This window comes from Dermacentor variabilis, chromosome 6, assembly GCF_050947875.1.
Source record: "Dermacentor variabilis isolate Ectoservices chromosome 6, ASM5094787v1, whole genome shotgun sequence".
NCBI classification, from domain to species: domain Eukaryota; kingdom Metazoa; phylum Arthropoda; class Arachnida; order Ixodida; family Ixodidae; genus Dermacentor; species Dermacentor variabilis.
Genome location: NC_134573.1, coordinates 130,659,560 through 130,947,917, shown reverse-complemented (window position 1 = coordinate 130,947,917; position 288,358 = coordinate 130,659,560). Strand labels below are relative to the sequence as shown.

The 288,358-nt window shown below is 47.5% G+C and overlaps 2 protein-coding genes across 3 annotated transcripts; both read right to left on the bottom strand.

Annotated features, from left to right (window-relative positions):
* Positions 1 to 11,053: 11,053 nt before the first annotated feature.
* LOC142585238 (uncharacterized) lies at positions 11,054 to 39,074 on the bottom strand. Of its 2 annotated transcripts, none has more exons than XM_075695835.1 (8): positions 38,986 to 39,074; positions 38,356 to 38,582; positions 38,184 to 38,267; positions 37,971 to 38,120; positions 37,776 to 37,883; positions 33,746 to 33,982; positions 17,087 to 17,285; positions 11,054 to 13,260 (listed from the first exon to the last, which is right to left on the bottom strand). In XM_075695835.1, exons 2-8 carry the CDS (start codon positions 38,576 to 38,578, stop codon positions 12,951 to 12,953), a joined length of 1,311 nt encoding a protein of 436 aa, XP_075551950.1. In that variant the 5' UTR covers positions 38,579 to 38,582; positions 38,986 to 39,074; the 3' UTR covers positions 11,054 to 12,950. The 2 variants fall into 2 exon arrangements, with proteins under 2 accessions (XP_075551950.1, XP_075551951.1); XM_075695836.1 differs by having other exon boundaries at positions 38,965 to 39,055.
* A 12,854-nt stretch (positions 39,075 to 51,928) lies between these two features.
* On the bottom strand, positions 51,929 to 252,202 carry LOC142585237 (uncharacterized). The gene is made up of 6 exons (XM_075695834.1): positions 251,618 to 252,202; positions 151,968 to 152,002; positions 64,539 to 64,700; positions 62,074 to 62,430; positions 59,366 to 59,596; positions 51,929 to 56,459 (listed from the first exon to the last, which is right to left on the bottom strand). Exons 1-6 carry the CDS (start codon positions 251,691 to 251,693, stop codon positions 56,322 to 56,324), a joined length of 999 nt encoding a protein of 332 aa, XP_075551949.1. The 5' UTR covers positions 251,694 to 252,202; the 3' UTR covers positions 51,929 to 56,321.
* Positions 252,203 to 288,358: the final 36,156 nt, after the last annotated feature.

Sequence of the window (288,358 nt, the reverse complement as noted above, 5' to 3'; positions counted from 1 at the left end):
CTTATACGTATATTTAAATGTTTTGTTGCGAGGTTTTGTGTGTACGTGCAGTGAACTTTGTTTCCAGCGACACTTTTTTGCCCTTTATCAAGCTGGATCTTCGCATTTGTATATTCCATTGTATCTTCGCATTTCTAATGCACGAGGGCGAGTGAAATGAAAGTGAGTCAACCCACCTCGTGCAATAATTGGTCAGTTCATTATCTGTGAGGCATGCACATGGCCCAGAGGCATCTCATTTACAAAAGTGACACGCAGGTGTGAGGATAAATGTTCGCCAATGCTCTTCTCATATACTGGGTTGAACATGGTTACATAATGGATGCTCCAAAGGTTGAACAGCGTGGTGTCGCAAGTTTTATTACAGCTGAAGGTGTTTTCCAGAAAGGAATTAGTCGGTTTATGGCTGCTGTGTACATTGAACATAGCATTTCATTGGCCACTGTGAAGCATTGGAGCAAGCAGTCTTTGACTATGGGACCTCCTTTTGCATACTAAGTACTTGTAATGTGACCCAACTTCTAATAAATTTTTGATTCTGATTCTGAAACTGTTCAAAGAAGGACGTGAAAGTTGCGAAGACAATCCAAGCCTGGGCCAAAGCCACCGTGCCATCACCCCCAACAGAATTGCAAAGGTTGATGAGCTGATTAGACAAGAATGGGAGATAAGTATAGATGAACGGGCAGAGCGTGTGAACATCAGTCATGGTTCAGTTCACATCATAATTCATGAATATCTCGGTCATTGGCTCATTTTTACGGTCTGACGCAGCTAGCAGACTTCGAGTGCTTGCACAGGAGATCACACACTCTCTATGGTGCACACCAAGCAGCCAGACCACCCGGAGCAACCGTCGATACCACCTGCCCTCTTTGATGCATCTCTGTACGCCAACTGGATTCCACCGAAGAGAGGCCCCTCTGCTTTATCACTTATGGCTAGGGGTGGCTTTCACGAAACCTTACTCATTTGGCATTGGAATGGCCGACAATGCTCTCTGCAATGCCTGTCTTTGCGAGGAGACACTGGAACACATTCTGTGCGACTGTCCTGAATATAATGTTCAGCAACAGTTCCTGGCATCCGTTCTAGCGCACCTTGACACTAGACCAATGTCCCTCGAAAGGATTTTCACATGCCGCCGACAGAAGAAATCACAGCTGAAGGCGACGAAGGGACTACTTCGGTTTTTGAAAGAGATGGGATTGGACAAGCGGCTGTGACAGTGATATCACGTCCCATGCAAGAGTGATGGACTCTCAGTGACGATGTGTGTGCTGTGCAATGTACTCTCTCTCTCTCTCTCTTCCCTATCTTTCATCCCCCCCATCCCGCTCCCATGTGTAGGGTAGCAAACCGGTTAAGCTCAACTGGTTAACCTCCCTGCCTTTTTTTCTCCACTTCTTCCTTCCTTCGGTCATCGGCTCTTGTGTGTGCAATGGGTGCCCAAGATTTTGAACCATCGCCAAAAGATGGAGAATTTCAGCACTGCCTTGACTCAACTACTCCGGTATCACAATGAGGGTGACGACTTTTGTCTGTAATTGTGACCGGTGACAAATCATGGTGCCACTACTATGAGCCTGAAGCACGACGGCAAGGCTTACTGTGGAAACATTCGAATTCACTACCTCCAAAGAAAGCAAAAACCGCCATTTCCGTTGGAAAGGTGTTGATTTTTTTTTTTATTGTCAGGGGCCATTACTGATCGAATTTGCTAATCTTGGAGAGACTATCAATCGTTTCCGATATTGTGAAATGCCGGATGAAGAACAAACGACATGGGAAATTGATGAACGGGGTAATCTTACTCCATGACAATGCTTGTCCCCACGTCGCTGATAAGGTTAACACAAAACTGGCAAAGTTCAAGTGGGAATTGCTTCAACAACCGCCATACATCCAAACCTCTCGCCTTGCGACTTCCACATTTTGAGGAAACTGAAAAAACAGCTCAAGGGAATCAGATTCGTGTCCGATGATGACTTGAAAGAGTCAGTTACAGACCTTTTGAAGCAGCAAACCAAGGAGATTTATGAGACAGGAATCATGCAACTCGTTAGTAGGACAAAATGTCTAAATGCTCATGGAGACTACTTTTAAATAAAGTAATCCATTTGTCATATATTCGCATTTGCTCACTTTCATTTCTCTCGTTCTCATATATCTTGGAGAACTGCTTTTTATATGTGCTCTCTGTTGCAACTATAACATCAGTGCAATTACTCACAATACACGACCGGTGACAGCTGCTCCTGCGCAATACATTGCAACAAAGGACAACGTCATTGACATTTTTCCCCGATGATTGCGTATGTAAAAAATGTAAACAACGTTCTTGAATGACAAAGTTTCAATAAAATATTGTTAACTTGTTAATTTCATGGCCTTTACATTTTTTCATATCAGCGACATGCAGTGCTTTGCTGGTTTCAAACTGATATAGTTCTAACGTTCGTGTGATATTTCCTTTACTTATTAGATAGACAAAAACGTTGGAGCATTGACATCAGTTATTTCGGGTACAACTTTTGGGACATATGAGTATATTATTGTATGAAATAAATACATATTTTACTTGTCTTGACAGTGTGTAGCATTTAGGAATTCATTTGCAGCATATTTGACAATGGCAATGTAGTTATTATTCATGTATTTGATACCTTGATAAATTTCGTGAGGAGGAGGCAAAGCTGCAACACGACCCCCCAACCCCCTTGAACAAAATTTATGGCTACGCCACTGGTCTTCAGCGAGCCGCAGTGCGCTTAGCCAGTGGACACGTCGCGGCACCCCACAGCAGCGGTATCTATGCTACATATTAAACCACGGCTACCAATAGCATCCGTGCATAGGAATCCGCTTTACTATGAAATAAAGCATCCAGAAGAGACTGAGGAGCAGGCTTCTGTTGAAGAGAGAGTGTTTGAGAGAAAGTTGACTTCACGCTCTACTTGCGAGCTCCACACACTGCGTACGACAGCAAAACTTGGCTGAGGTGTTCACAGCAGCGTATGCTTTCCCACGGATTATGTTATTTCACCAAGCCCGAGGGGTGGTTTAGGACCCCTTAAGGTCACCTGCATCGTCGCCTTCCTTACCAGCCAGGGCCGCTGGTCATAATCTTTGACAGGGCGCTTGAAGCGGTCACTCGTATATGGCGAATATGGCCAGCCAACCAAGTCCAACCAAACCATCGCAGGAACCTTCGGCAGTAATCCAGAAGTCCAGGGTTCCACTGCTGTTCAAACACGATCGAGACGTCTTTTCGATGTACCTCCTTAGGGCCAGGCGGGACATCGTGTACATCATGGCTGACCTGCCACCAGGAATCCACATCGCGTCAGAGGTGAACATCAGCCATATTAATGCCCTGGTGGTGGGATATTGAGACACCACGAGCGATATTGAGTACACCATGATATTGAGTACACGAGCGGGCTTCTGCAATTCCGCATTGTGTGCCCAAACGAAAATCCGATCGGACCGCCCTGAGTTTGTTTCCTGACCACAGACATTGGCCTTGTGCAGCTACACTCAAACTTATACCCGAACGGCGAGGTGTGCCTCAGCATTCTTGGCACTTTTGATGGTCCGCACTTCATGGAGCTCGGCTCAGCCGTTAGGCAGCCTGCTTGTTTCCATCCAGCCGCTGATCACCTATGACCCTTTCTAGAACGAGCCTTACATCACCAAAGGAATGCACCAGGAAGCCGTGAACAAATACAAAGTCTTCGTGTGTCACGAGGCTGTGAGAGTAGCAGTGTGGAACGCGGCAGAAAGCTGCCTCGAGGACAACTCTTCTCATCTGGCAGTGCTTCGGGAGAAAATGCTGGAGTTGTTCCTGGAGTTCTATGACAGGTAAGAAGCAGTTTTTTGGAGACACCTACATCTGACTGGCACCAAAATGCAAGACCTGATTAGCTTCGCTTCTGGCGTCTACCAGCACAATGCGCTGCTCTTGCGACTCGGGACCTGAAGGCGAAGGTCCAGAAAGGAGGCGAGCCTGTGCTTCTAAATTTCAACCAGTAATGCATGCAGTGAAGAGGATTGTCCCCATTTTCGCGCGGGAAGCCAGGAAGAAACCTGGCCATTCAGTGGCACATTGTGGGCCGAGCATCTCTGAGACAGGAAGAAAGAGAGAAACTGAGGACTCGTCAGTGACGAAACCTTTTTCGACAAATGGAAGGATTTGACGAACATTTGCTGTTTCGTTATATTTGGGATAATGGAGATTTTTTTCTGGAATGTCACCCGTACACCTCACTTGTTGTGCTCGCTCTGAATGATTGTGGCACATACCTACAGTGGGCTCTTTCTGGGCACGGCAGATAGTTTGACAACTCTCTCATTTCTTTTTTCTAACAGTGAATTCGAGGGTTCAGTTTCTGCCTTTTGCACTAATTATGCCATGATTATACTGCTCCGTAACTTGCTCTACGCTAACTTGGTGCGCCTTTTCCATCGTCCTATGTGCACTAGAAGGCCTCAAGTTGTCTAATTTGACAAGACGAAAGTGGCCAGATACCACGATCCCATGAACCAAAAATCGATCTGAAGGCAACCTTGTTCTTCAAAATAGCGGGGAAGGGCGAAGTGCGAGGTGCGCATTATTGCTCACCTATTGTGGAGTTTTTGTAAACCGCTATCAGCTGGTGTGCCTGTACAACCACAAAAGGAACGGAGGTGACAAAAAAGGGGACCACATAAATATAGTCGATAGGACATCCAGCAGACTTAAAGCTTGTGCATAACACACGTTCAGCGCAAAGTAGCCAACAATATTTCCAATATACAGTCTATACAGTACACATTACAAAATGCTGCACCCTTCGCACTCAAATCCCAATCTGCAGTCTAACATGGAGTAGCGTGTCCACTGCCGATGAAGAAGTAACCGATTGCGCTTTCGACAAAAACATTTTCATGTGCTAATAGCAAAAATGTGCGTATCTAGGCACAAACAACTGAAATAGGCATTTATGCCTATTTCTGCCCTAAACCACTTCACCCATAATTCCTGCTCACACATAAAAGAAGGTGGAGCCCTGGCGCGCGGTAACAAATGGACATTTGCCCATAATCCAGTCTCGATGCATCACCTAGAATGCAGGGTTCCTAAGCTTGACCTCCGAGATATGGCGGTGCCCGCAGCTACCCAAGGCGCACTGAAAAATTGTCGGAAGCGGCATGCTGGGACATACGTCATAGCGACAGCCACCAGGTGCACGCACCGTATGCTCGGATGCCGTTTAAAGGCTGCTAACAAGAATGAGCGAGTGAGTAAAAACTTTACTGAAAACAAATAAAGTAAGGCACGATGGTTCGGGGCCCCTATTCCAGGGCCCCACTGGCAGGAGCGGCTCGCTGGGCTTGGTCCAGAAGAGCTAATTGGCTCTTCTGGCCCTCGTCCGCAAGCCACGCCTCCCACTGCCTATTCCCCATTAATAGATGTTTGTGCATTATGTAGCTGTCTATCAAGAGAATTGTACAATGACCAGCCCTGCGGCTTTGCCAAGATTGATTCAGTGGTATCTACCACTATTTAGTCGTAACGAAATGTGGCACTTGGCATTTGATAAAATAAGCGCATGATATTAACGGACTTTCTAGATTTTCTTCAGTTTCTCATATACTCGCTACATCATTCAGAACTGTGTGCTTCTAGGTATGATCTGGTTCGTGGCCAATCCTCCAGAAAAGGCATAAACCACTGCAGCAAAAGCGCTATGGAATACTTTAAATATATTTCTATATGTGTCGTATCTCTATGTGCCATACAACTCTCATAAACATTATTCCCATTCCACTACGGTAGTCCAGTGGCTGTGGTGTTGCGCTGCCGAGCTCGAAGTCCCAGGTTCAACTCTGGCTGTGGTGGCTGAACCTAAGTGGCCTAAATTAGTGCATGGTCCCCCAGAATGGTATGCCTCATAATCAGATTGTGGTCATGGCACACAAAATCACAGAAATAAAATCTGCGTACTTCCTTCAAAAACCATCGTAGAGCCATAGCTTTAGTCTTTGCGGCTTTGTTGCACCGTCTCACTGTGGATCCACCCAACTGGGTGTTAGCATTTTGCCAGAACTTGTGAACACCACAAGGTGCGCATAACTTTTTCTGCTGGGAACAGGATACTTTGCCTCGTCTTCTGTATCAGTCGGCGATTCCATTCATGCCAACTCTGAACAAAATCATATGTAAATTTATGGTATCCGTTATTGTATGTAATTAACCTTGAATAGACTGCTTGGAGTTCAGAAAATGGGTAAACACGCTTTAGTGGAAATGACAGATCAGCACGTCAAGACAATACAGACCTTAGAGATTTGTCAACAATGAGAACAGGTTTATTGCATTTGCTATTCTTTGCCTGCAGGTTAACTTGTGCAATATCTATTTTTCAAATGGATATCGATTATGGAGCAAGTTATTTGCAGAAGGCTTTTGAAGCTGTACATCAGCCATGCAACTGCAGCCATGGCAGTAGGCTTGCAGAAAGCCACTAACAACAATGGCACTTGCTTGCAACAGAACCACTTGTTTCCCACCACACAGTGTTCGTAACACAGTTACGATTACGCATACTCTGTAAGAAATGATGAAATAAAAATTTTTTTGTAGGAAATTGCAATGGTATGGTGTACCTTGTCTACTATGGTCATACAATCCCTGCAGAGACAAAAGACTATGCAATGAATAAAAATTAAAAACCATGTTTGCACCCTGCATCAGCTAAGACCACTTAAAAAGCAAAAACTATTTGGAAGATTCTCTGCATAAATTGCCGCCTTCACTTTATTGAGGCAAGCTCCAAGGAACTAATCCTCTTCCATCGAAACCACGAAAGTACAGTAGTTGCAACAATGTACAAACTTAATTAAAAAGCGTTACTTTCTCCAAATCTCGGAATCCTTTGTTCCTGGAATTTAATGTCTCCAAAAAACCCAGAGGCTATGAGATGTGGCACAGTTGAGGGCTGTAGTTTAGTTTGACCACATGCAATAATTTGAAATGCACCCAATTGTTTAACCCTTTCAGTGCTGGGTTTCTTTTTCTCGGAGATAATACAATGAACAGAACTGTTTATTGTTGGATATTCAGAAGGGAGAAAATGATGCGGATAATGGCAAATGCATTCTTAATATGGCTCTCCCACTTTTACCTTCGTTTTTATCTCCTACCTAGTTTCATTCAAACATGAAAACTTCCACAATAGTGCAACCGTGTCAGGATAAAGTAAAAAAAAAAGAAAAAAAAGGAATCGTGCTATAAATGTATGATGAAACATGCAAGAGTGGTTATTCCACTACAGTGTGAATATTTGTATGGAAAATCCCCATGGCAGCGGTGCATAAAGTACAGGAGCCATCCCTCCTAACGGTAGATGCACGCTCCCCACAGAGCAACCATGCCGTGAAGAGGCACATTCCACAACGTGAAAAAAAAGAAAGACTAAGCAAACCCGGAGAGAAGAAAATATGTTTCTGGAAATATACAACAGATGGCAGAACTACCTTGGAGCTCACTAACTTCGCGTTACTGCACATATCCAACTGTAGAGAGTGAAGGATGTACTGGTACGTCAGTGGTACTGAAAAGGTTAATACATGAGCCTCTTGCAGTCTGTCCCCATAAGAATAAGGCCATCACGACCTAGAATTAAGCCGGCTGCGTTGTACTAAGAAACAGACTGTTATGGCCGGAGAGCCATTACAGCAATCTTCACTAAAAACTCAGTGATTACATACAGCGAGACTTGCATTATTCACAGTGCCACGCACAAAGTCTGCTTTGTATTAACATGGCTTTAACATGCATTAACATTAACCACTGCCACGTGAGGCAATGGTACATAATGCACTTGTGGTTTCACGGCTGAAGCATCAGTTTTTGTAAGCACAAGTCCCAGGCTCAATACTATTGATGCAGGTGAAAATAACCTACAACAGCCTTGCCAACGTGTGCCTTCACACATGAGCTACTGGCTGATTGTTTTTATACTAGCAGTGCATTTTTATGCCGAAAAGTATTCGTGTGGTTGTCCATTATCTGGATTTTTCGCTCAACAGAACGTCATGTGCTGTCTAGCATCGAAACTCCAAGCAGTGAAGGTTTTAAAAGTTCCACCCACACAGTTTTCAATTCAGGTGCCTCTACAATGACACAGCGCATTGGCAAAACAGTGCAGCCACCAAAGCACGACAGACATGCTTTGTAATGCACAGCTGATTACAATATACATCTAGACAACCCCGTGCAGGGCTTTGACACAGAGAACTACTTATCCTGCAATAGCTCAATAGCTGCTTTCTTGTGTAAACACCCAAATCTTAATAAAAAATTTCACCAAGTGAGCAGAAGCACTTTTCATACCTTCTGGCCAGTTGCAGAGATTTTGCAATAAGCCACTGTAAGCTCCCATTTGTAGATAGCGAATAGAATGCTGAATTCAGATAGTAATTGTCTGGCAACAATACTGGCAGCGAGGACATATGGTAGCGTCATCTACCGGAATCAAAGTTGTTGACGTGGTATGAGGGATAACATATGTGCTGTGCATCCCTTGGCTACTGGAGCTCAATTGAAACACTGCACAGGCAGCACTGACATATATTTCTTTCAGTGCTTTCAAAGTGAGGGAAGTTTTCAATGACTGAATTACTGGTGCTAGGCAAACAAACCACAGAATTCTTTCAGACGTTGTACCAACACAAAATACATTAAACAGTCACCTTGTGCACACACCACAACGTGGTCAGCCGAACCAGCTTCTCGAATGAAAGAGGCAATTGTTGGGAGGGTAAGATGTGAAATACATTCATGTCATATGCAGTCTGTACAACCGAAGCCAATGATGATGACTCAATGCAGTGATCGAGTGGACTCGCAGTGAACTGCATGTCTGTGCTTATGTACGGCAGTGCATGATGTTTCTATTTGACTATGTTGGCACTGGCTATATGCATGTTTGCTTCTTTCTTTTTTCTGTCGTCTTTCTTTTTGTTGGTGAAAACAAATTTTTTGAAGATTACATGTGAAATATAATGATATTCAGCCTGTTCATTGTTGGTCAGCCAACCACAGAGCTGCTAAGGCTAACACCAGCGTGGTTAAAAACCTTCGTTCTCAGCTTTACTCCTCTACTTCTGATGCAGCCGACCCAGCCAGCATGGCAGCTGCATTCACGTGACCCTCCTACAATGTAACGCCAATAGCAGCTCCAGCTGTTCCAGTGGTGGAGATCGCCCACAATAGCTTGTTGTATAGCCTGCTTGAAAAATTTATCCTTATGCAAGGAGTTTCCTATGAGAGAGACTGCTTCAAGAAAACTGTGCTGCTAAAAACCATTCAGCCACGTGAAACTCCAAGGATGATGTTTGCAAGACAAAACTGCTTTACAAGATTCCATGAGATGCAAGATGCTACACTTTTTATGCCAATTAGCATACACAATAAAGGCAATGGTACAAGAACATCTTTTTTTGCCCTTGAGACATGTTCTTGGCATTTTCACAGCAGATCGAGAAATTTCACCCTTTAGCAGTGCTAACTTTTGTGCATCCAAGAAAAAGTTTTAGTTGACAAATTGGTGGCAAGTCTCGGCTGTCCAGATTCTCGCATCATTCTCACGCTGGTCAACTGCTAGCTGAAAATCTCTTGACGCTACACTGTTCATCATGTATATTATTCGTCCTCGTTTTAATTATTAGGAAACTCGTATATCCTTTGTCACCACTAAATCTGCTATAGCACATTGCAACTCAAAAACAGATAATGAACCTATTTAGAATTTTTTACTGCTCAAGTATAACCGAGAGTTGCTGATAAGCTATCTGGCGAGACATAATCATAAAAAAATCAGCATGTTACACTCCTGTAACACGTGAAGGCGAAAGCCTGCTACACACGTGGTAATTCATTAAGTTATCTGATCCGAGGAGCCAGACTTCTCGCAAAGCATAACGAGCTGTAGTGTGAACTTATTGCACTGTAGTCGCTTTCCTCAACAACACATGCGAGCACCTAATGCACTACTTAAAGGTTATTTCATTCTTTCTTTCCTTCGGTCTTTTTTTTCTTTCTTTCTTTTGTTCCTTCTTTCATTCTTCTTTTCTTTCGTGTCTTATCCATGTTCGGCCATTGCATCATTTTTTGCTTATGGGAGTTAAGCGATTCTAGATTTTTTTTTTTTCTCGGGTATGAGCCATTACTGATGATGATACTTTTTGTACCGCTAGACTAGATGCTGTATACTTTGGGTATGAGCCATTGCAAGGAGCCACTTAAGGCTCTCGCCTTAATATGTGTGCTAAGGCAAAGACGAAGAATACCCAAGACATGCAGATTTGTTGTTCTTTGTCCTTCTCTAAATTCACCATTTAATTCAACCGTCCAACATAAGAGAGCACACCGATAGGTGGTGAAGAATTTTGTTCTCCTGAGCTTTAAAAGAGGAGAATTATGTTTACCTGCACTACGAGTGGCTCGCACTCAGTCTGCCTAAAGCAGCATACCCACCAACTAGTGGATGTACCAAGCCGCACATTAAAAGAGCAACTGAGAGGCCAGCAATATCTAGATGCATTATGAAAAGTGTCGTAGACGCTAGACAATTTCGGGCTTCGTTTATGAGGGAAACAGCAAAGGTGCCAGCATTGCTAAGGAAGTTGGCCGCTCTCTGTGGCTCAAAGGAATGTCGTTCCGGATAGCACAGCAGCTGGAGTGACATCTCCTGCTGCTGACTTGGTGATCGGCATATGGAGTCAAAGAGGAGGTTTTGATTCTCACGGGTTGCAATAGAAGCACTCAAAACAGGGTGCTTTACTCGCAGCCTTTGTTGACCTGGATTGCAGAGCAAGTGCACTTTTTTTCGTGCAGCATGAAAGAGAAGTAGCTGACCCATAAGCAGGAGCGTATTGCGCTGCATCATAAAGGATGACAAAGCCCTTTCATTGCTGAAGTGCTTACAGTGCTGAAAAATTCCCTCAAGACTTTTTTTCAGAAGTAGCCTGCTCACTTTTGTTCTCCGGGCGAAAACAGCAAGCATTTCTAGTAGTCCATGTTTATTCCACATAAAAATGTGTACACGCAGAAGCCATCACAGTACCAATAAGCGCTGGCATGGTTGTTGCAACAAACTCTTGCCTCAATGCCCAAACGCTACTCGCTGATTGATTGTGAACAAGGAATGGCGCACAGAAATTACGCAAGGCTAAACCTAATAAACCTAATGGTGGTCATCAAGTTATGTACAAAGGCCAAGCATGTGGAATGTGAAAGACTATAAGCAAGATAAGTTATGAGCAGAAACTCAGTTATTGCAAGTTAGCTGGCAAGTAGGATTACTAAGTGTGCTTTGCAGCGAACAGAATTCTGCTCGATGTACAGTTACCTTCGTTTAATGCTGCTACCCAATATTACACATCGGATGTGCATTTGCAAAAGTTGTGGGCACAACACTGATTGACTCATTAGAAAAACCTATTTTCACTTTTTATGTTTCTGCATCGCCATGATTAAAACTCCACTGAAGTTAGCGCAAGAACAAACAACAAAAATGCTACACCAAAGCTATGCCCCAAGCATTCCATACCAGTATTTGTGATGCCAAATTTTGGGATTTTTTTTTTACAAACAGTTTATTATTGCAATCTGCAGTAACGGCTAGCAAAATATGAAAAATAGCAGCACAAACAGGCACTGAAACGTTAGCCATGACATACATGCCAGCACCTCCTAGATGCAAGAACTGAATTTCTAATGTGTACCTTTTTCTCGCAGCAAATAAGACACTTGGCAAACCAGATATTCATACCATATTGGTCTTGATTCTTCTGAATGCCAAAACTAATGACCAGCAACAAGCACAATGTAAAGAAACAATAGTATAGTAAGAGCAAGTTCTTTAGTGGCTTGTATCAAATAGTACAGTAAAAAACTTAGCAAAACACAAAGATCACGAAAGACGGAAACATTGCTCAACGAAGAGCTGCACTGCAATACACGCCAAGCCCGAGTTCATTGTTTTGCATGTGCCGAGTATGGTAAATTCCATGGACTCTATTTAGCCAGCATGGCCACGCAATAAGGCAGCCTTTTGACATTAAGGCGACTACTGAAGTATTAAATATGTGTGCAATGTTTACATCAGACGCAATGGTGCTGCCAAAAGTAGAGCCCAACAGTATCGCAAATGAAATAAATTCAACTATGAAAAGCTCCTAAACAGAGGTCTCCATCTCTCTTCATGCATTGCACAAATACTCGAATACATAAAAGCACCAGGCTGGAAAGCCTTTGATCTTTGAAATGTCGAAAGCCTTGATCTTCAGTTCATATTCCCCTACGCAAATCGGCTTCCTGTTGTTACAACACAACAGTGTGCAGGGTTGGTTGCAACAACATATTATTACATTTAGCACAGCAGCAGTACACTTCCCTTACAAAAGCTTTAGATTTTCTCATCTGTGCATTCAAATAGAAAATTATAAGAGCCAGGACAATCTGCCCTTGTTTTGAGCTCCACACACCTGAGTGTTTCAATGTGCTCAATCTCGCGCTGAACTGCCACAAGAAAGAAAATATTTTTTCTAGGAAGAAAAATCGCAAATTGCAAAAGTGATCTTGCCGTACGATAACATTTAGTGGCCTCTGTGTTCTAGGCCACACGTCTCTAAGCATGCGATCTTGCATCTGTGGTTGCTTTACAAATTCTGCGGTAGAAGCGCCTTAGATTCAAGCTAGTGGTCCACAAATTGATTTGCGCATGGAGTAAGAAAAGAACTTCTGCCAGCGCTTCCACCTACCACGCCATCAGTACAGGTGGGGGGCAAAATTCGCTCCTTTGGTGGCTACCACAACTCTCCAGACTCCTCCTTGCTCAACTTACAAGAAGAAACAGAGAGAGCGAGGAGAAAAACCGTAGCCATCACTTGGCTCCATGTTACTGGTACCCCTGAGGATAGGCTGGTGCTGGCCGGGGATAGGAAGTGGGGAGGGACCCTCCCCTGGCGTAGGGATTGCCGGCACTGGTTGGAGTTGGGCTTGGGTTTGAGTGGTAGGCGCCAGCTTGAGAAGAGGGCACAGAGTGGGGCGGATAACCAGGGTAGGCCTGCGAGACGGGCGGGGCACCACCATATGGAGGCTGCGGTTGCCCGGGCTGTGGTGGTGGTCCCTGGGGAATACCCTGCTGTGGCGGTCCCTGTATCCCGGACGGGGTGGCACCCGGCGGGAACTGCTGACCGTGAGGCATGCTACATAAATAAAAAACAGAAAAGCATGCAGTCCTCTGTCAATTTACATGACGGTCACAATGATTGGCTCATGACATGACTGCAGCACAAATCATTGAAAAGTGCGTCAACAAGTGGTTAGTGGAAAGAGGTATAAACACAAGTGCTGACTACCAACTGAATTTTATTCGTCAAAGAACACACACACAGTAGAATTCCGTTAATTTGGCTCCGGATGACTTGATTTTTCAGTTCATTCGATCCCGACCAAAGGTCCCAGCTGGTGTCCATGCATTCTGATGGGCCCAAGCTTTTGTTACTTCGATCCTAAAATTGGTGCTCGCTGGACAGTTTCAACTTGACCAGTTAGCATACCTAGTTGGCTTGTATCCTATGGTGACCCAACAGCATACCCCTTTAGTGGCAACCTGTCCCTGCGGAGCTTCACACAAAGATACACGGTACGGCACTACAGTGATTTGCACTTTATTAATTCCATGAACTTAGACCAACTCACCCAAGTCACTATTATAATTCACAGTGATAGAGCTGCAGCATCATTTCAGAGGACCATGCTCCCCTTACGTGTTGTGTAGAAAGCCTACAATGGAACCTTGTAATGTCTGTACTATTAACTAGCGTGAACCTCGTGACAACACTGTGGCTTTGCACCAATGTGGGTGCCAGACAAAGCAGATATTTTTCATACATTTCAGAACATCAGCGAGATGTTAACAGAGCAAAGCTTGTGACACATATTCTGCAACCTGGACAGTGCACAGGAAGGCCTTTTTCGAGCATTTGACTTGGATGACACCCATATAGTTGAATGACAACCATTCCTGAATGAAGAACCCACAACAGTTATTTCTTTTTAAGAATACATGGTAGCTGACCTATTTCTTGGTAACCAAATAAATGCTCCCTGTATTTATCCCTGCCAAGTGCGTGCTCCTTACCATCGAAAAAAAGTCCCTGGCTACAAGCAATGACTTTGCATCACTTCTCTACCACTTGGGAAGCTGTCATTGCTTATATCCTCCAGTAGAAGGCGTGCACAAAGCCCCTTCTTATTGTAATAAAACCTCACAGCCATTCCCTACCAAAAAACAAGGCACTTTCCAGGATCTTGAACAACATGTTCCTACAATTATAGAGTGCCACAACTTGCGACTGTCCCGAATTTGTGGCTTGCCATATCGAAAGCGGTAATAAAAAAATTAACTGCGATCTCACGCTCACTACAAACCCACTGTAATCTCTGGGATGTAAGCAGTGCAAAGGCAATTTCAGGAGCATGAACAGACTTTATGTTCACGAAACCTGCAGAAAATAGTTGGCGTTGCATATGTGAGCACATTGTTGATCGTTACTGTAAACAATAGTTGCCAGCCACCCACTACTGCTACTAGATGGTACCAAATGTGGAAAACATTGTTGTGAATGTGTGACAACTGGCACTTGAGACAGAAAACATATTCCCAGGGCATAGGCTGCATTTATTTGGCATGTCGCAAATTCGTGACAACCGGCATTAAAGGGCAACTCCGGCGATTTTTCTATGTCCACTGATATTAATAAAAATTTTGAAAATATGTTCTCTTTTATCTGTGCCAAACAATATGGCTGCAAGTCATTTAGTTTTCCTGAAAAAGAATTTTAAAGATTGGTTGAGTTCCCGACTCATGTGACTTTTTACTGGCCACCCTGTGTGTCACATGAAAGACTACACCACCACTGTCCCTAAATCGTCGCTGAAATTGCTGCTGTCTAGTTCGGAAAATCTGTAAAAGCTCCCTGTGTAGCCAGGAGACATCATCAGCTTTGCTTATTTGGCATTAGTCCCACGTGTACTGTGTGTTTAGCACGTGTTCTGCATGTTTACATTATGGTATTGCAGGGTCTGATCTCATCGACTCACCATGTCGCACGAAGCAGCTGCCCGTTTCGGTTTATGTATCTCGTTTATTGTTTATTTAAAATTATTGATGAATCTCTAAGCAAACTGAACGACCCTGCCAGTGACCGGACCCTCAGTGCCATTTGAAAATGACAATATCCTAATATAGCTAAAAAAACGCTGTAGTTTTAAAAGGGTTAAACAAACTGTTTAACAGGGTTGTGGAAACAGGGTGGTTTGCTTGTTTCCTAACTCACTATTTTCTGTAACTGCATACATATGATATGCATGACATGACATGAACGCCATGATATGAATTACATGTATGACATGACATGCACAACATGACATGAATGAGATGCATATGCAATTTTACACGTGCACGATGACAATTTGGAGTGCAATTTGACATACAGCACGAAACACGCAGGGTTGGCTTTCTGCAGCAAATTGGAGTTGCACATGGTTGCACTCAGCAAATAAAAGCGGAGCGGCATGTGAAAAGAAAATTAAATTATGTGGTTTTTAGGTTCCAAAACCACGATCTGATTATGAGGCACGCCGTAGTGGGGGACTCTGGAATAATTTCGACCACCTGGGGTTCTTTAACGTGCAGCTAAATCAAAGTACACGGGCGTTTTCGCACTTTTGCCCCATATAAAGGTGGCCACCATGGCCGGGATTTGATCCCGCGACCTCGTGCTCAGCAGCCCAACACCACAGCCAGCAGCGTGTGGAATGCCGCTACATTGTTTCAATGCTAATCACATTAACGTCGATAGATGTTATTACTTTCGCTATAAGTGAGCCGAGCTTGTTAACTGATGTCTGCCCAAATATTGCACAAAGGAAATTCACAAAGATTTTAATTTTGGTATCAAGAGCAGACTTCTTGTGCTTGCCTTTGTCTCCAGGGTTGCTTTAATCTGGATTAAATGGGACAGAAAGGCTAAGAAATAGCTTTTGACAGACATGCTTTTTGTCTTCTTGTGATTGGCCCCATTAACTTTCATATTGCATCTTTGCAATTTTTCAGCTTGTTTTGTGTCAGCACTGAAACCATTAAAAAGCTTGCCTTGTTAAAGGCCAACTGTAAAAAAATGTTGCTTTTCATAGAAAGTCTAATTAATGATAGCATAAATATGGAGCAGCTTCTGTGAAAAATTTTCCGTTTTAAATTCAAGGATAGATGCATCACCAAAACTTGCAGAAGTGGCTATGCTTGACACCAAGACTTAAGGAAAAATAATATGCCACCGTTACAACTCACGAGAAGTGACGCAGGACCTAGAATGCGTGGCTCTTTGGCATGACCTCCGAGATTATGCGGCATGTGTAGCTAGCCATGGTGCGCTGAAAAATCTTGGAAGCGACATACTGGGACTCGTAATGTGTGCTCACCACCACGTGCGCACACTATCTGCTTAGGTGCTAAAGGTTGCTAATGAGAAAATTATGCATTTACCAGTCCTGCAGCTTCAGCAAGATTGCTTCGATAGTACAGTGAATTCTCAATATAGGGAAGTTCGGGGGAGTGTGGCAAATTGTTCGTTGCTCTGAAAGGTTATGATTACAGCCCCCAAAAACTAAACATTCCAGCCATCAACCCATTAGTTCATCAGTTGTCACTGTATGAGCTATCCACGAAAACGGTGCTGTTGGCTGTTAGCCTGCAATGTTGCTATTTTACACAGATCCCGCTTCCATGCACTACAGAAGCACCCTATAGTAAGAGTGGCGCGTGCAAGAGACGCTGATGCCGAGAAAACCACCAACAAATAGGAAGCTCTATGTCGCTCAATAGAATTTTTAAAAAGCTTGTTAATCTGAAAAGTTCGTTAACGTGGTGTTTATAGTAACAAGGTTTAACTGTATTTGCTACTCATCTATAAACACATCAGCCAAAGTGAAATTTCATTGTAGCTGGCCTCTAAAGCTTTTTCTCACCTCTGTGCTACCGAAGTCTGGGGGTATACAGGCTGACCATACGGCCCTTGGGGAGGCTGGCCGGGCATCCCAGGAGTGGGGGTGGGACCAGGCCTGGCCGTCGGCAATGGTGCGCCTGTGTAGCCTCCAGGGGGAACCTGCGGCTGCTGTTGTGTGGGAGGCTGTGGATGTGGCTGCTGCTGCTGTGGAGGCGGATGCCCTGCAGAAATCGCATACCCCGATGAAACTTGCATTGTCATCGGCTTTAATGACCTCCAAGGCAGATATACTTATTAGCTATTCTGCGTTAATAGGCGATGTTCAAAACATGGCCGTCATGACATGTTTTGGTTAGCAGTTCCCGTTACTCGGAGGAAGCAGTTGCTGAGGGCTAGGTTAGGACACCGACACCTATAGAACCCATCATGTAACTTCAAGGTCTCAAACCTTATTACTCCATTAAACTTCCTGCTGTGCTCAACTGCATTCCCCTTACCTTCCTAGTTAATCCACTTCCAGTAATCAGTCCTATGCCTTAAATGGCTTGTTACACTCCTATTGGTCTGCATTTTGACTAAAGTATCAGCTACACACATCTGATCCTTATATACGTATTGATGCCTTTGTATCTTGTAATATTACACTTAACAGACGCCCATTTGAGGCACCCAAGCTCTGCAGTATAGGTTCAGAATCTTGATCACCAAGCTGGTGTACCTTAGAGCCATGACTAAAGTCTGGCTATGTCCAAGCACTGTGACCGTGGTTTAAACCTTCATCTCATCAACAAAGTGTTTTTTTAAGGCCTTGCTTTGGTGCACAGCAAAGGTTTCAATTCTCCATCACATTCTATCAGATTCCACTAACATCCACATGATCCCACTGGTTTGTGGCTTCTTTAGCGACTGCCACTGTAGCAAGGAAGCACTCTATGCTTCAGGAGTTATGCGCACCAAAAGATAGCAGGTCCCACACAGTCAAAGACAGCAAAGCCTCCTTTGGCATACTCAATGTTGCAAATGTGTACAAAAAATGTGATCTGATTTGATTCAATTAAAATATTACAGTGACCCTGTGCCTAAAGACATTGAAGAGTCTATCTGATGCAGACATGGGGGCTCTAGAAATGAGCCCCGCATGAGCGCCCAGAATTTGACACGAGGTAAAAGCCACCATAGCAACTAAGAGATGGAGGAATACATACCACATTTACTCGAATATAGGTCAAACACAAATATAGGTTGAACCCTATATAGTGAACTCATCGAAGAATAACAAAGAAATTTGTATATAAGTCAACCCATATCTTTTTTTTTTTTTTTTAAGAAGACAAGGAAGTTTGAACATGACATGTTTATTTACTATAAGATGGGTCACTAAACCTTGCTACTAGATTCGACAAGCTGCATCTTCGTCAGAACTACCAGCGAAGTTGTCCACGTCGGATGCTTCACAGGCATCCTCGCCACCCCAGACATCGTCCTCAGTGTCATCGAGCGCATCGGATATGTAGTGTTCCATAAAGCCAGTCTGAATAAAACACAGACTGGCTTTATGGAAGTTGCAACGATATTAGTCCGTTAACTCTGTACTTTTGCTAGTTTTGTTCATGAGTATAAGTTGATAGCTCATTTTCGGACAGCATTTTTTGAAACAAAATGTTGACCCATATTTGAACAAGTATGGTACTTTACATGAGGATGTGGGTTCCCTAAATGTCATATTTTATCAAAGAACAGCAGAGAAAGCCCAGACTTTTTCTAATGACATTACACCTTTCAGCTAAGGAATCCAGGTGTATTTTCCTTGCACTGCCAGATCCTTGACTGAGTTTTGCACACTGTTTGTTGCATACTTAGATGGTCATGTCATAATTAAACTCCACAAACTTCCTCTGTAATGTGCAAAGAGTGGGAGATAATTTTTGTCTACAGTGATTGACACACATATTATCTTGAAAGAATATTTCAAAGAACAGGTCTGGAATTGTCATACTAACAAAAACAATGCTTGTAGGAAAATTCTGCTTGCTTAACAGACGGTGTTCGAAAAATGGTGTCCGTAGTGTGTTTCTGGTTCTGCAATTGCTTCTGGCACATCTGATGCAGGCATGGTGTTAGTGAAAGCATGGCCTTCGAGATTAGCTTCTGTTACCTAGTGAACTGACACTAGGATGTGAATTTGGACACCACCTATTAGATTTTACAGCGAATGGATTGCAGTGATGGTGTTTACTATCCGAAAGCAACACATGGGATATGAGAGGGGTTCTGAATAAGTTTTCGTCACCAAGGTTGCCTTAAATGGACACCAAAGGATAATTTGAGCCGTATTAGCAAATTACCCTTCTACAACACCAGAACAACCACTGTCAGCGCAAGCGAAAGCTTGGTAAGCCAGAAAACATGCAAAAATGAGATACACGCGGCAACGCCGCATTGCAAGTTGCTGCACCAGGAGTTTCAGCGCAAAATTGAAAACATGGTATTTTGACCTTCATTTTCTATTCTAACAATTACATTACTGCAATATTAGCAGAAATAGAATATTGAAAGAATGCTTTATCAGTCTAAACTGATTTAGTGATCCACTTTGTGTCCCTTCAACAATTACCCAAAGCGCAGTAAATTAACGCTTTTGCATAGCACCACGATTGGAACGCAACCACCGCGACCGAAATTCAACCTGTTGCCTCGCGCTCATCCCGAAAACACTGTAGCCTTTGAAAAATCGTGATGGGTGTCTTTTACAACACTTAAAGGGGCCCTGAAACACATTAAAGAGAGGTGCACAAACTGCAGGGTATTTGAAGGCATCAGCACACGAATCTTTCCAACAAGTTCTTAAACATGGTTTATAGAAAGAAAGTTATTGACAATTAACTGCTGCCCCTGCCATGTCCTTGCTGCCTATCCCTTCTTGTTGTTCATCCTGTGCTAGAAAGAAGCAGATGCAAAGCTGGGTAATGTGATGCTTGCATTGTTCCACCTAGCTCTATCCTACACCAGCACGCCAATTCTGGCCTAAATGCAATGCTATTGCTTGGCGCCATCTGATGGTGCTGCCCCCTTGTAGGTTGTGGTATTCTCCATCTAGTTATACCAGGCCCATTTGCATATCTGCCAACCTGTGAAGTTTAATATACAGAAAGGGAAAGAAGGAACAGCAAACAATTCTTCTTACAGCTTACCTTTTAGTGCGATTAGCATTCTTTGGGAACTTAATGCAGTTTGTAGTATGTCTATGTCTGTCCATCTGTTCCCAGTTAACCTCTTTTGCACCACAGTCAATGGCTAGTTTATGGTCTAATGGCTAGGGCATCAGGATGCTGTGCTAAGGGAACCATGTTTGAAGCCAACTGTAGGACCAACTTGGGTAATTATGTGACAACTGGGCATTTGGCACTCTTCGATATAGCTTTTTGATGCCAACTTGGGTCACTGGATATGTTTCACTAGGTATGTGCCATATTAAATTAACCTCCTTGATGTTGATTTTGGTTACTTGGTCTGTGCTGCTCTTCAATGAACCTCTATGGTGGCCACGTGGGCCTCTTGGTATTTGTCACTGGGCATGTGCTACTCTTATATGGGAAAAAAAATCTGTTAAGATTTCTTCGGTGCTGGGCAAAATCGAACCTGCGTCATGTATATTCAGGCAATCTTGTGCACATATTCAGACAAGATTCAAACAATCTTGCCTGAATACCGTATTTACCCGCGTATAACCCGCCCCTGCGTATAACCCGCACCCCTAACTTTGAACTCGGCGGAAAAAAAAAAAAAAGAACTCGCGTATAACCCGCACGTTTACCTGAAAAAAAAAAAATGAGCGCTAGAAAGATGCAACTCACACTCAGTGATCATTTCGTTTTCAGAACATTTATTCAAACGACCGCCACCACGTCACTGCTTATCCGATTCTTAATCGTCGCCGCTCTCACTACTGCCATCCGAGGCTTCATCGCCACTCTCAAAGACGTAGTCGTCCTCGGAACCATCCAGCCTATTACTGATCGCACATTTTTTAAAGCTTTTGCGCACCAAATCGGCCGGTATCGCTTTCCACGCATCCACGATCCACTGGCACAGCAATGGAATATCAGGCCTTCGCACGCGTCCCGTCGGTGTGAGGGCGTACATGCCGTCGGCCATCCACTGGGCATACAGCCGCTTCACGTGTGCCTTGAACGGCTTGTTCAGGCACACGTCGAATGGCTGTAGCATGGACGTCATGCCGCCAGGTATTATGACGAGGTCGGTGCTGGTCTCGGCAAGGCGAGCCTTCACCGCATCAGTGCAGTGGCCTCTGAAGGAATCTAGTACGAGCATCGACCGGCGTGCCAGCAAGGCACCTGGTCTTCGCTCCCAGATTACTCGAAGCCAGTCACCGACTAGGCCACTGTTCATCCACGAATTTTCTTCCGCACGCACAACGATTCCTGGGGGCAGTGGAATGCTAGGTAGCGTCTTGCGTTTGAAAATCACATACGGGCGCAGTTTCGTGCCGTCAGCCAAAGCGCATAGCATGACTGTGCAGCGCAGCTTGGCATTTCCGCCGGTCAGCACGCCGACTGATTTGGAGCCCTTTTTTTCCATGGTCGTGTCCATCGGCATCTCAAAGTACACAGGTGTTTGATCAGCATTTCCCACCTGAGACAGCAAATAGCTGTGCTCCTTCCGAAGTGCGATCACATATCGTTGAAAGTTCAACAACTTTTCCTCGTAGGCTTCAGGAAGCCGCTGGCACATGGTTGTTCGCCGCCGCATAGAAAATCCATGTCTTCGCATGAAGCGCTGAAGCCATCCACGGCTTGCACGAAACTCACGTGGAATGTTCAATTCCCGGGCCAACTTCAGGGCTTCCATTTGCGCCATCTCAGTCGAAACAGCGTGGCCACGACTTCTCTGCTCCTCAATGAACTTCGCAAGCTGCGTCTCGAGGTGGGGGTACGCGCCAGTCTTCGGACCCCGAAACGCTCGCCTGTTCCGGTTCGTTGCTTCGAGACTCTCTTTTTTTCTTCCTCCAGTCGCGAATGCACGACTCGTCGACGTCATGCTGTCTTGCAGCAGCTCTGTTGCCGATTTCTTCGGCAGCGGCTATAATCTTTAGCTTCTCTTTCGCTGTGAAACACTGCCGTCGAGTCGCACTCATGATGCCAAAACAAAGCAGGCAAACAGTGCAAACTGGGGTAAGTACACTAAACAGCGCCTAACGCGAGGCTCAACAATGCTGGCCTTTCGTTGGCCCTTCATCGGCTTGACAAGCGTCGATGACGATGGGGATGGCGGACTACACGGGGAGGCCGCCGCACATTGCGGTGAAGCCGACCCCCCCCCTCCCAAGGAAAAAATTCGCAGATAACCCGCACCCCCACTTTTTAAACGCGTTTTTTCACATTTTGGTGCGGGTTATACGCGAACAAATACGGTATATATACAGACACATGCCATCGCTGACTTCACTTCGCAAATGACGCGTTTCGGCAGTAGCAATACTGTGTGTCACTGCATTGCTTCAATAATACTCACATTAACACAAACGTTAATCATGAGGTGGCTTCTGTTGTAATTGTATTCCTAAAGCTTGCCATGCATTTTGGGAGTACACACACTTTATTAACTCTTTGCGACCATGTGTTGGGCCCCTCCCACTATGCAAAAATATCTGTCCCAGTCAGACGTCATGAAGTACTCGACACATGCATGCTCATGTTTGCATGTTTATTTGGGCTGCCAGTGCCAGCCTTCAGAAACTTTTTCTAATAAGTGCACTTCAGAACGTCTCCAGATGAGAGCAGCCAAGTGCCATTTCAATGGCACTTGAGAGGAATTTTGAGTGTGATTTGTGGTGTGAAGTGCTGACAGGATGGCAATGTTTTCTGCACGTTTTTATGGAAGAAACTCATGGGAGTTATGCAAATCAAAAGATGATTTTAGAAATCAAGATGGATACATCCCACATTCTGACGGTGAGCAAACATCCCTGGATGACAGCAATTTAGAAAAAAGCAACAATGCGGTCCCTGCAGTGCAAATCGTGACCTCCACTCAGGAAAGCGCATCGAGTGCTACCACACAGTGCTAAAGTACCGTTGACAGCCTCAGGAATGAATGTTTCTGAAATCCCTTAACATACGCATATTGCTTGCATATTGCTTTTACGCATATTGCTTGCCTTACTAATGCCAATGAAACCTATAATAAGTTTAGTGATCTCTTTAAACAGCTATACCACTCCTCCTTTCCCTCTAAAGCACGTAAACAATCTCGAAAAACTCGCAAACCGTGGATCACCCCTGAGTTGCAGAATGAAATTAAGTATAAAAATAAGCTATACAGAAGGTTTATAATGACACGTGCGGCAGAAGATCTGCATTTATTTAAACAGTTTCAAAATAGGTTAACAAAGAAACTGCGATCAGCTCGAACGGAATATTACTCCACATATCTAGACGTGAAGAAGGGCCACCATGATGTGATTTGGACCCGTCTAAACTCACTGCTACATCGTAATCAGTCACAAAACCATGTGCACAATTTAAATATTGGTGGTAAAGAGCTAACGGGAACTGAACTCGCAAACGCCTTCAATGATGCTTTTATAAAAAGAAAAACTAATGGGTCGTTGTCGGAAATATATGAGTACATAAACTTTCATAATGATAATACAATATTTTTAGATCCTTTGACAACGGATGAAATACTGTTATACTCAGCCTAAAAAATAGTAGATGCAGAGATATTGACGACATTCAGATAAAGCCTGTAAAATATGTTGCAGATATCATAGTGCCAACCATCACATATATTTTTAACCTTTGTTTAGCTACATCGATATTTCCAGAACAAATGCAGATTGCAAAAGGAACTGTTTTATTTAAAAAGGGAGATAGAAATGATTTTGGCAATTATAGACCTGTGTCCATACTACATGTCTTCTCCAAAGCACTAGAGAAAATTTTGCAGTCTAGATTTGCTAAATTTATAGATAAATACAATTTGCTAACACCATGTCAATTCGGATTCCGAAAAAACAAATCTACTGAACTGGCGCTTTTAGAACAAAAAGAGTATATTCTGTCACAATTTGAAAACAGATCTTTTGTGATTGGAATGTCCGTCGACTTCTCAAAAGCGTTTGATCTTGTAAACTATGAATTACTTCTAGAGAAACTATGGTACTACGGAATCCGAGGACAGGCTGCAAAACTAATAAGATCTTACTTGTCTAAAAGGCAACAAACGGTTAACATACATAATGCGTATTCAGAAGTAAAACCTGTTTATTCTGGTGTTCCACAAGGCAGTATATCAGGACCACTACTTTTCAAAATTTACTTTAATGACATTGTAAACATTAACCCAAATGCCAGATTCATAATATATGCAGATGATACAAGCATTTTTTTCTCTGGAAATGACATTCATGAACTGATACAATCATGCAACACGACGATGATCTCGCTGGAAAAATGGTCCCAATCTAATCATATGCGTGTTAATGAGGGCAAGACAAAAGCGGTAATCTTCAGGACGAAAAACAAACCAGTTCCTCCTCACAAAAGCATCCTATTTAACTCCAAACAAATAGAAATAGTTGGCCATTTTAAATGTCTTGGTGTAGTATTTTCTTCAACTATGTCATGGACGGCACATGTGGACCAAGTTGTCAAGCAATTAGCTAGAATAACTGGCGCAATTGGCTGCATTAGATACATTCTTCCTAAACCAACTAAACTGCTTCTTTACAACTCATTATTTTATTCTCGCATAAACTATTGTGAGCTGATATGGGGCACTGCAACACCGTCCTGCCTACAGAAAATTTATATTTTGCCAAAAAAGTTTCTTCGCAATGTCTTTAATGCAAATTACGGAACAACCACCAAACGCTTTCTTTTTGAAACTGGTATATTCAAAATCTTTAATTTGTATCAGTATCGGCTCAGCGTTCGTTTTAAAATATAAACAAGAAATAATATAAGTAACATTCGGCATCTAGCAAACTTACAAGAAAATAAAAAGAGTTACACTTTCAGACACCCCAATAACTGGTTGGTGCGAACAGCACGCATCAATACTGGGAAAGAGCGCCTTCAACAGACACTTCCTTCCCTACTCAACACGTACGAATCTGCTAACATCAACTTGTTTACCTGTACCCAATGAGATATATGTGCCATATGCAATTCATGTGCAAAGGAATGTGCCACCGAATAATCATTCATACCTTACCTGCCAACCTGAAGATTTGGAAATTTGTAAAACTATCGTGGTGGGGGAAGGCGAGGGGGATGGTGCAGCAGCACTTTCTTTCTTTTAAGGGATTTACCTTCTGCGACAACCTTACTCACATTTTCACAACTGCCAGTGAAATCCGTGTCCGGGAGAGTAAAGGGAGCAAACTTCACTGGGGCAGAATTTATTTTTGCAACGATTTTGCTGTTGCCAACTTTGCCTGCTTCAGAAACTTCTCCGTGTACGTTTGCTCAAAGCAAGTACCACTCTAGTGCCCCTTGCCCATCAGCAGATTTTCAAGTGTTTTCTCACACACAGATGAATGAAACTCCGAGTTTTGTTCACAGTGCTGAATATTCTCGCACATTCAGCCCTGCTGTGGAGAATGGAGAGAATACCCAGCAGAACCACTGAAATTTTATGGAACCTGAGCGATCTGTCGACACTTCGAACACTTCCTAATTGCGGCCACTGCACGTCGCACCTTGGCTCATTCAATATGTCGGCTGGAACCTGATATGTTTGCAAGTTGGCAAACCCACCTTTAAGTGTGCCAATTGCTTCTTCTTTGATTCGAATGAAACTCCGAGTTTTGTTCACAGTGCTGAATATTCTCGCACATTCAGCCCTGCTGTGGAGAATGGAGAGAATACCCAGCAGAACCACTGAAATTTTATGGAACCTGAGCGATCTGTCGACACTTCGAACACTTCCTAATTGCGGCCACTGCACGTCGCACCTTGGCTCATTCAATATGTCGGCTGGAACCTGATATGTTTGCAAGTTGGCAAACCCACCTTTAAGTGTGCCAATTGCTTCTTCTTTGATTCGCCGCTGTGCTGGGGTAGGATAGCCAGGAATGCCTTAATAAAATGATGTACACTGTTGAATGAAGCAGTTTCCAGAGCTTGTACTTGAGCAACTTCAGCCATCTTGAGATTGATGTCTCCTAGTCGGAATTTGTAGCAAATGTAATCGCATGCTGCCATTAAGTACAGACGTACAGCAGAGAAGAACTGCTCTCTCTCAATGCAGCTCAGTGTCTCAACCACAGAGTAGGTTGTGCTGCCAGTGACTATGTCTTCAACACCTTTTTGGTTCTCTGCAGCTCCACAGTAAACTTCCAGCAATGAATGACATGCCTCAACAACACCTGGGCGCACAAATCTAGTCGGGAGATCCTCAAAAAGGCAGTTCAGGAGGCTCCTCTGTACATGAATCTGAGGAGCCTGTGCATGAAGAAGGCAGCTTGCCTTCTCAAAAAGAGGTATAACGTTTTCGAGAAAAAGACGGCATGCCTGGTTTAGCTCTGATGACAAAAAATAAAACAGGTGCTCCTCACAGGTCATGTGGCTCGCTTCCCCAGAATCCTTGGTATGGTTTCAGTGTTTTGCTTGAGGTCCAGAATGATCTCCTTTCCTCTTAAGTGAGAGTTCATCGCCGTCGGTGCTTTTTTTCCAGAGGCCTGCAGCAGTCTTGTGAAGATGTGTAGCAGACTTTGGGGTCAGTGCAGGGTTCTTGGGGGTTTGTGAGGAAGTCCTTGGAATTTGGTATGACTCCAAAAACAAGCTCTGCTTGTTGCACTGCTTGGTTTCAGATAAAAAAAAGGATGAGTAGTGGTTTCTACTGGCTGAGCAGCCTCTTCAAACACTTTCCCAACGACAGTCAACAAATCGGCGAATGCTGCAACATTTTTCTGACCTCGGCATCATGCATTTTTTGGAACTCTACAAGTCTATCTTTTCGTTTCGAGCTTTTCTCTAGGTAAAAAAATATCTCAACCAAAGCCTCATCAACCTTTACAGGAAGACATGAAGGTCCTTTTTGGGTGGCCAAGTTGATGAGATGGCATGGGCAACTAACCCCTATCAAACCTGGTTGAGCCTCTCTCGATACAGTAGAAACACTGCTTTTCGTGCTGATCATGACACTGGCATTTTCCGAACACATAGCCAACAGGTTTCCTACAGGTAAACACCGAGACTTCATCTTGCCCAGAACCAGATTTGCAATCTTGTGACCCGTCGCTTTCCCTTGGATTGTCCCGAGGCAAAGAAGGCGGCTTCGACTTTAACGAAATATGTCGCAACAATAGGGTAAAACTGCGTGTCCCTATTGTTACTGCCATCCACAGCAATCAAAAATACTTGCTGTTTTAGGGCATCCAGCAAAGAGTCTCCGCGTCGGCGGCCATTTCCTGAACAATTGATGTCGTCTTTGTTCGTCCACAGGTGTAGCATTTCGCTTCTTCGCACTTGGGGAACACCTTCTGAAAAAGTGGTCCGGCATGATAGCTGACACTCAGCGGGATGTTGTGTTCAATTAAAAACGCCGCGAAGAGGCATTCTGCACGAATCACACTAAGGTCGTTGCTGCTGCATACAAAACTTGCTAGACTTGGCTGGCTGTCCGTGGCTCGCATGCATCCCTGATGCTTTTTCGAAGAGATGTGGACCTTGATGTCAGACTTGCCACCATGCGAGATGTTTCCATCACAGGCACATGTGGTGCAGAATTCGAACTTCTCCCCTTTCCTCGACGACAGAAGCATGGAAATTCTGCCGTGCAGGATTTCACAAACACTTGAAAGTATTGTCAGGGCTTCGAGCCTGCCATTGCACTGTGAAGCCGCTACAGGCTGGAGTCGCACTGCGTCCGTCGCGGCAGCTATTCACACAAAAGGCGAGGCCAACACTGCAGTGACTGAAGCTGACTGAAGTCCAAACCTGCGTGCCCGCGTGTACAAAGCAACAGCATGGCAACAGGTTTGCGGAGGCGCTATCAGCACTACTGAGCTTTGGATATGGATTCATGACTCCCCTAGTAGACAACAGAAGCCACTACAACCTTGCAGCTGCTGATGATGATACCATGCATATGTATTGCTCTCTCGTGGCGGCGCAAGGTACCGGGGTGTAGTTTCACTACATTTTCACTTTTTTCGCAAATAAAATGTTTTCCGTAAAATTTCAAGCAAGATTCGTAAAATCGTAAGACTGCTCGAAAATTGTATATCTTATGGAAAATTTGAAGAGTTGGCATGTTTGTACATGGTACCTGGAGTGGGGATTGTGCAACAGTTCAAGATAGGACACGGAACGTTGTCTAGAGCAGCTGAGTTGACCAGCGTTCAAGAAGCAGTCCACTGCATACTGTAACACAGCCTCGAGAAATGGACAGTGTTCTGTGGCTCAAAACCAGTACTGCAACTCATCAGCAATTATATGAATGACAGAACTGCACATAGTCCTCTGGTTTATGATATCACGTTTCTGCTTGCTGAGGCATCTCAATCCGGGCATACCATCGTGCTGCAGTGGATTCCTAGCTGTTATAGAAAAGCTGGAAGTGAACAAGCTGATGCAGAGGCAAAAAAGGCACACACGATGGGAAGATTATAACACTTAACTTTTCACGGTATCACAGCAATGCCTTGCTCCATAACCCCATCAAATCCTCTTGGTTTGCGAATCTGGCTTCTACTTTGGTTACGGAGAGGACAGGAAGCACTCAACCATCAATTACGGCTCAGTTTTGTGTACGGTCACAGATACCTTCACAAGATTGGAAAAGAGCAGGACCATGACTGTAGTGTCTGTCAAACACCTGAGACAATAGCTCACATACTTTGCGTGTGCCCTCAATATGTGGCCAAGCGCGGCCGAGCGAAGAATACTAAAGTCTAGTGTTGACTGCTTGGACTCCCATCCCTTTTGGAAGAAAATATTTTAGGTGCGTGGAGAAGAGTTTACCATGCCCAACGCACCATAAGTCACTCTTGAACTTTCTATGCGAGACTGGGTAAGATGATCGCCTCTACAACCCGTGAGACGTGCAGATAGTGCAAAATGTATTTGTGCTATAACATTTTGTGTGGACAAGCGTTACTCCTGTGTGTATTACTCCTGCGTCTGTTGTGTCTACAAAGCGCATCCGCGTATTGGAGAATGAGTATATAGCAGCTCATTGTACCATAACATAATCACCTGCCACCTACTTTTCTCTGTATCTCCCACTTCCCCTCACCCCAGTGACGAGTAGCAGGCTAGAGACATGCCCTCCAGGCCGACCTCTCCTTCTCTCTTTTCATTAACATTTACTACTCCTCCAAGGGGTGGTTCGGGCCCCTTCAACTTCCTACACTACCCGCAAGCATGCCATGGTGTGACTACAGTCACCGACCGTTTATTCGGACCTCACGGGGACTGCGGAAATGTCCGAATAAACAGGTGTCCGAAAAAGCAGACTAATAATAAAAAAAAGAAATCCTTTATTTTCAAGCACTTTCCACTTTTCTGGGCTCAGCAGTAGGCTTGAAGAAATCGTGAATGCGCTGTTGCACGCTGTTCCATTAATGCGCAATCAGATAAGCCTAAATCTCAGAGAGGGACGTACGGTCACTATAGGCAGCTGAAAGCACAGTCACTGCTTGTAGACGCTCCACATGCGACGGCAGCGTAGCACATAGTGCGTCATTTTCCGACTCGGAGTCATCGTCCGGCGGTGCAGCAGAAACCTGACGAATGATATCGCCATCGTCGAGTTCTGTGCATGTCAGTGCAGCAGTGTCAGTAACTGTGAAACTGTCAAATGAGACGGTGTCCGGAATCGCAATGCAACCACTGCGCAGATCTCGGCAAAACATTTCCGGCGTCGGTAGGGAGCACATTGGAAGGCGACAAATCCTAGGCCTCCCGGCACCCGCTTGCCGGCATTCCCCAGCACAGTCTGCGCGGGCACTGTCGGCGCCATTAGACACTTGACGTGATGTTTCCGTATGCCGTGTTGGATCGACGCAACCTCGACACAGCACACAACGCAAACATCACCACGCCGTCATGCCGACACCAGTCGCACAAATGAAAAACGTGGCCTACTTGCAGCGTCGTGCACGATGGAAGAAACAAATCAGCTGCTGGATAGTCTTGACATGGCTAACTAAGCTGAGATCGGAACTGCAGTGGCCACAAAAAACGATGATCATGTGATCATGAGCGGGGATTTGCAGTAGTGCCACTTCGTTGGGCAGCAAGGAGGCTCCATTCAAAACAAAACTAGCATTCAGCAAGTCGAACCACGCACCGGTCAGAGTCTGTGCATGGTGCTCTCGATCGAGTTGGCTCAAGGAGTGTCAGAAAAATCAGATGAGAGGTTGCAAGGTGGCCAAACTTTCGGCAGTTGTTATACATTATGGTCTATGGGGAGAATGGCAGTGCCGCGAAGCAAACCGAATAATCAAGCATGTCAAAATTTCAGGAGTCTGCAAAATCAGTCGGCAACTGTATTTGAAATGACTGAAAGGAGCGGCCAGGGAATCGTCGACACAAAGAAGCGCATTTTGCATGCAGCAGAAAGAGACAAAGTTACCGAGATCCCCAGAAAAGATCCATTCCTGAAATCTAGGAGGACTTCGCAGTCTACGCCTACATAAAGCGACAATGCCCTCTGCATCTTGCAATGAGCATTTAGCCACTGCAGCAAAATGCAATGGAGAAAAAGTAATGGTTGCAATGATATAAATGAACAGTCATGTATATATAAGATTACTATATGCATGGTGCCGCAATGCTACCCTCCTTGTCCGTCAACACAAGTTAACGTGAAGCCCTTTTACATTACTTGCAGTATGAAATGCATGTGTTACTTTGCTTTCTACTCCACATTACCCTTTCTATGAGCTGCGCTTGGTTTCTCGTTACATAGGTGCCCTTCTGTGAAACCTTGTGAGCAGAATATAGAATGCTATGGACAGCACGGTTCTCTTCACTTGAGGTTGGATTTCTGTGGCAATGGATCGCCTAAGGAAAGCGAGGGTGGATAAGCAGCCAGCCTGGCTTTGATAATGAAATACTAACAATGTTTGGTACGTGTTCCTGATCTATTTTATATGCAGGTAAAACTTTTTTTCCCCTTTTTGTGGCCCTACAATTACAACTTGTACAGTCGGCTTTCATTATTTCAACATCGTGTTAATTCGAGTTCTCACTTAATTCGAACACACTGGAAGGACCTGGTGATAAACCACATATTGCTATCGTAAAAAAACTTTTCTATTTAGAATTCCAAATGGTACTTCGGTTAATTTGATCCCAATCCGGTGCCTCCTTATGTGTGAAGCGGTTGCTAAGAAGCTTGAAAACACAAGAAATTCTGCAGACAGTGATACTGCTTCCTTAGCCAATGACGGAGTTGGCAGAAACCTGTACTGCAGTGATTACTACAACTTGCACTGTGCCCTGGGCTATCTTTTTTGAGAATTTTCTCAGTGCCGACGACAGTGTTGAGATCAGTAGGCCACTGAGCGACGGTGACATATACAGTCAACGACTGAATTTTCGGATGGCCAAATTTTCGGACGTGCCTGATATTTCGGATATCTTCGCGGCACCGGCACGAGCCCCATAGAATCAATGTATAAGGACATCTGAAGTTTCGGACGCTTGAACCCCCCGCCGTCCAATTTTCCGAACTTTTTGACGCGATGGAAGGTCTTTTGGCTCCTCGTGCAGCGCCCTTGCGCAGGAAATAGACTTGCAGCCGAAGCATATCACCGCTTTGAACTACAACTAGCCAAATCTAGCCGTCACACACCGATTTGGTCTGGCCACGCTGGCTCTGTTCATCGCCGCACTTCCGCTTTCGCCTCCGGCGGAGTTTCTGCAGTGGCGCCATTTCATTTGTGCATTTGTTTGCGTAGGTCATTTGCGTAGGCCATATGCGTAGGTTACGTTTTGGCTAGCGTGGTGCGTGGTTGTGTTGTTGTGTCAAGTGTGCTCTGTGACGCTAGGCCTAGGTGCTTCAACGCTCGTCTGCGAGCTCCACTGTTCGCAACTTGAGGATTTCGCTTGCCTTCGATGGCCCCCACTCCGTCTTCGTCGTCCTTGCCGATGGCATCGAAGCACGGAAAGCAGTACCGTCGCTTAACGATGGAGAAGAAAGCTGCCATTATTAAGCAAGTCGTGAGCGGTCCATCGCAGGCTGACATGAGCAAGGAGTTCGGCATGGAGCAAGGTGGCAGGTTGTGGGGGATTCAAAAGACTCCGATGTTGAAAATGAGGAGCCGATGCCTGCGCCACCTACAAGTGCCGAGTTGACGCGAGCACTGTTGACTCTTTCATCGGCGTACAGTGCTGACATGACCCTTGGCTCCTGACCCTTGGCTCCATGAGCCATGACCCTTGGCTCAGATTGAGGTGAATATGATCGCATGCAAACGGAACGCCGTCCAAACAACAATCAACAAGTTCTTGAAGCCACTGCAGCAATAAAACCGGCTGCCCGACGATGTACATTGTACATGTACATAATAAACCGGCAGTCGGCTGCACACAGAGTTTTTGAATGCGTTTTTTTATAGCCACTTCACTGATGCTTTGGCAGCGTTTCGGAAACCTGGTACTTCGCCCTTTACCTCTAGACCCTAGAAAAAAAGAAAAAAGTGCTTTTTTTTGCATGCATTCATTTTTTCGGACTGCCTGAATTTTCGGACGTTTTTACGTTCCCTAGAGGGTCCGAAAATAGGTCGTTGACTGTACAGTTATTGTAACACTGTAGTGAAGTAGTCTGGTGACGACAGACTACTTAAAGCAACAAAATATATGCGAGTTCGTTCAGTTTGCCGCCATTTGTTAATTCAACCTTTCGAATAATTCAGCCAAATCTTACGGTCCCACAAGGGTTGAATTCACAATATCACGGCAAGGTGCAGTGCAAACTTCAAGGAAGCATTGCCACCTGTTTTTCGTTTTCACGCCTTTTCTGGTTGACAAAGCCTCCTCTAACAGTAAGAGTGGAATTTAATACTCCAGAAGGATAATTTACTAACACAGCTCAAATTACTTTTCTTGTTAGCGCCTATTTAACAAAGCAGAAATTTGTTCTGCACAGGTCCTGTGTTCCACGAATGTTTGTGGCCAACTGCACATCTGTTTTTCTTCCACTTAGGCTCTCGCTGCTTAGGCTATTGTTGCGTCTCAGTCAAGCACTACAAACAGGTGTGGCAGGAGACACACATACCGTATTTTGCTATGGAACACTGACAGTGAGAGCTCTGGCTGGCTTGTGTTCACTAGCGTTTACTGTCACATGCAAACGTTGTCATTGCACTGCAAGGTCCTGCAGGCGAGGAGGAAAATTACAATTTAATGGCAATAAATGTGACATTGCCATACAAAAAACAAAGAACTAAAACAACATATGCCTTATTTAGCATGTTTAAAGTAAATGACAGGTAAAATCAGCTTTTCACTGGCATTCTTGAAGGAAATGAGACTAGTGTAGTTGTCACCAGAATTTGTACCGATATGTATAGTACCAATGTAATATGTAACAATATGATAATGAGTATAGTCGTCATGAAGTCGACATGCAATAGAAATGGAAGAGATACCTGGGCACCAATTTCATGAGGAAATCTCCCAGCTATTAGAGGACCACCAACCTTGAGGTGTGTAAGGCTGCTGTGCCCCCGGCGGTCCCATGTATGCAACTCCAGGATGACCGGGATGCTGAGGGTACTGATGCTGCTGCTGCTGCTGAAGATGTGCCTGTTGCTGCTGCTGCTGCTGATGTTGTTGCTGCTGATGTTGCTGCTGCTGCAGATGGAGCTTCTGCTGAGTGGCCGCAGCTGAATCCAGGCTAGAGATGCTGTCTGGAGTGCCCACCCGGCCATTTTCACCTGCAACAGGAGTACAATTGCAGCGCTTTACCAGCTATTTCAAGCTACTACAGCTGAACCTTGTTATCGTGAACAAAAATATACCTTAGCTGTATTCGATATTCATTGTAAGCACGCATGCTGATATTAAAAAAGAAAAGGTAAATTTTATATTTACTTCCTTATATCCAATAATTTGCTATATCCATGTTCCTTATATCAAAGCTTCACTGTATACAGTGCCAAAATCATGGCATGAGAGCTTGGCAGCAAAGTTTACTACAGACGACTTCCGTTACTTCAGCCTTGATGGAACCGTTGAAAATGTCCCAATTATCAGGCAAGTTGAATTAAAGAAGAGGCATTAAAAATGAAAGATGCCCAAACACATCACTACTACATTTGGCAATATTTACCCAATTAACCTGAATCCAATCCACACAGGTTCAAAGTAGATAACTAACGTAGAAATGACATCAGAGCTCCCAATGGTATTAATGTAGAAACAATGTTAATGCTCTTAAAGAAATCCAATGTACACCCAATTTCTTTACAAGAAAAATGTAGCCTCCATCCAATTGTGGCAATCAGAAAAACATGAAACCAGAAATTTTCACCTTCACAGAATGATAACTTATTTTTTTATTTAAAAACCCAACTGCAATGAAATTTTGGACTGCGCAAATAGGCTAGCTTTAGTTTATATACAGAGGAGCCTCCATGCAAAATTTTACGCTTGATGTATGAGTGGAAGCGTCATGAAATATTTCCAAGAATAGCTGTTTCTAACACGGAACTTAAAAAAAAAGCTGTCACTACTGCTCGCCAAAAGTGACGCATGACCTAGAAAGCGCAGCCCCATGGTATGACCTCTGAGATAAGGTAGCGCGAGCGGCGTGCTGAAAAAGCTCACAATGGCAACCACTAAGTGCACACGTCGTCTACTTAGATGCCGTTTAAAGGCTGCCAACAAGGGGTTGTAGAAGTACCTGCTTGGCAGCTTTGCCGAGATTGCTCCAGTGATATACACCACTCTCTTTAAACAAATTTACGAGGGTTGATCCAGAAATAAGGTTCCCATCAATTTTATAAATAGACAACATTGTTTATTCTCATAGAAATTTACATCATTATAAAGATGAAACATTGCTATATTTTTCTACATAATCGCCATCTTTTTCCACACATTTTTGTAGACGGTGCTCAGATTTCTGTGTTCTGCCGCCAACCCGTTGGGGAAGCACTTCACCTCTTCTTTGACTTCATCGTCACTCCGGAAGCGTTTACCACTCAAATGTTCCTTTAACTTGGGAACAAGTGATAAACACTAGGCACGAGGTCTGGACTGTACGGTGGGTGGGGCATGACCAATCCACTCAAAGTTTATCAAAAGTTCCTGGGTTTGATGGGAGACGTGAGGTCGGGCGTTGTCATGAAGCAGTGTTACACCGGCTGCTAGACATCCTCGCCGGCAGTTCTGGATAGCTCGCCTCACTTTCTTAGTGTTGCTCAATAACTGTCCGAGTTGATTGTTGTCCCACGTTCCATGAAATCGATCAGCAGTATCCCCATACGATCTCGAAAAAAAAAAAAAAAACACTGGCCATGACTTTGCCAGCAGGAGTTTGAACTTCTCTGCGACTGGTGACTCTGGGCGACGCCACTGTTTGGATTTTTGTTTCATTTCGGGAGTGAAATGAAACACCCACATTTCGTCTCCCATAGCAATCGAGTCCAACAATCCTTCATTATCTTCTTGACACTTTTGAAGAAACTGGCGAGCGCAGTCAAGGCGTTTCTCCTTGTGGTCTGATGTCAACAATCACGGTACCTATCGAGCACGATTGTGATACCGCAATTTCTCAGTCAAAATTCTTTCCACTGTACCTTAAGAACTCCCAGGAATCTGGGCAACAAGTTAATGGACAGTAATCCTCCTGTTTTGAAGCACTTCACGTTGGACCACCTCGATAACAGCCTCTGAAACTGATGGTCTTGCACTCCGTTCTTCATCGTGAACTTCCTTCCGACCAGCACTGAACTCTCAGCACCACTTTCAGACGTGTTAAGCGAACATACATTTGCCACCATACACCTCTGTCAACTGATGATGAATATCCCTTTGGCATGCAAAAAGCGAATTATAGAACGAATCTCACACTTGGCAGGAACAACAATGGGAACCTCCATATCGGACGGCTGCTGAGCAAGCATGAGCAGCACAGCGAAGCACCACCGGAGAGCATCGAAAGTCGGGGAACAGCCGCGCGCAGCAGTGCTGCCAGATTTCACCTCGCACCTTACCGTGTGGCTGGCGCCCTTTGGGAACCTTATTTCTGGTTCAACCCTCGTAGAAAAAATTAAATTTCGTTGCAGTTGGTCATTTATCCTTGTCACTCTGAGAGAGCCCTTTATCACTGTATATGGACCACAACATGGCAGCGATGGCATCACAGATTTTTTTGTACTCCTGCAAAAAAACATTAATACTTGTTCTATTCTGACCTGGGCATGTCCCAAATGCAGTACAATGTTCTAATGCCTACATAGCATTAGTGGCTATGAGAAAAGTGCAAGAAAATGTGGACTCATCCTTTCTTTTTTCCTTAACTCTGTGCTTTTCCGAATTTAACAATACACAAATGTGGTACTCTGCTGTCACTCTTGTCGGAATGCGGAGAACCTTTCTCATTTTATCTTCTCAATGGGCCCACAGTTCTGCTTTCGATGGAATGATGACGGTGTGATTTGCGAATGCTGCACAGGGGCTAACTGAACCACGTGACAGGGATATCAGATGACTGTCACCTCAGATTTTTTGCAAGGCGCAAAGCAGCCCTGCCTAACAGTGCTTGTCAAATGTGCCTTTCTGTGTCTGTCGTTTAGCTTGCGCTATAACAAAGTAGAAACTGCCTAACACGATTGATGCCACACTCCATTTTGGCGAAGTGTTGAGTTGGTTCTAATAAAAGATTATGTAATTCTTGATTTGTTGTATGCTTGAGGTGCGTATGTCTCAAAGTGATTACAGAAATGGATGCTATTTATAAAGCAAAAAGAGGTGTGAAAAGATTTGTCGATGCACCTTCGAAAGAGCAAATGCTGGCAGTAAATTTTGTCTTTCTTTTCTTTGAAAGATAACCATGTACACTGTAATCAAGGTAAGGAGTCTCAAGTACCTTAGTGGATGGCGACTGAGGAATTCCAAATGTGGCCGTTCAAACGCACCAAGCACAGCATGTCCTCATGGGACACAAGTGACATCACAATGATCCCAGCTTGTGATCGGCAACATAACAGAACTGATGTGCCAGTCATCCCAATGTAGCAACCTAGAGCCACTGTGTAGCAAATAAGGCTGATTAAGCCATCTATAGTGACAAATTTATCATTTTCTTCCACCATTCTACAAAGAACAAGCCCTGAATTAGAGGAGTCCATATCCAATGTTGCTTTTCTTAAACACAGTGTCTCCGAATCTTCTTTACCATCAAAGCAGCTTGTTATCTTGTGTTGAATCCTTAGAACTTTCAAGTAAAAAAGAATGGTTGAATTGAATGACTGCTTGTAAGTGCAGATCATGCAGGAAACATTGCTCTCAGTGGATGAGTATGGCTTCAATCCACTACACCGGTGTGGCTGCCACATCAGTGGTTTGTGATCCTCCATGATCAACATCTTCGAAAAGCAGAGTAGAAGCTGCACTTGGAAGAATAATGGATACACAATGCTAGCAAAGTGAATGTTTCATGAGAATAATCGTCCATTATTTAGTTTGGGTTATTAACTTTAACCTACACAATTTTTTACATACCTTTGGGTTTAATCTGTGCACCTGGCTCATCACCAGCCGCCTGTTTGGAAGCAAGTGGGTCAAACTCCTTTGGTGCGACAGCATTAGCGGCTTTCAGTTGAGCAGTTCCTGATGGGGAAGGCTTATTAAAGCATCAACCCTAACCAAACTGTCAAAAAAACAACAACAAACAGCAATACATGTAGCTTGACTTACCCGCACTGTCTTCTGGCTCTGAACTGTTGGAGACAAAGTGACGGGGCTCGAATCTGTCCAGCAGGCGGTTTACAACATTCCTAATTTCCTGCAGCTCTTTCCTGAGGTGCTTAATTTCGTCTGGCTCCAATGGAACTGGTTGCTGGTTCACTGCAATGGCCAGAGAGATCCTTCAAATGACTTGCCAAGGTACCAATGTCGAAAAAGACTAACCGAATATTGTGAGCTTCAGTATCCGGCTGCACTGAATGGCAAAAGACAAGTCTGAGCTGTCAAAAATGGTAATAAGGTCACCATCTGCAAAAGTCATAACCGAAAGTCCATGTTGGCAGCAGTCGACAAGACACACCCATCAAGGCGGAGCAAATGGTGCACCTGTATTTACCTTCATCCTTGTACTTCACCGTGACCTCGTCGTTACTGGAAAGCTTGCCTCGGAACACTCTCTGCATCATCAGTATTAGCTCGTCGTACGTGATGTCTTCGTTGTGGATTGGAATGCGGCGTATGTCGTCGCCCAGCTGCGCCTTTATAATTAGTTTGCCGCTCAAATCCATCTGAGCAAAATTGCTCGCTTCCTCATTTCCTGACGAGTGATATGTATTCATCGCGCTGCAAATGGGTACAACGAAGAAAACAAGTCACGGGTGTAGCCAGCTGATAGCCGGGACGTGTAAACATTTCAGTGCAATTACATTCCTCGTAGCAAGCACGTACGCCACGGTGAGTGAACACAGCGCAGTGTCATGACAGCAAGACTGTCATGTTGACAAAATGTAAACGATAGTTAGAAAGACGGTCATAGTACCTAGCGCAAAAGGAAACAGCACTACAAGCAAATAGTTTCTTTCAGTTAGTCGCACGGCAGCTGACGCGCTCTTCACTACTGCTGCATTCCGACGAGTGAAACTAAATGAAATGTACTAGGAAGAGGAAACAAACATGTTTCTGGCGCTGAGACTAACATAGACTGTTCGTTACGTGTTTAACTTACACGGAAAAATTGGTACCTTACCCGGGCGATTTGGCATAAACAGCAGCTTCCAACTCTTCCTCTTTGACGACACGTCTTTGTCAGCCCTCACTGTTGCCAGCGGCAAAATGCGATCGCGTCAAACTAGTCATCCTCTGAACTGGGCTTTCCATGACGACTACAATATGATGGTTATAAAGATAAAAAAAATAACGTAATATAAACTTTATTATTTACTTATATCCCTTAAGTATGAACATCTATTTTTGTTGTGTTGTAATTTTCATGCATGTGCGAAATTTTTGCATAATTTTATGCCAAGGTGTTGGAGACTCCATACAGAAAGCAAGTCAAGGTGGGGGAATAACTTTGTGCATTTTATATAATGACCTATCATAATTACACAGTAATTAAATATTCATTTATTGTACATTCAGCAATGCTGCGTTTCTTCATTAAAAAGTCCCAGTTTCGCCCGAGAGGCGCAGCATCGATTGCGATAGCAAACTAGTGGACAGCTGTACGAAGTAAGGACAGTAGTTTTATCGGTCGTATAAACTTGTAAACATACGCATATAAACTAGGTTAACAGAGGGCGCTATAACGTAAAACTATTCCAAACTTTTCTATTTCATTTCTGCAATCAGCCCTATGCGATTGGTTAAAAACTTTTTTGGACCACCCTCACTTCACTTGGCTGTCACGGGGCGTCACGAAAACTCCGATAGCTCCCCATCTGATATGACGTGTGCACACTGATTATGCATGATCTGGCCGAACAAAAGCAAAATAGTTATTTCTGATTCGACGCCTTTTCGCCATTAGCCCTCGGCTATTGGTGAAAGGCTTTCGGGCTGCACCCACTTCACCTGCCTGTCACGCGACGTCACAAAACCGCAAAAACTCACCGCGTCAAAGTGACGTGAACGCGTTAAAGGTGCATTAATATACCGAACAAAACTGAGTTTCTTCTGAATAGCCGCAGGCAGCCCCGTTCCGAAAGCAATAAAAGATGGCTGCCGCCGATCGCTAAGGCACTCGCTACTCGCATCTGCCCAACGCTCTCATCTGCCGGAGAGCACGGGTTTATTTGCGTATAACGAAACTTTTTGCTCGACCGCGTAATGTTTTCGAGCACTTTCGGCACGTTTACGACCTCTTTCTGCCAACTCTTCTTTGCTGAGGATCCATTTTGGCGTGATTCTTTAGTTTCCGTTGCATGCCACCGCGATTTTCGACCAGCCATCGCGAGTTAAATAAGGGAATGCTGACCAATCGCAGACGCCGGCCATACCTTCTTCTTCCGGATGTCGATTTTCAGGGCAGTGGCTTGGCCCAACCAAATCCCTCTCCACTTCAGCGTGCTCCTCGCCTCTTGTCAGCCAATTAGATAAGACAAGCCGCTCAGCGTAGGCAATGTCATTCGTTTTTCCAGCAAACAAAAGTGATCTCCTATGAACGAGGAGAGCGTTTGATTGTTCTATTCAGACAACCCTGAGGGTGACCGCCCGATGCTTGCGTCGGCTGTTACGCAAATTTGACGTCAGGAGATTGGAATGAAAACATTTTGGAATAGTTTTACATTATAAGGCCCATGCATGCTGTCACGCGCGCGCAAGCAAACATGAACACATCTCACTCGATGACTCTGGAAACTTGCTGTCAAAGAGAGAGAGATAAATGAGATATGAAAGGCAGAGAGGTTGACCGGTCAAAATATCTGGAGTGAGGAAGCACGGCAGCAGTAGAACGACCCCCATCCACCCCCTTCTCTCTAACCTCCCCCCTCTGGAGCCTTGCGCGCTACGGGAGATGTCGCGCTCCCTCCCCACTTTCCTCCCTTTCAGAAGTGCGCGAGATTGAGCTGGGACCGCCGGCTCACCCTCGCACGCTTTCACTCGCACATAGAGCACACGGCGCGCGGCGACGATTTTATTGCCCTTGGACTTTATACAGAACGTCACGGCGACGGCGACGGCAGAAATAAGCTTGGAGTGTCCATATAGTTGCTATTACAACAGAATATTGGATCACCCGTTCGAATTACATGCGCAGGTTAAGTATTGGGTGCTATCATTACAACAAGGGAGAAATAATCTTTCGCATTTACTACCGAAACGCCCCACTTCAAACGTCCCGCCAAGCCAAAGCAAGCTAGTGGCTTTGGTGAAGCACGGTAGTGCCTTTGGTAGTGCGTTCACCAAAGTGGTTGCCTGAAGCGATAAATTTCACTCAGGGATGAAATTGGTGTACTTTAAGAAATCACAATGTTCAATTTACTCAAAGTTTAATACTCGTTGTCTATTTCTTTACAACCACTGTACAATTATGGAAAAGATAAGTCGCGCCCACAAACGTGTACGCCGTGTCTGAAGGGGTTATGAAGATTACCGAATGAAAATTACCTTATTTACTGGTTATGCAGTTATCTCGCACATGAACGTCTTGTTGTAATTCGCCGGCAGATCATAAAACGAATGACTCATTTATGAACTGCACGCTAAAAGTGTGCTCCTACGAATCATCCTACCAGCATTTTACAACTGCTTGCAGCGCTCTGTTATTTGCATGATCGAAAAAATAAAGAAAGGCTCCGGAAATGAAAGCCTCATTCGCGAAATAAGAGCTGCACAGCATTATTTCAACGAAAAGCGTGTCTGCGTGCTTGGGGACAATTCGGAACGCATAGGTAAATCAGGTAAAGCTCGGTTAGGAGTGCCAGTCTTATTGTGTATAGCTAAGATACGCCTCGTGTTGACTTACGTTCTCGTGTTCACTTACGCGACAAACGGCTTCATGGCGTAAAAAGCGTTCACTACATGAGAAGCTTGTGATAACTGCACTGTAGCCCTATATGAGAGAGGGCGTCATCAATGCGTGGAGTCAATACTGGACGCGCGAAGACGACGAATGCATGCACTATATCGGTAAAAATTTATTACTGAGGCCTACTTGACCAGCGTCTACAAAACATCAAGCTATCATCTCGGTAAAGTGCTGACTGCTGGCTTTTGGTCACGTGCCAATCACATGCACGGTCACCTTACCCGTGTTCTTGTGCAGGAGGAAAGGCTGTAGCCGTTCCGGCTTTCCCTGCAACATCGCGACTTGAAATCGTCGTAGTTGTACACTTTTGTCAAAATGTTACAACGTTAGTAGCGTAATTCTAGCCGAAAACATGATAACATCGGCTTCAATTCTTCAATAATGCGCACTTAATTGGCGCGTCCCGGCTACCGTGCATGACAACCAATTGTACCGAGCCAAGTTTATAAGAGAAAAGTGTGCTCACGATCGAGGATGATGACAACTGTTGCTATGGGACGAAACTACGCACTAAAGAGTATAGCACATCAAAATGTATTCGCACTTTTTAGCACTACACGTGAACGGCGCGGCGAAGTTCGACATGGCGGGGCTAGATGGAGGCGTCATGGAAACACACGCGTCTCAAGAAGCAGGCGGCCCGCGAGTATCTATAGTGTCGTTCAGCACATCCCTGGTCCCTTCTAAATAGACGGAAAGGTGTCTCATCGAACGCGAGACTGCGCTCAATTAACCCTGACCACGTTATAGAGAGTGTTTCTACGAATACATTAAGTAATATTTAGTAATAGCCGCTTTGAAATAAATGGACGGTTCCTTCGGACGCATGACGCGTCAGCGGTGGCGACCACGGGGTGACGGGTGATGCAGGGTAATTAGTCATTAATTAACAAAGATCTTGCAACTAGCTTTTCAACGTTTAGTTTCAGCGGGCTCGTTGTAACCGGGAAATCGAAGCGAACTCTGCGTACGAGCCATATCAACTTTTGAATGTGGAAAAATTGCGATTACCCGCCTAACTGCGGCACGACGAATTTCGGCTATCAGAGCGCGCGAAAGCGAAAGTGGGAGGCTGCAGCGATCGCAAAGCCTCGCCCATGGCGGCGCCACCCGAGCCAACGTTCTGCTTTTCCCGTTTCTGCTGACGTCACCAAGCAGCAGGCAGCCAGTGCGCTGCGGCCTTGCGCTCCTCGCTGTCGCAGCACCAATATTTTACTAACATGTCCGACACCACGGCGGACTGGCACCTACTTGTTCGATCATATCCGGCGGAAGTCCTTTATTGCATTGCACCCTTTTTCTTTTTTTGAAAGATCATCGTTTTCGTTCGGCCACATTCAGGGGCGTTCCAACTCATCTTCAAGTATATATCACGCTAAACTAAATAGAGGAAAAGTTCAACGCAAAGGCCGCATTCGGTGCAACGTTCGGAACACTAATAAAGATTATCCGAACGGCTTCTTTCTTGACATACACGCTCTCAACACTCATCATTTCGTCGTTCGCATTCTTCCCTATCCACATCTTTCCCGCCCACAACTTATTTCGTTTCTTATCCTTCGCGAAATTACGCAAGCCTATTTTTCGCCGATATTGGGCGATTTCTCGCGCACTTTTTTTCGCCCGGTGATATTTTCGCCCGTCGATCGCTTGTCGTCATGTTGAAGAGCGCTGAAACACTGCTAAAACCGGTTTAGCCGAGGACACATCTCCGCGGCAGGGGCAGCGTATGCCGAAAGTGCGAATACTCCTCTTGCAGCCCACACAACGAGGTAACAGGTGTCGTTAAAGACGTACGCATTAGTAGTTTGACTGGCCGATGGTGTTTGATGTCCAAAAGCAATACTCGGCATATGAAGCGAAGGGCCGCGGATTAATTTTGGCCACCTGTGGTTCTTTGACGTATACGCGAATGCAGTGCTCGGGGCACGAGTGTTTTGATGCGAAAGCATCAAATGGCCCTTTGAACGAAAAAGCCTTAGTTTGTCGTCTGCACAAGCGAAAAACGGCACCTGAATTCCCGTTGGCTGCAACGCCCCGTCACGAGCGCGCCTCGACGAAGAACAGGCAGGGGAAAGGGAACACCTGCTGCCGCGATAGCGCGCCAAGTGTTCGTGAGGGGAGGGGGCACCACCGCGACGCCACGTCACGTCACGTCACCCTGGCTCTCGGAAGCCCGTGTTATCCGTGCACTCCTTGTCCACGCAAACTCTCGCCTGCGTTCTAACTGCACCTCGGTAAGGACGAATCAAAACGCACCAAGCCTGGACTGTGTGCACTCTGCTTTATAAGGTCATGCTACTTGGACCGAAATTTCCACGGCCAAGCCCGGCGTGACGAAAGCGATGACGTCGAAATCACCGCGGCTTACTAGGGAGCGTCCCCCATTGCATTCTACGGCAGTCGGGCAAGGTAGCATGACATTACGGATCGAAGTGCATTGGCCTTGCGGCCATGCGCCTCAACGCGCTTGCTTGCCTGCTAGGAGTCCTTAAGACCGCTCGGCGGCGTTCAATTGGACATTAGTGTTTTCACATTCACAACTCGTAAGGATTGCTAAGGTGTCCTCAGATTTTTTACATTCCGCCTCCATCGATATGCAGCCGTGGCAGCTGGCAATCCAACCCGCGACCTCATGCCCAGCCATAGACATTGGACAAGGCAACCTTTGTAAAGACACGCATTTTTCATATTTTGAAGGTAACCGACGCCCTGTAGACTTAACACAAGGATGGCACCGTGCAGGCACGGATGCTTTTCCTTAGGAACGGAGGTGTATATGCATGGATGCTGTGAAAACTTACAGGGACTTTATACACTCAACCACATCACCATGTTTATGTTAGACATGCTTTAACGTGACACCTGGTGCCACTGTTACTTATGGTGCGCTCCTGCAAACGTTACTCTGAGTAATGTCAGCTGTGGGCCTTACGAAAGAATTTTCAAGATATCAACGCTCGAGATTGTGTTGCTCTTCCATATCTTGCTTTTTTATTTTTCGGACAATAATCCTGGCTGACTCAATCTTACCGAGGTTGAAAAATTCCTTTGATTGAAAGAGCGCGCGCGAAAATCGCATCACGATGAGCTTATCTTATCATTACTTCCTTGAAATGAATTACACATGGCCGCCCGTATACTCGCTGTGGAAAAAGAGCATTATTCGGAAGATCGGTAAAGTAAGATATTAAATAAATTAGATAATTAATTACATGAATAATCGATAAATTCTCTGCGGTGTGTATACTCTCGATAATGTGCATGTCTACGGGAAGAGTCTTTTTTCTTTACTTGGTTGCCACGCGGCATAACGTCATAATGGAGCTAAATATAATCATGCAGGCCCGTTTCATAGAGATACTGCAACTAAAATGTGTTGCCCACAATTAATCTTTTATAGTCTTCAACTCGATCACTGTTCCCTTACCCACCTTTATGAACACTTTCGCGAATTGTATTTGTCCCAGGGAACGTCCAAAGTACGAACCTCCGCGTTGCAGACGCAGGAGCAGAGCAAATCAGGCACTGGACAATGTCTGCGTATGGTTGATACCAAGCACAAGTGATAGCTGATGTAATGGCTGCCCCGGCCCGAAGAGCCCGGAGAGAGACTTCCTCGACTCGAGAAAGATTGTGGGGAAGGGAACAGACACGCGGGGAGATGAGGGTATACGAGTGTCACGCCGGAAGAATGGTTCCGCACTATAGTTTACATACATCTGTGCGTAGATACAAACGAGTTCTTTCGTCCATTGGAGCGCATGCGGTTTTCAATCCACATATAGTTTCAATACTCCCATCGCCACGTCCGTGCCTTAATTCGTTGCTATCTCACCCGAAATGCTGGCTCCTGTGCAGTATCTCCGTCGGAGCGCCTCGTGTACCTTCTATACTTAGCAGCTATCGCTTTTAGAGGAATTGCTATTAATATGCCGCTTTGACGTGATGCTATAGATGCCGCAAGATAATTTGTCGTTTTAAATACAAATAACATAATTCAAGTTCGTTCAGCAGTTATAATTAGAACATTTCTGCGTTTAGAATGCCCTTAAGAAGGGCCGGAGGTAAAGCTCCTCCTAACAATTTTTTTCCCCTGTTTCCTATTGGATCTAGTTATAATGTTATCTTAGCTGTACCTTTCTATGCTTACCGTTGTTAATTTTGTTTCTCTGACGAAGATCAGCGTTCAATTATGGGCTTCCTTTATGGACTCCCTCAACTAAGTGAAAATGTACTTTGTACAATGAATGAATGAATGAATGATATCGACTGATCAAAGGTACAGTCTGATACGCCCCCTCTGACTTCCTAGTTGCCTGTGGGGTATCATTCATTCATTCATTCATTCATTCATTCATTGAAATTGATTTATTCCAGAATAAAAACCCCTTTCGGTTAATCAATGTTGTCCGTATAACACTGGTGTTATTCGAAAGCCGACATTCAAGATAAAGGGGAAGAAGCCCTCTGCGACCTTCTTGGGAGATTCTAACATTGCAGTGACTTGGACAGCCTATACTTTCGAGCCGGATCCCAGCCGAAATCGTAATAGTTACAGCCATGGTTAACCACGCGGTTGACCATTGTTAATCACGTGGTTGCATCACGCTACGCATTTGGCTTATGTTAACAACGTCGTTATCTAACGGCGTGAAATGAATGCGCCGACGTCGGGCGACGCCACGCCGAAAGTACACAGGAAACACACTCCACGTAGTTGTCTTTGCACTCTTACTACTCCTCCGCCCCCCCCCCTCCCCCTAGTAGAGGCACCTGCTTTGTTCTCAAATTTAGGTTGTCACCGAACGGTGCAGTCGATGAAGTCGCGAAACAATAGTATTGCTCTTTTTGGGATGCGAATAGCTATATGAACAGCTGCTCTAGGGCCGGTACAAAGGGCGTCACGTTATAGCTTCCGAAAGTGACTATAAATGAATATTGTAATGACAGCGAGCAGAAATTTAAGGGCTATAATAAAGAGAAGATTTATTTGCCTCTCCTCCCTGGCTTGGCGTGCCTGCTGGATGCTGTGCACTTCAGGCATGCTACATCTTCGAGATCGGAGTTGATTCGAGACATTTGAAATAGCCTGTTCCTGTGTTCGCAATGGTGGTGTGTACAAGAATGCGTTTCTTTTGACGCTATGTAGATAAGCGTGCCCTGTGATGCACGATCGTCTCTCCATGAAAATCAGTCACTGGGACGACTGTCACTGCGAAGCGCCAAATATTGCACGACACAGTGCTTCTTCAGTCACGTGGGGGCGTTTACGACCAGGGGACGTATTCTCGGACGATCACTTTCGGCGACACTATCGCCTTCGCGTGACGCATAGTGCTCGACCATCCAATCAGCTCACCTAATTTTACTCAACGAGCCAATCAGCGTGCGCCTGATGCCCGAGGCGATAGCATCGCCGAAAGTGATCGTCCCAGAATACGTCCTCTGATCCACACTGCCAAAGTTTTCCGAAGGGTGTTTTGCCTAGACGCCTGCAAGTTGCCCACGAAGTTTTTCGCGAGCGCTTTTTGCTCTTATGGTGGAGATTGATTTCTTTGGACTTTGTTAGATGACAACCAGAATTGTCAGCAAAAGAATACTGCATTCTTTCTGAGGAAGCTTACCTTAACCTGCACGCAGTTATGATTCCTGCACTAACAAGCATTCAAATGTGACGAGGAGTAATAATAGATAGAGGCTTTACGATTTAGACTAAATTGTTCCTTTTAAAAGAAAAAGTAAAATTAATTACTGATAGCATTATGGCCTAATATTTCAAAAAAAAAAGATGTAACGAAAACCGGAAAAATTCAAACAGATTCAAATAAGAAGTTATCAGTACTTCTAAGTGCGAAAAAATTAAGGGAACAGTGGGATGTATATCAATATTATACGTATAATCCGCACTCCATAAAGCGACCAAAGCAGCCAAATGCGACGCATTATGCCCATCCCGTCACAAGAAAAATGTTTTTCTTTTTGCTCTTATGGATGAGACTTTTGATAACTCACGAAATCTACGTAATAAATGCCTGTTGCGAAGTGCATTTGCCCCCTCTTGCCTATTTCCCAAGTTTATTGCGTCCACTCTAGACCACATGCTGTTTTCAGAATGACGACTCATTTTATTGTGGTGGAGTTTTAAATTGAACCTTCTTGACTAAAGCAATTATGCGGTTTCGGAAAGGTTTAATATTATTTGACCTCTTAAATCAAAATCTAATTACCGCCGGTCACATGATACGTCACCTTCTTTTAAATGCAACAAGCTATGTCCAAATAAACTGAACGGTTGTGTAATGAGATCATTTCTTCGTATCGTATCTATATTTAATAGGAAAATTCGAGTCGAGCCTGAGCTTAAGGTTAAAGAGAAACAAAGGAGAAATCGTTAAGCTAGTTTAGCACATTATACGCCGTGCAAAACCTCCCGTGGTGGCGTATAGTTGCATTGGGGCTTTGGCATTTCGTTGCTAAGCCTGAGGGCGCGGCATCATATGCCGGCCCCTGCGGCCGCATTTCAATGGGAATGAAATGCAAAAACGCCTTTGTGCTATGCGTTGGGTGCAGGTTAAAGAACCCCAGGTGGTCAGAATTAATCCGGAGTTGCCCACTACAGCGTGCCTCGTATATTTGTATTGTGGTTTTGGCACGTGAAACTTCACAAATTAGTTATAGTTAAGAAAGGACGCAGTCAGGTGCCGACACCACCTTTACGTTTAGCCTGGCGCGTGACGTCACAGATTCTGGCGGCGTCTGTTTGCGAGTAGTTAGCAGTTTATGTAAAATAGGATTACATTTCATTCTATGAAACGAAAGACTCGACCCTTACGAGGTTTGAGGACTTCCTCCACGCAAAGTCGGCGCGAACACGCGAAAGTTTTAAGCATGGAATGTTTTTGGCTCCCGTTGCCAGCGACCTTCAAGTCACCTTCAGCCAAAAGCTAGATCCATTTTCCGGGCAAGTTGCGAGAACGAGATCACCCGGGCAACCAGTCAAAACTTAAAGAGAATGCGATCTCTGGCCCCAACCCTTTGCACAGGGGCGCATTACATACGCTAGTTACTGCCCAAAAAAGTTACAAAAATATTGCTCTCGAGTTCTTCCTAATGTTTGTTCTCAATATCGCTCAAGCTGTAGCTTCTAATAGCTGAAGTTTTATTTTTCATTTCCAATAGGCGACGTTCAAAAGGCAGATACGGGGCGTTATAAACTTCATTTTCATCTTTTGGCGGTGAGACAGGGTTGCCTGCCTGTGCTCTTTTGAACGCCAGCGATCCGTGAGTTCCGCGGCGCGGATATTGTGTCGCCTCGAGAGATGGCGCTACGCTGTGTAGAGCCTCCTTCAGGTGCTTTTCTTCTTCTAGCTGGGCAGCGTCCATATGTACAAATGCACAGTAAGGTGTAGTGCGGTGTGAAGTGGTGGGGTGTGCCGTTGCCAACAAGCACTGCACCTTTTTTAATATTGTGGCTTGTATCATCTCCAACCAACCTGCTTTGCCGGTAGCCATTTCATGCTTACATGTACTCTCGATTACGGCAGAGCCAGCAATTTTCTTTAGAATCTATGGCGTCACTATGACGTGCCGGCGCCGGGATATGGGCAAGAAATTCAAAAGAAAGTTGGCCTACGTATTATTAGTTAGTAATGAAATGGTTATGACTGCTAGATGAATATAAACAAAGTTTTGAACGAATACCTTTCACCACTCCAAACTAGTTTACTGTGGCTCTTTGCCGACCGTTGGACAAGCACACTGCAATCAAGGATGTGAAGAGAAGCCGACGTTTTGGTGCGTTTGCAAAGTTTTCAAACTTACCGTATTACAATATTCTCACAGGAATAGATGCGTGTATACATGCAGTAGGAGGAATGATTTCTTCACAGAACCATTTTTGTTACGTCGTATTTTTATTTGACACAAACAGATCCTCGTACGAGATGTGCATGCTATAAACATTTCGTCATGTGAGGGGAAGGCAGGCTCTGGTCGAACTTGGGTTAGGGTGGAGGAACTAGGAAGTGTCTGCTGCTGCGGAAAAATGCTACACGTGTAATGCCGCTTGATGGTCCTGGTAAGTAATAAAAGAGGGCACGAAACTTGAAGGTTCTCGATGGAGGCAAAGTACAATGCCTTCGCAATCCAGAGATGAGTTGAAGCGAGCTTCGAGCAATCGGACGTTACTTTCAAACTATCCTGTTAACAAAGCACCAGAGTTCATGGTTGTCTCTAGTTCACATTTTAGCATTGTAAACAAAGGTACACATGTTAAAAGTATATATGGTACTCTGGATAATCAGGCAAGATAACCTGACTCTTTCCATTAGAACAAATTGGAAAGTTTAAATTATAAAATTGATACGCTTTACTATAGATTCTTTTCGACGGCCCGGAAGCGCCGTTACGAACAGTACAGTGGTTGGTAGTAGTGCTTGTGTGAGTAGTATACTTTGCGTTGCCGCTCTAAGAAAAATTGCAACATAGAAATTTTATTGGTTTTATCTTATTAGATTACGAAACAATATACCCGATACACTGGTAAAATTCATAGGCGGTGTAGGCCTATTGAATTATGGAACAGACCTGATACATTCATAAAACAGATAGCCGGTATTGGCCTATGAAACAATAGACCTGAGGCACTGATAGCCTGCATTTGTCTATTAGCTTATAAATGTATTGGCGTAGATTGGAAAACTGTGTACCAAAGTGAGTTGTTTTACAAATTTGCACGAATTGTTCATTTTAAAGCGTAATTTTCTAGGCGAACCCATCCCGGACTTTGCTGACTGTGGTTGCTGCTGCTGTCTCGCCAAAGAGCCCGCACATAGAACGGCACTCATATATCGAATCGTCACCTACAGAGAGCCCCATCTGTACTAGGGCCCTTGCAGATGTGCTGGCGGCCAACACCGTTCTCTGCGAAATTGCTCAGTGAAACAACAAACAGTACCAAACTATCCTCAGTGCAACAAATATACAGCTTAGAGCGCATAATTCCTTTATTAAAGCGAAACATTTTGTGCATTCTTTCTCGACGTTTCGCGGGTCTGTTCGGTGGGCTTCAGGCCGGACAATACTACCAATGCAAGTTTGCATCATGCTCACTACTTGTGTAGCATCTATTGGAACCTATAAACCATTTGATTTGTCCAATACAAGTTTGTATCACTTCTTCTATTGCTGCAATTGGGACCCATATAAAGCATGTCATTTGTCTTGTAGAACATTGTATTGCCCTTATAGAAGAAGCTACAGGACCAGCCAAAGTATCTATGGGACTTGTACGTTTTGCTTTTGGACCTATAATTCTAGCATAGCGCCTATAGTAATTTGTATTGAGATTTTCCCAAGGCCACTTTCAAAAGGAATTATCTGATCAAAATGCAGTTGAAAGGAAAGGTGAACGAAGCTGCAGGGGAAGTGAAGCATTTGAATGGATTGGTCTCATTTATTTAAAGCGTACTGGTCTGGCCGGATTGGTCAATTATTTAGATGAACGTTCAAGCACAACAGCACACACGACCCAAGCAAATTGATAAACACGTGTGTGTCCACTTGCTTTGTCCGCGTTTTCTGTTGAGCTTGAACGTCCAATTTATTCAATCCTTTTGATTAAACTGCAAACAAAAATAACATGTAATTTAGGTAGATACTAGAGCTACGCGTGACACTGGCTTCTTGTCACAAGCCCCACTGGCGGCCGCAAAGCAGCTGTCACAGCGGACACCTAGAGCAGAATTCACATTTTCGTTCGTAAATGCTCCCCGCCATTCGGTGGCAGTTTTCGCTAATAATATGCCCAGCATCCAGACTGGCTGGAATTTGCTTTTACGAACAATTCTATACGTAAGAGCTTTCTTTTCCCTTTTTTTTTAGAATAAGGGCTCTGGTTTGGAAGTGGTAGTCTTACTGCCAGCCGCAGCGGAGCGTTCTTAATTCCCTCTTTTTTTTTTCTCTTACGGTCAGATACTGTTCTGCATAATCTGAGCACTGGATTTATGATTGAAATAGTTGTTCCTAGCCGACCAGCGATACTCACCGTAAGTCAGTCTACTTCGACACTGCAAGAACACACTGAGTCCCGCTAAGCACTCGGAAGTCCCTATAGATGCAGCAGCGACCCGTTAGATCAAATGAATAGCCAAGAAAGTTGACATTTGTAAACAACATTTATTGTTCAATATAATGTATATACAATGTGCGCGAAAAAAAAAATCTCATAGACGACCGAAAGTAGACGTTTTACGTGAACGAGGCGAAAGAGCTGTTATGTTTTTTTTTTGTTCTTGTTGCTGTTTTGTTTTTTGTGTGAAGGTTACTCCGCTGTAAAACGGCGAAGGTGGATATAACAGTGCCAGCGTATAGCATTTACTGCGGACAGTAGGCATGTTAGCTGCTGAGATGTGCAAGGTTTTTTTTTTTTTTACTGCCTGATTGAAACATATAGGAAAAAAAACTAAAAGCTTTGATGGATGACAGCTTGCGGTGAAGATTACCTGGAATGATGTGATTGGTTATGCCTGCTTTAAGCCAGACCACGATGTTCCATCGGTAAGAGGAATGAACTGTTGCCAGAAACCATTGACGGACCCTGATAATCTCTAGATTCGTAAACGCAAAAGAAAACGAGAAAGAAATAAGCGGCTTAGAGATGCGTGGTAGCTTCTAAACAAATGTCACTTCCCAGTGTACTGTGCTCCTAATAAAAAAATGGTTGATGTGAAAAGGATAGGCATAAGATTTAGTCGCCCAAAGCAGTAGTCGTGGAAATCTTGTGCTTGCGTTTTGAAATAAAGCATTGGTGGAATGTACGAAGCGAGTGTCCAAATACTGTGATAAATTAATGATTTGGCGAGCATACCCTTTCGTCGTGGTAACCTTTATATAAAAGCAGGCATCCTTCGCATGCTCGTGCTGTAACTTCTAAAATCGAACTCACGGCGCATTTACCTTCATATTCCGGTTGTTTCTTGACGAGTTTAATGATTGCGTCGACTAAAGGAGTTGCACCAAGTAATTTATGGCTTCCAGGCATACGAAAACACGAAAATGCACACTTTTAATAAAGTTTACTGTGACAGCAGTGTATGTCTAAAATACCTTGCGCACGATGTGAGTGTGTGAATGCGGAGATTCGTGGCTATAATAGCATGAGAAACAAACAACCTGTAATAAGGTTCTCTGGACCCAGCAACCAAAGCGGGCATTTGGAGGTGAATAGTTGAACTGCGATAGGCCTGTGACCATGATATAGGCCATCCATGTTGTGCAAAAAGAAAAAGAAGTAAAAGGGAGTAAGGGTGGAACAAAGAACACTTACAGTAAGCGCACGCGGAAGTGCACAAAAAATAACGGTGCCCCAGAGCTCACGGGACAACGTAGAAGACACATGGAAGAAAGACCATTCAATAAATATTAAAGATTGATAAGAAGCAACAGTGTCAGCTCTTAGGTTAGTCGAAAAAGCGTAAGTTGTGAAGCGATAAGAACGTTTGAGCTTGGCGTAGGGAAGTAAGTGATAGCTCGAGGACTTAGGTTTTACCCGTTGTTAATAGAAAGGTGCATCTAGACATGTTAAGTGTTAACATGGGCCCTTGCTATAGGCAATCCTCCAAGTTGCGTTACCACCACTTAAAAAAAGAATAATTTATACGCTTCTTTTCGCTCAACACCAACGCGCAAAAATTCTAACAATAGTGTAAAAATAAATATATCAACGCACTACAGAGAAAGAACAAGAAAAAATAAAACACCGAGATTTCGAAGAGTGCAAAGTGTCAAAGATACGAATAGACGACAGTTGTCGATGCAAACTCAACAAAGACGCTTGTTCAATCATACTCGACAGGATCTCAAGCACAAGAAAAACTGCGTCCCGCAAAACGGAGTACGAGCGAAGATGCCCCGTTCTTCCCGTTCTTCCATGTCAGACGTCTGAGCCACAGCGCTGATTCCCGGGTCTTGAGCGTGTCGTGCGCGGAACAGATAAGAACGTTTGAAGTTTCTTTCTGCTGAAAGTGGTGGAAGAAGGAATTCTCGAGCACATCAGACGCTTAGAACAGGCACACAAGCAGAAGTAAATCCTGAGTTCAACGTTCCTGTGTATGGTTGTCACGCTAACAATCTGTTGTGACGTCAGTCGTGACGACAATACTGGCTCTCCCGCGTTCTGTCGATCTCTGTGTCCACTGCACAGAACTACAATTTTTTTTTTCTGAGGAACCAGTTCTTAAGATGATGCTATATGTCGTATTCGAAACACAAGTACGCACATCGATGCACGATTAACGGCGCGACGTTGACGCTTCTGCTGACGTCGTGACGCGTTCATCAGAGAGAGTGGAGCTTTGGCTCACTGACTTGTCGCAGCTTCCGCGGCACGTTGACACAAAAGAAAGGCACAAAAATTCAAGCCCTCGTTATGTTGTGCGCCTAGCCGTGTAATCACGAATGCTCCTTGCGCAAACACTGCACTTAACTATTCTTTAACGTCCTTGCATACCTTAGGTGACCAATTGCACGAGCGTTAGAGAAGCTACGAAACGCGCGTCACGTCTGTTACACTACATTCACATTTCTGCTTTTGCCGTTTGGTGACGTAGAGATCAGTTCAGAGAGGTTGCGAAGCATGGCACCACGAATCGCTTATCGCGGATAAGCATCGGGGATACGTCGTCACAAATCACTCCAGCACAGTTTTGGGGAGGCTGAAGGGGAACTACTCATTGACACGCAGGCCAAATCTGAGGCCGTCATGCTTATTGCTCAAATTATCTTGTTCGCAACTTTGGCAAACTTATCTTGTCCAAGTTATCTTTGACCAGTAGCATGCAATGTAGGAGGAGACGGACTTCGGGATAACTACCACTGGGGACAATTGGCTGGACAACTCAGTGGTGGGAGAACTGTCACTTCACCTAACCCATGAGCCGCGCAGTATACTCCCAACATTTTTACTTTGGACGCAAGCATAGAGTAGCCGTTTGACTTCCCATGCTGGCGCACTGCAGGATTTGCACAGCCTTTCTCCGTGGCCTCTGACGCAGACAATGTTCAGTCTGAATGAAAGCAGGCCCGTAGGCTCTAAGGAAATCTCTTCAATCGTGGCTAAGATAGCATAACCAGACAGTAGACTAATCATTATCCGAATGTCGCGTACTTTGTGGTGTTGGTGCAGACATGCGCTGAATATATTCTCCGAACGAGGACATTGGCGATACATTGCCGGATAACTGGCTTAACATTACGCACGATCACGAGAGCTACTTGGCAGAAGAAGACGCTCACAACATAACACAACGTGAGAACAGGCCACAATGTGGTTGCAGGTACTCGCTCCAACAATCTGTAAATCGGCTACCGCCTTGAGATCAGGGGTGATGAGGCTTCGCTGATCATCAAGTTGTAGCCGATTCATTCCTTCGATGACAATGCTAGTGACAGTTGTGCTACATAAGCGCCTCGGGAAAACTAGACACGATCGCTTAACTTAGATGTCGCGCTCACTTCTCTTTTTGATCTGGTCATAAAGTTATCAGTAGTAACGATCGCTAATAGTCGCTGCTAGATAGCCTTTTCTACATATGTTACATAGAAACCGCGAAGCCAATAGCCTGGCCACTTCGTTTATGTGTGTTCATGGCTGAAAGAACGCTATAGGCACTAGCAGTGGTAAGAGCAGATAACATTGCCTCCGATTTAAGCGGCAACCTCATGGAACGTTATTTTTTTTTTCAGTGAAGTTTTGGCCTGACATCGCCCGGCTTCGGAGAAGTGATTTCATGGCACGTGATACACACGCCACTTTATAGTCACGCGTCACGTCTGGCGTCTACTTTAACCGATTACAACGTAGGAAACCTTATGGCCGAAATTATAGCGCCGTTAGCACAACGCTCGAAATGGACGCGTCGATACCAGGCCTCGCGACGTCGAAAATACGTTGGGAATACGCTGTATGTGGCTGCCACTTAACGTATGTGCCATTCGTCGGCGCGTGTTGCCGCTGTACCGTTCGAGTACTTTTCCGACCAGAAACTAGGCAGGTTTTCAGCATGAAACTGTTTGACAGATGACTTTTGCAATAGAGCATCGCGATTTGTGTGTTGCGACGAATCTAAACTGACTGAAAACCTCTAGCCCCGGCAAGAGCTTAAGCAAAACGAGACTCTCAATTTAGGACACACTGCAGCACACTTAGCCATAGCGACGGCCAGCTGGTGAGCCACAAACCTAACCACACGAGCCTCCGAACAGCAAGCTGCGTTCTGTGCCTGTCTCGATGCTGCCTTAATTATAGCTAACCGGATAACGGGCGACTAAGTTTTGTTTTGAATTTGAAACGGACACGGCCACGATGGGAGGTAACGTGATGAAGCTTTTAACGCGCTTGCATTGTCAGACATCGGCGTATCGTCGTGCGCAGTGTCCCGAGCAGATTGCGCTGTTACGAACACGAGGCGTGCATAGAGAAACACACGCCGATGTATGCGTCCGGCCCGGGCGAGCGGATCCGTAGACGCTTCGAGGAGAACTGGCTGAGCTCAGAGGGCGAATTCACTGCATTCGACGTTGTACCACCAATCGCAGACACCCCTCCGCTCGTTGAAGATGGTGCCGTTGGGACAGAGGAAGCTGTGTCTCGCTCCCAGGTTAGGAACTCCGGTGCACATGTGCCACACCTGAATAGAAAAAAATAAAATAAGAAACACGAGTGCATTGTTATATATGCATCATCGTCGATGCTTGAACTGCAAGGGGCGTCAGGTTCAGTAAGCAAGCGATCTTAATAGACATACCGAGTGCGATGCAACGGCAAAGCTTCTCTGTCTCTGCGTTTTTAATGCGAACGCATTATACACCCCTCTAGCGAAAATCCGGCGTCGCAGTCTGTGGCGTGACCGAATGATGGTACTAAAAAATTACCGACGATTACGTTACTTCCTAATGCGAAATTTGAGCGCAGCAAATAAGCTGTTTCACCTTTTCGATAGATTGAGGCAAAGAAATCGAGCAACACATGTATGCGCTATCACAGAATTTTTTTTTTATTTTTCACACGTATTCCTTTAACAAAGACTCCACTAACAGTTCTTGACAGTCATGAAGGAAGCTTTGTGGTCGGAGAAATAGACTGATATATGTTCGACTTGGTACACCAATGCTTGATTCTCAAAGACGAGATCTATACAAGTGCCTCGCGAGGTTGTCACAGCCGTGGGACGTGTTACGAGCGAGAGGAACGGGATGTTCTCCCGCATAAGTGTTAGGAAATTGCTGTTTGTCTTTATGTCAAGCCGCCACCGATCTGGCTCTCTGATTGCCACCGCACAGGGCGAACGGCAGCGGCAATTTCGGCTCGGGCGGTGCACATATACAGATCCGCCGCCACCGATCTGGCTCTCTGATTGGCACCGCACAGGGGTTGCATTGGAGGAGGAGCGAAGAAAGGAATGAAGTTCGAGCCGGCGCTTTGACAACCGGAGACTCGCAGGAAGAGGGGGGAGGGGGGCGGCGTGTACACCCAGCGGCAAACGATGGGGGCAGAAGCGCGCGCAGCAAGCGGACAACACGATAAAGGGAGGAGGGAAGAGATAGCAGCGACTGACTGATGCCGCTGACGCCGATAGTGAGTCAACCCCAGCTGCGGAGTTGGTTTCAGGGACAACGAATAACCGGCGCGTCGGCAACTGAAGAGCACCCTATCCGCCACACAAGAACAGGGGGGGGGGACCCTTTCCTCCTCTTTCTGCATGGCGGCGACGGTGTTCTATGCAGTCACGTTATCTTGACTCTCTAGCAGCGTCAGCGGCATCCAGCGGTATCAGTCGGTCGCTGCTAGCGCTGGGGGGATGAAATGGGGGCGGAGCTGGTTACGAGGCCGACGACGACGACGACGCGAAACCCAGGAACGGACGCCAAAGAGCTGCGCTCTAAAAAATGGCCGACGCGTTTTTTTTTACCGCGATAGCGTCAAGCTTGAGCCCGCGTCGCAGAAAATCCGGTGTCGGCGTCGGACGTCGCTCCGGCAAAAATATTTTCGAACCACCCATACACAGGCTCTCCATATCACCCAAGAAATTTACTGAATTGAATTTCTCAGCCTAAAATACGTGGAAAAACGGCAAACTATGCCCTATACTAATCCCACAGGCATGATAGCTCTCGGATTATAATTCGACTATATGAGAAAACATACATCCGTTACGGGAAAACTCAAATAAACCCCTTTTCCAGCGTTTCTACCATTCACAGACCAGCCGCGGCGTCCGCCATTTTTGCGCGCCGGCGCACGGGTGTCCAGGGGGCCACGAAACGGCGCGCCCGGTTCCTTGCAATGCCTCCAGGTGGCGCTCGCCTCCGTCGCATAGCAGTCCACGCAAGAGGCCGTGTTCCTAGCAAAAAGCTCGCCTCCATGCACAGTGTTCGCGGCCAGCTTTTCCCGGCAAATATTAGTTACATACACTCCAGTTGCCGAGAAGCAGTCAGGGATCTTTGAATTCTATAGTGTTCCATTCTTAGAGGCAAAACTTAAGCGTCCTCCAATTTTTTTATTTCTTTTGTGGTGAAGAGGACTCAGTGGCTATGTGGCGTTCTGCTGTGGAGCACGAGGTCATGGGTTCGACTTCCGGCTGTGGGGGCCGCATAATGCAAAACGCTCGTGTGCTCTGTTTTCGGTGCCCATTAAAGGATGTGATGATCAATACCATTGCTCTATGCACATGCATATATGGTGAAGTTATATGCATTGATAGTTCAGTTCAGTGATAGACAGTTCAGTTCAGTGGGCATCGGGCCTAAATAATAGTCATACTGACAGTTCCTCATAAACGACAGGAACACTGACCTCATAAAATTCTCTGGCTAATTTTCAACTTCGCCAGGGTCATACAGTTCGCGGGGAGAAATAGATGGTTCGATTCGCCTGACACTCCGCCTCTGTGAAGCGAATTAAGAATTCTTTGCGTATCCCACCTTTCTCTAATAACTAATTTCATTCGCGGAGAGAACCACGTTTAGGTGCTCGAAAAGCGTTTTTCCAAGACCAGTGTCGGAGGCGCCAAGGAGTTCTGGTTCTGTGCGAGCTCCTCGAGAAGCTACTTTCCAAGCGCTTGCCACTACCGCTGTTCGTCGTATGAAGTTGGATACAGCGGTGCGTTTCAGTGAGAGAACAGAAGCGTTCAAAATTGATCCAATAAAAGTACTGAGGTCACTTTGCAATCTCTTGAACTGCTCCTGTATTCACCATCAAATTTGGTCTAACGGTGCAGTTCAGTGGATGAACAGGCACATTTATACAAACACCAAAATATATGCCTCTCCCGAGAGCACTTAGCAGGCACTGAGAACTGCTCCTGTTAATTCGCTCAGTAAAATGGGCTATCGTGCTTTCCAGTGGGCAAATAGGAGCACGTTCATGCGATAAAATTGTTCCTATACAAGGCATCCCGTCGCACTATCTCGATGCCGGGACATTCGCGAGCCCTCGCCGATGCATTTAACAGTGCTCGCGTTCATCCTGCGGACAGCGTCATTAGGATAGCGTCTAGTGGCAGTGTTGCCGCCCAAGCAGTGCGCATACACCGACCTGGCAGCCGGCCTCAGTGTCGGCGTACATGCCGGGGAACAGCTTGTCATTGCAGTCGAAGTCCGTCGTCGGGATGCGGTGGAAGTTGGGGTAATCGATCCCCGGGATGCCCTTACGAGGTCCCCGGCTGCCCATGATACGCTGCACGCTCTTGCGACCGCCGGAGTCCTGGTGCTTGCGGCCTTTCCGGAAGTGGCCGTCGTCGTCGTAGTCGTTCGTCAGCGGCTTTGCCTGTCAGCGGGGCGTAGAACGCAGCGAACATGAGATATAGAGCGAGTGGCAGAACAGAGTACACAGCGAATATAGACAAACGGGTAATGCGTGTGTGTAAGGCACTCTCACAGATACAACGGGTAGCTTACTTATTTAATAAAATGCTGTATAGGACTTGACACTCGTTCGAAGGGGTCAGTGATGAGAAATATTGAGTTAGGCAAGTAATTAACTTACACATCGGGACCAAGTGGGTTAGTATCACCACAATCATGGCTTGGAAAGCTTTGCCTGAGAGCAAGCACGCTAGCTCAGGCCGACCTTTCTGCCTTCCCTGAAATAAGTTATCTCTCTCTCTCTTGCCCGAAGGGCGAATCACTGAAGGTGACAGGTAGGTTTAGCATTGCGCCGATGCTCCTCAGGCGCTGTTCTAGGAACACGAGTAGGCAAAATGTTGCTCGGCGACACAGAACGCGAAGCAACTCCTGCTGCGCCGCAGAAACAGCGCCCCGACAGGCGTCTCAAAACGCTGGCACGGTGAGGAGCGCCGCCACCGGCGAAGCAGGCGTCGCACCTCAATGGCGTACGTGATCAAACAGAAGGAAAAGCGCAGCGTTTGTGGCTTGAAGTGTACTGTGCGTTCCGCGCAGATTGCTGTACGCACCACTGTGTGGCAAGCACACAGCTGCTCAGCGGGAAAGCTATAGTGCTTGCGCGCATAACGCTCGTGCTAGCATCGGAAGTCAGAACGCCGCGGTGGCTCCGCCACAGAGCCCACTAAACGGAGAGTGAGGGTACGTCCACTTACCTGTCCCTCGAGCCTCCGAAGACCTTATAAACCTACACGCGCGGCCCGAACGCGCACCGTCGATACCATGACAGCATGGTGGCGTTTACCGACGGCTCGAAGGAGAGGCTCGATTGTCACCGTAATTGCTATCACAATACAACACCGCGTAACGGAACACGGGTGGCAACGCCCGCGCGAAATTCTTGCACCAGGCGTGCGTGACGTCATGTATTTAAATAAAGCTTGCTGGATGTTTGTTAGTTGTTTGTCTATATAGAAAGGTATTACGTTAAGCTCGACGGAAAACAGGCATTGAACCTAGCAACGTTTGGTGACATTCCCGACATTAAAAAAAAAAAGGAAAGAAAGAAACACACACACACACACACACACACAAAAAGAAGAGAAACGCTCCAAATATGCAAAAGCACAGCGAAGTGAGCGACGTCACAGTGACTTCCCCATCGCCATGTTTTTTATGCGAGGTTCCAGAAAGGAAAGCATGGCCAACACATTTTCCGTAAATAATGAGTTCGTTTTCTTTCAGAGAAACGCAGAGTTCTTAACGAGTACCACAGCTATCCAAAGTGATTAAGTGCGTACCTTTAGTCTCTTTAAACACATGCGAATGTTAATGAAATGTACAAAAAGAAAATCGAAATAAGCAGTTGGCACCCTAACTCATGGTCCGTCTTTGACAAATGTTCTGCGCTCCCAAACAAGCCTTTTCCTGCGCATATTTTCTAAAACCTCTATGTACGCGAAGGTACCGTGGCAGGCACCCGTTTCGACTTACACATACCCTCCTAAACTTCAACCGTCAACACGTGCACGTGCATGAATCTCAGCCTTGAGAAACTGGAAAATTTAGTATCCAAATTTTTAAGAATAACGTCAGCAAGAGCATTCAAACATTATCTTTCTCTCTTTTATTTCATGCCAATAGAGCACAACCAGTTGGAAGGAATGGTCACGAATCTCTTTTACTCTATTACATTCACTCCATTTAGGCTAACTACTCATTGCTTCACGAACAATTCATTTGATACCGCTAAAATGTCAATGCAAAGGAAGAAATTGTTCTTCCCCTAAAATTAGCACGAAGCCAAAAATGAAGGCTATACAATTTCTATGCAATTTCTGCCTCGCACTTTCCCGCGTCACCTAGCTTGAAGGACCAATATGTTTCGTCTATCCTTCGCGCAAAGGTCGAGTATTCAGAAAAGGCCGAACACTTTTTGAAAGACAGATGATACAGCGTATCCGCTCAGTTATAGACGATTTCTATGTTTACACACACACACATGTTCCAGAAGGCTTCGGCTCCAATATACTAGCCTACAGATAAGTAGAGGTAAATCCGGCACCAGTTTTGCTGTAGAGTAATAAAGATTGACAAATCGATTTTGCTACTAAGTGCAACAAGGAAGCTGCACACATGACCTCGACGCATCGGGCACGTCCCTTATATCTGAACACATCAAGAACATGCACCTATAGCAAACTATAGAACGAAGTTCTTATTTTTTTTCTTGGCTTATTTCGCTGTAAGAAAGGCATGACCGGTAGTTTTTTGGGGTCGTGACCTCACTACTGCCACAACGCGGATAAAACTGTCCATAACGGAGGCGACGACGTCAACCGCCGTGCGGAAATACCTGTGACGTTTCCGCGCATTAACGGGGAAAATGGGGAGAGCACGTACCTTGAACTTCTTGGCTCCGAAGCGTGGCGTGTTCTTGCGGTAGGGGGGCGCCTCGGTCTTGGGCGACGCGTACATCTTGCGTATGTGCAGCGGTGCCTCGGTGGTGGTGATGCGGATGATGGACGGCTTGGGCACGAAGCCGTCCAGCGAGTACGCGGGGGGCCTCGTGGGCTTTGGCTGTCGCAGCTTGAGCAGCGGCCGCGCCGTCGAAGGCTGCGTGACGGAGTTGGGCCGGAATCGGCGCGACGCCGGCCGGCGGGGCACGGGCCACGCCACCGCTGGGCTGAAGTCCGACGACGACAGCTCGAAGATGTCCGCCTGCTTGAGCACCGACTCTAGCACCGCCTGCCGCTTCACCTGCGCGCCAACGCGGTCACGAGGCAGGCGTTAACAATGACAGTCGCCGTCTTCGAGAAACCATCGGCGCCCGAATGTTAAAATCCAAATCCGCGTAACGTTTCATCCTTTGCTCGCCTGTGTTTTCTATTTTGGTTAGAGAGTACAGATCTTTTAAAGGCAGTATGCATTTAAACATGAACTACATTCAAACATCATTGCAGTAATCCTTTCGGAATGTCTGCGTAAAAATATTTTTTTCGGGAACTGACGGCGGGCTTCTGTTCCACAAAATGAATTACGGCTTGTTTTCACAGCAGTGCGATAAAATAAGGTACAATCCATATTTTTATTGACGCCGTTAGCGGTGATGTTGGCACCCAGGCATCGCCGGCGGTTCCTATTCTCAGATACGTGAATCACGCCCACAACGTTGAAGTTTACGATGTTTACTGCTGTCACGGTAACCTTCTCGGTTAGGTTGCACGCGTACGTGAACAAATTATCGCCTGGACGACGAAAGAAATCACGGAAGCAGGCTTCTCCTGTCACGTTATCTTATAGTGGCGAAGCCAGCTTTAAAAGTATCAGCCGTTACGTGCGTGCAGACACAGCCGAAAGCAAGCCGGTATTCTCATTTGCAGGATATCGCTCTTACCGAAATGTCCCGGCCTTTCAGTTCATCTAACCGAAGTTTTCTCAGTTTGTTCCGCATCAATTTACGTGTATTCAAGGAAAGACGCGTGCAAAAGTCAGCGGTATGGGAGCTGTTGGTTACGTTAAGATATACTAGAAAACAAATGATGCCTGACACCGAAAGCACGTGAAAACTGATAGCAACAGATGCAGATGTGGCAGCATTTATTTCGTTCATTCTGTTGCAAGGAAGCGTATCATGAGTGATGTCTTTTTTTTTATCTGCAAGTTTTGCGTTGCGCGGTTCACTTACTAAACAACATATACGGAACCCGTGCAAGAGTTTTGTCAGGGCATATCATAATTAATATTAGCAATTAGCCGTACATATTATGCAATAATCGATGCCGATAAACTAGAAGGAAATAGAACCTATTAAAGGTCTGGATAAATGCGGATAATATGAATACGCAACGTTCTTTAGATATTATTCGGAAGATAAAGCGTAGCGTCAAGGTACAAAGAGAAATATGTTCAAAACCATCCTTCTGAGATATTTGAAGAATTGTGACAAAATAATTAAATACAATTTTGACAGCAATACATGGTGACGTTACGGTGTAGTGAACTCAATGTAACGTAGCCAGCCGGATCAATGCAATGAACTCAAGCCAATTAAATTATGGATTCCCTCGCAAATTTTGAAGCCTCCTTACAATAGGTTTTTACTGCATCACTTTTGTTTCCGACTCCACTCCTTTCTGTAACACCTTCGGGCCTTGAAAGTACGTGAAATAAATAAATAAATAAATAAATAAATAAATAAATAAATAAATAAATAAATAAATAAATAAATGTAATGTTCTGCATTGCTCTGGGGCACTGTCTGCCTTTTCTGTAAGTTTTGTCTTCCTGCAATACAATTTCCTCCTGTGAAGGTATTCTGTTCTTTCCTTAGTTATTCCTAATGTTATTTCTATTTATGTTCCCGGTTTCGCAGTATGAAAACCAACGCCGGCCCTGCGTTCAAACCCGGCAGTAATTTTAGTTGTCTCCCCTTGAAATTAAAAATAAAACAGAATTTTTCGGAAAGAAAACTGCAAACAGCAGTGAGTTGGACTCTAACTTGATGTTTGCAAGCATCGCCGTTTAAACATAGATTAGGTACGCCCTTTCATATTGGTGAAGGCTGTACGTATATTATTGCTATCGTAATGGCGAACTTGCTCGCATGTATTTCTCCAGATTTTTATAAATAACCTGTGATTATATTCGCTCAAACATGCGTGATTTAATGACTCTCCATTCACCTTCCATTGATACTGCCCTGCAGGCCACCCTTATGAGAAACGCATGTACTGCCGATGATAATGATGATGCTTTATATAGAAGTGACTCAGACGTGTAACCTCGCGACTCGAACAATGTGGTTGTCTTGCCACACACTGATTTCGTAGCACCTCCAGCTCAGTCCCACAGGGTACGAGACACACCTGCAAGTTCTCTTGACGGGGCGTGGTTGGCGGCGGGTCAGGCAGTGGGCTCCTCGTCGTGGTCCTCAGCCTGGGCCGCATAATGGGGAACTTGTCACTCCTCCTTCTCGGGTTGAACAGGAACGCCGACTTGGTGGATGTGTCATTGCCAAACTGTGCAGGCTGCAGAAAATTTAGGAGAGAGAGAGAGTGTGTATGTTCAGTCAGAGCTGACGAAGTATAAGCCCTATCGTGCCGCTTTCCACTTAGAACAAAAGCTTCAACGATTAGAGGATTTCTGACGCGACATTTTCGAATTGTCCATTTTTCTACGTTAAACGAAGTGCCGCGCCTTCTAAGTTCTAGAAAATAAATACAGCAGGACGTTACAACGTCCTAAATAATTTACAATAACACTTATTTGCACAAACCAGTCTTGGTTTCGCTACCCAGGAGAACCTAGTAATAGGACCTAGCGAGCCGATGTGGCGTGAAAAATGTGGTGTCCTAATACACGCCCTAGCAATGGCTCTCTATGAGTCACAAAACTAAAGAACTGTTACTCAATGGAAGCCATCTCCGGAGCATGAATTTGAACGTCAGTGATGACGTCGTCCCCTAAATAACTGGAGAAGCGTGCTGCGCGCGCGTTATCGGGCTGCGCTCGCGTGCGACAGCCGCAGCGATTGCAGGAACGGAGCGATCCAATTTATCGCGACGCACTGAGAAATCCAGCTTGTCGGGATGTGGGTGCGCGACGATGACACGATACATTGGCTCACCGCAATCGCCGAGGTTATGAGATTAAGAAGTTTGCAGGGACAACATGGCCACAATTAGTACATGACCGGGGTAGTTGGAGAAGTATGGGAGAGGCCTTTGCCCTGCAGTGGGCTTAACCAGAATGATGATGATGATGATGATGATGATGATGATGATGATGATCGCCGAGGCTGCCCCACGCGATCGCACACTGAGGACACGCGCACAGATCTCTTGTCGAGAATACCTTGTAGGACCGACGTCCCCACACCTAGATTTATTGCTACACGGCGTCAGCAAATGCGTTCTGTCATTACGTCACGACAATGTCAATGACACCAGGACGGCGTTTCGCGACCAATTTTAGTAATGAGTTAAAGTACCTTGTATGTATGGACTTAACTACCTTCAAAGTTATTGCGCGTTCTTTTTTTTTTTTTCACATGCGAAAGCTGGGCGAAAGAGTTTGTACAACTTCGGAAATATTTGCCAGTACTACTTTAAGGTTGATAAAACAAAAGAGTTCAAAGGAACGTGGAAACCTGATGTGATGAGGGGTAGTCAGAAAAGAAATGTTACTTTAAGCGAACGTCTCGACAAGACGAATTGCCTTGGTCAGTTGCGGCCCTGATGGAAACACTTCCCCTTGTCGAAACGTCGAAGGGTTGGCTTAAAGCAACATTCCTCGTTCGACTACCCATCATTACTATAGGGAAAGTAAGCACACAACTCTGCCAGCGCGAAGAAAGTGCACACTCAGACTTTGCATAAACCACTCGCAGTTCACATGCTGGCGGGGATAAAAAGAAAGCTTTCGCAAACAGAAGGCCCAAAAGGCGGTGTTCCACACTTGTCCAAGTTGTCCAAGGAGGTCACGCAGCGCAAGGAACAAGTCATAATGAAGTTTGAATGTTGCTTTGCTAGGAGGTAGCGAAACACGCTTTTGTCATTTACATTGACAACGTTTATTCAGTGTACGAAACTTATGGTTTCAATATGCTTGAAAATTAAATTATGGGGTTTTACGTGCCAAAACCATATTATGATTATGAGGCACGCCGTAGTGGAGGACTCCGAAAATTTTGACCACCTGGGGTTCTTTAACGTGCACCTAAATCTAAGTACACGGGTGTTTTCGCCCCCATCGAAATGCGGCCGCCGTGGCCGGGATTCGATCCCGCGACCTCGTGCTCAGCAGCCCAACACCATAGCCACTGAGCAACCACGGCGGGTTTCAATATGCTTGGCGACCTTAACCGTATAAATTTACCTTAAACCTTACGTCATACGTCTACATTCCTTTAGAATACAGGAGACGGGAGCCTTGCCGGTCCTGCTTTTTTGGGCTAGTGGGCGTGCGCTATGATGAATAAGCATGCATATGATTAAGAAGGCAGCAGCCTAAAAACGGGGATGCAGACGACGCTCGACGTATTATACAATCTATTGAAATGTGCTGATGCCACGGAATGGACGGATACAACTTTCTTGTAGGTACGAAACCAGATAAAATATTCACAGTTTGGTTTAACGAAATTAAGAATTTAATTCTTAATTCTTAAGAAATTAACGAAATTAAGAAATTTAAACGTCTACCATCAGCTGATAAGGTTATGCTAACACTATTCTGGGACATCGAAGGTGTGGCAGCCGTTCATTTCACCCCAAGAAGCGAAACTGTGAACAGTGAGAACTATTGTGATGTGCTGCGCATTAAACTGAAACCTGCAATGAGATCCAAACGTCACGGAAAACTGCGAAAAGGTGTCATCCTGCAGCAAGATAACGCTCGGCCACGTTCTCTCAAACGGACGGCTGAAACAATAAAGGAGTTGGAATTCGAATTGCTGGACACCCGGCATACAGTCCTGACCTGGCTCCAAGCGATTTTAATGTTTGGACTATTGAAGGAAGCGCTCAGGGGAAGAAGATTTGCAACCGATGCAGAGGGTGATTGAGGTGGTGCAAAATTGGTCACAGGAGCAACCAAAATACTTTTTTTTCCGACAGAATCAAAAAGCCTGTGAAAGGTTGGGAAAAGTGTGTTGAATTGCAGGAGGTTACGTAGAAAAGTAATGTACGTTGAGTTTTCCATCATTAGAATATATGCACCTTTTCTGAGACGCCCCTTTACTTGCGGACTTCCCCTCATGTATATATATATATATATATATATATATATGGGTTTTCTTCAAAGTTCAAGCACGCAGGACCCGACGTAAAATACGCAGGAAAGAGACGACGAACTTTTTGGGAGACTTCTTTTTCTTACTTAACGTTTTCGGCTGGTGGACCAGCCCTTCGTCAGAGTACTCTGACGAAGGCTGGTCCACCAGCCGAAAACGTTAAGTAAGAAAAAGAAGTCTCCCCAAAAAGTTCGTCGTCTCTTTCCTGCGTATATATATATATATATATATATATATATATATATATATATATATATATATATATATATATATATATATATATATATATATATATATATATATATATATATATATATATATATATATATATATTTACTGTGCTTATTCCGACGTACGTTGGAATAAGCACAGTATATTTGGCTGACGTTTCGGCTGGTGGACCAGTCTTTGACAAAGGTTGGTCCACCAGCCGAGACGTTAGTCAATAAACTGTGCTTATTCAACGTACGTCGAACTCTTTTTCTTCATTTTACTACCGGGGCTAGCCTGATTTCCTCAGCCATGGCTATATATATATGTGTGTGTGTGTGTGTGTGTGTGCGGAATCAATGACGTTGTTTCCTCGCAAATTATCGCAAGCTGACTGTATAGATGCTATGTCGTTGAGGAGGCAAAGCGGCTATGAAGGCGCTGCTGTGGTATTTAAAAGACACTGCACTTCTGACAGATTGTGACTTCACTGTGTGACGCAGGATTGTACGGTGACACTGCATACCACTATAGGAACGCCTTTGCGGGCTGCGTGACAGTGCCGACAGAAACACTTTGTGTGTACGTGCATGTGTGTGTAGTTTTCTTTTTCTTATTTCCTTTTTTTTAATTCCTTCTCTCTCTCACCTATCGCATCCCCTTGCTCCTCCCTCCGTACAGGGTAGTCAACCGGAGATAATCTCTGGTTAACCTCCCTGTCTTTCCTTCGCCTTGCTCTCTTTCTCTCTCTCTGAGCAGGCAAAGGCCATATATACGAATTAACCATGTCGAGACTTTAGCGAATTAACCTCGCCTCTGGGCTTTCATTCTGCAGTAGCGTGGTTTTGCCTTTTCACCGAGTTGCCAGTCGCGCTCACTAGGTTCACCATACGGCATCAGGAAACCTGCCCTTATATGCTGTGAATCCTATACACTCAGTATTTTCGAGTCGTTTGCTACAATTGCAGGTCATATAAGTTGACCACGATATATATATATACATATATATATATATATATATATATATATATATATATATATATATATATATATATATATATATATATATATATATATATATATATATATAGCCAAGGAAGATAATTGTAAACGTAAGGCAATTTAGCCGCAGCAAACATTAGCGAAGAGAAGCCCACCGGGGAATCATGTGACATAACGTGTCTCGGTCGGCTTCAACGCGATCCAGGCGCAGTAAATGTTGATTGACTGACGCCCGAAGGCAACAGTGTGCGTTCTACAGAAGCTGTAACGCCGTAAGCATTAATCTCGCCAGAAGCTAATAGAAGATTTCCGCTCCGAAACGCCCCGCGCGCTCGAAGCAATAACTCGCGACGCCGACTGAGTGATCTGCTGCGCCGACGCGCGCGGTACAGTTTCCGAACCGAAACCACATTGTTTGCGCCACGAGTGTGCCAAGGAAAGCATTACAGGGAACGCGAATCGTACTGGACGGCTGCTACCGCTATCGCGATATTGCGAATTTCACACGAGGGTGATCATTAACGCCGCCACGCGATAACCGCAAGCCACTCGATTCTCTATAGCACGGGCGTGCTCGCGGAACAGGAGCGAGTGCTGCCATAATTGGTGCGTGCAAGAGCTGAAAGTTTTCATCGGGAGGTCGTTCCATTGCATGCATTTAGCAGTGGGCCACGCGCGAAGGCGCTTAGTTTTGCTCTTGCTGCAGTCTACCGAAGGAGTGCACACGGTGTAGTGTTCCAGCATAGCCTGGGGAAGTTTCAGTGCAGCCCTGATCACGGCCGATAAGCGGCGTCGGCGGAACTTATGAAGCTCGGTCACGCTTTATTTCTTGCGGGCTGCCCATCTAGCAGACTCGGTTAGCTCTAATTGAAGGACAGATATTTGGCTCTTCGACAGGCAGCGCCTCCAGCTATACTTTGCCTCGTTGGTGTTTTTTTTTTTCTCTCTCTTTTGTCCTCTTTTTGAACCTCTTGTGACCTGATTTGATTTTGCTTGGAGAAAAGAAAAATATGTGTATTGTACTTAAATGCGTTTGTATGCGTCGTTAGGACGTACACCATTAGTTCCGCACCAACCCGGTTTGGAGTTAGTTGGCGTGTTGTAAACTGGAACAGTCGTTTAGTGGAAACGAATAGTTTACCTCATCGTATCAAGTGCTATTGCAGTTTGTGAAAGACTGTTAGCAGATATTGCATTGCGTGACACGCGCAACTTGTGCAGTTAGAATGGCAAGCGCACCATAGAAACAACTTTCTCTCAATTAATGTTTAACTTTGTTAGGGACTTCGTGCATGCAGCTTCGTTTTCCAAACAAATGATGATGCCCTGACGCCCTCACATAGTATCGTTCTGATATCAGAATCCAGGTTCCTCGTTCTCAAGCATCTCGTCCCGTTTTACTGACTAAGGAAACGAGAAAAGAAAGGCGGCTTCGATGACAGGAGTCACGTGATGCGTATTTGCGAAGCTCACCGGACGCGAGTGTCATACAACCGCAACTTTATCTACGTGACTATATACCTACCCGCCTCGTCCGCAAAGCTCGCAAAACATCGAAAGCCCGAATTTAGGCTGAAGCTTCTGGGCGCAGTTTATTTATGCATAATATACTTGAGGCAGAATAATATTCTTGCGTACACTTAAAGGCACCGCGGGAAGTGTTAAAGAGATTCACACGTTTTAACCTGCCCCCGTCTAGAACGTATAAAATAAGCGCTACACGGCTGCACTGAAACTAACGGTTCAAACTTCAATCGAAGATCACACACTGAAACGGCATCCGTGAACCATAGCAAGCACACTGTCTCGCGTCAGATCTCGAAAGGAGCGCGTATATTCGGCGAATAAATGTGAGAACAAAACGGCGACGGACCCACATTTTGGCGAAGGATCGATTCAAAAGCGCCGTCTGGGCCAAGTAAGCCAGGATGACGACCTCGTTTACACCTGCAGTCGCCGTTTATATGACTGCAGTTGGGGCCTTCGCACTGCGCACTGTATCAGTCGTGTACCGTCTGCGGAAACTATCCTCCAGCTTCTCTACCTCGTCGCTGCGTCTGAAGCACAGATTATAAAGCGAACGAAAAATGCGCCTCGCCATCTTGATCGCGCGGCGGCGGGAAACGCGTCTGCGTCACCGCGTCACCCAAGACTGGCTTTGCGAGACAATGACACCGGAAGTCTGCGCCCACACGCCAATGCCGCGGGCATTAGTGAATATATAGTATGCGGCTGCCCGCCAAGCGCGCTTCGCAATGGCCCATTGTTCGAAATGGCTGAATTTAACTCTGGCGACAGACCTGCATGTGCGGTGCTTTATACTTGGCGCCATGCATAAGACGGCGGTGCCGAGCTGGCGAATGCGCGAGATGGCGCCCACGCCAAGCGAATACGAGTATCAAGTCGCTCATTTGTAGCCAACGGAACTCGATAGCCAGGTGGTGTGCTTCGCAAGTCGTGCGTTTCTTTCTCCAAGGTATCGCGGAAGCTCTAAGCTCCCGAGGAACGTGTGCGCGGTGAAAGTTAGGAAAACGAGAACAATATTTATTAAATTTTTACGATATTGTGTCCGAAGAGTTGGAGCGAGAGAGGCAATAGGAGGAAAGCCAAGGCGGTCAACAAATAAGCGCTTGCCTGCGGTCGAGAGAGGGGGCAGGGGAAGGGAGGGAATAAGCACCGGCGAAACTTTTCGGTCCCAGTTTTGCGCGCAAGGTTTCACCGTGACATCAACGTGCGCCGGACGTCAGCCTGGGCGGCCGGCTTAATCCATCCTGGTGTGAACAGCGCAAAACGGTACACGGGAACACGAGACGAGAAGACGACACCTCAAGCGCTGTTGCTAACAAGCCCAAGCTGCTATTCCGGCTTAATCCAGTCATCCAGACAATGGACGCTGGGCGCGCTGTTCTTCTCAACTCCGGGCTAGTATATGCGTCATCATCTTGTCTCCGTAATCGCGATTCCCTTTTTTTTATCCTTTCTTCATTCTGGCGTTATATGGGCCAATACTACGATATGATTATGAGGCACGCCATACAGTGGGGGACTGCGTATTAATTTCTACCACTTGAGGTTCTTTAACGTGCACCCAATGTATGGTACACGGACTTTTTTTTTTTTTTTTGCGTTTCGCCTTCATCGAAATGCGGCCGCCGCAGCTGGGATTCGATGCCGCGCGCTCGGGCGTAGCAGTGCCACGGCGGCTGGATAAGACACACTGTGCGTCATTGGTGAACGATGCAGTGTGTATTCATCTATAGCGGGCGTGGCAGCGCAACCTCGAAGCCACTACGCCACCGCGGCGGGTCGCGTGTTTTATAGGTATAGGTGTGCGTCTTGTTAGAACTATGTAACGCAACTTTGCCTTTGGTATACGATCATAATTAACAATATGTGAGAATACAATTCCCTAGCGTGAAAGAAAAGGGTAGAGAGGGCAAAATGAAAAGATAGGAGGACATTAGAAAGTAGGCGATTGAAGCTCAATTCCGGTAATGATATATCTATATATATATATATATATATATATATATATATATATATATATATATATATATATATATATAAGATCCCAAGCTCATTTCTGCCGCCTGTGGTTCTTTAACGTGAACTCAAAAGCTCGGCACACGTGCGTGTTGAGATTACACCATCACCGAAATGCGACTGCCAGTCGGGTATTGAGCCTGTGACCTCGTGCTCGTCAGCAGAACGTCAGATCCAATGAGCTTCCACGATAGGTAAAAGAAAGGGAGAAAGAGAAAATGTACGAACTACAATACGAGTCCGAGTTCGTGCAAAGCCACTGACCAAATGTGGAGCTTGTATACGCGTTGATCTGTGACGTAATAGGAGGCGAAAGAATATGAAGAATGAACAAGGCAGGAAAGGGGACTGTCAGATTACACCGTGGCAAATGCGAAGCAAACTAGAGTATCAACGGTACTGATGCGCTGACCTCTGCACGCGCAGATTGTTTTAAGACACCTTAGAGACCGCTATTACCTATTCGTATAGTCTGTCAATTCCTTTCATAATTTAGTGTTATTCTGCGGACAACAGCCTATTTATGGTGCAACTTCATAGACTATTGGCTCGTGCAAAACAAAAGCCGCAAGACTCAATGCGCTCATCGGAGTCGATGGCAGATATATGACGTCAAGCCACCTCGTGTTAGTTTGAGGGGACCATCCCAGTACCAACCCTTATGGTTCACTGACACTAGGGCGACCCGACACCGATTTTGGTCTGCCGACTGCGGGCGACAGCGTTTTTTCCTTCGTGTCAGCAGCTCCGTCACACTGCATGTGCCGACGCCGACAATCTGTCCGCGGTCGGCTGAGAGCTCGGCGTCGGTGCAATGCGACAGAGGCGCCGACACGAAGGAAAATAACGCTGTCGCCCACAATCGGCAGACCAAAATCGGTGTCGTGTTGGCTAAGTGTGAATGAGCCTTTACTATCCTACTGTCACAGCCGTGCTGTGTGGTAGACAAAGGCGTCTTTATCGGTGATACAGCTGTGAACGAATGTCTTAATTAAGGACTATACGGCCTCGATCCGACATCCGACAGCCGGTCGCGCGAATGATTGCTATAGCGTCCGGCGTGCCAATATACGTCACCAATGAGCCACGTGACCATGGGCCTCCGGCAGCCAAACGGGTGTGCAGTCCTATATAGAAGAGAAGCTGTAATACAGAGCACAAAGACACTGAGTTTGTATACCGAGACACTTGCTACCCCCTTCCTCGATGTTGTGCGCGGCGCTACGAGTGCTGCGCCGCACGAAAGTTCTTTGATTAACGACGTGGCGATGCTTATGACTGCGCTTTCATTTGTTGCGTTTTTCCTGAATCCTCCTTCGCTATCCGCTCAGTCGCACGACAACCGACCGAGGTCGTGCTTGCGTGGTCGAGATATCTATCTCAGAACGCCTGCTGTGCTCGCTGCCACACGGCAAGGTCGCGCTCGTGTGTGTGACTGTCTTCGAAGTAGCAGGCAAGAAAAGCCGTTTATCCAAAACCAACGCAATTCTCTCTTCGCGAACAATAAGCGGCATTTTATGCTGCAATTGAGCGAATGTGTCTCACGCATTAAAGCTTATTTGCGATGTAACGCGATGTCATGTGCTGCCGTATAGTCGGACGGCGTTTGTGTCAGACTCTTTTTCACGCTAACGTAAGTGGACTCATCTTACCCCTCGCAGACTTTTACGTCATCTATATTAGTCTTCGTCATCAAGTGCTTCTTCGACCCTTTAATCACATTCGTCATTATCATCATTGTTACCACTAGCACGACCACTGGAATCATCGTCCGAACGCCTTCATTATAACAACAGTCTTCGTAGTTTTGACAGATAGTTTTGAACGCTACTTTACACTAGCACCTTGCTCCCAATAACTTTTGATAACACGATGATGAAAAAAGTGCTGGCCTCTTGAAGGGAGCTAGCGAATAACAAACAAGTAAGCAATGTACGCGAAATTGATTTGTAGATCAAGATGAGAACAATACGAGGTATCTAGACCGTGTTCACTGGCTTTATCAGCGGTTGTAGTTAATATTCACAACATAGTGTAGCTTAAGATGCCGGAGCGTGCACGATTGGCACGTCACAATGTGGCGTGTCATTTTATACTGCGCCATGCACAATGCTACCTTGCCAATACGCATGCGTCTATACTGTAACCATATTCCCTTACGCGCAAATAAATTCCGCATAGCCTCAATACGCTATACACTATCGACCTAGCCGTAGGCTTGACAGGCTAGAGCTACAGATGGGAATTTAGGTTAAGATAACACGCGGCCGTCATTCCATGCACGCACAATCGCTCTAATCGTCAACTACTTACCTGCACATTCTGCACGGATACACGACCTCTGAACTGCCAAACAGAACAAAATTTATATTTCAAGGAGTAATAATATCGTTTTTTTTTTTTGTCAGCCCGAAGAAAGGCTCCAGCTATGCCATTAATCTTACCCTTCTCTCATTAATATGTTCAAAGAGGCAAACCTTCAATCCGAAGCTTTTTTTTTTTTAATATAAAGATATAAGAGGGGGGCATGAGCGGAATAAATGGAGCTAGCGGGCACCACATTTTCTTTTAGCCGCCTGTAAGCGGCAAGATCTAGGTTAGGCTTAAATGCATCTCCTCGTGGTTACGCAGAGTGTGGGCCTGAAATCGTGATTCTGCGCATGCTCTTTCACGCGGGCCTCGCGCGAACTTTCGAGACAGAGGATCCAGAGACGACGTGGCATCTGTGGAACGTATATGCGGAGCGGTGGCCTCGCTTGTAGACACGTAAGAAAGCCGGCCAGCGGTTAGCCCAGTTTCCCCGCTTCACCGAGTCGGTAAGTGCATGCGTCTAGAGAAAGGGGGGGGGGAGGTGGTGGGATGGGGGGGGCGTCTCTCTGGAAGAAAAATATTGATGCAAAGACGGCGAACCATCTCGAAGCATCGCGCCAGTGCGAGCGCATTCAATTCGGCTATCTAGATTTCGCGTGGCCTCCGCCAGACCTGACACGTTGTTTTATCGCCCCTTTTTGCTTTTCTGGTCTTTCTTAATTTCTTCTTCTTTTAACGACTCCCTATTCTCTTAGCTCTGCCTTTGACGCCATTCTGTGTACGCTTCACCGAGGGCGGCGGAAGCGTCTGTCGTGGTGCCGAAGACCGTTGTTGCTGCGGGTTAACTCCACGCGTGCGCGCGCGCACAGCGGGTGGTGTGAGGCCAATATTTCAAGATCTGCGGACTCGATAATGCCGCGCTGTGCGCCGCGATGTGAGGCAACGGCGGTTGTAGTGAAGACGTCGAATGCGTACACGCCAGTTGACAGGCGCGGCCGCGTATCGGCGCGGGACGTGCTGCGCCCGCAAGTCTGCGGGGGCCACGGGCGAGTCGAAACGGTTTTCAACAGCGCAGTCGAATACGGTGGTGGTATAGTCCTTTCAGACAATAACGAAACCTGCGATACGCAGGTAGCAGCAGCAGCAGCAGCAGCAGCAGCAGCAGCAGCAGCGTCGAGTCCTTATCATTGCTCATAACGAGATGCTCATAGATCGGAAAGATGGGAGGTGTTACGGGCATCCACGCCAAGGAGCTGTATGCTAGCTCGGTAGCTCTACAGTATATCGCGCTCAAGGAAGCGGTGTGCTGATTCAACGTATGGCTTGGTGCTATATCATCAATAGATGAGAAAATTTGAAGCAGGGAACAACAACGATTTGTTGTATACACGCAGTCGTACAAGAGAAAGAGCTGTATTTTATTTTCGAACATCAATTCCGTTGCTCGAACAACAACAAGAACAAAAAAAAAGAACGATGGAGGTGGCGATTAAATTTACTGCATTAGCGGCTACTGCACTTTTCCGAGATGGTTCAGATGGGAGCTAAACCTTAGAATTATCGTGGACACGTGTAATACCCAACGACAAGTGTGCACTCTTTTGACTTTATATGTTTTTTTTTTTGTGCGTAAGCTTTTCGACCTCTTAAATAATAAGTTCTGGCGCAGTGGCTTTGGCGTTGTGCTGCTAAGGCCGAAGACGGGGGATCAAATTCCGGTCGCAGTGGTCAAATTTTCATGGGGGCGAAATACAAGAACGCCCTTGTGCCGTGCATTGCATGGGTGCAGGTTAAAGAACGCCAAGTGGTAAAAAATTAACCCGGAGAGAGAGAGAGAGAGGAAAGGGGAAAGGCAGGGAGGTTAACCAGAGAAAAAGATCCGGTTGGCTACCCTACACTGGGGAGAGAGGGGAGGGGGAGGTAAAGTGGTAACAAAGTAGAGATAAGGAAAGGAAGGAGCCTAGACACACAGTCACCATCGGTCACTGGCACCGAATTAACCCGGAGTCCCCTACTATGGTGTGCCTCATAATAATATCGTGGTTATGGCACGCAACCCGGCAAGAATAAAAAAAGAAAGATTAATCGCTGGCTTAGAACTTTAGTGCCTAAATGAAGCAATGCTCGCAAATATCATCGCTATCTGTACGAAAATGACTTGAAAGTCAGTTCTGGGCCAAGAACCATACCGGAGCCCATCTTATAGTGGTCGCTATGTCACCGGAGATAAGAGGAACGGGTTAAGACGTCGTTCCTCACCGCTCTGAGGGGCTCTCAACGCAGCGATCGTAACGACGCGAGCGCTTGAAAAGTAGGGTTGACCACTTGAATTCAGGCGCCCGCTACATTCAAGGAGAATCCAGCGTTCCCGTTAGTGAATATGTACCTTCACCTAACGGATTTTCGCAAGATTCACTTCAAGCAAGCGACAGTTACACAACTTAACAACGTACTGAATTTATCTTTTTGTTCAGTCTTCCCCATCTGTCTGCAACAATTATTTCGTCTTTATTCTAGAGATAGCGCTTGACAACAATCATAGCGAAGCCTAGACATGCTTCTCCTAATCACCAGATCAACCCAATGTTTCCATCAATTTAGTCCTGAATTACCGTTACACAAAACGGCGGAAACGGATTATGAACCAAAAGCCCGTAGCAACAGATCTGTAACGTATACGTTGCCTTGTATGCGTAGGCATTTAGTTCCGCGGTTCCACCCAACACAAGCGAGTACTTAAACAATTATCTCAGGAATTTAGGTAAACGAGTTAACATACTTCCTTACCATTCGCATACATGAAAAAAAGAAAAGGAAAGGCAACCGGTAGGCTTCGGAAGCCGATCTGAACGTTATAACTCCAAGGCATCAGCATTCAGGCTACGCGAGTGAGCGAGCGAGCTCCACAGTTCTCTAATAATTAGCCCCGGAATCGAGGTAAACAATTTAAAGTCGGCGCTCACGGCACACCAGTGTTTACTCTCTCTCTCTCTTTCTCTCTCTGAGGAGCATGCGCAGTGCAGACGGCTGATCAAAAGAAAGAAAGAAAGAGAGAAAGAAAGAAAGAAAGAAGAGAAAACAGGAGCGAGCTGCCCACGGGCTATGCGGCGTTTATCTCTGCAGTCGCGCTGGCCTCAACGGTCTGGCATTCACCGGTTGACCGCCAGTAATCACGGAAAACGGGAGGAAACAAGAAGAGAGAGAGAGAAAAAAAAAGCCTTGAAAGGCCGCGTGCGCCCGAGCGTGCGCCAACGCGAGACGCAATTAAAAAAGGAGTCGCGCGCGCACCGCAGACACGCCTTCGGCGCGAGCAATGCCAGTCGATCGTTTCTCGCACGCATATGGCGTAGGTCGACGGCAAAGAACAGAACGAAAAAAATCTTAGACAGAGAAAGCCCCCCGAAGCACTGTGCCACGACACGTATTTACAGGCTCTGGGGGCAAGAAGGCGTCGTCCATGGCCTGGAGTGCTATATACCCTGCGCGTACACGCAGCCGCGGCAAAGGCACAAAACCGAAACTAAACACCCAAGCCGCAACCGGTGCCTCGGGTTATATATACTGTATTGCGTCGATTAGCCCGCCTTTAACTAGTCGGTGCACGCGTGTACGTGCACGAGCGACCGAACGATCCGCAAGGTTCGCGTGTGATCAGCTGTTGCATACCGCGGAGCTTTTCTTGCTCGGAGTACGAAGCGCAACGCACTGAAACGACGGCTATTCGGCGAGAGCAATCACGCTCAATCAGTTTCGGTGATCTTCCAGCAAGCGCAGTCTACGCACGCCCGGGGCATGCAAGCGTCGCAGTTTCGTAACGTGTCCAAATAAAAAACGAGAGCGCGCCCGCGGTGACGCAAGATCCAGGGCGAACTGGTCACCTAACTGGTTACCTGCCAGAGAGTGGGAGCGTTAACGAGCTTGAGAACCTCGCCTTGTGGAATGTCGCTTGTTTGCGTAAAACCCTCCTATCTGATCGCCGCGATTGCTTGACCTACCGATTGCAAGTACTTAAAAAAAGAGACAGAGGCACGCGGGAAGGTGTAGACGAAGTGATCAACGACGGTCGAACAAGGGATGACTCCGGCGACAACGACAGTGCTTCGTCAGATGAATAAGCTCGTCAAAATTAATCTGGAGCCGTCCACTACACGACCTGCCCTAGCTATCGTGCTGCTTTGGACAATCAATCAATCAATCAATCAATCAATCAATCAATCAATCAATCAATCAATCAATCAATCAATCAATCAATCAATCAATCAATCAATCAATCAATCAATCAATCAATTCTCTCACAGTCAGCCTTCGCGAGCGCACTGCAATGATCACCGATTGGGCATTGGATGAATTTAATTGGCCCTGTGTGCATGTCAGCGAGTTGTGTTAATTTGTGCAGCAAATTGCTTTATCGAAGACTTAGATTGTTGACACACACGCACAAGCATGACCACACACGCGCGAGCTTTTTATTTGTGCGTTTCGTATTTAAAAGGAAATGAAAAGAAAAAGGGAAGATGTTTTAGTGCAAGCTCAAATATGAGCGATTCCTTGTGACATTGCTTACTAAATCGCATCACTCGCGTTCTTTTAAGATTTGTTCATCAAGCTTCAAACTCGATGTTTGGTTCAGCAACGTTGGAGGGACAATCGAAAGACATAATAAATCTTACGACGGTCTAAGGTGGATGCTGTATACGATTTGATCGGCGACGGTTGTGAAATCCTGTCGCCAAGGCCACCGATCTGCAATCGTCCTGGAGTATCTCGCTCGACGGTTTTGTGCACGCTACCAAGAGTAAAAATGTAGGTCGGTTATCAATCAATGAAGTACCAGTGAGAGGAGGACACTATACTGCCTGTGCGAACGGCTAAAACAAGCAGCGCGTCTCAATCACGAATGCGACAAACTCGCGTAACATCCGCGTGTATTACTTTATTCTAGAATGTGAAGTAAGCTTTAGCTGACACAAGGGGAAGGACAGATGGCTGAGCTACCGAAACGAGCCAACCCTGGATGATAGGTGCAAGGAAACGCACTGCCATCGCGACATGTGCTACAGTGTTAGAGGATTTATCTCATTTTTATTTTCAATGGAGACTTGCCACAAATCATAATGTATTCCGCGTGCATCAAGCATTTGCGCATTTTCTTTAGCTTTTACTTATCCTATTACTGAGGACATGATCCACTGTTCCATTAAAGCGCAGTCAGTTATCAATTCAAAGAAGGCTATAATGTTTCTATATAAAGTAAACAATGCTAAGAAAAAAAGATAAACGTTTTAATTTATGAATCAACCAGACTTATGAACTAACGTATACTGTGAGAAGAACATAATTCCGATTAGCTGCCTTCCCAGATTTTAGTGTTGGCTCTTCGTGATTCATAAAAGAAATACCACAAGGTAATTTCCTCATTACATTCATTTTTGATTAACTGTATTTAGGATGTTGACGCTTGTAGGTGGTGCCGTGGCTGCTATTCTTTCTAAGTTGATAAATGTGCGCAAAAGGATGCAAATGTTCTTATAAAAGATGGGAAAAATTACTGACATCAGTTTTATGCTTACAAAATGCAAATGTTTCTGGGCACAGGCAAATAAGTTCTCTCATGAGTGGCACATTCCAAACGCAACACAAGAGCTACGGAGCTATGTGCGATTCCCGAAGAAAATAAGTAAATTCATATATACAGTTGCGTTTCAGCGAGATTAAAGATTGTTGCGTTTCGCCTGCGACACGTGGTTTTGCCCGCGCGACTGCGGCGGGGCGGCAGACATTTTGGCCCGATCGTCGTCGCCGCAACACTCATCGCCAGGTGTTTCCAGGCGCGACTGCGGCGATGCGACCGCCTAGGGATCATCCTCGCATTCCAGTCATTGTGCCCGAAACAGGCGATGCCAAAGCAGGGATCTCATTCCAGTCATTGTGCCCGAAACAGGCGATGCCAAAGCAGGGATCTCATTCCAGTCATTGTGCCCGAAACAGGCGATGCCAAAGCAGGGACCTTCCTCTCATTACAGTCATTGTGTCCGACCGGCAGCGCCACGACAGGGTGCTACGAGATCGTGCTCGACATGGTGCTACGACATCGCTACGACAGTGTGCGTCACCATTAGCCCATTGTACATTCACGTGCTCGTCTTTTGAGGGGTTCCTTCTTGCCCTCAACTGCGAGAGTATAAAAACAGCTGCCCCCGGACGCCAAAGGAGGGCTCCGATTTCTTCTGTTGAGTGAAGTGCTCTCCCGTCTCTCTACTTCGGTCAAACCTGACCGCCAACTCTTTGCGATGTTAAAATAAACAAGTTGTTTCGTTGTTACCAGTCGACTCATGCTTTGCCGGGACCTTCGGATGCTTCCAGTTGTACCCCAGGCCGCCAGGCCAACGCTACCCTTGGGGCTTGCGACCCAGGTACAACCACGGGCGTCAGCGCCGAGTTCCCAACAGATCGTACCAGCAGTCCGATCCAAACATCTGGTTGGCAGCGGTGAGATCGCCTCCGACTTCAAACAACTGTCTGCCAGCGGTGAGATCGCGACAACGGAGGCCAGCAGCGAAGAGATGCAGTTGACGGTATGCTGAGCAGCTCAACGACGATCCGGGAGCAGTGCAACGAGCCCTGTGTGACGACTGGTTGCCTGCAGCGGAACGACTGCGCGGAATTCCTGCCTGCGAGGTTTGGTGAGTGCGGGACTTTCTTCTTCTGAGCTTTGCCAGGCTTTTGTTAGTGTCAGAAACAGAGCTGGTAATTGTGGTTGTCGTTGCTGCCGGGTTAGTTTGCGGCAAGACAATAGTAAGCAGTAGAGAAAGCAGCATTCAGAGCAGCCATGGATTTGAAGTCGTTGCGCAAACCGAAATTGTTGGAGCTTGCAAGAGAGTTGGGTCTGGATGTCTCAGACAAACTCAGAAAACCAGAACTGCTAAAGGCTATTCTTGAGTTAGAGGCTGAGGATGACGAGCTGTCGGAATGCCTTGAGACTATTGAAGAGAGGGAGATTGCAAAAGAAAAAGAAGAGCGTGAACGTAAAGAACAGAAAGAGCGAGAGCAACAAGAGCGTGACCGCCAACACGCTTTGGAAATGAAGCGTCTTGAGGTAGAAATGGAACGCGCTCGTAATGGAAGTCAGGCACACGGTGCAGGAGAACGCGTATTGTTCAAAATGACTGACCTGATGCGGCCGTTTAAGCTTGGAGAGGACATTGGTTTGTTCCTGGTTAACTTTGAGCGAACGTGCGAGAAGCAGGGGTTCTCTCGGGAAACGTGGCCACAGCGCTTGCTCACTTTGTTACCCGGCGAGGCGGCCGACGTAGTCGCTCGCTTGGATAGAGAGGAGGCAGAGGATTTCGACAAAGTAAAATCGAGTCTGCTAAAAAAGTACCGGCTGTCTGCGGAGGCGTTCCGTCGGAAGTTTCGGGAAAATGAGAAAGGCAAAAGTGAGTCGTTTGCATATAGGCTTATGTCGAACATGCAGGAGTGGCTCAAAGAAGAGAAAGCGTTTGGTGACCACGATAAAGTTCTGCAGTGTTTCGGGCTAGAACAGTTTTATAGTCGGTTACCGGAGAACGTGCGATACTGGGTCTTGGATAGGCCAGACGTTTGTACGGTGGCTAAAGCCGCTGAGCTAGCCGAGGAGTTTATGACGCGTCGAGCTCGCGGAGCTAAGGACGGTCAAAAGGGTGAATTTGGCTCGAAGTTTGAGAGGCCGAAGTTCACACCCATGAGAGCAAAGGGGGACACGCGTAGTGAGGATGCAAGTGAAAGCAGTCCGACCAAACGTAAAGAGACGGCGGCAGCCAAACGCAGAAAGCGGTTCGAGATGAGGCGAGCGCGCGTTTGTTATACGTGCCAGAAGCCGGGTCACTTTTCGGCGCAGTGTCCGGAAACAACACCAAAAGTTGTGTTTTTTTCAATAGGCAGCACTGACGAAAACATGAAGCTTCTCGAGCCTTACATGCGAGACCTCCTCGTGAACGGGAAAGAGTGCCGAGTGCTTCGCGATTCCGCAGCTACGATGGATGTAGTTCACCCGTCTTATGTAGAACCCCATATGTTCACGGGCGAGTGCGCGTGGATCAAGCAAGCCGTGGAAGCTCATAGCGTGTGTCTGCCAGTAGCAAAGGTGCTTATTGAAGGACCTTTCGGAGCGCTTGAGACAGAGGCGGCAGTGTCATCTATGCTGCCACCCCAGTACCCGTACCTATTTTCAAACAGGTCCGATCACCTCCTGCGCGAGAAGGGGCTTTTGTTTGGTGAAGCTAGTGTTCAGGCCTTAACCAGATCGAAGGTTCGGGAGCTCGCTGCAAAGGCGGTAGTTGCGGGGCCGACGTTATCAAACAACGAAAGAGGGTCAGAGGCGCAGCAAGCTGATATTCCGAGCACGCCCGAACTGAATAAACTTGAGTCTGTAACGTTAAAGGCGCCAGATACTGGAGAGGAAAATCCCGATTCGGGAAAGTTAGAAGAGCTATCTACTGATTTGCTCATCGCGCCTACGTCAGACGGACTTGATAGGTTGCTAAAAGTCAGCCGGTCGGCTTTGATAGCCGAGCAAAAAAAGGATGGTAGCCTAGAAAACATACGCTGCAATGTCAAAGAAGGTATCGCCAGGAAAACTGCGCGTTTTGTGGAAAGAGGTGGAGTCCTGTACCGGAAGTATCTAGACCGCCGAGGAGTGGAGTTCGATCAGCTGATCGTGCCTCAATGCTATCGTCAGGATCTGTTGCGCTTGTCACACGGGGGTTCGTGGTCCGGACACCTAGGAGTTAAGAAAACTAAGGACCGTCTCTTGCAAGAGTACTATTGGCCAGGGTGTTTTCGGGACGCAGACCATTTCGTGAGGACATGTGACACTTGTCAGCGGGTGGGCAAACCAGGGGACAAATCGAGGGCGCCGTTGAAATTGGTACCTATCATTACGGAGCCTTTTAGACGGCTCGTTATTGATACTGTGGGACCTCTGCCGGTAACAACCACGGGGTACAGACACATTTTGACTGTGATCTGCCCAGCGACAAAGTTCCCTGAAGCAGTGCCGCTTAAAGAACTCAGCTCAGTTGAGATAGTTAATGCACTCCTGTCCATATTTGCGCGAGTTGGTTTCCCTGCGGAAATCCAATCAGATCAGGGCACAGTGTTTACTAGCGCTTTGACGACAACTTTTCTCGAAAGGTGTGGGGTAAAGCTGTTACACAGCTCAGTGTACCACCCACAGTCGAATTCCGTTGAGAAGCTCCACTCCGTCATGAAGCGCGTGTTGAGAGCCTTGTGTTTTGAACATCAAACTGACTGGGAGCTGTGTCTGCCTGGGGTGATGTTTGCTTTAAGGACCGCGCCGCATGCGGCTACGGGGTTTTCGCCAGCTGAACTGGTGTACGGTCGCTCGCTTCGATCTCCGCTTCGCATGCTTCGAGAATCATGGGAAGATAGGGGCGACGACCCAGTCGTGGTGGAGTACGTACTTAAGCTCCTCGAACGCTTAAGAAGGGCACAGGAGTTGTCAGGTGAAGCAATGACAAAGGCCCAGCAGAGGGCCAAGGTTTATTATGATCGGACAGCCAGGGCCCGTCGTTTTGAGGTGGGCGATGAGGTCATGATATTGCGCACATCGCTAAACAACAAACTAGACGTGCAGTGGGAGGGCCCAGCACGAATTGTTCAGAAACTGTCGGACGTTAACTACGTGGTAAGTCTGCCAGGAAAGCGGAAAGCACAGCAAGTTTACCACTGTAATCTGCTCAAACCTTATAGACAACGGGAAGCAGTGGTGTGCATGATGGTAAACGTTCCTGAAGAGCTTCCAGTCGAGCTTCCGGGACTAGGCTCAGTGACGAACAGGGAAGACACCGGTCAAGTCATTAGTGACCTTATCAGTAAAGCACCGCTGTCGCCCGAGCAGAAAACCGAACTACACCAGCTATTACAAGAGTTTCAAGGTCTGTTCTCTGAGAGGCCTGGTAGGACTTCTGTACTTACTCATGATATAGAACTTACCTCCACAGAGCCAGTACGATCCAAGGCGTATCGGGTGTCACCCCGCCAGAGCGATATTATGGAGGCTGAGGTAAAGAAAATGCTACAGCTCGGTGTTATTGAGGCAGGTGAGAGTGATTATACCTCCCCTTTGATTTTAGTTGAGGTACCGGGCAAGGAACCTCGTCCTTGCGTCGACTACCGCAGGCTTAATTCCATCACTAAGGATCAAATTTATCCGATCCCTAACATCGAGGAGCGCCTTGAGAAAGTTAGTAGCGCTCAGTTTATTTCCACCCTAGATCTTGTCAGGGGTTATTGGCAGGTTCCACTTACAGAAGAGGCTAGTAGGTATGCGGCGTTCATTTCACCAATGGGAACATTCCGTCCTAAAGTGTTGAGTTTTGGTTTGAGGAACGCGCCATACTGTTTTTCAAGCCTCATGGATAAAGTGTTGCGGGGACAGCAAGAATTCGCTTTACCGTATCTAGACGACGTAGCGATATTCTCCGCATCCTGGTCTGAGCATATGACACACTTGCGGGCAGTGCTAACCCGCCTGCGCGAAGCGGGCTTGACAGTCAAGGCTCCTAAGTGCCAGTTAGCACAGGCCGAGGTTGTCTACCTCGGTCACGTGATTGGTCAGGGTCGTCGCCGCCCCTCTGAAATAAAAGTGGCCGCTGTGCGAGACTTTCCGCAACCGCGCACAAAGACCGATATTCGGTCGTTCTTAGGTGTCGCCGGCTACTATCAGAGGTACATCCCTAGGTACTCTGATATCGCGGCTCCCCTGACGGATGCTCTAAGAAAGACAGAGCCTCAAACAGTCGTCTGGGACGAGACAAAGGAAAGAGCTTTTAGCGCCCTAAAGAGTGCCCTAACAAGCCAGCCTGTGCTACGATCGCCAGACTATACAAAAGGGTTCATTGTTCAGTGCGATGCTAGTGAGCGAGGCATGGGCGTTGTACTGTGCCAACGGGAAAATGGAGAAGTAGAACACCCCGTCCTGTATGCTAGTCGTAAGCTGTCCAGTCGTGAGCAGGCGTATAGCGCCACCGAGAAAGAGTGTGCGTGTCTCGTGTGGGCCGTTCAGAAATTGTCATGCTATCTAGCCGGCTCGAGGTTTATCATTGAGACGGATCACTGCCCTCTCCAATGGCTGCAGACCATCTCTCCCAAAAATGGCCGCCTCCTGCGCTGGAGCCTCGCTTTACAACAATATTCCTTTGAGGTGCGTTACAAAAAGGGGAGTCTCCACGGTAACGCCGATGGCTTAAGTCGAAGCCCCTAACGTAGGAATCAGCCTCAAAATTGTTTGTTACTGATGTTTTTCTTCCTGAGGCAGGATTTTTTTTAACATATTGCTTTTGTTTAGTGTTTCAAAGTGATGATATGCTTTCTAGTGCAATTTTCCAATTTGTGGACACGTTCTGAGTGATGCTAGACTACTGTAAGGAACTAGGCAGTGGTATAAAAAGGGGAAAGAGCCTGGCAGGGCTTAGTGAGGGTTGTGCCGTGCTTGCTGTCTGAGCGGTTGAGTTTCAGCGTAGTTCTAACGCTTGCCGGGAACGAGAACAAAAATGTGAACTCTCCCGAAGTCACTTTGCAGTGTCCCGTGCGAACCTGAACGAGAGAACGAGGCCTTCTCTGTGCGCTGCGCTCAAGAAACGTCGAGGGACGCCCGACTTCGGTTATGAGCATCATCGAGCGACATCCCTCCGGACAGCGGATGCAGTCCCCTGTCCATCGGGATCTCCTTCCCCCGGCGGGGCGGTCTGTTGCGTTTCGCCTGCGACACGTGGTTTTGCCGGCGCGACTGCGGCGGGGCGGCAGACATTTTGGCCCGATCGTCGTCGCCGCAACACTCATCGCCAGGTGTTTCCAGGCGCGACTGCGGCGATGCGACCGCCTAGGGATCATCCTCGCATTCCAGTCATTGTGCCCGAAACAGGCGATGCCAAAGCAGGGATCTCATTCCAGTCATTGTGCCCGAAACAGGCGATGCCAAAGCAGGGATCTCATTCCAGTCATTGTGCCCGAAACAGGCGATGCCAAAGCAGGGACCTTCCTCTCATTACAGTCATTGTGTCCGACCGGCAGCGCCACGACAGGGTGCTACGAGATCGTGCTCGACATGGTGCTACGGCATCGCTACGACAGTGTGCGTCACCATTAGCCCATTGTACATTCACGTGTTCGTCTTTTGAGGGGTTCCTTCTTGCCCTCAACTGCGAGAGTATAAAAACAGCTGCCCCCGGACGCCAAAGGAGGGCTCCGATTTCTTCTGTTGAGTGAAGTGCTCTCCCGTCTCTCTACTTCGGTCAAACCTGACCGCCAACTCTTTGCGATGTTAAAATAAACAAGTTGTTTCGTTGTTACCAGTCGACTCATGCTTTGCCGGGACCTTCGGATGCTTCCAGTTGTACCCCAGGCCGCCAGGCCAACGCTACCCTTGGGGCTTGCGACCCAGGTACAACCACGGGCGTCAGCGCCGAGTTCCCAACAGATCGTACCAGCAGTCCGATCCAAACAAGATACAACAATCGGACTAAGTAACCTTAGGTTCTTGTTTCCTCAAGAAACTGTACTATTACGCGCGCAGCAGTTGCTGCAATTTTATTGGTGGTCGCACACTTAAGATTTTATATCGAGTGATGTTGCCTTTATTAGCAGCCTTTATTTTCGCGGTACACCTCTTCAATTCAGTATTATATATATATATATATATATATATATATATATATATATATATATATATATATATATATATATATATATATATATATATATATATATATATATATATATATATATATATATATTTGCGGTGGAATAGAAGACGATCTATTTTTTGATCAGCCTCCTCAATAGAGTATGCAGCGATAGTAGGGAAACTTGGGCGAGTTGGTGCAAGTTCTTCGACCTCGTCTGCTATGAGCGTTGCTGTTTGTCAAATATGAACACGCAGAGCTGTCAATGCTTCCTGCCTTGTCATTACTATAGGCAGCTTCTGTGGATTTATAAAACAGAAGCGTTTTAGGGTTGTATTCTCCCGCCAAATTCGCATGAAAATTGCTAACGTAAACAAAACAGATTATGGCCGGCTCAGAAGTTCGCCGGCCATTTCCTTCTCTTGCGCTGCATTTCAAACAGTTTCAAGAAATTTCGAGAAGTTAGTGCTACTTCTCACTCACTGGAAAGCTCGATATGTCTTTATCGTTCAAAGTGTCTTTGATGAACTTAATATGAACTTAAGAAACTATACTAGGCCGCATGGGAACGTCAGCTGGTTAAAAAACTGCGTTTTCGTCACCGTGTCATGCAGGCCTTTCCCGAAGTTGCATTGAGCACAATATGCAGATTGCTCGCGAGAATGCGCGCACTGTAGCCGCGCGTGCCCCCACTGCTTAAAACAGCATTTCTTTCTTTCTTTCTTTCGTTTCCCACTCATAGTGCAGCGAAATGCAAGGAATACAAAGACGCAAGCTCTTGCACGTGATCTGATTCGGCCTTTCTCTTTCTGCATGCAGATGCATAGAGCACATATCTTTCGCAGGCATCGCACCGACCACAGGCAAAAGGAGCCGTGCGCGGCCCATTCGTCTGCGTGCACGGCGAACGCCCCTTCGGCTCCTGCCACAAACGCCTTCGCGTTTGCGCTCTTGCATGCCGAGCATATCTGCAGGTTAGAGCGGACCGTTTCGTTTGTGTGACCGAGATCGGGATAGCGTAACGTTTTACGCCGGGGATTACTTGCATACAGCATACGCGGCTGTCTGAGCTGGCGAAATTACTTCAAACTGTTGCAACCAAATCATGATCATGATCATGATCATCATCATCGTCATATGGCATGTCCACTGCAGACCGAAGTATCCTAGCTGCGGCATCAAATTTCTGTTTTGCGTCAAAGAAATGTGAACGAAAAGTTCAAATGGGTATAAATACACTAGGGGATCTCCATACACTAATGAATCGAAGCATGCGTTTATATCTAGCATTTGCATCTAGCATGTTGTATACGAGTCGGCGCAGTACAACCAACCTATCTGTATGGTTTTCCTACGTTACGAAAAGGCCTTTGATTCAGTCAAGATACCAGCAGCCATGGAGACATTGCGTGGTCAAGGAGTACAGGAGCATACGTGGATATCTTAACGAAGATCTACATATACATCAAAGCTATCTTAACTCTATCTGTACCGCGCACATTGGGCATTGTTAGCCCGGTAACGATAGTTTTAAACGCCGCTTTCTAGACCTTCTGCACCGCTCACGGACACACTCTGCTGTCAGGCGTGAAGGAGAACTAAAGTTTTGCTTGCTAAGCGGTTCGCTTTTTCCCCCCACGCGGTGATTTTTGAATGTGCTCCGAAGTTTTCGCGATCGTCAAAGTAGGAAGCAAAAATTGCCGCCCGCTATCGATGGTCTGGAACGCCGCTTTCTAGACCTTCCGGGCTGCTCACGGACTACTGCGCCATAGGACATGAAGGAGGATAACTATATTCTTCTTTTCTAAGCAGCTCGCTTTTTTCCCGCCAGGCGTCAATTTCTGACCGCACTCTAAAGTTTCGCGATCGTCAAAGTAGAAAGCAAAAATGGCCGCCTCCGGGCCCGGTGCGTGCGCTTCGAAAGATAGCAGATCTCGCGATTGTGCTGCGGCTGATCTTATCGATAGATCGAGCAGCCGCGAATCTGAGGACGCTACCTTTTCGGAGGACTTTCACGCGGAGAACAACGACGACGCAGGCCTGCCCGGAACATAGGAAGCCACCGGCCGGCACACCAAACTGTAGTGGTTGCACTTAAATGTTTGTAGTGGAATACCTATTCAATGAAAAATTTTGATTTTTTCGAAGATAGTGGCTATTAGATGGCAATACATTTTGTATATATCATAATTTTTCTTGCGTATTTTCTTAGTAGCTATAAGCGTGTCTTTACAAACTTTGTTCAATTTTATCCCACAATCTTCATTCTGGCAATCTAAATATATTTTTTATGGCATGCATCCCGTCAATAAAACCTTTATGCTCGAAAAGCGCACTCATTCTCATTTTTGTTTATATGTTACAAAAATATTCAGCGCAGTAGTTCTTTCAGAAGAAAAGATCTGGTGTAACCTACAAGAAACACCTATTTTCGCCATGGTAGGGAAAGAGTTACTTCCTGATTTTTAGGATTCCTCAAGACCATGATGATGAGAATAAAAGTTACAGAAGAATAAAAATGGGTTGGAGCGCATACGGCAAGCATTGCCAAATCATCACCGGCAGGTTACCACTATTTCTGAACGAAAAGTGTAGAACTCGTGCGTTCCAACAGCAAGAACACATTGGGGTGAGAACTTGGATGTTAATAAGGAAGTGCGAATTAACGTTAAGGAGCGTGCAACGAGCAGTGGAACAAATAAGGTAGAGGTGTCGAAGAGCGCCAACTGAAGTAGCTGATTTGGTTGACATTAAGAGGAAGAAATGGAGCTGGGCAGGCCATTTAATGCGTATGACAGATAACCAGTGGTTTCTTAGAATTACAGAACGGGTGCCAAGGGAAGGGAAGAACAGTCAAGGATGACTGAGAAGTGAAAGGTGTGACAAAATGGGGAAATTTGCAGGCACGGGATGAGGTCAGGTCAGCTGGTCCAAGAATTAGGGTAATTGAAGATCGATGGGAGAAGCCTTCGTCCTGCAGTTAAGGTCATCTTAAGTGTTCTAAAAAAAATAAAGACAAGAAACACCACCTAGCTTTTGCGTGTCCAGCCAGCTAGTTTCGTCAAGTATTTGTAAGAGCTAGACAAGCGCTATAAATGAAAATAGAATGGCTGAGAAAGAATAGATGTGAAAATCGTTCATTAGGCCAAGACACCGCATGTAGCGCTGGGCCATCACTACATGCACCTGAGAACCTGGAGCTCGTAATGCTTTTCATGCGCTGAGCCATGTCACAGAGAAATGTCACAATTGCTTTGACGTATCTATAGCCTTCTTTTGCAGCATTTAAAAAAATGGCATCGCTACCTTATGTGCCTGTTCGTTCCCTGAGACCAAAGAATCCTTACGTTACACCCCGCTGTAAGACGAGATATGGTCGAAGACTCCGTAACTATTATGTCCCAGCAATGTTTAATTTACTTCCTCAAAGCATACAAGATGTGAAAACGAATTGTGGTCTTAGAAAGGCTCTTAGACACATTAATGCGTGATGGGAAGCCTGTCATGTGTGTGTGTGTGTGTGTGTTTTTTTTTTTCTCACTGTTGTCTAATAACGTGTTACTGATGGCTCTGTCGCTGTCTGCCAGGCACTGCCGTTCAAGCCCACTGCGGCTTTGGCAGGCCCGATTCTTCCATTGTATGGTTCTCAAGTCATCAATAAAGTATTATTATTATTATTATTACTATTATACTGGCCTGCGAGCCCAGGGAGAGAGAGCGACAGAGAATCAAAAGGAAGGGCCAGTGGGGAGTGGGGTAATTAGGTTGCATCCGGTTTGCTACCAAACACTGGAGGAGGAAGAAGGGGACAGAAAATGAAACTTGCTTCGTACAATGTGCATAAAATGATAGAGGGAGAGAGGGGGAGAGAGAGAGAAACAGAGAGAAAGGTAGATAGGTTAACCTGAAGCCTGTTAACCAAGGACGTGTCCGGTTGGCTACACTACACCTTGGGAGAGGGTGAGGGGTGTTTGACTTATACCACAGCTCCCTTAAAGACTTCGGAAAACAAATTTACATACGTATCCGCTAAAGCATTGCGTCAGCTAAATGCTATTTCTATCTCTACGCAACAACAATGCACCTAGTTTTCGGTGGCAACATTCGCTATTCTTAACCAACACATCAGTCACAACCCTTGCAGTGTACCAGTGTAAAGTGGGCACGCGCGTTTCGGCTCTCCTCAGCTGACCTGTGACTAATTCTGCATATGCTCCCTCTTGTCCTATTCGTTCAAAAATGAAGAAATATCGAAAAAAATAATTAAATAATGGGCTTTTACGTGCCAAAACCACTTTCTGATTATGAGGCACGCCGTAGTGGGGGACTCCGGAAATTTCGACCACCTGGGGTTCCTTAACGTGCACCTAAATCTAAGCACACGGGTGTTTTCGCATTTCGCCCCATCGAAAATGCGGCCGCCGTGGCCGGGATTCGATCCCGCGACCTCGTGCTCAGCAGCCCAACACCATAGCCACTGAGGAACCACGGCGGGTAAGAAGTATCGAAGACGACACATCGAAGAAAACGCGGGGAGATTGAAATATGCGCGCACTGATCAGGCTTACGTTGTATAGGAATTGAAGAGTGCTGTGCGTGTGTTATTCTGCAGCCAAAGCATTTTCTGACGGCTACCTCGAGGGCATTCAAGTTCCGATGCAACTCACGTGATGGCAATTTGCTCTCTTCGCTTCGTCGCGCCAAAGTAGCGTACGCCGCATTTACCTCTCCGCTACAGCCCAAACGCCTCGTTTTCGCGCGATATGCCCCCAACCGATACGGCATGGAACGATGTTATAGCCTCCGTCCCAACTTCTTCCGTCGTTCGTGACTGAAGTCAACAACCCGCGCCAACACGGCACACCGCCGCATACATTCGCAGCATAGAACGCTCACCCCTTTGCCGCTCGGGGATCGGCTCAATCGGGTTAGGTAGCGCCGTGTATCCGGACCGTGCACCTCGAAACCCGATTCAGACGGAAGGGTGGTCCGCGCGCCCCTCCCCGGCCTAAGGAGCCTCCCAAAACCTGGCGGCCCCACATCCTTGTCAGTAACGCGCGCGCGCGCGAACAATGGTACGCGGTCTCATTTAGCACTCACGCACAGACGCAAGCACCCCTTGCAAACTCGCACGCCATGCTTCCGCACGCATCACACAAGCACGCACACACAACAGGCCGTACACACACTATACCGCGCTGGGCGCACTTATACGCAACGGCGGCAGCCGAACGCGGACGCGAGCTCTTTCATTTCCGGTGTTCGTGCGTGGGTGGAGCTCACCGCTCCTCTAGCTCCTCCGTACCTCTGTCGATGTATCACGTCAGGCGGAGAGGAGGTGGGGGAGGAAGGGGAGGAGGAGGGAGCGAGCGTGAAAATGGCTCCATCATCTCAACCGTCTTCCGTGGTGGCGGTGATGCCTTTCGCCGTGGACGAGGCCGCGCTATAGCCCTAGTCCGCCCGCAGCGAAGATACGGTCGACGCGTGTGGGATGCATTCCCCGAACGGAGCCAGGAACGCTGCACCGCGCGCGTAATGACAGCACTGTCGTGAAAGCCGCTCGCGCCGCTGGCGTTACTGGCTTCGTAATCTCTGGATCGTCACGCAACTGTGATCTACATTTTTTTTTTTTGTTTGAAACAAATTTCGGTTTCGAGGCGCCGGTGAAAATGATATTAGGAAAGGGGGGCAAGCACTTTCCATTCAAAGTCGCATGGTTGCTTCCGGAAGCGGCGATATGAAACGAGATTTCGTGTCACAAGCGCGACTAGGGTGTGTCGCATGTGTCGTGTCAAACGGTTAAGAAACAGTACAAAAAATATCGATGAAATGTCACGCAATATCGATGAGGCTAACAGGTTGTAAACGCTACAAGTTGCGCGAGCTGGAGCTAATATGACGTTATCATTAATCTTGCAGGGCAATATACTTTCAGCACAAATACATCAGTATTACTCCAAGAACTTCCTGCGGCGTGTATAGATATATTTCGCCGTGCAAGCAACTGGTAACTGTTAAATGTAAAAAAATTCGTTAAGAGAGCGAGAGAAAAGGATGCAGAGAAAGGCAGGGAGGTTAACCAGAGGTATTTCCGGTTGGCTATCCTGCACGGGGGGAAGGGCTAAGGGGGATAAAAAGAGATAGAGTGGAAGGGGGGGGGGACAGAAAGAAAGAGGGACGAGCCCGAACAAACCACGTAGACTATACAGAACGGTAGGGGGCGGCGTTCTTAAAGTATATCGTGAAGCCCCGTAGACCGCAGGAACCTAAACATTCGTTAAAAGTAAATAAATAAAAGCGACCAGATTATTACACTTTCCTGTGTTTTATATGAGGCGGAACGGACTTGGCGGGCCCGTGTACGCTATTGTCGCGAAGACAATGTAACGCGGCCTTCTTTGCTGTCTTTCGGGGAATTTTGTGGGGTCCTTGACGCGGGGCAAACCTTTGTACACAAATGACCTCGACGGCGCCGCGGACAGTGCTGCCGCGCGGCCGCCGCGCCTGACGTCACACCTGCACATGTCGCGTCGTCTTCCCACGCTCGGCTGTCAAAAGCTGATTAGGTATGGTCAGAGCGCTTTTGTGCACGGAGTGTTGACGCGACCATTTCTTGACCCCTTGAACTCTGCCGCTTATTGGATGATGTCGGCTTGCCTGATTGGTCGGAGTAACGAAGTAGCCCATTGGTGGAGAAAAGTGTCTCTTGGATGCTGGAGAAACTTATTTAAGGAATAGTTTGGGGTAGTTTGGAGTGAGCAAGTAGACAGCATCAGACGGCGCATCTTCACCAGGGGAGACAGGCAGGCCGACGACGACGGGTATGACATCGTTTTGCTTGTATATATTTTGTACAGTTTAAACTTACGGCAAATGCCAAGGGAATAAATCTAGTTGTTCAAATGCTACTCTCGTCGTCGTACCTGCGGATTTGGACTTTCCCCTGCCAGAGCTCATCCCCATTCATCTTCCGTCTCCCTGGTGAGTTGATGCGTCTGATATCTCACGGCTGCGTCACTTCGCTACACTATTATGCCGACGATTTTAGCTTCGGGATATCACGATGACCTCTCCAGCTTATGCGGAGACGTCAACACACTAAAACTTCGAGCAACTGTATATCGGCCATCACCGGCAGGAAGAATGAACATACATAGGCTCGGGTACGTCTCCAACTTGTGTGTGTCCCTTTTGTTGGCGGATGATTACAGCCTTCGGTCGCCTTCGACTGGACGAATTTCACACACGCCGTAAGGACGCCGTCAAATGCGAGCTTTTGTTGACAGCTATGACAGGTCGGAAAGAGAAGGAGAGGGAGAATACTGCCTAGCCTCACCAAATCTTGATTGATACTTAGACTCATGGAACTGCATGATCATATGCTAGCCAGACCCGCTGCTTATGTCGTCACACTGTACATTTATTGAGCCGCTCGCGCAATAAAGCTACAGTTGCTATTCAGCGCTAGTAGTGTCGGCTCGTACGTAGTCCTTGTATATTTCGCACTGTATAGCATTGCTTGCACATTTTCGCATAGATACAGTGAAATGTCAGTCTTGATTCTCGACCTCAGAGACACAATCCTGCAGATGCGCAAATTACTGTCTTGGTAGCTGTTTCGTATCTTTCTTTATCTTTCCTCTTGTATGTGTTAGTATCTACATGTGCAAAAATGTATTTTCATTTTAATTATTTATTTATTTAAGCGAACTTACATTCCCTCTGTAAGTGCAAGTGAGCAATGTAGCGGAGGCTTATTGCTTTTAATCTTTCTAGTTGGATCCCACTTAACCCTATACCATGCCGGTCGGTTATTTGTTTGGCCCCATACTTGATATGGCGCAACCCAATACGGGGAATCGACCATGAATCGGGCTTCAGTACAAACAAAACTAAAGAGAACGTTGTTTCAGATGCCACATCTAGACATCTTCTTTTCTTATTCTGGCTTTTCTTTTCTTTTTTTTGTCTGTTTCTCGGTCATGGACATCGACAGGACTGTGGGACACTCCATGGCCTCGGAAGACGCTCTCGCTATTGCTTGTTGCACGATCTATAGGTATGCAGGACTTCCTCGTTATGCCTGCGAGAACGCGAGAACAGTGGGCTCGTTAGGGACACTAACGATTACGGCCGCCGGACGTCTTCGTGACGGCTATGCGACGGCTTCCGAGGAGGAGTGTTCGAAAACTGCCGGTAATTGGGAGCACATGCAAAACTGCTCATAACGGAAAGGAAACGCGCCGCGCTTGATCGCAGAGTGCACGACTTCGCCTGCCGGGAAAGTGTCTATACCGAATGACCCGTTGGAGAAGCCGCCTTTCACAAACACTATTGTCGAGTAGCGTCGTGTGAGGAGAGATAAGGAAGGCTCACGCGGCTGCGGGTAATTAGGGCTGTTGCGAGCGTCAGTGTCAGAGGCCTAGATTTAAACTCGTGACCCGGTATTACAGCAGTGATCGCATTCACCGCGTTCGGACTGCGCAGGTATCTTTCTCACGATCTCGGGGGTGTCTCGCGTCGTGTTATTAATATAACTGGAGCAATTACTTCGGAACGGCGGGCGCAGAATGATAATCCGTACGAGTGACTGCGCGAATGTGAGTGCATACTGTGCAACCGGAGCTCACATGCAGATGCAAAAACCTCGTCAGGTAATTCAGCTTAACAGGCGGGATTGCGCCATCTATATTGAACGCACGCGTCGATTATCACGTTTTCGTTCACTAAATCGGGCAAATAGATTCTTTAGGGCTTGGCCTAGAATTGATCTCCCTGGTAAAAAAAAAAAGAATCAACGCGGCACGTTGCGAAGAAAGTAACGGACCAACTAATGCGATTTATATCTTAAATATCTTCGAAAACATCAGTTTCGTGGAGAGCGATCAATTTAAGTATTATGGGGATTTGAATGTCGGCAACAAACACAATATGCCACCGGATACTTTACAACATTAAACTTCCAAATGAATGAAGAATGGTGATTGGCGATGCGAAATGCTTCAGCGGAACAAAGCTTGGATGGGCTACTTCTATCCAAAATGCACAAATGGCAGTCATCGCCCCCGAAGACACGCAAGACTCTCGGGATTTTGACGTGGAGACTGGAGACCACTTACGTCCAGGTGAAAGGGCTGAGTTGCTTTCGCTCATTGACAACTTCCGCCACCTATTCACTGGCGATAACAACCCCATTCAGCAGACGTCTATGGCAGAACACGTTATCGACACAGGCGATTCTCGACCAATTCATCAGCATCCCTACCGTCACTCCCCTTTTGAAAGGAACCTGATTGAGAAGCAAGTAGAGGAAATGCTGCGCGATGGGATAATAAGGGAATCTCGCAGTCCCTGGTCATCACCTGTCGTCCTCGTAAAAAAGCCGAACGGGTCATGGCGTTTTTGTGTCGACTTTCGAAGGGTGAATGAAGTTACGAAGAAAGATGTACATCCACTGCCGCGAATCGATGACATTCTCGACGTGCTACAGGGCTCAAAATACTTCACAACACTTGATCTTACATCGGGCTATTGGCAAGTGAAAATCAAGGAGGAAGATAAGCCGAAGACCGCGTTTGCCTGTGGGCCCGGCTTGTATAAGTTCAATGTTGTTCCCTTTGGTCTGTGTAACGCCCCGGCCACGTTTCAGAGAATGATTAACAAAGTACTCAGTGGTCTGCTTTGGAAGGTATGCTTGGCTTACTTGGACGACATTGTAATTTTCTCTAAGGACATGACCGCTCATTTGCAAGATTTGAAAAGCGTATTCTCGGCCTTGGACGCGGCGAACTTGCGGCTGAAGCCGGAAAAGTGCAGCTTTGCGCGACAGGAGATTAAGTACCTTGGTCACATTCTCACTGGCGAGAACATCCGACCGGACCCAGACAAAGTGGCCGCGATTGAAAAGTTTTCCCCACCAAAAAACAAGAAAGGTGTACAGAGCTTTCTCGGAATCTGCAATTACTATCGGCGATTTATCAAGGATTTTTCTCGTATTTCTCGGCCGCTCACTAACCTCACTAGAAAGGATGTCCCTTTCGTCTGGGATGCAGCTTGCGAAGCGGCTATGCAATCCCTCAAAGAGAAGCTGATCACGGCGCCCATTTTGCGTCAGTTTGAGCCCGGGAAGCCGATAGAGGTGCACACTGATGCCTGTGATTATGGAATTGGTGCTGTACTAGTTCAGAAAATCGGATCCGAAGAGAAAGTAATTGCCTATGCTAGCCGACACCTTAATAAGGCTGAGATGAACTACAGCACAACTGAGAAAGAATGTCTCGCTGTCGTGTACGCGTGCGGACAGTTTCGTCCGTACATTTTTGGGTCTGAGTTCACAGTCGTGACCGACCAAGCTAGCCTGGCCTGGCTAATGAAAGTGAGAAATCCGAATGGTCGCCTTATGAGATGGTCTCTGTTGCTTCAGGAGTTCGACATAACGTTGCGACATCGCCCTGGCCTGAAGAATGGAAATGCGGACACGCTTTCTCGCATTCCTCATGATCCCGCACCAGCAAGCGAAGAAAACCCATTACCGTTGCTCGTGCTCGATCATGTGGACATCGGGAAAAGGCAAAGAGAGGATTCCTGGATGCAAGAAATAATACAGCACCTAGAGCAGCCGAGTGCGCCCGTTGTCAGAAAAACGAAAAGAACGGCACGGAGCTTTCGGCTGGTCGACGGTGTATTGTACAGAAGAGCGAAAGGCTTTCAGGAAGATCGCGCAGCACTCGTTGTCCCCAAGTGTTTGAGATCGGAGGTTCTGAGGCACTGCCATGACGACATCACGGCAGGCCACCTCGGTGTCAAGCGCACATGGGAGAAAATTCGCAGCCGCTATTTCTGGCCAAAGATGTTTTGCCACGTCACCAAGTATGTCCTCTCCTGCCCTGACTGTCAGACGAGAAAGCTACCACCCGGAAAGCCGACCGGTTTTCTCCAGCCGATCCCACCTGCAGGTCGCCCTTTCCAACAAGTGGGCATGGATTTTCTTGGCCCTTTCACTAAAAGCAAAGCAGGAAACCGCTACATCCTCGTGGTTACTGACTACCACACGAAATGGGTCGAGGCTGTCGCGTGTACAGCGGCCACTGCTGCAGAAGCTGCTAAAGCCTTCGTCGAGCAAATTGTCTTACGCCATGGGGCACCAGAAAAAGTGATAACAGATCGGGGGCAGCATTTTGTCGCCAACCTGACTGAAGAAATTTTCCGACTTGTAGGTAGCGAGCATGCCACTACTACAGCGTACCATCCTCAAGTGAACGGCTTGTGCGAGCGCTTCAACCGCACGTTGGCCGATATGCTCAGCATGTACGTTTCTTCGCACCATCGCGACTGGGACGAATTTCTTCCGTACGTGCTTTTTGCATACAATTCTTCTACCCACGAGACCACCGGGTTCACCCCATTCTTTCTTCTTCACGGACATGAGCCCACACTTCCTATAGATGTAGCACTAGGCGCGGAACGCGGTTTCGACTGCACCTTGGACGCCAGGAAAGTGGCCCTCCGGCTGCAGCGTGCTCGCGAGCTAGTGACCGAACGGGAGAGGCGTCAGCAAGTAAAGAACAAACGTAGTTACGACGCTAAACGACGTAGTGCAGTCTACCATGCGGGGGACTTGGTATATTTGTGGACTCCCTTCAGAGCTCGGGGAAAGACAACAAAACTCCTTCACCGGTACCACGGGCCTTTCCGTCTTGTTAGGCGAATCGGCGAGAACAACTGGGAGGTAGTGGATAGAACTGGCAAAAAACGCGACGTTGTTAATGTTGCGCGCTTAAAACCGTGCCACGTCAGACAGTGCTCGGATAATGACGACGCGGACGACGAGTCTGTTGACGGACATCGAGAGGAAGTGTGTGATCCAAGTGGTGCTGTGCGCGAGTGCGATTTGAACGGTGGTGTGCGCGAGTGCGGTTCGCGTAGTGATTGTGTGTACAAGACAGAGACTTGTGAAAGAGTGCGCGTCGTAGAAGACTCGAATGATGGGACTGAACTTTACTCCGACTGGAAGACATTCCACAACGAGGCCGATCCGAGAACTATCACTGCTTACGACACGGACACTGATGTGTATCACAGCGCAAGCGTATAACCTTCATTGTTAATTTTATTGTGTAGCGCGCGCTAATGAACTTTGTTTCTTGTCTTGTGCATTTTGTTTCCATTTTGTCAAAACTTGTTTGTTTTGTTTTACGTGATGCTAAATCTTCCTTACCGATACTTCAGTTCTTTATATGAATCCCTAATGTGCGCGTTTAACTTCTTGAGCCATGTTTTATTTTGTAGTAATGATTTGTAACGAGTGGGACACTCTTTTTCGTAGGGGGGAGGTGTCGCGAAGACAATGTAACGCGGCCTTCTTTGCTGTCTTTCGGGGAATTTTGTGGGGTCCTTGACGCGGGGCAAACCTTTGTACACAAATGACCTCGACGGCGCCGCGGACAGTGCTGCCGCGCGGCCGCCGCGCCTGACGTCACACCTGCACATGTCGCGTCGTCTTCCCACGCTCGGCTGTCAAAAGCTGATTAGGTATGGTCAGAGCGCTTTTGTGCACGGAGTGTTGACGCGACCATTTCTTGACCCCTTGAACTCTGCCGCTTATTGGATGATGTCGGCTTGCCTGATTGGTCGGAGTAACGAAGTAGCCCATTGGTGGAGAAAAGTGTCTCTTGGATGCTGGAGAAACTTATTTAAGGAATAGTTTGGGGTAGTTTGGAGTGAGCAAGTAGACAGCATCAGACGGCGCATCTTCACCAGGGGAGACAGGCAGGCCGACGACGACGGGTATGACATCGTTTTGCTTGTATATATTTTGTACAGTTTAAACTTACGGCAAATGCCAAGGGAATAAATCTAGTTGTTCAAATGCTACTCTCGTCGTCGTACCTGCGGATTTGGACTTTCCCCTGCCAGAGCTCATCCCCATTCATCTTCCGTCTCCCTGGTGAGTTGATGCGTCTGATATCTCACGGCTGCGTCACTTCGCTACACTATTATGCCGACGATTTTAGCTTCGGGATATCACGATGACCTCTCCAGCTTATGCGGAGACGTCAACACACTAAAACTTCGAGCAACTGTATATCGGCCATCACCGGCAGGAAGAATGAACATACATAGGCTCGGGTACGTCTCCAACTTGTGTGTGTCCCTTTTGTTGGCGGATGATTACAGCCTTCGGTCGCCTTCGACTGGACGAATTTCACACACGCCGTAAGGACGCCGTCAAATGCGAGCTTTTGTTGACAGCTATGACAGGTCGGAAAGAGAAGGAGAGGGAGAATACTGCCTAGCCTCACCAAATCTTGATTGATACTTAGACTCATGGAACTGCATGATCATATGCTAGCCAGACCCGCTGCTTATGTCGTCACACTGTACATTTATTGAGCCGCTCGCGCAATAAAGCTACAGTTGCTATTCAGCGCTAGTAGTGTCGGCTCGTACGTAGTCCTTGTATATTTCGCACTGTATAGCATTGCTTGCACATTTTCGCATAGATACAGTGAAATGTCAGTCTTGATTCTCGACCTCAGAGACACAATCCTGCAGATGCGCAAATTACTGTCTTGGTAGCTGTTTCGTATCTTTCTTTATCTTTCCTCTTGTATGTGTTAGTATCTACATGTGCAAAAATGTATTTTCATTTTAATTATTTATTTATTTAAGCGAACTTACATTCCCTCTGTAAGTGCAAGTGAGCAATGTAGCGGAGGCTTATTGCTTTTAATCTTTCTAGTTGGATCCCACTTAACCCTATACCATGCCGGTCGGTTATTTGTTTGGCCCCATACTTGATATGGCGCAACCCAATACGGGGAATCGACCATGAATCGGGCTTCAGTACAAACAAAACTAAAGAGAACGTTGTTTCAGATGCCACATCTAGACATCTTCTTTTCTTATTCTGGCTTTTCTTTTCTTTTTTTTGTCTGTTTCTCGGTCATGGACATCGACAGGACTGTGGGACACTCCATGGCCTCGGAAGACGCTCTCGCTATTGCTTGTTGCACGATCTATAGGTATGCAGGACTTCCTCGTTATGCCTGCGAGAACGCGAGAACAGTGGGCTCGTTAGGGACACTAACGATTACGGCCGCCGGACGTCTTCGTGACGGCTATGCGACGGCTTCCGAGGAGGAGTGTTCGAAAACTGCCGGTAATTGGGAGCACATGCAAAACTGCTCATAACGGAAAGGAAACGCGCCGCGCTTGATCGCAGAGTGCACGACTTCGCCTGCCGGGAAAGTGTCTATACCGAATGACCCGTTGGAGAAGCCGCCTTTCACAAACACTATTGTCGAGTAGCGTCGTGTGAGGAGAGATAAGGAAGGCTCACGCGGCTGCGGGTAATTAGGGCTGTTGCGAGCGTCAGTGTCAGAGGCCTAGATTTAAACTCGTGACCCGGTATTACAGCAGTGATCGCATTCACCGCGTTCGGACTGCGCAGGTATCTTTCTCACGATCTCGGGGGTGTCTCGCGTCGTGTTATTAATATAACTGGAGCAATTACTTCGGAACGGCGGGCGCAGAATGATAATCCGTACGAGTGACTGCGCGAATGTGAGTGCATACTGTGCAACCGGAGCTCACATGCAGATGCAAAAACCTCGTCAGGTAATTCAGCTTAACAGGCGGGATTGCGCCATCTATATTGAACGCACGCGTCGATTATCACGTTTTCGTTCACTAAATCGGGCAAATAGATTCTTTAGGGCTTGGCCTAGAATTGATCTCCCTGGTAAAAAAAAAAAAGAATCAACGCGGCACGTTGCGAAGAAAGTAACGGACCAACTAATGCGATTTATATCTTAAATATCTTCGAAAACATCAGTTTCGTGGAGAGCGATCAATTTAAGTATTATGGGGATTTGAATGTCGGCAACAAACACAATATGCCACCGGATACTTTACAACATTAAACTTCCAAATGAATGAAGAATGGTGATTGGCGATGCGAAATGCTTCAGCCATTTTGCGCGGAGACACTTCATTTCGCGTCTTCTTTTAAGCCGACCGTGATTAAGTTCACGTCGCGCGCATCTGCACATATACGCCCTTCGACAAAGGACGTTATACACGCTGTTCCGAATGAGGGCATATCTACATGGATTTGCTGGTATGACACCTTCTACGCTGTTGTATAGCGCAGGAAGAACGACAGACACACCCAGAAAGGCAAATCAGGCAATACACAGCGCTAACTTCCAACAACCACGCAATGGAAGTCAGAGCTGCGTGTTGCCTAACTTGCCTTTATGTGTGTCTGTCGTTCTGCCTACGTAGAAGGTGTTCCGCACGTTCGACCAGAGTATGGGCGTTTTGTTACGGGTGTCCCCCGTAAACCCTTTCCCTGGTTCGCGTTGACACTGCCGAAGCTATCGCGCGCAGCATCGCCAGCGGCACTCGGCATGTCTCCCCCTGGAGCAACTGGTGCCCCAGTAGCGCGCACCTGCGGTACAACAATAAACGCGCCGCGGAGCGCGCTCGCTCTCTCGGGGTGAGGCAGGCCGCGCGAGCCGCCGGGCCGGGCCCGTGGGAAATGGGCCCGCGCAGGGCGCTCGGCGCTGGCGGCGGTTCCGCCTGCGCTTAGCGACGCGCACACGACGCGCTCAATTAGGGCGGCATCGGCAGCGTAGGAAAAAGGGCGGGAGGGCACACACACACACGCGCGGTGATGGTACGCGACGACGACGATCTTACAGGCTGCCTCCTGCTCCCGAGTCTCTTCCAGGGAAGTGTGCCGTGTTTTATCGAGAATAAGTGCCTCCGGCTCCTCCCAGCCCCTCTTTAAAAATTTTTTTTTTGTCACAGGATGGTAGTTGTTCGCATTGTTGCTTTGAGAGTTTGTTTTTAATCTCGTGGTGTTGTTTTGACTGTCTGTAATAAGCTCGACGCGTGTGCATTAACTATTCTTTCTCTTGGAAAAAGTGTGTGACAAAACACAGAGAACTGTGCACGTAACGGTGCCACCTGTTCAAGGGCCAAACAGTAGTCGGCGCTTACCTGTGAAATAAAAAAAAAATTAAAGAGAAAGAGACTGAAATAAATAACTACGCGGGGATGTTAGCAGATTCCTTGCGTTAGGCCACGCAAGGTGGGTGCTTTATGCTTTCTTTTTATTTTTTGTTCCTTGAGTAAAGAATTTGGGATCTTGAGATATCTGGCTCTGGAGGTATACCCTACCTTCGCATGTTCCTACATCTAAAGAAAATTCCTGGCATTCCAACTTCTCTATTGTATTGTCTTTTAATAGCAGCATGGGCGACAACTTCGTCTAAACGTTCTAACTCACCGGCACGGGGAACTTCATGTTAAGTGACAAAGCATGGGTAAACAACTATTTATGAATGACTGGGATGATCGTGAGTATGGATTTGGCTTGCGTAATAGAAGTTCACCTTGGTTAGGAACTATTTTAGATCGGCTAGATTATTTCCCGTATTTGCATAATAATATGCCATTCCTTGCACAAGCCATCGCGAGCAAAAAAGCACGGAAGCGGCGGCATTTTTTTTATCTTGTTTTTAATCAGGTACATACCGGCATGCAGCTTGTAATTTAAATATGCATTGAACTGTCCAAAAGGCCCAGAACATCAGCATGAATCGTATACCAGGCTACACAGTATAGGATTACGCTTGCATGTTTAGACCGCAAAATGCTAATAATAGAAAATATCTTCCTTTTATCGCGGCCCCCATGGTCTCCGAACCCTTTCTCGCGATTGCAACTTTCTAGTGATTCCTTCGTTTGCTTCGATTCCAATCCCCCGGAGGCCACCTCACAAGGAACAAGAAATATAGAAAGGAATGGTTAGATACGAGTCAACACGGCATGTGCTTCATCATTTTGCCATTCCTCCTGCCTGCTTTCTTGATCTCTCTATCTCTTTCTTCCTCCTGTTTCTCTCTGGCTCTGTCGTCGAATCTGAAGACTATCAAAGAGGGCCGGGTCAGGAGGGGGGCGCATCGATGTTTCGGCGACAGCATCTGAAGCGAAGTAGCAGGCGACGCAGCCCGTACCCCCCTCCCCCCACTGCATTCCCCGCACCCCTCCCCCTCCGCCCCCACATCTTCCATTTCGCCCGAGGCCTGTTGTGTGCGGCAAACGGGCAAGTTCTTTCGCTCTCTTCCGCTGCTACACCGTGGCATCCTTGTTGTGTATTGTATTTATCGGAGCGCTGTGTCGCTCTCTCTCAGGGATCGGCGCGGACGCCTCGTTATGGGAGTGGTTCGTGAACCCGTTCGCACCGCGTTGCAGCAATACGATCGCGTTCTTGTACATGCGAGGCGAAGGCGACGTGCGTTGAGCGCGCTTCGTAAATTGGCCACTCTCGCTGACAAGTATAGCGTGCGCCTTAGAAATCGAGCACTTTGATCGAGAAGCTGTGGGAAACTATGCGACGAATCGGAGAGTCTCATTAAGGAGTTAGCGCGTGTAATTCGCCAATCGGGCTTTATTTTCAGTGCGAAGTTGTGCGCGCCTGAAGAGTCTCACGTTTTCAGAAGTTAGCGCAAACCTTGCTTTAGCCACGCTTACTGGGACACTAGTATTAGTTATTATCTTCCAGGTAAGGTAAAAAAAAACGCGCAGGGCCGGCTTCGTTAAACAATAAGTATGTCAAGAAAAAATAAAGAAGAACGAGGTATACTTTGTAAACGAACCCCAAAATTATCGATGAGACTCAGGAATCCAAAGGAAAATAATTTCTTTTTGCCCGGATATTTGGAGGCCTACAGATTAGGGAACCTCCTATGCGTGGACGCTGGGCACCGACGGCACTGATGACAACAATGATAACGACGGTGAATATAACGCCGGTGGCGCTTCATGGAACGCCTAACCCGCATTTTCCGACTTTCACCGATAAGTGGCACACGGGACTGTTAGCTCTCTAAAAGCCTACACCAATGAATCCCTGAGCCAGGTTCAGCGAGTTGAATGATTAACGCGCTCTGATTATCATGAATTTGTAACGAACGCAGCGAAGCACATCCGCCGTTTCGTGCATGCAAGCGGGTAAACCGTGTTTCTCGAATGATTTGAGCGACATGTGTGAACGAGCATCGAAAACCAAACCTGCCTCGTTTTCCTCGCAGTGCGCGAGCACTCAATAATGCATTCGCACTCGAAACTAATTAGCTTCCTCGCGTTATGGAGGGTTGTTCTGGTTCTTTGCGTAACGCGTACGCTCGCTCACGCTTCGATGCATCACCGGCGTCATGTCTTCTCGCGACGGTAGCGTCGAAATTGCGACACCTCCGATTACCTCGACGCGCGAACGGCCAGCAAAGGGTCTACGTCTGCGCAGCCTTATACATGCATGCGCCCACCGTCAAGCAAGCAAATCTGCATAACCCCGTTTAATCACACGGTGTATAGGCGGCGCACAAAAGTGCTTTACATTCTGTCCGCAGGTGTAACCGCGTCCGGTTCTCTGCCTTCCTTTTTCATTTTTTTTTTTGCTTTATGGCCGATGCAACTGTGTTTGTGTTTTTATCCGTTTAATGTATATAGGAGTGCGAAGGAACACCTTAAGGCCGGAAAGAAGGAGGAAAGCCCGAGGGCTTGGCGTGAATGAAACTGCAAATACAATTGGCACCGGCCGGCACGTGGGTATGCAGGCCGGAAATGTAAATTGCGGAATACCGGTTCAGCACAGGAACGCGCCAGAGAGAGGGAAATAGAGTACCGGTCGTTCGAAGAAGAAAACTAGTCAGTAAATGGCGATGGGAGGGTCTCACTATGTAGTAGCATGTGCTACCGCAACAATTAGTTTTACTTAGTCCACCGTTGTTGTTAAAAGGTGATTTAGTTTTCTTCTTTTTTTTCTATTTTGCAGATCTGCCGTGAACGCGAAGGAAAGAAAGATAGCAAGTGTTGTTAATCTTCGTCGTAGGAGCCTGTGCGTTCTGTGGGACGTCCGAGATACGGAAGCTTCCTGCCAGTGGCCGGAGACAGGGTTACTAAGTGATTCGTGGACGAATTGCTACAGCTCGACAGTGACCGCTGTAATGCTGCGCAGAATTAATACTGCCAAGTTTCGGAGCGAAGTCGATGCCCCCAACTCACGCCGAGCAAGCGTGAGTTGGGGGAACTTGCACGTTTTGATTAAGCGTTAGTTTTCGTCACGCATGACAAACACGTTGCCTATATAGATGTGAATTTCGCGTCGCCTAACGCTCGGAAAGCGTCTTTTCAAGACATGTTTTACACGCTAACATCTTGCGTGTACTTTGGTCGATCAATTCCATTGCGCTTTCCAAGCGTGAGTACCATTGCGATGCCACGCTTGCAAAGTGTGACATTATTTGCAATCTTTTCGTCTTGTATGCGTCAAGCGCCGCTGTCTGACTCTTTACCTTTACTTTGACCACTACTGGGAAGAAGCCACTTATATATACAGCATTGCTTTGCGATGTCACTGCTTCTGGCTGTAAATAAAAGATGCGTTTAGAACAGAGCCTGTTACATGGCCGATCCTGACAATTGGCTCCGCTCTATAAACATCTGCTGGCTCTGAGAAATGACAGCGCAGAGTAACGCTGAATTTCCCCTTGACTTCTTCCTCACCACACTCGAAGTAAAGGTAGAGAGTCAACCAATTTGACACATACAAGACGAAAAGCTCGCAAATAACGTCACACTTTGCAAGTGTGACCTCATACCTTATCATGTAGAGCTACTCCTTTAAAAGTTAATTCTTGAAGGATACAACGGCTGAGCCTTTGTGATTCTCCTAAAGCTGTATACAACTTCGCCCTTACCCCCTTTTCACCCTCTTCACCCGCGATGCTAGTAAAACAAAATTCGAAAGGATGATGTTTTTTTTTTTTTAATTATAGGGTTTACCTTTCCAAAGCGTTTAACACTGGGCCTGAGAGACGCTGCAGTTGAGGACTTCGGATTAAGTTTAACCACCTGGGTTTCTTCAACGTGCAAATCTTCAACGTGCAAATCTGAACACAGGGAGCATACTTGCATTTCCGTCCCACCGAAACGAACGTGGCCTATGCGGCGGGCAATCGAAGTCGCGACCTCGCGCTTAGCAGCAGAATGCCATTGTCACTGTGCCACCGCGACGGGCCAAACAATTCGTAACGAGCGACCATAATAAAGCACATTTTTTTATCTTCGCCTTCCGCATCCTATACACATCACGTTCTCGTGACTCCCAAAGTGCTGCGCTTCAACCCCCTGCTTTAACGTTAGAGACTTTCGTCATGTCTTCGCGGCTTGATAGGCGAAACGGCGAACGAATCCAAACAGCCGTCGCTCGTGCGCGTCGCACGCCTTCCTCCTCTCCCCGAACGCGAGGGCAACTGCAAACGCAACGTAACGCAGCGCGACGGCGAAGGACGGTCTTTTGCGCCACCAGTATACTTGCAATAGAGCACACATCTTCAAAGCTCGTGGTGCGCGCCGCGGGGAATACGCTTTTCTCGTCAGCGAAATGCGCACGTTCCGCGGCTCCCGGTGATGCCGACAGTTTCTCGGCACGCTCCTTTATAACCGAGAGAGACTCGTCGAAGCGCAATCCGAGAGGACCGCGCACAACCGGTGGTCGTCTTCCGAAGTGAGCGAAGAGACACGAAATACTTTAGCCGATGCGGGCACGTGCACGGCAGTTGGGCAAGCGTGACCTTTCACTGGCGTCTGTCATCGTAAACTGACTTCCCGGTATTATGTTGTTCCTTTTCTCTCTTCCTTGAGCCCGCATCGTTTATAACCTGTCGTGCAATTGCTGGCTGCAAGTTTTGCAATGCACTACAGTGCTGCGTCGAGTTTCTTCGTCCGCTCGGCCCCAAGGGACAGTGCAAGCACGTTGTCTTCTTTCCGGGGCAAAAGTGACAGCGTGCTGTTGCAACCTTACGCACAGTTATCGATGTGGACCTCCTCCTTCCTTACTTTTGCAACACAATTGTAGCACATTGAGGCCTAATGGAGTCGCAAGTACGTCCTCTTCCTGTACAGAGTCTCCACACTTTTGCGTCTGCTCTCGAATAATTTATTTGCCTTATAGACTTGGGACCCCCAAAGTTAGAGTGTTGAAGCAGCTGTTACTGTACGTTATTATAAATGTTACTGTATTTGAGTAACGCCATTCGTGGTTAAATAAGACATAACAATAAAGAGAATAACAAAATGCGTGAGCAGCGAAGGAGCATTCGCCCTTGTAACGGACGCTACTCTCCTGCTGCGATTTTACTATCTCAGAGGTTGTCGTGAGTAATGTCCGGAAATAACTCGTCTTCGTGCTTTCTTTCTTTGTTTCTTTACCGCCCAGGAAGTGGTACTGCACAAACCTTTACAACAGTTAACTGGACAAACTGGCACCCTGGCTCACCACAAATGATAGCGCGAACGAAGACGCAGGAACGACGCAGTAACTGTCCTTGATCAGGCTTTCACTTTCTGTCTTTCTTTCTTTCTTTCTTTCTTTCTTTCTTTCTTTCTTTCTTTCTTTCTTTCTTTCTTTCTTTCTCTTTCTTTCTTTCGCTGACCAAAAACCTGCAGTGTATCGCCCGAAACTGCAACACCATTATTCTAGCTCTTCTAATATACACTAGAAACGTCCTCATGTGCTTAAAGCTGCCGGAAACAGCTTGACTGGACCCAGGAGGCGTTGTATGTGACGGCGCGATAATAGCTTCAGTACTTTGTAACGTACATAATTAACACTAAACAAACTAAAGCAATTCAAAACGTTATAAGGAATAACGACACCCGAAACCATGAGCCGCTAACAACGCGGACACGATCGACCTGCATCACAGCGACGCCGGAAAATTCGAGACGCGCTGAGCGCAGATGATAGGGCAGCGCCTTGGAAGGAACGACCATCAAGGCTCGTCATCCAAACATGCTCGTTCCACAACTGTCATCAGACAGGCGCATGTAGAGCAACTGAGATATCCCGCTCACATCTTTGTCACGTACGTGGCATCTCCTCATTGGACATCCGTACGTGTAAGCACACAATGCGAAAAAAAAGAAGGAAAAGGAAGAAGGCCCACAGGGACAAGTCCCAGGGAAAAGCAAATTCCAACAGTATCCGAGCAAACGGGGCTGCGCTGAAAAAGGAATCAGCCCGTCTTGTCCGCGCGGGCGCAAAACGGCCTTCGAACATGGCCAGGTTGTTGGACGCTCAAAAGAACGGGCGGAGGTCGTCGGTGCGTGACCGAACGCAATGCCCGCCCGCACTGGCGCTGCAAACGGCTCGCCGCTGCTTTTGGAGACACGCAGGCGCTCGAGCACCGTGCGCGGTATAGCGCTGAGGCTGTTGCAGCGCCGCGCCTGATCGCTTGCCTTCCCACTCGGTCCTCGTACACGCATATACTGGCCGCGTCGCGCAAGGCGGCCCCGGAAGAACCAACGCTGAAGAAGGAAAACTAATAAAAAAAAATACGTTACCGCCGTAGCGCGCGTGCTACTCGCTCTATAGTCCTACGCAAGCAGCGCGTATGTAGCATGCGTCCGAGGCTCGCGAGCGATCGAAGCCGAGTTGGCCGTGGACTGCAATGCCTTAACCGTCCAAGTGTACGTGCTGGGGCGCGCCAGCAGTGCCCGACGAGGCGCGCACTGCGTGGCGAACGTAGGATAACGAACGCACGCACGGATATGCGCGTAACTTTCCACGAGCAAGATTTGGACGGAGGAAAGAAGGAGGAGAAACGCGATTGAACAGCTTCCGCCAAGCGTCTCTCCTCCCCTCTTTTTATTTTTCTGACTTTCTGTAAGGCCTGAATTCCCGTTTCTCTATACTATATTACAATTTTGTTGTCGGGGGCCTTCCTTTTTTTTTCTTTATTTCCTTCTCTCACTGTCTGCTCTGAACGCAGCCTTCTTCTCTTCGGCTTGCCAGACCGACCGCTGGCAAGCTATACAGACACAGCGACCGTCGGCCGGACAGTGAGAATACCGGTTTCTCACCGTATACGGTCCCGCACGCGAACTGCGCGCCCGGGCGCGAAGGTGACACGAAAGCGTGCTGCCGCTGCTGCAACGTATACAGGCACGTTGCATATAGGGCCTACACACGCCACGTAGGTGGCTCTCGGACTCATCGGAATCCGCGATATTGCATTTCAGCTCGGTCACCCTTAATTGCATACCTCCTTCAGGCCTGCGTCTCGAGAGCTTCTCGCATGTGGGTCGCAGAGGTCGCAAAGAGATCGCAAGGAGGTCGCGAACGGCTCGCTCTTTCTGCGAGGACTTTGCGGCAATTTTCCGATGGTCACCGCGCCGGAGCAAAGGATCCTGCCCCCCCCCCCCCACCCTCCCCACGACTCTCCACTGCGTCCACTCGCAGCAGCAGAGCCCCTTCCAGGGGCTTGGCTTCACGAAGGACGCATTAAAAGTAGTTAACAACTTGGGTAACGCGGATGTGCGGAACTGATTACCAGGTCTTGCTGCTACGTGATGCGCTATACGGAGATGTGTTTCTAGATCCGCGCGAGAGTGTTTAGGCGAATTGAACCTTCAACTCCCACGAATTGTGACCACTCCTTCGTTTAACTTTGACTGTCATCTTACGAAATAATTGAGTGAAACGTACGCAGTGAGGTCGGTTCTGTGCCTATTGATAGGAACAGTGTTTTCTTGTGGTCTCACGGAAAAAAAAAATGAGTTAACTGCCTGCGATGACAGTAATTCTCTGCGCAAGGATTGGAGCAGTGTGTTCTTGTGCCCATCTGAACACCACGTATGGTATGCCTACTGCTTCGAAACGAGTGTACGCCGCCTATGCATACAAATACGGGGCTTCTGTAGCGGCCACGATGGCTTAATTATCGTTAGGTAAATTTTCGAATATATAGAGTGCCATTGAATGCCGAAAAAAAAAAAACATCCCGCGCGTTGAGTAGTTTTGGAACTCAATAACGCACGTGGATTTTACTGTCCTGTTGAGGAAAAAAAAGTACGAACAAGAACTTAAGATAAGTTTATCTGATTAACTTAAAAAATAAAATATACTGCATCAAAATGGCAAGTTGGACCAGTTGGTTGGGATTCATAGTAAAGTTCGTAACAGCGTTATTCTTTTGTCCTTGTCTTGTGTTGCGCTGTAACGAACCTTACTATAAAAAATAAAATCCTGCGTTTTTACGTGTCAAAACCACGATCTGGTTACAGATTAGTCCGTAGTGGGGGACTACGGATTAATGGGATCTTTAACGTACTCCCTATGCCCGGGACACGGGCGTTTTTGCAAATCGCCCCATCGAAATGCGGCCATCGGGGTTGGGATTTGACCCCGCGACCCCGTGCTTGCAACACCACAGCCATTAAGCCACAACGGTGGGTATAAGTTATCTGATACGCGGCACAGAATGAGGTAGCATGCATGCGTTGATGCTCGATGCTGGGCCGTCGTTTCGATCTGGCAACAGGAGAACACCATCGGCTAAATTTACGCAGCATTCGGACATAAATTTATCTGTGTCCAGAGCTTATTAGAGTCGATAGTGCTCACTTCAGTCGTTAACAAACCAAATAAAAATGCATGCTACAACCACGTAGCCAAAGACGTCGAGCAAAAATGACATGCGCTGTTGAAGCAATGCTGCGGTATCATATTATTTCAAGAGGGCAACGTTTGACAGCTTAAATGCGCACATTCGAAAATCTTGGGCAATTCTGCAATATTGTTATGGCAGAACCTTTGACGATGATATGCTAGAGCTTTTCACAAACGCATTCCCTTCGTATTCAAGAGGTAATCTTAGCAGACGTGCCAAGTTCAGGGTAAAAATAGTGAGAGAGATAGGAAATAAAGAGAGGAAATTAAAGAGAAAAAAGAAAGAAAAAGAAAGGGAGGGAGGTTAGCCAGGTTTCACCCGCAGTTTGCTACCCTTGCACTGTGGGAGAGGTGCGTGCAGAAGAGCAGCCAAGTGAAAGGGAGAAAAAAAAACGGAAGAACAAGGGATGCGCGCGCACTCACAACAGTGTTTACCGCGCAATCAGAGGTGGTCGGAGAACTCCGTTGACTTCAAAAAGTGTAACAGTGCTCTTTAGGAGCACAGCGCAGATGGTAGTCGAGGCTATGGTCCCAGTATTTTTGCTTCCGTGAACCGTCTGTCATCCTCTCGGCTGAAAGCGGCACGCAGTCTCTCTGTTTCATTGTCAAAAGAGGGACCGTATAATGGAATATGTGGGATCGTGTAATCGCAATCACTGCACGAGACACTGCTGTCCATCATGCCCATATAGGAAAAGAGTCTGCGGTCGTAAAGGCGACACCCAAGCACAAGCGACACCCTAAAGCTTCGTAGCATCGAGATATACCAGGCGGTATAGTCAAAGCTACAATAAAATGTCAATAACCGTGGTAAAAGTTCGTATGTGGGCACGTTCCGGTGAATTCCAATGTTCCAAAGTACTGCGACGCGCAAGCAGGCGAAGTTGTCACGCTGCATCAGTTCTTCAAAATGACTCATGCACAAGCTGGACTTGTTCGCGGACGGAACGCGCTGCCCTGTCGACCCTTTCGTTGCCGGTGATGCCACAATGACCGGGCAGCCACATAAATCTGCTGATACGTCCGTTTTCAACTAAATGCCGAGAGTTGCTTGGAAGTCAAACAGGACTGAGTCCTGCTGGCCATACCCTGAGTGACCAAACAAGTATATAAGAATGAAAAAAAAAAAAAAAGCCTAATGAAGTGCTCGTTGCCTCAAACTATACAGGGGCTACAGGTGAAGCTGCAAGTATGATTGGCACATATGCGCGGATTTCGGCAGCTCTGCAGCATTTCTGCTTGCTAACGAACAGATTTCCCAACTTTATCTACTCTTAACTTGTTGCATGTATGCAAAAACATTTCAGCGGTCCTTGAATGCCGCAACATGCTGATTCCAGCGCGCGCTACCTCCAAAAATGGGGAAAAAAGTACAGTGCCAAGCCTTAGCACTCTGTGAATACCCGATGTACTTTTCACTGTGCGTCACTGTTATTTCGCTTTGCCTCTTATAGGAACGAAACTTTGTGATAGATACGGAGGGTGATAAGTGCGCTCCAAATACATCTCTTGGCAACACCGCACGTAACGCTCTGTACTCGTATCTCGCGCAGCAGAAGAGAGACTGGCACTTCGGCCCCTCTCACGTATATAAACGCAGCGCTGTATTCCAGGCAAAACAATGTGTCCCTGGATCCCAACTTAGCGTTCTTTCAAGGTGAGATATATAGCTACACACGGTCCGTGGTCGTCGCGGCGATATTGGTCTATTAGGCTATCTTCAATGCGCCTACACAACGAACGCGCCCGTCATTATCCCAAAAAGAGCCTTGACGAACACCTTGGAGCCCGTCGCGAACAAGGCGCGCATACTAAGAGAAAGCTTCTGTGTGCTTTGTCCGTATTGGGGGCAAGCGAAGAAGGAAGCGGCTTCGACGTCATCCCAGGCGGTATATGGAGAAATGGAAGAGAGAGATCACAACTTTTTTCCTCGAAGTCATCCGCTGTTCCCGTGGCTGCGTCGCGCGCCATTGTTGGATCGGGGTTGCGTCACAGTGAGCGTGCTCGAAGTAAGTGAATGACGTGGCTAACGGGTTATGCAAGTGCGCACGATAAGTTTGGAAGCAATGCAAATGTACCCGGCGAAGCCGCTACCGTCTGGGTTGCGTAGCAGTTACGAAGAAATTCAGTTGGTCGTAGTGCAGGTCCTAGTGCTCTCCTTTCTTTTTTTTTTGCTTAGACGACAACGAGATAAGGGCAAAGAAGGGGCCAACACATTTAGCCGTGTGAGGCAATTACTTGGGTTCAAACGTGGACGAAAAGAAAGCTGTGGGTGTGGAAGTCGGGAGAGGAAGCAATTCAGCTGACACAAAGAGCGGAAATGTATGCAAATCGGCAGCGACATTTAAAAGTTGCGAAAGAGGACGAGAGATAACCAGTACCAGGGAATTTAAATAAATAAAATAAACATACTGAAAACATGGCACGTGGTGGGTCAGATTTTCGTTTTGCTGGTCGCATTATCTTTTATAAAACGCTCGCGATGAATTATTTGCGTGCAGTTAAACGGGCCGACAATGTGTCAACACAAAGCTTCGTTCAACTGTTACTTTCTTATTCCGAAAACACTTTGCAGACGGATTCCCAAGAATGTAAGCAGATCGGGCACTCGAGGGTCGAAAACACTGAACGCTCTAGCATTTTAGCATTGATGACAGACACGGATACTCTACCGCGATTAGCGTCACTTGCACTCATGTCTAATTTTATGCCATCGTTTGGCAGCACTAATTTCTTTTATATCCAACGCTGCCTACGGTTGTGTGGTCAAATGACTCACTCGAGAAGAGGCTACGCGCGTGCGTCGCGTCCCATTTGACTGGATGATTTGTTTCCTCGCTTTGTGCTCTGACGATGTTGCGACGATGCCTGCAGTTCGTCATGGAGAGAAAGATATACCGATTTGCAGCCTACGCTATAGGGATCTTTTCTCCCGCGAGTTTCCTAGCCGTATAGTGCTCCCAAAGGTGCCTGCATGATCAGGATATGAGTTTTACACCTGTTGATTGCCTTCCCTCGATACACTGAATCGATGAACGTTTGGTAAAACACACGGGCTAAATAGCGTAAGGGGTGCTCAGGCGGCAACAACTGCAGGCCAACCAATCACGCCACAGGCTAACCCCGAATATTGCGACACTCCCTGCACCGCCACCGCTACACCATCTGTTATTGCCACAGTGCAATGATCTCGTCGCCACAGCGAACGCCCGCTGGAGCCGACAGAATCGGGCGCCGCGCCGTTGACAGCGAAAGGCGAACGGCGTATATACATGTGAGGCACGTTATTCAGTCGCCTCCTTCTTGTTCTTCCTCCCATCTTCTCCGCGGCTTTTCGACAGCGTTCCGAACGTCGGCGGCAAAGGTCGTCGACTTAGTGATTCCGTATGGGCCCCCAAGAAGCCGAGTGAGCTCGGCGACCTTCTGAGCAGGAAAAGAAAAGAAAGACGATAAAGAGAGAGAAAGAAGAGAGACTTCTCTCGCTACTACCTCGCACGTGCCAGGGCAACGGTGCTTGCTTTCTTTCCCGCGGCCGATGCTAGCTTCCAGCGGCGACATACCGAGGGAGAGAGAAAAGAAGAGAAACAAATCGACCTGCCTCATCTTTTCCCGCGTGTCCCCGTTAGAAACGAAGCTCTGTCGTGAAGATTCGCGCTGGATACTGGTGACAGACGGAGTGATCACTTTCTTCTGACGGTTTGAGAATATAGCCTTCGACGCTGCAGTCGACGTGAGCCTTTAAAGGGGGATCTATGTAGTACGTAGTACCAATACGTAGTACCAGTTGTGGCGTCCGAGATTCATCCACAGATGCCGCCACTCTAAGAGTACGCGTGGGGCGCAAACTTCCGCACAAAATGCCAAGCTCTATAGACGCGTGATTATTGCTCAAAGATAGCTTCATCGATTCTGTACACCCTGTCGAGGCTGCCACCAGTTGGTATGGGGACGGGGTTTCGGCGACCTTAAAAAGCGTCTGCTTGGAGCATGAACCAGGTTGACCATGGGAGAAGGGGGTCCACCGGCATGGAAGAAGAGATGATGTAGAAACAAATAACAGAAGTTTAATACACCGTTACGAGTGAGCGGTGCACTCCAAGACAAAAAATACAGAAACGTTCGGCGTGCCTGCTCCCGCACGCAAGGGCAGAGAAGATCTGTTCGTCGCCGTCTCGCTGGCCTTCTTATACCCTACACCATCCGGGCAACCTCATTCTCCCTTCCTTCCTCGTTGAGGGCCTTATCGGCACACTGGTCAGCCCACACAGAGGAATTCGGAAACAAACCACTCCCTCAAGTAGAGGTGGAGAACGAAGGACAGAGGTGGGCACGATTTTGCGCTGGTGCGTAACCCGTCGCGCATACACGACCGACAAATCTTTTTATGTTGACGACCGTGACGATTAGGCACTTCGTGTCTCAAGCGCTTGGCATCCGTTCCATTCGTCGCCGCCGCACACAGTGAACCGTAACACTATCGTTATCTTCGTACAAAAAGAGAGGCTTTTTTTTTTTTAAAGCATTGCAGCTTATTTGTTTTATCGCTGCGGCATCGCTTGCATGAAACTACAGAGCGGCGATTTTAATAAGGTTGTTTAGTCATGATCGTCTCCGCCCCTTTTATTGTATGCCTGTAAACAAGCTCAACAAACGAACGCCAAATAAACAAGCAAACGAACAAAATAACAGATAGATAGATAGATAGATAGATAGATAGATAGATAGATAGATAGATAGATAGATAGATAGATAGATAGATAGATAGATAAGATAGATAGATAGATAGATAGATAGATAGATAGATAGATAGATAGATAGATAGATAGATAGATAGATAGATAGATAGATAGATAGATGTCTAGCGATCATTCAGGTTTCACTTTTTAGCGATGCACATCCCTAGAAAGCCGCAGGTAAAAAGCAATGAAAGGAGAAAGACAGAGGAAGAATGCCTGACAGCGCGAAACGAAACGGAAACCAGCACGCACGGAGATAACGGGGATAACTTCGACACCCTCTCTCCGAGAAGCTGCGGGGGCAGGGAGATGCCAACGAGAACGGCGTTTTCGGCATGCGTGCCCGGTAGTGCCGCTGCGATCCGGTTCTGCAGCCGCGTACTCCAAGTGGCCCCTTCCATGGTGGGGGGTAAAGAGGCGCGCCGTTAATCGGCCTTCGTGGCCGGTGAGACCTCGACATCTCCCGTACGGGGCGACGCCAGGCATCACAACAAGCGAGGAGAAACGGCCGAAAGGAATGGGATGCTGTCGCCCATCTCCATACCATTTAATATACGCCCCGAAGCCACAGCGAGGCTGTGAGAAAAGCCTCAGTGGGGGAAGCTCCAGCGAAATTCCGACCTATAGAGTTCTTTAAAAATTACTCTTTAAAGGCACTTCTGTTAAAAACACATTACTTTATAAACGTTATAGCGGCAGTAATCTACTTTTGTTGATTGGTACAGTCGGCCCTTCGGCGGTCTAGTTTCTTACCGTCCCGTAATGTAATCAACAATAAGTCTATATTAAGTCTAGAAAAATGAAATCCTGTAGGCTGGTTATGACCGGTGTACACACTTTGTATATTATGGAACGTTGTCTGGAAACTGCCTGTTAGAGAATCTTATAACCCATTTGTACACAGAGAGGCTAAACACCTATCGCTCTGCACTGTATGTTGAATGCTGTCTAGATGGTAAAACCACATACAAGCTGAACTTTAGGAGGAACCCAGCTTGAAAGCAGCCAAAGAAACACTGAACTAAATGTGAGTACATGTCAGTTGCGACCGTGTGTTTCTTTTTTTCTTTACTCTCGTAACTTGCCGATGCTTGCGTTGTTTTCGCGCTCTTTCAGCCTATGAGAAGTATTGTAGAAGACTTCCTCCATTTATACACTCAGTGCAGGACTTGTACTGCCGTCTATACGTGCGATCATTTCTTTAGCGTTTCCTGCATTTCGGCGTTCTTGTTTACGTTAGTTTATAGTCTTGTTTGAATAGCCTCTTAGGTATTTTGTTCCCTCTCGTTCTGTTTTCGCGTCGTTTTCTATTAGCTAATATTTTGGTATAGCCTGCCCTTTCCTGGCCAAACTTATACAGCCAACAAACAATAAGAAAAAATAATTCGAATAAGACAATTGTTCAATCCTCTGCAACAGGGTAACGCGAATCGTTATCTTCCAACGTCACACGAGCGGATGATATGCCCTTCCTGGATGTCGGAATGCAAGCGTTGACGCAGAAAAGCTTAAACTCTCCAGACTGTAGCCATGCAATCGGTGGCATCTTCGTTTTTAAGAGCGGTCAGCAAGGCGCCCACAGATGAAGGCATTAAACGCGTCGGCATTCACGGCAGATTTGAAGAGCAGAGACGCCAACATTTCATGCCATATGGCAAGCTGTACGGCCCGAAATAAATGACATAAAAAAAAAGACAGTACGCGCGCGCACCACCGGGATCTACGCGGAAATTGCGTCGGACCTCACAAGCTGTACGGGCTAACGACGGGCGTTCTGAAGGCCAAACAAAACTCGCGTTATTCAGCGTGGTTTCTCGGACGTTCACATTTCAACCCGTCAGTGAGCACCGGAATAACTTCGCACTCGCAACGAATGCGCGCGATCTCAGACAACCGCCCTGCCCGGGACGAGAGCTCATGACCCCGTCAACTTTCATAACGGCGACTTCGTCTTTCGAAAGCGTCTGACCCTTCCTGTCACCCAAAGAGCCGTTTGCAATTTACGACGTCTTCAGCTTGCCACCGCTCTTCTCTACTACCCAAAGGTAGAGTGCGGATGAAGTTCTCAAAGGTAACGTCTGATTCTGTTCTTTTGGGTGTGGAATCTAGGTGGCTTGACAGGTGACCTTATAAGGCAGCAAGTAAATGAAGGGTAAGTTGAAGCGGCGGTAAACTGCAAGGAAAACATAATTATGTGGTAACTGCGCTGTTGCATGGCGCTGTACAGGGAACAGAGACATTACACTATAGGCACGGACGTGAGGTGAGCAGTTTATTATCACTATATGTGCTGTGTTTTATAGCATCTAGACGGGGAAAATACCATCCCGCCCCCTCCCCCCTTCACTTTTCCAGCCCGAGAAAAAACAAAGAAACAAAACACAAGCGCCAGTTTTTTTTAACGTTCTGGTTTCTTGCACATTGTAACCAAAGAAATGCGGAACCTAACCAACCAGCCTCTACAGTAGTGTTAAAAGCAAATAAAAATGCTTGTTGCTTAAACTGGTCATGTGTAATTTGCGTAAGGACATTTAAGAAATAACATATACAAGTCCAGCTAATTTGGGAAAATGAATCAATAAACTAACACAACCACGAAACTAATGGTGTATGAAATGTATTGTATGGAAAAAGGGTGGTTATCAAGGAACCTGCAGCCTTAGTTTGATCTTGGAAGGGGAAATAGCTCCTGAACTTAGTTGGGTGAGTACAGCGAGTCGGAGAGAAATATTTATATACCGGGTGTTTTTTACAGCGAAGCTGTATGTGGCTGGCCGATTCTTCCACCTGTCGCCTGCACGCCAAAAACTCCTCCGGCGCAACCCCATGCGCATGCGCGAAAAGAAAGAAGACAAAGAGCGGCGCGCGATTGGCTGCGCCAGTAGCGACGTCGTTGCTCTACGTCGCAGCCGAGCACGCGCGCAGCAGTTTCTTTCGCGCACCGAAATGGGTAGGCCACGCTCCACACGTACTCCTGAGGAGCAGGCAGCTTTCGATCAGCAACGCCGCGAGCGGAACGGGGAACAAGCTCGTCTACGCCGTGCCGATGCTGCAGCCCGGACACGAGAAAAAGCTCGTGCAGCCAAGCGCAAGGAGCAACTACGTGCGGAGGATCCGGCCGCCCTAAGCCGTCGTTTAATGAACCGTCGAGATCAACCAAGTGATAAACACCAGGGCCGCACTTTCAGCTTTGCTCGTTAACCATCTGCACGGAGCGCTTGGGCGGTGAATTTTTTCTCTTTCCTTCATTTTTTTTTAGCTGCACCAAGTTTTTAAAAATTGCCTGTGCCAAACAGCGCAGTTCTAACACTCGAACTAAATTACTCGATGAGGCTGCCACTACTTGTGCGAGAAATCGAAATGCTTAATTGAACAATCAGCATAATTACACTCATTATCTCTTTAATTACCTACTTTACTGCACATATTTCAATTTACGAATTGCAGCCGGCTAGTTCGCAAGGCGTATCCGCTTGGAACGAATTGTCTGAACTACGCCAGTTTCGAGATACCAATTTTTAAAGTGCCCGAAGAAATGCATTGGCGTTCCATCTAATTTTGTGCTTCAAGGCATAAAATAGCGCTTTCCCAAAAAGGTAAGCGAAACAACAGTGCATTATCACCGCAAGTTTGACGGCGCATACCTCGACAGCGGTGCTACTCTCATAATTCGTTCCAAGTCGATATACGTTGCATAATACCTCGCTACAAATAGTAGATAAATATATGTTCCACACAAAAAATAATTTAACAAAGATAATTATCGTAATTACGTTAATTGTTCGATTAAGCATATTGATTTCTTGTGAAAGTAATGGCCGTCTCATCGAGTAATTTAGATCACGGATTAGAATCATCCTATTTGCCACAGGCAATATTAAAAAAAAATTGAAGCTAAAAGAAAAGCCGCATATGTACGCTATCTAAGCAGCAAAAATCGAGTTCCAAGCGGTAAAGGTAAACCTTACTCTAGCGATAATTAGGGTTCGAGTGCCTGCTAAAATACACCTAACAGGTGAGCGTATAGTTCCGCCTGCCCCAAATTGGCTTCTATCCTTCTTTTTTTTTTCTTTTGCACTGAAATACCAGAGGTCCCAAATAATGAAAGATAGAAAAAAGAATGGGAAGAAAAATGAGCTCTCAATTACATCTCTACGCAACGGCTGCTGCCGAGGTCGCCATTTCCAGCCGAAACACGGAGCGCTCGCTCTCAACCGTCTTCGCCACGGAAAGTTAGAAAGGCTGCACAACAACGAGAGTGGCATCAAGGCCTTCACAAGCGAAAGCAACATCAGGCACGCAGACGAGCTCCCTTTCATATTCTTTTTTTTTTCTTTATTCCCTCAAGCAGGCTGAATGAGTTGCAGCGCCATGAATGTACGACGATTTCTTGAGCATCCAATTACTCGACGCCCCTCTCGGAAAACGGCACTGTTCTTTTTTTTTTTTTGCCACGCACACACATACACGTGAGCCGGTCATTCGAGTCCAACTGTAGGTGGCGCGCGATCAATTCAATATGGCGATCACGCTCGGCCGCTTCTGGGACCGAGGCTAATTCAAAAGAGGCTGCTCAACGAAGAAACGGCACCTACGCTCCATCCGTCCGATTCAGCCCGAGGCTTACCCGTTAAAGCGCCCGTGTACCTGACCGCAATCCGAATAAGGGATAAACGAGCCTCATACGGCCAAGTGTTCCTGGCGGAAAACCATTAACCGCTCAACTATATGGAGACGAGCCTCGCTGGAAGCCCTGCTTCGTTTTGGCATCCTAATTGTCTTTCCGGCGACCACAGGAGAAAAATAAAGAACAAAACCCCTAAAAAGGTAGGAATAACAAGTATAAAAGCGATTTATTGCACCAATGAGTGGAGAAAGCTACGTTGCCGCAAGGTCGTCCGAGGAGGGAGTGCCAAGCCGAATAAAGGAGGCACGAGCACATTAAAGGCGCGGACGGCGACGTGACATTGTCCGACTCATTTATACCTGTGTCTGTGCAGTAGGAGCGGAACGACGGCGACGACGCACGTTGTTTGTTCTAGAACAGGAGGAGGAGAGAAGGAAAGAATGAGGCAGAGGGGCGTAGGTCGACCGCGCCTTATTGTGGAAGGATGCCAATGTCGATTGTGTCCAGTTGTAGCTGCGCAACCGAGATAACGGCCGTGTTTAGCAAATGGACGTCTGGCAGCGTGCGCCGGCATTGGTGATTGCGCAACGGAAACGCGTGGACTGCATCTTATGCGACGACGCAATGCTATGTAGCCGCACGCTGTGCGGGGCTTAGGTGAATTGTGCGTTCCGATTACCGATGTGTTCGCTGATGAAAGTTCCCTCGACACCTCCGCGCAGCTGCACGCTCCCCTGACGAGAGTTCATTTAAATGATATTCACCGCATAGGTGGTTCCTCTTGCATTACGAAGGCGATACTATATGTGTTACAGATGTATTCTTACTGTATATGCTGCAACACTAGAACACGGCTGCTTCTATGAGCCATATTTAGCGTGCATTATAGCCTCCAATGCGCCTGCGTGCGTGTGTGCGTGCGTGAGCGGGTGAGTGAGCGAGTGAGTGAGTGAGTGAGTGAGTGAGTGAGTGAGTGAGTGAGTGAGTGAGTGAGTGAGTGAGTGAGTGAGTGAGTGAGTGAGTGAGTGAGTGAGTGTTTAATTGATTGATGTATTGATGAAACCCTTTTGGCGAAGTGAAATTTTTCTGAAGCTGTGGCTCTCAACAGCGTACTAGAGCTCTCAACTGTGCAGAGTTGCCAGCAGGGAAAATCAATTAGGGATATATGCCCTCTCTCATGGGCTTACCTTAGTGTGTGCATGACCTGTACTAGCACGTTTTAAGCTGCTCAGTAGAAAAAAAAAAAGAAACACGCCTTTGTTAACGGTACTGCTCGAAAACTACCTTCAGTGTATATTGTGCATTGTACATGTTAACACAATGGGGCGACAGCTAGACGCGCTGCGTTTCCCGTGCTAGCGAAAGACAGCCGCAGTACTCTTACGACAAAAAAAAAAAAAAAAAAGAAAACAATCGTCGCAAGAAACACACACAAAGCCCCGCTTGTGAACACGCGCATTGTATTCCCGTAATTGCATTCCTAGCGCGCACCTATACAGCGGGTGCAGTGCAAAAGGCAAAATCCCGAACGTGAGCCGCCATCTGAGGCAGCAACAGGCAAAAAAAAAATTAACAATGAGAAGAGAGAAGCAACAGCACCGAGCATGACCGACATTGACGCCCCGAACGGCCGGTCTCGATTAAACCTCACAGTCACGGCCTACGCTCCTGGAACTTTTACTCTCGGCATCCTTCAACGCCTCGTGTACGCACGCGCCGTTACGCGCCTGCATACGCGATAGACCAGGAAAGAAACAAGCGTCTGTCCGCGCTCGTCTCGGCGCCGACAGACAATGGCCGACCTTCCGACCGGCCGCGAGAACTTGATCTTGAGCAGCCTCTCGACAACGCAGCAGCGCCAGCAGCAGCAAGAAACAGCAGCAGCAGCAACGCCAAGGCCGGCATGCACGGCCCACGCGCCGTGCGAGCCGCATTGTTCGGGGCAATGTGCGTATACGTGCGTACGTATATGTACTGGTGCTGCTGCGAAAGCCTTTAAATGCTGTCCGCAGAACACGCGCGCGTGTGTTCTCACACAGTGCCCACCCGTTCTGTCACGAGCACTTTGAGAAGGGCGACGAAAGAAAAGAGCAACGCAGGACGGTGTGACCGCGCCCGTATTGAGAAATGCGCGTTGTTTCTTGTGCCGGAGGGGCGGCTGCGTAGGTGTGGCGAGTTTGGGTAAATCGACGCCGGTCCTCCCTGCTTGCGCCGGGAACAGTGCAACCCACCGACCAACCACAGGCCGGACGGTGTCGTGCGGGCCGCGGGCGGAGGTTCCCGCGCCAAACCGCTGGCTCCGTGCCATCAGCTTTTTTTTTTTTTTCACAGTGTGCAGTGGCTCGGAACCGATAATAGGCAGTAATATACCTCAATTTTCGCGTTACTGTCAAGCTCTTTGTACGTGCTTCCGTTTTCCTGCGACGAGAAAAAACGTGGAGTTGTGCGTTGTAGCACACTGGTCGTAGCGCATTGGTTATTTTATCAATAAGTACTGTCTGAAGCAATATCGACAGAACAATGAATGCACATAAAACAATGTAGCTGACCGCAGAAGTAGTTACGCGATCAGCTCGCAATTTTTCAGTGATACATATTTTAGAACGCACCACGGAAACGACCATTGTCCATGTGTTCACGTTCTAACAAAAAATTTTGACGTAACCCTAGTTAAATGTGAGCGCCTTTCGTTCTTATATGAGGTCCAATTTAGTGCCGTGTTTCTAGCACTTAAGATTGGAGACCTGAATTAAGGCGCTGGTAGAGCATACGTCACTGGACAAGGGCCAAGGATAAGGGCCCGTATTCACAAAAGGCTGTTATGCTAGAATTGTTCAGAACATAACATTCAAGCCAATCCTGATGTTGTGTATTTATTTATTTATTTATTTATGTATTTATTTATTTATTTATTTATTTATTTATTTATCCCTCTATATTGGTTTTTACATGATGGGTGGGCAAAAAGTACGATGTGCTACGTCACTGTCCTCGTAGAACTGAAAGATAGCACCGACTTCAATTTGGTAGAAATTGGGGAGACGTTATTTCCGACACACACGAGAAATTTTAAGTGTGTGGGTTAATTACGTATTCTGCGGCAAATTAGTGATAGCACTTCACGAAGGCGCTATTATACACGCGTAATACGCACGCTTTCCCGGTGTCCTGGGAGAACGGAATGTGACAACGAGTTCGAATAAGCAGGAAATGAGACCCGTGTCGTGAATACCGTGTGGGGAAACCTCTAAAGTGTGCGGTTTAATTACGGTCATTAAAAGTACTATTACAACTGTTGGAGCAACAACAACAAAACTAGAGACCGACTTCGCTGGAACCTGGGCTGCGATTCCCCAAGGTTTCACAATCCTTGTCGTGCTTGCTGCTCCACACCCACGTCGCAACAAAGGCGAAATTAACACCACTAATTGTCCAGCGCCATAGAGAGAGAACTGAGAAACGACTAATAATGGAATACGTGAGCTTCCCGTGCTCCCGGCGAACAGTATACATGTATGAGCGAGTGCCACATCGAGGGCGCACACTGCGACCACGTGTGCGACTCGCACACAACGCACACAATACGCGCGAGCTCTTCAGAAGCTAGCGACTGCAGGGTAAGAACTCCCGTACATGTGCCGCGCGCGTAAGACTTCCAGCACGGCATATACTGGACCTCGTTTCCTCGACCCCGTTCTGACGCTTGAGAAAAAAAAAAATTGCGGCACAACAACGTTGTACACGCGCACTGGCTGTCCCTAGGGCGATCGCCAGCGGCTCTAGAAAGCAAGAAAAGTGCGCGTGCGAGCGAGCACGAGAAGTCGTACTATACAGCCGCGCCAGCACGAAGCAACTGTTCTCAACTCCTGAAAGTGCCGTAAAAGCCCGCGTATAGTACGAGCACGTTGCAGAGCGATATGCTAGCGGGAAATGTGCAGAAGTTACTCGGAACGGTCGTTTCTAGGCCCGCGATCACAAAAACAATCGTTCGCAAGAGAAGATGACATTCAAATTGTGGTGTTCGACTTAAGATCAATAGCGTAGGCGGGCGGCCGATGGTAAAACGTACTTACGAACTGAAAGCTTTTGTCGACTTCGTTCCCTGAAAACATTGCGGGTACGTCGTGGAAATATTGCTCGGGCCTGCACTGTTGAGGACAAGGACTCTTGTCCTGTAATCAATATAGCTTGGCGTGGGGTTGCTCAGTGATAATCGACATCGATGCAGCCAGGACCGGACCACAATACGGGGCTCAATATAGGGTTCACGTAAAGCGGGAAAAAAAGGAGAGAAAGAGAGAGAGAGAGAAACCTTACACTCATGTCAGAACAAAACAAAAGCATTTAAACCGAGAAAAGCTTGACTATACCCTATAAGCTCTGGTACCCGTCTCAAGCACGAGAATCAAATCTGGCAAGCCCCAACACCCGGAACGAAAAAAAAAACCTCCTATTACACTCGGAGTTTTATGGTACATTTAAATGCTTATGTAAGAGGAGGAGAAGGTACACTGCATGACCTCCGCACTGGGATAAGGAAGCCGGTGCTGCAATGCGTGCCGCAGGTCGTATATAAATGGACCCCCTTAATAGACGTGGCCCGGTAACAGCTGGCGAGGAGGAGGAGGAGGTTGCGGCGCGCGGAATTTACGGAAAGCACGGAATCGTAAGCGACACGCTCGGCAACAATTTTCGGATGGAGCGTCGGAACGCCCCACCGCCAGCCGCGTAGAACAATGGGTCGTTCGAGGGCATGTTCGCGCTGGTTTCCGAAACGGTGTTCCCGCCGGACCCCGGGAGGCAGTGCGGCCCAGTAAGGGCACTATCAGAAACGCGGAGTGTATATATCTTACTGCACGTGGTGGGACGAAACGAAAAGAATGCGCTGTGGGAATGTTCAGTTCGCAGCAAATGCATTGGTGGTGGGGTCGCACCTGTGCGTGCATTCCGCAATACTGGCTTTTGGAATGGAAAGTATACATGAGAAAAAAGTTACGCAGATTCAGCGCTTATGTTGGAGTATGTGTGAGGCAAAGATTCAGCTAAGCGGTTACCTACATTACTTGCCCTGACTTTCCCTCTTCGTTTCCGTCTCAGTACAACTAAATGTAATGCGTATAATTATGTTTATTTTCATACTATGCGATGTACAATCTAATGCGATTTTTATTCGTTAACAAACCGCACGATTGCGAGACTTGTGTGAGGTTTCGCGTACGCGGTTTAATTTGTTCGTGCATCTTTCCTTCTCTGTGGTCTTACGTACGTTTTCTTTCTTTATTAGTCCACGTGCCCCCTTCCCTACGCGTAGGCTAGCCAACCAGAACCAGCTCTGGTTAACATCAGGTTAACCTCCCTGCTTTTCTATACATCTGCTGCTCTCTTTGTCCAACACATTGATGAAACTAGATGATCGTCCTCTGAGTGAGCAGACAGTACTGGAGCATCGTCCCCACCGACCATCGGCTCAGAAGGCAGTGAAGGCACTTTTGTGCTTTCTCAGAACGTTTGGTTTGCACGAGCGGCTTTGACTCAATGACTGTCTGTGCACATCTCTATATCCTCTCTCTCTCTCTTCCCCTCCTTTCTTCCCCCAGAGTAGGGTAACTAACCAGACTCTTGACTGGTTAACACCCCTGCCTTTCTGATCTCTGCTCCTCTCTGTTGTGCGCCAAACAGACTTTAGATGAGGTGGCGTGTGCGCATATATTTTGGAAGCCACGCCAGGCGATGCTACGTATCAGACGGAGACGACGTTGTATGGACTGCAAAGCAGTTGTTCTCCAGTTCTCCACAAGACAGCGGATTCCGTTGCGAGAACCGGTCGCTATCGCAGTTGATTTTAATGCTTGAAGAGTCGCTGGAATCTGCCGACTATTATTTTTAATGTATCTTGCGCTCCACACAAAGAGAAAACAGTTTAATCAGGTCCGGCTGGAGATATAATAGACAACGAAACTGCGATATTTTAAAAGAGAAGTAAGAAGTTATCACCAGGATGTGATTCATTTCTGCCGCTGACCTATTTGATCGTGTTGCCGCCACAATTCGTTGCGATTTCCCTGAAGCGTGGTAATTACCGTGAAACTCGGACCCGAGCTTACAGCTTGCGCACCTACTAAGAAAGTCGATGAATGGGATCACAGTCACTGATCAAGCCTGATGCATTCTGTGTCGATGCGGTGATAGATCATTCTTCGATCGACATGGATTTAAAAAAAAATATAATCAGTGCTATTCGGACTATGAACAATCTGAGTGAACAGACAATACTAGAAAACCGTCCCTACCGATCATCGACTCAGAAGGCAGTGAAGGCACTTTTGTTCATTCTGAGAACGTCTGGCTTGTGCGAGAGCATTTGACTCTGTAATGCTGTCCGTGCACGTATCTCCTCTCTCTCCCCCCCCCCCCTTTTGTTTTTTCTATTCGCCTCCTCGCTTCCCCCAGCGTAGGGCAGCCAACCGCACTCTTGACCAGTTAACATCCCTGCCTTCTTTTAATCGTTTTCTCTCTCTCTTTACGCATACGGAACGCTGAAAAAAAAAAACAGTACACTTGAACCTGACTGCATGGTCGTCTCATTGTTCGCGCTCCCACACTCTGGCATTAGACGCAATCCTACTGGCGCTTCCAGAAAGTACTTTTATGTTTCTCGTGTGCCCAGTGTGGTGCTAGTGACATCAGTGGTCCCTCAGCCTGCATGCATCGACGTAATCCCATCAGACACAGCGCGTGACCCTGTGTAAGTCGCCTCCTGTGTAGAGGTCGCTGGTGTCTTTTGTTTCACCTCTACCGCCACGCTTGAAGTGCACCCACGTTGACAAACGAAGGGGGGGGGGGGGGTGCAAGAAGAAAGAAACACAACTCAGCCGCAAAGTCCCGGCGTATATATACAAAAAACAAAGGTCCAGCCAATACAGGTATGTGTGTGTAGCTCGACCTCCACTGATCGATTACTTCTGCTTCGCGTTTATCCGCTTACGCAGTCGAGCCCCTGACGCGCACACGCGGCCTTCGTCTCGCTTGACTTCACAAGCGTCAAGCGCATGGCCAAGAGGGCGTGAAGTACGGACCGCACAGGTCTGACGGTGGTGTTGACGGTACCAGGCCCACCGTGCAGGACAAGATTATCCGCTAAGCAAACGCGAGCCCGGGAAAATAAATCAACAAAGACTGCGTACACAGACCGAAGGAAAGGTTCAGATGCCGACCCTGCAGGCGTGTACGCAAGGAACTGGTGTCATCTCTGCGTTGGGTCAAAGCGTCGAAAGGAAACGCAGACAGCTTCGAGGCAGCCGGCAACGAAATGTGTCGTGTGTACAATGTCGAGTGTACATACATTGTGGAGGTTGAATCAACTATACGAGAACGAGTGTCGGCCAAGTAGCGAGCTTGAAGGTTTCTGAGAGCGTGTGTGCCCGTACGCGTATTGTGCGTGTGAACGTACGCGCGTTCTACGAGCCTTTGTAGCTGTCGTTAGTTTATCTACGGCTTTTCACAGCAGGTTGCCGTTAGACAAAGAACAAACGCAGTCAACGGGACTTGAAAGGTGTCTGCAAGAGGTAATTTTGTTTGGCGCGCCTTGTGCAAGGGCACAGAACCACGAAGACGACAAGGATGAAAGAGTGGACTTGGAACACTAAGATTCACGTGAACGCCGTATAACTCGATCCTATTGCGCGCCACAAATAGTTTGCTATTTGCGACTCTCTCTATATATAGTGACGCACGGCTATTATAGGGCAGCCCTGGAGTATAGTGAACATGGGTGTAGTTGGTAACACCGTTGGTCGAAAGTTATGCAGAGGACTCGCAAAAGAGCACACTGACATTCACTTTAATGCGACAACGTTAGAAACGTCGAAAGCATCCAAGAATGTAAAACCTAGAAAGGTAATTACCAAAAAAAAAGAAAAAAGAAATACTTGTATACCCAGCGATATCAAACCATCCCTATTAAGTAGAAGTGAGTCCACAATGAATATACTCGGCCACTGCACTCGCACAGCATAAGGGGGGGGGGGGGGAGGAGGGAGCGTAGCATGAATATGACTTTGTACAGAATTTCTTTTTGCGGGCTCTAAACTGTCCTGCTTTGTTCTTTCGCTAAATCGCGGACGATCTATAGCCTCGCAAACGCCGCCCGGCTCTGTTTTCCAATGTGCGCGCCCTTCGCGCAGCGCTTTGGCAGCATTATTCAGTGCGTTAGACAACGCGGCGGCCGAGGAAAACGACACGTAAACTATGCAATGACCACCGCCTTTGCAAAATGCATGGAGTACAAAGAACAAACAGTGCGCTGGCGTATAACGCAACCTGCTCCGAGCAACGCTTAAACACCGCCGGAGCCATCAGATGCAAAGAAGAGAGAGACAGAGAGAGAGAGAGAGAGAGAGAGAGAGAGAGAGGTGGGGCTTCGACAACAGCAACCCTCTCACGTTCTCTCTTTCTCAGGCGTGGTGTCTCAAGGGGGAGCAACATATCAAGCGCGCTGGGACGCCGGAGCCAAGCTTGTTCAAATTCACCGCCTCCTTTGTTTCAACACAGCCCGCCCGCTGAGGGGCTCCCACAGGGATCGCGCTCACGGCGAGTGCGCGAGCGCTTTGCAAAAGCATGTGCGCGCGTGCGCGTGCCCTATGCTGCGAAGGCACGCGGGCTCAAAACGCGCAGACGCCAGGCGCCCTGCATTGCGGTACGGTTACACGTAGTACACACCGCAAGCCAGCTTTCACACACGCGTCAAAGCTAGCAGAGCAAAGTGGCTCACAGGAACAGCCCACAGGGCCGCGCCTTTCCGTCCCCGCACATGTACGTATACACGGTACGCCTGCGCAGACGTCGGCTATTGGAGCGTTGCTGAACAACTCGTCGCGTGATCGGGATGATTGGCCTTGAAGGAGAGTTCGCGCCGCGCGGGCGCTCGACGGACCAGCGGGAGCGAAAAACGCTTCGCCTTTCGATTGTTCCCGTCAGAAACGATGGCCTGCATTTCGACCGTTGCTTTCCTTATTTTTAAATTTTATTTTCTATACCTTAGTTTCCTCGGCAACAAGTCCTTCAATGGATTGTAAGAACCCATCAGGCCACTGGAGACCATTTCGCTTAACAGCAGCAATTGGGCCGATACTACGTACATACCATTCGCATCATCGCTTTAACCTCTATACGCGGCCTGAATCTTCACAATCCCCCTCCCTGTTCCCCTCACGCCTTCCTCCCACCTACCACCCCACGCATTGAACTTTCTCAAAAGACCTCGTCGATTCTCCATCTCCAGTAATGCGTATTTTCTTCTCACAAAAGACGGTTGTAGGCGCTCAAAAGGCAGTCAGCAGGCCTCTATAGTTAGGCACGCAGGGCTCTGGGTGGAAGTAAGACGCAATGCACGGCTCTGATTTGAAAGCCGCATTTCGCCACACGCCACCCACCGCTAGCTTTGCGGACAACTACCAGCCGCAAAACGAGGTGGGAGCAGAAAGGGTCGTTGCGATGATAAACGCACCGCCCGCAAAGCAGCGGAAAGCGCTAGAACTTCCCGCTGTCCGTATGCAAATCGCAGTGCGCGCTCTACAATGACCGCGCCGCCTTCGACACGCAAAGCAGAACAGGGGCTACTTTAGCTTTTATGCAACAGAGGGACAGAAAATGACGGTCAAATGAGTTTCCGGCTGCAAGGATATAAACAGTAGAGTGAGAGCGTGGAGGCCAAGTCGGTGACAAGGTGATACCGCGGCCAGTTTGATGAATGCCTTATACCACTGAGCGGCATGCGAAACCAGGTGTATGCCAGACTACGCCCGTGAGAGCTGTAAGAGTAACAAGCGTTTATTTTTTTTTCTTTCTTCGAAGTGGTACGCGTCCGTCGAAATGGATTGCATGGCGTCAAAGTGAACGACGGAGTGAGTACCCAAGGAATTAGGTAAAAAAAAAAAAAGGAAGGGGGGTGCGGTCAGTGAATGTGAATAAAACGAAAATGGTAACAGTGATTGAAAGCGTGAATCTATACAACTCTCTCGTAGCAAACAAACGTTTTTTGTGCGCGGTGACTATGAATAAGTAAGAATAAAACGAACTGTTAAGAAACGTATCAACGCGAGAAGCCGGTGGACAAAAAGAGAAGGAAGGTGACAATGAAAGTATTCGGAAAATAATGCTGGGCGCGGTCCGATTGTCAGCTGCCGTTCAGGGAAAGGGAAAGAAAGAAATATAGATCGGCGATGGAATGCGTTTTGTGAGGCGCCGGGGTGCTCTCGATAGTGCGACCTTCGACGAACGAGCGACTGCCGTTCAGCGCAAATAAAACGCGCTAATACTCGTGATCCCCGAGGGTGATGACCGCGTTCTCCTTTCTTTTCTGTAGATCTGGGTATTTATTTCTGTAGAAAGAGACAGTCAGGCCACCAGCCAAAAGGCAGAAAGGCGGATCAACGTGTCTTTGTAACTGAAAGTGCCAGTCACCTACACAATAATGGCATACAAGAGCAGTATGGTAATTTAGGCAAAGTTAACTTTAACTGGAACGCCTTTTGTGTGTGTGTGTCTCCATGTGTGCGCGTTCCTTTCTTTTATTATTCTTTTATTTTTTTTCGTTTTCCTCTCTGTCATCTTTCTAACCCCTATCCCCCATCCCCAGTGTAGGGTAGCAAACCGGAGACTCATATCTGGTTAACCTCCCTGCCTTTCCTCTTCATTCTCTCTCTCTCTCTCTCTAGGCAAAGTTAGCCAACAGAAGTGTTTTTCTTTAATTTTCTTTTTTATTTTGACGACAGTCACACCTACTGCTGCATTATGACAGTAAGAAAATTAACAGAAAGATCAAAAGACTTTGCACAAGCAAGCAAGCGAGAAAAAAAAAAATGTGCAGTCAGCTATTGTAAGACGCGTAAACGAATCGCGAAATATGCTTCGTATCGGCAAGCTGCGCCCAGGTATATAATGTTGCAGCCATTTCTTTCAAATGTGCACACGACATTGTTCATGCCGTCGAGAAGAGCTCAGGTTTATAGCTTTTATTTCTCTTTACACAAGCACACGCACACGTATACACACACCGCGCTGCAGTACACATACCTCAATGACGTGGCTTACCTCCTTTCGACTCCTCGACGCAGAGCCGACCGCGCTAAGCCTCTCTTATCTCGGTTATAGTGCTTCCCTGCCGCGAGACAGGAATGCGAACACGAAGTTTACTAATTGGAACGTTCCTCCTTTATCTGAGCCCAGTAGGAGGAACCTACAGAAAAACCTTTCTTCTCTCGATTCGACTTATCCGTCTGTCCATCTCCGAAAAAAAAAAATCGAGAAACACGTCTACACTGTCGAAGCGATGTCCGTGGCAGCGTAAACGCTCTCCGAGGAGCGGCGAAGTCGCGTTTGTACGGCGCGAGCGCCTCAAAGCAATAAACCGCGAGCGCCGAGAGTGTCGGTCGACCTTGGAAGGCCGCGACCGATTTCCTATATGGGCCCGCTACATAGCGGCAGAAAATTTATGGCCCCAAACCATGATCCGCGAAGCGTGCGGGAACAGTTATCTCTGTGGTCACAATCGCAGCGGAATGGAGCTCGCGCTTCGTGCGCCGATAGACCTGAGACGGGAACGTATAGCTTTACATCAGAGCAAGGCGACAGGAGATTCAGCGTTAGACAGTCGTCCGTGTTTAACAGCTGTCGTTAAAGAAACGAGCTCCGCAGCACGCGACGGGGAAAGTGCCGGAGCTCATACTGCGTTGTTGACAGTGGCTCCTATATAGTTTGATGACTATATGGTGACGCTCGTCTGCTGATGCGTCGCCACCTACTCAAGCAGCATTCAGAACAGCGCGTCGCAAACTGAAACTTCCCGCCCCATGTTTGTGGTCGAGGCTTGCCTCGTTGCGCTAGAGCGCAACTATACTCAAGCCGAGGGTTGGCTGCGTGAACGTGCGCGAACGTTTACACAGACACGGACGTGTGGCCAGTCCATCGCGTACGTCTTGCGGCTGCTGCGAGACACTTCAGCACCTGATTTTGGAGTGTCCCGCTTTCAGTGCGCCGCGCATGTCGCTAGTGAAAGACTATCATCTCCTTGGCCTGCGGTGTACGACACTCGACGAATCTTTGTACCCCAGTGGTTGTGCGTCTCGACGTGATCAGGTTCATCGCGCTCTACTGTCTTTTCTGGAATTAACTAACTGAGGTTCACGTTTGTAGCGTCGATACTATTTCTACTATTTGCCATTCTGTAGTTGCGGGACCTTCAGTGACCGGCCCTACTGTGTGTGATCTGTACTGTGTGTTCTACTTTATTCTTTTAGATTTGTCCCGTTGCTCTTTCTTCCCTCTTTCCTCCCCTCCTTCTTATCTTCCATTTCTGTGTTGCTGTCACCTCTCTTCTGAAGAGAAGGCAGGCGTTGTGCCCCTTCCGGTGGCAGTTACCAGCGTGCTCCTCGCTTTCCCCTTCCTGTTAAATGCATATATGCTTTCAAAACAAATAATAATAATAATAATAATAATAATAATAATAATAATAATAATAATAATAATAATAATAATAATAATAATAATAATAATAATAATAATAATATAGTTTGTTACAAGCATGGCGTGCAGTCGAAGTCATGTCGCAAGTTTTGCTTGGTGGTGCAAAAAAAGTGTCCTCTTTACGAGCGTGTTGACTAAGAGCAACGAGAATAATGCAATGTTGCAGAAACATTTCCCTTTCATCAAATTTGCCATGCAGACTTACTGCATAGGAAATGCTGTAACGAAACTCAAAAGGCACAAGCAACTTGGTCGGAGTAGCCGCACGACAGCGTGTCTCAAGGTATGGTACCTCGAGGTAACTCTGCCGATTTGGCTGGCGACAGCCCGTTCGAGGCTTCTCATGGCTTGTGGCAATGCTCTAGGGTTTAGGGCACGCAACTGACATCGAACTGAGCATGCGATGCCTGAACGGGTCCGCTTACTCCTGCCACGGAGAGGAAACCGTTTTCGAAGTCTCCAATTCGTGTGAGTCGGAATGGCCAGCACCGGTATTCTCGTTTTTAAATCATGTGCTCCGTACTTGTGAGATTCACGGTATAGACAAGCGTTCATATCACATACATGGTCAGATTAGTGAAGTTGTCACGGCGTAAGCACTGTCGTTGCCGTAAAGGGACTAGAAGTATAAATACTGCGCTCTGTAAACACCATAATCCTATATTTAAGTCCACTAAAGGATGAAAAACTACCCTATAGGAATCTTCACTACCTCTGTACCGCAGCGGCCGAAGTTCTCTACTTGCTACGCCCGCAAGTTTATTAACCTTATCAACTGACCCAATCTTCTGCATTCGACTTTTTCTTCTGTATGTTTTGTATTCTGCAGTAACTCGATCCAATTAAGCACCGGTTATCTCTGCCCACGCAATAAGTGACCTGCCCATGAAGCTCCACATAACTTCCACTTAAGCTAAACTAGTATATCGTACCCCACACGTTTTACTTTTAAACCGTACTGCTGTATTATCATCTAAGGTTACGCCTATAATTTTCCGTCGATACTTAGACGTCGATAAATTACGGTGCATCTGAACTGTGGCTGTCCTGCGTGTGGGCGAGAAGGTACCGCCGCAGTCGTACAAAGATGAACAGGCACACAAGGGACCGTTCAGGGCAAGACAAACAGTATCAAGCCACAGTGTGAACGTCCCGCCAAGCAAACAGAAAAGGAGAAGGAGGGTGACGAACGAAAGGTGAAAAGCAGGAAAGTAAACCATAACGGAAAATTTGGCACACTCGACTGTAGTCGACGTCTACTTGCTGCGAAGCATTCATGATTTGTAGATAACGGCTGTATCAATAGTGCTACTGCTGTGTGGCGAACGGTTATGTAGAAATTATATACTGTAGTGTCGGGTGGATGTCTGATTTTCCCTTTATTCATCACTTCTCTCCACCTTGCAGGTTTCCGCAGAACTACTACGTCAAACTCTTGCCTTTGCTTCGTGTTGTCGACAAATTCGACTTCGCCCTGCCATCTGCTAGCTGCCTGGTTAGCTCAGATGGTAGAGCGGCTGCCCCGGAAAGGCGGTGGTCCCGGGTTCGAGTCCCGGACCAGGACGAATTTTTCTTCAACTATGAGGCTTTCCTTTCGAGGAACCCGTATTGGTTTCCTTTGTAGCAATTGCTACGAACGGGTGGATGTCTGATTTTCCCTTTATTCATTACTTCTCTCCACCTTGCGGGTTTCCGCAGAACTACTACGTCAGTGTTTATATTTATAATAAATAAGACACAATGTTTGTAGAAGCAAGATAGAAGACTGAATGCAAACTGAAACTCAGTGGCACATATATCCAGTGGCTCCAGTACGCGTAACCTAGTGTACTACTCATTGGAACGTGCCCAGTCGCCCCCGGGGTCCAAAATTTTAGTCTGTAGTACCAACGGGATCGGCCTTCCAAAACAGCGAGACCACCCCACCCATTCGAAAAAAAAAAACAAAAAATAAAGCTGCACTCGAAGAATGCTTTGCATTGGTTTTTATGTGGTGCTCTGAGTTTTCTGGTTTTTTGGATAGTTACGGTTACCTTTGACGACGATTGATTAACAAGACATCGGGTGAAGATTCAACGAGCCAGGCGCCTTACAGGTACGACATTTCTTTTTTGAAGACCTGACTATTACCCTGCCGCTACGGTGGTCGGAAGCCGAGAACATCGTCACGAGCCTTATGCTCGTCCAAACGTAACAAGCCATATGAATGACGCTACGGGCCGTAATGAAAAGCCTGGAGCCTTGCAAGCGTCACAGAGCTTCATAAAGCCGGCACGTTTGGTTCTCCCCAACTCAGAATCAACTTCAGCGAATTCAGGAATGATGGCTGATGGTGAGGCCGAGACCAAGAAACCTCGCCTAGAAGACAGCAAGTACGATGATAGAACATCGACTTATGAGCTAAGTGATGAAGAAGAGATGGGTGAAGATGCACCATTTACTGTGGTCACGTATAAGAAAAAGCGAGCCGAAGGCATTCCGGTTGTCTTTCGCCCAACAAGTGAAGGTGCTACTTTTTGGCAAGTAAATCCAAACCGAGTGTCTGCCGAAATAGTTTCTGCTGCCAAAGAAAAAGTACAGTCTTTCAGGACGACCAGAGACGGAAGTTTCAGTGTCAGCGTTGCTTCCTTAGCATCGGCGAAACGCCTTTTGATGCTCTCAAGTGTAGGCGGCCTGGAAGTCAAGCCATTCATCCCACAGTCGTACACGCGAAACGTTGGGAAAGTGAAACATGTGCCTCTGCAGTACACAGACGATCAACTCCTAGACTTCTTGAAAGACGCAGGAGTTATATCAGCACGCAGACAGATAAGGTATTCCCGCCAAGAAGATGGAGCAGTGAAGTCATATCCACTTCACACGGTAATCCTGACTTTCAGAGACGACCGCCCTATTCCTGGAAGAATTTACTTGGGTTTCACCAGTCACCCTGTCGAGGAATACCTAGGACCCGCACTTCGCTGCTATAATTGCCAGAGATTTGGGCACATGGCGAAAACCTGCCGTAGCACACGTCGATGCAAAATCTGCTCAGAAGACCATGACCACAAGGAGTGCAAGTCACTTCTTCAACCTAAATGTGCAAACTGTGCGGGGAACCATGCCGCCTCCTTCTCAGGCTGCCCACAGAAAAAAGCAGCGGCACAAATGCGTCGACATGAACTAATTCATGGAAGACAACCGCGACGCAATGAACCCGCACCAAACCTCGAGATCGTGCATCCAGTGCCAGATCACCCACCTCAGCGGGCACCGGAACCACCACAGCCAAGAGCACCAACAAGATATCCCTCCTCTAGAGAACAACCAACAGTGCAATCAAGAGACCAATCAAGAGGATCAGAGTCAAGCGCCCAGTCTTATGCATCAGTGCTACGGAAAACCACAGGACAACAGGCAGAAAGTAATACACAAGACAGCTCCTGTTCTCGCACACATTTCTCTCAGCGACCTTACGCATCTACTGCAGAAGTAACACCAGCTAATAGCGAACGTACCACAGCATCGGTGACACAACTGATTTTGCCGATGCTTTTCGCAGCTCTTAAGGCAATCCTATCTGCTTTGCCGGAAGCAAACAACCTACCAGAAGTAAAAGCCTTGTTGCCTCTAGAAGCACTGTTGTGTCAACAATCCGGGCCGAAACTGTGGCAGGCACTACATGAATAACCGCTACAAAAATGTCTCCATATTTCAGTGGAATGCCAACAGTCTTCGAAGAAAGTGCGCTGACTTTCGTAAACTGCTTGAACAATACAACTTCCCAATACTTTGCATTCAAGAGGCGGGAATCACTGACGACTTTCGCCTCTCGAATTATGTGATATATAAGACTTCTCGTCAAGGTGCTGTTAGCAGAGTGCTCCTGTGCGTCAGAAAGGACCTACCATCTTATCAAATTCAGTCCAGTGATTCAGACTTCCCAGAATTCATCGCATGTAAAGTATCCTTTGGCAAGCTCTGTATAACAGTGATTAATCTATATCTACAACCTTCAAACCGGGTTTCAGTAGAAGCGTTAGTGGATATCTTCAAAATAGCTCATTCTAATGTATTTATATGTGGCGACTTCAACGCACACAACATCATCTGGGGCAGTGATCATTGTGATGCACGGGGTAATGTTATTGAGTGCGCCATAGATAAATGCAACTTGACTGTTTTAAATGATGGGTCGCCAACATTCCTTCGTGGATATAATTACTCAAGCTGCATAGATGTTACCCTGTGTTCACATGATCTAGTGAATGGTGTGGGATGGACAACAGATATGGAAACGCGCGGAAGTGATCATTTTCCCATCCTTGTTAACCACCCTAGCATGCACTATGATATCAGGCGTTACAGCAGACTAACCAACTGGCAAGCTTTTCGGTACCGCCTAACGGATCAAGTTAACCAACATGCAACAGTGGAAAAATTTACAGAATTTTTGCAGGATAATATGAACATATTCACAAAGAAGGTCCCAATACCAAAAGATTATGCTGCAGTTGACGGAGAATATGAACACCTAAGAGCCATCCGACGCCGATCCGAACGAGCTTACCGACGGAGCGGAAGTTTGAGTACAGAAACGCTCAGAAAATACACAATGTAATGCGCAGACGAATGGAAAGCTTAGGCAAACGGCGCTGGCGCGATTTCTGCGGCACGCTGTCTCCTCACACGTCTGTCCCACGAATTTTTCTTGTAATTCGTTCTTTAAGCGGACCTGTAACACAAAGATTCCCATTTCGTGCTCTCGCTGTAGCCCGGGACACGTGTGAAATAATAGTTGCAGATGAATTTTGTGAGCTTATTTCGAGATCTGCTTTTTCATCCCAATGTGCAGAATTTGATATTTCAGTAGAGTTGGCTAAGCGAAAAATTACTGCTTGCTACTGGGCCCAACATCCTCAATTAGATCACACTTTCACATTAAGCGAGCTCCAATGTGCAATTGCATCATGTCGCCAAAAGTCCGCTGCTGGGCCGGACGGCATTACGTACAATATGCTAAGAAACCTCGGACCGACAGGTACAAATGCGCTCTTAGACATCTATAATAACTTATGGATAGAGGAAACTGTACCTGACTCTTGGAAAGTCGCTCGGATCATACCCATTTTAAAACCTGGTAGGACGCCCTTGTGCCTTGAATCCTTCCGCGCCATTAGTTTGACAAGTTGTTTATGCAAAGTAATGGAGAAAATGATTGACGCGCGACTTCAATGGTGGTGTAATGAGACGAATGTGTTGTCCAACTACTTAGTAGGTTTTAGAAAACATAGATGCACAATGGATGCAATATTAGATATAGTAACCTGTGTGGAGCACGAGCGTGCATGTGGAAACATGACTATAGCAGTATTCCTAGACATCAAGAGGGCATTTGACACTGTTAGTCACGTTCATATTTTGCTAAGCATGTTGGAACTTGGTCTGTCTGGCAGGTCCTTGCGATGGATTTCTGAATTTCTATCAGGTCGCAAAATATTTGTTCAGACGGGTGAAGGAAAGAGTGCTGAACATCTCGTCAAACAGGGAGTGCCACAGGGAAGCGTACTCAGCCCCTTCCTTTTTAACTGCGTCATGGCTGATTTAACACGAAGACTGCCATCACAGTTAAAGTTTTCTCTGTATGCAGATGATGTGTGTATTTGGACATCTGGATCTAATGCTCAACTACTCCAGATGGCATTGCAAGACGGCATAAATATCATCAACCAATTTTTGATGGAAAGAGGAATGGTACTATCACACGCAAAGGCTGCTGTATTGCCCTTCACTCGGAGGCAGTTAAAAAATTTCACTCTCAATCTGGAAGGACACCCTCTAATGATTGTCACACAGCATCGATTTCTTGGCGTAATACTTGATAGGCAGCTATCCTGGGCACCCCACTTAAAAAAACTCGAAAACGAGGTCAATGCCACAGTGACTGTACTTCGCAGACTTGCAGGCACATCATGGGGCGGATCAGTATCGTCCATGCTGACTGTTTACAATGCATTAATACGACAAAAAATTGCATATTCCGCGCCCATCTTACACGGACTTTCCCACACGTCAGAAGAGAGACTTCAAAGACTTTTAGCTAGAGGACTACGCCTATGTCTAGGAGTTCCACGAGCGACTTCGAGTTCTCTTGTAATAGCTGAGGCTCGCCAATCACCATTTCCAGTTATGCGAACTACAGAAACATGCCGGCATTATTTCCGTCTTCAAACCCAGCATAAAAACCACCCATTGGCTCTAGACATAATGAAACGAGATAGAAGTTATGTTCATATAGAAATTCAAAAAAATCTTCACATATTGCCAGGAAATGAATTTTGGAACTCAGACATCGAATATCCTCCATGGCTGCTTACAGTTCCAAAAATCGAATTGTCAGTAGAAGGAATATTCAGCAAAAGAGACATGTTCATTCAAGCTGCTCAACACCTCGCACTATACCAGATATATATGCGGTATTCAGGATACACACACGTCTATACAGACGGCTCCAGTACAGCAACCTCTTCCACTTCATCATTCATTATACCGCACCTCAACAAACAAGAATCATTTAAGTTATCTCGTGCGACTTCGTCCACAACGGCTGAACTGTTCGCAATCCTATGTGCGGTAAAATTTATATTGTCAGTAACAGAAGCGCAAAAATGGGTAATTTTCAGCGATTCACAGGCGGCTCTAACATCACTCTGCAGCACAAAGGGGAAAGCATTCAGCGACAGTATAATTTATGAAACACTTAAAAACCTCACAAAGGCAAGCGAAGCGAAACATGCAATAGCACTCCAGTGGATACCAGGGCATTGCAACATTCCTGGCAACACAGCAGCCGATGAAGCAGCACGACAAGCGCACCTGAAAGATGATACGGCTCCGCTCCCAATATCAAAAAATGAATTACGCTGCATTATAAGGACAACGTCTGTCAACATGTCTAGAAACACTTGGTTTGACCAGACTTCTAAGAGCTCTGACTTATATCATATTGATCCATTTATTGAATTCAAATTTTCATTGTCATTAGATAGAACTATGGAAACGCTTATTCATCGATTACGGCTAGGCACTGCCTACACAAAGCATTTCTTACACAGAATTGGCCGAGCGGAAACCCCCGAATGTGATTGTGGATTTGTAGATGAAGATATATATCACCTGCTTCTAGATTGCCCACATCACGACACACCAAGATGCCGACTTAAATCAGCGCTAAGTAAATTAGACCGCAGACCTTTCAGTTTAAGGAAACTTTTGGGCCCTTGGCCAACAACGGCCTTGCAGAAGAGCGCTTTAAAAGCACTAAAGACTTTTTTTAAAGACAGTGGCATCGTTGGACGTTATTAGTGCTTTCATTGTCCTGTTCATTTGAATGTCACTCTATATATCCATCTGTTTGGGAATTATGTTATGTTGACTGCTTTGTTGTGACTGTATGTGCTAATATTTTAACACGATGTATATACCACCCGCTCACTAGACAACGTGTTATTAGGCGACAGTATCGTTTGTACTTTTGAGACTTTCGACTACATAAGTGTGAAGACATTTGCCATGTATATTGTATGTACCCGCTGACCCGCTGACTAGAAAATGTGCTATTAGGCGACAGTATCGTTTGTACTATTGAGACTTCCAACTACATAGGTGTGGAGACATAGTGTGCTAAGTGTTATTAGGCGACAGTGTTATTAGGCGACAGTATCGTTTGTACTTTTGAGACTTTCGACTACGTAGATGTGGAGCCATAGGTGTGCTTGTGTGAAAAGACTATTTGATATGTAACCGTGCACCCTGAATGATGTATGACGGAACCACCCAAGAGATAAGGAGTAGCCGGCTCCTTAAATTGCGCGCCAACATCTCCTTATATCATATGAATAAAAAAAATGCTTTGCATTGCAATATACGGTTTGCTGCCCTTACTACGGGAGCTGGTGAAGGCGAGCAACACAGATGGGAAAGAAGTAGACCCCAGTCACAGGCACGCGATCACGGACGATCGCAGCACACGTTCAGCGCACGGTAACGGAAGAGGCCAGTCAGTGCTAAGGCCGTTTGCGCAAGTCGTTTCTTGCATTTGCTTTATCTATCCTCTATTCTTTCTCTCTTCAATTTCCCCTTACGACCCTCCCAGAGCGACGTATAGCAAGCAAGAATCTTTTCCGGTTAACCTCCCTGCTTTTCGCACTCCATTTCTCTCTCTCTCTCTTGCAAGTTCGCTGCTCTTAAGAATTGTAACAGTGCCTTCATTGCCCTCTGCTGCGACGGCTGATGAGGCCAAAATTGTTCATTCCGACAACAGTCGAACGCTTAGCTATATAGTTATTTCGAGAACACGACACCCTATGACAAGGCGTTGGCCGCAGACCGAGGCAGCTGATGATAGAACACGGCAAGCAAACGCCAAGAAGGCGCACGAGCCCAATCGCCAGCAAGGAAAGGACGCTCGCCCTGCAGACGGCTTGGCATGCACTAGCCATCCATTAACCACAAGGGCGAGCTATCCCGATCTAGTACTACTGGTGGTTGGAGGCAGTAAGATCTTCACAAATTGTTTCTGTCTTCTGTTGAGTCCGTACATAAATGTGGGTAAGTTGATACACTTTTTAGATGCTGGTCACCCCTGTGGTCGATAGACCCCGCTCTGCATCTCGGTCACTTCTTAATCTTACCGTGATCATCTTTCAACATTTGTATGAAGGAAAATTAATAAAGCAGCTGTATTGAACAAAAGGTACTATCATCCCATCAGTCGCTACTGGGCTCGTTGTGCGGGCATGGAAATTCTAACTGTAAGAGATGTATAGATAGAGAAGGAAGAGAGGAGATGTGGAAAGGGCAGGAGGTTATGCAAGTTGGCAACCTTGTACATCTGGAGAATGGAAAGGGCTATCAGAAAGATAAGAAGACAGCCAGTGCGCACGCAACCGCATGGGCACGTGCAGATAGCCAGTATCTATAAAGAGTGGATTACGAAAAGTTCAAAAGATTTCTATCAACGTGGTAGGCTTAAGTGCCAATGGCTTGTAAGCGCTACATAAATGCAACAGTCGTATCGTTTAATATGTTTTCCAAATAGTGACACGAAGAACGGTGCGAATGTTTGTGAACATGTATTGAAGCAGCGCGATGGGACAAGATCGAAAAACACACACAACAGGACAGCGCCACACCGTAAAATTGTTTACATCCTTAAGAATGAATAAGGGTATAAATGTGTCTGTTACTCACACCATGACACTTTTTTTTTTTAGGTGTAAGGGTGCGAGTACCGACTCACCTGATTTGCTTTTAAGAGTGTAAATTATTTTACAGATGTAGTCTGGTTGCGCTTGCTTTCTTGTCCTCGTTCCATCGCGCTGGTTCAATATACTTTAAAGATGAACCTGCTCGTCCAAATCAAGTTGTTTGTGAACACTTCCGGGGCTCCACGCTCTGTTAAATTTAGGCTGATGATATAACCTCGAAATAAAAACAAGTTAGGACAATATCACATCTTCATGCGAAAGAAAAGAGAGAGAGAGAAAGCCGTTTGAGAACTCCTACCTGGACAAACGCATCCTCGCAATTCAAGCATAACAAATAGAATAAATATTTCAGAAAATAACAAAGACAACGATCAAGCTTTTTCTTCCGCCGCCTGCTTTACCGCCGCGGGCATAAATAAAGGGTGGGCAAAGAAGAAAAAGGAAAAAGAAACCTCGCCACAGAAGGTCACACGAAGAAAGCAGCCAGCGAGAAAATGGAAAGACGAAAGAAACGAAAAAGCGGGGCCTGCTAATGTAATCGTCTTTTCTTGCTATTATTATTTTTTTTCTTGCTGGTCCACACACATGCACGCACTACTGCCGCACGCGCGATGCATATAACCTCTCGCCACCGTCGTGCGTCGCTATCTCGGGCGTCGTCGACGTCGGGGGTGATCGGTTCGGTGATCTGCGCGTTCCACCTTTCTCCTCGAACGGCTGTACCGCTCTGCACAGCGCCCGAAAAGCGGTCCGCCTCAGTTTTGTTAATGAAGTGTCCCAATCGCGCACACGCACACGCACGCACAAACACACTCGGCTCGATCCCATAGCGCCTGCGTGCCGGCTGCGCGAGAGACAATAAACGCGACAACGCTTCCACGGCTATAGCTGCGGGAAGGTTGCATGCAGCCGCCGCTGCTTCAACAGCCTCGACTGCGTCTAGGATATATACCTCCGGGCGAGGGTGCCAGTATACGTGCTTATCGGCACTTATTTTTTTTTCTTTTCACTCCTTTTCTTTTTTTTTTTTTACTCGCTCCACGCTCTATATGCAGTTGTTCGCGTGCGGCTCCTTTCTGTTCCGCGGGAAAGCAGGCAGTGCACGCCGAAGCGGGGCTACACGGTGGCGAAGGGGAGGCTGAAGTGGTATAAGGCCTTTGTGGAACGCGGACGAGGTCGAACGAGCCACACAACCCGCTTCCAGCTGCACGGCGTCGACGATCGGCGGAGACCGAAAGCGACGACGTCGCACGGACTCCGCGGGCGACGCTCCGAGCTGCATGCGTGTACCGCCGCCGATCGGCGACGACACGCCGCTGCCGATCAACGCTCTGTAGAGCGGAGCGAACCGCATAGGAGTCGGCTGTATGTCCGGTCCTCTGTCATTCATTCTCTCTCTGTCTGTCTCCCTCTCTCTCTCTCTCTCTCTCTATTCTCCCCCTATCTGCGGCGCTTATCGGTTTAGCGGCAATTCGGAGATGAGGGGCCGTAATTTTCCCCGCCGAACGACCCGCGATGTAGATTGATACGGCTTATAATGAAACGAAATTAATGTGGTGAGACTTGGGTGTGACGGCGTGCGCGACGTAACGCGCTAACTCCTTGACCGCATAGCACAACGCCGACGACGTCCGCTCGGCGACAGTGCTGTAATAGCGGAGATTTGCAGGATGTCTCCATCCTCCTAGATTGGATCTAATAGGATTGTAGCACGATCGGTATCCTTCAGCTGCGAAGCTTTGTTTCCTAGGTACCTCCATTGGTTTCGGCTGAAAGTTCGTGCTTGCTGTTTTTTTTTTGTTTAGTTAGGTGTCAGCTTTTCGTTCTTAAATGAATCCCACCTTGTGGGCACCTGCAGAACTCACCCGGTTCATTGATGTTCCTGCATTTTGATATGTCGACTAATTACACACTCTACCATCTACTAGCCCCCTGGTAAGCTCACTGAATAGAAATGCCTGCGTCAGAAAGCTGTGGTTCTGGCCTAGATTCCCGGACTATAGATATTACTTTTTTTTTCAACTGCGAAGCATTCTTTTCAACTAAAATATTTGAGTTTACTTTTACGCTTCATGCGAGATTCAGGAGTACGGCGAATTTTCATCGCAACTAATTCGTTAGCGTGCCCATCAATGCGCCCGCAACGTTAATCATTTTCCTAATGGCGACAACCTATTTTGCTTTCCACAGTGTCTTCTCGCTTGCTGTACAATTTTCATCTAAGTGAATTATCAGGACTCAGCTAAGTACCTCGCCATTGTCGTTAAACGATCTCTTCACTCGTCCATCTCCAATTATACGCAGGTAACCCAGATGCGGTGCGTGTCCCCCTTTTCCCTCAGGGCTGAAAACGCGCTGCCTGACTCTCCACATGTGCATGCTGTCGGTCTGGCCGCACACGACACAGACGAGGCCGATCGTCAACACAGACCTCGATAGTGTGAACGGGGTCAAGCGTGGAGAAAGGCCGAGGTAACACAAACGCGTATCGCATCGTCCCTTCAACAGCCCGGACTTGAGGCCACACTAAGAATACGGCCCGCAGGTGGCGGCGTCGTGCTGAGAGGAACGCCAAAAGCGCAACGAACCGCCGCCGAACCCGATGGCTTCTCCTTCGCACGGCCGCTGGCCGTAGCTGAAACGCAAACGTTACGCTTTTCGGCCATCGTACCGCGCGGCGAACGGAAGTGCAGTGCTTGCTCACCGCATCACCGCCCGGAAGAGACTCGCTTGTTTACCGCTGACCGGTTGTGCAGGCCCGAGCGCGGCTGCAAGTTCCGCTCGCTCCTTCCTGCCTCCGAGTCCCACGCTCTCCGGCGTGACGAGCTGCGCCGGTCATTGAAATATTGCGCACCCGATCGGATTTGAGTACATGCCCCGGGGAAATCGCAATGCGACTATGTACTAAGATTCAGGAGTTCATCGAAGTGGTCATCGAAGTCATCGAAGTGGAGTTCATCGAAGTGAACGGAAGCAAATGCCTACCGCTTAGTATGGACTTTTCACGGCTTGCAAGTGGAACACGCCCGTCTCCTATTGCGATCTGGTCTACGTTAAGCACGCGCAGTGCTACGGCGCTGTATGCATGATTGCCGAGTTCACAACAATAGAAACCACAGAATATTGCTTGAATTCATACAAAACACAGGTCTTACAGCACACATATAATACACAGCATACATAATGCCGGAAGGCAAGAAGTCTTGATTGCAATAAAAAAATTTTATAACGTACTTAATGGATCACATTCGCTGGCAGCTAGCATTGTTGCTAAATAGCTTCCTGCGCGATGGACAGGAAATACAACCCATAGCTTGGGTAGCACACGGTTGGCCACAAAATATTGTGGGCCACAAGTGCCGTGAAAGAAACTGATTTGTTTCTTGGTAGAAATACAGGGAATTGATTTAAGAAGTGCGACCTGCAGCTTCGATGTGCAAACTCAAGAGAAGATGCTGCGCACGTGAGCCTCATCCTTCCCTCTTTCTTTTTGTATGTGTGTGGTATCGTGCACCGCTAACTTCTGTCCTTGGCCGTACTTATATTTTAATCGTTGTCGAGCATCAGCAGAGGTTAAGCAGCGGACATTCCGCTAGTTACATAACGACACTCCAAAGCAAACGCTTGCTTCGCAAAAGCAAGCGCTTCACGAATTGCAAATCAAGCGCGCGCTCCGCTTGCGCCAGACTTTTCGAATGCTCCTGTGCCGCGCTGTGTCGTTGCCAGTAGCAAAGCTGTACAATACGCCTCAGCCGGGACCTTGTAAAATTCACTTGGTGACATCAGCGGGAAGAAAGTGCAGGTAGACGCAACGTGCTTAATTCAAACGCAAGGGTTATCGTTGTCGTTGCTGAGTCAGCGACGTCTTGCCGTCTTCTCAAAACGATGATGGCGTCTTGAGCGTGCCGTCACGCCACGTGCTATAGAAAGATTCGCGCTAAGTCGGTGGGATCCTAAAGCGTGGTGTGTTTCCACTCCCTTCCGCCTTCGTCGCACTGTACGCGTACAGACATTCCAACGGGCCTCAGTAGACAAAAATCAGGCATGTCATTACCGCGTCATACTTAACGCAGCCTAAACGAACTACGCGTTTAGTGCGAAATTTTGTGGACAGACAAGCCAGTGTGCTCTGTGTGCAACGTTACTGAGCATTTGCATCACGGACCATGCGACTGCTGCCCCTTACTAGTCAGAGACAAAAATATCTGATAGACGCCCTGCGCTTGCGACGTGACTCGAGCTTAAGAGCTTCGGGACATTCCCGGCCCTCGCAGAAGAGCCATCGGCGCGCTGTTTGTTTCGAAAACGTTGCTGGTGTTCCTGAGGTATGCAGGCCTTAACGAAACTTTGTGAATAGATTTATTGCGAATGTGCCGTTTGTGTGTTTATGTGATTACTGTGCATACCATAGTTATTTCAGGTGGTCAGCCAGGCTGACACATCCAGCTTTCTTTTTTAAATTTAATGTCGATCCGTCTCTCTCCTAAAACTCTTATTAAACTTCGTGAGCGACGCTTACGAATGAAAACAGAAGCTTTCAACTTGAAATTGAACACATATATCTAAATAAATATTGAGAAAAGATCTATAGGTATACAGCAAGCTTACGGAGAAGAGAACAAGTAATCCGTGGTACGGTGGAGAAGAAAAAAAAAAACGAAAAACGAAAAATATAAAGCCGTCAAACCGGAAAGTTTGCGGCCATTCGATATTGACATTCTACCACCTACTTACCACGGCATCATAAATAGTGACATCATGCGGCTGGAGATAGTTAACTGTCTATTAGTTTGAACAGAACACAGTGCATTAAAAAAAACAAGAATACTGCCTGGTATTTTCTCGTCATTTTCTGTACAACGAGGGTTCAGGCAGGCGCAAGTAAACTGAAATTTGTGAACGCACAATGACGTCATAAGTGTCTCATTTAAACACGACGCCACGCTTGCGCTGAGCAGACGGGTGACTGATTACAAGGCTACTTACTCCCATAAGAAACTTAGAACGCCGTAAAGATGTGGGACCAAGAAAGTGGCACACAACATAAGCGCTCATTCTGCCATTTTATTCGTCCCTCGTCTTTACTGCGCCCTGTTTCTTACGAGAATTAAATACCAGCTAACCAACCTTTACATCCTATTGCAAGGCTATTTAGTCACACGTTTCCTCTGGTGTAACCTATAACGGTGTGCAAATAAATTGGCATTTCCGGAAGTTAGACGAAATATCTGATAAAAGAGACAGTTGGTATTGATTCAGTGTAAGAACAGTAGCGTTTTTTTTAGCGCCTGTGAAATGTTCTTCTTTTGTCCCTGAATGCGTTGTGCTGCGTTAGTATATCGAATAGTTCCCGGAAGTGACAGTGTAGAGCTACGATACGATCCCAGTGCAACACCGCCGTAGCAATTTGCAGAAGTGAAGTTAAAATAAATATTAAGCTGAAGCAAAGTGAAATGATTACCGTTAAATAATGTGATAATTGGAACACCCGAGTAAACAGCTCACAAGAAGAACACCAGAGGGAGAAGTGAAACGTCAGCGCTGGCTTCAAACTTGAAAGTTGTTGGAAATCAGCCAGTCGCAAGTTTGAAATCAGCGCTGTGCTTGCGCGTTTCCGTTCTCGTTGACTTGCGCGCGCTGTTTGATGTCTTGGCCATGGATTGGCCTACCAACTCCACAAAGCTGCAACACATCTAAGATAATTCAGCCTTCCGGCTTGACGCGATGAGCTGTCCGCTGCGGCATTGGAGACCAGCAATGTTCAATACTTACAGCTACATCTACGCTAAGAACAACCTAATAGAATCACCAAGGAAAGAAAAGCCGCCGAATAAAAATTGAAACCAGCATAATTGCGGCGGCAGTCTTAACGAGCTGTTTGTGAAATGCTGTGCAATGGCGCACTATTTTTTATTATTATATAATTTTCTTTATAGGTGCAAGATCATGTGGGCTTCTTTTATTACCACGTTGTTAAAGAAACGTAGCAGGCCCATTGAGCTAAGCGTTGTGCAGTTTGGTGGTTAGGGCGGGTTTTAGCACATTGCCAGGCATTTAGTTGCCTATTTGCCACCAACCGCCCTGTAAAATTTTTTTGTACGTCTGAATGAGTGCATGGATAAACATTTTCTTCTTCTAAAACGATAAAAAAGAAAAGAAGAAAACAATGGAAATCATGCACTCTCCTGAGTGATCAATTCTTGGACCATGGCCGTTTCGGGATATTGCAAGGAGTGTATTATGAGCTATGCGGTTTTATTTTTTAGATCTTTGTTTAAACTACACTGTTCATTTTTTCTTCCTTCTTGTTCTTCTTTTTTGTTCGTTGTTGTTCAGTGTACCTAGCCTCAAAGTACTGAGAAAGTACGAGTTTGCACTTTATGGTAGCTGTTCAGCATCACGCTCAAGCGTGACATTACGTCATCCACGGTTTGTTTCGTTCTTTTTCGTGTACATCAGTATTTTTATTTTTTGAGTCATTCTCATCACTCACAGCGCTTGGCTCACAAGTGAGAGAGAGCGAGAGAGAAGGATGCATAGAAAGGCAGGGAGGTTAACCAGAGGCAGTTCCGGTTGGCACCCTGCACGGGGATAAGGTTGAAGGGGGATAAAAAGAGAATTGCAAGTAGCGTGAAGCACATGCCTCCATCCCCCTTTCCCCCAGCTAAATCGGTCGAACTGGTCCTGGTGAAGATAGCGCGGAAAGAAAAAAGTAGCTGACCTGTCCATGTAGGTTATAGTTGGGCGTCGTCAGTAGAAGTGTAGCCTGTCAATTCACGTTTTGTGATGTGAGGTGCGTGACCTCGCTCATGATGACAGGGTATACAGGGGTGAATCTCCGTCAAGCTGCCACCGAGGTGAAGCGCCGTTGAGCGTCGTGACACGACGGAGCCCATGAGGTTGTTCATTGATGGCGGGACCAGCTGACAACCAGCTCTCTCGAGTTGCCTGTAACTGTCACGATGCCGGCAAGTAATCGTAGGTTGCGGCGGACGTTCACTAAACAGAAGCGGGAAAGCCTCCACGGAGATTGAAATAGCGGCAATGTTTTGCACGGCAGAACGCTGCGGTAGCCGGGGGACTGGTAGCGGTGCGGAAATGAAAGCGGTGAGACCGAGAACCGTGAAAATAAGTAGCAGCATTATTTCCTTTCTTTCTTTCTTTCTTTCTTTCTTTTTCTTTCTTTCTTTCTTTCTTTCTTTCTTTCTTTCTTTCTTTCTTTCTTTCTTTCTTTTCTTCCCTTTGTTTCTCTCTTTCTCACTCTTTATTTCTTGACGCTGCTTGTTTTAAAATATATATATATATATATTTAGCTTTTTCTAATGAAATGGTGGAAAAGTCCGGCGTGGACTCCAGAAATTGAAAATATTTCTGTATTTATATTCACATTAATAAACAAATTACTACAACGCATACTACAAACAATTATTACAACGCATCACCTTTTAAGCTTGTTGTTACGACGATGTTGTTAATGCTGTTACGACGTACAACGCGCAAGGAAGTTCAAATGAACGGACAAAACAAAAAGAAATACTGGGGCTTCACGTGACGAAAGCTCGGCTTGATTATGAGGCAAGCCGTAGCGGGGGACTCTGGACTAATTTTGATCATCTTGAGTTTGCTTAACGTGCACCTAAGTCTAAGTAAACTATAGCTTTGTTGTATATTGGATGTGACTGTATTGGATCTTGGATAACATGTTAGCGCAGGCTAAGACAAGGGCAGATGTAGTGCGCATCGTGCTGTCCCTACGTCTCCCCTCTCTCCTTGTTTGCCAGCGCTAAAATGTTATAGACCAGAGTTCTTACATTTCGCTCCCCACTGAAATGCGGCCACCGCCACCGGGATTGAACCCACCTCTCCAGCAGCGCAGTGCCACAGCCACTAAGGTATCGCGAAGTGGTAATTGATTGACGAAGCCATGAATGCTCACAATATACTTGAAATCACACTCTAAAGAAAGTTTACACCCATTGGTGCGTATATTTGCTCCACAACCATATCGTCATCTGTCTTGCCCGCATTTCTTTTCTTTAACGCTGCGAGTCCGATACTTCCCAGTCACGAACGGCATGCGCGTTATCAGCATGACAGATCATTCTCGACAGCAAAGTATCGAGCGCAGTGTTTTCAAGAAAGGAAACGCAAGCAAGACGGATGACGATTATTGCTCTGTGGCAGATATACACTCCAAAGGGTGCAACTATTTTTAGAGTGTATAGATGAAGGAATGACAAAAGCCTTTAGCATCGATTGGTGGCGTTCGACATCTCGAAACAACGTAGACGATATGATCCACGCTGCAACGGAGAGTTCTGCACGATTGATTTGCCCCATCTGTAGCTGTTTAACGTGCTCCCGATACACGGCACATGAGGGCGCACTCTTGCCTTTCGCCTTCATCGAAATGCGGCTGCTGCAGCCGGCGATTGCAGCCGCGACTTAGGGCTCACCGGTAGAACACCAGGTATCTATTAAGTCACTTTGGCGCGTTAGTCGGAGGTAACATTATAAAACGTATAGTTGACATGGTGGCAAGGCTAATAGGCGAGGAGCACTGAACGGAAACGATCGACCTACTCTAACCGGGTGTTTCGAGGACCAAGGCTGGATTATCATATACCACGTGCAGTCTAATGACAAGATCGCATCAAAACGCAGTTCTGTATAGCAACTCCTTCTCTATACGGAAGTAGCGTCCGATGAGGGCGGACACTCCATGAAAACGATATAGCTGCGTCCATCACTCAAGTGCACAAATTATAAGGCTCATCTGTCGGATACTATCTGCTCCAGAAGTTTCCATACGATGTGAGGCGTTACAAGTCTAGCGATAAGCAATGAGATAAGGCGACGACACAATCATTTGTTCTTCAGTTGAAGCCTGTTGTCTTTTTTTTCTTTTTTTTAGTATGATGGCTTAAATTTTACACTAAGGTATCAAATGGGCCTGAAAGCTTGTGCGAACATTTCAGTCACACAAACAAGCACATGTCTGATATACAAGCAATTTGATTCAAGCGTAAAAAAAAAAGACATACGTTGCGGTAATGAGTGGTCAAACAACAAGGTACGATGAAGTAGTGGCTTACCTCTACGGGAATACGGTGCCGACCAGCTTCGGAATCTGCGAAGGCAAAAGAAAATAACGTGTCAGGATATTTGCGTGCGAAGATGTCGAGATAAAGCTCGACACTGTGTTAACTGCACTTGAATTTCTATATATATATATATATATATATATATATATATATATATATATATATATATATATATATATATATATAACGTGTCAGGATATTTGCGTGCGAAGATGTCGAGATAAAGCTCGACACTGTGTTAACTGCACTTGAATTTCTATATATATATATATATATATATATATATATATATATATATATATATATATATATATATATATATATATATATATATATATGTATATATATATATATTAATTCCTGCTCTGTGAATTACACTAACCACGCATCTTCAAAGATTCTCTGTTAGGTGTTGCACGCTGCACCTTGTTGCATCTTCGTTGTATCTTCGTTGTGTTTCATAACATAAATCTGAAGGAGCGGCCAGCACTTTTGATTAATCCGAGCAACTTGTCTCCAAATAGATAGATCGAGGGAGAACGCAAAACATAAGCGTGCGCTGCAAGCACAAAGGTTGCTTCCCATTTCTCCAGAAAAGATACAGTCCCGCATAGGGGACATTAATCCGTTGCTGATCCTTTGTTTTCTTGTTGGAAATCAGATGTATAGCTGATGGTACAGTGGTCGGAGATACCCACTCATATCTTTTTTGTCCATTCGTGTAAGCGTAAGTACGCTTATCATATAAAATTTCTGAAGCATGGTTTGGATAAAGAGTGCGTACACATTCATGCTTTATATATATATAATACTATAGTCAGTCGTCATCCGCGACGTTAAAGCGTCGAAGTTGTGAATTAAGGTGAGGTATATAAAATACACAAAACACATTTTCGAAGTCATAGTGACATGGTCAAAAGTTACTTTCACAGCTGTTCAGCGGAGACCCACAATTCCTTCGCTAGAAATTGAGACTGTTTATGGGAAACCATGGGTGTGGTGCTGCGGGTATACTTCGCCGACGCACTTATTGAAATAAAGGAACACATTGCCTTATACTGCGCGCATAGCTATGGCTACTTGTAATGTCCACGTTTACGCGGTACTTGCTTCAAAGCCGTTCTTTCTTGCGCAAGGTTTTGCAATTTTCATGAACACTCCCAGTTCAAGTATTGCGACCTTTCAGGCGGAAAATACGCCTACAAACAAAAGCAAAACGAAAAAAAAAATACAGCACCGCAAACCTGAGCAATCATGCTGCAGGATAGATTGACTCAAAATTATTCTGTGGCAAAGAATTATGAGCTTCTTTTTTATTTGTTCGTTTCTTTTGAACCATATGACGCGCTGACTTCGATCTCCGGCACATCATCCTGTGACCCCGTCGCTCTAGACGACTACCGGTCAGTTCGCTAGGTCGCGTGTCCTAACAGGGTGACCCCTTTCCAGGGTTCGGCGGGACGCAAAGCCGCGAGCTGTCGGTGACTAAGAACGCAAACACGACGACGAAGGCGTATAGTGGCTCGCCTTATAGCTGCCTCGCACATCACCAGCCCGCGACACTGATGACCCTTCGATGACGTTGATTAGCCACGCCGGTGACGCCGTTGTACTCGCAACTGACGGACGCTCCGGCCGGATATGTGCTTCGGCAGGGAACGTTGACGGCTGGAGTCAAGTTGCGCAACGAGCAAGCGGTGCAACGGTGCGCTTTCTGCCCGCTAACGCCTGCCCGAATGCAAGCTGCTTCTCACGCTTCGTTGGCATGGAACAAAAGAAAACTTTCCCTACAGCGACGCTATAAAAACACACTTTACGGTGGAATATTGTCATCAACAAAGACGCCGTGCACAAAGCTACAAATAATAGGGAGTTTTATAAATATAACGTCCCGAAGCGCGGCATTGCGTACTCGAAAATTAAGAAAAAAAAAAGAAGAATTGGTAAAATCATTGGGCTTTACGTTGGGAAACCACGATCTGATCATGAGGCACATCGTAGTTGGGGACACCGAATTAATTTTTGACCAGTTATACCGCGCGTGCACTTAAGTTTAAGTACACGAGTGTTTTGGAATCACACCCACATCAAAATGCGGCCGCAACCGCAGCCGCCATGGTCGAACCCGCGACCTCGACTTCACCAGTGCAACGCCATAGGCACAAAGCTAACTACCACGGTGGGTTCTAAAGGCCAGTCTCCTTTGCATATGCAATTCGCGTTCTTTCCTACACTTGACCGATAGCGTTCTCTAACTCTATAGGTCTCCATGCCAATATATTCAGGGAAGTAGATGATCGTTGTCTGAGTGAACAGACAGTACTAGAACGCCGTCCCTACCGATCATCGACTCAGACGGCAGTGAAGGCACTTTTATGCTTTCTGAGAACGTCTGGTTTGTACGCGCGGCTTTGACTAGTAGTGTCCGCACATGTCTCTATAACTCTCTCTCTCCGTTCTCTTCCCCATCTCCCTTCCCCCAGCGTGGGGTATCCAACCGGACTCTTGACTGGTTAACATCCCTGCCTTCCTTATATCCCCCCCCCTTTCTCTCTCTAGGTCCTCTGTTTCCAAAACTCGCTATTAACGCTGCCTACATGCTTTATGTTGATATTTCGTTCGCGTGCAGAGATACTGCGTAGGAAGATACAGAGGTACGTTTCTCGAGAGGTCAGGAGCCAAAAACACTTTGCTCGTTAGACAAAAAGAAAAGTCAATTTGTTAGAACGGAGGTGGACAGATAAAAAGCACGTTTCCTCGGCAAGTGCACGGGTTCGTTCGGCCCGTAATCGAGGTGCATAGCAGCGCTACGGCTTACATCAGCCTGCTCCGGCAGACTGCCGGGCTTCGCGGGGTACACAGTCCCATTCGGCGAGCGTGTATATATACGCGGCTTGTGTGCTCGGATATGGCGCAAATGGGTTAACGAGTAAAAAAAGACCCGCCGGCCACTGTGTGGGAAACGAGCCGCGGACCGGCAGGCATATGCGGCGCCGATCGGCCCGGCCCGACCGACCTGCCGGAGAGAATATAATTTCGCAATCCTACGCTGCTCAACTTGATCGGCAGCGCGCGCGCGCGGCGGTTGCAAAAGGGAAGCGTTTGAACTCTCGCCTTCGCTTCGCCAAACCGTCTCTTACCGCGCTGCCGCAGTCAAGCAGACACGCGCGTATACCCACGCGAACTGGCGGTATAAAGAACACTGTGGCGGAACGCGGAGAGCGCGCGTTCGAGCACGATTCCTGTCAGGATGAACGGATCTCGCATTGGAGGTGGTCAACGTCGGAGCCGTCTCTCGCGCTCCCTCCTTCCTCGACCTGAGGCAGGGGCTGACTGCTCTGACGTTTGCCTCGTCTGTCTGGAGGACTCGTGACTGGTTTGGCTTTCCTTTGCGGAGTGCGAGGAGCGATCGGTGTCTGCCTTTCAGTTTGTTCTGGGGTTTTCCTGCTTTGTTTACTGAGCCGCCTTACATGCATGCACAATACCTCACATCTCTCCCAGATCTCTCCGCCAAAAACCACACACTTTATTCCAGACTTCTTTCTTTCTTTCTTTCTTTCTTTCTTTCTTTCTTTCTTTCTTTCTTTCTTTCTTTCTTTCTTCTTCTTTCCGCAGTGACGGTTTAATTCGGCTAGAATACATAAACCCTCGCCGAGGAGCAGGAGAACGAGACAAGAAGCTATAAAGAAACCTGCCTGCATAGGGCCGCGCGCATGCCACACCTGCTACTACATTTTGACGCCAAACGTCGTGATACCTATACACGATTTACACAAAATAAATAATAAAAATAGAGTAAACAAAGGAAGCAACGCCGGGAAGGGGTGCGCCGCACGGTTTCTGGCAGATTGTGAAACGAAGCGAGACGAAGTCAGCTGGTGGGCGAATTTGATCCGCCATATAGATTTCGCCGGTGTTTGGCTGGTCGCTCCGAGAATACGCGGCGTGAGTACACACGCCCACCGTGTAGTGCTGGATCGAGATCCCGCGTTACGCCGGCGTTCGTTGCCTGGCGCAATGAGCGGCCGCGGCAACCACCCTTAACTGCCATAATGGAAAAAGCACGGAGATAGATAGATAGATAGATAGATAGATAGATAGATAGATAGATAGATAGATAGATAGATAGATAGATAGAGAGAGAGAGAGAGAGAGAGAGAGAGAGAGAGAGAGGGGGGGGCAAGAAAGGCAGGGAGGCCGACCAGACGAGCACCCGGTTTGCTACCCTACACTGGGGTGGGGGAAAGGGGAATAGAAAGAGGAAATGAGGGCGAGAGTGTGCACTGAGTGCGTGCGGGAGGATGCACAGGGACACTGAATGACTGACGTACTAAGTGGTCCAGTCCATTAGCTGTGCGCAACCTAAGCATTAACTTGCAAACGGAAGAGTTGCGTAAATACAACTTTCACTTCAGAATTCCTTACTTTGGGTCGCTGTTGTTCGAACGGATTTATTTTCCCGTTTCCTTTGCTCTCTTTTAGTCATCAAGGATTGACGAACGAAAGAGTGGTCCTGAAACGTTAAGTGTTAGCCCATGAGGCCATTCTCCCGAAGGCAAGCCAGAACTGTATAGCAAGTAGCCGATTCCGTTGACGGTATGTAGCGTCCAACGAGTGGCGTTCACTCTCGAAATGCGTGAATCATGCTTTCGCAAGTGCCGAACGAAGCCCCGCTCGATGTTCAGCCAATGCCTTTTTTTTTTGATTGACTACCAAAACGCATAACCCTGTCTTCTTTCGAGATCTCCGGCATGTGCTGAAAATATCGGAGGCTCATTAGAATGTAATACTCGTACATACGCGTTGAAAGAACGCCACTCGCGGCTTATCTGCCCTCGTGATCTCTCAAGCATTGACTTCTGCTAATTTCTCCTTTTTTTTCCAATAAGCGCTTCGCGTAACTACGGAAGCCAGCGTTTTATTATTGTTATCCTTTCTTTTTTCGAAAGATAAGCCGAATTCCCTGCCGCACCGAACATGCAATAATAATGAGGGTCGTACCCGTACGTCCGCAACGACCGACCATGTCATTGTCCTTCCGCACACGATCCACTTTACCACACGTCTGCGCCGGGCCCTCTAATCGAAGTCAACGATCTTCACGCTTCGTCGCCGGCCGCAGGCGCCCGAGTCGCGCACACCGACGGGGCCCGTCGCAATCCAGAGCGGTGTCGCATGATCGATGCCTAATTGGCTTCGTCCGCCGCCGATCCCTTTCGATCGGCCAAGTCGCGTCGCACTAGCGGCGTTCCAGCGCCTACCGCAAAACACGCCACGCTGCTGTCTCATCGTCGTCGTCTCGGCTTAAGCGGTGACGAGAAGCCCAGCTGAGCCGTGTCGAGCCGCACCATGCAGAGCTAGCTGCCACTGAGCGATCCTTATCCGTTTCAACGTACACCGGCCGGTAGCATACAATTCGTCGCCCGCGTGGTCTTACGCAGAACGTCCCCGTTCACGTTCGCGGCCAGCCATATCGAGCCTGCCAGCGACCGCCGTTTCGTAGTCAATTACTCTTCCCACCAACGAGCCCCGCAAGAGCGAAGGGGCTTATCGGTATACTGATTTGTATTGGATTCCGACACCGCTCCCTTTGCGGTCCCTCGTCAACTCGTTTCGGAAGTAGCGAGAGCACAAGGGTGGAGCTCGACGGTGCGGTTTGCGCATTCGTGGCACGCCGGGAGCAACTGGCGATGGCGGAATTCACGAAGGGCAGGCGAATCGCGCGACGCCAACGAGTTGCGAAAGGAACAGTCCTTCTTTCTCGGCCTCCGCGAAATATCGAAGCAGGCATTTCTTATAGCCAAACAATGTCGCCTCCACTAGGGCCGGTAATCACGATGGATTCATTACGTTGACTCGAGTTCGATTCGAAGATTTTCGCGCTTGTTATCTGCATAAGGAACGCGAACAGATCGAGTTGTGAACAGTATGTGCCAAGATGGCGGTGAATAAGAGTCACAGCAGCGATTCCAGAGAGATCGCAAAGTTTCGAGCGGCCCGACAATGTGCATACTAATGTGGCCACACGAGTCTGGCGAAAAACCGAATGATTTTTCGGGCCGTCGCTATAAGCCTCGCCCTTGTCTTACTGCCGACAACACTATGCAACAATAAGCGTCAGATTTCTACCAATCTCAATAGTGTAAGCGCGAAGGCAGGCAGTTCGTATCAAGTAGCGACAATGCCGTAGGCTGGCAGAGGTTACTGTAAACGAAAAAAAGAAGTCATCCTCAAGTTACTGTAAACGGCGGTACTGTAAGGCCCCGCTGCTCAAGGCTAACACTTCGACTATTCAGGAGGAGGCACGGGAGTTTACAGGTGGCCCCCTTGCCAAAATTTCATCGAATTCAATTTCCTGCTCAACTTCTGCGATGTGAAGAGAACAGAAGTGTTCAACATGACATGGCTGAAGGTCCATCTGAGTGCCCAGATGCCCAGGAGGCCTTGATATGCTATATACAGCGTGCACACACACACACACACACACACACACACACACACACACACACACACACACACACACACACACACACACACACACACACACACACACACACACACACACATATATATATATATATATATATATATATATATATATATATATATATATATATATATATATATATATATATATATATATATATATATGTGTATATATAGATATATACGCGTAAATGAAGCATGGAGACATACATGCCTAAGAAAACGTCTTCTTCTTCTAAACTACTGTTTTGTCAGCACTGAATCGCATTTTAATTGATCTACAAATGACGCACAGTCAAGAAATAATGCGTTACGAGCATTTCTGCAGTTTTAAACAAAATTGAATAAGTAAAAAATACCCGTGGCCATGAGTTCTGCGCATTGCTTATCTGACTCATGTTGCCTCATTATTTTTGTGCTAAAGAATGACGACAACTGCTGCGATTCGAAGACAGCCTTATACTGCATAGTTAGTAGAGGTCTCTATCGATCATACTCATAGATCACGTTTACGCGGTCAATAAAGAAGGTCACTGCACGCTTTATATACGGATCAATAGATAATGACATGAGCGGTAACTTTATACACTGCCAGGCACAATTGTGAGTACAAAAAAAGAGTGAAACGTATAATTATTTCTTTCGAAAGGAGCTCCTTGCCTCTTTCCTCAGATTTCAGAAAAAGAAAAAAAGAAGAGAGAGGAAAACACAGTGAGACAACTCTACGACGGGGGCACGAACGCGTATATCATCATCCCCCCCAAAAAAATTTTAACCTGGCGTCATAATACGATCGCGGGCGAAGGCATAGCACCCGCTTCTGTCTATTTCTCCGGGAACTCAAGAGCACAGTGGCAGCACGATGAATTATTAATTAATCGCACCCAACCCTCTTTCCTTCCGCAGTAACGCATGCTGTTCGGAGAGAATCGACTGATGGGTAAAAAAAAAGAAAATACGAGAAAGAAAGGAAGAAAGAAGCAAGAAAGAGACACGTATACACTTCATGATCGAATTACGCCTGCCACGGGTCGACGCGGGAGGTATAGGGCACACACACACACACGCAGCTCCGTGTCTTCGATGGACGCGCTCTTCAATCACTTTCAATACTCGCCCAGTTTTTTTTTTTCGTTTTTTCCCTCACCGCGTACCTAGCGCTCTGCCCGTCTCTCTTTCCCAAATGCACCCCTCTCTCGTGAAGTGTACTTGTTCTTTTCTTACGTCCTCTCACGACGACGACGACGACGACGACGGGCAGCTCGTTTTCAGCACAGTTTGCTCGGTTTTGCTTCTTTTTCACGCCGCCGCCGCCGCCGCGGGCGCTCACGACGTGGCCCCGGCGCAAGCCGAACGCGCGCCGCCTGCGTGGCCCAGCCGGCCCGGCGGTGGTGGTACGCGTCAGAACGCAGCCTACATTTTTGAGGCAGAGGCCGGCTGCCGCCGGAGTTTTTAAGGGGCCGACTCACGGCGTGCCGATCAGATCACGCTGAAAAGACGGCGAGCACATACACACACGCGCGCGGAGAGAAAGAAAAGAAACTGCCAGTGTCGCGGTGAAGAGAAATAGAGCAACCGGCGGCTTGTTCTTTCGTTCTCTGTACACGTGGAGAGTTTGCCAGGTCGTAACCCCGTAATAGCGACGCTAAAGAAACGTATCGCTTTCTCGGGCTCGCGACGCATGCAGCCACCGTACAAGTACTTTTTGTCACCGTGAATGATTTCGAGTGCAGTAGAGGGAACGTGTTGCGGAGTACAAGGGGCTGGTCGTCGGGGTTGGTGACATATGCGGAGGAGATGTTCGATCGACTCCCGATATTCGCAACTGTCTAAAGAAGATACGTCACTTGTTCCCGCCAGGAATGAATGGCTGTTTTGGAATGCCACATTCGGCCTCCTTGTAAACGCTTCAATTAACTATAATGTCTATGTATAGGTGGTGCCTTTACAGCACTGCAGTTCCTGAAGTCGACAGACCTCAGTGAGTGACTGTAGTTTCGAAGTGCACTTCTGGAAGAAGCGACGCCATCAGTTCTTCTTTTTTTTTTAATGGTTTCCTTGCTTTCTTTTCATCGCCTAACCCTCCTTCGCCTACGTAGGCTAGAAAACCAGACGTGCGTCTGGCTGACACTCCTGCCCCTGCTTTACTTTTATTTAGCTCCCTAAGCAAAAGTTAAGAAAGAAAACGCGACAGAAAAGAAAGTGTAAGAATGGTGTACGATTGTCGATTGGACATCAACTCGTTTTCCGCTGTTAGACTGCGCTTCTATTTTTTGCTCGAATTCTGATTTTGTCAATGAGGCAACTTTGTATATTTACGCTGTTGTAGTTCGGCTGTTCCAGATACTGCGGGAAATTCGCTTTTCTTTTTCTTGCAGCCGTTCCTACTTACTTTCTATTAACTATGTGCAGACGGCCCTTATTCGATATATATACATTGAGACCCTCTTCTGCACGTTCGGTTTTTGTAACCACGTCTTGTTGAACTCCATAAAAAGAAAAAGAAAAAAAGTTCCCTCTTGAAACTTAAAAGCGCGTAACAAATTGTACATGCATCATGAGAGGATATATGCCGCCAATAAAAAGTTATTAATTGTTTTCCCGATGTCTCGGAGCCTGCTGGGTTCCTTCTTCAGGGTGCCGATGGACAGTAGCTGCTGGCTGTCGTCACTCCTGAAGAAATAGCCGAATTGGTCTCGAAGCTTCGGGTACAAAAGAAAAGTTTTGGCGGGAGACGATGTGTATCCACTCTTGTATTAATCCAACCAGACGGAGATTGTGCCAAAATATACACACCGGTGATCGCGATTAACTAAAGGAAAAAAACAACGAAGTATTGGAGCAAAAGACATGACAGTCGGTTGAAGAAAAACAGGCATACGTTTGTGTGAAAGTTAAATCAGGATCGCTAGTGTATAGATCATGTTATCAAACTCTCTCACCGCACAGGTTCGGCGAGAAAAGATGACTCATTAGGTGGAAAAAGCGCGGTGACAGCATGGCGTGGTTTCAGTTGCCGCCTGTGCTTGACATAGCTAGTAAAATAAGTTTTGGTGAAATATATAAACGTGTCTAGGAGTCGGGGTACTCATAGAAAAAGAGGGATAACCAATAAGGGGAAAGGAAGAGCGATTAACCACGTTGCCCTGTTGACCATTCCTGATGTTGTTGCAGGCCACGAGCCTCAACAAAACTTTCTATATATCTATATATATATATAGTGTGTGTGTGTGTGTGTGTGTGTGTGTGTGTGTGTGTTTGTTTGTTTGTTTGTTTGTTTGTTTGTGTGCGTGTGTGTGTGTGTGTGTGTGTGTGTGTGTGTGTGTGTGTGTGTGTGTGTGTGTGTGTGTGTGTGTGTGTGTGTGTGTGTGTGTGTGTGTGTGTGTGTGTGTGTGTGTGTGTGTGTGTGTGTGTGTGTGTGTGTGTGTGTGTGTGTGTGTTTGCGCGCGCGCGCGCGCGCGCGACTATGTGCGGCAAAGTGTTTATCACTGTATATCTCATAATTATCACCCAGCACCTGGAGTAGCATGTCAGGCGAGTAGCCGGGCTACGATCTCCATCATATTATTAAGGCTTGTTTCTCTCTCATTCTCTCTCTCTCTCTGTTGACTATACTGCTTTCGGGGAAGAGGAAATGGGGACTGAAATATAAGATAAAAGAAAAGGGGCCGTAGTTTCACGCTGTCCAACGACGCACACACAATGAAGCGTTCATCATTCAGTTCGTCACCAGCGCTCATAAAGGCTAGTGAATTTTGTGAAACGCTGCACCGCTTTTGTGGCTTTGCACATTGCGAACGCTCGAGGCGACGCTCCTAGAATACGTTATTCTGTAAAGGGCGTGTCATCTTACCATCATAAAGTAAGTTCAGCCGCAATGCCGAATTACGCTGTTGCAATAGCAAAGCAGTCACGCTTATCACTCTAGGCCGCTCGGCAAAACATAAAAGGAGCAAAAAAGAAGAAAAAAAAACAGAAAAAAGACGGAATCACTTACAGAACCGGGTCGCCGGGAGGTCGTGGATTTTGACATCGTGTTCTCGATTTTAGTTATTTGCTCGTCACTAATCAAGGTTTCTATTGCATTCTAAAGAACGTAAGGCTCAATACAAACAATTACCGCAAACATTTAATATCGAAAACCCCTTTGTCTTCTTGCAGCACAGGGTAGCGAATTGGACACTTTTCTTGTTAAAATAAATAAGTAAATAAATAAATGAATAAATAAATAAATAAATAAATAAATAAATCATGTTTAAAAGGCTATAGCATGTTTCCGAGACTCCGATTCTACTGGCATAGGTGACTTGGCAAAGAACCGCGCAAAAGCGAAACGGGTCAAGGGACTCCCAAAATGCGGGCTTTATGTTCTTAGAGTGCTACAGGTAGACCCGCGAAACGATTATGCAAAACTGGATCCCACAGTTCGCAGCTGTATTATTCATGCTAGTATCAGTCGCGCGGAACGGTGAGCAGTCCGAATAAGCGCGCGTTTCCCAATAGAACCCGCGCCCGAAAAAATAGCTGATACACACTTTGGCACACGCAATTCCTGAATTTGTTTCTTCGGTTATTTTTACACGCCTGCCCTCAATTCGCGCATTCAGAGCCAACGGGAAGAACTTTTACGTTGCGTTTGGATTGACCATACCGACTACGCAACTTCGAAGTATCATCTTCTTCGAAAAAAAAGAGATAAGCGTTACTTCGAGGACCTGTCAAGCAGTAGCCCGTTGGGCGTGTTTTTGTATTTCTTTTCTTTTTCTGCGTCGCGGTACACAAGCATGGCATTCTGGCTGCCCTCATCCGCGGAGAACGAAAAGCCATGTCCCCGCATAATGTTTACACATGTCAGGAAGCCCTCGACAGGCGCTTTTAGCGAAACACGAAAACGTCCGCATGCGAGCTGCTCCTTCTTCGGAGAAACCACTCAAAATCTATGCAGGCACGCGGCTCGCTTGAGCGTTTACTGGCACGGGGCCCCTTCTTTCGCGTCCGCGTGTCCGGGACGGTGGCTACGTGACCACTTGCCAACGGCAAAGACGTCGCAAGGTGACAGAACCTGGTCTTAGGGCCGACGCGTTGTCCTATAGGATTGACGTTCGACCACTCTGTCGAACTTCGCAGCAAAGTTGGACACGACGAGTGATGGAACGAAGGTGGTAGAGACCGCGAGTGAAGCGTAATGAAGTTTGAAAAAGCGCGCGCGCGCGCGCACGCACGCACACACACACACACACACACACACACACACACACACACACACACACACACACACACACACACACACACACACACACACACACACACACACACACACACACACACACACACACACACACACACACACACACACACGCACGCACGCACGCGCACGCACGCACGCACGCACGCACGCACGCACGCACGCACGCACGCACGCACGCGATTTAGCCGAATAAGAATAGGCGCGAACTTCAACAATGCGCTAATGTGGGCGATCTTTTTTAAAATGTTTGGCTCGTTTGAAAGCGCCCTTTGCTACACACTTTTGACGTATGCATCATTGTACCGTTGTCATGCTGCTCTTGCGGGGTGCTGATTACGCCAACGCCGACAGCCGTCAAGTCCTGTGCAGAGACTGGCTCTCCTATTTCTCCCTGTCTGGTCATGAACGAATCTGGCGAGCTTCGCGCACAGTGACTTGAGGGTCTCCTTGTCGTGTATAGTACTGTTTAAGCGTATATTTACATCGAGGACAAACGACTGCCCATAGAAGCTTTTGTGTGTGTCCACTCGCTTGTCCTCGTTGTCAATGCGCTCAAACAATCCTCAGTGTGTCTTACCGATAAGACTGTATATGCTTGTCATGTATAATTAGGAGTACCGAGTCATCGCGCGAGGCCTTTTAGATATCGCAGTCAGGGAATCTCTGAAAAAAGCTATTTTCACTTTCTTTTTTCTTAGTTTTGTGGGACGGGGTTGCTGGTGGAGTTACGTCGAGCAGTAACAGACTACGTGAATCGCACGTCCTTTGAAAGTGTTTAGCCGCAAGGTAACGCAATGCCACGACTACGAACTACGACTAGAAAACTGAATTTAGGTGGTCTATATGTTAAAAGATCATTTCGCGTCGTCTGCTTCTTGTAGAGCCCACTTTGACCAGAATAATCGGGTGGAACGTAACGTGAACTGTAATTACTCCAAGATGTTTTCAAGCTTGTTACGTTACAAGGTTCGCTGGCAGTGCGTATACATGCGTAGCGGCGCTTCCGCTTGCGTGCTCAGGGCAACAAAGACTTATTTTTACTCTTCTGCGAGACACCATCTGTACGGGATATGTTATTTAGCTTTTCTTTTTTTTAGGCCGCGTGTTGTGGTGTGTTTTGTGTATCTTGTGTTTCTTTGACGAGCACTGTGCGTATAGATGAATTTTTCACCATTCTCATCTGGAGTAGTATGCTATAGCCGTGCCATCCAGGCAGGCCTCTCGAGGACGCATGGAAGAAGTGGTTAGCCGGGCTTGTTGGTGCGACGACGTACTATTGCAAACGCCAGTGTCGCGTGTTCCTTTAATTTTAGTCCCAGAACAGTATGCCACCGTTCAGTGCAATGGCGGTTTTCTTGCTCCTTTTTGTGTGTGCCTTATTTTCTGACCTGATTCGTCACGCAAGTGACTCACATGCTGCCTTGACAATGTCTCATATTCGTGCAGTTTATTTTTATTCGGCCGCTACTTTGTCACGGTAAGCCGCAGCAGCATCGAGGTCACTGTAGGGCCTTTCGAATGTCGTTTTCCCAAACGCCAGACCCGGAGGGCTGCAATCTCCAAAGGCGCAGTCGGGCGCGGCCTGTTCATTGACACACGGCGTGGCGACGGCCGAAAGAGCGGCGTAATTGGTTCAAGGGAGAAATCGGAATCGTTTTTATGCTCCGAAAAAAACTACGCCCGCGCGTTGGTCACGCGTCAGGCTGCGCAGCGTGATCATGTGAGCGAGGGATGCGGCCATGCGAGAAAATATAGGCTCACCCACGGAATAAGAAAAAAAAAACAAGCAAAATGAAGATCAGTGCGCAATCAATACACGACAGGCCTCAAGCTGGGTTATAATATTATAACGCCAGAGGCACCCGACGTCGATTCGTTTGTAGTCCTTGTTTGCTTCGTGTATTGTTCCCTATTCAGGCGCCGTCCTTGAGTGTCGTGAACCGGTACGCACGTGCTAACGCGAGAGCGACTCGACTGGTTGATTTCGCAATCAGCGCTGTATCGAAGCGAGGCAGATAATTGGATAATTCGAGCAAGTCGTGAGGTACAATAATCCGGCGCCTTATCTATGGTTACCAATGCATTGGTGTTATTCTTCGTTTAGCTTTTTTTAAAGGAAGGGGTTGTGTGGCTGATGTGCATTTTAAGCGTTAAGCTATGCCGCATGGCAACCGAAGCGAATTTAAAAAGAAGAAAGAAGCGTTTTAAGGCTCTAATACATTAATATTCCTGGCAATTTTAATTGTAGCAACAAATGCCGTGAATATCAGGCCAAATGCCCGCATAGTGATTCCCCGCCGGCATTCTCTCGGACTGCTTACATGGACTGCTTACATAGGCATCAACCTCAATTTTACTCGCTTTATTAGGGTTCCTGCAATCTACGGGGCTTAACGATAGACTTTAAGAACGCCGCCCTCTGCCGGTCTATAGTGTACGCACTTTGTTAGTGCTCGTCTCGCTTTCTTTCTATCTCCCCCTTCCACTCTCTTTCTCTTTTTATCACCCTCAGCCCTTCCCCCCGTGCAGGGTAGACAACCGGAACTACCTCTGGTTAACCTCCCTGCCTTTCTCTGTATTCTTTTCTCTCTTGCGTGTCCATGAAAAGATCACGGCAACGCTATTGGCTCGCTACCACCTACATGATGATAGATAGGAAACATTGTAGTTAGTAATCTGATCTGCGCTTTACCATCAGGAAGGTTACATGCACGCCACGCTGCACACGAAGGAAGGAAAGTGAAAGGACCCTCCGCGGTAGCCCATGTGGCTATGGCATTGCGCTGCTGAGCACGAGGTCACGGGTTAAATCCCGGCCGCGGCGACCGCATTCCTATGGGGGTGGAATGCCAAAGCGCTCGTGTACCACGCATCGGGTGCGCGCGAACGAACCTCATGTGTGGTCAAGGAAGGAAGGAAGGAAAAAGTGGAGAAGGAAAGGCAGGGAGGTTAACCAGTTTAGCTTAACCGGTTTGCTACCCTACACATGGGAGAGGGATGGGGACGATGAAAGATTGGGAAGGGGAAGAGAGAGAGAGAGAGAGAGAGCATATAGCACAGCACACACACATCGTCCGTTAGAGTCCATCAATCTGACATGGTAGGTGATATCACTGTCACAGCCGCTTGTCCAATCCCGACTCTTTCAAAAACCGAAGTCGTCCCTTCGTCACCTTCACCTGCGATGTCTTCTGTCGGCAGCATGTGAAAACCGTGTCGAGGGACAATGGTCTAGTGTCAAGGTGCGCTAGAACGGATGCCAGGGACTGTCGCTGAACATTATATTCAGGACAGTCGCACAGAATGTGTTCCAGCGTCTCCTCGCAAAGACAGGCATTGCAGAGAGCGTTGTCGGCCATTGCAGTGCGGAATGAGTAAGATTTCGTGAAAGCCACCCCTAGAAATAAGAGATAAAGCAGAGTCGCCTCTCTTCGGCGGAGTCCAGTTGGCATATAGAGATGCATCAAAGAGGGCAGGTGGTATTGACGGTTGCTCTGGTTGGTCTGGCTGTTTGGTGTGCTCAAAGTTAATGAAGTGTCTCCAACCTCCCCGTGCCTCATAATCAGATCGTGGTTTTGACACGTAAAATCATAGATATGAATTAAAACTTAGGGAGTTGGAACGAAGAAGTGAGGGTAGGAAATAAAGAGATAAAGGAAGAAAAATAAGTGCGATCAAAACTAATTAGCGGGGTTAATATTAAGTAGGGTGCACACTGAATCCTTAGTTCCAACTATCTTTTCAACCTGCTTATACATTTGGGGGAGGGGTTTTTTCTTTCAGCCTGCTCGTGAGCTGTTGCCTTTTGTGAAGAAAGTTTTTTTTTTTTCATCAGCGTCACCATCATCATGAACCTATCCTGTCTCCGCTGAAGAACGAAGTCCTCTCCAGGCGATCTCTAACTGCCCCTGTCTTGCTTCTGCCAACCCCATCCCAATCCTGCAAATTTCCGCATCTTATCAGCTCACCTAATCTTTTCCCCGTCCTTGACTTTATTTCTCCTTGCCTTCTGCGCCTGTTTCGTCGTATAGAGATCAACAACATTTCGTCGGGGTTGTTATTGTGACTGCGCGAGAGCACGAGATCTAAACGAATCAAAAGACTGCGCGCGGCGATGTCGAGGCCGCAACACGAGCACATACATGTCTTCTAGAGGCATTAAAATGGTCTGTTGCGCAATCCCATCGGCTTAGGGAAAGGGTGCAGCGCCTTTGAGGACTTCGAAGCCGGTATATAACAGGAGTCAGGACCACAACTATACTTCTCCAGACAAATGGGTCTTCTCGACTTGTACGAGAGCCACGTAGATCGTTCGTACTTGCGAAAAAAAAGAAAAAAAAGCTATACCTGTCTCTAATGTTGGTGAACAACTAAATCATATTGAAGGCAATTGCGAGCCTCTTGTTCTGTTGTTACGTGCCTCTCTCTGGTTCAAAATTGTGCAGTTTTACGTGCCAAAACCATGATCTAATTATAAGGCACGTGGTAGTGGGGCACTCCTAAATAATTTTGACTACCTGGGGTTCTCAGACACGCACCTAAATCAACGTAAACGAGCATTTTTTTGCATTCCGTCCCCATCGAAATGCGGCCGCCGTGGCCGGGATGGAACCTATTACTTCGATCTCAACAACACAACGCCATAGACACACAGGCTATACCGCGGCGGATTACCATCTGGTAGGGACTGCTGTATTGGAACAGAAAAGTGGACAAGTTTCAGGGTGATATGGCAGGCGATACACTCACGATGACACAAGGCAAGAATATACAGTTCTTGCAAAGGGGAGCGAAGAAGTGGTTCGGCAAAAGGAGACTAAATAATATACGGGAAGTCCTGTATACTCTAAGAATATGCAGGACATGTTCTGGTGTGTCGTGTCCACTGAACTCATTTTTTTCACCGGTATATAGCTCACACCTCCATTCGAATCACTAACACCTCATCTTGACCGACATCGCGTTCCCGCAGGTATTTCTGACGCAGATCAATCGCAGTAGGTTATGAGGGATGCCTGTTAACCTTTAACGCCTGCATCTCAGCTTTCACAAGGCCAAGAGAAGCATGCATGCACACAAAAACACACGAAGAAACGCTCACAACCCCACCCACCTCTCTTTATCGTACTTGAAGCGTATTGATGTGTTGCCTGGTTAACTAATGAGGTGCGAAGAACGAAGTGGTTAAGCGCACCGTTTCTTCTAGGCGATTTGATCACGACGAGCCCGAAACAAGCCACCGCTACGCTGTCCTGTGAGCCGAAAGCCATAAGCGAGGACGCGCGTATAGGGCACACGGAGGCAATTAATTTTGTTCGCTTCGATCTCGTGTTTCCCTGTCAGGAATCGGATCACCCCCGAGGGCGGGCATCGGGCGCGCGCGCGCGATGCCCATTCGAGTCACACGAAGAAGTATCAAGAACGCGTGAGCACGGTTTTTTAGTTCAAGGCAGCCCTTTTCTCTTTGTGCGTCGCGCTATGGCTCTCAAGACAGAGCTATATAGTACCTGCGCGTGTATGTGTACGCACCGTAGGGTTGGAGAGAGAGCAACCAGAGGCGGTGACCTGGTTTGATTCGGCTTCCTAATGAATGTTCCGTCAGCCGCGCCGCGGGCCCAATTCGTAACCCTTCGACAGTTGCTAATTTTGATACGGGCTTATTATTGTGTGCCCTTCAAGTGCGGACAGCGGCGAGGGCGCGCCTTGAACGGGATCAGGTGTGTGCGGTATAGCTTATTGGGTGTTCGTTTTTATGTTACTTCTTATTGCTTTTTGCAATTAGCTCCGGTCGAGACGGGCCACAACTGAGAACTGAAGCTGTATAGTAACGGGATCTAATCAGCGCGTGGACTTCATTCAACGTGCACTGAGGTAGTCGTACCTTGAAGCTTACGTATAATAATTTCCCCACAAATTGCGGCCGCAGTGGGCAGAAAGCATTGAGAATCAGATTGATTCATTGGGTTCAACGTCCAGCTAGCAGCACATGGGCACTGCGGGACGCGGTAGTAGAGGAATTACCGGGTTCGATATCCCCGGAGTTCGATAACATGCACCTCAATGAAAGTACCCACGAAGCTTTCGTATATTCCAGCACAATAGGAATGAAGTCGCCGCAGTCGAGAGTTGGACCCGTGGCCTCGTGCTGAAGTGAATATTAGAGAAGTTGTAGCCACTGAGGTACAGTGCATGGTGGGTAAATCCAGCATCTAGTAACCTAGATAAAATATATTACCTCTGTAACGCAGTACGTACTCGTCCTACATGGCGGTCATGACGACGAATGGTTGCCTATTAGCATAGTGCACTTTGAACTGGCCTTTTTCCTTCATACAAACACAGGCCGACCTCACTGACTTTCCTCCAGTAAGTTCTCTCTCCCTCGAAGTGCGTAACGAGATGCTCAGTAACTGGGTTTGATTGCAACGGTTTTCCTGAGATCTCGTTTCTTCTTTCTATTTTTCTTTCTTTGGAGATGGAGGCGAGGAGGGGGGTCATCAAATGTTTTTATTAGCGTTAATTTGCATAGCGTTTAGCATTGTTCAAGATTAAAATTGACCGCAATAAGGAGAAAATAGTATGTTTGCACCTGGTGACTACCGCGCGCGATTTCACTGAATGTCACAAAAAAAAAAAAGAGAGAAAACTTTCTCCCATGTCAAACACTCTCATCCTTAAGGAGTAAGCTCGAAACGTTGCTTCATGAACAAACAACGATTTCTTTTTTCGGCTACTTTTTGTGTCAGGGAAGCATGATGATAGATGCGACTGAGAAGAGAGGAAAACCGCACGAAATGAGCTTTAATAGCTATCATCGCCAAAAATTTCGTGTCAGAAATTTTGGTGGGCACTGTATACACGCGCGGAATTCATAAATCTTTTCGTTCGTAAGTGCTTGTTGTGATTGGACCGGCTGCCTTCGCTAGTAATACCTGTAGACCCAGCACCGGGGTTGGCTGAAATACTCTCTCACGAACAATTCCAGCTAAGAGCGCTTTGTGAATACGCGCCCGGGTGATCGGAATCGGTACATAGTCTTCGGCTATATAGGGTGCCTTTCATTGCAGGTGTTGTTTGTACTTGCTGTGGTTTAGAGCAAATTTTATAGCGGTAGCAATTATATGGACACTCCAAGGGAACTTCTGCCGGCGTCGGCGCTGCCGTGAGTATCCGGATACATTTAAGTATATGCATGTTATATGCGTATCCATGATGTACATGCAGGTTATATTGCTACACTATATTCTGTCAGTAAAGTTGCTCATACCAGGTCTTACATTCTTGACTAAATTATTCCTCGGAATTTTGAGAACGTATGCCCCAAAACAAATGTCATGAAACATAACATTCCCAGCGCACGTCTCTTATGTTAAATCTTCTTATAATGTTAAATATTAAAAGTGCAAAACAATATCAGCCATGAAGCCTGAAACTGATGTACGTGAGTCATTACGGGCAGCGTAGTGACCAGCCTGTTCGTTCTCATTACAGGCTCTACACGGTGCATTCAAGCTTTTAAGGGTGTCGGAAATTTTGGCACACATACCCGCGTATGTCGCGTCCGCATCAGTCGTACACGCCTGTACTTAGAACACCATCCGAAGAGGGAGAGACAGAGAGAGAGAGAGAGAGAGAGAGAGAAATTATCTACGGAGAGGCAGAGAGGTCGGCCTGAGCTATAACTTGCTCTGGCCTGCTACTCTACACTGGGGAAGAGGGACGGGGAGGGAAAGGGCTGATGAATGATGATGGTATAAGGAAGAGATGCGTACATACAAATTCACGTCCGAAGAGAGACCTTGCTATCGTAGTCAGTGCTCTGCACTTCGTGAGAAACTGCCATTTTGTTTTACAGACTGTTTTACAGTCGTATGCCACAAACCTGCACCCATAAGGGTGCAATAGTTTTTGATGTCACTCAATGCACAATACAACGTAGCGGGTTGCAGAATTCGTCTGCTTGCTAATACGCTGCGCGCAAAATTAGTCGGCTCTATACTGATGGTTCTTGAAAACGAAACCCTTAAATCGAAACTCCCGTCTCTGTTGGTACCTGCGAAACACTATACAGCTTGTAGATCTGGCGATCGCTTAAGTACTGCATCAAGAAGTTTGACAAGCGACGCCTGAAAAAAAAAAAAAAGGCAAGGCGTGAGAATCTCCTTGAAAGCTACGCCGAAGGCAGCTTCCGCGTACGGCTAGCAGCTCGGCCGTTGCAAAACCCAATCTTGGGAGCTCATTTCTCCGAAACTCACTGTATCCTGCTCTTGTTATCGTGCTGATATCAGCCTGTCACGCGCGAACGGGTGTTGTTCAATGTCATACACCATCGGCCCCTTTTTATTGGAAATGAGGCGTAATTACGAGCCTTGTCTTGTAATTGCATCTCGAGAAACAGAGAGAGAGAGAGAGCTAAAAGCCAGCACTGGCTTCGCTTTCGACCGCCTTTCGCCTGTCGCATTAAGTTTACCTATGTTCTCGGGTCGTGGGAGTCAAAACGTTCAAGCATCCACCCACTCGGAGAACGGAGGATTACCCTAGTGGACAGCGCTGGTTCGACTATCGGTAACAAAAAATTGGAGCATGGACACATGCAGAAAAGAACACAAATATATTAAGCTGCTACAAGGCATGCCATAGGGTGAGGCAAACAGACAACGACAGCGATAACGAAAAAGAAATAAAGAAATATGCACGACCAATGTAATTCACCACCTGTGTACAACCCCCCCCCCCTCCCCAGGTCAGTCACCGTAAACCTATTTTCCACCCACGTGCTCATACACCGCTTCGAATCTCTTGATTGTAGAGACTTATAATTGAGAATTGAAGGACTGGAATCCTTTTCTCTCTCTCTCTCTCTCTGCCCACGCAAGATCGCGCTGCACAATTATATCGGTGCGACGGTCTGATACGTAATCCTCTCAGGTGAGGTGGTCATATTGCTCTAGAATGACGGTACGGGCTTAGTCCTTTCCTCGTACAGGGTGCACACAGGAAAAGGCCGCATGGAAGCTAACCGTAGACTATAGCCCCCGTGGTGGCTCAGTGCCCAGCGTTATGGTGCTGAGCACGAGGGCCTGGGTTTGCTTCCAAGCAGCGCATTGCGCACGCATGAAGGTAACCAATGGAGACGGCCGTTAATGGGCTATACTCTTCACGCTCCCGTGTATAAATTAGCACACACATGAGTTTCATGTATGATACGCATGTGATATATACGTATATAATAAACATGTGATATCTATATATGATATGCATATCATGCACATATGGTATATGAGCATACATATGATATTTGACCATACTAAAAATAATATTTGAAGGTGAAAATGTACATGAAATTATCACTTTTTGTACAAGTAAGCTGATAGCCATGAATCCCTCATACAACAATGGCAAACGAATGCATATTCTTCAAGCGACACGGTGACTGGATCACATCCGAGTACCCGTTTAGCGAGTAAAGTCGGTAAACCAGCATTTTTTTTTAATTCTCGGCGGCACCAGGAAGCGTGGTCTCGAGATCTATAGTTTCCTGAAATAATGAGCTACCGCTGTGTGCAAGGGGTCACCAAAGCATTGTTAAGTTGAGCAATAGGCTGATAACTGGAGCCTACTACTATAGACTTGCGCACTATGCATATGCACCTGACGCAGTCTAACAGAAACCGCCATCGACTAAAGCCGATGGATCGAGCAGTGCTTATTAATCTGACGAAAGATCGGCGTAGTAATGTCGTCAACACGCATCAAACTGCTGATAAAAGAGATAATAGACTCTTGAATAGATTCAGTGCGTTTTGTAAACAGCAGCTTACAGCCTACTGAAGCGTATACAGCAAGGGACCCCTGCGAGTGGCTATACGGGTACAAAATATTGGGCTACGTTGCTCCTCACACATGAATAAGTTCATCGTAAATGTGTATGGCTGCATTCATCGCCCGACTGCGTTTCGTGTATCTATTGGACTAAACCGTAATTTGTTATCGATCTAGTGTAGCTTGAAAGAGTGAGAATGTGTATTAAAGCCAAACCCTGAAACTCGTTTTATTCCGCTGCAGACGCGAAATCTCGGAACGACCATTTAGATCTGACTTTTTTCGTATACTTCCCTCAGCGTGCGGAACTATGTGTAAATCTTAGCGCGTAGAACGAAAGCGCACAACCGACCCACATACCGCGATGTCTAATGCACAAAACAAACATTCCAAGGCGCTGCTCTTTAGCAAGTAAGCGCACATTACACGCTCGCATATGAAAGCTCGCCGAGAAGCGGAACGGCAACACACCAAACCTCCCCCAACATTTATATACGGTGCAGCTTCAACACGCAGTACTTCATACATTGGCCCGCTCTTAGTTCCGGTAGCCATGGGCGTCGTTGGCTTCCTGACCCTGCTTAAGAATAATGTACCGCCATGAATATGAGAGCCGCCACCGGCCTTTTCACGCCCGCCGCAGCGGCTAAGCACTTGAGAACGTGGGGGTGAGACAATGCCTCTTTCCGGGGCATGTATAGTATAGGGAGCTGGCTGGCTCTCGCTCGCCAACAAAACCGTGGTTGCGAAACAGGCTATGAGTATACGAGAGCAGCTTGGTTTATAAAACCTGGGACAGTTCCAGGACGCGAAGAGGGGGGCGGAGGAGGTAGCGTTCATGTAACGGCGCACTTATTGTTAAAGGGAGCACGTGTATCTAAAGCACGTGCGAATTTTAACCTCTGGCTAATGCACAATCGCCCGGTTTCGCAGATCACTATAGTGAAAGCTGGCGCCGCATGACGCTTATTTTACACTCCTTCACAGCTAGTTGACCTGACTGCAGCCGGAACTTGCAGCTAGGGCACCAGAAAAGTGAGAGCCGCACGCTGGAGTGTCGTTCTCTTTAACAGTGGAGAGCACTGTATCCTCATAGCCCGCAGACACGCGTCGCTAACGGACGTGCGTTTTGATCCGAGTTCAAAATGGCGCCAAGGCGACCGCGTCGTTTGACGCCGCAATGCTGCGTTGTGTCCGGCGTGCGTGCACTCGGTGCGCCGAATCTACAGGGCCTGTGGCGGCGGTAGAACGCAAAGGCCGTCAGCTAGGATTTCGCCACGACCGTCGGATTATTTGCTTTTTTCTACCCGTTCGTTGCGCGCGCTATAACGCGCGTTGGACGTTGGTGGAATACGTAAATGATACAAGAGCGCTGCCGTTGTGCGAGCGTATGCGCAATGCCCTGGTTTCCTTTCGTATTTTTTTTTCTGTTTGTTTGTTTGTTTCTCTAACGTATACGCACCACACGTAACAACACCGTGGCTCACGCAGCTATAATGCTCCAGTATACTGAATAGCTAACTGATCCTTTCTCTTTCTTTTTACTTTCTTTTTCTTTTTTGCATTCCTCAGCTTTAGTTTGAGTGAGCGAAAGGAATGTTTGTATTGGTTAGCGGTCTGCAGCTGTTCTTTCAGGCCGAATCACAACAAAGCAGCCAGTTCTCTGACTGGGCCTTTGAATTCCTTCGGGCGATTTGCGTAATGATGTTCACTTAAAAGAAACCCGCAGAGGGCACGCTCACGAGTGCGTGATCGCCAAATGTTTTTCTTTATTTTTTTTTAACGTAGCATTGTTGTCGGCTGCCGGGTTTGCATGGACCATCAGTTGAAATGTATGCACTGCAAGTGCGTTTTGATCGAGTTTGCTGTAGTACATTGAGCGTGCTGGTGACACAAATCCACATGCGTCAGAACCCAGGCGCCCTTAAAACGCAATGCGCTAGATGCACACAGAGAGAACTTGTATACAGGTCGTTTCAGCCAAGCACACAGAAGTACCGACTTCAAAGCAAGCACGCCTGCAACATTAAAAAAAAGAAAGCAATAATGACACCGTCTCAACACAACAAACACATTCACGGGATTTCCACAGTACAGCCTGAAGGGCATACATTTTACCCTTCTGCGACGCCTTTCACATAATGCACAAAAGAGGTCTTCGAGAGGTCCGCTAATGCACGTGGTCAACACTACCCGTAACAGCACACATTGCCTTATACTTGAATTTACATACAGCCCGTATGAGCTGACGTTTCTTGTTCGATGTCATTTTTTTAGTCGAATGCGTTCTCGTACATAAAGGGAAAACGAGCAAAAAGAAATATGCATCGTGCAAATGAGTCTAAATGTATGTGGCCCACATTACGGCAAATATTTGGGCACTGGAGAATTTGACATTTCCATGAGTAGCCATGGGCGTAATTGTATCCGCTAAGCGCGTTCTCGATGGGATGAGTGAATGTTCGGTCGTAAGAAACCACCGCGCAGATCTGGAATGTCAATCATGCCCCCCCCCCTTCCTAGACTTGTTCTATGACCGCAGTCAGCGACATCTCTACGAAGAATAAAATCTATCTGCGATAATGCCTCAGATTTCCTTCGTCATCAGAGTTCAACACCGGAAGATGAAGCTGCAATTTCGTCAGACAGGAGACAGGTATGTGTTAAGCAGTGACTTCTTCGAGATCATTTTCATCAGCTTATTACGTGTAACCAAATCATTTAGAGATTTTGACATCTGTAGCGTACTGGCACTCGAACGTGAAAGTATCGCACTGTGCCATGCCTTTCACAGCCCAATGCACGCAATCGGGCGTGCACACATAATTTTACGAGCTTTCTTTCCCCTTTTCTTCGTAGATATCTTCTTCATATCGTCTATATAGAGCGTGATTCGCTGTATCCGCATTCTTTATAATCGGGTTGGATTGTAGCCACTCCCATAGTGTAGGGTAGCAAAGCAGTAGCCGCCTCATTGACCAGCATCTTTCCTCCTGTCTCTTTTTCTCATCTGCTCTCTTAACGAAGCGCCGACAATGCAGAACACGTTTGATTCCATTTTTTTTTAACGAGGCGGCAAACTGGATTAGTTCACTCGTGCTTTCTAGATAGCCTCCGCGACTTACAAGAACCCAGGCGCTATCGCAATACGCGGCCACGTCTTCTCAGTGCAGCGTACCACGAGTATTAAAACGACGATATCAATCATTTCAATAATAGAACGAGAGCGCCGTATTCTCGTCGTCGAGGCAGATATGCGTAAGGGTTGCGCGCCGTGACAGCCGTGGCTTTAAGCCAAAGGCTGCTGTCCCAGCCGATGCGTCGGTCACATCTACTGGAGCGTGGAAATGGGTCCTCAAGAAGAAGGTGACCCCGCTCTCTCTATTCGCGAAAAGCCCTCAGCTCCGTGGCCACTGTCCCCCTCGGGAACGGGACGCTTGATCGATGCCGGCTATCCGGACACCGTGTGAATTTTTTTTTTCTCGCGTTAGCGGTCACGGGGTGTAGCCCCCTCCTCCTCCTCCTGCCTCACTCGATTTGCTTGTTTGCAAATTTCTTTTTCTTCTGAGGGTAAGAAACTTGTGGCACGCACACAAACACGGATAACGCGGACACATACACACGTACGCGCCTAACTTTACGAGAATGCCCACGCAATAATAAGAGCGCGGTGAACAGCCGGGCAACAAAAACCCATGCAAAGCAGCCCTGTTCGCAGAGAGGTCGATAGCGGGTAATCTTGTGCAAGCGTCGCCTGCAGCCCCTCGAAGTGGGGGAAGTGTTGTGAATGAGAAGAAGAAAGGAAGGGAGGGCGACGGGTGGAATGTGCGCTGTAGGCAACGGCGAAGGGCCCGAGGACTACAGAGACAGGTAGGCGTGTAGTAATTACTGCGCGTGCCGGCGTAGAACAAAACAGTGCCCGCTGAAAGAAAGTGTTGGGTTGAACGGAGAGTGCGAGACACGTAGCGCGTAGTTAACTGTTGCACGAGCTCTTGCGAAAAACCAACAACATTGAAACACCACGAGGCGAAGGCGGTGGCTTTACAAATCAGCACATGCCCGCAAGTGTGCGGAGTGAAGCGAGATAACGGCGAACGCGACCACTCAGCTTTTACCGCGTGGTGTGAAGGAGAACGACAGATGTGCCAACTCGGTGACCAGCGGAAATGTGGAAGGAGAGAGAAGGAGGCTTTCAGCAGCGGGAGAGCGTACGGCGTACGCTACCCCTAATTGCTGCGATCGCATGAACGCGGCCGTCACTATACATCTCAGCTCGGCCGTATGCCGCTTAGCGGGATTTCAATGGTAGCAGTTTAAGAGCAGTAGCACGGCTCCTTTGTGCGGTGGCGGCGGCGGCGGCGCGGTACAGTGGAGACTCTTTGATTGTTGTCGGCGGGAAGAAGGGGGTGCATATCGAGGGCTCAGAGGAGCTGACGGCCGCTGATTTGCACGGCGCCCGGTTGGTTAGCCCAAGACAAAGAATCGAAGGCGTTGCTCACGCTGAAGCCACGGCGGACGAATCAGTATACAGGCAGAGTAGCGCGTGGTCGCTCGGTAAGATGGAATCATTAGTGCGCTGTTTACTTTTCGTTACGATTTCTTCGTCGCGTCGACTTCGTGGAGTTTTACCTAAACTACTTTTACTTTCTCTTCCGTGTACGAGATTGATCTTTAGGTTAGGCGCGGGGAGGGGAGAACTGTAGGAACTGCGTCATTGCAGCTGGATACAGAGCAAGACACTTTTTTGATTATCTATGTGTGGACCAACGAAAACAAAAGTTGACCGGTCCCCGTTTTCAAGCTGCAATGTCTCAGCAGTGTCTGAGAGTTTTTTTTTTTTTCAATTCCCGCGTGACGTCAGTATTCCTGAACGGTACTATATAGGTACCTCACATGGGAGAACATGCCTCATCTATGGTAGTTAGGCAATAATGATCCCTTACCTAAGTAATAGCCATGTCCACGCATGTCACATATCGGTTCCACTGACTTTTTTGCGCCTACCGACTATACAACTGCACGATGAGCCGGACGCTTCAAGCATGTTCTTACACTCCAGCATAGGGTCGTGAGAAGGGTGAGCTTACTTACAGCGACAAGTGACTTTCGACAGTTAGCTCAGTTCTCTATACGTTCTTGAAAATCAGCTTTCATCTCTTTTAAAACGGAAGAGTACTATAGCATTCCACTGAAGGCCTTTAACGAAAATCGCGGCTCGCGAATTTCCGTCGCAGAGGGACGAAAGGACGACAGTCTCCTGCTGCCTCAACGTTGCTTAGTCAGTGCTCCTAAGCGGTAGCCACGTGGTTTCACTATACTGCACAAGGAATTATAGCGACGCCCAAAGTGCGATCTCGTTTGGAAAGGTCTACAGAGCTCAGAAGATGAAACGCGACACTTCCGCTCCAGTCAACCTCTTCACTCGTGTACCCTACGCTCGTATAGCGCCGTCATTTTCCCTTTCATGACGTCTTGAACGCCATGCCGCGAGTGCTACTATCCCATCTGCACGAACAAGCTACACGAAAGTTGGTTACGTGACACGTGCACGATCGTACAGAGCCAATAAGCGCTGGCAGCTCGCAACAGATTGCAGGCCAGGCTTCGAACTAAGTGCACACTGCTCGTGCATCCGGCTGCGCGAGTGCGGCTGTACTAGCCGTTTCGTGAAGGCGATCACTCAGCCTCCCAGCGCGCTTGTACGACACACAACTCGCCCTCCCGGCCGAACTCGCTCAAAGAGCGCTGCGCGCAGAACGGACCTGAGCCCATACGCATGGTGTATATGAAAGACCGCTCGTGATACACGGACGGCTCGTTTCAAAACACGCGTCACGAGGGTACAATTGATTTTCTTGTTCCTTTTGATCTTGGCCGATGATAATCAGAGAACGCAGTGCGCTACCCGAAGGGTCCCCTTCTAATAACTCGCGGTACGGTAGCCATGCCGTCCGTGTGCGTACGCATGGCTACGTACGTACGTGCGCGTACGCAAGCATGCATACGCGGCGTATGCAACCCCGAACGTGGCGTCCGGCGCAGGATCGCGTGAATGCATTGGGTCGCTGTGGAAACACCCCGCTGCGAAGAATGTTAAGGCGCATACGCTACGAGGGGGCCTCTCAACTATTCGAGCGTTTCGGCCGTGATTGATCTCGGCGCTTTCGTGGACTGACAGTGCCGAGAACGCCGTGCCATGTTTTCTGCGTGCTGGACGCAATTATTGGCTTTTGTTTCGAGGCGGGGTCGAGTGGCACAGTAAACAAGGTTGCTGGGCTGGACAAAAAAAAAAAAAAAGAAACAACCCGTAAGGCTCGGGTAGAATAGTCTTCTTGCACAGAGATAGAGCAAAACCTGGAGGCGAAACATATGAATTAAGCAGGTCACGGGTGACGAATGTCTCCGCCAATGGATGTCATTTCCAAAGTTTGGCAGCTACAGTCAGTGAACGGAAAAAAAAAAATCAATTTTGATAATTTGATAATTAGTACAGAGGACGCCGGATGTATTGTATAGCACGCGTAGTTATGTCATTTCAAAAGATAGTCCTCTGTCTTTACACATTCGCAATGAACGCGTCAGTGTTCTATTCACAATATCTTCTCCGTAGAAGACTATAGATGCGTTGCTGAAGCTGCTGGTGCCCCCGGCCCCCCTAATGCTTCTGAGAACGTTGCATGCTATCGTACAGCTGCTACCATTGGATTTTGTACGCTGTTTACTTAGTTCGTGCTCATCTCTTTTTCTCTTTCTATCCCTTTCCCCCAGCGCAGGGTAGCCAACCAGAGCTACCTTTGCTCTGACTTCCTGCCTCTCTCTCTCTCTCTCTCTCTCTGTGCAGCTTTTTAGGCAGTCGCAACGAATGCATCAACAACGAGGTCAGGAAATGCTCGCGGGCAGGGATTGTGTGTGGATTCCATTCGCAGTTCAAATAACGTACTACGTAACCTGACCTAAAATTTTCTTTCCGCGCCGTAGGTTTTGATAGTATATACCTGGACGGTTGCGACAGCAAATGTAAACAGCGCAGAACGAAAAGAGACGATGAATGTGGACAGGACCGGTGCACATACTTGTTTATGTTCAATTAAGTACAGCGCGTACGTAACCTGCACGGGCCCCTTTTCTGTGCCGAGGCTTAAGAGGCCTAGGCACGACAAGAACAACAAGAACAACAACGATAATAACCACAACAGTGCGAAACGGAAATGCAGCAGCCTTACTTTTCTTCGTCCCTTCACGGATTCTCGCAACACGTTATACGTGACCTCTGTTTCCGCGCTCGCGGAGCGTTACAACACGCGGCGGTCGCGCGCGGCTTCCTTACGCTCCTCCCACGTGACGCAAACAAACGTAGGCGCGCAGACAGATGCAAAAAGGACTGTCGGAGCTGTGGACAGCGGCTATAATGAAAGGCGGTGCGGAACACTCGCGCGCGATGCGTACAAGCGTCACCGAAAAGCCCTGTCAGCCTTTGAAGGTGATGAGTCCATCGGGCCGCGTGCAAAAGACTGTGTGCTTCTTTCGCTCTGAGAGGCGCAGCTAACTGTCGGTGCATGGAGCCAGTCTTGAAAGAAAGAAAGAAAGAAAGAAAGAAAGAAAGAAAGAAAGAAAGAAAGAAAGAAAGAAAGAAAGGAAGGAAGGAAGGTGTGAATGAGAAGTTAAGGCAGCGCGAAGACCGAAACTGCGATGACGTCATCTACCCATTTGAAGAAAACACAGCCGTTCGTAGGCTCTGCGAGGAGTGCGCATTCGTGTAGTGAGGTCGAACGCTCTTTCGCGCAGGGCCAGTGAGCTTTCGAGATGCACGCTCTTTCCATCCTTCTCACTTTTTGTTTTCTTTTCTTCATTCGTCTTGTGGAGGGAGGGCTCACCGGCGAGCGCGGGTGCATTCGTTTGCCAGATTTGACCGAATGCTATACAAACGCTGCTGCGCAACTGCAGTTATGCAGGGAAGTGACAAAGCCGAATTACATTGTTTGTGCTCGTACACGCGTGATTTTACGAAGTGCTCGCCCAAATCCGCTGTTTGTTGCGAAAGAGCGTCGTGGCAAAGGACTGTTCAAGCTTTACGTAACGCCGTGGCGAAATGAGAGAAATGTCGTATTCAGTGGTCGCGCGAGTGTGGTGAACGCGCATGAACGCGTGCTTTTTCGTGGAAGCTTGAAGAGAAACTGGAAGGAGACGCATTTTTGTTAGTAGCCTTTCTCCCGTGTATTGTAGCTAGCCGTCGCGTAACAGCTCGCTATAGCTTTGGATGTGACACCAAATATTGTCGCTGAATATGCAAGTGGCTAGGTTTTTTTTTTTTTACGGGTTTCTTCCGTAATCAGGCTAATGCTGGTTGCTTCATGGGCAACGAGAGATTTACATTCGGAATAGCAGGATTGAGATATTTTCCAACACACACACACACACACACACACACACACACACACACACACACACACACACACACACACACACACACACACACACACACACACACACACACACACACACACACACACACACACACACACACACACACACACGCGCGCGCGCGCGCGCGCGCGCGCGCACACACACACGCACACACACACACACACACACACACACACACACACACACACACACACACACTCACACACACTCACTCACTCACTCACACACACAGCGTACGCACTACACATTCCTATGAAATATAATTCAAATTTGTTGTTTGAAATTTTCTTCGGGCTAAACAACTATTTCACGGCAGAGCTCTACCGCTGTCCATTATGGAGGCATTATTCTTGCCAAAGTATGAACGAGGAAGGAAGGACCAGCGCAATAGCGGAAACGTTCCGATTTGCTATCATCGGAGCGAGAGTTTCGTGGGGCAACAGTCCCCTCCGTAAGCTTTCTATTCTTTTTCCCACAGTCCCCGCTTCCTTTCACGATACCTCAGAGCAGTAGTTGACTTTGGCCGACGTGCCACAGGTGCGATAAACACCACATTCACGGGGAAAGCTTATTCCAGCGCGCGAACAACACGGGGGGATATTCTTTGCCCTCGGCGGATGACGACCAGAGTGAGAAGCACGGCTTCGCCGTATGCTCGAGCCCGCCCACACAGGGCGAAAGGTCTATATGCGCGCGCCCTTTGAAAGCCATAACGTCGAGGGACCCATTTTTAGCAGAGCGGGCTTGCAGAACGGCGTGGCGCTCGGCGTTCACAGTCGCGCGAGCGGACAAACGATTGTCGAGAGTCACCGGCCGGCGCGGCCACCCCTCTCGCGCTTGCGCGTGAACTATATGCAGGAAAAGGAAGCACGCGCAGGGGGCGATGCGCATATCGCCGCCGGCAACGCCGACTGACAGGCAGTTGGACCGAGTCGGGTCCAGCGTCGCTCTTGGAAATGCACCGCGCACGCCTCGCTTCCTTCTTATGGTTCGGAGGGCCGCTTTGGCCAGCCGAGCTCGTTGCGAGCCGGGTGACGTGACGTTTCGACGATGGAGCACGCGTGCGCAAGGTGGCTGAAAAAAAAAAGAAGCGCGTCAGAAGCAACGCAGTTGAAAGTGGAAGTGTGCTGCTGCTGCTGCTGCTGCTGCTGCTGCTTCTTGAACCGGTTCATGACCCCAGAAAGGAGCGGCGTGACAAGTGAGCGTCAACTGAGGTCACGACGCGCCGTCGGCGCGAGAAGAGGCTGGGCTGCATGCTTGTTTGTCGGCGCGCTTGCAGCGAAAAAAAAAAAAAAAAAGCACGTCTGGCCCGCGAGGCTCTCTCACTCCGCTGTTTCGCGCGAGCCGAGAGACGGGAGCCTACCCTCAGAAAGGAAGCGACTGCTGTCAACCTGTTGTGGTATGTGTCCATATAGGCGAAGCACAGGGTTCGCCACGTGCGGTGACTGCGTGTCCTGAACTGATAGGCGAATGAATGTGTATAGAGAAGGCGACGACTCCGTAAGCTACGTGTAAATGAACTCGGTAATGTCGGGTCGAGTCGGCGTGTCGGGCAGAAGACCGGTCGTCTGGTTCGTGTGAACGTTAGCCGGACGTCAGGCCGAGCGAGTATCGAGGCGAGTTTATCCAATCACGCTGCAAGTGTAGGGTTGGCTCGCCCAATCCGGTTGGAAAGATTCGTGTAAACACGATCGAGTCGGGCTGAGGGCAGCTCGACCTCTGACTGGACACGCCCCCGTCACCTTCATGTAAACGACGCCACAGCAAAGTGGAACATGCGAACCCGATGTTGTACTAGCGTCAACTGAACCGAAAGGACTACACTTGATGGCTTGCCCTTTGACAGCGCTCACAGGTCCCTAAACCTTGCGGTTCAAAGTTCATACCCTGCCGGGTAACAAGCCACGAATTGTAATTGCACGCCGCAGCTCGGAGTTTAGAATAACTGAGCTCCGCCAAAACGGATTAGACAGCTTGTAGGTCGATAATCGAGAGGCTCCTCTGACACGTTCGTCAAAACGGCGCGCACGTGGCTGGCGGCGCACCCGAATTCGCCCCCTCGGCGTGCGTCCGTACACAAACATAATCCGCGATTAAGACTACGCCCGCGCTCTCAACTCGAAAAAAAACTCGCCTGTGCGCTCCTAGGGCGCAACTCTTCTTCGTCCGGGCATGCTTGACCCTGCGTCATTCCCAGTTGATGTGCAAACATGTCAGCACGCCGATATCGGGGTCAAGCCAAGCGATGGCCCAGGCGCGTGCACTCTCGATCGACCGACTGAAGGCTGCAACTTAGCGCGCCTGCATGGTTCGTCACTGCCAGTGTCACGTGCCACGTAGTTCCGAGAACGCCGCCACACTTAACCTCGTTCAATGGCTGGAGTCCGTTGTGCAGAGAGCCGAATGAACGATAATGTCTTATTGCTCAGCTCTGCGCTCTATTTGGATCCGACTGCTGGTACGATCTGTTGGGAACTCGGCGCTGACGCCCGTGGTTGTACCTGGGTCGCAAGCCCCAAGGGTAGCGTTGGCCTGGCGGCCTGGGGTACAACTCGAAGCATCCGAAGGTCCCGGCAAAGCATGAGTCGACTGGTAACAACGAAACAACTTGTTTATTTTAACATCGCAAAGAGTTGGCGGTCAGGTTTGACCGAAGTAGAGAGACGGGAGAGCACTTCACTCAACTGAAGAAATCGGAGCCCTCCTCTGGCGTCCGGGGGCAGCTGTTTTTATACTCTCGCAGTTGAGGGCAAGAAGGAACCCCTCAAAAGACGAGCACGTGAATGTACAATGGGCTAATGGTGACGCACACTGTCGTAGCGATGCCGTAGCACCATGTCGTGGCGCTGCGCACGATCTCGTAGCACCTGGTCGTGGCGCTGCGCAGCACACTGTCGTGGCGCTGCCGGTCGGACACAATGACTGTAACGAGAAGATGGTCCCTGCTTTGGCATCGCCTGTTTCGGGCACAATGACTGGAACGAGATCCCTGCTTTGGCATCGCCTGTTTCGGGCCCAATAACTGGAATGAGATCCCTGCTTTGGCATCGCCTGTTTCGGGCACAATGACTGGAACGAAATCCCTAGGCGGTCGCATCGCCGCAGACGCGCCTGGAAACACCTGGCGATGAGTGTTGCGGTGACGACGATCGGGCCAAAATGTCCGCCGCCCCGCCGCCGTCGCGCCGGCAAAACCACGTGTCGCAGGCGAAACGCAACAGACCGCCCCGCCGGGGAAAGGAGATCCCGATGGACAGGGGACTGCATCCGCTGTCCGGAGGGATGTCGCTCGATGATGCTCATAACCGAAGTCGGGCGTCCCTTGACGTTTCTTGAGCGCAGCGCACAGAGAAGGCCTCGTTCTCTCGTTCAGGTTCGCACGGGACACTGCAAAGTGACTTCGGGAGAGTTCACATTTTTGTTCTCGTTCCCGGCAAGCGTTAGAACTACGCTGAAAACTCAACCGCTCAGTCAGCAAGCACGGCACAACCCTCACTAAGCCCTGCCAGGCTCTTTCCCCTTTTTATACCACTGCCTAGTTCCTTACAGTAGTCTAGCATCACTCAGAACGCGTCCACAAATTGAAAAATTGCACTAGAAAGCATATCATCACTTTGAAACACTAAACAAAAGCAATATGTTAAAAAAAATCCTGCCTCAGGAAGAAAAACATCAGTAACAAACAATTTTGAGGCTGATTCCTACGTTAGGGGCTTCGACTTAAGCCATCGGCGTTACCGTTGAGACTCCCCTTTTTGTAACGCACCTCAAAGGAATATTGTTGTAAAGCGAGGCTCCAGCGCAGGAGGCGGCCATTTTTGGGAGAGATGGTCTGCAGCCATTGGAGAGGGCAGTGATCTGTCTCAATGATAAACCTCGAGCCGGCTAGATAGCATGACAATTTCTGAACGGCCCACACGAGACATGCACACTCTTTCTCGGTGGCGCTATACGCCTGCTCACGACTGGTCAGCTTACGACTAGCATACAGGACGGGGTGTTCTACTTCTCCATTTTCCCGTTGGCACAGTACAACGCCCATGCCTCGCTCACTAGCATCGCACTGAACAATGAACCCTTTTGTATAGTCTGGCGATCGTAGCACAGGCTGGCTTGTTAGGGCACTCTTTAGGGCGCTAAAAGCTCTTTCCTTTGTCTCGTCCCAGACGACTGTTTGAGGCTCTGTCTTTCTTAGAGCATCCGTCAGGGGAGCCGCGATATCAGAGTACCTAGGGATGTACCTCTGATAGTAGCCGGCGACACCTAAGAACGACCGAATATCGGTCTTTGTGCGCGGTTGCGGAAAGTCTCGCACAGCGGCCACTTTTATTTCAGAGGGGCGGCGACGACCCTGACCAATCACGTGACCGAGGTAGACAACCTCGGCCTGTGCTAACTGGCACTTAGGAGCCTTTACTGTCAAGCCTGCTTCGCGCAGGCGGGTTAGCACTGCCCGCAAGTGTGTCATATGCTCAGACCAGGATGCGGAGAATATCGCTACGTCGTCTAGATACGGTAAAGCGAATTCTTGCTGGCCCCGCAACACTTTATCCATGAGGCTTGAAAAACAGTATGGCGCGTTCTTCAAACCAAAACTCAACACTTTAGGACGGAATGTTCCCATTGGTGAAATGAACGCCGCATACCTACTAGCCTCTTCTGTAAGTGGAACCTGCCAATAACCCCTGACAAGATCTAGGGTGGAAATAAACTGAGCGCTACTAACTTTCTCAAGGCGCTCCTCGATGTTAGGGATCGGATAAATTTGATCCTTAGTGATGGAATTAAGCCTGCGGTAGTCGACGCAAGGACGAGGTTCCTTGCCCGGTACCTCAACTAAAATCAAAGGGGAGGTATAATCACTCTCACCTGCCTCAATAACACCGAGCTGTAGCATTTTCTTTACCTCAGCCTCCATAATATCGCTCTGGCGGGGTGACACCCGATACGCCTTGGATCGTACTGGCTCTGTGGAGGTAAGTTCTATATCATGAGTAAGTACAGAAGTCCTACCAGGCCTCTCAGAGAACAGACCTTGAAACTCTTGTAATAGCTGGTGTAGTTCGGTTTTCTGCTCAGGCGACAGCGGTGCTTTACTGATAAGGTCACTAATGACTTGACCGGTGTCTTCCCTGTTCGTCACTGAGCCTAGTCCCGGAAGCTCGACCGGAAGCTCTTCAGGAACGTTTACCATCATGCACACCACTGCTTCCCTTTGTCTATAAGGTTTGAGCAGATTACAGTGGTAAACTTGCTGTGCTTTCCGCTTTCCTGGCAGACTTACCACGTAGTTAACGTCCGACAGTTTCTGAACAATTCGCGCTGGGCCCTCCCACTGCACGTCTAGTTTGTTGTTTAGCGATGTGCGCAATATCATGACCTCATCGCCAACCTCAAAACGACGGGCCCTGGCTGTCCGATCATAATAAACCTTGGCCCTCTGCTGGGCCTTTGTCATTGCTTCACCTGACAACTCCTGTGCCCTTCTTAAGCGTTCGAGGAGCTTAAGCACGTACTCCACCACGACTGGGTCGTCGCCCCTACCTTCCCATGATTCTCGAAGCATGCGAAGCGGAGATCGAAGCGAGCGACCGTACACCAGTTCAGCTGGCGAAAACCCCGTAGCCGCATGCGGCGCGGTCCTTAAAGCAAACATCACCCCAGGCAGACACAGCTCCCAGTCAGTTTGATGTTCAAAACACAAGGCTCTCAACACGCGCTTCATGACGGAGTGGAGCTTCTCAACGGAATTCGACTGTGGGTGGTACACTGAGCTGTGTAGCAGCTTTACCCCACACCTTTCGAGAAAAGTTGTCGTCAAAGCGCTAGTAAACACTGTGCCCTGATCTGATTGAATTTCTGCAGGAAAACCAACTCGCGCAAATATGGACAGTAGTGCATTAACTATCTCAACTGAGCTGAGTTCTTTAAGCGGCACTGCTTCAGGGAACTTTGTCGCTGGGCAGATCACAGTCAAAATGTGTCTGTACCCCGTGGCTGTTACCGGCAGAGGTCCCACTGTATCAATAACGAGCCGTCTAAAAGGCTCCGTAATGATAGGTACCAATTTCAACGGCGCCCTCGATTTGTCCCCTGGTTTGCCCACCCGCTGACAAGTGTCACATGTCCTCACGAAATGGTCTGCGTCCCGAAAACACCCTGGCCAATAGTACTCTTGCAAGAGACGGTCCTTAGTTTTCTTAACTCCTAGGTGTCCGGACCACGAACCCCCATGTGACAAGCGCAACAGATCCTGACGATAGCATTGAGGCACGACCAGCTGATCGAACTCCACTCCTCGGCGGTCTAGATACTTCCGGTACAGGACTCCACCTCTTTCCACAAAACGCGCAGTTTTCCTGGCGATACCTTCTTTGACATTGCAGCGCACGTTTTCCAGGCTGCCATCCTTTTTTTGCTCGGCTATCAAAGCCGTCCGGCTGACTTTTAGCAACCTATCAAGTCCGTCTGACGTAGGCGCGATGAGCAAATCAGTAGATAGCTCTTCTAACTTTCCCGCGTCGGGATTTTCCTCTCCAGTATCTGGCGCCTTCAACGCTACAGACTCAATTTTATTCTGTTCGGGCGTGCTCTGAATATCAGCTTGCTGCGCCTCTGACCCTTTTTCGTTGTTTGATAACGTCGGCCCCGCAACTACCGCCTTTGCAGCGAGCTCCCGAACCTTCGATCTGGTTAAGGCCTGAACACTAGCTTCACCAAACAAAAGCCCCTTCTCGCGCAGGAGGTGATCGGACCTGTTTGAAAATAGGTACGGGTACTGGGGTGGCAGCCTAGATGACACTGCCGCCTCCGTCTCAAGCGCTCCGAAAGGTCCTTCAATAAGCACTTTTGCTACCGGCAGACACACGCTATGAGCTTCCACGGCTTGCTTGATCCACGCGCACTCGCCCGTGAACATATGGGGTTCTACGTAAGACGGGTGAACTACATCCATCGTAGCTGCGGAATCGCGAAGCACTCGGCACTCTTTCCCGTTTACGAGGAGGTCTCGCATGTAAGGCTCAAGAAGCTTCATGTTCTCGTCAGTGCTGCCTATTGAAAAAAACACAACTTTTGGTGTTGTTTCCGGACACTGCGCCGAAAAGTGACCCGGCTTCTGGCACGTATAACAAACGCCCGCTCGCCTCATCTCGAACCGCTTTCTGCGTTCGGCTTCGGCTGCCGTCTCTTTACGTTTGGTCGGATTGCTTTCACTCGCATCCTCACTACGCGTGTCCCCCTTAAATCTCATGGGCGTGAACCTTGGCCTCTCAGACTTGGAGCCAAATTCACCCTTTTGACCGTCCTTAGCTCCGCGAGCTCGACGCGTCACAAACTCCTCGGCTAGCTCAGCGGCTCTAGCCACCGTACTCACGTCTGGCCTATCCAAGACCCAGTATCGCACGTTCTCCGGTAACCGACTATAAAACTGTTCTAGCCCGAAACACTGCAGAACTTTATCGTGGTCACCAAACGCTTTCTCTTCTTTGAGCCACTCCTGCATGTTCGACATAAGCCTATACGCAAACTCTGTATATGACTCACTTTTGCCTTTCTCATTTTCCCGAAACTTCCGACGGAACGCTTCCGCAGACAGCCGGTACTTTTTTAGCAGACTCGATTTTACTTTGTCGAAATCCTCTGCTTCCTCTCTATCCAAGCGAGCGACTACGTCGGCCGCCTCGCCGGGTAACAAAGTGAGCAAGCGCTGTGGCCACGTTTCCCGAGAGAACCCCTGCTTCTCGCACGTTCGCTCAAAGTTAACCAGGAACAAACCAATGTCCTCTCCAAGCTTAAACGGCCGCATCAGGTCAGTCATTTTGAACAATACGCGTTCTCCTGCACCGTGTGCCTGACTTCCATTACGAGCGCGTTCCATCTCTATCTCGAGACGCTTCATTTCCAAAGCGTGTTGACGGTCACGCTCTTCTTTTTTCTCTTGTTGCTCTCGCTCTTTCTGTTCTTTACGTTCGCGCTCTTCTCTTTTTGCAGTCTCCCTCTCTTCAATAGTCTCAAGGCATTCCGACAGCTCGTCATCCTCAGCCTCTAACTCAAGAATAGCCTTTATCAGTTCTGGTTTTCTGAGTTTGTCTGAGACATCCAGACCCAACTCTCTTGCAAGCTCCAACAATTTCGGTTTGCGCAACGACTTCAAATCCATGGCTGCTCTGAATGCTGCTTTCTCTACTGCTTACTATTGTCTTGCCGCAAACTAACCCGGCAGCAACGACAACCACAATTACCAGCTCTGTTTCTGACACTAACAAAAGCCTGGCAAAGCTCAGAAGAAGAAAGTCCCGCACTCACCTAACCTCGCAGGCAGGAATTCCGCGCAGTCGTTCCGCTGCAGGCAACCAGTCGTCACACAGGGCTCGTTGCACTGCTCCCGGATCGTCGTTGAGCTGCTCAGCATACTGTCAACTGCATCTCTTTGCTGCTGGCCTCCGTTGTCGTGATCTCGCCGCTGGCAGACAGTTGTTTGAAGTCGTAGGCGATCTCACCGCTGGCAACCAGATATTTGGATCGCACCGCTGGTGCGATTTGTTGGGAACTCGGCGCTGACGCCCGTGGTTGTACCTGGGTCGCAAGCCCCAAGGGTAGCGTTGGCCTGGCGGCCTGGGGTACAACTCGAAGCATCCGAAGGTCCCGGCAAAGCATGAGTCGACTGGTAACAACGAAACAACTTGTTTATTTTAACATCGCAAAGAGTTGGCGGTCAGGTTTGACCGAAGTAGAGAGACGGGAGAGCACTTCACTCAACTGAAGAAATCGGAGCCCTCCTCTGGCGTCCGGGGGCAGCTGTTTTTATACTCTCGCAGTTGAGGGCAAGAAGGAACCCCTCAAAAGACGAGCACGTGAATGTACAATGGGCTAATGGTGACGCACACTGTCGTAGCGATGCCGTAGCACCATGTCGTGGCGCTGCGCACGATCTCGTAGCACCTGGTCGTGGCGCTGCGCAGCACACTGTCGTGGCGCTGCGCAGCACACTGTCGTGGCGCTGCCGGTCGGACACAATGACTGTAACGAGAAGATGGTCCCTGCTTTGGCATCGCCTGTTTCGGGCACAATGACTGGAACGAGATCCCTGCTTTGGCATCGCCTGTTTCGGGCCCAATAACTGGAATGAGATCCCTGCTTTGGCATCGCCTGTTTCGGGCACAATGACTGGAACGAAATCCCTAGGCGGTCGCATCGCCGCAGACGCGCCTGGAAACACCTGGCGATGAGTGTTGCGGTGACGACGATCGGGCCAAAATGTCCGCCGCCCCGCCGCCGTCGCGCCGGCAAAACCACGTGTCGCAGGCGAAACGCAACAGCTCGTATAATATCGTTAAGTTTCAGCTATGAGAACAATAATATTGCATTTATTTTACACTTGCTTAAACGGAACAGTTGTTCAATTAAACTGGAGCCACGCTGAAGTATATATGTGGGAGTACGTCCCACATGCTTAAATATGGTCCCAGTCAAAGGCGTTTGAGGGAAAGTTACAGATAAATTTTTAAGCGCTAACATCGCGATATAGCTGCCACGAACCAGATGATAAGTAAATAGGAGTACGTGGAACAGTGTTTCAGATAAGAGTGGCGATTCAAAAATACTTCTTAATATATTTTTGGTATCTAAATTTTATGAGTGTAAAGTGTACATATACAAAAGAGAGAGACAGTAGGTTTAATAAAGGAAGTAACTAATAATACATAATAAATACCGTTCCTTACATGTTGTGATTTTAGGGCGCCGTTCCATTTCAGTAAGCGGAAAATATTAGCCAAAAAAATTTCCAGTTATAGCTGCAACCTAAGTAGAACTAAATTAAGGACAACAGGGGTGGCTCTTTGCTCCGTTTTCCTAACTGAAATGTTTACGTGCTACTGAGTATGTTACACAAACGTGCACAATATGCGTGACATTTTCTAGGAAGCAAGACAAGTAGACGAAGGTGCCCAGCAGATGCTCTCTCCATTACTTCCTCGCTCTTTTATTCGTCATACCGTTGCGTATTCGAACCAAACTTATCATTAAGGCCACAATCTGACGCTGTATTCGAACACGCGCTTCCGCGCGTGCGCGAATATAAAAACAAAGGAATAGACCAGCCTCAACGTCAGTCAAATACCTGACCGGGTAGACCTGAAAGCCGTATGACGGAAATGTAGAGCCATGGAAGTCAGTGAGGTGAACAACAACATCGTCAAGGAAATCCTATCAGCTGGCGCAATTTTTATCGATTCACCTGAATATAAGAGCCGAGCGAGTCGAAGGACTTCGAGCCGCCACCTTAAGCCACCACAACCAACACTGCAGGAACCGTTCTTTTTATTAAAGTTTATTTTCTTCTTGCATATGCGTTTGCAGTCTCGGCGAATGCTTCAACGAACGATGACTGGCCATCGTTATCAAGCCGTATTGAGAGACAATGCCACCTGCGCTCTAGTTTTTTCGAAACAAGCCAGAAGCTTAACGTCAGTGATTTCGCCTTCGCAGTTTTCCTTCACCATTTTACTCTACATCGAGTGCTCCGTGATTTGTTTTACAGAAGACGCTGAAACGCTGATTGCGCCAGCCGTCTAACTACACCCGGAAGCCAGGGCTAGCGGCACTCAATCAAACGGGGAAGAAAAGAAGACTATGAAGAAGACACTGCAATCAAATCTATACTTCCGCTTATTTCCTCTCTATTTTTTTTTTTTTTTGAGTGAGTGAGTGACCGCAGGTCATCCAAACCACCGGCTTCCTGTCGGCGTGCACGTTACACAGAGTGCGGGAAATTCACCAACTCACTGGCGCTGACACAGCTAACGATGATCGTATACGCGCAGCCTAAGGCTACAAGTCCTTCTTTTGAAAACGCGTCCTCCAAAACGTGCCCATTACTTGCGTGCGCGCTTCCCTCGTGCAAGAGGGCCCGAAAGCTGCGTGGGCGAAGGAAACTTCACCGTTGCCGCAACTCCGCCGCGTCGGCCGCGATGGAGACATTCGTCTCCCAAATCGCCAAAGGTTACACGCGTACGGGGCAACAGCGCTTCGCGGGGGTGAGAGCTTTGAATATGCCTCCGACGATTAAGGCATGCCAACACGCACGAGGCAGGCGGGCGTACCCGTCGGACGCCGCCGCACGTTTACAGCGGCTGTCGACCATCGCCCGCCACTATGCGCGATGTACGCTGTGCCGTACCGCGCAAAGCGACGCGTTCACAATGAGCCCGCAATTATGACTTCGCGCCACGCGAAGAACCGCCGTCGAACGTCAACAGCCGCACCGGGCTGCCTTGCGCGTGCATGCGTGCATGCGCGCGTGCGCGTCTTGCTCGCTTGCCTGTATGCGTGCGGCTATACATGTAAATGGCGTCGTGCTGAGACCGTTGCTCGTCGATGCGGGCCTCGTCTCGTGAGCGCGGGCGGTTATGCGCCTGGCGTCAATGACGACGGCGGCCATGGCGCGGTATTCTGGGAAAGGCTCATTACAGTACGTTCCAGAAGCACCCGCTCTCCGTATGCGTTGCTCAGCCAAGTGACGCGCCTCTTCTGTAAATCTGTTTAGCCTTTTCCCTTTTAGTGCGTTAGCATTATATGAGTTCAGGAACAACACATTGCAATGTGGTGAGCGCGGTTTATATCATGGATTCGGTACCTCAAAGAGGCACGGCATAATGCTAACGCATATCTCTCGCATTTGTCGCTAGATGGCCACTGTATTTTTCCTCTTTGGCTTCTACAGTGCATTTCCCTTTTCCCATGCTTTACCACATGTTCTGGCAAGAAGGGTCAATTAGACTGGAGCGTCCCGGCGCGCAATTTGCGCCTACCTTCCCCCTGTAAGGGGGAGGGTAGGCGAGGGGGTTGGTAGATGTGACTTAAGCAGCCGCAGGTCAATGAATAATGTCCCGTTGTCACTGTTAATTTTAAAAGAGATTTTCCTTGTGAACCTGGCCAGGTATCGTGAAACGTACTGTAAACCAATCTTTCCTGTATCTGCCGCCATGCGCGAAGAAAGGTCACGCAGTAAAGGAGGGAAATAGTGACGCCGAGAGAGATATAGCTTTTTTTTTTTTTAAAGGTTAGTCGAAGCCTGCGCCGAAGGGCGCCGCGGGGCCGCCCGAACTTGCTGTGCTCGGTCAAGCAGAACGCCTGAGCGCGACTTCAGCGCTAGACCTCGCTCTATCGAAGCTCAAAGTCATCGCCGAAAAAGCGTGCTTCTTTGAAGTATCAGCGCTAGCGGTACTACGCTGGCAGAACTGTAGAAAGGTTACATGACATGCGTTATAAAAGCAGAGGAGTCGTCACTCGCGAGTCAACGAAGTCATCTTGCTTTCTGTTCGGGTTTCTTTCTGCTTGCCCAGCGTGTCGGCTGAAGAGTTAAAATCGAGAGTTGTACTTGTCTGCAGGCGTGTTTTCGTTTCAGAGACCAAAGAAGGAAAGAATTTCGGCGCTGGCTTAGTCGGGATCGGGGATTTCAAGCTGACAGTTGCGACAAGATGGTCTCGAACAGCTTGCGTGAACAGTGTGTCGTGCAGTATTCAGGGTCTTTTAACTCGGGCAATCTCCGTTTTGTGTCAGCCTGTGAAGTGAACACACCGTTTTCTCGTTCGACTACAGGCCTTGAGAGATTTAGGGAGGGGCGTCTAACTAGAGACGCGTACAGAGAGAGAGAGAGAGAGAGAGAGAGAGAGAGAGAGAGAGAGAGATACTAAGAGGGTAATACAAAGTGCTGCCTGAGCCAGTGACCTCAGCAATAGCACTTGAAGAACGATGACTTGCGAGACTGCCAGAGCGCGTCGCCATATTTTGGAGGCCATGCAAGAACAGCTTCACACGCATCGATGCTGAGAGCTGCAGCTCTAGCTATAGCAAAAGCACGTAGTATTCTGTCTGGTTTCGTCGCGATCACAAGTTGCTCACACGCGGTTATGCGTTGTAGCTGCTGAACGCGAGAAGCCGACAAAAAGAGTTTTTAAAGGTGTAAGTGAAAAGTCCTCGACCAAAGGCGGCGCCATTTTGTTCTATGCTTCAGTCCTTCGAGCGGGTGCAGGACATTCTTGTCATCTTTCGGGCTATTGTGTTCAGAAACGCTATGCGCCGATCCTTCGTGCGTACAATATGCTTCCCGAAACAAAGGGAAAGGCAGTTCAGGAAGAAACGCCCTCTACGAGGCGTCCATAATCAAGGGCGCGCATTTTGGCCCACGGCCCGAAGGCTTGAGACGTGACGTCTTCATGAACAGCTGTTTACTGAGGGGCGTGACAGGCCGGGTCCTCCGGCATGCACGCAAACCTTGAATGGCGCGGACATCCGACAAGGCACCACTTTACGTGACAAGCGCCGTGATCGTTGGACACTATCGGGGATTCGAGACACGCCTCGCCCGAAGGTAAAGAAGACGTTATTCACGCATCGAGAAACAAACACGGGAGACGCCTTCAATCCCTTTTGTGCGAACGACGGCTCGGGTGCAGACAAAAGGAAGCGCCTGCTTTGACGGGCGGCGGTGAAGAGCCTGCCGAGATGCCTTCATTATCTCCGGCAATCTTGAGCGCCTCCGTGCATCAATCATGAAATCCGGTAACGCATCGCGCGTCTCCTCTTGCGTCTCCTCATTCATTGTTCACTAATAACGGCGCCCGCACTGTGGGTTGTCGCCCGTGTGTGGATGGAAAGGCTGCCTGGTGGTAGCTTCAGTAAAGCCACAAGTGAAATTCCTGAACTCCAGTGTAGTTAAGGGATGTTGTGGGAAGGCAATAACGACGTGTTCACATCAATATTCAGGTATTCCAAGCGTTAATGCCCATTTTTTGTCTCCACAATACGGTCAAAATTTAAGCGGTAAATATGAGAGGTAAATAAATGTACCTAGGTAATGTAGGCTCAGTTAAAACTTAGGATGTGCGTTAAAGAAGTAAATATGCACTCATGTACATAACATAACTCGAAGGAAATAAGGTTTTTCCTCAGAGCGGGGGAGAGATGTTAGCTTTAATAATGCGGCTCTACTTTGAATACTACGAATACACGAACACTATATGTGGCGTAAGTGAAGCTGTGTTTTCTGTTTCTTTTTATTTTTCGGTGCGGTGTGCCTATACCGAAAAAATAGAAAGAAAGCGAAACAAGACGAGACATTCACGACGAACGTTTCTGTGTTTAATTCTAGTTGAAAGCCTACTGCTTCGATCCTCTTTGTTCAACGCTCCCAGTTAATTAAACTTACCTATATACTAGAAATGCCGTAGTTAAAGCTTCCCGCAGATATTAAGTGGGACACTGGTAAAACATTGTAAACTCGAAAAAGAAACTATACTGATGTACTTCCTCGGCACAGCTGGGAAAATACATTGTCTGCAATTTGCTGTTAAATTGAGGTTCAAGGCTTGTTAATATGAACTTCGTAGGCATTAACTCGGCTGGTACCATTGAGAACCCCCCCCCCCCCCCCCCTACCATTTACTCTCGCTTCTTCTAGCACCATTTTCCACACTGCAATAACACACACTAAAGTAAATACCTAAAGCAACACGTCCAGAGCAAGTGGTGACTCAGGTTTGAAACAATGCCGCAGCCTTCGAGGACACCTTGCGTACGCGGCACGGTCGTTAGTCGTCATTAGGAATCTAATTGCGGCATCCTCCCCGAAGACAAGCATGTGCATGTGCGCACACCCGAGAACGTGACGAGTGTGTACTCCAAAGATAACCGCGACGAACGGTGTTGCGGTGGAAGGCCTTGTCCGACAGCCATTGTGCTGTCGTCATCACGCCTCAACCCGCCCGCCCGGCCACCCGCCCCTTCGTCGCTTGTAGCACACACACACACACGCGTATACTGCAAACACAGCCAACCGAACGGTCAGGCAGAGCCAGTTGATGCCGCTCGAACAATGCAACGTTCAAGTCGCGACATGAGCATCCATTCTCCCGGTCGCAGAACGCCTGCGGGGAAGATAAAGGAAAGCAAAACCAATAAAGCGAGCGCTCGCCCCTCGGGCTACGATGATCGCTTCCTTCGACCCCCAAGGTGTGGGAAGCTGTCAAGTTTCCTCCTGTCGACGAAGCTTCAAGCTCGTTCAGTTCCGCGTGTATATGCGCACAGGCAGCGTGGCGTGCATATATTTTAGAAACGTGCTTTTTAGTACATGAGCATGCAAAAGACGGAGGAATCGAGCTGTAAAGAACACACAGCTTGGTGCGCGGAGCCGATTCCAGCAATTGGCTAATGTGATGCATGAGAGCTCATAATTTTCTGTCCCTAAGTACAGACAGAAATCGAGATTAATTTTTGTTTTCTTCTTGTCCCTGCGAAGCGTATGCGTACATATTGCGGCTTTGATAGCCTGCCGAGCAATTCCAAGAGAAATGGAACGTCCTGGATGAGAAAAACTCCACCTACGGAACGCGCATGGTCCAGGGCTTTCTGTCCAATATATACTATTATTATTGTAATTAATTAGAGAAAGCAGACATGTCCTGTATGCTGAATGCGAATGCGGCTCTAATTTTACGTCCAGAGGGAAGGTTATTGCTGTTGTTGTATTTGAAGAATGAATGATGTGAACTTGGGGAAATTTGTACGACTATCCGACAGAAAACCAAACTTAGCCCCGGCCATTAAGAAATAAAAAGGAAACTAACAAGCCAAACATGTGTCGCGACATTGCTTGAACGCTAATCGCATTACCGTCGACAGTTATCGCGAGAAGGAAAAAAGAAAGAAAGAACAAAATCAATCTTTTTTTGCAAAGTGCGGAATATGAGCACGTACTCTACGCGAAAATCATGAGAAAGTACACTCAACATCAGAAAAAAAAAAGATTGTTGCTAGTGCACATTGCTGCAATGGCTGGAAATGCCGCCACATCGCATGTCTACATACAGTTGGGTCACCATGGTTGTCACATCGCCGGTCTAGATGTACAGTTAAGCCGCTGTTCTACTAGACTTTCGTAATCTGGTCTGCCGCAGTCAGCGCAACGTTTGCAGTCACGGAACACATTAACTATCATGACCGAGAAAGTACACAGGAGCACGCTCAGACACGCTTTCAATCTTAACTCATGGTTAATTTCTTGAGTAAGAATCATCGTGTTGAGGGAGAGAGATAGAAAGAGAGCAAAAGCAAAGGTAAGGAGGTTAACCAGAAAAACAATCACGTATGCTACCACGTGGGGCATAAATGAATGAAGAAATGAAGGAAAGAGAGGGAGCTACGACGGCCCGAGGAAACAGTCTTTCAGACATACTTGTCTTCAGAACACCGAACAGGGCTTTCGAAGTATTTTGTAGAAGTCTGTCGGGGCGAGGAGCCCGGAACTGTACGTTGAAAAAGTAGACGGCTGCTCAGAATACGCATAATAAGTACCGAGCTCAGCGATTGAAACCAGATACTCCAAGCCCACGACTGCCGGCGCCTGTTGCACCGACCGTGAGCGCTGGGGACGTCGAGCTGATCCATGGTTGTGTACGACGAAAACGAGAGGCGTTGCGACGCATTATGACTGCATTTGGTTCCACAACGATCACCCAGCGCCCACCAGTATACGTGGCGCAAAAAGCGGCAACAACCATCGCTCCGAGTATCGCGTTTATATCGCTAAGCACGGTACGTAACTTATGAGTGACTTCAAGTGGCTGGAATGCCGTTACTTTCAGTGCACTGAAGGAATGTGCATGTCTTGCCGAAGCTTTCCACACTTAAATGACTAAACTTAGATAAAAAAAGCTCTGGAATTCCTTCTGCTCTCTATACAACGGACAAAAGTCACGGGGCTCCTCAAAAGCTTCACAAACAACGATCATGAACAGGAAAAAAAAAATCGCGTCTAATGGCGAGCCTTACGACATACGCGTAGTGCCAAACAAACCGCGCAGAAAGCAATTCAGCCAACGTGCGAGAAATTACGTTCGAACCACGCTTGACAGCTCGACATCTGAGACCGCACCGTATACGGCTTCTCACCTTGATAACTGAACAAACGGCGCAGTCGCGCCGGTAATCTCTCGCGTTCTCGGGGGAAAAAAGAAAGAGAGAGAGAGAGAGAGAGAGAGAGAGAGAGAGAGAGAGAGAGAGAGAAAACTGGAACAACCTCCGCAGCCACATACACGCGGTTTGATAGAGCGCATACGCGACTAAATGCCCTATCGCTTTCTTGATTGGCATTGCGCAAGAATGCCGCATGTTCCCAAGCTCATTAGACGCCCTCGAATATCTGACCCGATCTCGAGTCATTCGAGTCGCAGAGAAGCGAAATGACCGATACCCGCTGGTTCTCGAGTGCCAGCGCTGCACCCGTAGGCTATAGCTGTAACAAGGATTATTAACGTTTCGCGCGGGCGCTGGACATAATACCGTCCGCGGTATTGACCGCACGCGGCCACCACGGCTTGCGACTGCACAGGGACGGGGCAAGGGCAGCTGTCATTTGGCACTTGGCACAAGAAACCTGAACGCAGATTCTGTACGTTATTAAGGAGAAGAAACGCTCCCTTGGATCGCGTACAGAAAACGAAAGCCAATCGAAAGAAAAATTGTCCGCACTCTCCCATTATACGTCAGCACTGGACCAAAATACTCGTTGATTGTTTCCAAGTGTGGGGTAAGGGGAGGTGAAGAGGAAGCGGTAGTCGGTTGGGGGTGGTGGTGTTTGTTGGTGGCGATGGCGTCGCTTTTTGAGAGAATGCGCTGCGGCTTGGCAGTCAGTTCCGGCAACTACGTATATATCTCGACCTGAGCGTGTCATATATATACGGCTATGTCAAGCTTTATAAAGACCTCGCGGATGAATCCCATGCAATACCGCGCGTAACCTGCCATACAAATCCGTATAAACGACACCTGGAGCTTACGAGTGGCCTGGGAAACCCGGTTTGGCTCGTGCGGTTTCACCTAGGCCGAACCGCAGCGTCGCCCGCAGGTATTACGGCCTTGTAAATGACCGCAGACCTTGACGTTGTGGACAGCGCGCGCCGATAAGCGCTGAGTTTGCGCGTCAGGCATGTTTTGAAGCTAGCTAGCCAGCTAGCTATATAAATATGAAAAGGAAAGAGATACGAATAAGGCGAAGACAAGCGGAAGAAAAAACAAGCTCCTCGGCACTGCTCTGTAAAGGCGTCAGCGCCGGACGGGTCAAGTGGAAAAAGTTAATGTATCTCATTCCGGCGTCTATAGCTTTGGGGCTGTTCGCCGAAGAGGTACGTACGTACGTGCTCGCGTTAAAAGGGAGCGGAGAGATGATATCGGTGTTTCCGCGACACGCCGGCCTAGGTGCTGGCGCAATAATTAAGCGTGGTGCGGTTCCGGTGGGTACAATTTGCATGAGCTATGAGCGGCGTCTGTTTGTTGGGTGGCTCACCACAGCGCGAACAGACCCCCCCCCCCCTCCCCTTGATCGTTCAAGATCTGTCACCAGGTGCTAATACAGACGGTCTGCGCATGCGCGGCCTCGCGTTCTCCGTGTGCACTAATTCTTCCAAGGTAGTCACTTTTCATATTGAAAGCGTTCCTATGTATTTTGTCTCGCAGAGTGTATAGAGAACATGTGTCACAATCGCTTATTACGCATTCTCTTTACAAGTGCAGCTGGCGAAGCGAATAAAAATGTAAGGGGGACATAGCGACTCGATCTTTAAGCAACAAACATTCCAAGCCCGCAGGAAGAGAATACAGTTACGAAAGACATCGGCTAGTTTTTTAGCTGGCGAACTAATTAAGAATTACATTTATATTTACGATGGAGCTCATATCGTTAAGGCACATAAGAGGAAATTAAAGTGGCAGAAAAGACAACTAGGTGCGCAAGTGACAGCGGAGCCAACAACTTCCGCATGCGTTGCAGTGCTTTACCATATATGAATACCTTACAGTATCGTAACCTGTGTTTCGATTGAAATTGCTTTTCTTTTCAGGCAGTGAGAGATTGCTGAATACTGTGGACGTCAGCTTTCTTTCGAAGGACCGGTCTTTAGAGCTTTCCCCGAAACATATTTTTCTCTTTTTGATATTCAGCTCTGCCTTGCATTTGCAAGATTCCCGGTATCGCTCGTAGAAATGTACTTCAGAATGCAATGGGAATGAAAGTGATCGAGTGCATGAGCACAGCCGCTCCACTATAGACCGTAACCATTCCATGCGGAAGCGACGACCACCGGTATGTAGTACCAAGGCTTTGCAGTATGAGGTATACGTACCCTCCATTTGTAGAACGTTTAGTCTTTCCACTGCCAAGTTGACGGGCTTCATACGTCTTAAAAACAGTAACTAAGAAACTGAAGGTATTTGAAGCTGCTGAATTCAAAACGCTAAGTAATCATTTGCCATATAGGCTCCCGGGTTCACGTAGCTGACTTAATTCCTTAGATACGATCAGTGCTCCGTGTTCATTGACCAACAACGAGAATTGAATCCTTTCTAATTTCTTGGTTTCTTATTTCTGAACAACTCATAAAAAAAATCAAAATAAGGGAGGAAAAAAGAAAACAGTAGGACAATCGACGACAGCATGAGTCAATATATATGGCGAAACCAGAGTTCTGTGATTTGCCTCCAATAGTTACGTTACGTTGTGCTGACGTGCCATTTTGAGAGCGAATTTTGTTGCGTTCTCATCAGATGAACTTCAACAGAAGCTGGATGCAGTCCTCTTGAGTTTTTAGCAGTGAAAGCGAAATAAGTGCATCAATCGCTCTAACGCTGAACTATAACGCTACAATATTTTCAAATTTTAAAGCGAACTGGCAACGCTTTCCAATCTTGAGGAAGAACCAAGACGTAACCTCAAATGCTTACCACAGAACAAAGGCGAGAGTATCCTAACTACACGAAAAATTCTGACAATGAAATGCAACACAGGGGGTCGAAATTGTCCTTAGAATCAACAACTATCACTGTAATCGAGCAAACGCGTTATTTCATTGGGAAACGCAGGTAACGTCCAAAAGGCGTCAATTAAACAGGCGGCAGGCGCTGTCATCTATGCCAAGATCGTACTGGCACGTACATTACTAGTATACAAAACGGCACGGCTGCTCAAGAAAACGTCGGTTGTAGGAAATGGTTAGTTTTATGGCATCACAGCAGATAACTTAGAAACCAGTTTTTCTCTAAAACCAAGCGAAAGGAAAAGGAGCGAACAAGAAATTAGGGTAGGCACGTGGTTCTACTTTGTTTTATGAACCTCGAAACAAGAAAACTATACATTGAGGTCCATCTGCAGGTGTCCGCAAGGCTATTCTCAATATACAATTGCGTCCTAGCAACGCTGAAATCGCGTATTTTTTGTTTTTTTGTTTTTCGCCTCTGGGTACTGACTGGAGTGTAACTGGGCTGGGCTACCTGCGTGACTTGTTTTAATATCTGGTTTATAATCGCGGGGAATAGTCGTTCTTCCGGCACAAGGCCGAAAGGAGAACTGGGTGGAGGAAAAGCGTAAAACAATATATGGCGTTTTTATATAACTGCCGGCATGTCTTGCAATTCAGTTCTGCAGGCTTTGCGCTGCGTCTGGGAAGTGTTAATTGTGCATTCCTAGAACAGTTCCAGTTTTCATTCTCTTTATTTCTTGCTGGAAAAAACAAGCTGCTAGATCTAGAGCCTCCTGCAGATAGGCGCGTTTTACAGTTTCTGCAAACTCGTTTGCCGGACACCAAGATATTACTTTTTTTTTTTTTTACCCTTTTTTTCCACCATAACGCCTGCTCCTTCGGTCTGAGCAGAAAAAGTTGTCTTCGTATAACTGACGCTATGCGTTATTTATTCAGTAAGGCCATAATTATGCCGTCGAAGGCAATTATTTGCAGACAGTCCCATCTGGCTTCAGCTTCCTGATCTCTGAGGCTGAGGCTGCTCGTTTCGCTAGATATCCATATCGTATATACGGAAAAATGCAATACGCCAAGCGCCTCGCTAGATCGGCAGAATAATGCACGTAACAATTCGAGTTTAAAATCAAGGAGAGACGAATGTAACAACTGTACACGCCGTTGATAAATATATTCACATAACCCCGTCAAACTCGTATGCAAAGAGCTCGAACTAGATGATTCATCAAAACATAAAGCGCTCTTTCAGATATTCGAAGCGACAATGCAAGAGACATAACCATAATGCATTTCTCCGTTAAGAGAGAGAGAGAGAGAGAGGCAAATGAGAGAAAGGCAGGGAGATTAACCAGAGTTACAGCCTCCGGTTTGCTACCCTGCACTAGGGGAAGGGAAAGAACAAAGAAATCGCGGCTTGCAGTGTGTGCCTTGTGATTTAACCCAAGTTAGTTGCTTATGTAGCTCATTATTTCGCAGGAGAGAGAGCATTCTAGTTGTCCACGGGGCCTCAAGGAATGCCAAAGGATCAACGTCATTTTTTACACACTCGGCTCTCTCGGACATTTTTGACATTGTTTGTTTGTTGGTCCGCATGCGTGCGCGCACGCATGCGGACCGACAAACAAACAACAAGAACGAAAGAGCGCGGCTTAAATCCTACTGGTGGGTTAGTTGGTTAGTCATGATGGAATACGGCGGCGCACTTCGAAACAAGGCCGTAACACAGAATGAACAAACACGAGCGCTGTGCTGCAACAGCTGCAGCCAGTTGCACGAGCCATGTGCTACATTATTAAATGGGGAGCGTATACAATGCGAGCGATGTTTAGTATTAAAGACTCTGGTTGTCCGCGCAAGCAGCACTATAGATAGCCTTCATAAACGCTCAAGTGCTGGGGCGCCAATCAATCAGAACGCCGACAGGGGCGTATACTCTGCGGTCACAACCAACACGCTCTCTTCTCACATGTTCTGAAAGAAAGAATTAGGGAGAGGAGGTAACATGCATTTCGAACTAACCTTACATGTAGTGCCAGCCGTAGTTGAGTGAAAGCGAACAATGAAAACCGTAAAAGGCATCCGCTTCGCGGGAGGTCAGAGAACAAGCAAGGAAAACAAACAAGCACGCGCTCCACTAGTGTCCGGAAAGAACAATCCGTGCTCTCGGGGAGCAATCACGAACTGGACAGTCGCAACCTCCCAACGTCTTGCGCCCGCCCGGCGGTGGTCTCGGGAAGGCCGCGGACGAACGACGACCCGACCTTAACTGCGCTACGCTTCCACCCACGGCCCATTAACAAAACGCGCGGCGATTAAAAGAGCGAGGAAAGCTAGACACGTCGCGTCGAGCCCGGCGCGGGTCCAACGCAAGCCTCGCACGGTGGCCTCCATGCAGCGCCATTGCGCGTAAGGCCCGCCGTGCCGGCCGTGCTCGCCTTTTACAAACGCCGCGGCGTTTCACTTCCGGCCGAACCTCCGCCGCGGTAGCGCACTGCGCTTCGCTCGGTCCAGTGGTCAGTCGGCGAGGTTAAGCCGAGACGCACGACCGAGGCCCGTTGGTCGGGACCCGAGATATCGGGTCAAGCAGAGTGCGCGGCTGATGAGAGGTCACTCGCGCTTTCCGAAACTGCGAGAAAAAAAACGCGGCGACGCCGACGAAACGCAGGGAATCCAAGAAGCGACGCGCAGTATAGGTGACGGTCGGGGTCAAGAAACCGGAAGGAATACGAGAGAGACGACGGAAAAGGGAAAGATTAACCAGAACTGACAATCCGCTTTGCTACCCTACACTGAGTAACGGTCGCGGTAGGAAGATAATAAAATAAGAGAAAGACTACAGTTGAGAGAAAGGGAGAGATAGGGCAGACATACACACACACGACCACACGGTAACGAGGAAGCACAGACACGCGATCGCAGCCGGCCACGATCGCCGCACATGCACTATGGCAGCACATGATCGCGTACAGCACAATGAACACCAATTCAGGCGAAAGCCGTTAGTGCAGTTCTCTTGTCCTTAAAGACTGCAGAAGGAAGACGAAAAGCCCCATAAACGAAGTGCGAGAAAGGGTATATCGTGGCGGACTCGGTCTACGGAGGCCGGCTGAAGGAGACTGAGGGTCGATGTCGTGGCTAGGGAGAGAGACGTCTGGTCTGGTAACAACTTGGAGGAAGGGAAACGTGACTTTCGTTCTCGCTTGACCTTTGCGCGTAACGTGCAGCGCGCACTTTCGTTTTGCACGCTGCGGAGTTCCGTGAGCCGGCCGCTCTGTAGTCTTTGCCATTTCGGTGCGGTTCGCGGCCATAACTATACGGAGACCCCCATATGTTAATCCTCGCTGTGTTTATCTACAGGACCTAACGGCACAGGCAATGGTCACGTACGTTCTTCATAGCTTACATATTGGTTTCACACACGGGTTCCAATATCGATGAAATGAAGGTTTCTAGGAAGGCACAGTCTATGAATGCGGGCGAGTTTTAAATTTATTGTAGTATACGTCGCCAAAGGAGAGAAACAACAAAAGTTTAATGACGTGACATATCCCGTATCAATATCGGTCGTATATGGGCATCAGCGCGGGGAACGCTCAGGACAACACGGCAGTGCGACAAATGCATATTGCTTCAGCTTAAGATGTGTCTCAGATATGTATGGCAAGACAGGTGGCATCTACACATTGTGGAAGAGCCTAGACTAGCCTACACGTCGGGTACGCGATACTGAAGAGAAAGAGACATTGTCTGACAGAGAAGAGGGAAAGCATGCTGACCGTACTGGAACATGGACTGTTTTCATTAAATGTGCGGGATAAATGAAACAAACTTGGTCAGGGACAACTCAGCAGTAACTAAAAGAAAAAAAAAGAAGGCAGAATTTGCATTTAATGTTGAAGCTGGGACTGTTGTTATTCTGATCTGCTTTCCTGACAAGATCTGCACGCAGACGCCGTTACTGGAGCTGTTACACCGCGTATATATGCATTGTAGCGAGACCAGTGGAGGATAACGTGCACGATCTAGACCGTCCGTCGTCACCCAGGGAAAACATGTCTCACTCCGTACAACGTGACCGAGGCATCATCACGCTTTCAGATCCACCCTCGGCTTCTCACACTCGCTCTCAACACGTGTGAACATGCCGCGCAGTATATATAAGCAGCTCTCGCCACCCTGTAGACGCGTCTCAGAAGGAGCAAGGGAAGGTGCATTGTTCTTCTAGGCTGAAAAGAAGCGGTCGCCGAAAGTTCCAAGATTAAGATCAAAAGAAAGTGTGCTTTCTTGTTGTTCCGCTGCGCAGACCCTCCGCGCACCTGTACGTCTTTGTGCTCTTCGCACAAAGCGAGAACGCGCAGTAACCGAACATGAATGCCTCTATTCAAACACCATGTGCGTATACACGCGCCCTTGATGCTGCATGCACGCCTTGTGCTGGTATACAAAAGGCTGCCGCTCACTTTTCCCTGTGCTTTTTAAGCTTTGGCGCTGTAGGCGTTCCTTCTGTCTTTCTTTTCTTTTTTCCGACTAAATTATCTACGCCTACAGTTCAAGCCATGGTATAGCGTCGATAAGTTACGTGGCCCTATGGGAATAAGTTGTGCAAGAAAAATGTAGCAAAAATCGTTGCAATATTTGTTTTTTTTAATCAGAAAGCTTCAAACTTTATCACAAGCAGCCTGCATTTAACCATTCACAGAACTACCCGGCCCCTGCTCGTAACACAAAACGAGTCTCGTGCCACCTGCCGCGTGACTTGGCTAATCTTGTCTAATGCTATAACTTCCGTAACTAACTGCCGTACCGGACGTTTACTTGTTCATGGCCAGAGGAGATTTATGCGTTAAATGTGCGGGCGAGGTGTGTGACTTCATTATTTGGGAGTCATGATCAGCGTACTCCTGAACTGATTGGACGAAACACTGGAGGCAGGTCGTGATAGACGCGTAAAAAGACATTCGACGCAATACCTGCATACGGGAGTAGACCTAAACATGTGATTCGTTATTTGAACATCATGTACTGGGTGTTTTATTTAACGTTGACTATATTTTCATATCGCCTGTGGTGTTTATCATAAATCTACTTGAGATGGAATGCACCAACAGCTATACACTACTTACACTGGAAAGAAGCACGCATATTTGACTAATTAACGAAATTCTATAATCAACTTTCTTAACCGATTACCTTAGCGCATATATTGGAAGAAACGAATTGAAGCCAGTGATTTCACAAGGTACACCCACTTGGAACGAATTCTGTAACTAGCACCAGTTCTGAGATAAACGGAGTTAAACTTGCCGTAAAAAATGCCCTGTTGTCTCACTTACTTCTTTACAAAACGCCTTTGTATGCATCGAAAGTCAAAAGTTACTGAAACAGCAATGCGTTTCGTCGCGAACTTTGGGAACGCGTATCTTGAAACTGGTGTCATCCTTAGAATTCGTTCCAAGTCGATTTCACTTTGAAAGTTACCGGCTAGAATTCGTAAATTGCAATACTTGGCATAAAGTAATTAGTTTAAATGTTAATTAGCAAGAAATGTTAATTATTCAAATAATAACTTTCATTTTTTTGTGGAAATAAGGGCTCCCTCTGAGAATAACCTAGCTCAGTAAGTAGAATGTTCTATATGACAAGGGTGACATTTACGAATTCTGTTGACGATGAAATGAAACACCCTGTATGTTATTTCATGCTTTCTAGTACGCGCTGGACCCTGTTCCTGCACACTTCATACAGGTACCACTGCATCGTGGTTGCGTATATACAGGCAGCCGTGAATGCGGAAGTAAAAGTCATCGCTACCATAACCCGCTGCACTGTAAGCGAATTAAGCGATTACCGCATGCACACAAGCTGGAGTGATTTTTTTGCGTCTCAGAGGCATACGTGAAACGCCTTACAGAATAGATCTGTATCAGGTTTTTTTTTTTTTTTCGTGCCAGTTATCAACAGTCCGCTGTCGCGGTGTTTGCAGCTATAGCTAAAATTTTGCCTAACTGCCATTTGTCACTTTCTCTTCCATTTCGGCAGCTCCCCCTGAAACCCGCTACTTAAGCCCCTTCCTGCATGATCCTGCTAATACTTTGTTAGTTTACTTTCCACACTTTCACGGCCAGAGCGGCCGCATTTCGATCGGGGCGAAATGCGAAAACACCCGTGTACTTAGATTTAGGTGCACGTTAAAGAAACCCAGGTGGTCGAAATTTCCGGAGTCCTCCACTACGGCGTGCCTCATAATCAGAAAGTGGTTTTGGCACGTAAAACCCCATAATTTAATTTTTTCCACACTTTCGTACACTTTTTTAACGAACAGTTTATTACGCATTCTACAAACCCCCCCTGTGAAAAATCTGCAGCCGGATTCGAAAAGTTTGTTGTTCGTAAGAACATGTCGTTATCGGGCGGCCGCCAATTCTTTCCAATGTGTTCTTTCTTCGCCTAGGAAATACTTCATGAACAAGCTTCAAGCATATACGCCAGCAAGTTGCGCTTGCGCTTTTGAAGCGCAAGGCTTCCGAATTAACGTGTACTCTGGTGTTCCGGAATTAAATAGCCCTATACATATATATATATATATATATATATATATATATATATATATGCTTTCTAGTTACCCCCATTCGCGTTTTACCCTGACTCCCCCGACCCAAAATTGGAGCTCAACTGACGCTTGTAACGGTGAGGTTAGTAGACAGGGGCCCGCGGGGCGCTGACCAGCGTTGGAAACTCAGTATCGGGTCCATGCTGCACTCAGGGAGCGCTCGATGCTGAACGGGCACCTCTCGTAGCAATGCGCAGGACATGCGAATACGTAAATGCCCGCAATTACCGAGCTGGCGAAGCTGCCTGGACCGCCGTTTAAGAGAGTGCCGGAGGCACGCGCTCGGTTCTGCCGCTTATTCCCGCATACAGTGAGGTTCCGCTTGATACGCTCGTTCCAAAAGTGATCAACGGGCGAGGCATGGCCGACGTGTCTGAGGATCCGGTATTCTCGCAGTTGCGAGAAGCGGCGCGTCGTGCGTGTAATTACCGGAACTGAAACACAACGATTTCCTAAATATATTAAACGCAAAATACAGCAAAAGCTTTCTTGGTTGCAACATACTCCTCGAGTGCGATCTCTCTTAGGGCGTATATAGGGCGCGTGTAGCTAGCACCACGTGAAATAATGCGACGAGAAAATAAACAGAGCAGGAGTCGGCGATAAGATCCACGCGAGCTGGGCGCTTTACCCTTAGTGACCCAACAGGGGCCCCCTTAAAACCACGCAACCTTTTCATGCCGGCCAAGCGTATAACGTAACCTCTCCGACGCACGAAGCAGCGCGTATACTACTCCAATTTCTTGTATACGATGACATAACAGCAAACCCAATGTTGTTTCTTTCTGTCTTTGTATTTTGTTCTTTTAATTTTTTTTCACGGTTTTTACGAAGCAGGCCACTCAATAAGGACGTGCAAACGAAATGCGTTGTTACAGTCACGCAGAGTCCACACATGCATTAATGCCGGGCTGCCTTCCCCGACTTTGACGGGTGATTGCAGTAACAGCGCAGCGAGTTGTCAAAGCCGGCCGCCGAAGGGGTTAGGGCCCACTTAACCTCCCGATCGCCAATTGCAGTAATGCTGCAGCTATAGCGAATAAGAAGAGAACGGGGACGATGGCGGGGGGAGGTGTAATTGTGGGGAAACCGCTGGCATAAATGCTGGACTTGCGAACCATTCGCCACCACGTGCATATATACTGCCGCTTTTCGACAAGATTTGTTTCCGCTCCTTCGATAAGCGCGATCTAGGGCAGCTTTGTTCCGTCGACTACATTGCATTCCCTCGTTCCTTGCGAGCAGAGCAAAAGCAGAAGCAAGGCGCCAACAAGTAAGTTCTTGTAAGCACTAAGCGAGAACGCATGTTCTCGTGCCGGTACGAAAATATGCATATATAGGCTATCCGCCCGTTGCAAGCGAAAATTTTGTGTCCCCGGTTTTTTTTTTATATGTGTAGTAAAACAGCCGTCTAGTAGTGAGCGAGGTCGGGCGTCGGTTCAATTGCGCATAGGATTAGCATGAAAAGGCAAAAAAACAAAGGCAGGCAGGAGGGTGGTGGGCGCGTGCTAAGCAGTGCCAAAGGGCGCGCGCGGCGACTCGCGTTCGCGTGCGTTGTGGAATTAAGATTTCGGCCAGAGATTGTACAATCCACGGAGTGCCGCTGTACAAGCGCTCGCGTTGGATTAATGACTTCCACCCCGCCGAGCGAACACAACTCGAAGTCGTGTCGCCCCCCAGGCGGCTGCGCGCGTTTTCGCGAACACTGCAGCGCACATTGGAAGCCCTTGGAGTTAAACTGCGCCCGAGTCGCTCGGTTATTCTGCGGCGAAGCTGTTGTTTTCGGCGTTCGTTCGTGCGCCGCGGAGCCTTTATCGCGCGCGATAAAATTCAGGTCGCTCGGAGGCGGCGCAAGTCCGCACTCTCGCCACCGAGATAGGTTGGAGATACGGGCAGTTAATGAACGCGCTGGGCACTGCGCGATATAGGGGTGCACGCATGCTGAACGTTTCTCTCATATTTATCGTCGATACCGCGGCTGAGATAGAGCGCACCGAGCACATTTCGCAAGATCATGCACGCGTACGAACGACCAAGACCGCAATCAATTTCTCCTTCTTCAAGCATCTCTATGCGCTTTCCAAATTTGAACACGCTCTATATGTAGGAGCAGAGAGTAATCGAATTTCAATAGATCCGGGCTATTGAAAAATCCCGCCTTGCCTTTTTAGTGGGAAAAAGACCCGTCAGGAGAGAGGACTGTCACAGCGGAGTTTCTCGTTCTTCGATAGGTACTCGAATGCGGCCTATTTTTTTTCCAGCCATGGTCGTCTCCGCGATCGCCACAGCACACGATGATCGAGAAGCTATCCACACAACATCGTCCACAGGGTTCGCTAAATGGCCTTTCATCTAAGTATTATCACGTTGTAGGCGATGGCAGAGAACCAAATAGTGCCAAAGCTGTAGGTTAAGAATCTAACTCTTTGTTGAGTGTACTTTGGCCCAGAAAATCAAGCAACACTAAAGTGCAATAACAGTGGTTAACCAAGTCGTTGGTCGTCGAAATCGGAACTCCCGGGTCAAGTCCATCTGCTAATAATTAAATATCATTCTTCCCATTGTCAGTCCAGTTTTATTTCCGGAAATCTAAATATCTAGCTCTCCACCTATCCAACGAAAAATGCGGGCCGATCCTGAATACAGTGCAACCTAAATACGTCAGCCGATCCCAAAGGTAGTGTAGTCTAAAATGTGGGCCGCGGTTCACATGGGCTTGTGGGTGATGTGCTGCTCTTCAATTACCCTTTTGAGGCCAACTTGGGCATATGCCACTGGGGATGTGGCCCTGGATACTCTGGGCATGTACCAAAGTTATGTGCTGCTGCAGGTATGTGCCACGCCTCAATGAACCTTTTCGACTTTTTTTTGAGACCAACCTAAGTCACTATGTATGTGCCACTGGTACGCGCGGACTTCATGGCGGCGGCGCCAGCTAGATGGCGCTGCGCGTCCAAAGAGAAGCTCGAGAGAGAATCCCTGTTGCTCTACACGCCTCATACATGACGAGTTTCGGCTATTCGCGTGCTTGGATAGTCGCGGTAGATAATTTCTGCCCGATTTTTACAGCGAAGCTGTGTATGGCTAGCCGATTCGTCCGTCCGTGCGTATGTCGCCTGTATGCCGAAAACTCCTCCGGCGCAACCCCATGTGCACGCGCGAAAAAAAAAAAAGGGGGAGGGAAAGGAGAGGCGTGCGAATCGCTGAGCCAGTAGTGAAGTCGTTGCTCTCCGGCGCAGCAGTTTCTCTCCGGCTCCGAAATGGGTAGGCCACGCGTCATGCGTACTCCTAGGAGCAGGCAGCTTTCTATCAGCAACGCCGCGAGCAGAGCCGGGGACGAACTTGTCTGCGCCGTGCCGATGCTGCAGCCCGGGCACAAGAACAGGCTCGTGCAGCCGAGCGCAAGCAGCAACTGAGTACCGAAAATGCGGCAGCCTACCAAGTCGTCCTTTAACGAACCGCCGGGATTAACCCAGTGATAAAAACCGGGGCCGCCCATTTCAGCTTCGCTTGTTAACCATCTGTACGGAATGATTGGGCGGTGATTTTTTTATACATGCCTTATACTGCACATTCCATAGTAATCGATAGGTGCTCGCGTTCATTCGAGAAGCTATACATATAAAACTCTATTCGCGTCACGTGCTCAACCTGATTAGACAAGACTGTTTCGGTACAGAATCAGCGACAAACGTAACGAAATTTCGGATACAGCACGCGCGTCCTACGCCGAGCTATAAATCGATAGCTGTGATAACATGATGAAAAAAACTCACCGTCGTAAAGCAAAACACTGCACGCGTGATCGTGTGACTGACATCGCAACCCAGGAAATAATATGCGAACTTACCCAGAAACTATCTGGTGCTAATATGGGCTGCAGGATGTTCTGCGCAGCAAGTTACAGGTGTATCTACAACATGATCCCGGTCGTCATCCGTAGAATCCTCTAGCAGAGCGGGAGTCGGCTACAGACGACGCCCCCCTCCCCCACCCCCCAGCCACACTTATATGATCCCCACTGTATCACTTTGGGAAACACGGTTGACCTAATCTGCTTGCAATGTTTACAATATCTGAGGAAATAACCACATTGTTACAATTGTTTATCGATATTATTTGGCTTTAGCGTTCCGTTCTCTCATTCAACACAGCAAAGAACCGATGAGTTTTCAAGACTGCATATTATCAAAGATCAAAAGTGAAAATAGAAGAGACATCGGTTGCGAAAATTCTAGAATATCGATCATCCTGGTAGTAACAGTAATAAAAACCCGGGAGCATATACGGCACCCTGATTGAGTGGCTGACAAAGAAGAAAATAATGAGAAGGATAACGAGGCGGATATGGAAGCCCGTAATGGGCGCTTACTTGATTATTTGTATTGAATCTATCACATTCAATTTTTCAGTTCTCACAAGTTTGCAAGTGAAATTTAATTTCTATAATGATTAAGCCTTATCCACCCGAGGCTTGGCCTACCTTTACAGTGAGTATGAGCCATAATGTATGTGCACAAGAACAATAACTCCTCGTAAAATTATTGTATTGAAGGCACGACGTGTGCTGAACCTTCAAAACAATATCCTGCGATGAGAGATGATATAAACATATTGTTACATGTGCATATGAATATTAATCTACGTATGAGTTAATTTTGTTCTTCCCTAACTACCGTTTCCCTCTCACCTTTGACGCTGGTCAATGGGACCCCACTCAATGTCTGCTTTTTTTTTTTTTTTGGTTACTCAGCCCCCAGCTCCAAAAACGTTGATGAATACCGATCTACCGAATCCTTCGTGCGAACATCCAGAGTACCATTACGCGGCATCCTCACGACAGGCCCGTCTGCTGCATCTATAATTAAGCGGCGTCTCCCACGTCTCATTGAAAAGGACGAAAATGCCTGAACGAGGCCAGGGGTAAACTGAATCAAAGGAAAATGGAGTCACGTGGTATCGCAACCACGCGGTTCGACTTCTCCGTATATTACCCGTGACCGCCCGGCACGAGGCCGTTTCTTTCGTTCCTGAGATGGGCGTAACAATTACGCGGCCTTGCCTGCCTGCCAAGCACTATATACACAGCTTTCGTACACGGAGGGTACCCGACAGTCGGCGCGTTTAAGCCTTCTTCCGGCAAGGACGAGGCGAAGCACTCACCGCAAGTGCTGTGCGAGCTGACGTCCAAAACCATCGCGTCGCCCATCTGCGCGCACTTCCTATACAGAATGGCCCGGTTGGCTCCACTACAGCGAGGCGTGGTTGCAACTTGCGAAATCGAAAGCGAAATGCCAAGACCATAACGCTGGCGTCTGCTCACGGAGGTCCTGCGCCCTCACGACCTCCTCGATATGATATCGCTATATTATTTGAGGCGGCCTCGAAATTGCCAGCTGAGTAAACACACACCTGCATCAAGGTGCCCGCCGCGACGCCCGTGCTGTACCGTGGCAAACCCAAGCAAGGGCGAAGCCAGCAGAGCCTCAGCAGGACGAGCGCTTTGAAGGAACAACAAATAATGGCCGGATGTACAACTCGTCGGAGAGAGAAAGAGAGAGAGAGAGAGAGAGAGAGAGAGAGAGAGAGAGAGAGAGAGAGAGAGAGAGAGAGAGAGCAAGGACAAGAAAGGCAGGGAGGTCAACCAGAAGAGCACCCGGTTTGCTACCCTACACTGGGGGTAGGGGAACTTTCCGAACGGAAAGGGGGGCTGAGAGGGTCCATATTGTGTGAGATATGTTACGCATACGTACACAGACGCCTTTCTTTCAGTGCCCGGCATCACGTGACACTTGCCGACTAGAGATTTCCTGCAGCTCTAACATGCGCTTGCGACACAGAATTTGGACCACCCTGAAGGCAAACTTAAATGCGACCGAAGTTCTAGTCAAACAAAGTTATTCCATTCATTCTTTCATTCATTCGCTGAAGCGTGAATGCATTGCAATGAAGATAGAAAAGGGGGTCGAGGAAAAAAACATCATCATCATATTCTTCATCGTAAATTCATCAGCATCGATCATCGCAGTGGTGATAGGTGACGTCACTACCGTGATCGTAGTGGCTACAGGCAACCGCGACCATCTGCATTGTAATTTGTATCTTACATTTATTAATTTCCATGTAGTGTAACCAACAGTGTTGGAAGGATGTACTACAGTGGCTTTTAAATATGTATATCTACTTCCGCTATTAGCGGGAATGCAACAAACACTGTTGGAATAAAGGCGATTCCTGAAGGCTCACATTTCCAAGGTCCAACACGAGTTGAACCTCGTTAGGCATTGAATTTTCGTTTTATGATAAGTGAAATGGAGCTGAAGGAAGGAAGTGCTTACAACCTCTTGACATGATCCACTATATAACTTATACTTCCTGGTTACCTAAGAGCGCAAGCCAAAATAAATAAAGGTAGCATGCAACAGGAGCAATAAAAAGAGAAAGGCAAGCAGATTTGACATTGCGAATGCGAGATGTCACTTCAGTAGCCCATTGCATGCGAACTTCCTGTTTGAAGTATCGAAAGCATTCCGCCTCCTTACTAACCATTTCTTTATACATATACATATATTTTAGTCTACTGTCAACAAGAACACCACAGTCAACACGTAACATCACGAGCACGCGCTGATCTCAATACAAAAAGGAACCGATTGCGGTTGGCTCTCTCTCCATTCAGCGCAGCCGTTCCTTCAGACGTACGCACTAGATAAAAAAAAAGGGGGGAGGGGACTTTTCGTTTTCCCCGTCTCTAGGCCGCCTTGTACATTATACGGCGACGCTCAAAAGAAAAGGAATAGAAAGGAAGCACGAGCGCCTTAAAGCAAGAACGAAAGAAAAAAAGAAAGAAAGCATTGAGCTCCGTTATATTAAACTGGCTGTATATGCTTCGCGCACTTTTCCCTTCCCCTCTTGGAGAGCACTGAGAGAGCAGAGCTGCCAAGGCAAGTCCGAAGGCCGCGGCGACCAACTTAACGGCGGCGCTTCGGAATCGCAGCTTGCGAGCGTCCGCGCGGTTCGTATACGATAAAACCACCGAGCCCCTATCGCACCTCACCGCAGACATAGTGCGCGCAGTCGGATTCGCCTTGTCTTTTTTCTTTTATCTTCTTTTTCTTTTTTTCCGCGCTTTCTCATCGTCCGCCCTCTCACAGTTAGTGGAGGCGTGTGGCTAAGGCTGCCGACCGATAGTTTTCCTTGTCGCTTTAATTTGTTTGGAAATGACAATGCAAAACTGCAGTGTTTCGATTGTTAGGTAGCATGTCCCCTCTGAGAGACTGTGATTATTTGAGAGAGAAAGTTTAATGGCATCTAGATTTGGCTTCATGTGCGTGAATGCGGGGATGCGTTGGCCCCCTAACCCCCCCCCCCTCTCTCTCTCTCGTTCGCTCGCTCTGAATGCGTCCGTAACTTCTTTTGCGTCCGTTAATTAGTGATTACAGACAGCTCATGCGTACCCGGGATATCCTAACAAATGTGCGCTTTTTCGCTGTCTGTCGCACGCACACACACATACTGAGAGAGGGAGAAAGAAATACCCCTTTGAGAGAAGATCACAAGCGTTTATATACAGGGCCTTTTTAGGCACACGTTGTCTTTTTAATGGACGGCATAATGATGCTTTAATGAAAAGTACATTTGGTAGAGTTGAATAACTCACTGCTTCTTTAAAGCGACGCCTGACACTCGCAGATAAAATGTTTTCATCAGTACGTTATTGCTCTTAAGTTCACACGGATGTGCTACTCAATGTCGCCATAATAAGTGCCACGTGTGACAGTAATTTAGACCCAGGCTCTGAAGCAATCAGACATAAACACGACCTGATGTCATGGGAGTGGACCTCTAAGCAACTAAGAGTTCGTACGCTCTTGCAATATACATAAAATACCAAGAGCCTCAAGGTTGCTCCAAGGAAGTGATTTGCTCAGTAAAAGACAAGCAAAGACAAGAAAAAGAAAAGTAAAGCAAATCTGGCTCTACAGCATGCCGACCCACGATCGCCAGCCTATTAAACGATATGAAGCAGACTCTGCACAAAATGCAGTGTACAATTAAGCAGGCGTCGTTATCGGCATCATTTTTTTTTCTTTTCTTCTTCTTACTTTTCTATCTGCTCAGAAGAGCAATTAAACAAGCAGATTTGTGGCTCTAATCACAGGGTGCCCCGAAAGAAAGCACGAAATGAACGCGGCTTCAGTGAAGTCTTTTTCACTTCCCCCTACAGCAGCCTCGACGCCAAGCGTGAACGGACGCGGACGCTGCGGTTTTTCAAGGCTTCGCGACCGTCTTGGCTGGCTTTCTCTCCGGGCTCGACCAACGCTTTCAGCGACTTCCGTTTACGTGAGACGGAGCACCCCAGAGAAAATATAAAAAGAAATAAAAGACAGAGCCTAGCGGAGAAGTTTGTTGCGCAATCGTGCTTTAAGAAGAAGTGCGAAACTACGCCTCAGTTTAAACATAACTTGAAATATAGCTCAATAACTTATTTACCTAAATAAAAGTAAATAACGTTCTACACCATCATAGTAACGCTCTCTTCTTTCTTTTTTGTGTTTTCTCGTTTATTGAACTGTCGCGTCGCTCAAGTTTTCTATTGATAACGATTAGTAACTCGCAACCATGCGTTGTATCTTTTGAATATTTGCTTACTTTTAATATTTTATATCTACAGGTTTCACGTGTTCTCAGTGTTGTACACTGCTGTTTTGCTTGACCGATTCTTGTTGTCATTCACAGGACGTCCAAATTCAGTTTCTAACGGCGGGTCCCCTTCCGTATGTATTTGTATGTCTCGATTAAATACTAGCACGAAGCGTATATAGGAAATGCAATCCTACGATGGTTATGCCAGTTCGTCCCAACAAACCGTATACGTGCACATGCTATTACGAAGACGAGAGTACGCGAATACGCAGCTGCGTTTACAGACAGGCTAATGCACTTACCCGGTCCAACAAGTGTACTTATACCGAAAATCCTAAACTCTAGTCAGTGAACGGTCAAGCGATTGTGTATACAGTCACGCCATGCGCTCCATCACACCATTCTTCGAAATGGCGGAATATGACACCAACGTTCTCCGGCGCCTGCGGAGATGACTTAGAAAGAATGATTGAGGACCCGAACCAGCAAAGCCTAAGGCTAAGCCTACAAATTATTATGCAGGAAACTTTGGTAACCTTCAGTATGACCTTGCGCGGAAACGAGAGTTCGTGAGCGATAGCTGGACTCTCACAACTGTGTCTTTTTGGCCACTCTATATGAATGCCCGTGTCGTACGTATAGGTCGTGCGTCTTGACAGAAGGTGCTAATCGCGTGCTTGCCACATTTCAGAGACAAAAAAAAGAAAGAAAGAAAAGAAAAACCTGACTATGTCCTTTCGTTCATAAATTTTTTTTATTTTCACCTATGCGATTTCTATCGTGAGGGAAGAGACTTCGTAATTTATTATTTTTACAGCCATTATTTTTTTTATATAATTTATTAGCCAGCGGTAATCTTTCTTTTTGCTTCTGCTGCCGTGATCCATTCTTCTTGGTTGTCTTCAATTAACATTTATGATCTGTCATCTTGTTCTATCTTTCGCTTTTTCTTCAATTCCATTATCTCCTGCGGGTATGTTCCTACCTGTGTATCTATCTATAGAGCGACGCCGTTAAGTTGACGCACACTATGCTCGTCGCAAACGCTGTAGCAGTTATTGAAGCGAAGCTCTATTTTTTTTTTTCGCCCACCCTCCCGCACTTTCCTAACCCTGGCTGCTGGCTGGGTGCGTGCTACTGCTGCTACTGCTGTATGCCGAACAGCTCATACTTAAAAGAAAAAAAATATATGTAGTTGTCCGATGGTGCGATCCAACCTCGGCCCCCGCAGCACAGCCGCCCCAATGCTCCATCCATTATTCCGGTATCCATTCTATCAGACACACACACACACACACACACACACACACACACACACACACACACACACACACACACACACACACACACACACACACACACACACACACACACACACACATATATATATATATATATATATATATATATATATATATATTATCGCCTATAGAAATTCAGTGGCATGTATACAGGTGAGGACACATCTACCGCACCAATGCCAACTAGCTCTCTAAGATAATGGCCACGCGTATTGATTACAACGATGATTTCTATACCATGGCAAACACCCATAACGGGGATTGGACAAGGTGGAAGTGGCACTTTAAAACAACGTTAAGAAGAAATGACGAATTACGAGCCAATATAAGAGTTGTCACATTGCGTCGCACGGGTGCGCGACAGTATACGCGCCTGCGCCGGGTTTCTTTTTGCCAAAGACGCAGGAATTTTTTATAGCATTTCATCAACCGCTTCAAGAAGACTTCGCTTCACATAGACTCCAAAGATGTGCATTGCATGTGCATAATTATTCACTATGTTCGTGTACATTTGGGAGGTTATGTTTGCAGGTTTATGTATACTTATCCTCTGTGGCTCTTTAGATGTCGGAAAGGCACTGAAATAAATACTGTCTGTGCGTGTGTTTCTGCGTGTTTGTGTCTGCGCGTGCGTGCGTGCGTGCGTGCGTGCGTGCGTGCGTGCGTGCGTGCGTGCGTGCGTGCGTGCGTGGTTATGGCATTAGCAAAGGGCACACGGGGACTTCGGTCATGAAAAGGAAATCTCCGCACGAATGAAAATAGGCTGGAGCGCATATATGACAGTAGCATCAAGTCACAAGCAATTTACTGATATCCTTGATTAAAAGAACGTGTAATCAATGCATTCGGCCAGTGTAGACTTGAGAAATTAAAACTTGAAAACGAGCCTACGGAACGAAAAAAATCTGAGGTGTAGCGCCAACGAAAAACAACTTTGCTCGCGGTCCCTTTTGAGATCTGTTTCAAGAAACAATGTAAAATGTAAAACAATGTGAAAAATATGAAATGGCCGCGCGTTCTCTCGGACGCACGTAAAAACGAAACGTTAGAGATTCCGCAAGCGTTTGGCAGAATACGGCCGGTTATATGGCGCGTCTCGATCTATAGCACGAGATCGCACGAGTCACGCGTTTCGCTTGGCTTTCCTCCCAGCTGTTTCCTCCTCTCTGCGGTGCAGCGATAACCGCTCGGCGAGAGAGCAGTTCGCACTGCATGCGGCCTCCAGCGAAACGAGGCGCGGTGCGCGCGAAAGACGAGCAAAAACAAGGTCGTCGACAGCGACGGGCTGCGGGCGCCTCTTCCGGCAGCGCTAAGCGGCTTCCCCGCTTACGCAAGCGAGCACGCAACAGCGGACGGCGCGCTCTCTGCGCCCGATCATACACGGACGCCAGCGTGTGGCCTAATATAAGCACACGTACTCGAAAAGCTACTAATAGCACAAATTGAAACATCAATAAACGGACAGCCAAAGCCTTCTTTATTTCGTTGCATGTAGGTTCCACTAAGTGGACTACATCTAGCAAAAAAAGAAGAAAAAAAAGTTTCACTTACTAAGTGTAACTTACAAGGTACGAACCTTCTCGAGTGTTCGCTGTTCCTTTGGTGGAGCTTCTGTTTCACTGGTACTGTATAGCTCTGTTAATATCGTTCCAGATAAGTTTCACGGGTAAGCGGAACACGTTAATTTGCTTCCACTTATAGGTGCCACTAGGTAAGCGAGGCATTTATGCAAGAACGTCCCACTTAGTTAAGCGTATGTGGAACCGGATTAAGAGTGATAGGCTGCGTTGTTGCCTTTCGAGATCTCCACGCATTTGCTACAGCGACTCAAGTCAAGCTCCGTGATGTGCCGTTTGGGTTCGCGCCACGCCTAAAACTGGCTACGAAACGGTTGCACATATAGCACTCCCTAGTTACAGGGAAGAGAGAGGCGTCCCGGTTAGTTATTTTCTTGTTCGCGTTTCAGTCTATATATAGTGATGGCACTGTCGTCGATAGGCAAAGTACACATTTTTCGCTCGTTTGCGCTATCAAATAATCCCGGGAGGTCTTGCATAATTCGCATGGTTAAAAAAAAAAAAAGAAAGAAACCTTCCAGAAAGCATCGTCCGTTGCGCGAAACAGGAGATAGAAAATAGAACCTCGTCTGTGCGGAGAAACACGCGCGTGTGAGGCGTCATGGGGCGTGAAGTGCTCTTTTGAAGGGCGAAAACAGGCCGCAACCTGCACAGCTTGTCTACGAACTGAACGCGTCGGTCGCAGAACCTCACGTTTCTCGGTATGCACCGATGGTATGTGCATGCGTTTTAATTTTAACTTTGCGATTTCTTTTAAATATCGCGTTTATGTGTCACAATGAATAATGCGTTATTATTTCTTTTATTTATTTTTTTACGTGTCCATCAGCCTTTTTTAAAACTACTTTAGATTACTCGTGGCGCCATGACTGAAAACATTTGCATTAATGGGGCACGAAAGGTAGAATTCCCGTGAGACCCACGCAATCATGAAAGTAGCAAACGCTACAGCATTTTGTAAGGCGCACCACGATTCCATGTTGCTGTTGTTGTTGCTTACTAACGGCGACAGTATAGGAACTCTGGCACCCTACTGTAAAGCCCACGATACCAAAATCGTAGCTAAACAGAAGAGGTAAAAAAGTAAACAATAAACAACGAAACAACGTAGATAGAAAAATATGCTCGAATCCTTTCCTGAGAAGCCCAAATTCTATACTGTAATAGCACGACACAATGTTGCCAAGTTTGCTATGACGTTGCGCCGGCGAGCCCGAAGTCGTGGGTTCGAATTACGGCCGCGGTGATCGCTTTCCGGTTGGCCTTGAAGTGTAAACGCGCTCGTGTACCGAGCGTTTGTTGAACGCGAACCCCATGCGCTCGAAAATTGACAAGAAACGCTCCAGTTTGGCCGGTCCGACAGCACCTGCATTTCTTTTGGACATAGAACTCAATATGTCAATAAATTAGGCTTTACATGAAGAAATTAGCACGTTTCACATTATTAGCCCTTACCGCTGATTCTTTCTCTATCTATAGCAAAGCTATACGCATACATCTGATAGTTTTCCTTACTTCCGCTTCTTTCTATTATCTGATAACTCGGTCGAGAGACAAAAAGAAAAGGCAAAACACGCCGCTGTGTAACATTCGCTGCGATACACACTGTTGCGCAACAAAACGTGCCACCGCGGTCATGCATGAACAGCTACCGTGAAGAACAAGAACGTGAAGCCAGCCATTTTCTTTTTTTCACGTCTACCACAAGACACTATAGAGGAAACGGCGGCGTGACAAAAAAATAAGTTTAAAGCGCGAAGCGCTATATTAAGCTCGTGTCTGTCAGTTCAAACAGAGCACGACGTTTGGCTTCCGGTACACACCACTGAGGAGGGGTTGTGGGACCTGCCCAGTTATTTTCGAATGCATAGAAGTCTCTGCACAGCGTAACAAACACAACGCCCGCGGCAACGGTCGCGAAACGACGGTCACGGTGCTCACGTACTTCTCGCGCATGCATACATACGGGCACCGTGTGTGTAACAGCAGTCGCATAGCCAGCCACACGACTTCCGTTATATACGGGTGAAAGCGCACCGCCTCAGGCTAGCATGATCTAGCTCCGAACGATGCCGCTATACTTCTCCGGTACACGCCCTCTCCTCTAGGGAGCTTTGTGCAGTTTTCTTCGATATTGCTGCCGCGATGCCCACCACGCCCAACTTTAGCACGTGGGCGCCGAAACAAATGACCGCTGCGGTGACGCTGGACATGCAGCCAATATCGACTACACGCGTGAACAACGCCTTTTTCGGCGAGAGAACTTGGATGCCGTATATTGCCGCGCACTGACTGACCTCTTTTCAGAAGCCATCGGTTATGGGCCAAGCACGCTTCCGCTGCGCCCCTCTGCTGCTCACAGAAGCTACTGTACAACCTTCAGGGCGCGGTCCGCGCATCTGCAGTCAGCTTATGCCGCCTTGTTTAAATGAACGCGTAGGAGGCACCGACCTCGTAAGTGATGCCGAACAAACAATAGTGACTGGTTTGCTGTGCGATAAAAACTACAACGTAAAATTGGAGGTTGTCGAAATTTCAGCACCGCGCATCTTGAAGCGCGTAAAACTTATTAAGAAAATAAAGAGAGAGAGAGAGAAAGAAGGAAAGAAAGAATATCATAACATGCTACTGTGCGGTGCATAAACACAATATGAAATGCGCACATGTACCCAATACCATTTCCCGATATTTAGAGTCCGACTTCAAAGCCTGCTATTCTTTCCTCTTCTTTTTTTTGGTGACATCTCTTATTCCCCTTACCTCCTTTCGCCAGCACAGTATAGCCAGTCGGTCTGAGAACTGGCTAAACTTCCTGTCCTTCCGTCTATTCCTGCTGCCTTCTCCTAGAGTCTGACGACCATCACTGCGAGACCATTGTTGGAAGACGTTATTCTATGTCCTTGGTCCTTACCGTGATATGTGAGGCAGTACGGGTGATACGGGCCATGGTGCGATTTCTGCATGACGCAGGACTTGGCTCAAGACCGTGATTCAAGCATGCTGCTGCATTGATCAGCATTCATTGCACCCATTTCCATGTTGTCATCAACCTCCGTGCCTCTTTCGTTCTTTTTTTATTTTTCTTTGAGGTTAGACCACTTAAGCTCATGCCCGACATCTCTGCCTTTCTAGAAATAAGATTCCTCCTTCCTTCTTAGGGTAACATACAAGCAGTTCCCACTTGATGGTCATAGTCAGGCGATGCAAGTACTTTCCTCTTTGTTGCGAACAACACAAAGAGACTGGATGGAAGAGGTGCGAGGCTGGGTTGTATGTGGCAACACGCGGTACTTAGACTGAAGCCTTCGGGGGAAAAAAATTACCCTGACCGGGTGTGTAATACGCCCCCCGGCACTACAAGTGAACCTACCACATGGGGGCTGTTATAACGCCCGCTAGTTCCGCTCTAGGCTACCGCTTATATAGCCCGCGCGTACATCATCACGCCGTTCGTTTCGGTCTCGCAGTGTGGTCAATGTGGCATCCGCCCATGCCGCTACACAGCGAACCTGTAAGCAGCGGATGACAGCCGATATTGACGACCCGAGACCAACGCCTGCGCGCGCCTAAGCTGCTTCGCCTCGTCGGCCGCGGGCGTCGGAAACGAATCGCCGACCGCGAGGTAGCCGCCCAAACGCGTGCAGAGGCTGCTGTCAAAGTTGCTTTCCTTTTCGCTTCGCCGGTCCCCCTGTTCCGACGCGTTCACACCCGGGCCTAATGCGATCAGCACTGTGATGCCTTCCAGGAAGTGCGTCTGTGTTTCCGTGTGCACGAAGCAGTGGAATCGCTGGTCCATCTGTTCGCTGATCCACCTGTTCGTTGGTCCACCTGTTCGCTGGTGCGAAGGGTACGGGTGCCATCTCTGCTTGGTGCCAGTAGCCAACAAACCATTGCACTGCTGGACGTAGCACGAGTGTTATTTAAAATACGAACCTACATTTCAGACTTACCAAATATTTTGAATGTTTATCTAATGAGCAACACACACACACACACACACACACACACACACACACACACACACACACACACACACACACACACACACACACACACACACACACACACACACACACACAGAGAGAGAGAGAGAGAGAGAGAGAGAGAGAGGGGGGGGGGAAGGAAATGCACGGAGGTCAACCACGCAGACGGCGCGTCCGGTTTGCTAGCCTACACAGTGACAAAGGGGTTTAAGGGATGAAAAGAACAAATGGAGAGAGAACAACGACGGGGCCGCTTCATGCAGAGGTGCGCACCGACGCCGCAGTTGGTCCCTGAGATTCCCTGAGATCTGTAGGCTTCGGGGAATTCCAGCAGTTAGCATGTCGCCTTCAGAGCTTGACATACTGGCTTTCGTCATGTGGCTACACTGCATGGGGAACATATGTAAGGCAAGCCAAAAATTATGTAGGTGGAAAGGAAGCAAGAAATGAACTTAGCAGAAGTAAAACTCTTGCTTGGGCTAGTTGGTTCATGCTTGAAGTAGTAAAGGCAAGGCGCAGAAGACCAGGGCTCAGGAAGAAGTACACAAACGACAGGACCGGCGCCGGTCCTGTCGTTTGTGTTCTTCTTCCTGAGTGCTGGTCTTCTGCGCCTTGCCTTTACTACTTCGAACTTAGCAGAGTTTGCCATTTGTCTGTCTCTGAACCCGTTTACTGCAACAGTAGCCGGCGAGAATACCCCCCCCCCCTTTTCTCTCTCTCTCTCTGTCTGTCTGTCTGTGCATGTGTACGCGTATTTTCGGTCCGTGTTTTCCGGAATCTCACTCCATGTTATCATCCTTCACCCACTGCGCAGTCTTTGTGCAGAAGATGTGACAATTAAAGCAGTACAACCGACTTACTAAACGCAGAAGAAATAAAAAAAAACGAAATAGAAAGAAAACGGGAAAACGAAATGACTGACCGAACTCGTTGATCAGAACTCCTCGATCAAAACTGCATCTGATGGAATCGCGTCCTACCACCTTCTCCTCTTTCGCGCAGCGCAACGAAGGAGGCGGGGAACAGAACAAATCAAACAAGCCGGAGTGAAGGACCGGCTTCGAGAGCGACCGCTCAGCCGCCGAGACCGCGCGTGTGCGGCCAGTAATATACAACAGGGGTGTGCGGCTAGCAGGAAGAAGAAGGTGCGTTATAACCGTGCCGACGTGCGGTCATATGCGGCGAGCGCGGCAGAAATGAAGCGCAAAAAGCCCCATAGCGCACGAGGCGCACGCAGCGAGCATACATCGCCAATCTGCCACGCTTGTACCGTACGATTCACGTCGCCGCCAAACCAGCAACAAGAAACGGCCGCGTCGGCTGCTTCGTGCTCTTCTTCTTCATCTTGCTCGAGGAAACGTCGTGCGCCGCGAAACTGCTTTGCGTTGGCGCGTTCTCTCCCGCACATGCCGTGGTTCCTGACCGACGGAGGATCAAAGGAGGCTTGGGGGGGGGGGGGGGGGTAGGAGGATTTGGGCGGCGGTGTGCGTGTGGAAGGAGGTTAGGGGGGGGGTGGACGCAGGACTGATGGAGTCGTCTAGAAACCCCGTACTCCAAGCTTCAAGGGGGGTCGGCCAGCATTGCAAGGCACTGCGCTTGGGTCGACGCAAGAAATAGCGAGAATAACTAGAAATAAACCATCTTCTTGGTCGGCACCTCTCCGAGGGCTATAAGTACCTTTTCGAAAAGAAGAAAGAAAACTCCATTTGCTAGCATGTGCGGATGGTGAGGATTCGCTCCAGGTGATCTCTGCCGTAAGTGTGACAGAGCGCGTGGGCCATTTTATTAGCTGTTCATATGATTTATGCTCTTTGAGAACTCCTTGGAGAATAAAAAAGAGAAAGAGAGAACTACTTATTACGAGCAGAGGAATAACTTTTCAACCTAGTTCGGGCGGTCCCAATCGCTTTGTGTCGGTTGAGAGAGCAAACATGTTGGGCAGATTTAGGTTGGATCGGAGGCTGGTACTCTTTGTCGAGCAAGTTAGTCTGCAAGCGTTGCGTTTATTAGGGCAAGTGATGACTCCCATCTATTGTTGTTGTTTGGTCTCGCTCTAGCACGAGCTTCATTTGGATTAAAAATAAAGTGACCATTAGCCAATATGCGATTCGGGTACACTGTCGTTATTTATCATATTGTCAATACCATAATTACGAGCTATTATTTAATTCTAGATGACTAATTCATAATCTAGAATTGCCGGTGCATTGTCCAATGCACCGGCAATTCATTAATTCATTCACAGTTTCCGTGACACAACCCTAACAACCCAAGTTAAAATTGTAAGCGAGCAGAGAAAGGTGCCATACGTGCCACATTCCTCCTCTGGTTGTACAATCATGTATCTACATTCGATGAAGATCTTCCTCAATATTTTTGTCTGTAATAAGCTGCGGGTCTTCAAGAGTTTTTGCAAGTCGTTATGGTCTGACACCAGTTATGGAAATTTCGGTTTCGACGCGCGCGCGCACACACACACACACACACACACACACACACACACACACACACACACACACACACACACACACACACACACACACACACACACACACACACACACACACACACACACACGTAAACGAACAAGTAAAGACGAGGCCCTATGAATCTTGTGCAATGCCTGGCACGTGTCCTATACTGTCAGTTTGTTCAAAATTACCTCTTGCATGGGCGTAAAAAATTGGGCGCCCAAATTCCGTGTCCTATTACGCAGCCCTACCGCTACGCCGTGGTGCATTAAACGGGCATTCACGTTAGGAAAGAGAAAGAAAGCGTTGCAGAAAAAACAAAAAGGAAGCACCGTCAGAGCGCTCGAACACGCTTCGTGTCATGCTGCCAACGATGTCGGCCCCGCTGGGCGCAAGAACGGGTTAAGAACACAAGCAAATGAAGAAGAAATTACACAAACGAGGGACATCTGCTTCCCCATTGAATAAAAACAGGCAGAAAAGAACGGCCAACACGGCACCATAAGCCACACTGCCCTACAACTCGGTAACAAGAAAAGAAAAAGAAAGAAAGATGGAAAAGAAAAGAAGGGTCCCAGAGTAGTTCACGCAGACTTCCTGCTTGTTTCCCTTCTGCTCCTGATTCTCCGCGGTTTTCGGCACTCAACGAACGGGTCTGCGAGGCTACGGGGTTGCTCATAAGACGGTGAACACGAGGAAATAAGAGGTAATGTCTTGACATTCGACGTTGTGGCGTTCTGCCTCCTTCGAAGGGATTTTGGTTCTGTAATTCACTGCTTTATGTCTCTCTTCTGAGTCCTAATTAGTATGGAAAACAAACAAGGCAACCTAGTGCACTGTGGTGACTTGTTCTTAGCTTTCGAAAACGGCGTGTTGCCTATGATGCTATAAATATCAATTTTGGAAAGAAAGAAGAAGGAAATGTATAAACTGAATGTAAAATAGATCGGCCTATCTAACTGCGTTTTGAGTTCAAGACTTCATTCCATTTAGAGCAATAAGGAAGGCGTTTCGATATATATATATATATATATATATATATAATGGTAGAATGAATGCATGCAGTTCGTGTGGCTTCATCACTGTTTCTACAACATCCGACATTGATAGCGGGCACAAAACATCAAACAATACCGGTAATAATTGGTGTACATCGTATACTATTAAAACAGCGTTTCATTTAGACTGCAGTCACTTCATTGCAATAAGGCCGGCAGATGAGTCGAAAGAACTGATCAAAATAGAGTCAGTCTGTAAAACTCATGATTGTTCGAAAAAACTTGAAAAGGTTCCATTAGCATTCGGCTTTCACGCTTCAAACGTTGCGAAGTGCCTCGGGATTCCGTGCACGAACACCGGACTTATGCAATTTATTCTGTGCGTTAGGTTTGTCTTACTGAGAGCAAGAGGACAGACAATGACCAGCTCAATTCGCGCACCGAACTTCTCGTGCCCCCAATCGCAACTTTCCCTACACACAGCTGCCAAGGGATCCGATCATATGAGCTTCTAGTCGGCTCAGAACTTAGAGCAGTGAACGATCACTGACGTGACAGATCGTTTTCTCTTTTCCCAAAATAACTGAACGTCGGGGGCTATATAAAATCGATGACAAAGCGAGTTGCATGCGAAGAGGAGCAGAACGTATACGTCTTAGAATTTGCTTTCTTTTTTTTTTTTTCAACCCTGAACGGCCTCCCTCACATCACAGCTGGCGACCTTTTCGGTGGCGCGTCCTACAGCGCTGGGCGCCCCAGTAGCTCTTGACCCAGTTTTGTTTTCTGGTCGTGGTGTTTGTAGGTGGTGGCAATGTGTCGTCGGTATAGCCGCGCAGTGCGACTAGCCTCGCCAAGCTGGTCACGTGACACGTGGCCACGTGTCTCGCCATAGATTCCTTAGAAAAAAAAGTCTGAGAACAGCGAGGGGAACTGGAAGGCAAAGTTGTGGTCATCTTACATCCGTACGAGACCGAGAGACAATGAAGTCCAGGAAAGCATAGCGGAAATGAGCTTTCTCAATACCGTTAATTTATATTGTGCCTCAGTTTCAGAACAAAAAAAAAAAGATATTATATTTACCCTGTGGCGCGATAATCGTGAGAATGAAGGCGTAAACGAAACTGGAAGCAAATAGAGAGAGAGAGAGAGAGAGAGAGAGAGAGAGAAGGCAAACAACTTATCGCTTCTATATAGGAGCCACACTCGTAACTTCCTCCCGGCTCGGTATGACTGTTCAGTGTGCGTAACTCAGTAAGCGTGAACTCAGTATGCACCGTCTATAGAACTAGTGCGATGTAACAAAGGAACGTTGATGGAAAGGCCGGACGAGCACTTTCTTTTCCTCTGTTCCTTCGCGCTGCTCCTCTTGTGCGTATCGAAAACACCGCACTCTAACGCCTGCGACTATATCCTCTCTCCTTCCACGTGTAGCCGATGTCTCGTTTTTTCAAGTTAGCAGCATTAGCTCGACTTGTGCTCTCCTGTAGTGAAAGCTGACAGCGCGAAATCGCACAATTTTGAAGTCGTAGCTGTACTTCTTTTCACTGCACCGTACAGGCAAGCCCAGTTCACCGTTAATATAATAATATTTGGGGTTTTACGTGCCAAAACCACTTTCTGATTATGAGGCACGCCGTAGTGGAGGACTCCGGAAATTTTGACCACCTGGGGTTCTTTAACGTGCACCTAAATCTAAGCACACGGGTGTTTTCGCATTTCGCCCCCATCGAAATGCGGCCGCCGTGGCCGGGATTTGATCCCGCGACCTCGTGCTCAGCAGCCCAACACCATAGCCACTGAGCAACCACGGCGGGTCCAGTTCACCGTTCTCAAGCGAGCATTGATTGTGACATTTTTTTTTTGTAACAGAAGTTCTCAGAATTGAACTCCTACAGTAAATTGAACCCTGTATTTTTTTACAGGATGTTGCCATAGCGAAAAAAAAACAACAAAGAGTTAACGTGCAACAAATGGCCAACTACAGATAGAGACAATGGGAGAAAAAAGAAAAGCGCGATGGGAATAAAGGTCTACAAGCTGACCTTGTTTTCACCTCTCGACGTTCCTCCAGTAAAATAAAACGCACATACGAGTGCAGCTATTTTATAGCCGCCGAAAACATTTCTCGTTCTTGTTGGAATTCTAGAGACACAAATTGAAACCGTCACGGATGTGCATTACTCATTTTGAGGGGAAATGCCTTCGATTACGTTGCAAAACAATTAGCCTCGTCAGCTGACGCCATACTAGCTGCTGAAATAAAAGCAAATGAAATAAAAGCAGATGAAAGAGATCGAAAAGCAGATGAAATAAAAGAACCATTTACTTCCGGCACAACCGGAAGAACCTTCGTGCATTAGTGATCGTCTCCAATCCAAAGCGCGGCCACAAAACTATCTCTAATATGCATGCAGAGCCCGCGATTCCTGCACGCTGGGGAACCCGTGGTAGAAGCACGCGTTCGCAAAACACGGCGAAAACGACGACCAGCTAGCCAGGAAACAACCTGGAAGCAGACACAATGGCCCGCTGGCCGGCAGCCAACGGCGCTCAAACATCCCGCCGCGTTATATGCGGAAGATAACTTCCGGTCTGCGGTAGTCGTCCCAAGTTGTGCTAACCACACGCGTCCACTGAAAACCCGCGGCATCGGTGCTGCCGTTTCTCAATGGACACGCAGGTCGCATGAGAAAGCGCGCGAGCCCCTGGAACAGCTGACCCTCCAGTGTCACTCGGGGTGAGCCGTACATTACGAGGGAATCATGATTCGCCTGTCCGTCACGATAAAGCAATCGGACATCGGCGGCCATTCGCGGTGCTCTGACTAGCGTGACGGCTTCGAACGGGGCGCCGTGCGGGGCCATGCTCATCGGTCATCTCACAACCGGTCAAACGGATTGGAAAGAAAGAAAGAAAGAAAGAAAAAAAAGAAAGAAAGAAAGAAAGAAAGAAAGAAAGACAGAAAGAAAGAAAGAAAGAAAGAAAGAAAGAAAGACCAAACAACAATAATGAAGAATACATGACCCCCCTCCTTTTCCCCCCATTTGAGATTCTTTCGTTTTTCTTGGCCAATCGTCATACAGCGGCCCGACGCAAACGGCGTGACGACGTGCCGTGGACGTACTTTCCTCTCCTTAAATAGAAAGCGCAGGCCTGCCGCGTGGCCGTTTGAGCACGTCTCGCTCCACGGCTTCCGTTGCGTAATGCAGGATGAAGCGGCCTCCGTCTATACGCCGTCAGCTTCAATGATTTATCCGACACAGAGGCACCTCATGGACGGCGTTCACAGATACACACGCCGAGTATGTCGAGGAAGTCCAGTTCCGCGCTTGCCCGCCAGCTTGCTTGCCTACAGTGCAGCGCAGCTTGCTGTTATTTCTGCAAGGTGACACGCACGTAGGCTCGTGTTCGAATGTGCGTGGGTGGTGAGCCAGACACATTCGCTCCTTTAGATCGCGAGTATTTTTGCCGCTCAGCGCCCAGATGCACCCGACCAAATGAAGGAAGGCTATAAATAATAGCGAATAGGGTTGCAGCTCATTAAGTCGACTGGTCTCGGCTTGTATAGACGTGATCAGCAACTCCCGTGTGTGCACGCGGCTACAGTGTTCTCTGTTGATTCTTTCTTTTCAATTCGTTACGCGTACCCTCTCCTTATGCAGAATAACAGAGACGCAAAGTGCACGTGGCATTTGGTGGGCTTGGCCGTTCGCTGCCTTTTCTCTCTCTACCACCGTCGTATTGATTCATTAACAAGGGCTAGTGTGCAAAATTTGGATTGAAGAGAACTTTGATGTCCTTGTTCTCACTTTTGAATGTAATGTGAGCTCACTTGACTTTTGGTCACTTGCGAGAGTGAGGGAGAGAAGGGCAGAAAGAAGGTTAACCATAAGAGCGAATCTGATGGGTTATACCAGCGCGCGAGAAAGGTAATGCAGAAATGAAAACTCACAGAAAGAAGAAAAGAGTGAAGTCACATAAGCCTGCGGGAGATTTTTCACAATCACAGCTTGAAATCAGCGTTAACGTTAGCTCTCCTTCTACGATGCCTTCTTATACCTCGTGTGTCGAAGCGCGGTTATGTTTAGGAATGCAGAGCACTCTTGCTATCAGTGCTATATAGACGTAGATTCTGCCATATTATAAGTCCCGGCCCACATTTTAATTTACAACGACGAAGAAGCACAATTCAACTTAAATTATTCAGCGCACGCCTCCGCTGATAAGCCAAAGTGCCTAAGCGTCTGCCAGGGTATGTTTCTACACTATGCAGCTTTGAAACATTTCCTGTGTCGCCAGAGATGCGTTGTCGGCTATCGTCTGTGCGTGAACGGCAACATCTATTTGCCAGCTGGCACAATAGAACGAAAACAACCATCTACCTTAGGGCTCGGTGCTAGCCTTTATGTATGTTAATATATCACAATTGGTTACTTAGCGAGTGATTGATAACTAGCCAAGACAAATCATAGAGAGAGAGAGAGAGAGAGAGAGGTCTGATACGAAATGCAGAGGGGTTGGCCTGATGTACATTGCTCTAGCCAGCTACCCTGCGCTGGGGGAAGGGGAAGAAGGAAAGAAAGAGGGAAGAAAAGTGCATGATGGGTGGCGTTTACGAGAGAAGGAGGATGTAAAACATACCGCAAGCAATTTGGACTATAATCAAAGCTTACGCACCAGGTACGTACTTTTTTAAAAGTCAAGTAATGCCTGACAAAACACAGAAGCAAGCCGGATAGGGGTCTCTGCAATGATCAGCCGTTGTCGGTATATGAAAAATAAAAGTAGAGTCGCTTGTGCATGATTATAATATAACCGTGTTTTCGGACAAATGCGAAAAAGTCCGATAAACACTACCTGGTAAAATTTTTGATAATTTGGATTTATCCGATAAACTCCGATTTTAACAGCCAATATGACCTTGTTCCGTTCTTTATCGAAAGCATTTCGATAGGGGCATGTTCTAAGCGGTCATTGATACATCGGCCTGTTTGGCCGATATAAACTTTACCTCGCGTCGACAGCATTTCGTAGACCGCATGCACCCATCGCACATTTAACAAAGGGCTTGTCGCCCTCGGAAGCAGGAAACAACATCTTGATATACGGTCCCCTGGCGGCACTCGGGCGCCAGGGGACCGAATCGAGCGCGGAAAGCCTGCTGGCGGAAAGCATGGCATGCTCACATGACGCACTTCTGTAGCTCCTGAACAGACATTTTGGGTAAGCGAAATAGAAAGGAAACGAAAGCTTTCCAGCGACTACGTAAAGGAGTTTAGGGATTTCGAACAGTCAACGTCATCTGAAGGAGTCACTGTTTGCAAGTTATTTCGCGTGACAGTTTGCATTGCCAACGGCAAGGCCGCCTTGAGAATTGCGTAGCATCTAGAATCACAACACCGCGTCCAGCTGAAGAAGCCCCATCTAGACACAGGTGAGTCATTTTTTAACTGTTGGTTCTGTGAATTTGCGGCTATGTGAGAGTGTATGTAGCATACCTCGTACAGCCTGATGCAATTTCTCCGTTTATTGTGCACGCTTCCTTCTATGCCAGGTGTCCTAGCAGTCTTTACATGGTCGCAATCCAATTTGTTCACATCATCTTCTTACTCCTATTCCTTAGGCAACTCGTCACAACAAAGCTCGCTGGAGGAACGAATCACACGGGCGTGATCCAACAGACAAGACGCAGATGACATCCCGCACCAGTTTTGCCGCTTTCATGCTGGGATTCCACTGCACCAGACTGGTGGACCTCTCGGAAGCTTCTCTCGAAGCAAGTGTCCGGTGGAACGCACGATGCCAGGTAGTGACGATAAGCTCTTCGATGAAACACCGCCCCATTTCCATCACCATCGACGAGCCGCCGAAACTCCGCGAACATCCGGCACTGGTAGTGCTTGCAGCCTTCCACAAAGACGAGCTTCCTGGACGTAGGACCCTCATGATAAGACTTGCAAGTAGTTCAGCAGTGTAACGCAGTATCAATTGGCATGTTAATACAAACCGCTCTTCAGAAGGTTGGAAAGGCCTTAGCCGATGTAGCTAGCTGTGTTGTGCTCCGATTCAGCTTCCTACATGCAGAAAGTTCACAAGGACTTGCAACTCTACAGCCCCGATTTCAAGGCACTTCACTTCAAAGGTCCGTTCCACCTACTTAAAAACGCTCTGGAGGATGGAATTAAGACGAGCTCATTTAAGGTAACTTACGATTTTGTTGTCCACTTTCCTGCCCTGTGGAAGTCGTCGCGGGAGCTGCGACGTAAGTTTGGTCTTGTTTGCGTGGCCATGGGCATGAAGTCGCTGAAGACTGTATGTCCGTCTTGATGGTTCTCTTTTTATGAATCCCTGGAAGATGTTCTGGACTATTGGCGTGCCATTTTATCTTTCTTGAGAAGCGACGATGTAAAGGGAAAGAAGTGTGAGAAGCTCAAAACTCTGGTTTGGTTCCCTGAAATTGTGCACGACTAGCTGATTAAGCTGAGGTTTCGTAAGACGAATTCGTGTGCTGTGCTCTCAATCATTAAGGAATTTGAGGCAGAGAGTACCCTGGTACACCATGGTTTACCCCATGCTGGGGGATCGTTTACGTGCTGCTGGTCAATGGCGTGACCCACCTGAGGTCCTCACACGAGATTTTGCAAGTCTGTTGGATCTACTGACGAGAATGACCGCTCAACGACTGTCGCAGATCTTCATCGATACTACACTGCTGTCGCTGAAAAAAAGTGGGGAGAGACAGTTGAGAGGAACCATTACGATGCACTCCAGTACACTACGCAGTGAATCGTTTTGGCACAGTATTCAAATTGTGAATCTAAATGTGTGGCATGAGCTAACCCGCGCGTTCAAAACCTATGCGGCGATATTTAAGTTAATGTTCCTTAAAATTTACGACATGAGCCAGCTCGTTCCAGATTTTGCGAACTATCAGAGCTATGAAATCAGTAACATTGTTGAACCCCTGTCGTTTTGGAGACTTCACACTGGCCAGTGCTTTCGCGCTGCGTGCTGAGTCTACTGGCTCTCCCTGTTTCTAGCGCAAACGCTGAAAAGGCATTTTCAAAGCTGAGAACCATCAATGGAAAGGAGCGCGCTTCCATCAGTGACAGCAACATCATAAAGTATGCTTGCGTCTATTACAACCAGCTTTAAGGTTGTAACACGCACAAACGTAGGTGTTTTGTATTCAAGTATTTGTGCTTGTGTGTATATTTGTTTGTGCCTTCAAACGTTCCAGACAAATAAAATACACTTAAGTGTGTTCTGATGTTTTCGTGTTCAGATATAGTTTCATCTAATATTTTGGAGTATTGAGACTAATGCAAAATTAAACTTCGAATTTTGAAGACTCGGGGATTTACGAGAAATAAACTCTGATAAACGCCGAATTTTAAACAAAAATAAACTCCAGAAACACCCTCCGAATTTCAAGAAAAATAAACTCCCAAAACACGGACCCTTATATAAAAGCAAATAATAACAATGACCATAAGCACAGTTTATGGGAAAATCACTGCGGGACGTTAAGCGCTCTTCGAGAGAGCAATAAGCTTGAGCGTTTCATATTGGCCATAGGAATAAAAGCTTCAGAGAAGTCTCGAATTATTGGGTGCGTGACACTTCGTTATAAAAGCTCATTAAGAGTGCAGTGCATCTAATGACCCGAATAAACGCGGAAGTACCAGTTTGTCGCTTTCTACAACGACCAAACTTCCGAAACCTCCGACGACACGTGTAGTAAACTCGGCTTTTGCCCCGCAGTATATTCGCACGATGCTCGGCGCTTCGGATAAGCCAAGAAAAGCTTTCCAATACGGTGCTGTCTTTATCGCAAACAAATCGTTCGTCAAAGTGGTTGCCGACTTCTGGCTGATGCCAACGACTCTTTGAAGACCACAAGCTACTTCCGCTTCCCTTTTATGCGTTGTGCATTCTCAACGACGTACGAACCGAGACCGCTCAGTGAAGTCAAGCCGCTTGGTACCTGCACCGAAGAATACAAAGTTACGAGCCTTCGACGGGACGCTCTGTCTCTGCGCCACTTGCAGCTCCATCCTGCACAGCGCCCAATCGACGCGAGCGTTTAACGAGCGTGACGCTCCACCGCCAATTTTGGCCTTTCCTCCTGCGATAAGGAGTTCCTTAAATCGGCAGTTTTTCTGCCCATTCTCCGCAGAGCAAGCCAGCGGCGGGCGGCGGTGAAGCGTGTGACCGGTGCTGCCCGGGACAGTTTCATCTCCTCGAGCCATCGGGAGACCCATGCGCTTTTCCGCGCACTTCTAGGCCGGCTTGCCGAGGAGTGCTTCCTCGTGAACAGGGATGCGGGTTGTATTGTTCGAGATGCCGGGACTGGTCGTACCACGTGCTCTTCTTGCCATCTACGGGTATATATGGAGAAAGCTAACTATACACGACACCCCATGTCTCCGAATGTAGCAAAACTTAATGTAGCTTTCACAGGAAAGAACTAAAACATGTGATATACGGTATTAGGTCCTTTGATAAAAGTGGGCACGGCGGAGAAACAGTAATACATTAGGGAGAGAGATCCCCTTCGTATGGGCTTAAAAATCACACTTAGTAATAGAAAGCGATGCAAATGATTTCAATTGCATATATGCATGCTTGATAGCGCAGGATTGAGTTATGTCGACCATAACGGCAGAAGTCAAAGTGCAGTAGCCACCTTCAGTACTGAGCCTGTAAAGTGCATTATTCGAAATTCAGTTTGTATGATGATACAATTATGACAGCTACACGCGAAGTAATATACGAGTCCAGCTTGTTGCAGTGCGACACTTGATACAACTCATCCTTCAAGGAGCCGAAAGTTGCAGACATAATGTTTTGAATTTCCATAGCTGGACCACAGGAACACCTCACGACTGCGAGCTGGAAGGCTCGTCTGCGTGACGAAGAGATTTAATTTTCCCGCGGCCGTTTCGAACACGATCGCTCGGAGTGTGTGACAGATCGCTGAATGTCATTTGCGCCTCGGAAACCTAAGCGTTAATTCACGAAGAAGGCGATCACAGTGACGCAAACGGACGCACAGCCACGCGATGGGGATGATTTTGGAAGATTGTCGTTTCTCTTTCTTTTTTCACCTGAGAGTGCCAAGAGAATAAAGCTTGCTGCATACATGCACAATCAGCGAAATCGGTTCCTTATGCCTTCCCCAGTCGCTATCGAGTATAAAACGCGAAATAGCGCGTTTTGATGTCGCACACGCGTGGCGTTATTATGGATATGCGCTTGACCCCCGAGAAACGTTTTTCGACCTGCGCGCCTATACAGCCTCCGGCCATTGTCTCTGCGCATTCATATTCGCTAATACTCGCTGTACGCTACACCGCCATGCGACGCGCTTCTATCTCACGTGCCACATTCCGCCGGTGTGAGGAAACATATCACTCGCGGCGAGTTACTATGCGATCCGCTAATGGCGAGCTTTACCCAGACCCCTTCCGAAGCCCCGGTCGGTTCAAGGTAGCGTTCCAGCAGGCTCGCGCGCGGCGTGAAACGACTTTGATTCGCACGAAGAAGAAGAAGAAGACGACGACGAAGCTGTGCATGCGTCTGTGCGCGCGTGCGGGGAAGGGGGATGGAGGAAGGAAGGGGGGCAGCCATTACGCTCTTCAGCTCGATAGCCGCGAAATGCTGGAAACGCGGAGAACGGGGTTACACGGCCGCGCGTCACCTTTCGCGCACGTTGGCAGGGTGGCCGCACGCACGGACGATACGCACCGTTCGCCTTCCCGCGAAGACGACGCGGGCAGCCCATACAGCTGCGCGGTCCACGGGCGCTCGCCTTGCCCGAGGGCGTATACACAGATTGCTCGCTGGCCGCGGAAATTAAACGCGCCGAGATACGAGAACGCGCGGGTTTGGCCGCTTCGAAAACACTTCCCATTACTGCCATTCGTTTCGCAGTGGATGATGGGCGGCGGAGAGCGTTGTCATTTTGCCACAAGTACTATATCCAGAGAGAGAGAGAGAGAGAGAGAGAGAGAGAGAGAGAGTGTAATACACGCCGAAATGGCACGCGTTTTTACGAAGCCGCGCACATTGATTTTTGCGAGACTACCAAATCGAAGAGCTCTTAGGAGGACCTTTCGAGGTCTGTTTCAGTTTATAATTCGTTATACCCGCAACCTTAGTCAAAAGATTCGAAGTTACTGTGCCCGAAACCCAGAACTTTCCGTTGACCACAAAACTTTCGCTTCTCCATAGTGTCAGAGGTTGGGAGAAGAGCAATATTTCACTACAATATGTTGAGCGTGTCGGATTTGTCACGGTAGCACTGACAACGTGGGTCCCAATACAATACACAGTAGCTTCCCTGAGTGGTTCCGAAAATTTTGACGAAGACTGGAGGTAATACACTGATCGATGTACGTGTTTTTTTTGTTTTGTTTTTTTGCAATTGTCACTTTTTGTAAAATTGTGTCCGAAGAACCTACGAACGCTCGCATAGAAATTTATTTGCTTGTTTCATCTTGATGTGGAGGAATTTTGACAGAAGAGATATGTACTTTCGTACATATCTCGTCGGAATGACAAAATTTTCTGCCACAAAACGATTTTCTTTTCGGTTCTTTAATACTAGTTGTTGCGGCTTAGGGTGGCGTTAGGGCAAGGAGTCCACCAAGCCTATCGACTGCTACGTCAGGTTGTAAAAATGAAGGAAAAAGGGTTTATTGGCTTAGTTGCACGGCCCCAGTTACGAAGCCCACTCCCCGCAGGAGCACATTAAACGACCCGAGTTCACATCAGGACCTTCTGTCCCCTGATCGAAAAGTCTCCGCTTTTAATACCGTCCCTAGGTGAGTCGACTAGGGAATCTGAAGACTGACCAGCAGCAAATCACAATCGTCGATTCCGTTGCGATACCACGACCATGCTCGCAACACTCCGCGGTGACTCCGCCTCCGAAGCCCGATGATATGGATATGCGGGAGGATCGCAACCTGCATATCCAGGGTAGCCGTCGTAGTATGGTAGCATTGGATGCCCCCCACCACCCTCCACCCCGCCCCCATTTCATCCTTAGTTCAGGCTGCCAGGTAATGGTGAGGTTGTGCCTTTTAAAACGGGTCTAGAGTCAATGTCCACGCTGCGTTGACCTCTGGATATATGTGCTGATGGATGGGTGGTCGTTTGCCTCGTGGCAAACGTCTAATTAACTGCGAATTCTAGGTAGCCTTCGTTTTTTGGCAGCATTGGATGCCTCCCCCCCCCCCTTTTTTTTTCATCCTTAGCTCAGGCTGCCAGGTAATGGTGGGGTTGTGGCCTTTTTTGAGACCCTTCAAGAGTCGAGTGCCCACGCTGCGTTGGCGTCTGGATAGGCACTGATGAATAGGCGGGCCTTGTGGCAAACGTCCATGCAATTGACGCCTTTGTGGTTTTGAGACGTAACAAACACAGTGTATGAACGGGTAGGTAAGCTCCGGAAGAGCCGGCTATGCCGATACAGGCACACACTTACCACAGGCAATGCAAAGGCTACAGAAAAATAAGAAAAACAACGTAAGTGTGGACAACACAAAAAATAAGGCTAACCAGAAGCACTTCCCTCCTGATCTATATCGAAAACCCAACCACTGATCACCGACCGTTTCTCGACAACGGCTATCACAATGACCTAATAAAAAGTACGGCAAAAACTCAGATGAATATGAAGGAGCATGAGACTTATGAATTAAGCATTGACGGTGCGGGCGTTCTGCGTTTGTGAAGAGCGCTCTCGATGAGGCCTCAACACAGCGCCAACGCAGGTCCAGGGAAAGTATAACGAACAGCAAGGAGACCCAGACGATGCGACATATATAGGCGGCGCAGGTCGTCGTCGTCCTCGTCCGACCAGGAATGCGCCCGATACCTCGGCCGCAAGTCCGAGCCAAATCCATTTCCTTCTCCCGCCTCCGCACTGGCAGAGCGAAACGTGAACGCGGTTACGTACGTGTTTTCTTTCGCGAACCAGCGCTGCGCATCTTCTTTGATTCGAAGGCCACCGGCGCCCTAAGAGACGCCGGGGGATGACCGCTGGCGACCTCGAAGGTCTCCACACGGCGGCGCGTCCCCGCGGGGCAGAGTTCCCGTCTCGCGTGGCGCAGTTTGGCGTCGCGGTCGTCCGGCGCGCATTGCATCCACGCGCTGAGCTGGCTTTCGAGACACGCGCGAGCGAGCGGTCGTGATGGCGTGCTTACGCGCTTCGCCGTCACGAGACACGCAAAGGCCCATCCGAGCTGCCGGACGCTGTGAACGGGACGTTACAGAGTGGAGCCGATTGCATAAAACACGCGCCGCAAGAAAAGAAGAAGAAGAAGAAAAAGAAGTAGAGAGGTTTCATGAAATGGAGCGGACACGCAAATGAGAAGGAGGAGGGGGAAGGAAAGGTATAGGGATGCCAATCAGACTCGCGTCCGGCTTGCACACTTAACAGGGTAAAGGGGTTAAGGAATGAAAATTAAGAAAGAAAAGAAACGAGGAGAAAGGATGCACTGGCAACGCCAACACATGAGGATCCCGTTACGCCTACAGCCACGCCTACAGACATGTAAACAAATCCTTCCTTTCCCTTACCCCGTTCTGTGGACATGGTAGCGCTTCAAGAGTCGCGTCCTACGAATACTTAACCGTGGGTACTGGCTCCAAAAGAGAAATTTATCAAACAACATGCAATAAGCACACACTCAAACAACTCTGGATTGACTAAATAAACTGGTTGTGCGACGCGGACTAATATTTCACGCGTGCAGGCTTCCTGCTACTATGCGTAGACACTCAGCGGTTAAGCCGTGAGTCGAAAAGCTCTGCTAAGGTTAAGTTAGGGGCCCCTCGTGGACTTGTTACATTTCACAAACTACTCGGCCAACCGCTGCTTTAGTTCGATGCAGCACATTAGTTTAATGTGTGCATGGCTCGTAGTTTGCCGAAACTCACTATACCTATATATCTCCGAATCACTCGCCTAGCTCAGCAGCTGTGACCTAACGATGAAATGATGATCTAGCACCTCTTCATCACAGCGCAGTTGTCCCCCGCATAAGTGACCCAAAGCACGTTGACTAATGCTGCCTTAAGGCCCTATTCACTGCATGCCAAAATACGCTTTAGAAGAGATTACGCGTCTAATGTGGTATACATCCTTATATTCGCAGGGCATTGGATAAGTGGAAAGGAGCGTCACGTAGCAACCTTTCTCTTCAGCATATGGCATTGTCTCGTTTTATAGCCTTTAGGACAGAAGTGTGCAGCTTTTGTCTGCTAGTCGGCCCACATTCACGAGACAATCAGTATCTGGGTTCGCGTCGAAATCTGTAATTGCAGACTGCCGAGCGCAAACAATGCGGCACCGGAACGAAGGCCTCCTACGCACACCATTATGCTAAAGATAGCCTCGGCCGCAGCTCTCCGGGAAGCGCTCAATGTATTGAAGTTTCGGCGTGCGCAAGGCTGTGAAGAGTTCGTTCTCGATCTGAAGACAAGGTGGGCGTGTTGGACGAATGACCCACGGCTCACCCCACGCTCGCGAGGTTAGGAAGGGTTGGCTCGCGGTTCGTGAGCGTTGTATCTCTTGCCGCTTTGTGGATCTTACAGCTGCCTAATGTTTGTCTTGAGCTGTACTTGTACCCCTCCTTAGACGCTCGAGAAACCGCAAAAACAAAACAAAAAAATGAAAGAAGAAATACGATATGAATCGCTCAGTTCCCTGTTTGTCCTGGTATTTTCGTCTACAACTCTGTACGCTTGTGCGTACACTTCGAAGGCTTCACGAAAGCCTTCGCGCTCCCTCATGACAAAAATTTGCCCTTAGCAACTCTTTATGGCGCGCAATTTGGTTGTTTCTTGTGAATGTGTATGCTGCAACGGACGACGCTCAAGGTTACTGCCTTCAAGTCTAAGCAGGTTTAGCTCTATTTTGGGTAAGCTTTCAGAAGCAAACAGGCAGTAACATCGTTATCAGTTTAAGCTCGCCGCCGCGTTACGGGTAATTAACCTCGTGTCCTCGCAGCAGCCGTTTTGCTTATTCAACCGCGACCTGTCTCAGTCCGCCTCGACCATTAACCGACCGTTTACCGTAAGAAGCTTTCACGGGGAGGCATTCCGAAAAAGATGCCGTTAATGCTCCCTGTAGCGGTTACAAAGCTCGCACGATGCCCGCAGACACCGCTTTCGCTGCAAAAGCAAGCAAGCTGGCAATACGGTTTCTATCGAAACACCATCTTCGAAATGTATAAAAGACCCTCGCCCTTTCACTGAAGCCGTCATAACTCAACTCCGCCGTGTATGTACTCTTGCAGTGTAAGAAAAAAAAAAAAAAGATCAGCCAAGCAAAGAAAAAGAACAGCTGGAGGTCAAAAATAAGAAAAGAGAACGAACTTGTTTTTCCACGCTCGCACGCTCGTAACGTCTAAAGTGCGCTCGAGGCGAAGCTCACCGCAAATCGTGCGCGAAGGGCAAGGCGCCGTACGTATACGGTTAACGCGGAGGCAGTCAACCAATATACCCGACAGCAACGTTCAAACGCGCGCCACGGCATACTTATTATCCACACGTATACAAACTGCATGCGTGGACACACAATTGCACGTCCAGGTGCCGAACCAACAGGCATCATCCTATATGCCGGCGCAGTCGCGTGCCCCATAGTAGCGTACAGTGAATCGGAAGCCACGAAGGGGGACGAGAACGTCCTCACAGCGGTCACTTTTGCGCCGACGCTGCACAACCGTGTTACGGGGCCGCGCTCATCCCGCACGCGCGTTCATCGTCTTATCCGTCCGGCCGCTTCCTTTTACTCGTCGGACTGGTTTTTTTTTTTTTTTTTCGCCGCTATTCACCGGGACGCATCGACCGACGACGGTCCCTGCATCACCCGCGGCTCCTCGCGCTTGCCTGCGATGCGGCCGAGGGAATTTGCCCTGGCTTGCGCAAAAGTGACTTTCTTGCGTTGCTTCCATAGGCCGCTAGCCGTGTGCTACCAGTATGCGTGCGTTCACAATGCGAATACTACGCACGCATACCGAATTTACTCGCAAGCAAGCGGCAAGTTTAAGTGTCGAATGAGTACTGAATAAACTACATGGTTCTCCTAGGTTCCAGCATCAATATCTAACAGAACTCCCCGGCATGTTGCTAGACACACACACAATGCATGAGGATCATGGAACAACAGCAGATGACTGTGATGAATGCGAGTGAAAATCCCGCGTAAAGGAGTATCCGTGCTGATGCAGTCTTAGTGAATAGCGACAAACATAGAGAGAGAGAATGAAAGAGGTCGGCCTTAGCTTACGTGATCTGGCCTGCTACTCTGCACAGGGGGATATAGGAAAGGGGACGAAAAAGAGTGATGAAAGATGATGATGAGGAAAGGAAGAAGGCATGCATACACACACTAACACAGTGTTGATTTGGCTGGTTGCACTCTTACTTCCGATTTGCTTTTCTCTTACATTCACCGACCACCTGATCTTCGGTTATCAGCCTGCAATCGAGGCTGGGTTGGATAGAAGTGAATACAGTACACCGCGAACACCGGCGGATGCGTATAATCTCCGGTTGACCGCGTGATTGACTCCGCGGTAACGTGATATGTGGTAAGCGGCACTCGCTGCATCGGCGTATCGGCGCGTTAGATTGGCTTAAGTGGGAGTCGTTGCGCTTGAAATGATATGCGGGCCGCTAACGGCCGTGTTTGCAAAGTAACACGTAGGCGCGCACGTCCGCTAAGGACAGCACGCGGGCGCATTTGGACGTCTCCAGCTGCGCGAATCCTGTTCGCACAGGGGCTATGTAGTCATGAATTCTCTTTAACAAACGGATTGCCGACCGAAGCAGAATTAATGGAGCGATGACTTGTAATTTCGGCATGGAGGTTTGTAAGTAACAGGCTGAGCTCTGAACCCGCCCTTAACGTGCGACCTATTCTGTAAGGGTAGTGTGCTAACGTTACTGACCTGACGACCTTCACGGAATCTCCTACTGGTTAGGCATGCAAATATGAAGAATGCGACTACCAGACGGGGCTTCTCCTACGTACTTCAGTGCTGCACAGCCGAGTATAAAAGAAAGCAGATGTCCTGTCTATCGCAAGAGCAGCACGAATAATGCAGCAAAATGAAAAATGCAGCTCAGTGCAGTCACAGTCCGTATTGACAGCCCTGGAGGCGTCCTGCAGGGTGCAATGACGCATGACGTAAGCGAATGCAAAATACACAACTGGAACCGGCGTCCAATCTGAAATCTCTGACCAGCATGTCATCCTTTTGCCACGTAACTGGCCTGCAAAGCTGTTCACTGCCGAACAATCGCTGACCGAGATACCGCACCCCTATACCTGCCGGATGTGTCACATTCTTCTTTGTCATTGCGCTGTTTGAAAGAAAGAAAGAAAGAAAGAAAGAAAGAAAGAAAGAAAGAAAGAAAGAAAGAAAGAAAGAAAGAAAGAAAGAAAGAAAGAAATCTGTAGCGCGGCACCGAGGGACACCCCGCTACGAAGGCCCTCGCCGAAAGCTCGAGTACGGTGTTGACAACCGTGCAATAGCGATACGTTGTCTTATGGAACCCCGCCGCTTCATAACAGGAAGTATATATATCAGCTGAGCGCAAGCTCCGCACGTAGCACGTATAGAAATACGGGCACCCACACCAATGCAGGTACTAAAAGGAATGAGTATACGACGACCGTAAAAACAGGACGCTTCTGTAGGCACAGACAAACACGCACGCACAAGCATAGCATTGCAAGATGAAACGTGGGCAAGATTAGGGGCGATAAGCAGGTAGGTTCTTTGCGGGAAATATAGTACAGCGGAGGCCATAACGACTCGCGGACAGGGTGGCCACATAAGTATCGCAGCATGGTGCACGGTCGATGACGCAGCTCGCGACGCACGCTTATTTTCCTGCTTTCTCTTTCACAGCAAACATTATCTGGGAAAACACGCAGTTTATCAATGCGAAGCTGTTCTTTTGCGAGCCCTCCCGGACTTTCCTGACCGTGGCTGCTGGGTGCTGCAGCTGACTTGCAAAATAGCTCACACTTAAAAAAAAATATATATATACGAAAGAATACGTGCATAATGGCGGGCATCGAACCAACACAGTAGCCCGATGCTCTAACAATTAGGCCGCAGTCGAACTTTGCTTTTTTTCGTATTACAGGGAAGCAAAACCATAGCTGTTATACAATAAGCACACCAGAAGTCAATAACAAGGCATAATTAAACGCTAATGAAAGAAGTGAAACCAGTCAAGAGCGTCAGTGGAACGCTCGTATATCCCGCGTATATTGAATTATTTCTTCCTGGAAGATGCTCTTCGTCGCTCGGGACTGTTTCGACAGGTAAATCAATCAATCAATCAATCAATCAATCAATCAATCAATCAATCAATCAATCAATCAATCAATCAATCAATCTTAGACATCAATACACTTACTAGGTAAATGCATAATACAGAAGGAGGTCTCAAAGTATTCTTGCTTCCCCGTTCTTGCTCTCCAGAGACTGCAATTCAATAAGGAAAACGAGATCGCATCGCAAGGTTCTTGTCTTTCGTCACACCAAGGTACCTGACAGTGATGCGATTAATGTGTCATTCTTTCTTCAACGTTCGCCGTAGAACATTCTCCCAAAACGCTGCACTGTATAAACCACTCAATGAAGCAAACCATTAATAGTTTCTGACTTCTCGCACGATCTCCAATTCGTGTTCCAGAGTACAATAATTCCTTAGCCTTCCGTCGCGTTTTCACAGGAAGCCTTTCTTTTTCAAAACTCGGTGCTTCGTGCATATAGCCAGAGTCACGCGTGCAGTTCTTTCGTGCCAGCTCCAACTGGCTCTTTGAGATTATATCGATGCGTGGGTCACATTGTGTATAGCACGGGTGCCCGCGCGCGTTAGTTTTCTTTACGCCAAGGACGCAGCAGTGAATTGGGCACATTTACAGGATTTGATTAACGACTTCACGGAAGTTTCACATAGGCTCCGAGATGCGCGCCGGATTTCCATTGTTTTATTTTTTAGCTTGCTATGGGGGGACCACCGTTGAAGTTTGCAAGTAGTGTACGTGTTGCACTAGTCCGCGATTTCTCGTTTGCGGTCGTCAACGCCAACCGGAAAATTGTTAAAATACTAACAAACTGAGCGTTGCACACTATAATATCAGCTGATGAGCGCCAACCGGAATGGGCGACGTCGCTAATTATAGATACAAAAGAGCGAGGAGGGTTCCCATAACTGACGGATCTTAATCTAACTTAAACGCATATACTGAGTCCTACAATGAACATGGAAAGGTGTCTCTCCACGTGAGTGACAGTGCTATTAACGGCAGAAAAAATTACGAGCGCATATCAGTGAATGCTTCTGAGCAAAAGTATACATGTGCTTTCACATAAAAAAAGAAAGAGGGAGAGGTAAACGGGGCTGGGGGTGGGGTGAGGAAGGGTGGACAGGTGTATAAATAGGGCAAGCTTAGAATAAAAAGGACGAGCGTGATCAGCTTTTCACTAATCATTATCACTGCACAAAGATTAGCGGTTGCATCTTAATTACAGCAATAAGTCATCCGTATATAGTCATACTAAGCCCTGTGTTAAAATAAGAGAAGAAACAGAAACGCGCCTGTAAGAAGCAATCAAGAAATGTAAATTTCTTAATGTTTTGGGCATCACACAAAATGCTGTTACCCGCCGTGGTGGCGTAGTGGCTTTGGTGTTGCACTGCTAAGCCCGAGGTTGCGGGGGCGAATCCCGGCCGCGGCGGCCGCCTTTCAATGGGGGCGATATGCAATAACACCCGTGTACCGTGCATTTGGTGCACGTTAAAAAACCCCAGATGGTCAAAATTAACACCGAATCCCCAACTTAGGCGTGCCTCATAATCATATAGTGGTTTTGGAACCTGAAAGCCCAGCATTTAATTTAATTATAACGCTGTTCTACCGCTCCTAGCATCAAACGCACACGACGTACAACCACTCTATTAGTCGCATTCATCGCACAGCTTCATGAGTAAATATAGATAGGTTGCTCACAGACAAATTATTTTATCCTGTCCAAAAAGAGAGAGAGGGAGAGAGACAGAAACATACGGAAACCAATGAGAGCACCGCAGCGACAAGCTCACTAACCTTGTCGCGGCCACCAAATTTGGGGCGAACACCAAGCTCTGAAACGAGCGCGTTCACCGCAGCGCATCATTCATTACGCTCAACCCGACCGCTCTGCCTGCCCTCGCCGCGCAAATTCGCACGCGACAAGCGGTGATTCCTCGCCCATAGGCGCGACTAATAACAGGGCCGCAAAGAATCACATCATCACTGGCCTGGAACGGCACAGAGCGTTCTCTAAGATGCGATCTGGTGTGTACGCTGTACAGGCGACAGAGAGGCTTCGGCGCGGTCGGTCATGCGTGTTGGAAAAGAAAAAACCGACAGTAAACAAGCAAAAAAAAACGGCGAAAAAAAAAAAAACGAGACAACTTTCCGCGTTGAACAAAACGAGAGCCATCCTACAGCCGCAGAGCACGTAGTATATGAACACTTCCCGAACAAGGTCGCGACCGTGGTTTGTTAGAGGGAAAACGACCATCGCTTTTTTTTCTGCTCGGAACAAAAGATCAGGAAAGAGACATCGCTTGTATACGCTGAAGCCTCGGGGGTGATGTACAGTGTAGGTGGCGTTGTTCGCTGCTGCGGGAGTCTGTGTCGATTGTTCGCTGAAACATCGGCGTTCCCGCTCGGTAAACGTGTCGCCGCTTTCTCGGCGAGCAATTTGCCAACCTTGTCTCCGTGAATAGTAGAGAAGTGCCTCCCCATGAATTTACTGCCCGATCAGCAGAAGAAAAGAAGAAATAGGCGATCCCTGCTGTCGAGAGCGCTGTGCATAATCGTGGAAAGAAAATACGGGCCGACTTTTTTGACATAGACGAAAGGAAGACAGGAAATTACTCGCTTTTCGATTCCAAGAACTTCAATGTTAATTATACGGAACGGGAGGGGTGGTAGGAAGTGTTGTTAAGGGCTTTGGACTTTTGTCACCTCAAACTCTTTAAAATTCACCTGGATAAAGTTTGTCAATGTTTTCTTTTTGTTTAATATTGCATTGATGTATGATGAATATTGCGTGATGCGGTGACTACGTATGGGAATCGGTCCCGCAGAATTTGTAGTCACGAAGGCACAGCGGGAGATTCCGTAATTGATCCCAACTCAACATGACATTCTCAACAAGAGAATTCGTGACCTTAACTTTTACGACTGTAAAAGCACGCCAGGAATAAAGCCAGGAAAAAATAAGCCAGGAAAAAAAAAGCTTAAACAGACAATAGAGAAATACGTTTGAAGTAAACCTATTCGAACAAATTGCGCGCAAGACGTGGTGTCTTGTAGTTGCTATGGCGTCGCGCTGCTAAGCACGCGGTTGCGAGCTCCACTCTCGGACACTGCGGCCGCATTTCTACGTATGCAAAAAAAAAAAAAAAAGCGCCCATCTACCGCGCGTTGGGTGCACGTTAAAGAAACTCAAGTGGTTCAAATTCATCCGGAAGCGCCCAGTACGTCGTGGCACATAATCAGATAAGTGGTTCACGCACGTGGCACCTCCCTGCCACTCATTTATCATTTTCTTTCTCTGGCACGTAAAACGTCGGAATATAATTTTTCTTTTAGCGAATTGCGCTTAAGAGACAGAGAGAGTGCGCCATGCAGCACAAACCACGCGCGTTAACGCGACACGTAGTACGACACTCGTATAAGGAATAAAGTGAGAAGCGAAACCTAGCGAGCGAATGCCTCGCGAGTCGCACTTTGCGCCGCTTCCTGGTGCGAGCTTTTGTTTCTACCTCCACTCTCGCTTCACGGTCAACGCAAGGACACCTCGCTCCATCTTCTCTTTATTTTCTTCCTAAGGACCACGCGTGTTCGAGATTCTATTTTGGCCGGGAACACTTCGTCCGCGAAAAAAAAAAAAAAAAGCGGCATAAGCTCTCTCCCTCAGACCACGGGCGAAGGAGGCGGCGGCCGCGTCAACAGACATGCAAATGACGCGCGGGAGATTTGCGTGCCGCGGCCCGCCAGCTCGCGGGCGCGCGCCCTAATGAGCGATGAAAGCGAGCAGTCACGCCGTTTGTCACAAAGAACGAGAGAGCAACAAAACGAAATAACAATAAGCGGCAGTAAGAGAAGGAAACGCGCAACGGAACGTTTGGCGGCCCTCGAGGGAACCTGTTGTGTTTGCCAGATTGGATTCTCAGTTAAGATACCAGCACACCGCGCCAGCGCGTGGAAAAAGCCCGGTAAAGACGTCGAGGCCTTGTTTTCCTCTTTATTCTTAGTTCTTTGACCGCACCTTCGCTTGTATGTATGTATTTTTTTGTTTAAGAGTGATAAGCTACCGCGATTCTTAGATCTGTCGGAAAGGCCGTGGTCCGGAAAGCTTATACGAGCGCCGTGATTGGTTGGCGCACGACCGTGCCGCAGCCGTGTATACTAGAGAACGTATAAGGCCGGACGTCGTTCGATTAAGTAGACAAGAGGTGCACTCTGGCCACTTCATGATGAGATATTGAGATCGAAAGATATCTATCTCGTGACATTGCACCATGTACTTGCCAGCGATGCCAGTGTTTGCCTCTCCCACTCGGCTCTCTTATAACTCTACTGCGGTTTGGATAATTCAAATTTATTTCTAACTTCACAACCTAAAAAATTGCAACAATTTTCGCGTTCGCTGAGCTGCTCTCAACAATTACATGTTTGAATGCACCTCTCAGTCTTGAAGTTTCAAAACGTGCTGCGGGACATTCCGCTTTTATGCTGAACACTGCGCTGTAGGGAGATGGCATAAGGTTTGGACCGAAGACTCCGCCGAAGACAAAAAGCCTGTTAGTACCGCTGGTGTTTGTAACAGCACAGGCATCTGTGAAACCTCATTGTGTTTTCTCTTCATTTTTGTATTTTGTGGCAGATATGTATGACTAGATATTCGCCTTATTCTAAATATAACCCACTATAGTCTGTGTTAGCGAAATGGTGATTGCTTAGAGGTCACCTGTCATCGTTGCTGGGTTTAAGTCGGTCAGACTGGCCAGTTAAGCTTGAGCACTCAGTCCACATGGAATACGGTTACCCCGCCTCTTTCTTCCCTTCTTTTTCTTTTTTCTATTTCTATTTTGACGCATCCGAGTTTTCAAAGTTTCGTATAGTTCCACAGCACTGATATTTAGTCATGATTTTGTCAATTTTTCTCGCCCCCTTTCACGAGTTTCCTATGTGTAGACGGCTGAGCTTAATATGACTGAACAACAATACCAGCGATCCACGCAAGCATTAACCCCATATTTGCCTCTGCGGTTATTGACAAGAAATTAGACGGTCCCATCGACTACATCATACCATTTCTTGGCGCTCTTTGGCTATTACTTGCCATCGCGCCACAATACCCTATACATCTTCAATTTACATGGTCACAGCACAACCCCCGAGATCGGCCATGTACTCCGCGCCAGTCAGCCGTAACTTGGAGGCAATGATCATATACCAACCGATTGTGGCAGCACAACATGGTCAGCGCTTAAGACAAGACGCGGTTGCGGCAAGGCGCGTTAGAAAAATGGCATACGTCGCGTAAGAATGTAGCACATGCAGGGACAAACACGATGTCTATTTAACATACAGTCGCTACGGTGGGAGAATCTTGACTGTAATATGCTAGGTTTTTAAAGTAATTATTTATTATTTTCATCTACTTCTTTCTTTTTTCCCCAGTTGGCGACGAGCGGCAAACGTCAACAGCTGTCGAAGCGACGACCTAGTCGACGTGGCAAATCTCCCTTCACGTTAGATCGCGAAAGCAATCTTTGCGTGCATGCACTGCGGACGGCGAGCACGCAGAAGATAGGAAGATGTTTGTAAACAAGAGCTCCAGTTTGTGGCCGTTTCTCGCGATTTGCCTTCAAGGACGCCACCTGTCGCTCCTATAGCTCGCTTTTTTTTATTCGCTGTTTTTTTCGCCTTTCCTGAAACGAGCGCCGCTTTGGCACTCATCTTGCGCCGGCACCACATCAGTACTGTTGCCTGAGCAAATAAGATAAACGCAGCCAACGCGGCGCTGCCGCTGTTCCTGCTCGACTGGCGGCAATGCGTGCTACGAAACATCACACGCGCGCCGGTAGAACCGCAGTGCCGGGTGATAGCGAACGAGAAGAGATTTGGGCAATAAGTAAAACACGGAGCGTTTGCCGGGAAAAGCGTACGCCGTGAACCGGTTACTCGAAGAGAGGAGAGCGTTTCACGAGCGCCTGATCGGCCACTAAGGTTTGTGGTGATTGAGCAGGCGCCTCGAAGAGCGGTCTCGCTGGTAACGTATGCGATCTCGAGCCCTGAGGTGCAGACGCCGTGATGCTTGTCCTGTGCCTGTTGAGGTATAGTTTCTAGCTTGGCACACAACGACGTGGTTGAAGGCGTTGCACTTCCTACTTTAACAAAAGCGACCTTAAGTTGAAAAATATTACCAGTGGCCGTATCGAAATAGGTATCTAGCCGCTTTGCATGGCATTAACTGTAAATAGAAGTTCGTTCGCTGTCATTTGAATATTGTGCACTGTATGCAAATGTTGACCCGTTTGATTTGTGCAAAGTACGTGCCAAACTACGCGTTATCTTACAGTTAGAGACTTCCGTGACGCCTGCAATAGCTTCTTGTCGCCTTTTCTAGAACAAGACCAAGTAGGTCTTTCTTCAACGTGGTTATGACGCAGAACTCTTCGCACTATAGAAAGAAACTAACCATGTTTTAATGGAGGATGGTAGCAAAAGCACAGCCGCACTTCTAACGCACATCTCTAAAGAGAGGGTCATATTTGGGCGTTGAACACCACAAATGTGTTTCAACGCACAGTGTGATAAAATGGCAATGGTCAGAGTTAATGAGCTTGCCGCGTACAGAGGACGTTACACTGGAGTGTCTTGAGCCCGTTCCTAAATTTTAAGTATATTTCTGACCGGCTCAAAACCTGCTTCTCAGCTATAGTAGGGCGTTCTAATAGGAACTAAGCAACATTGTAGGCGTTTTCGCCACCAAACCTCCGGTCCCCGGCTTTGGCCCTTTGCATGCGTGCTCGTCAATGTGCCTGCGTGCACTTGGTGGGAGGCGAGGCACGGGTAGGACAGCATGGGCGAAAGTTGCGCGCGATAAAAAAACGCGCCGCACGCAACAGTAATCTCGCGTTCCAGGTGTGGATACTCACAGCTCAGAAGACAGCAGAGCGCCAAGGCACAGCCGGCGAGCGACATTGTCGCCACTCCAGACACGGAACCGGGCATCTTTTCACGGTGTTGGCGCGCACCGAGACAACAATTCGGCGTAAAGGACGGCGGTGAGGAACGAAAAAGGACTGACGCCTTTCAGGGGGAGACTGCGTCAGAGACGACACTCTCGGCACTGCAAGAGGGCACGGCCACCGACGTCCCACCACACCGGAGTTAATCCTCAGTTCGTCGGCGTAGGCACACACACGCGCACGAGCAAAGAGAGGACGACCGAAGCGCGCCGATGATACGGCGTCGTAAACAACGGACCGGCCCACAGGCTCAGTCACGCGTTGCAGCGTCAGACGCTGCTGCGTCGATGGACGATGATGCTCTCGCGCGTCGGAGCACGCGGAGCAAGCGGCGTCGACGGATGGATGAGCGGACGGAGAAGACAGGTGGGGCGCGCGCGAGAGCGCGGTTTCAGGAGTGGCGGCGGCTCAGCTGCATCGGTCGGGGCGAGTGCACAACTTTCTGTTTCGCGGCGGCGATTTCTATCCGGCGTCACGTTGGAGCGGCCTACTTTCGCTCGCCCGCCGCTCTCGTCGCTGTCGGACGGCGTAGTCCGCGTCGAGAGGAGGACGACCCTTCTCTCCCTCTACCTTTGGTATCCTCACTCTCGCGCAAACTACTGCCGTTACTCTACGGCGTCGGCGACTGAGCTTAGTGCGCGCTCGGCGCGAGTGGAAGCGGTCGGCGGGCGACGCGGAACCAGAAGAGCGGAAGCTGGCGGTGCGAAATGGATGCGAATCGCCGCGCTGCGATGCGATGCGAAGCGATGAGCTGCGATGCTCTGCAGCGCATTCAGCTTTGCATCGGAAGCAGTCATCTCTCGCATTCGCTGGTTGCATTACTCTTCCAAGGTGGGTGAGCATATGGCTCATCTCCTCATCTCGGCAGTCCTCAGGCGCCTGTAGTAGCGACAGCGGCGCCCTCTCGTTCGCTCGGTGCCGTTACCTGGTTGTCGCAAAGAGGTTAACCTCGAACACTTAAATGGACGAGTTGTCGCATGCTGAGGTAGTGTCGCGTTCTTGAAGGTGCTAGCGATAATTGAGCACATAGCTGGGGTAAGCTGGTTATCTATTGCGTCTGCAGGACAATCTCTACATTAACGCGTTAAATTACGTAGGTTAAATTTAGTAGGTGAATCAGGCGCTACGAGTGGCGAAATAGTGTTTCTTTTTATTACTATTTTTTCATGTAATTTCCAGCGATAACGAAAGAAAGCGAGGTCCTTTTTATTGCGCCGGAAAGCCTCTTCACTGCACAGCTTGAGATCTCCCCTAGACTGGAGTCTTCCAGTCTCTGCATTGCGGCCGTTCATGAGAAATTTGGATACGAGGGGGTTTCTAAGCATGTCAATATGACAATAGAATCACAGTCACTTCAAAAGTGCTCAAGAACATAAAAATTATTCGTGATTTCTTCATATAGGCTAGCTTTGTCGTGTGGTGAAGCTAACGTAGCGGTAAAAGAAGAGCGCTGCGATGTCCAGCCATGGGGTTTGGTGGTTTAGTGGTAAGAACTCAACTGCCTAGTTTCCTTCCTTCAGGCCTTGGTCGTTGTTGTAGCCGTTTGCGAAATGGGGGTCGGGGTGGGCGTATTTCTACTGGCTATCTGCACAGGTAATAACTCAGTCTGAGCGCCACAAGGTCGAGCCTATGTGTGTTGAGCAATGGGGAGAGGGAGAGAGAGAAAGCAAGAGGGGGAGAAGCAGGGAGGTCAATCAGACGAGCGTCTGGTTTGCTGCCTTACACAGGGGGTAAGGAAGATGGGAATAGGGAGACGAAAATAAGATGAGAGTGGACCTCGCGCACAAGCGGGAGGTTGCACGGGAGAACTATAAACGGTCACTCATGCCGGCGCACTTCAAGGACTGCCCTAGTGCACGAAGAGCATCTTGTACCAGCAACGGATTTTTCCACGATGCGGGAGTCTTTGATTATCGAGATGATCTCAAGTCCAGTCGGTTTAAAGTTGTTCGGAGAAGGAGACGTTGGATTTTGTAGCGAGTACAGATGCACAGCAAGTGCTCAATGGCCGACAGAAGTCGCCCGTCGGGCCATGGGTCATTCCAATAAGGTAGGAGTGAGCATTCGTAGTCGCCTCTTTCAGGCATAAGCAGTACAGCAACGTTGATTCGCAGGGGGAAAAACTAGATGGCACTTGTAGCCACAGCAAGGAGGGGTCCAACTTACGCAGCAGGCAACTGGTGGCGCTCAAAGAATCGAAAACTGCGCGGCAAAGTCAGCAGGCCGCTTTGTTGACTGTTACTCGCTTGTATGCTTCCTACGATCTGTGTGGGAAATTTCGTCAGGTCAGATCGCATTTGGACGAACATATTGCGGTAAAAGGCCAAATAAAGCTGTAAACACAAATACCAAGAAACCCGCGAGCATGTTCAAACGTCTTTGTGTTCAGATTTTCACTTGGCCGTTGACGGTAATAATTTCTTATTTGTGCGACTGGGGTATATACATGCTTTTCGTGCCGTTACATCATCCCCACGGGCAGTCTGGCAGTGTTACAACGCTTAACGAAGACGAAATCGAACAGCTGATCTGAAACAAGGGACAAAGGAAGACAGAGAAGAACGTCGCTGAACTGTTACCTGATTTCTTTTCTTTTTATTTTTCGCGCATGCGGTTACATATATAGTAGTATCCGCGTGAAAAGAACAGTTTATTAGCTCAAGCTCGTCTTAGCCATGAACCAACTAGTCGAGTAAAATACTATTCTGACGCTTAAAAGATTAAAAAAAATATATCATTTGCAATATTGAATATGAGCTCACAGTTTCCCTAAGGCCCGAGTACGACGAAGGAATTAGGCTAAGTAACTTCTGTATCCACAAGTATCGTATCGAATTCGATAATTCCTGTATGGGCGGCGCCTTCTCAGCACAGTTGCACTTTCAGTACCAAACAAGATACCCTGTGCTGCCTCGCCTGCTGTGCGTTAGGACACGTGAGGCGTATTGAACACTCATTCGGCATTTATGGCGTACTTTTCTTCCTAATCACTCAAGCAGTCTGGCTCTCAGAATATATTACAACACTCCTGCTGCTGCACCTACTTACACCATCCCCATTCAAGTGGACACTGTACTAGTGTTCCAGGCGGGTAATGACAACGTGGTCACCACTGGTTCCAGTGACCACCTCTCTCAACATTTAACCCCCAACGATGCACCCTCCCATACCATACAGTCACGCAGTTCCTTCCTAATATTACTCTAAAAAAAAAAAAGGAATACACGAGGGTTCACCAACCGGCGCCTATGTGCCACGGACCCACATATGAGATAACAACGTTTACCCGGTTTTAACTGACGGGAAGAAACTTCATTGTGCCGCCGGCGAATAGGAGTTTCTTTCACAAACTCTTACTCGTTCCTAATTGGAATGGCGGATAGTCCCGATTGCAGTACATGTGGGGTCGAAGAGACGACCAAAGATCTGCTGCGTGATCTCTCCGCATGCGAAGATGAGAGGAGTGCCCTTCGGACAGTTTTGGGGCACTTAGACGACAGGCCTTTCACAGAGGAGGAGATCTTGGGCCCGTGGCCCCGTGCGTCTGTTATGTGCCAGGGCACAAAGGCGCTGCTGCGTTTCGCGAAATTCACCAGCCTGTGTATGACCGCCTGTGACTGACACAGCGATGAAGGCTTGCGTGTGTAACAGTGCAAAGTGCGAACTCCTCTCTTCCTTCTCCTTCAATCATCGTTCCTTCTTCTCCAGAGCAGGGTAGCCTACCGAGCTCAATCTAGTTAACCTCCCTGCCTTCCCCTTAGGACTTATCTCTCTCTCTTTCTCTGTCTCTCTCTAACCAGCTAACTTAAGCCCACTTTGGCCATGCATCCTTCCAAATATAGCACGAAAAATACACACAAAAACCCAAGAAGACCAAGTCGTGCTCATGCTCGCAGAATTCGCCCACGGCTAATAAGAACGGGAGTCCCCGCAAAGTGCTTTTCTGCATGCGCCTAGTATATATATAATTCATACGCTCGAGGCAATTTGGTGTACCGATAAAGACGTCACAAGTCAGATCAAATCAGTTGATCTAAGCACGGAATCCGTGCGCTCATGTAAACTGCGCAGAGTGGAAAAAGAGAGAAAGGAGGGGGGAGAGAGATCTTGGAACGCGTTCAAACAATAATGAAAATGAGGCGGAGTCACAGTCGCGCCCACATTTCATTCGCGTACATAGCGACTTTCGGCGCACTTTTCTCCGCGGCTTCAATTTATAACGCTGAGGCGGCGAGACGGTTTTGTTCTTTTTGTCTCTGGCAGTTGCGAAAAACGCATTACAGGTTGCGGAATGAAGCGGGAATTGCGCCCGCGCAAATTCAACAAAGTATTCCGTCTGTGGGTACACACGCCATCGCTCGAGGAAAGAAAAAAAAAAGAAGAAAGAAACGAACACCCTGACCTTTCAAAACAGTTGGCAGCTGACGAATGCAACTATGCGAGCACATATACACATACGTGCAGGGGCCACACTGGCAGGCTGCCGCGCGCATATATACCATTGTTAGAGGAAGGCGTGCCACGGGAACTCCCGTATGAGCGGACAGAGTTTTCTTTTTTTTTCGTGAACAAGCCGGTCTCGGAATGTTTTCAGTGAGTGACGAGTTGATTACGTTATGAACCAGTTTCCGAATACCACTCCGTCTGCGGCGCGCGTGAGAATTCGCGCGGTCGGCGGCCACGCGTGCATATGTCGGACCGACATCAAATTTCAGCGGCGCCTTTACCTCTTAATAACATTAATAAAAGAGAAATGTCTACTTTCAGTGTTTCATGAATCTGGTTTCATTTTCGAAGACGTCCACACCTGCGATACTTACGAGAAACTTCTCGTGAATTCGGGAAATGCGCCGAAGGAAAGAGTGGTTGGGCACGCCTACGTGCAAATGAGACGTGAGCTGCTGGGTTCAAGGCACAAACACACGCCGCAGTAGCTTAGCGTCTGTCGTTCCGCTACACCGTGCTCGAGGTCGTGGGTTCAATCGCTACCGTAGCGGCCGCATTAAAATAAGGGCGAAATAATAATAAAGAGAAAGGATGGTCCCGGCGTCGCTCCACTATATACGGTGTGCCTTTTAATCAGATCATGGTTCCGGTACGTAAAACCCCAGAATTAAAAGGGGGGAAAATTAAACACACACGCGAACACGTTAATGTGTGTGTGTGAAACACACACACCACATGCACGCACGTATACGTACGCATGCACACACACATAGAAACTACACACACAAAGAGAGAGAGAGAGAGAGAGCATATTTAATTGCCTCCTCGGCTGAATGCATAACCTCAACCCGAATCTGGACGCAGTGGCCTTCTTTTCGTTACACCCGAGCAGCCTTGTCTGCTTCATCACTTCCAGTGATACCGCAATTGCCGCGAAACTATTGAAAGATAACCTCGTGACCTTTTTCTTTCAAATTGTAGTTAAGCTCCATGTTCCGATTCCACTCTCCAAGACAGACACGTATGTGCTTTGAATGTTATGTTTTGTGAAATTTGTTTGCGGGCTGCCATTCTCGCAATTTTGAGGAATAATTTAGCCATGAGCTTAAGAACTGCTATGAGCAACTTTAGTGATTGAATACTGTCGCAATATAACCCGCATATATACATACACGGCATGAATAAGCATTTGCAGGTGCAGTTTGAGAGCGAGAATTCCACTTACGAGACAGAAATAGCGTTCGGGGGAACTACAGTGATAAATACATAATGGCGCTGAACAATGCCATTCATTTACGAGACAAAAATAGCGTGAGAGAGAGCTCGATCTAGCGCTAAACACGAAACGCTCAACATGATATCCGATTTTGAGACAAAAATAGCACTTACGAACTTCACTGACAAAGATAAAACGCGGAAGACGGTAGCTTTTTGATCGAAACGTATCTTACAAACGCCGGCTGTACAAGCTAACGACACAATCACTCACTCGCTCCCCCAAAGTGGGTAATTCACAGGAAGGTAATTTTTTTCCCTTTCCTCCGCAACGCACGAAATCTGCTCCCAACTTCAACACGTCGTGCGCCAGCAATTTCTGCCGCCTTCGGCATCACGCGCAGACACGCGTACACAGACGACAGCGGTCGCCTCTGGGCACAGATTCGGTGGACCCGCGTCACGAGCACGAAGCGCCACGTTTCTTTTCGACGGCGAAACGCGGGAGGACCCGAGCGCCGAAGGCGCGCGAGGATCCAAATTGCAATTCACGGTGCGACGACTGTTCGAATACACGACCGCAACCAATAGCTAAACGCCGTTATCACGCGCCGCCGTGAAAGGAAACTCAGCACGTGGGTTCTGGAAACCAACCCGAGACGAGTGGAAGGAGTATTTTGGGACCTAAGCAATCAGACGTCTCGGATGCCGTGATCGTGCAAAGTCGTGCGTGCGGGTGGACGTCATACGAGCGAGAGATTTGCGGCCGTAGTCTTGAAACGTCTAACAATCTAAGAGCTCCGAAATGAAAGACGATACGAACACAAAGTAGTCGATCGAATCAAGGAGTAGTACAAGTGTCGTACTTGCTCTTCTAAGCTTTTCTTTCTTGAAATTTTTTTCTTAGCCAAATCGGTCTTGCTCAAACATAAGGCGTGTGTAGCTTTGTAGTGTATACATTTCAGTTTGCCCTCGTCTGCCATATACTTCATCTCGCTGTTGAATTTTATTCACTAGCTGACTGCCCAATTTGACTGAACATACGTTATGTGATAGATTGGCATATCTGCGTGATAGACAGACGTTGGACAGTTTGCTAGCCAGCGTTGGCAGGAAACCGCTGCGGGAGGGCGCTGTTTGCGGCCTATGCCCCGATCCTACACAATTGTGAGGCAGGCAATGCATGCATTGTTGAAGTTCCCGTCCGCCAACGTACTGTACGCGCGCCTTTAGTTGGGCCATTGTCTAATATGCGTGCGCAGCCACTCCTCGCCTTCTCCTCGTCATAATTCATCCCTAAATATTTTCCCTTGCCTTCCCTCTTCCCCAACGCAGGATAGCAGATTAAAACGCATCAGCTCAGGCCAACCTCTCTGCCTTTCCTGAAAACAAAACCACTTCCACTCTGTTGACCAGCTAAGTTTGCTTAACTTTGCCCGAAGTATTACGACACTGGCGTACGTACTTGTATTACGCCTACAGCTCTAATACTTGAATGCAAAAGCAGCTTTAAGAGCCAAGAAAATGTGTTTGCTGTGCTCGCATCATCCTTTCCTTACGCAATAATTGTCGCGCCGTCGCCGTCACGTCAACTTCTCAACCTCAACTTCACCCTCGCCAAATGGCGAGCACCACGCTGTGCGAAAAAGAAAATGAAAAAAAAAAAGCAAGTCATTGCTCGCTGCAACTCACTGAGGCTCGAACTCAGGTATCTGCTTCAATGAGCAGCTGTCAGTCGGACGCCCTAGCAAATGAGTGAGTGAGTAATTCTTCGCACCCTGTAATTTGCGCAGGATCTTTGGATTTAATTGAATTCTGGAGACCTACGTGCCCAAACCACGATTTCATTATGAGGAACGCTGTAGTGGGAGACACCGGATCAATTTTGACAACCAGGGGACCCTTAACGGGGCCCCATTTCTCGGAACTCGGGTTTTTGCATTTGTCCCCATCGAGGTGCGGCCGTCGCTGCGGGGATTCGATCCCGCGACTTCGGGCTTAGCAGCGCAACAGCATAACCGCGAAGCCACCGCGGTGGGTGCGCGAGGATCTTTGAGCGCCACGCAGTCTCATAGAGCAGTGGTGTTTGTACATGTGTTTCAGAGGCCACAACTGGTCATACCCCTTTCACTAAGGCTTTGTTGTGTGCATCGCGAAAATGTTGAGAATGTGGCGGTGTCTGCTGTCAGAGTAAATTACTGCTTTCGCAGTAAATAACCAAGCTCAGAGCCGGACGAATACTTAAAGTCTGCGGTTTATTAAGGCGAAAGCCCTAAGTGGCTCGTCACAATGGCTCATATAAAAAAAAAGAAAACGGCGTACAGTCAAGTGGTTCATAAAATATCATCACCAGCAATGGCTCATACCCGAAAAAAAAAAACTAATAAGGAATGGCTCATACCGCCGTAAGCAAGCAAAGTTGCAATGGCTGAATATGAAAGAAGAAACGTACGAAAGAAAAAGAAAGAGCGAAAGAAGTAGCGATAGAAAGAAAGGAAGAAAGAGTGAAAGAAAAAAGACGAGAAGAGATAACGAACCTTTACGTTTACTACCAATACGTTTACATCACACTGCAGCTCAATATCTCTTGCAAGAAGTCTGGCACCTCCAATCGTATAGCCTAATGCACTACCACGTGTGCAGCAGGCTTTCGCCTTCGCGTGTTACAGGAGTGCAACGTGCTGTCTATCTTTATTTATTATTAGTAACTCGAAGCATTCTTGCCTATTTTAGGCACTTTGAATCTATCTATCTATCTATCTATCTATCTATCTATCTATCTATCTATCTATCTATCTATCTATCTATCTATCTATCTATCTATCTATCTATCTATCTATCTATCTATCTATCTATCTATCTATCTATCTATCTATCTATCTATCGATCGATCTTGCGTGTGCTCGTAGTCATTCTTTTTTAACTGTATATATATCGGGATACTCACGAAATGACATGAATCTCATGACGCGCATCTTACGACCGTGACATACATGACATGCACTCATGACTTGTATGACATACCTGCACGACTTGAACGACACCTGGTGACCCTGTGCGGAACCCCAAACGACGCTATATATTCAGCTTCCTGCTGGATGCTTTGCGTATCATCGATTCTCACAGTGCGTGAGATCTGCATAATTTTTATCTCCAGATAACGATATATTGGCACATCCTTCATGGCTACCAAAGGAACTGGCAGTGAGACTCGAGTGAAAAAAAAAAAGTTGATACGCTTGTAGCCCCAAAGAAAGCCTGTGCTCTCACAATTATCCGTGATGGCATCGCACTAAATATAAAATTCGCGCCACAGAAAGACTCCCCGTCACCCGCCGTGGTTGCTCAGTGGCTATGGCTTTGGGCTGCTGAGCGCGAGGTCGCGGGATCGAATCTCGCCCACGGCGGCCCCATTTCAATGGGGGCGAAATGCGAAAACAACCGTGTACTTAGATTTAGGCGCACGATAAAGAACCCCAGGTGGTCGAAATTTCCGGAGTCCTCCACTACGGCGTGCCTCATAATCGCAAAGTGGTTTTGGCACGTGAAACGCCATGATTTAAAGACCCCCCGTCAAGTCACGTTACTCGCAGTGATCCGTAATCTGAAAGGGTTTGGTTCTACCATGAAGCTCCAGGCAATGGAATGTTTTCACTGCAGAGACACCAGCGCGGTAGGTGCACATTTTTCTCAACGGAACCGGTAGTTTACCCGATCACTACGTTGCTCTAAAGCCGCCATCGATCGAGTTAAAACAATGCCCGAACACGAGCAAGTGGGCGTTGTCTTGCCTTAGCTGGTCCCTGAAAGGTTGACAGGCAAACTCATATCGGGAAACACCTTGTCGTGACACATACGCGCTCTCGTCGCGTGAGAGCTCACCGTCAAATGCGCGGGTGCCGAAAACAGAACAAACAAGTAAACAACATCAAAAATAAGTTGCCCAGCGTCGCGAAATGAAATTGGCCGCGCGCGTACACACCAACAACCAGCAATGACAACGGCAGCTGCGTTGAACACACAGCGCAGAGCAAGTTCGCTGCTGACTCCACGCCCACCAACAAGAGAAAGCGTTTCACTACCTTGCAATCTCGGAGCTGCACAGCAATTTTCTTCGAGGTTACAGTGACAGCGGGCCGAGGATAATCAACGCATGTCCGTCTGCGAGTGGCGTTCAACTCGGAGGCAGTTTGTACCGCCACACGTTCTACTATTCGCCGCGATTAGGGAAGCTTGCGTTGTCCTTCAAGTAGCTGGACTGACGCCGAACGTACGTCACGCAATTTCTTTTCTCAGTACGCGTCAATGCAATTTCACGAAGATGAGGTTTCACTGGGCTTATGTAGCTGAAGTCGTTTATTATTATTATTATTATTATTATTATTATTATTATTATTATTATTATTATTATTATTATTATTATTATTTAATGTATGCTTGCGCCAGTACTCAGACCTTAGGGTTTTTCCTGGGCGAGTTAAATAAACAAGATTAATTGATTCATTGATTATTTTAAAAAAATTTCTTCAAGCGAGGCTTTTCTTTCGACGAACCCGTTTGGGTTTCCTCTGTAGCACTTAGCTACGTTTTGTTGGATGTTTCATTTTCCCTTTATTAATTACTCCTCTCCACCTTGCGGTTTTCCGCAGAACTATTACGTCAAAATTTTGCCTTCGCTTCGAGTTGTTGACAAATTCGACGTCGCCCTGCCATCTGCTAGCCTTTTGGTTAGCTCATATGGCAGAGAGGCTGCCCCGGAAAGGCCGTGGGCCCGGGTTCAAATCCCGGACCACGACAAATCTTTCTTCAAGCGAGGCTTTTCTTTTGAGGAACCCGTTTGGGTTTCCTTTGTAGCAGTTAGCTACGTTTGGTTGGATGTCTCATTTTCCCTATATTAATTACTTCTCTCCACCTTGCGAGTTTCCGCAGGACTATTACATCACATTCATTTATTACGTGAACGCGTTAAAAAAAGAAAAAGAAACTCACGTTGATCCTTTTCTCGGACTGCCATTTCACTGGCACTCTGTTCCGTGAGCTCTCAGATGCGTTACGCCCCACAAGGTGTACAAATATAAGCGCACAAATTGCTTATCAGAACTAAAGGCAATTACGCATTCGCTATCTGAGACACATATTCGAGGCTGATCTATCCAACGCATTTGAAAAAAAATAGCTCTATTAAGTACACTCATTCGTTCTAGATGCTTGTATGAAGCAGGCGTAAATGAAAAATGCCATACAGTCTCATTATCAACCACGGTACCACTAGCTTTTTTCTTTATTATAGTCCATTTAGTAACAAGGCATCAAAATCATTCATTCATTCATTCATTCATTCATTCATTCATTCATTCATTCATTCATTCATTCATTCATTCACTGCCGCATCGCTGATGTTGGTCACATGTACGTCACCGGTGAGTTCGCAAAGATAAATTGCTGAATAAACGAAAGAATGACGTGATATTCGATGAACAGCAATAACGAAGATCACTGCCACACGCGGACGATTGTTCGTGTTAAAAACGGGACAATATACTTAAAGGAACATCGCCGCTCCGGAAACTCATTTCGCGCCAAACATTCCCGTATGTATAACGCTCAGTCGACCCAGATTTTCGTTTTAAGGTCGCAGATATTGTGTGGCTCAATCTTTCCCCTAATTATTCTTGACGGGAAGAACTATTTCGTCCCGTAAGACTTCTCAAAATGGGCTTATTACAGTAAAAGAAAGAGTCGCAGCATAGTTTCTCTTTTCGGTACAGTTCCAGAGAGAGAGAATAAGATACGAAATGCCAGCAGTGTTACAAAGAACCTACTTCGAAGCGCAGCCGAGGTCATTGTAAAGGTCTTAACTGAAGCGTTTATGATCGCTCGCACTTACGAAAAAAAGCTTGCCAATTCTACAAAAATTTGCACGAAAGAACACCTTCCAGAGTTCTGATAATTTCAGCTCATTGTCTCTGAGCTGTGTTACCTAGTAAGAACCCCTCACATGAAAGACTGTCCAGAAGAATAGGGTAATCAAGTCATATCAAGCAAGTCAAACACTTGGAGCCGAACTGCAGTTCGCCGTCTCAAGTCAGTATGCGTTTCCCACAAGAACTTTGTCTCACGCCTCTGCTTCTATTCGTTATTGCGCAGTCAGCATCGCGTGACCGCAAAGAACGTATTCTGAAGTACGCAGTCTATATATAGCGCAGTGGAACGTCATTTTTTAGCATTACTGATGGGTTCAAGGGATAGTGGCTGGAAGCAAAGAAGCGGCAGAAACGAGTGCATCTAACGTATTTCATCTCAATATCGTGTCCTGTGTATCGAGCGTGCGCGCGAAATCATATTGGAAACACACACACAAAATGACATCTCTTATAAAAATAGCTTTCTTTCTAGGCAGGGGGGGGGGGGGGGGTGGCACGGGAACTCCTTGTTTCTACCTTACCAAGTGCACGTGCACTTATCTGATTGCGTATCAGCAAATATACCGTTCTTCTTGCCCTTTTTTTTTTTTTTACTTGATGTACGATCTTCAAGAACAGGCTTCATTTGGTTTAGCGCTGTTTACCTCATTCTTCATTCTTGCACAGCCGCCCGATTGCTCGATCATATCATTCTGCTCGTCTTTTCCTGACGCTCGCCTCGTAGTGACCCCATGCGACCTACAAGCAAACACTTTGTCGCATGTGCCTACCGTGACAAATCGACGCGGTGCGTGCATGGTCAAGTTTCTGCCTTATCTGCGTGCTTCTCGTTTCCTTCGAAGCCGGAGTACAGAATACCGTTTCAGCCGACTTCTTCCTATAGCGGTTATCGAGTGATCGGCAAGGTTTAGCCTGCGGCGCCACATGCCGTTCTATAAGAGGTAACCGAGGATACCGCTTTGCGGAGCGTCGTTATGGTTTCACTGCCGGCATGGAGGGGCCACTTTTCAAGACATTTAGAGAAGTAGGCAAAACTTACGAATAAAAGGGTGAGTTTATACTCGAGATGAGCCCGGCCATTTTAGGAGGGAACAAATGTGAAATGAATTTGCGCCTTCTATAACAAGGGCCTGACCCCGGCTATGCAGGACAGGATAGGACTTTTCAGTTGGAGTGAGGGTATAGCATAATTATTCACTCGTGTTGGGGGCGCCAGAAGAAGGCGCTTCCTCACTAGCCGCTTCTTGTTGGTAGAAGGAGGCGCGGTGGATCACCAGCTGCCTCCCTCCCCTTCCCCCCCCCCCCCCCCGTGAAGACACCCCTGCAGATATGAGGGTGGGAGGGGGGGGGGTGTATAGGATGGCGGCGTTTGCTCAGTGGCTACGGCGTCGGGCGGCTGAGCACGAGGTCGCGGGTTCGTATTTCTATGCCGCAGTGGCCGCATTCCGAGGGAGGTGGAGGGGGAAGTCGTTCGTGTACTACGCTTCAGGTGCATTTTAAAGAACCCCGGCTTATCAAAATTAATTTGGAGCCCCATACGCTATACATCATCCCATGTGACCTATTGTTCAGTTTTCGCACGGTAAACGCCAATATGTATATATATTTAAGGAATAGAACCACGTAGGAAAACTAACAGGACTTTACCGACGTTTCGGCCGCGGTCCGGCCTTCATCAAGGCCAGACCCCGGCCGAACAGTCAGTAAAGCCCTGTTATTTTTTTTTATGTGCTTCTATATTCCTTGAACTATTTGTGTGCCGGATCTGATGATTCTATGCTTCACTGATATATATATATATATATATATATATATATATATATATATATATATATATATATATATATATATATATATATATATATATATATATATATATATATATATATATATATATATATATATATATATATATATATGTATAGTGGGCAATATTGCTTGGAGAGTTGGAGCTTCAATTTGTTAAGCTGAACGTCGCAGCCTGCTGTCTTTTTTATTTGTCTGTATTACTTCTTAGGTGACGGCGTAATGATGATCATTACCAGAAATCTATAGCAATAACGGCGTACATCGACTCCGCGAATGAATGAGCTAGGGCTGCAATAGAAAGCATTAAAAGGGAGACTGTTTGCCCTGCGGCGCACTTCACTCCGCTTACCAAAAACACGGTACAGAAGTAAATAATCTCTCCGTATTGTACGACTGAGCTTAACGGTTTGTGTAATTGCAGGCAGAGAAACTGCGCCGATCTTTTCTGTCTTGCGGGAGCAGCAAGACATACCTAGTGGTTATCTTACACAGAAGGAATGTGCCGTAGGTGAGTCCAGCGGGTATATATAGACAATTGCGGTGTTCGAAGACAATGGCCAAGCGCCGTTTAGGGCGACTGACGAGGAAATAAAAGCCCAGCGTTGTTGAATCAGCGTTCTCGACAAATTGCTTATATAGGTAATGACCACATACCCCATTGTTGGGTGCGACACTTCTCGGGACAGATTTCCCTGTTCGGTATATAAAATGCCCCTATCTAACGCTATGACCGTATCTCTTCTTTTTCGTTTCCAATTTCTTTAACTTAATCTTTTGTTGGTAGACCCAAAGGGTTCCCAATTACAGCTCAAGCTTGCAACGTACGCGCTTAATACACGTTCTTGACTCACGTTGCCTGAAATATCCGCTCGTTATCATTTCTTCCAATTTCCGAATAGCCGAAACGAATCGCATGAGGAAGCCTTATCTTAAGCTGTGCATCGAACTCTCAATGCTTCGTCAAGAATGCTGATAGCGCTAGACTTTACACAAAGACCGTGTCACCCGTCTGTATACCCGACCAATGAAAATGAAGATATTAGCCAACGCACGAAAACATTAAATGCAACCTAACTGAAACGAAAACGTACAATTGGTGGCATTTATAGGACGGCTTGAGAGTGGGTTTGTTTGTAATCTAGGAGTACAACTGAAGCGCGAAATTGACACGTGAAACGGGGAACCCGACATAGACAAGCGCTAACTTCCAATTATTTTATTCAGAGAAATAACACGTATAAATAAGTTCGGCTTCCGTGAAAAAAACTAAGCTAAACACGAAGAGCAAGGAGTGTGCACAACTCAGCATTGCTGCGCAGTCCACGCGCCCAGGAAAGTCAGTTGTTTTGGCATAAGATGCACCGACGCGATACTTGCACACGAGCGACCCTGCGCACTTTGAATTTTTTCTGCTTCAACCATTTCTCGTATGCGCTGGCTTGGGGAACTTTACATTGCCGAGCTCTTTCGAAAGTCGAGTTTGCACCCACATGCGAAGCAGTGAGCTGCAAGGTGGCAATCAGACGCTTTTTCTCTCTCTTTCTATATATATTTTTTGTGATGTTATCATGTTGGCACAAGCGCACATTTAGGTCCCGCCCTGTCTGGCCTATGTGTACGACTTGCCGCACAACAAAAGAATGCAGTGCACAACACCGTTTGCGCGTGGCACGTACTGCTGGGTATACTCGATTGTGCATTGTTTTGTCTCCTTTTCGACCGGATTTTGTTAATGCAAAGATCATCGAAAGTTTTCTGTAGGAACAGAAAACACTACATTCACGTCGACTTTCCTGCCAGACTTTCTTTTTTTCGTCTTTCCTCTTTTCTTTAGATTGTGGGGCAATCTGTGTATGTAGGGTATAAATGCGACATTATTTTCTTTCAAAATCCACAATCTCCTTCCCTTGAGTTGCTTTACCAATTTCCTTCTTCAGTTTTCTGTACAGCGCAGCAACCAGAGCAGGCTTGCTATTCAGCCTCTCTGCCTTTCGTTCCCCATTCTCTCTCTTTCTCTCTTATGTCGATACCTTTCAAAATCCTTTGTTCGTTTTCTTCAAGAAATGTCACCGTGGCCCAACGAATCAATCAATAAATTAATCAATCAAGTAACAAGGAAGATAAATAAGATAATAAAGTCAAGATGATTTCACTTGTCCTTGTTTTGTGTACTTTTCATCACCTTCAGTGTAGCTAATACCCTTCGCCAGCATCGAAGCTACAACGATAACAATGACACTGACTGCAGTAAACATAGGGCTTCCATCCACATGACGTCCCACTATACTTCTTGCCCAACTTCGCTACGTCCATGGAGAGGCTGAAGCTCGTAGATAAGCTCTCACCACTCTGATCAACTATTGCCGTTATCAAGTTACAGGATTCATTCGCTCGGTCGATACACAGTGGCTATGCATGGCAGGTTCCCCTCGCCATCTATTGGCTCACTTCAGCGTACCGACGGCTTCGATCTGTGAAGCGTAGCAGCAGTGGCCCACCCCGCAACATTTTCGTGATTGATGGGATCTCCTTCAACGTTTTGCGTTCCTTCTCTGCTGTTCTTCCTCGTTTTTAGAACGCCATTCTCTTTCTTTCTCTAAACTTCACGAAAACAGTTTACACAGAGCCACGAAAACATCGTTCAGCCGCCCCGTTTACGGCACACAAACGCAAGTATATTTACCTTCGCAGCGCGCGCGCTCAGTTGGAATTCAACCGATAAACTGCGAGTCCTTCGCAGCCGTCCCAGTGTTCGTTTTGTTTTTTTATTCTCGTTCTTCTCCCTCTGTTGCCAGCTCAATACAATCACAAAACGTCACGGAATACCTGCGCCGCTCAAGGTCTATCGGCCGCGAAGAGACCACCAGAAGCTCGGCCCCGTATAAACGTATTTAAGGAGACCCCGTTCCACAAAAGGCGTCATCAAGGAACTCGAAGGCAAAGCCGAAGGCACCGGCTGAATCTTAAGCACAGCTTTGTGTGTAAGTCCCGATAGCAGGAATCCGCGGTCGCATACAACGCGGGTATACTGAGGCGCTGTAATTGTACGTGATCCGAATGAACCTCAGTAGCCTTGCCAATTATAAACAGCCCCCGGGTTTCGCAGAGAGATGTGACTTGCAACTGGATATATACGATACGCGCTGAGCACTGTGTGGCCTTGGCACCCCGTGCCTGTCGGCAGTGACGTTTGGAATTGTGGTGATACAGATTTAAATTTTAAGCTGTCAAGTGTGCGTCATACAGCCAAGCAATGCGGTGTACCAGCGCTCTTCAAGCCTCCCGCTCGCTACTCCAGTTTTCTCGAGTGTATGCGAATTCAAAGATTTCCTCAGCGATCATGTTTTCTCGTTCATCATTACCCGCTGTCGTTTCAGCGAAGGTTTATCGTTTTGTTAGAAAAGAAATAATAATAAATTCTGGGGTTTGACGTGCCTAAACCACGATCTGATTATGGGGCCCGCCGTAGTGGGCGGCTCTGGATTAATTCTGGACATCGGGAGTTTCTTACGCGCGTGCCTTTTTCGCATTGCGCCCCCGTTGGAATGTGCGGCCTCCACGGCGAGGACCGAACCTGCACCCTCGAGATCTCCAGCGCAATGCCACAGTCACTTAGTTACTGCAACGAGTCAGTTTTATTAGAAAAGTGCACAGCTGCAGATATATGGAAGCAATGCATTATTCGTGGTAAGGGGTGACAGGAACCGTGTGATATCCAGCGATCAAATCAAGCTTTACTCTCATTTTGTAGGCGTATTGCACTTTAGAATTTTTAAGCTGGCACGCTCGTTTATTCGCAGTCCTGAGATCGACACCAGCTTCTGTGCAGCAGTTGCCCAAACAAGCGGCAATAATATATTTTCATTCTACGCTGCCTTCTAACAAAGTTCACCTGTAAATATTTTGGATAAAATAAATAGTTAACTGTAATGAATCCCACCAATCATGTTGTACAATGTCTAAAGCTGATGGTAATCGCTGAATTCCCACTCCACAGAGACATTTTTACCGCTGACTGGCTTCAATTCTGCACAGAGAAAGTGCAGCCCAATGTCACCGGTAATAATAAAGTGGTGTTTAGTTCATTTAACTTCATTATCACATTATTTGTGATTATCACACCATTCATAACATCTCATGTAACGAATTTTGTGGGGTAAAAAGAATGGCCCGCTTTTCATTCCTGCTGTACTGCATTTAGGAGTATTTATCAGCGATCACTGATACAACCGGCCGACTGAGTGACTGATGTGATGCATCGAATTAAGAAGACAGGAGTTTGCCTTTTGTACCTTGCAGGGAGCCTGTCGGCGGTCCGCTGGGGTGTTACTTCCTTCTAAGAAACTTAACTGGTTTGCATGAGAGGACATATTAAGCTGCGCTGTAAACTTTTCTTCGATTGTCCATGAAGTTATTTTAGCCTGTAGGCAATCTGACGAAACCACAGTTTGGTCACAAAATAACCGCTGCCCCAGCGCGTGCCTCTTAGGTAGCAAGGGTTTTTGGGTGTCGCTTCAGCACGTCTATCCTACCATCTCGTAGGTATTTTGAACAAACCCGTGTTCAAGCTCGACGCAGTGGTGAGGAAGTTGCGGAGTGCGGTTTGGTTAGGCTTTACAAATTTATTAGCCCTCGTCAAAACATCAGCGTCAACAAAAGATACAATGCGCCAGCTCTTCAAGGTGTTATCGACGAAAATATCTGCTTTACAAATAATTTGCCCTGTTTATTCAAAACAAGCGTTCTTATAAATGTGTCCCGGCACATAAGCCTTCGTATTACGTTAAGGAAGTTGTCAAGGCCACGGTACTGACATGTTAATGAAGGTAGAATGTGGAAACGACGGAGTATAATGAGATCCCTTCGCACGATAGAGAGCAGTAGATAAGCGCAATTATTCTACAGCCTCACCTTCTGGTTGTTTACTTTCCCCGCAGATGGTAAGATAACAGAATCGATTTAAGTACTTCTATTTCTTGGGTGTATTGTGTCTCGTGAAAGATCGGCCAACCTTGAAGATTCCTGTGGACTTATCTGCTTTCGTGAGAATGGTTCTGATAATCCCGTTCGTAAATATGTGATGAGCCTCCGGGTTGCGTAAACACTTCCGTTATTGGCCGGTGTCTTTCATCTGCTGCTACTACTTTGAGAGAAACTTGCATCTCCAGCCCACCAGACTTGCTTGCGTAAGACAAAGCCGCTTGTGCATATTAGAGTCTGTAATCACATTCTGTATCTGTATGCGTGCATTCTCATTCTCTTCTGACAAACTGTACACCTCGAATTAGACAGCGCCTTTTTTTTTTCGTCCTTTGGCATCTTTCTAGTAACTGTTTCCTATTCCCAGCGCTGTGTAAACAATCGGACGATTTTTGTTGTTGTTGTTGTTGTTGTTCTTGCTTATGCTGTTGTTGTTGTTGGCACTAGAAAAAGATGTTGGAGCACGAATATGGCCCCGACTAATCCTTGCCTTATAAGCTGATAGTTCTGTACAGATAAATACTCTTGCACATTCATGCACAGCTTGAGTTTGTATAGAAGAATGAGGCTGTAGCAGTTAATGCACACACAACAATATTGCGACATAAGAGGTCAAAGCAGAAGAAGCGTTGACCGTATAGGCCTTCACCACAACTATCCATCAGACCTTCTACGCTGGACACATAGTCGGTCCCATCACTCCTTCTTGCATTACCTGTCTGAAGAAGTCAGGATGTCACCATCATCTTTGACTCGCTTCTCCATTCCCTTCCTGTGCCACATGGAGAACTTGAAACAGCAGCAACAGCAACAACAACAATAACAACAACAAAACGGTGCTTTATGGAACACACCTTCAGTGAAAGCAGTCAGCCACTGACAAACAGGCCTTACGAACGAAAAGTTTCTTGAGTACGGCCTCTGAAATTTAGAAAGCAGATGCGCAGGACGGGTGCCAAAGGAAATTATAATCGCAAATCTAACACGCAGCTTGGCTTCCCTCTTCTGGCATGCAGTCAGGTAGAACGCGATATTTACGCGATCGAGGCACCCTGACAAACGAGGACACCCTGTCACCGACGAGATGGTAACCAGCGCCGTCTGGATGAAAGCGACAAAGAAAATGAGCAAGGGTAACTTGGATCTTGGAGCAATGCAGCCGCTGGCAACGGGTGCAGAAGCGAACGGAAACGTGGCTAACCACGCGTGCGTGCTGCAGTGGACACCACGGGTTAACAGGCAGGCAAGGTCGCCCGCTGCGCCCTCGCCAGCCGGTCCCCTGCGGCGCAAGAACGCAGCTAATACTGCAAGGCGTTTTTCGCGGAAGAGCATTAATCATACGAGTAGGCCGCTCCTGTCAGCCGTCGAAGTGTATTTCCGCTCCGTAGCCATTACATACGTGCCGACAGACATACAGGGTGGTTGGACACACACACGCGCATACATACATACATACATACATACATACATACATACATACATACATACATACATACATACATACATACATACATACATACATACATACATACATACATACATACATACGCACATACGCACATACGCACATATGCACATACGCACATACATACATACATACATACATACATACATACATACATACATACATACATACATACATACATACATACATACATACATACATACATACATACATACATACATACATACATACATACATACATACAATTTTGTCGAGAGCAGTGTGTGATGAAAAGGAAAGTGCGAAGTGGGCGACCAAGATTGTACACCGTTCTTGCCTGAACATTGCACTGCAGCTCAGCACTCGAGTTCACTACAACAGATAAATGTGCATCTCTGAAACACACACACACACACAAACACACACACTCACACACACACACACACACACACACACGCACACACACACACAGCACACAAGCACACACACGTACACACAGACACGCACGCCCTCGCGTGAACACCATTGATCCCTAAAGGCAAGCAAACACAAGCAGAGGGCTACTGCCGAAATAAAGGAGAACAAAAAAGAAAAGAGACCCAGAGAGCAGGTTGCCAGTGATAAGCGCCTTGCCGGCTGTGCGCATGCATGTCGCGTGCACGGCAGATCGAGGCACTGTTCTACACAATGGCCATTTGCGAAGGGCACGAGTCGGCTTCATCGCTCTCGTGTAGAGACGGCGTGCAGCCGCGCGAAGAATGACTCAAGTGGAAACTGGGCAGAGCTCGGTTTTCTCGGAAACGTACTTTTTCCTTCATTCTTGCATGTCCGGCTGACTATCTGATGTCAAGCCTAAATTCTTACTACTTTTTTGCCTCTGCATCACTGCGTTCACTCAACGAAGCGCATTAAACAAACGTTTGTAAAAGAACGAAGAGGAAAGTCTTCCAGATCACACGCGCGCACCGTTCGCAAAAGTCATGCGGCGCTGATGACTCGGTCTGGGGTAAGTATCACGTGGCTTCGGCTTAAGGACACGGACAATGGTATCACTAAGACGTGATGTCACGAAGAATTTGGTATTTTAGGCCTTTCACGCTTTCGCCGCGTTGTGAAAGAAAGGAACGAGGCAAAGAAATACTAGTAGCAGTAGAAGTAGAAGAGGATTTACTTTATTAATTTGGACCCCCTACCCGGAGTTTCGCAGCTCTAACGATATATTGTAATATGTGTCCCATTGTAGTGGCCTTTCGAAGTTAGGCCTTTGTATGTCGTCTGATGCCTCCACATGGTTGTTTTGTGACGAGCTCAATCATCGCTGGGATGTCGTTAGTGAAACTGAGCTGATGGATGTGACTGTATTTGATTGACGCGCACAGTATCAGGCAACCGCATTCGTATTTGATGGAGCAGATTTACTAGTTACTTTGAGGGGTCACTGATGAGGCGATGCATATTTGCTTGACCTAGAAAATCATGTCTCACGGTAAAAGGCAGTTAATATTCTTTTACATGGTTTGTTGGAAATGTTGGGATTTAACTTGCTCATGCGCCATGCCTTTTCCCGTGGTAATAATAAATCAACGAAATGCGTTACAAGAATGATAACTTGCCAACAGAGAAAAAATCCGCTCAAGGCAGCTAGACTACAAATTGGACGAAACCACACGAAGCTACGCTTTTGATTCACTTTCTCCGCGGCGCCGCCTAACGTAGCGGCCTGTTTATATCACGCAGCGAGAGATGACCAAGCTGTTATTATCGTGAAAATGTGCCCATTGGGTTACATTTCCCAGCACTGTTCGCATGCAACCATAAGACTCTCTACAAAAATTTGACACGAAGACCTACGGAGCTGCAGTTATGGTAGTTCAGCCTTCATGAGAATGAATGAGTTAATTAATTTTTATTCAGTTTAAAGACATATAATTGGTGTAGTAGATGGAGTTGCCTAAACTTTGTCCTGGCTTCGAACGGCTTTTTGACTTTGCAAGTTGATCAGTTTTAACAAAACTATTGCATTATAAGTGCAACAACTTGCAAAAATTACACATGCTTGTACAAACGTATGACCTTCACGCATTCATAAAACTTATGATTTATTCGAAGTTATCGAGCTTATTAAACACCGCCACAAGAGCGTCTGAGGTTACACGCACGAAGATTATACGAACCCGCTCGGAATATCTCTCAGAAACTCGACGCATGCAACTCACCTACGCCAGGATTACAGGGCCGCCTTTCCTCATGGCGACATGAATACTGCGACTCCAGACGTCCCAGCAAGCTGACAACAGTACGCGGGAAATAGCTCTTCGCGCATAGATTCACCCACTAAAGCTTTGAAGTCCACTTCAAATCCTATAAACCTGGCCAGCATACTTTTATTTCATCACTCCAGCTGGCCACGGAGAACTAAGATTCAATTACTAAAGCGCATTGTTATTTTGACGATGACCTAGGTTTGCTGGCCTGAATGCAATGTAGTCATCGGTTGAGGCAGTACGTGCCCGCACTCAGCTTCGCCTTTCACCCACATTGTTGACAAGAACTTTAATCTAGAGCGCATCCGCAGCTTCAGTTAAAAACAATGAAACATAACAAACAAACAGAGAATTTAGCTTACGGCGACATTAAACGAGCGCTAACTAGATCACGACGTGACGATCCAGAACGCCAATAATGCCGACGCACGTCACTGACGATTACGCTGACGAGCAAAACGTAGGTCGCCCGAACGCGCCGCCAGGCAGAACACGTTTTAGCCTGTTCTACATAAACAATGGTAAGCGTTTTTTTTTTTTTACACTGCATTCTATGAAAGGCAAGCCTTTGCCCCCGGGGAATATCGACACTCTTTCTACCTGGCTGGCGCCGAGGAAAGGCAGTGAATGCGGTAGGTCCTATAATCAAAGGGTTAATCGACGGGGGGGTCCGGTTATGTTGCTCCATTTTACGGGAACGACCGGCGCGCGCGAGCTTATCCGCCTCAGCGATCTCCGCGCCACAAAGGACAAACTGGGCAGCGTAATGACATTAATGACGGCACTTAGCCGGCGCCGTTTGTGGACTGCCGAAACAATTAACTCAGGTGACGCCCAGCCCATCACCGCGCGAAAGCAAGGAATGGAAATGCGAGCGACGTGCGGATATTTGTCTTCAATTGATTCGGCACTTCCTTTCTTACGTTCGTCCGCTCATATCGCGATACCTTTACTGTCATTATGCAGACGGGACAGAAGATAGCCGCATAAGAGCAATTTTGCTGTCACCCTAAACACTTCCCTGTCCGGCCCGGTGCAACTGTGAAGTGGTCGGTAGTGCGTTTATGGGCTCTGCGCGCACCGGAGTTCTTCGGATGGAAATGGAAAACCGGAAAAAAAAAGCGTTTCCGGGGCCTTTAAACCTATTTTCTTACATACTGCTCCTTCGCCCCCTCTCTTACCTACTCACTCACCCATTCACCCGCATTCTCGCCACTCTTTCACTTGCTTGCTGCTTGCTTGCTTGCTTGCTCGCTCACTCACTCACTCACTCACTCACTCACTCACTCACTCACTCACTCACTCACTCACTCACTCACTCACTCACTCACTCACTCACTCACTCACTCACTCACTCACTCACTCACTCACTCACTCACTCACTCACTCACTCACTCACTCACTCACTCACTCACTCACTCACTCACTCACTCACTCAATCACTCACTCACTCACTCACTCACTCAATCACTCACTCACTCACTCACTCACTCACTCACTCACTCACTCACTCACTCACTCACTCACTCACTCACTCACTCACTCACTCCACTACGCTCAGTCACTTATTTCAATACACTTCACTATACCTCTCTCGTCCACTCGTCCACTCAGTGACTCACTCAATTAGTGGCTGAATCACTCACTGATTCCACCCTTGTTTACACTTCTCTAATACACACCCCCGTTCGTTTGCTCTCTTGCTCGTTCCCTCATTCATAATTTCACTTCAGCGCACTTCATCATACATTTGACTCCCTGACTCACACATCACGGCGATCGTACGCGAACTCACACAGCGGTCTAAATCAGCAACATTGCGCCGGAATACAATAAATCATACGCCAAAGCAGACTGCGATTGACAAAATGAGCAGCGGGAAGGTTCGCGGCCAAAGTATATTCAGGCATTTGCTCACCTATCCTACGCATACGAATTAGGGGCACTGCTGCAGACTTCCATCGCGCTGACGACTAAAGTTCTCCTTCGCGCCACTGCGGTCTCGAAACTGGCAAGAGGTACGGACCGAGCGACGGTGTACCCGTATGCGGCACGAAACAATCAATCAGCTCGGAAACGTGCCAGTCAGGACCGTAGTAACCAGCTCCCTGCGCGTTCCCGCGTTCTTTGCCCTGGAGGTTAATCACCATCGGCACGACTGTTGCAGTGTTTCTGACAGGCGTCTGTATACCATTTCCATTAGCCAGATCGTCAATGAGGTGCCAGAAATAGCATGCCACTACGCCGTATGCGTGGGCCAGCCGTGATAACTCGCGTTCACAACGCCTGGAAAACACGCTCCGGCTGAGCCAGCGCGCAGCCTTGTCCCAAACCCTTCCATCCAACTAGGCGAACGCAGACGCAACCAGTTCCAATAGACTACACGCGCCTGTCAGGCGAAAACCAATCGACTACCGCCTCTCGCCTGTATAATTTCTTGCGTATTAATCAGCGACTAACCGACATAAAGCGCCTGTCAGTCAAGCATCAACTGTGCCATTGAGTGGGTGTGCACGTTAATTGAATCTCTTCGGTGTACCAGAAAAACCTCTCACCGTTCCAGCTTCACCTTCAACCAAAGAAATCTGGTTCAACAAAAAAGTAATCGAAATAAAGAGCGCTGCAACTTGGCTGACAAGTTAACATTGGGTACGAGCGGATAGCCCTCTTAAAGTAAGGCCAAATGACAGTATGTTGAGAAAGAAAGAAAGAAAGAAAGAAAGAAAGAAAGAAACACCTGGGTGGTGGGAAGGAGGGGAGAGGCAGCAGCTTCCAAGATAATAGTATCACGTAAGTAGTTCATAAACATTCGACTGAGTCTACTTAATAACGTAGTCAATACCCAGAGTGTCCGCCCGCGTTTCGATAGATATGCCAATCTTTTTTCGAACATTGCGCAAAAAAGCGAGCGAAAATTCGTCACCACCATTTTCACCAGACGACTGGCAGGTTTTGGCTTTTGCGTCAAATGATTGCTTTAACGTGCAAGAAGGTACTGAACAAGGAGATTCGCGAATACGGAAATCAGCATGCCATTTTTAGAAAAAAAACAAAGCAGAAAGAAAACCCATGAGGCCCGAAAATCCGAGACAAACAAGCGCACAGTTCGACTAAGCTGAGGAAAAAGATGAGACACAAATTTATTTATATTAATCGAGAGTTGCCTCCTTTAACTCCAACACTCGCGTCAGATACTATATTAATGAATACTTGTGATGGCAAGTCATAGAGCCCTAAGTAGCGCAGCGTTCGTCGCAAATACATTACAGAATTGCAACAGTGTCGCAACACGCACAACATTAGCGAATTTCTTGGGGGATGGGGAAGGGGGAGGGGTGGCCGTACTGTCTAAATTGGGCCGTGTACTGCAATATATATATATATATATATATATATATATATATATATATATATATATATATATATATATATATATATATATATATATATATAACTTTTAATTCGTGACAGACGCGCTGGGCAACACGTGTGGGAAGGAATACATAGACGTGACTCTACCTAGACACACTGCGTGAACAGTCCCCGCCCTGGACTTCTCTAGACCGCTATCATAACTGAACTGTTCCAAGTCGGCTACCTTGGAAGTCGGCTACTTTGTAATTTGTAAGGCAAATTTCAGAGACTAAGATTCTCGGACCATGGCCCCATGCGTCGCCGGCTTACAAAGCGACGAGGGCACTGCTACGTTTCATGAAAGTGACTGGCCTCAGTGACCGATTATAGGTGTGAAGTTATGGACATCCGCATTTACTCACACCGATTGTACCTTTCTCCCTCCCTCTCCTTTCTTTGCTTCCCTTAAACCCCTTCCCCTGTGTAGGGTAGCAAACCGGACGTGCGTCTAGTTGACCTTCCTATCTTTCCTTCCTTCCTTTTCATCCTCCTCCTACAAGTTGGCCGAATCCTCACTCTGTTAAGCTGCATCATTTTTTCCCCGCCATGCATTGTAATACATCATTTCAGGCCGCGAATTTAAAAACAAAAATAAAATAAATGTTTTTCGCTGGACTGCTGGCGCCGAATTTCCAACAGCTTTCGTTCGTAACTTCTATTTGCCATTGGCTGGCCGCGTTCGTCAACAATACGTCTGACATCCCAATTGGCTGGCATTCAGTCTTACGAAAAGTTTCAGCCTAAGAACTTTTTTTTTTTTTTGTAATATGGGGGTTGGTCTCCAAACTATTGATCGCGATTGTCTGGATCAGAATACTCTCGTTTATAGTAAACGCCTGTGTGTTTAATCTAAACGGCCGTTTAAAGCAAGCACACTTAATGCGAACCCCCGTCGCCAGCTGCCGGCCCGGTCAGTGTGATGACGGGACAGCTGACGACAAAGACTTGGCGAGCGAACGCCAGCGGCAAGCATGCCGGAAGAACAGACTGATTGTCATCGCGATTGTTCCCTTGTTTATCCCGCAAGTTCCTACAGTCTGCCCCCTTGAATGACTGCCCCCTTGAATCGCTGCAAATTCGGGTCTCGATTCACCAAGAAATTCTGCAAAATAGTGTGTCTGAAATACACGAGGAATGTCGTAAAGCGAACGCGGTTAAAGAACTGCCTTCCATACATTGATGGACACCTACGAACTACCTACTCCAAACGGGCGCCGGATGTGATACGCATGCTTCTCGCATATATAGGAGCCAACTCCTCCCGTTTCTACGCCCTATAATTACATATCCCCGTGTGCCCCACAGAAGTGGGCAAACGTTCGCCACAGGCGACATTGCGCAGTACAATTAAATGCTGGATCGAAACTCAACGCAACAAAGCGAACAAAAACAAAATAAACAAAGAAGGCGCGAATAGAGAGCGAGCGCCTCACACACGCGCTGTACCGGCACACCACGGGGGCGCGACTTCTCTTTCTTATTAGTGTTGTTTATATTCTTGCCGGCGGATTCCTTCCAGCCCGCGCCGCCGGCAGCAGTTAATCAAGTCAACGGCCTCCTATAGTGCGTCTGGTTTGGACGAGGAAGCATTACAGAGAGCCGCGGTAAACAACCGTCTTACGGGTCGCGTGTGGCGAAGGAAGTGGGCGGGTCTCCAGAGCACGACGGACAAGGGCCGTGCTGTAGCCGTGCGCTGCGCGCGTTCATTTCGCGCTTGGCAGCCCTCCTGCCGTCTCCGACCACTGCCGCTTCAACAGGTATGCAATAGAAAAAGAAAAAGAGGGTGCGCCCGTCGCCGGTCGCGCTCGAGTTGCCGTAACCACTGCGACGCGCGATTCGGTCAGCAGCAGCCAGCCGTCCCACGGCAACGACGTAAGCGGGCCGCCGCCACCACAAAATCTCTCTCGCTGGCTGCCAAATATTCGTACACCGCTATCGGCAAGCACGCGTCGCGGTGTCAGGTGTACTGCTGCCGGAAAGGCGATCAGGTGATCGGCGTAACAAAAGGCGGGGTTTCCTATAGCCGCGGAAAACCTTGATCTGCGCGCAAGTGGGCATGGACGGCAGCGCAGATAAAACCGAATGTACGAAAAGTGGGCGCCATTTACAAAGGTGCCTCCTGTCAGCGAGCTTTCTATATATATGTTCCGCTCGATACCGCGTGCTCGCTAGGAATGTCCAGTTCTTTCTCGTTTGCTTGGTTATTGCAGCGTTGCGACGCGGCCAACTTAATCCTCCGTTCTGATATGCATAAAGAGGTCGCCACGGTCGCCGGTGTGTGTAGGCCAGCGTCAATGATTACTACAGAAGTTGCATCACGCCGCTTCTTGTCTACGGTATGGGATGAAGGCGGTGTAGACGTATGGGGCCCCTGCCTATATTGGCGAAGTGAGCCGATGACTTCGAACGACGAGGTGGCCGTATGAACTACCATTCTGATTCTATTATATTCGTCCAAAGTCGAGAAACTGGAGCTGGGTCGCCCATGCAATGCGTATAGAGAAGATAACCTATGGTCCATAAGAGTTGAAGAATGGGTGCCAAGGAAAGGCAAGCTCAGTCGGGGACGGCAGAATATTAGGTGGGGCGAATAAATAAGCAGATTTGCAGACGCAACTTGGAATCAGTTACCGAAAGACGGGTAATTGGAGGTCGCTGGGTGGGGGCCTTCGTCCTGCAGTAGACATAAAAATAGGCTGCTGCTGCTGTTGCTATTGATGATGATGTTCATGCCGTCGTCTGTGCTAAGAATGTTCGAGGCCAACAATGGGCACGGCCTTAATTATAAGAGACGGTCGAGTGAAGGTGTTTTCTGCGCTGCGTGGTTAACCAGAGTCGTTTGTCTGCCTTGCCGAAAAACACGATAAATGGGTATTGGACATGGGTAAGACCTCGGTTTCTAGGTCGATGTACACGTGCCAAGTGCAGTAAGAGTGACAAAGATCAGTCCCGCGGCAGCTAATATAACGCACAACATGCCAAGGAATGTTAGGTCAGCTTAGCCCAGTTATGCATGTAACCTGAAGGTTTTGGGCTTGTGTCCCAAAGGCGGGACGCTGTTAGGTAGTATCAATCCAACCAGTATTTCGTGTATTCTTGCATCAAGGAAAAGTACAAGAACTCTATTAAGCAGGGGACAAGAAAACAATGTTAGATCTTGAATCGTCTTGCGAATCGCTAAGTTCTGCCCTACAAGTGTATGCATAAATAACCTATCAAATCTGCGCAATCTGTTATCTTGCAAGAAAATAATAGTAATCAGCATGTGCGCTGAAATGACGAATATGATGTGCCTCTTAGAGCACGGGAAGAGACCTCGCAACATTTGCTCATGATACATTATACGTTTGAGCTGTCCTCTCTAGGAGGACAAGACAAGAATGTCATTGCTACAAACAGTGAACAGCAGAACAGTGAACAGTATGCCAGAAATACAAGCGTGAAAACAATAATTCAGAACAACCTAACAGTCGAAAGCTAAATACAGGCAAAAACAAAATAAATGCAACAATGAATTGGCGCAGGTAGCGGACAAAGCAGTGAATGGCCAAGGACACATGAAGCCCTGTCTTCACCTCTGACTGCACAACTTCTCCAGCTCCGCTGTGCGGACGTCGACGAACGCGCTACAAAGAAGCGCAGACTTCGTCACCGCTTCCCGCGCCCAGTGTCCAGTCATTCCGCCATTCTCCCGTTAATGGGCCCCGCTGCCGAAAGCGCTCCGTAACGACTGGGGGACGTAGCGGCGTCGAAGCTCATCGCGCCGAAGCATTCTGACTGCGCCATTATATTTTTATTTGCTCGCGCGACCCAGGGGGTGTCTTTCAAAGGAAAAAAAAGAAAGGGCCATGGTAGCTGGGGTCCCTTTTGTCTATTTAATCAAACGTACACACAGTGACGACGACGACGACATCGACAAAGCCTAACGAGCCACCCAAACGGCGGTGCGGTCCCGGCTCGTCTCGACTACACGGATGGCTCGCGTCTCGGCGGAAGGAAGGCACACCGGCGGGAAGAGACGAGGACATCATTGCGTCACCTTTACCCCGCGTTTCCTTTTTGTCGCCGTCGCGGTTACGTCAACTGACGATGGCAGCAGAGTCGCACTGAGGCGTTCCCTGTCTCGCGGTCTGCTAGTCTCTCTCTCTCTCTCTCGGTGTTGGTGCCATCTTCCCAGGAGATCTCCCAGCGGGGGTGCCAATTAGGAGAAGGCACGTCTCCCATTGAGGCCTTACTGTCCACGCGCGGTCGGCTGCGATGAAAGCGCAAGGTTGCGCACCGCTCCCCGCTGTGATGTGAGGACACGGCGGGAGCAAGTGCAGGACCCCCGACCGATAGCTTGTCACGACCGCTATTCCTACACAAAGGAAAGCCAGCCCGACGTAGTACGTATATGGTCAGCGCGTGCTCCTGATAAGACGGCTGAAAGGAACAGACATTCCACGAGACGGTTCAGTATAGAACCGGAAGGGCTGTTTGCTCTTGCTCCGATATACGATGGTAAGAGTTAGCTCGAAGCGTCGAATCATCGTCAAGGCTTACCTCACTGCTGGTCGGAGCTACAGCGTGCCAGAGTTGGAGAACATTTAGAAGGCCGCTACATGCCTGCCCCCGTGATGCATCTTTTGATAACAATTTACGGCAACCATGCTCGCGAAGGTACAGGCCTTTAGCGGCACGTGCGTACGCATATTTTCAGAGATGTTTAAGAAGTATACCTTGAGCAAGGCCTGGTGAACGACCACGCGAAACCACGTGAATGTTGGTCCGATGCAGCAGGTCGTAGTAGATTGACAATAAAAAAACTTTACTCATAACACCATGCTTGTAATTTCACCATATTTTCGCCTTACAGCGATATCCTGTATGGTTCTTGCGCCTTCTTTACTGTCTTTCTTTTTTCTTCTTGCGCTTACTCATTGAACATACACCTCTAGTACCGAGTTTTAGTTGCGGGTATAAGTTATGTTTCTATCCGTTAGCCAGTGTCCGCTCACGAGCGAAAGTAGTTAGTCAAGTGATCTATTAAGCAGACGACTCGAAACCGCAGATATGGGACGTGTACTGCGCATATAATTTAATTTTTCATTATCCCCATCCAATGTAGCTTGCTAAGCATGACACCAGGCAGAATTCTAGGGGATTCATTGAAGAGCCCTATCTCTGCCCTCAGACCGCAGTTTCACAAGAAATCCAACGCTTGACCTGTTGCGATACCCAAACTTGTTGAGATACCTTATTTACACCGTTCAATTTGTTACAAAAAATCATATCGCAATGTAAAAATATTTACGATGGCTGTTTGGCTTCCCAACATCGACCATGAACAGTTCTCGCACAAATTATTCCACGCAAGTAAAATACATTGATTAAGAGAAAATGAGACATCCACCGAATCGTAGCAATTGCTACAATTAATTCTCTCCGTCGGGTTTCCGCAGGACTATTACGTCAAACAAAATACATATTCTGCGCTTCTTATGCTGCAAACTCATTCTGAACATTCGATATTATTTATTTTATTTATTTCTTCATACTGTCAACCCTCTGCTGAGGGTTCTTACAGGGAGGGTTTAAATACAGGCAGACCATATATACAGGTGCATCAAGTGGCAGCGGAATCAGAAAAATACATGTTTAACAATTTTTCAAATTCACAGACATCACTGGCTTCTGCCACAAAGCTTGGTATTGCGTTCCAGAGTTCAATCACGGCAGGGAAAAAAGAAAAGCGGAACACATCACTACGAGCAAAGTATGGACGTAAAACATATTGATGGTTAACACGACTGCTTCGTTTTCCTGGAAGATGCACATACTCATCTTTGTTGATTTTTAAATGTCCATGTAGTATTCTGTAAAACACTTTCAGACGATTTTTTAGCCTTCGTACTTCTAGTGTTTCCAGTTCACAAGACTGCAACATCAGTGTAACGGATTCTAAACGGCGGTACTTTGAGCATATGAAGCGCGCGGCACGACGTTGAACTTTTTCTAACTTTGTAGTCATTTCTTTCTGATGAGGGCTCCAGATGACTGAGGCGTATTCAAGTAAAGGTCTAACAAAGATATATTCAAATGCGTACGATATTAGGCAGGCCCTTATAGTCGTTCTAGTTAAAACTTTCCTATAGCATCGGCTGCTGCCTTCGGGAAAGCCACCATGTGAAGCATTCATTAGACGCCATGTTCCGTGCTTAATATATACATCTAGTGCAACCGCGTTTGTTATATTATACGTTATAACGATATAAGCTTGGCTATATGGCCATTCTATAATGTATTCTTGGATTGCAGTGCGAAGTGACACAGACAGAGGCTAGAGGCAGACAGGAAGAGCGCTAACGAGGAGTTAGCGCTCGTCCTGTCTGCTTCTAGTCTCTGTCTGTGTCACTTCGCGCTACAATCCAAGATCATGTTACCGTACCAACTCACCCAACTTCCTATCCTTTTGCATGCTATAATGATTGTGGCAATGCTTAACTAGTAATTTTGTTCCTTCGATCGCCATTGGACACTTTTTTGCTAGACAGCTTTTGCTGAGCGTTTAAGGTCCACTCCGCTCAGACCGGCATATCGTAACGATTTTGTGCATAGAGCTCAGCGGAGTGCTAATACACGTCCTCACAACGCTCACACCGCCAGCAAAGCGCAGAATACTGCCCCCGTTCAACGAAGCCTTGCGCAGACTCGCCCACACTCTACATGAAATGCCGCAATTAGTAGGCCTTATATGCGGACGACATAACTCCTTGGGCCTATACATACGGCTCTCAGCGCAGAAAGAGAAAACACTTCAGGAGATTGCATCAACAGCCCTAGCTATCCAACATCAGGAGAGGAGAGGCCGCTCCTGAACCATAGTGACTGACTCTCAAGAGGCATGTCGCTTATTTATGACAGGCAGTTTACCTTCTACTACCCTTAGATTGCTGGGTCCTAACCTTCAACACTGCCGCACTATTATATGGTGCCTAGAACACCCCGGCTGCGCAGGCAACAAACGGGCTGATGCCCTAGCTCGCGATCTTTGCAAACAAGCGAAGCAGTCCAGCTCCAACGCCTTGCCTATGCCAGAACACCCACGAGAAATGTTGTAACACCAGCGCTTGACACAGCAAAATTACGCCTCCCCGCAGAAATCCTTAAGCGAGGTAGAGGTAATAAGCCTAAGGAAAATCCAAACAGATGTTTATCCGCATCTCTTAAATCTGCATCTTCGTGCACTGCACTCCACACACTATCAAGCTAGGTGCCCGTAGTGTGGAGGTAGACCAACCCTTTCCCACATTTCGTCGACGCGTGAAAGAATGCAGACAGAGTTAGCTGTTTAGCCTAACACAAACCAATAATAATCATTAGCGGAGCAGTGGGAGGTACTCGCCAGCTCGTATCTGGAGCTACAGAGGACACTGCTCCAGCAAGTCCAGTGGGCGGCCAAGACTAGTGAAGACCTGGACTAAGGAGGCCACCCATCCCTCTCGGACCCTTTTTCCCATTCCCTACCTTACAACGTTTACTACTGCTCCTACTACGACTACCCACGTTTCGTTACGAAGCCGACTGAGCGGAGTGTGAACGTGCGTCTACTTGGTTTCTTTGTCGTTTAACAGCCAAGCTGAGAGTGTGTTCCTAACGCCTCTGGGAGAGGCGCTTGTTAAATAAGCGAAATCAACACAGTCCATGCCGCCACCGGTGTGCGTGAAACGTGAACGGAGGCCAGCGTAAGGAAGGCTCTGCTAAAACGGCCTATTATAGGCGCAACAGCGGTACCGACAAACTGGCTCTGCAAGAAACGTTTTGGCGTTTCGTCGCTGCCAACAGTGGATCACTTGTACCTTTCAAGTGCGCCGGCCGTGGCTTACGAACCCACTTTCACCTGACCGTGCGGAGAACGATGAGAGAGAGAGAGCAAATGATAAAGGAAAGATAGGGAGGTTAACCAGGACTGAGCCCGGTTGGCTATCCTACACTGGGGAAAGGGAAAAGGGGATGGAAAGATTAAAAGAAGAAAAGAAAGTCTACTGGGTATATCGTTCGGTCACTCAGTCCAGATCACAGACGCTGATTCAATCCAGTAGCCTTCAAATATCGCATCGGAGCTTTTGTGGCCTTTTGTAGCTGCGATATGCGAGGCCATGGTCCCAAGATCTTCTTCAAGGTGAACGGTGTTCTATCTAGCTGATTGAGAGCTGTGCAGAGGTCATGTCTTTCGTTTTGAAAAGATGGACAGTAGCACAGTAGATGTTCTATAGTTTCCTCGGCACCGCAGGCATTACAGTCGGCGCTATCAGTCATTCCAATCAAAAACGTATATGCATTGGTGAATGCGACGCCCAAGCGTAAGCGGCACAGCATTGTTTCCTCATTTCGCAGAAGCCCTGGTAACAGCCGCAGTTGCATAGAGGGGTCGAGGGAATGCAATCGTTCTTGGGTGAATTCAGGTGTGTGCCACTTCTCTAATGTCATACGGTGTGCTACCTTGCTTAGGTGTTGGGCTGCGTCGGTCCGCGATAAAGGTACAGAAACAAGGGTTCCTCCTTCGTGTGCTTTCCTAGCAGCTTCGTCAGCGAGATCGTTGCCGGAGATACCGCAATGGCCAGGTAGCCACTGAAACACGACGTCGTGTCCTTTCGCTATCATACGATGGTGCATTTCTCGTATCTCCGACACTAGTTGTTCACACGACCCGCGACGAAGAGATGACAGAAGACATTGTAAGGCCGCCTTCGAATCGCAGAATATTGGCCACCGATTAGCGGGTTCGTTGTTAATGTAATCAACGGCAACAAGCTCCGATCCGGTCGATGTTGTCATGTGAGAAATCTTGTATCGGACGCTAATTGATCGTGATGGTATAACCACTGCGCCGGTGGAGCTGGTCTGAGTGGAAGAGCCATCCGTATATATGTGGACTCGGTCAAAGTAGAAAGTGTTCAAACAATCCAGAGCTGCTTGCTTCAGGGCCAAGGTAGGCAGGTCGGTCTTCTTTCTTATCCCTGGAACCATGAGACGCACTTGAGGTTGTTTTAAACACCACAAAGCTGAGGTTGAACGTGCTGAGGGTGTGAAGCCCGATGGTAGACAGGCACGATGGATGCTGACCTCGTTGGAGAAGGACGCCTGTGGTCGTCGTTCTGGCAGGCAGGCAAGAGAGCTTGATTGCACGCGTGAAACATGACGAACATGGGCCCTAAGCGTGTCGATGCTAATGTAAGTCGTGATCGGATGGTCTCGAGCCATTATAATGGTTCCTGCTGTTGAGGCGCTCCGCAGAAGTCCTAGGCAAACACGTAGTGCCTGTGCTTGCACGCTCTGTAGTTCTCGAAGATTTGACTTGCATGTTTTAGCAGGCACGGGAGAACTATAACGTAGCAATCCTATAAAAAGTGCTCGATATAACTGTAGCATGGAGCCCACTGACGATCCCCATGTTTTCCCGGCGATAAACTTGAAGACATGAACAATAGATGTGAACTTCTTCTTCAAGTGGGCAACATGAGGGCTCCAAGAGATGACTTCTACATATACTTATGCGGAAGGCATTAGGGGCTCCATCCTTTGTTTCAGAACGATGCTAATGCAAGTACTATCCACATCCTCCAGAAGACCTGCCAGAAACCGTGAGTGTGCTATATGGATGGTCACTTAAGCCAAGTTAGGAAGGTACCTAATGGGGCTGTCGGACAAGTTAACAAGTCGGACAAGTAGGGCTGTTAACCTGAAACATTTCTTCTAGAAGAGTACGCTGAAAGTAACTGACTAGGAAGGCGCAAAGTGAACACTTCGGGGAAAAAAAAAAGGAATTCATTTCGTCGGCATACGGCCCACGACTACAGCAATATATAAAGAAAGGTGAAGACTAAACTTCGACGTTGCCGTTCCTTTTCTTTTCTACTGCAGTTCACTCGATACACGCACACAAGGCATGGATATGCCAAAAGAAAGAGCGTAATAATGATATAAATACCTAGTAAAGTTCTGCTGGAAGGAGAGAGAGAGAGAGAGAGATAAGAGAGAGAGAGAGAGCGTAAGGAACTTTTCAAAAGTTCTCAAGTCACAGGATATTAGCTCTAGCAAACAGCGCAGCCAGCAGTGAAGCCTGAGAGAGACAGAGATAGAGAGAGCCCCCTTAAAGAATCCTGGAGTGGTTTATTTAAATTGCCTGTCATTCCACTCCAAGCGGATATGATGAAATGAAATGACAAGCACCGCGAAGGCCACAGACGCACTACGTAAAGAAGACAACATAATATGCAACATCCAAACTAAGGTATCTCATTGAGACCAGTGCCTCTTTAAGGGAGGTTAACGGTGCCTTCGTTGCAGGAGGCGCACATGCAGCATTATTCCTTGGACAAAGTACACGCCGTAGCTCAAGGCATGAAAGCCTTCTGTGAATATTCAATGCAGACATTAGGGCTGTTCTGTGTTTCCCCGACGCTACGGGACTCCGCGAGGTGGGCCGAGCTACCTTACTCAAGCTATACGCAGCTTTCGAGAGCACGAACTGCGAAACGAGCCCTATGACGTGTGGCCCTGGTAGCGCGCACGGTGGTCTGAAAGCATTACATCGCGCTCCCGCCCACGCAATGCTTATAAATGCGGAAAGCACAAAAATGCTAAAATACGTCGTGGCCTTAGCTTGCAGTCTGTTACTGAGGGAGGCACTATGCTCTTGAGTGAGGGGAATGCTCAGTGCAACTCTTGACTTCAGGTTGCATGCTTCGGCCGCGTAGTGATCTAAATTTTATTTTGGCATTACCACTTTATATATCAATCATAAATTTTGCCATCGACCGTAAAAGGCCGAAATTTGACGTTTCGGGGCCATTGGGCCTGTATAGGGGCACCGAAACGTCAATTTTCTCGTTACTGACAAGATCTGTACTTACTATACAGTTTCACCTGGCCAGATAGCTCTCCCTCCAACCATTGACTATATGTCTTTGTTTCTGCGTTCGAAAATCGACTGTAAGCAAGCATGTGGGGCTGGTTCCAAATTCTTGCACGCCTGCGCCAAGCAGCGACCACGCGTCCGCCAGCGGCGTACTAATGCCGACGGCCACCGTTGCAGCAGACTGCAGCACCGATGTGGCACGTGCCAAGCCATTGTTAACGGTCCGTATACGCTGCGTACATACACTAGCGC

What these genes read in the sequence shown, in the direction of transcription:
- LOC142585238 (XM_075695835.1), bottom strand. Translation starts at nt 38,578, where the DNA reads ATGAATACATATCACTCGTCAGGAAATGAGGAAGCGAGCAATTTTGCT. An exon ending in GGTGAAGTACAAGGATGAAG is followed by an intron (nt 38,268 to 38,355) that starts GTAAATACAGGT and finishes TGACTTTTGCAG; the next exon opens with ATGGTGACCTTATTACCATT. An exon ending in CAGACTTCGGTAGCACAGAG is followed by an intron (nt 13,261 to 17,086) that starts GTGAGAAAAAGC and finishes TTATTTATGTAG; the next exon opens with CATGCCTCACGGTCAGCAGT.
- LOC142585237 (XM_075695834.1), bottom strand. Translation starts at nt 251,693, where the DNA reads ATGCCCGGTTCCGTGTCTGGAGTGGCGACAATGTCGCTCGCCGGCTGT. An exon ending in GCTCTGCTGTCTTCTGAGCT is followed by an intron (nt 152,003 to 251,617) that starts GTGAGTATCCAC and finishes TTGCCTTCGCAG; the next exon opens with ATTCCGAAGCTGGTCGGCAC. An exon ending in ACACTGAGGCCGGCTGCCAG is followed by an intron (nt 56,460 to 59,365) that starts GTCGGTGTATGC and finishes TTTTCTATTCAG; the next exon opens with GTGTGGCACATGTGCACCGG.